The sequence below is a fragment of the Cynocephalus volans genome, chromosome 13, assembly GCF_027409185.1.
Source record: "Cynocephalus volans isolate mCynVol1 chromosome 13, mCynVol1.pri, whole genome shotgun sequence".
NCBI classification, from domain to species: domain Eukaryota; kingdom Metazoa; phylum Chordata; class Mammalia; order Dermoptera; family Cynocephalidae; genus Cynocephalus; species Cynocephalus volans.
Window position 1 is genome coordinate 24,173,199 of NC_084472.1, and position 288,358 is coordinate 24,461,556.

General features: G+C 36.6%; 1 protein-coding gene and 1 pseudogene across 1 annotated transcript; both read right to left on the bottom strand.

Annotated features, from left to right (window-relative positions):
* Positions 1 to 29,725: 29,725 nt before the first annotated feature.
* CDH2 (cadherin 2) lies at positions 29,726 to 237,308 on the bottom strand. The gene is made up of 16 exons (XM_063076734.1): positions 237,168 to 237,308; positions 210,023 to 210,134; positions 92,398 to 92,624; positions 90,562 to 90,708; positions 88,667 to 88,822; positions 86,156 to 86,300; positions 83,275 to 83,447; positions 75,617 to 75,754; positions 74,776 to 74,961; positions 72,397 to 72,650; positions 70,841 to 70,983; positions 67,642 to 67,875; positions 67,116 to 67,349; positions 65,007 to 65,146; positions 40,381 to 40,545; positions 29,726 to 31,100 (listed from the first exon to the last, which is right to left on the bottom strand). The coding sequence occupies exons 1-16, from the start codon at positions 237,225 to 237,227 to the stop codon at positions 30,894 to 30,896; spliced, it is 2,721 nt and encodes a 906-aa protein (XP_062932804.1). The 5' UTR covers positions 237,228 to 237,308; the 3' UTR covers positions 29,726 to 30,893.
* Positions 237,309 to 285,095: 47,787 nt separating this feature from the next.
* LOC134361608 (deoxyhypusine synthase-like) overlaps positions 285,096 to 288,358 on the bottom strand; it is a 4,414-nt pseudogene continuing 1,151 nt past the window's right edge.

The following is a 288,358-nucleotide window of genomic DNA, read 5'->3' on the forward strand; positions in this document are numbered from 1 at the left end:
GGATGCCCACTCTCACCACTCCTATTCAACATAGTGTTGGAAGTACTTGCCAGAGCAATCAGAGAAGAGAAGGAAATAAAGGGCATCCAGATTGGAAAAGATGAAGTCAAACTGTCCCTGTTTGCAGATGACATGATCCTATATATCGAACAGCCTAAAACCTCTACAAAAAAACTGTTGGAATTGATAAATGATTTCAGCACAGTAGCAGGATACAAAATCAACACACAAAAATCAGTAGAATTTCTTTTCTCCAATAGTGAACATGCAGAAGGAGAAATCAAGAAAGCCTGCCCATTTACAATAGCCACCAAAAAAATAAAATACTTAGGAATTGAGTTAACCAAGGATGTGAAAAATCTCTATAATGAGACATGATGCCTTCTTACTCTTGAACACTTCAGGGTGAATTTCCTATCAAAAAGATGTTCTTTTACTATAATCACAGTTTAATTATCAAAACCTGGAAATTTAATATTGATACAATATTAACATCTCATCAACACTTTATATTTAAACTTCATCAGTTGTACCAATAATGTTCTTTATAGGTATTTTTCCCCCGTCCAGGATCCAGTCAAGGATCTCACACGTTATGTGTAGTCAGTCATCATGTCTCTCCCGCGTTCTATAATCTGGAACTATTTCCCAGACTTTCTTGGTCCTTCTTGATCTTGATATTTTGAAGAAGACAGGAAAGTGATTTTCTAAAATGTCCCTCAATATTTGAGTTAGTCTGATGTTTCCTCATAATTAGATCTGGATTATGCTTTCTTTTTGCCCAGCATACTACAAAAGTAAGGTTGTCTCTTTCCTGGTGCAGCATCTCAGGAGACATATGATTTCAGTTTGTCACCGTATTGGTGACGTTAACGTTGATCACTTGGTTCAGGTGGTGCCTGCCATCTTTCTTCACTGTAAAGTTCCTACTTTTCCCTTTGTGGTTAACAAGTAATTATACACACAAAGGGTATAATTAGAGAGATAGGTAGATATAGGTAGGTAGGGAGATAGACAGACAGACAGTCTGCATCCTTACTGACATTTTTAATATTTTCAGCTTTATTTTTAATCATTTTAGAAGAAAGGTAATGGTGTCTCATTCTGGTTTTAATTTTCATTTGCCTACAATTAATGAGATTAAATACAAAATTCCCTTATTACTCCTAAAATGTTTATTCTCTGTGTGTCTGTTCTCTTTCGTGAAGTGTCTGCTCAAGATTTATGCCCATTTTTTTTTTTTTTTTTTTTTGGTTACTTAATTATTAAGTTCTATATATGTGAGTTCTTTGTTTATATATTTTGGAAATATTTTTTTTCCCAGGATGAAATTTACCTATTCATTTTCTTCACATTTTCTTTTGATGAGTAGAAGATGTTAATTTTGAGGAAGTCTAACTTATTTTTTCTTCTGTGATTATTGCTTTCTGTGTTTAAGAAGTCTTCGTATGCCTTTTGTAAAGATATTATTTTATATTTTGCCCTAGGATATGTCTAGTTTTACCTTCTGCATCCATCTCAAATTAACTTTTCTGTATGGTGTGGTGTAAGGGTTAAGATTTATATCTTACAAATGGATATCCAGTTGTTCTAGCATCATTTGTTAAAAGATTTTTCTTTCCACATTAAGATGCTTTGGCAACTTTGTTGAAAATCAATTACCCATTATGAGTTTATTTTGTTCCATTGATCCCTTTGGTCTCTCCTGTAACAAAACCACACTGATTTGCTTACTGTATTTTTATAGTAATTCTTGAAGTCAGTGTACTGATATAATGTTGATATTTTACTGAATGTATAGATGAATTTGGGAAGAATTGTCTTCTTGATAATATTGAATCTTACACCCCATAGCCATGTTATATCTCACAATTTATTAGGTCTTTACTTTCAGAATGTTTTGTGTTTTGAAGTATAGAGGTCATGAATATCATTTGTTAAATTTGTAAATAAATCTTTTATAGTTTTTGTTGCTCATGTAAATAGATTAATATTTTACTTTTGTTTTCTAATTATTTCCTGACAGTCTATAAAAATACTTCGGGTTTGGTACATTGATATTATATCATATAACTTTAGTAAATTCACTTGTTCAATTTAATAGCTATTTTTAGATTCCTTAGCATAGTCTATGTAGACAATCATGTCATCTGAAAACAGAGACTATTTTCCTTTTTCATTTTTGAACTTTTTAAAAATTATTTTTTCTTGCCTTATTTTTGTGACCAGGACCTCCAGGACATGGCTAAACAGAAATAGAGAAAATATCCTTGCTTTTTTCCAAAATTTAGGGGGAAAATATTTAATGTTTCACAATTAAGAATTTTTTAGCTGTAGGTTTTTTCGTAGGTGATCTTTATTCAGACTGAGGAAGTTTCCTTTAATTCCTAGTTTGCTAAGAGTTTTTAGAAAGCATAAATGAGTGTTGAATTTTAGAATTTTGTTAAAGTCTTTTTCAGCATCTGTTGAGGTTACTATATAATTTTTCTTTTTTTACTATAATAATGAGGTGAATTACATTGATTGATTTTTAAATATTAAACTATCCTGGCATTCCTGGGATTAAACCCTCGTTTTTCATGGAGTATCATTCTTTTGTATACTGGGGGATTTGATTAGCTAATATTTTCTTAAGGGTTTTTATGATTATGTGCATGAGAAAGATTGTAGCTTTCCTTTCTTGCAAGGTTTTGGCAACAGGTTTATGCTGGCTTTAGATCATGAGTTTTGAAGTGTTTACTCCCATTCTATTTTTGTTTATGTAAGGTGTGTATATTATTTCTTTCTTAAGTGTTTGATAAAATTCTCAGATGAAGTAATATAGAGCTGATATATTCTATGAAGAAAAGTTTTTGATTATGAATTCAATTTTCTTGATAGATACAGGGATATTCAGATTTTCTATTTCATCTTGTGTCAATTTTGGTATTTCGTTTTTTCAAATAATTTATCTTTTTTATCTAAATTATTAAGTATATTGTCATAAGGTTTATCATAGTAATCTATTCTTTCACATCTGTAGAATGTATAGTAATATTATACATGTGATGGTTAATTTTATGTCAACTTGGCTGGGCAATGGGGTGCCCAGATATATGGTCAAACATTTTTCTGGGTGTTTTTGTGAGAGTATTTTGGTTGTGTTACCATATAGATCAGCAAACTTTAAGTAAAGCAGATTGCCCTTCTTATTGTTAGTGGGCCTTATTCAACTGGTTGAAGGCTCCAGTTCTCCTGGGTCTCCAGCCTGTCAGCCCACCCTGCAGACTTTGTACTTGCCAGCCTCCATAATGATGTAAACCAATTTCTTATACTCTCCCTCTCTATACATACACATACACTTGCACACACACACCTGCACACAGACTGTATTGGTCTGCTTCTGTGGAGAACCCTGACAAATACAATATCTTTTATTCCTGATATTGGTGATTATTTTTTTATTGATCGGTCTTGCTAGATGTTTGTCAATTTGTTGATCCTTTCAAAGAACCAAACTTTGGCTTTATTAACTGTTTTTATGTTCTATTTCTATTTCATTAATTTCTGATATTACCTTTATTTGTTCATTCCTTCTCACTTTTGGCTTAGTTTGTTCAATGTTTTATTAAGGTGGAAACTAAGATAATTCATTGTCAATATTTCTTCTTTTGTAGTATAAACATTTAAAGCTTTACATTTTCTTCTAAACACTGTTTTAACTGCATCCCACAAATTTTGACATGTACCTTCATTATTATTCAATTTAATGTAATGTCTAATTTCTCTCATGATTTCTTTGACACATGCATTATTTGGAAGATTGATGTTTAATGTGCAAATATTTAGAGCTTTTAACTTTTTTATTGTTTTTTATTTCTATTTTAATTTTCTTGTGATCAAAAGTCCTAATATGCAATATTTCAATCTTTTGAAATTTATTAAGATGTTTTTTATGATCTGTCATATGGTTTACCTTTTTGAACATTCCATGCACACTTATAAGGAATGTATATTGGGACTTGTTGACTGTTCTATAAACGTCAATTAGGTCAAGTTTTTCAATAACATTTTGTAATTCTATGTTACCATTGATCTTTTGTATACCTGTTCTGTCAATTACTGAGAGAAAGATGTTAAAATCCCCAACTCTGACTATTGATTTGTGTATTACTCTTTTTATTTTCATCAGTTTTTGCCTTGAAATTCTGTAGGTCAGTGCATATTTATTTAAGAGTTTGTTTTCTTTCTTTTTCTTTTTAATTGTTTATGAGTATTCATGAGATACAAAGCTGATTGTCACCCCTCATGCCCATGAAATGAGGGCCAGATTCATACTGGCAGCATACCCATTACCACAAATTGCATTTGTATCTCGTGCCCACTACCCAATTATCCCCAACCTTCCTCTCCCTCCTACTTTTCCCCCCACTCCACTTTGTAGCCCAAGGAATGTTCTCCCCCTCTGCAAGTTCAATGCACTACTGTGGTCTTTCTTTCCTTCCTTCTTTCTCTTTTTGCTCCCACATATGAGTGAGCATGTGCAGTATTTATCTCTCTGTGCTTTGCTTATTTCACTCAACATAAGTTTCTCCAGGCTCAACCATGTTGTTGCAAATGGGAGTATTTCATTCTTTTTTATGGAAGAGTAGTATTCCATGGTGTATATATACCACAGTTTCCTTATCCAATCATCCATCGCTGGATATTTAGGTTGGTTCCATGTCTTGGCTATTGTAAATAGATTAATCATTTTATAATGAAATCTTCCTCAGATTCCCTGGTAATCCTACTTACCTTAAAGTTTTTGTAGTATTAATACAGTCACACCAATTTTCTTGCATCTACTGTTTTGTGGAATAGATTTTCTCATATACAAGGGGACTTCAAAAAGTTCATGGAAAAATAGAATTAAAAGATAAAAATTAAAAACGTAAACTTTATTTCTGAACATAAGCTTCATCAAGTTGAAAACACTTTTGTAAGTAATGATACCAGCCTTTTAGTTCATCCCTGAAGAACTGAGGGTCCTGGATTTAAGCATGTCAATAAAGTTTTACATTAACTGAAAAAAAAAAAAACGAGTGCCCTTTAAAGATTTGTTTTTAAGATTAGGAAACAAAAAGACATTAGAAGGAGCCAAATCGGACTATAAGGTGAATGCCTAGTGATTTCCCATCAAAACTCTTGCAAAATTACCCTTTTTGATGAAAGGAATGAGCAGGAACGTTGTCATGGTGGAGAAGTACTCCCTAGTGAAGCTTTCACAGGTGTTTTACTGCTAAAACTTTGGCTAACTCTCTCCAAACACTCTCATAATAAGCAGATGTTTTTGTTCTTTGGCCCTCCAAAAAGAGCCATAAATTCAAATTCGCCACACATTTGATGTTTGTTCTTGCTTCAATTTTAGCAGAATTCATGTTGCTCTGATAGGGGCTCTTTTCAAACTGATATCTTTCTTAGTGTCTCAACCAGATTCTGTTTAGACATGTTATAAAAAATTAGTACAACTTTGTTTTGGTGCCAAAAAAATTAAAAAATATTGAAATCCTTTCATAGTTTTTTAAAATATGCATTTTCCATTTCTTTTTGAAGACCCCTTGTACTTACTTCTGGCTCATCTTTGCCTTTGTATTTCAAGTATCTCTTCCATGTAGCAAAATCGAGCCTTGCTTTCTTATTTTTCTGATACTCTGCTTTATAACAAAGTGCTTTTCTCATTTATAGTCAGTGTTAATACTGACATGATTTTATTTTTTTATCATTGTAGTATTTGTTTTTTATTTGTCTTGCTCATTTTTAGTTAATTTTCTCTCCTTCACTTTCTCTTGGGTCAATCAAATATTTTTTGGTTTGTAATTTTAATTTCTCTGTTGGCCTTATAGTGGTCACTGTAGAGATTATAGCATGAATCTTTAAACTGTCACAGTCTGCTTAGAGTTAATATTATACTAGTTCACCTAAAATGTAAGAATATTGCAACTGTATGGTTTTATTCATCAACACTATCTTTTGTCCTTTTTCATATGAATTAAGTGACATATATTATAAACCCCACTGGATATCATTATAACAATTTTCAATTATTTATTAAAGAAATAAAGAGAACAAAAACTATACTCTACTTTAGCTAAACGTATTATTTCCAGTGCTGTATAGTGTTATCTTTTTCAGCGTGAAGAACTCTCTTTACCATATTTTGAAATGCATGCCTGATGGTGAAGAATGTCTTCATTTTTGTTTATCTTAAAGTGGTAACCTCCAATTAAGAAGAATATTTTAACTGAATATAGAATTTCGGGTTGCCAGATTTCTTTTTTCAGCAGCTTGAAGATGTTCTGTTGTCTTTGGCTTTCATCGTTTCTGAAGAAAGGTTGGCCATAATTTATAGCTTTGCATATAAGGTGTCATTTTTATCTAGTTGTTTTTAAATTTTTTCTTCTTATTGTTATTTTTTAGCAGTTTTGTTATGATGTGTCTAGATGCAGTTTTCTGTCTATTTAAGCTGCTTAGGGTCCACTGACCTTCTTGAATCTGTAAATTACATTTTTCACCAAATTTGGAAAATATTCTGCCTCTTCCTTTCTCTCCTTTTCTTTTAGGACTTCAGTGATACATATGTTAGACCACTTGATATTGTCCACATGTCACTGAGAAACTTTTTATTTTAAAAAATCTTTTTCTCTCTGTTTTGAAAAATTGTGTAGTTTCTATTGATTTATATTTAACTTTATTAACTCTTCTACCACATCTAATCTGTTATTAAGCCAATCAGGACATTATTCATTTTAGAGACTGTGTCTTTAATTCTAAAATTACCACTTAGTTCTTTCTTATAGTTTCCATTTGTTAATTTATATTACCATATATTCCTTTAAAATAATTAATATATTTTAAAAAGCTGCTGTAAAGTCTTTTCTCAATAATTCCAATGTCTCATTTATCTGGGAATTGAGCACTATTAACTGCTTTTCTCTAGACTATACGACACATTTTCTGTTTAGGAGGTATTCTCTAGTAATATTTGATTATATGCTGAATATTGTGGATGATATGTTGTAGAGACTCTGGGTTTTGATATAATCCTCTCAAAGTGTTTGTTGTTCTAGTAGGCAGTTAATTTGTACTCTAACTCTGAATTCTTCCTGCTGTTACTTTTGGTAAGTCTCTTAGAGACTCTCTGTGCACGCTTAATTCAGGCTAATCTAAGATTTGGGCAAAGTTTATCCACAGATTACTGGGGTAACTTTCCAGACATGTGCCTCTGATCTGGGAATTTCCCTCCCAGTTTGCTACCATTCTGGCAGTCCTGAGTCCTAACTTTTGACTTCTTAGTCAGATCAAGGCTTTCTGCTTATGTGTCAGCTGCTCTACGACAGGAGGATCGGATGTGGGAAAGTGCTGTACAAACAAACCCTCACCCAGTCCTTTTTTCCTTTTAAGAGCCAATGCCCCACCGGTTTTTGTCTTTTTTTTTTTTAATTTCTCTCTAGTGGTTTCTAATAATTGCCTGAAGTTTATAATCATTACATAAGGAATATTTAGTCCTGTATAAACTATTCTGCAATGACCAAAAGTGGAATCTGCCAAAATAAAACCTTATTATTTCTATACTCTTGTCCTCTACAAAAAAATCAGATAAAGATTCATCAACTTATATACACAAGATATTAGAGATTATGCCTAAATTTATTCTTTGTTTTATAATATCTCTCTGAATAATTTCATCTATAACCATGATCCCTATTATCTCCTTTATTGATACTTTCCCGGATTTTTATCTTTGGACATTACCATTCTCCTGAGCTTCAGGTCTGTATTTCCAACTGTCCACTAACTGTATCCGTAAAATATCATTTTCTTTATAAAACCTTGCCCAGTTATGACCAGTGGACATTGACATCCCAACTGTGTGCTCCTGAAGCATTTTAGTTCTAGGTCTATCTCATCGCTCATCGATATTTAATCTCTGATTTAGGTACTTACATGTGCTTGTTTCCCCAAATACATTGCAAGCTCCTTATTGCCAGGTGTCATGTCTTGTCTGTCTTTATCTCATTAGTGTCCAGCTCATTTATTTTACTCAAAATCATTTGGTGAAAACAGATTTCAAAAGGAACAAATGTTTATGTATTTTTTTGTGTGTTCTAAAAAGATGGTATCATCCCAGGAAAGTCCTTTGTTTCTTATAAAGTTAAAATGCTTGATTTTTCAGTAGGCCTCTACAGGAGGCTTTGAGGAACATGAGTGAAGTGACACACTATGACCCATTATTCGTAGAGAAACTTTTAAAGAAAAATATTTAATTTTGAATTTGATGAGATATTGACCTCTAACTGCAGGTAAAGCTGAAGTAAGCATTTCTTTAAAAAAATAAAAAAGAGGAAGAAGATATTTGATGAGTTCAAATTCTGAGTCATACATTCTTTGGGAAGTGTTATAAGATGTGTTATCTCTTTCTGATATAAGCATAACGGACTCATCACTGGAAAAGTGGTCATTTTCCAAGCTCTCTCTTTCTCATGAATAATAGTGTAAAATAATAAAAATAACAAATAATATTTATTGAGTTCTTACTGTATATTCAAGATACTGTTTAAAGTATATCACACATATTAACTCATGTAATACTCAGAATAATTCTACAAAATATGTATGATTATTAATATCATTTCTTCAATTGAGGAAATTGAGACTTAGGCAGAAAAACTGAAGATATTTTACAGTCTTAGTTTTTGCAACCATGAACATACTCTATGGGTATAGAATGCTTACCTTCTCCCTATACCTGTTTTTGGTATCTTTATTTTACTGGCTCATTGATCCTTCAGCACTTTGTGTTTGCCTTTCATGCATTTCCCATAACATTATTTTACTAGTGACAAGTCACCTGAATCTAATTTTTCTTTATGCTTGAAAATACTCTCCAATCTTGGCAAATATTCTTTGATCTCCATCACTGCAGTAAGCTGCCATTTTTTTTTCTTTTTAACTGTTACACTTGCCTGTCACTAATACTAATTTTCACTGGAAGAAATCATCTTTTTCAATCATAAGAAGATGATAAGCAATTTATGTCTTCATAACAATTCCCAATCTAGTTTTAGTTGGCTGTTCTCCATGTTGAATTATGTGTAATGGTATACTGATGAGGGTTGATATGTAATAGAGATTGACTTGACACTACCAGACACTTTTCTTCTAGGTCATCAGAGCCTAAGACATTTCAAGTAGGGATGATAGATCCTTTCTTTTTCAGTTTATCATGTCACCAGGTGCTTAAAATTGAAGTTTATTTTTTCATAAAATACCCAGTAAAAAAAATGCGGCCTTGTAAGATACTCGTTACCAGAATACAGGAAAGTAGGCCATAAAAGTAAGATCATGAAGAGAAACTAAATAACAATAATTCACATTGTTATGATAATAATTATAATAATAATAATAACAACATTTCAATATTGGGCATCATCTTTGTTCTAGTATTAAAAAACTAGTAGTAGTTAGTCTTAAGTAGCTCATTATTTTGTTTGTATTCTTAGTATATACTTGAATCAGTATTTCAGTTAAATTTAAATCAGTATTTTTATTTCAGTCCACAAAGAGCTGGCACTCACGTAAAATTCTGGAAATGGCCACCAATAAAAGGAAAATGGTTTTCTTCTCTGAGATGTCTATATGAGAAAATATTACTAACAGTAACAGGAGTTAGTCATGCACATTGAGAGGACACTATGCCCACAAGTACTCTTGAAGCAACATATAGAATTTGCCTGTTTCTAAAGTTCTGATTTATGTAGTGCCTTATTCACTGTGTAATAATATCTAAAGTGCATCCCATAATTACTCCTGCAATAACCATTTCTTTTTGTTTATAAAAATAACAGGGAGTGAGCAGCTGAAATGTAATTTCCTGAAACAAAGACGTTAAAAATTGATAATATCTTTGTAATGCTCCATCTATTATTTTCAAACTCTAGTTCAGAAGGTCAAGGTTTATGTTTATTAACGATTTCTAAACAAGTTGCTCTATAAAGTAAAGAAATTAGCAAAGATTGAAAATCACGCATATATTTAATAAACATCTTTTGATGAATATGAAAAAATACCAAAATATAACACCTCAATTATTCACAATAATTTAAGGAATAGGACATCCTGTTTCACCAAGGTTTGATCCATCCAAGGTTTGATCCATCTGTCCTAGATATACGAACCAGTTCACTCATCGTACCTCATTGTGTTATTTCATATTTGTAAAAATATAGACACTAACCAACTATGAGTCTTCAATTTAGAAATCAAAACATTTATTGCATGGTTAATATTGTTTGAAAAGTATTATAAAACAGAAATGTAAAGGTTCTGCCAAGTCCCATAGGTGCAAAAGATGATCTTAATTATTTAAAATGTAAATTTTAATTCAGAATTTGATGCAAAAAAGTTTTGGAAAACAATGAGATAACTTAGAATATACAATCTTACTTAAAGAAGTAGTGCTAAAAATGCAAATATGAAATTGCCTCTAGCTCTCTTAGCTAACAGAATAAATCATAGTTGAACCATTTATCCCCCTTTATGCATATTCATAATCTTGCTGTAGCCTGAAAACTCAGAGGTAAAAAGTGAAGGCCCTTAGAGGTCTCTAGTACTCCATCGGTAAACAAATTAAAAGTCATAATATTTGGCAATGCCTCTTCTCGTCTCTTTTCTCACGGCCTATGCTTATCTCCATATGGTCCCTCTATCTCAAACTAGGCACTATCTTGTGTTCCCCAAATGAACTAGAATCAATTCATATTTCATTTTAATCTGTTTATTCTAAGAAGTTAATGCCACCTGCCCCACATGCAGCATGGACTGTCTTTGTTTGGGTGAACTGTTAACATAATTTCTGGCTTTACCCTTTTCAAATGACATATTTATTTTTTTTTTTGGCTTAATTGTATAAGAGAGACCAAGTTTACTAGAAATTTTCCCACTATCTTTTAATGACAGATGATTAATATTATCTACATAAAACACTTAAATGAAATTTACATTTCCTTTTGCAAGAAATTCTTACGCTGGACTCTTTAGGGATTATGAACCAATGATTCCCTGATTTCTCTTGAGACTTCTTGGCTCCCAGTTATATTACTTAAGACTCCTTTGCTCTTAAGTAAAACAAAATCAGCTGAATTGTTTAAGCAAAGAATTAAATTTTGCATGAGGGCTCAGGGTCCCTTTTGGAACCTGCACCCAGCAATGAGCTTAGCACTAACAAATGTCTGAGGAGGAGGCCCTGGATTGCCTGCCTCCTGGAATCCTAATGTTCTCTCTGATTTCTGTGTCTTTGTGCAGTTGCTGAGTTAGTCCCTAGTTGCAGACCAGTTCTCTTTGTTCAATCCATATGATGGAAAATGGCTCTTGAATAACTGCATTTACATTGATTCCATTAAGAGCAAGATGGAGCTGAAGTCTTGTTTAAAATGACATGTTTCTAGAGGCAAACTGGGATTAGCCCCATCTATTTTGGCCTGAAGCCTGAATCGTGTCACATAAACATAGCTGCTCCTGTGTTAAAACATGTAAGGGTGGGGGAACACAAGATGCCTTGATTTTAACTCTCAAATTTCTTACCTGAAGTTTTGATTTAACCAAATAAATAATAAAATTAGATTGATCACTTCCATTCATTGACTTTGAGTATTTATCAATGGTCAATCAGGCATCACTCAAATAAATCTAAAGCTTTATTTAAGAAAAAGTTAGAATTAGCTTTCATTGGTAACCATTCCTGTTGAATCCTACTACTTATTGTCCAGAGATATGAACAATATTTGCCTATTTGGAATCATATTTGGTAACAAAACTTATAATATATTTGCTCCTTTTTTATTTTAGAAATAAATAATAGTATGCTCTAGCATGGCTGCAAGCCCATAGGTTCATATGTAGTTGTAACTCTAAAATATTAACTGTTGACCCTGACAGTCTTCTCTGATGTAATGTGGTTCATATTCATTAGGTCAAAAGGCAGAGATGATAAATGAATTGCTGAGATCACGGTGCTGATGAAGCCAAGGTCAAACCACAAGTTTATACCCCTCTGTGTAGGCCAGGATTTCTGTAGAGAGAAAATGAAAACCCAGCATCTCAAACCTCATCTATTCTTTTTAACACATACCATTAAAAATGAGGGAAATTCATGAAGATGTTAAAGAAACTAAACCCAAATGCATGTCCTCCTTACTGTACGTAATATCAACTTCATATATAAAGAGAATTTCTTTATTTAATCAAATGAATATCTTAGTTCAAGAGCAAATTCAGTGGATCTATATGCTCTGGCCTTTATGGAAATAAAATTTCTTTACTTTCAACTGTTCATCTATAATATGTACTGATAGGTTGTGAACTAATTGTTTCGTCATCCACATGACCAAAATAAATTATAAAGTTTATTTTTCCTGAACATCTATGGCATTTCATGAATATTATGATTTTGCTATAATACCTACCTGTCTAAATTTGCTTAATTCAATTTCTTAGGTTGAAAAAAGAAAAAGAGAGAAAGAAATGTTAATTACCTTAGAAGAATATATATGTTTTGAGGCCCAGCATAGTGGCTTTTTCTCTGAGAGCTTAAACATATTACAACTCTAACTTATTTTGGATGCCCGAAGTACTAAGTTTTGAAACTTCCTGATGAGTCAATGAATGTTTCAGGAAAAGCAAGCTAGAGGTGTTTGGGATTTAAACAAAATGGCATGATGCCTCAATGTATATTTTCTGGGAAAGTTGAAATACTTAACTGAGACTTTCCAAATCCAGTGAGAATTTACCAGAACTTTTTGACTTTGATGCCATTGTAAATTAGAGAGTGGCAATAATTTTACGTAGCTTTGATTGAAGAGCTTGACCTATTTGAGATCCGTGTGAACAGTCTCATTGAAATGATGTAAATTAAAGAGAGAAAGGATATTAATAATAATATTTGCTAATAAATGCAGCAAATTCAGCAAATCCATACACTCAGGCCTTTTTGGAAATAGATCCTCTTTACTTTCAACCACCCATCTATAAAATGTACAGGCATGCTGTGAACTAATCGTTTAGCCATCCACGCAATTTCTCACACAATTTTGAAATGGTGACATGACAGACCTGCCTATTCCCTTTTTATTGTAATAAATAAAGAAACCCTAACAGGGTACACCATACACTAAATAACATAAATAACATTGTGATTCCTTTTATACCATTTTCTTTTACTTCTATCAGGTGTGCCAATGCACACACATTCACACAGATATGTACATTCTAAGGGCTGTTTCCCTTCCTGGTTCTGTCGACTTTCATTTTAGGTCTGGTTTATGATGCTGTCCACGTCGATGTCCTTCAAATAAGCCAGTAGGTTGTGTCAGTTAACTCCATATTGCCTTCTGACATGCTTCTGAGAGCAATCTGAGTGCCATTTTTGCTTTGATGTACAGATTTTCTTTCAAGCCACTGAAGGTTCCATTACTGCAACTAGGACGAATAGATTTCTTTTCCTACTGGAATCAGAGTGGTTTATTGTCTCTTTGATACTGTTGGATTTTCTTTCAGGGGCCCTTTCCAATTTTAGCCTAAAGTCCTTTTCCTGGATCAGTTATTCTTCCTAAAGATCAGTTATTTTCTAAACCAACATCTTCCTTAAAGGGTCATACAACAATTTTCATAATACATTTATTAAATAAAATATAATCACAGTGGGTTGAACCATCCTATTAACATTAAAATACAATGAAATAGTCATACAAATTTGCTTTCTTTGGTCATTAACCCCAAGACTTTATAGAAACCATTTATTTATTTATTTATTTATTTATTTTTGATGCAAGAGTCTGGAACAGAGTCATAACTGCACTGGAAGCAAATCCTTACCAATGACCTTTGTTTTATCCTGTGAAATTCCCAGTGATCAATTGGATTTGTGCCCTAAAATTTCCATACATAGGTGGATTACGATGTGATCCCAGACTGTAGAATTTTACTGTTCTTGAACTAGTAGTAAGGATTCTAGCACTCTTTTGTTTTTATGGCTTGCTTTCTTATTTTTCTTCATTAGGCAGCAAGAGGGAGAGACTGATCAGTTATCACATATCTTTATTTGGTTGGTTTGAAACAGCATCATTCTGACATTCTCCTATTTTGAAATACACTTTTGCTATATTATCCAGTCTAATAAAAACAATGGTCTCTCAATTGCCAACCAGAAGATCTGGTAAATCTGATAAACTCAAGGATGACTAGTCTTTCTCTCTATCCATCAACCATCACTAATCCTCACTCCTGAATTGTATCCCTGGTTCTGTTTATTCTATTCTACCCATGTATTCATTTATTGAAATTGTATTGGAGCACCTCCTAAATCTGTTTAATCTATCCATTTCTTCCAACCCTACAACCAAAGCCACGCACCCATGACTTAGTCATCTCTTCTTCGGACTCCTGCAGGAGGCTCCTAACTCCTCTCTCTGCTGTACTCTCAACCAGCTGCTATTAATTCTCTCTGTTCTAGACTAGTTATTGGCATATGCGAAGGTGAAGAAATAATTGAATTGATTTCATAGTTAACATTTTGAAAAAGCATTGAAATAATCAATATGAGAAAAATCAGAACATAGTCCTATTTCTTTACAATTTCATGTTGTTTTACTTTTATCCATATAGCAGAGTCACCATAATATTTTCAGTACCTAGGACCTTAGAAAATTTTATCTGGGCTCTGCAGACTCTGCAAAGCTAACAATGTGACTACTCAAGAAAATAAATTTGATGATATCTGTTAGTCTGCTTTCTGTTGCTTATAACCGAATACATGAAACTGAGTAATTTATAAAAAAATCAAATTTATTTTTCACATTTTTGGAGGATGGTAAATCCAAGTTCCACAGAACACATCTGGTGAAGCCCTTCTTCTTGGTGGGAACTCTACAGAGTCCTGTGGTGACCAGATTATCACATGACAAGAATGGCATGAACAAGTGAGTTAACATGTTCATTCACTCTCCTTATAAAACCATCAGAACCACTACCTAATAACCCATTAAGCCATTAACCTATTACTCTATGACTGGATTAATCTACTCACAAAAGCACAGTCTTCATGATCCAATCATCCCTCAAAGGCCCCACCTTTCAAATACCATCATAGGATTTTTCATCCTCTTAACACTGTTACAATGGGGGTCAAGTTTCTAACTCATGAAACACTGGGGGACATTATCCTTGCTTTATTCCAATATCTTTATTTATTTATGCAATATCTTTCTTTTATTCCAGATCCTTCCATAGCTTTCCATAACCCAAGGCATAAAAATATGAACTCTTTAGCATACCATACAGGGCTGTGCATTATCTGAATGTGTCCCTACTTTGAGCTAGCCTCATTCTTTGTCACTGTACATTCCAGCCCTGTCAAATGACTGACCTTTCCCAAAATGTGCCCTGGGGTCACATCTTGATATTTTTTATTGTGTTCCTTTCTAGAATATTCTTTTTCTCCCCTCATGGTTTGGGTAACTTATCCTTCCACACTCATATTAAATATTGCCATATGAGAAGGTAGGCCAAAAGAATTCAGATATTCCTTTTAATAAACAGCTCCGCTGGCATTAGGCCCATTTTTGCTATGGTACTTACCACATCATGAAGTAGTGGGTCACATGACTTATCTCCATGTTAGCCCACAGTGTCCTTGAGGGCAGACCACAAGTCTTAATTACCTTTATAGATCCATGCTTGGCATGGTCCTTGGTACAGGACAGAGGTTCAATCAATGTCTATTGTTCAATGACTACCCATATTTCTGGGCTAAAGTACAAAGTGAAATGCAATTGCTTTATTCTTTGTAGGTTCTTGCACCACAAAATTTGTCTCTTAAGGATTAAAAAGATTTTTTTTTTATTTCACAGTGAAAGTATTAAACGTAAAACCCTTCTAAGAAGTCTTCACTAAAACCTGAACTCTTTGATTTATGTGAATGGCTATATTATTCTGCTGCACTATAAAGACAACCATAATATTGGCTGAAAATAGATCATCTCGGGCAATTCAGATATACTTAGTTTTATGTTTTTAACTTTACTTCTTGACCATGGAAGAAAGAGCTAAAGTTACAGATTCAGTTCACAGGCTTATACATAATGCACAACTGCTGTGATAATCACCAATCAAGGTGAGAAGATCAAAATTAGTATTTATATAGATTTACATTTTACAAAGGTTTTTATATCTCTTTAATTTTTTGCATCTCATAATAGCCCTTTAAATTAAGTATGCAGCAGACATATGCCCATGGTACAAATAAGGACGTGAGACTGACAGAGTTTATGTGGTATGTATGTCATTACTTCATTAGTAACTGGCCATCCTGGGATACAAACAGGGTTTCTGGCTCTAAAATCCTTCTATATCAAATAAACTACACAACACCCCTTGTTCCATGTATCCAGGTACTTACAAAATCCTTTTAATAAGCACAAAATCTACTTCTCACTCATCTTTTCATAGATTATATGTTTTTCTTTCTTATGCCTTCTTCTCCTTTTGAATTACTTCAGTTATTTCTGCCTGGCCTCAAAAAAAAAAAAAAAAAAACTTGGGGAAGGAGACTGACATATTAACTTTACTCAAAGTAATAAAGCACTCTCAATTCTAGTTCAAAAGGAAACCTTTATTAATGGCGATTGAATGTGCTAATACAAAGAGAAAGTGCAGAATAGTTATATTTACTCAAATTCAAAATACAGAGTGCATTTTATGTTAGGATAGCCAACATCCTGAAATTTCATTTTATTTCTATTTGATGGGAATATTAACAGCATTGAAATTGTAAGGTCAACTTTCAACTATATTAAAAGGTTGACATCTTACAAAAACATGCAAAATTTCCAAGTGAAGTCTGAAATTTTGCTCTATTTGGAGGTAAAATCAATTTTTATGAATATTTTATTATAATTAAAATGAAGACTAATTTAAAAGAATATGTAGTGGTTAAAAATAAGGAATTTAGAATTAGACATGTCTGAGGAATGAATTAGACATTTCCTCCAAACTCTGTAATATACTGTGAGATTTTAGACAGCTTAGTCTTTTTCAATCTCAGTTAAACTGTAAAGTGGGTTGATGTTTGGATCAAGTAAGATAATTTATTTAAAGCACATCAAGGGCCGGCCCCATTGCTCACTAGGGAGAGTGCAGCGCTAGTAGTGCTGAGGCCACGGGTTTGGATCCTATATAGGGATGGCCGGTGAACTCACTGGTTGAGTGTGGTGCAGACCACACCGTGCCGAGGGTTGCAATCCCCTTACCAGTCAACAAAAAACAAAAACAAAACAAACACACAAAAAAATAAAGCACATCAATAACAGTAAGATAGGAGCAACATAAATGTTTATTAACATTACTACATTAGGCTAATCTATCTTTGTTATTTTTAATATATCTTTTTAGTATCTTAGGCAATAATCATTGATATATACCTCTGGATAACATTAAAATAGTCTACATACCACACTCAGCCTTCTGACGTAATTTTCTCTCAAAATTCTGTTCCCTGTTTATCAAAAAGATTTCTGAGATATGCAACACAATGTCAGGATTAGAGAGCAGCCAAAGATGTAGTAACTACATTTTAAGCCCTCTTGATATAAATTGAATTAATAGCCCAGTACTTCAGGTAATCAAGAAAATACATAATTTCTTTTTTGCTCCAGAAGATTTTATGCAGATCCGGATAGAAAATCATCTGCTGTAGATGGTGTTGAAGCTTGTACTTAACTTTGAAAACATGAATACTTTTTTTTTTTTACCTTCTTTAAAAATATGCATACATTTTATAAACCACACGTGGTATTCATAAATTATATATGTAATTTGACTTTTGACTATACAGTCAATATTTGTAGACCATGTTTGTCCTCATATATTTTATCTTCATGAATTTTATAATGGATCATTCTTGTCTATGATCAACATTCTTTTTTTTTTGTAAAGATGACTGGTAAGGGGATCTTAACCCTTGACTTGGTGTTGTTAGCACGATGCTCTCCAAGTGAGCTAACTGTCCATCCCTATATAGGGATATGAACCCGTGGCCTTGGTGCTATCAGCACCACAGTCTCCCAAGTGAGCTACGGGCTGGCTCTTATGATCAGCATTCTTAAGGTGACAAAAGTTATAGGAGAAGAATAGGATGAATCAAACTTTGGGTTATGTTTTTCCAATCAAAAGCAGTTTTCAAAGCTCTGAGGATAAAGTAAGTTTTCAGTTTGTTTAAAAGATGCTTCTTATGCCTATTAAGTAGATATTAATTATATGCTACACTTTTTACTCTAACAGATTATACATTATTACGTTCTAGATATTTCCTTTACTTTAAGGAACCAAAATCTCAATTATTTGTTTGTAAAAACAAAAACCCCCAAAACCCCCAAACTCCCTCTGAAGCACAAAACAGCACAGTGTAATATCATGTCTAAAGCTCTGCATGTATAATCTAGTAGAATTTAAGGCAATGCACACCAATTAATTAGTTTAGTAACATGCAGGTATATGCAAATCCTATCTGTTAAATTAGGATATTTGAAGAAAACAAATTATTTTTAATAAGGAATTCAAACTTTCAAGTGATATAATACTTAACAATCTAAATAGAAGGGATTCCATTAAATTATAGAAATCTGTCCTAGAGGTTTTACACAAAGTACTTGTCTCCATTTGACAGGAGAATGTGGGCCTTCTAGATCCGATGACTTCTTTCTTCCTGTGCAGTTTTGGGAATGCATCCTGCCTTTCCCACCTCCTTTATTTCTTGGGCTTCCTCCCCTCCCAGTTCAGCTGCATACAAGGGCCTAGTGAGTTTCCCTACATCTTCCTTGCAGCCACCGAAGCACGCACACAAGCCCTTCCATACATGAACTAATCACTGTAGGTAAACACTGGGAGTACAAAAATAACTATAATTTTAGATGTCTCCTGGGGCCTTGGTGTCCTTAAGAGCTACATTACTTCTATTTCAATCTGCCACCTCCCACTGCACTAATATTTCTGCTGAATTGTTACCTGATTTCTGCAAACACCAGACACACGAAAGGACGAAAAGCAAAACAAAATCCTCAAAACATCCTACGTGACCATTACAGTGGAAATGAAGGGGGCTGTTTCTATACAACACTGCAAACCAATGGAAATTGAATGTCTGATGTCCCTGATGCTAAACTTTCCCCCCTGCTATCTAATCATGTATCTTCTCTCTTATTTACCTCTACTTTTGCCTGTGCATTTCAAACGCAGCACTATTTAGTCACCTCTCTTTTGCACTGTCTTAATCTCAAGAAGTTATCTTCCTAAACAAAGACTTCCTTCCCAAAAGAAGAATTCTTATACCAGATGGTTTAATTTTTTTTAAACTATAGCACATAATAAAATGGCTAAGCTACTAAGGTTAAAAAGAAATTAATAAACATTCACTATGGTGTGCCTCTTAGAATCTTCTGGAGAACTGTAGAATGTACTTCCTGGTTCTGAGAGTGCTGCTGGCAGACAGCTCTCAGTTGTCAGCCCTCTTCCAGGATTGCCTCCCAAGGCCAGAAACCTTCCTGGGGCAGCACACATCCACTGACTGGTCTATATGGGGCTATGTAGTTGTGGTCCCCCGGCATCAACTCGGGACAACCCGAAGGACTGTAGTAGCTTTATAGCTACCTGAGGGGTCAGCTGAGGGTGTTTGCTGAGACTTCATGGCAGCCCAACTTCTCCCTCTGCCCAATCTGGCTTTTTTCCCCTTACTTTCCACAAAAATGGATCCTAAAAGCACTCCCTGATAAACCTTCTGTACACTAATCTCCGCCTCAGTCTGCTTCCTTTGGAACCCATCCTGGGACATGTTCTTCATTAGTGTTCCTCCGTATGGCTACAAACCATCCAGTCAGATGAGACCCTAACAATGCTTTTAAGCAAATCTGGACTGGCTCTTCTCTTGGGCGATCCTGCATGGCAGGTGCAGTTGGTCAGATTGTGGCCTTGTATACTGTTGTGGGAGCCAGGCATCAGTATTTTTAACAAATTGCCAGAAATTCTAATGTGTAGTAAGTTCAGGAACCACTGGCCAATAAACTCCACCACTCTTTGTTAAGTCCATCTACCTTCCTGGATGTCTTTTCTCTTTAGGGAAACCTGCTACCTTACTTTCTTGTGCTTTATCTAGGCAATAGTTTCGTTTAGTGCTCATCTAAGGAGCACACTTTTTCTACTGAGACTAATAAGTGACTTCAGTATCCTTGGCTCAGGTTATTGCTCCTCCATTCTTTAGAATCATGATGATTTGATTTATTTATATACTGTGTCTTTCCTAGAGGACTAGTCATATTAGAATTATTAGTTAACAATAGAAGAATCAATTTAACATGCAGAAACAGTAAAAGACAGGAACTTCTAATGAACAAAAAATCAGTTTGTCACACCATTTAATTATTTTATCTCATCAAGATGTCACAGTTACAATAAATTATTTAAGAAAAGCAAAATCAATAAGCAAGTAAATCCTGAAACAAATAGACAAACTAACAGTTCCATCTCTGTCCTGTTTCTCTGGGTTGTGATATGAGTACATTTTGGAATAGCTAAGTATTAGCTTTCAGTATGTAAGACAGATACATATTTGAGGCTTCAATCTATGGAGCACCTTTTTGATGATACATACGCCATTCATTCTTCCAAGTTATTGGCTAAATATTTAAAACCTAACATTTATCCAGCTCCTTACAGTTCACAGAATACCTTCACAACCATTGTCTCATTTCATGTTCTTCAGTTGATTTAATAAACTGGATGATACCAGTGTCAAGTTCTTGTAAAGGATGTGATCATGATTAACAAAAACAATTTGATATATTTGCTTCTATGTCCTGTACATCCAGTTATTAAAGTTTAATGTTGCATGATGACCTAATTTTTGAAAAATTCCAATACATGCAGTGAAAGGGTTTAAGAGGAATGGTACCATTAAGAAGGGAAATATTAGAAAGTGGATATAGAACTAGGTGAGCCAGGCTAAAACGGATGATTCTGCTAACTTAGATGAGTTACTAAATTCACACTTTTAATGCCCAAATCCACAAGGAAAATTTGCAATGTAATAAAGTTTGATCTCTTTAGGATCTATCACTTCCAGGCAATTTAATCAATTTTTAGAATTTCTGCGGTTCCAAGTTTCCTGGATATACTTGGATATTCTTCCAGAGCTGGCAATTAAGGAAACAAAGATGACAGGTGCTGAAGCATTCTGGTCATTGGGGATGGAATCACACACAATTTTACTTCCAAAAATTTGATGATGAAGGCCAAATAAATTACGTAAAATATATTAATCCTGCTTCTAATAATGGTAAAAGAACGTTAAAACTAAGAGGTTTTTTTTTTAAAAAAATTTTAATATGTGGAATAACATCTCTTACCAATGTAAGTATATATACTGAAAGGCAAAAAGAATACGTATTGTAGAAGTGTAAAGTTCTTATGCAAGTTCTATCTGAAGCCCTGTGGATGATGTTTAAAAAAAAAAAAAGAATGATTACATTTTGCAATGACGAATATGGTAATTATCCTGATTTGATCATCACATACTGTACGTAAATACCGATAATCAACTCTGTAGCCCACGAACGTGTACAACTGTTTCAATGAAAAAAAATAAAGTGAAAAAAACATTTTGTGAGTAAAAACACTTTCTTCTTTTGTAAATTATAAAAGGATATAAAATAACAACGACAGGTATATAGATATGACCATGTCTTATTGACAATAGATAACAACAGCTAACTTTTACGGAGTGCTTACTATGTTCCTGACGTTACGGGTTTGTCCTCACACAGCCCTGTGACGTATTCCTCTATTGATAAGGACACAGAGAGACTAAACAAATTATCTGAGGTCATGCAGCTATTAAAGCGCAGAGGTGGGAATCCAACCCTGGGAGAATCATGCCAGCTTATGCCTTCCGATGTTTAGTTTTTCCTTGAGGCACTTAGGGAAGTTGCAGTGTTCTGGAAGGCCGGAGATACTATATTGGAAAAACAAACCAGCTATGCTGGATAAAGAAACAGAATAAAACCTTCATCTTTTTTAGTGAAGAAGAGAATGAGTTTCTGCTAGCAGTCTCAATGGTCCCCCAGAGCCCAGAAATGTTACTTTGATTTCCAAAATTGTTAGCTTATAACCAGAAAATGAAACATCTGTGCTAGAGATGGCAGGTAGGTCTTGTTGCATGCATGAAAGAGATTGTCGATAACAGCTATGATAGTGGAAGGGTGTTTCAGCAGCTTGATAGGCCCTGCAGAGAATGATGAATAAAAATGCTAGGAATGTGCCAGTCTTGGTATAAACAGCGAGAGAAAAGAACTTAGTGAGCATTAAAAAAACTACGAAATTAAAATAAAAGTCTCTTCTCATCCCGGGGTCTCCCATTCATTTCCTTCCCTCCCACATGCATCCACACTAATGTGCCTGATGTTTCATAGGATATGTGTGGTTCCTCGTAAAATATGATTCACTTTTCAAATTTAGATTGAACTAAATAATAGGTTTTACTTAGGTATATAAATGAGAGATATTAGACTGTCTTGATATTCAAAATCCTTTATGGTTCAACCTAACACACAAATGATGCTGTGAAAGAGCTTTTTTCTTTGTTCACTTACGCCTTTGTTTTTCACTCAGTGTCACTGGTGGAGATAAATGTGAGCTCTGGAGCCAAATAGTTGGGCTAAAATCTTGACTCTGCCATTTATTAGCTCAATGTCAGTGGGCAAGTCACATAACTTCTATTAGAGTTTCTCATCTAAAGAAACCAGGGAGAATAAAACTGACCATATGCACCTTAATATGTATTTCATAGACTGAAAGATACTCTATGCTAGTGCTTTACTGATGTCACTGACAGATGTCAATGTAAGGTTTCCACACAACCACAGCACCTTGCCGGGGTGCACTCCATTCATTGTATGAAGCTTATTAACCTTACATTTTTAAAATGTAGGAAACAACGATGAGTCCATTAGAAGTGACAGAATAGGGCAATTACTGTAAAGATTAAATGAGTTAATATGCCAAGTGCATAAAACAGTATGATGGGTCTTCAAAAAGTCATGGAAAGATTCACATTTTTTCTTAATTCCATTTTTCTAAGAACTTCTTGAAGAACCCTTGTATCTACGCACATGGAAAGAACTGTTTTATTAATATCCATCCATGTTGTTGAAGATACGTGTATCTGTGTATGGATTTACAGAAGACTATCTACAGTTTTTGTTCAACATAGTTTAGGAGGCCATGTATTCTCCAATCACAAAAGAAGTCAACTTTAATTTCTAACGTTCATATGGCGCCTGGGAAGATCAAGCACTGATCCTGTTTGATTTACTTCAAAGATCGCAGAGAGCCTAGTGCAGTAATACAGAGCTAATTATTCCAGGTGACAAAACCCCGGGGCAAAGGGAAAAGTTCCCTTCAGTTTGTGGTTGTTCACATTGATACTTAAAGATTAAGATGGAAGTAAAACAGGAAGATAAGGAACATATCTACCGAAACAAGAAAAACATTAATAGTCTTAATCAGCCCCTGAATAGAGAAGCCACTTAAAATGAAAATAAAAATGTTCTCATCCAATAGTCATATTTCTCCTCTGACCCTGGATGTTAATACAATAAATGTCTATACCACACACAATCAAAAACCCTATTAGAAAAGCAGCAAACTTTACGATTGTATTTTGCAAACTATTGTTTCCACAAAGTAGGAACTGAAAAAATAGTTACTGATAAATATGTATGTACTAACCTACAAGATAAAGTCAATATTCTTAAACTCAAAGTTTTTTACTCAAAGTTCATTTGTTGCAGAGAAAGATCGAGAGTAAATTACTGTAAAAGCTGACATCGTTTAGTAATTAAGCTTACCGTGCATTCCTGAACACAGGAATATTTTGAATAATAAAAAAAATTCTGAAAAAAATACTTTTAAGAATTAGAGATCAACATGTTCACATTTAAAAAAACTGAATAAATCAATCCAATATTTAAATATTATTGGTTTATATATTGGTTTATAGTAACAGAATACCTCAAAGATAGCTGTCCACCATCATGTTTCTGATTCACAAATATGTCTCCAGTCAAGAGACCTGCTTCACCTGCCCTCCCCCGCCACCACTCCACCATTTATGGGTAGGCGCTTGAAACACAGTATCCTAATTCTCATGTGGACTTATTTTTTGTTAAAGGAAGTTATAAAGAGTAAATACATTCTCAAACTATAAGTTGTTCCTATAGTCAGCACAATCATTTGTCGTAATGGAAATTAATGGAATTAGCATTATTTAAATCTACAAATAATCTCCCCCAAACACATTTTAGCTGATGTAGCATCTTCTCTTTCAACCCACTGAACTCTTAGCTAGTCTGGATAACACACAGAAAAAATGGTACAATGTGAGCTTCTACTACCAACCTTACAGAAATGCTGCTGACCAGTGAAAAAGTAGTATGCATCAAGAAAAAGAACGATAGTGCTGCTTTCCTTCTCCAATTCCTTTCTTAAAGGGGTCAATCCACTGATATTTTTCCAGGAAGGAGTGTTTTTTGTTTGTTGTTTTTGAGGACATGGTGATTATACAACCAACCATCAGGTATTTTATATTTTTATTATCTCAAAATCATCTTGAATGAGTCAAAAAAGTGACCGTTCAGGACAGTTTGAATCTCTTTGGTCTTTTAGTTTTCCATGTGAATTGGTCTTTCGATTTTTCTTTTGAGTATAAAAATGCTACTTTTTCCCTCCAACGAGAAAACTACAGTGAATTTTAAATGAACAACTATAAAGCTACAATGAAGTAAAAATGAGAGAGACCTGGCTTTTTAATGCCTCTTCTGCTTTTTTACTCCATGGAGGTCAATTCGCATGCTGGTGGCCTAGAATACCCTAAAGAGCTGTGGGAACAATCAGTTCACTGAGGTCACATCTAAAAATACAGGACTATAGGTCAGCGGTTTCAAAAATGGTGAATTGCAAAAACCAAATCATTAAGACTGATGCTTTGGCCAAGCCATTATTACAGTGCCTGCCTGAAAATGACACTGAAATAAAGTTTTAAAATTTATATGTTGTGTACATAGATATACAAAGCAAAATTATTCAGAGTTGTTAACAACAAAGATGTAACAAGCTATATGAGGCTAAAAATCAGATATATATTTGGCTAAAAGAAACAAAAAGACCAAAAACAGGTACAGCTATATTAATATTGGGCACAATGGAATTCAGAGCTCAAAACAATGAAAGTTATCAAGCAAGTCACCTCCCATTGGTAAAAACCAACAGTTTTAAGCACATATCAATATGGCCTGGAAACACAGAAATCCATAAAGTTAGTGGGAAATGTTAATAAACCTCTCTCAGAAACTGATAAACCAAAAATAAGATAGTAAGCATTTGGAAAACAAATTAACAAGCTTGGAGAAATGTATACACGGTAACCAAGTGAAGAGATATTCTAAATCAACAAATCAAAAAGCTGGCTCTTTTAAAAGAACAATAAATACATACTTTTGACTACTCTGATAAAGAAAACGGAAAAAAAAAAAAACTAAAAGAAAAAAGGGAGTAAGAAGAAGAAACATAACTTAAGGTATAAAACAGACTTTAAGAAGATAATACTGTATGCAATTTTTATTAATTTTTTGAAACCCTAGATGATATGGGAGATTTTTCAGGAAAATATAAATTGTGAAAATTCATCAAAAATATCAGTGACATCTGAATACACTAATTCCTACTGAGGAAAACCTGTCTACATAATGGTAAAATTGTAGAATTCTAACTAATTTTTTACAAACAGATAATCATGATTTATATAAACTATTCTGGAGTACATAAAAAAATGGCAATCTTCCCAATTATTTATTTAAGCCAGCATAAATCTGAGACTAAAATTAAGGAAAAACAGAGAAGCATAAGAAAATCACATATAATTTGAAATACCTAACTAAAATAGCAACTAATCAAATACATCAGCCCATTAAAAGAATAACATTATGACCAAGTAGGTCATAATTCCAGAGAAATTTTATTCAATACCAGAAAATCTGATGACATTAATGGCATAACTCACTATATAAATGGGCTAATATATAATATCTATGTAGATGAAAGAAGTGCACTTTATAAAATTCAGAATGTACACTCAACATCTGAAAGTAACTAAATATAAAAACTTACCTTTAGGAAGTGTTATGTATAATGGTGAAATATAGAAAGACTTCCTACTACAGTCAGGAAAAATAAAATAACACTTATGATCATTTCTGCTGCTAACTGTACAGGAAAAAAATAGTATTAATCTTGAGGAAAAAACCCAAAAAACTCATCATTAATTGCAGTCATGACTACGTCAGGGAAATCCAAGAGAATCACCAAAAAGCTACAAGAACACACACAATAATAAAATAAGAGAGAAACTAGAGAAATCAAAGTTGACAAATTTTCAATACAGCAGTAGAATAATTAGAAGAAAATGCTGTGAAAAGTAGAGCCCACTCATAATAGCAACGAAAATGATAAAACAACAGTCTAAAAATGAGATGTTTAGTAAACTTCAAAAAGTATCTGAAAAGTGAATTAATGTAGTATAGGAGGGAATAATAGATGAAACTCTTAACTGTTCACAACTCAATAGGGTTTTGAATAAAATTTTTATGGAACTTGAAAAAAATCTTTCTAAAGTTTATGCACAAGAGAATAGGTGAAAAAAGAATAAAGAAAGTTTTGACTAAAAACAGTGTGGGGAGTGGCTTGTCAGAACTGACATTCTAGTGGAACGACCTAGTATTGTGCAGGAATTAAATAAAAGATCAACAGAACGGAATAAAAGATCCAGAACACACACATGCTTAGATGGGAATTGTGTATATGATAAAGGTTGCATTTCAAACGACTGGGTTAAGGTTGAAGTTTTTAACAAGTGGTGTTTGGGAAACAGACCATGTATCTAGAAATCAGATTTCTACATCATACAAAATAATTTCTAGGTGAATTAAAGAGCTAACTGCAAAACAATACAAAGAAAACAATACAGGATAACAATTTTGTAATTTGGAGATGGAAAGACTTACTCAAAAATCTATAGTTGAAAATAATGAGAATAAATCACATAAAAATTTCCCTAAGACAAATCATCATAAAAATTTACTAGACTGGCAAAAGACCAGGGAAGAAAATGCATATAAAAAGTTCTTACTACTTAATTGGAAAAAGGCAAATAACTCCATAGGAAAATGAAAACAGATAATCCAAAGACACACAAATGGTTAATAAACATGAGAAAAAAAAGTCCTCAATACACCTCATTAATAATCAGGAAAGTCTAATTATTAACATGGGTATTTTTTGGTGTCTATCATAATGGCAAAACTATCAAACATACTGTTTAATGTCCAGGATTGTTGAGGATGAAGGTAAACTGATTTTTGTAAGTAGTGTTGGTTCAATTAGGGAAATTTGGCAATGTCTTACTAAAATTCGAAGTGCACATACTTTTATCACAGAAAATAACCTACTTCAGAGATTCTAGCACTCTATATGCACTTTTTAAATTGACAATATTGCAAAAGAGATCCAAATCACCAGGACTGGCCTAGGAAAACATGTTTCTGGATGTGGTCCATAACCATGTTCATAAATATAGTTTTCTAGGTTTTGTTAGGTCACATGGTTATAGTCATTTTACAGAGTGCTTGAAACTATTACTGTGGTCTGCCACAAAGGCTAACTTCTAAAGAAAAAAGAAAAAGGCCCTGGCTAGATTGTCTTACACTTTGTGGGTACTATTTTGAGCTGCATAATATCCTTTTGCCAGAGGAGGAAGTTGCTGGCTTTTAAAAAGCCTCATCTTCTTGTAACAAAAAGGCACTTTGAAGTATGCTAAAACATTTATAATTTCAGCCATATTTAATTAACTTCTCTCCACATTCTTTAATCCAGCAATTCCATCTTCAAGCATCTAATTTAGAGAAATACTTCCATGCAAAGAGACATGCACAAGGACATTTATTGTGGCATCATTTTTAATAGCAAAAAAATTGAAAACAACAAATAAGGAAGTGGTTCAATAAAACTATTATGTCTATATTATTGAATACTATGTAGCATTTTAAAAAATGAGGTAGATGTACATATATAACAATATGGAAAAATTTCCAAGATATACTTTTAGTGAAAAAGGCAAGTTACAGAATAATACATAATGTACAATCTCATTTTCATGAAAACAAAACAAAATAAAATCTTTATGGAAATATGTGTATAAAAATGCTTTTTGGAGGAACTAGAAATTACATCAATCAGCTAAATAGAAGTTCCTCCTATAGCAGGGCAGAGGCTTCCACTTTTTACTGATTTCCCATTATTCTAAAAAATGTTTTTTACTAAGGAAATACAGTTATATATTTCATCTGCAAAAAAGGGAAGGTTTGAAAAATATTAACATTTACCTTTATTGATTATGTATATATGTTTATCATCAATGCTTAAAGTTTATGTATATACTAGATATGGTTTGTGACTGTACATCAACTATAAGCAAATAATATGAACACTGTTTATCTAAATTATGAAATTTAAAACATTGCAATGTTTTAATGTGAAGATAGTTTTCATTTGGATATATAACAACATGGAGGCTCTGCCTCAAAATCAATTTTAGAAAAGACTATTCCAATTAGCAAATTTAGTAAGTTTCATTATGGGAATTCCCAGAGGCAAGCTCTGGCATTTAACTATTAGCAAAGTCACAAGAATGTATTACCCACAGAGTGAATCAATGGAAAAGTAAATTTCACTGTATCATATAAAATAGCCTTTATGCTAGGCAAAAACCATAAAGTTAATTAGAAGAGGTATAGTGTAGAAGTGTTTTTCAAAGTGTACAGTATAAGAATATCTGTGCGATGATTGTGAAGCTAATAGAAAAATACATTGGGAATTCCTCAAGTCTCTTAAAATTCATTTATAAATTATAGTAAGAACATAAACAATTTTATAAAATTTAGCAAGATCATTTCCTTTTTTTGTCCTCTGTGACTATATCAAACTAAAGCAAACTGTCAAGTCAATAAGTAAATGTCAGTCAAACCTAAGTGTGTTTGACTAAGTACATAAAACAAAGGCTTCAGTGAATGATGCAGGAATTCCAGGTGTCCTCTGCAGTTTCCAGGGCCGGTCCAATAATGCATTTTACTGAAGTTTCCCTTATGCTGGTGAAACAGAGAAGTCTTGTTAGATTTCAGCAAAACCATTAAGCTCTAGCAGAAACAAATGAAAACGCAAGATATATTAAGAATTATACCAAAGTTCACTGAAGTTAAAGGATGTGATTTTAATATCACCGCCAGTAGGGTCTGTTCCTGAGTCATGTGGCATTTTTCTTCTATTATGATGAGAAGATCCAAAATGATTCCCTCTGTTGCTCACCGTACATGGTTGCCATGTTACGCATTTCAGTGGTGAATTACCCAAGAACTACTACAGACTTTTGTAATGTTATTCTCAATGAAACTCCAGGACTTGGGATTTTTGCAACATTCAAAACAGCTCAAGTAGAAAAGAAAAAGTTCAAACCAGTCACGAGATCCAAAATTAGCATTTTATTCAGAACGCTGGGGTCAGAGGTGTATCATTTATATTCTGGTACACAATACAGAGGCAAAGCTGTTGTCAGAAGTCTCTCCAGTTTAAAAGCTTTTTTTTCTTTTTTTTCCACTTTTTTTAAAAAAAAACACACACTTAGTAGTGCCACCAGTGTCAGGCCACCCCTTCCTTTTCTTTCCTTTTAATTTTTTTTTTTTTTTGGTACAAATTATGTAAAACATTTGTGCTAAGAACTTTTCTCCCCCCCCAACAAAAAAGAAAATTAAAAATTAAAAAAAAATTAAAAAATTAAAAATTGAGTAATCTAACTACGGCTCAACAATTGAATCAAATGTCACTTTGTTTTGTAAATACTTTATCCATAACGAAAGATATAAACATGCAAAAAACCTGAATCCATAGTCCAAAGAATACATACACATGTTCTGAAGTTTCTGCACTTCTCCATTAGACTATGCCAATAAAACATTATGTACACATACCATTTTTACAGTGAAGTGAAAAAAATACAGTAAATAAAAAAGTGTACATGGATTAAGACCAAAATGTGTCTAACATTCTAGTTTATGAAAAAATTCAATTTTGCTACAAATTGGTGATATGAAAACTCCCTTTATTTGCAACCAGCTGCGTAAGTTTTAAGATTTTAGTGAAAAAAAAATCTAAAGTCTAAAACTAGAAGTAATGTACATTTTCCAATCTCATGGTCTCATCCCCCAAGATAATAAAATCGCTCCATGAGTTCTTTTTTTTGTTTGTTTGTTTAATTCTGTATTTTAATAAAAGCAAATGCAATGTAACAAAAGCGTGTTGAAGCATATCATGGTTTAACTTACTGCTCCCACCACAAAATATTTTGTCTTTTACTTATCGTTTCAGAAATCAGTACCATTAAAGCCTTAAACATAAAACTAATTCCAATCTGAAAAAGGTACAAAAAGGCACATAAAATCCCAGTGCTTCTGTACTGTAAAATTCAAGTGTAACTGAGCTCAGTGTTTTTCCAAACAGTATTGGATTACTGATATTCCCTCTGAGCCCAAATTGGTTTGCAGCCTATGCCAAAGCCTCCAGCAAGCACTGTGCTAGTAGACTACAAAGTTAAAGCCTAGCTTCTGTATGCTTTTTGGGAATATCAGTTGAAATTGTTTGTACTTGTCCAAAAACCAAGTTTACCCTGAAGTTCAGTCATCACCTCCACCATACATGTCAGCAAGTTTCTTGAACCGTGGTCCCCAGTCATTCAGGTAATCATAGTCCTGCTCACCACCACTACTTGAGGAATTAAGGGAGCTCAGGGACCCAGCGGTGGAGCCACTGCCTTCATAGTCAAAGACTAAGAGGGAGTCATATGGCGGAGCAGTGGGATCATTGTCAGCAGCTTTAAGGCCCTACAATTTGGAGAGACAAAGAAAGAATTAAGAGAGGGTTACAATAAGCAAAACCACAAGCAGATCTTAGTGATTACACGGGATCAAACAAACACTTGTTTGTAAATTTCCACTTGCAGACCACAACACTTTTGACATAGAAATTGGGGTTATCACCATTTAAAACTTAGACTTAGTTCTTTTCTCTGCCAAGAAACAAGCCTAAGAAGTCTAGCTCGGGGGGCCAAGACACATGACGGCAGTGGGTTAAATAGAGAATATGTTTGACAGGTGGCAGAAGTGAACGGCCAACTGCTTGAAACAGAGAAGGGAGGATCTGAAATAACATAATATGCAAAACAGGATTGCTAGATTTTAGAAAAAAATATCTCACTGATATACAAGCTAAATTATATCATGGAAATTGCTATTATATCAACTCATGCATTCTTCCAACAAACATTTATAGAAAAACTACTACCCTTGCCAGGAAGTCTGATAAGTGCAACTGTGCAATAGTTCATTGTATAAGACCAGTTTTGAATGAGTCATTTACTGGCGGAATAGGGTACATGACATAATACAGAGGGCTACGAAATCACATGATACATGGACCCTCTTCAGAGTCAGGGTCAGGGAATTCTGACAATGAGCAGGCTGAGCAGGAATTATATTTACAGCAAAGAGAAGGATATACAATTGAGGGCCGTATGCTCCTTGCCCCTCCACAGGCTGACAATCTAGCATAGCAGGCATCACTACAATATGAAGCAAATAATAAATAAGTAACAAAACTATGAAGTCTAAGCAAAAATCATCAGGATGCTGAAAAAAAAAAAAAAAGAAATTCAGACTAGCATGAAGAGTTCAAAGAGGAAGTAGCATTGGATTTGACCTAATTTTGAAAGGATATCAAAGGGAGACTGAAGATGGGCCAGATATGATTATTATATAAGAAAAGTTACTCATTAAATACTTTGTGTTCTTAACAGAACATAAAATGTCAAATTAATTGATAAATTGTCAACAGGTATTATTTTTTTTTTATAATAGGGTAACTTCTAGCTCCCATAGACCCTAGAAAAGTTGTAATCCAATGTGTACACACAGGCATATCTGGCTCTTAAAAAGAATTTTAAAAAGAAATAATTACCGACTATATTCTTAATTCTCGCAAATTGATGCTTTTTAATGTGCAATTCAAGTATCTGCAGCTAATTCATAATTATGCTCCACAAAACTTTTAAAGATTTATTATTAGAAGCTTTTGGCATGTTTTCTAATTTTTTCCCAGATTGATCTAGTACTCCAAGATATAAAAATATTAGTCTCTAAACAATCCTTCTATTTTTTCACAAATCTGCTTTTCAAATGTTGTTGGGGTTTATGGTTGCCTCATTAATCCAAGATGTGTCACTGGCTCTCCTACTTGAGAGATCAATTCTTACAATCCATGTGTATTTTATGAGCATGTATATGAGGGTTTTATGAGCACGTGCTCATCTATTCTTTGAAGTTTACAAAGGAGCAATAAGGGAAAAGAGCATGAAAATTAAGGTCAGGATTGATACGGTGCATAAGAAATCAGACTCTGAGTTGACGCCTCAGATCTCCATGGCATTAGTTGTGGGACCTCCACATTTCTTCATCTGCAACTGTAGTAACAGTAATAATATTATTATAAAGATTAATAAGGTAAAGGGACCCAAGAGCTCATCGTAGTGTCTGGCACATGTAGTGTTCAATGAGTATTAGTACTTTAAAAAAATTTAAGTTTAGAAAAAAACTTCCTGCTTTGGAATTTGAAAACTTTAAAAAATGTGAAGACATAATATTTTAAAAAAACCCCAAATGGCAGCTGCTTGACTGATCAAAAAGCAGAGAAAAAAGTGTACACCACCAGTTTTCCCATCTCCATGTATCTCTTACCAACAATCCTAGCCATTTAATTAAGTGCCACTTTTCTTCATGCCATTGTACACTACTTATAACCCAGAAAAGCCTGTGTAAAATAAAATGAAGCAAGTCTTTAGCAAATTACTTCACTATATAAAACATAAATAATTTTAGATGGAATTTTCTTCATCTTATTTTTAGAATAAGCTACAAGGCAATTCTGCTAAGACTGAGAACCACAACCTACAATTTCTCAAAATTCCTAATTCCCTTCTGTGGTAGATTGTGTTACTGTCCTCGGTGATTCACTACTCTTTTTCTGTAGGTGGATCCCATGCCCACGCTACCACAAAGGCCTCTGGAGTCAGAGCTTACTTCCCCAACTCCCGTATCAGCCTTGGCTATGTGACTGGCTTTGGCCAATGAAATATGTGTGGCAGTGAGAAGAGCAAGTTCCTTAAGAGCTCTATCTAACATGTTGCCACCAGTTCTTTTTCCTGTCCCCCTCCACTAGAAGAATGGCCTGTCCCAGATGGGAATTTACTTCTGCCTGGATCCTAAAATGATGCGGATCAGGAACCAAGCCACTGATGGACCACGGTTGACTTACAACTTGAGCAAGAAGTACACCTTTGTTTTTGTAAACCAACAACACTTTGGAGTTGTTAGTTACTGTAGCTTTAGCTAGCAAAAGCCAAATAATATGCACGTTCATTCACTTTGTTTGCATGTATTTACTCAATTCAAGACATATTTGTGGAGTATCTATTATTGTAATGCACTCTGCTTAGTGGTGAGGCACAGCTATCCATAAGCTAGATCCTTTGCCTGACCTTGTAGAGCTCATATTCACATGTTAGCATGTGCCCCTCTTCCTTTTTCCCTACAAAAGCTAGCAATAGGTGATTCCTTTAGTTCAGCACTGTCTAAGTTGGAGCACACAAGAACTGGACCCAAGAAAGACCTGAGGAAAAATCAAGACAAATCTAGGAAATTCCTGATAAGGAGAATGGTTTCCTGAAAACAAATACTAAATTTTCATTACAACGACTGCTTTATAAGACAAGCTAAAGAGACAACGGCTAAGATCACTTTCTTCAGGTCATCTGCCTTATCACAATTCAATTTTTAAGTGAAAATACGCAGAGCCTTGCCCAGTCTTTATGGTATCAGCACCTAACTGGAAATATGGAAAGCTAAAGACTAAAATTAGCTCTACAGTGTCAATGGCTGGGCCTCAAGTGTGACTAGATTCAATGGAGAAAAAGTGGTGGCCTGTGTTTACTGCGATTAGGGAAGAAATACTAGAAGCTGTCTGGTCTTCACCACTGTGTTAAAGGATCTGAGGAGTCTTCATCAAATGCCTAGGCCACCTAATTCAATTCCCTAAAATAAATACAATGATGGTGACAATACTCTCATACCTACTATTGAGATTCTCACAACTATTCTTTTCTTTTTGATTTTTTTTTAGCTCCTGCATTGCCTTTCTGAGCATCCTGGTAGCTTTCAAATCTGTTCTATTTCTTTTTTTTGAAAAAGAGGTTAAGGCCATAAAATACATTAGAAAGAGATCACCTTGCTCTGTTATAACATGAAACATTGTCTTGGGTTTTAATAATTACAAAAGGGCAAAACCACTGAACTTTTCAAGAATTCTTAAGCAGGCCACCTTTCTAGGCAGAAAGTTATGCAGTTTAAATCCCTTCCACTTGGATAGCACTGATTTTTATCTGAGAATAAAATGTGACTCTTCTGAATGAGGTATTATATAAATGCTTGGTAATATTTTGGTACTTCTAAAAAGATCACAGTCAAATCCTGAGAAACTGACAATAACAGACATGCAACCAGAATGAATGTACTGCAGAAATCTGGGGGCAAAGGAAACTTCTGGTCCTCCCTTATGGGATTCCTTTATTTTTAGATATGGACACCTTTTTACATGACGAGTAATGCAATGGTAGCAAATTTACAAACTAAATTCATGTGTTTCTCTAGGTTTGACTAAATCTAGCAAAATACGCTCTTGTTTTCACCTTTCCTAGATAGGCAGATCTTGAACTCTGGATAAATATGGACTATTTTCTGTAGTTTGAGGCTCGTCTGTAAAGTTAAAGAACTATGGGCCTGGCTGAATTCTTGCTGAGCTTATATTTATAGACTTCTGATCCTATGCTTTATGGGCAGAGACATGCTTTTATGAGGACTATAAAAACCCACATTCTTCAGTGAGGAACACATGAAGGATATAAGAGCAAAGAGGTCCTATTGATTCCCTTACATTCTGTCTTCTATAGACTTAGTGCCATTACTTTAGTTCAGGTCCTCATTATATCCTGCCTGGACCAGAGCAAAGGCCTCTCTAACTGGTCTTCCTATCCCCAGTGCTATTCCTGTTTCTTTCCTACAAACTATGATTGCTTTCTCTCTATAACGTTATTTGATGTTACTCCCCCAAGAAAAACCATCCCATCACACTCTATGACCTATAGCAGTGTTTTCCAAATAAGGGAAAACACTGTGGGTATGCAAGATGATTTCTAATTGGTGTGCCGGCACCTTAAAATATTTATTTTCCTCTATTTAAAAAAATTAAGCTAAAATGGATTAAAAGTTTAAATACATAATAAAAGAGGTGTGCTGAGAGGGAAAAAGCTAGAAGCTTTTGGATAATTTACAGGACAAAGTCAAAACTCTTTAAAGAGCATTCAACGAACCTAAACTGTTCATCCACCTTTTCTGCTGCAGCTTTTCACAGCTCCAGCAACCACAATCAAATTCTGTACTATTCCCCTCAAACTCAAAAGCGTCATGTTCTTGCACACCTCCATGCTATGTGCATATCCATTTCCTTCTGGCTGAAATGTAATTCCTTTTGTTTGAAATGTTCCCCCTTCATATTTTTTCATCTGATTAATATCCATCCATCCATTCATCCATCTATCCATGCAAAAGCCCATTAAAAATGTCACTTCTGCTGCATGGATTTTTTTTTCCCTGACCTTGACTGGGAGTCACTCCTGTGGTCTCTCTGATTCCCTCTACTCTTATTACTGTGTTTGGATTACTCTAGATGTGACATCCTTTCTGCAGAGGCTGTTGTGTAGTCATTTCACACCCTACTGTCCAACACAGGGCCTGACATACAGCAGATATTCTAGAAAGTAACTTTGCACTACTGTCCCAAGCTTAGTTTTTTCCCTTCAGCATCTTGTTCATATTTACATCTACTCCTTTCAGAAAAAGCTAGGCTTTGGGTTCAAAATATATGTGGACATAAAAGTATACCATGTTTACATTCGAGTGGAATGCTGTGATTTATTGAGGCCAACATTACTACCTCTCTTTCTGGGAATTTCACTTTACTTAAAGCAATTTTTTTAGAGGGAGAAAATTTTAATTGTTTCATTTATAATTAGAGGATAGTAAAAAGTCTTTTACTCCTAAATGATAATTAACCTATAATGATAATTAATATGATACTAATAATAATTGAGATTTTTATGTGATAGGCACTATACCAAGCACTTCACATAGATGATCTCATTTAGTTCTGACTGCAATCTTAAAAGAAGATTCTATTATAATCCTCAAATAAATAAGAAAACTGGAAATCCAAGAGTTTAAATACAAAGATCTTGACCTTATACAGGTAACAGAGCTGTTAGGTGAGGTAGCTGGATTTGAACTTGAACAAATGTCCAATTCCTGTAAGAGTGGAATGAAATATTTTAAAGAGGACATATTAAATTTAAGTAATAGGAGAAAAAGGCAAACATTTTAAACTTTAGTAGTATCAAGCAAGTTATCCTAGAGGAACCTTCCATAAGTTTTAAATGATATTAATCAAAAGTTGGTCTTTTAACAGAAGTATGCACTTGGTTTTTATAATTCTGAGATAAAGGAATACACAGGATTAGTGAAGTTATTGGAGGTATGCTAATATATACTGTTGGGTTAAGATTAAATAAATTTGTTTCAGCTTTTCACCCTCTGAAGGTCATGTTTAAAAACTCAACACAGAATATAGTTCTGCAGTTGAAATTCAAAAACATCTGACTTAATTTAATCTACTGACCACATTGGAAATATATTTTTCAGATTCATGGCAACATTTATTCATTATTTAAATACACAAACTAGAAAATGTTCTCATGAGCTTTTCTATTCCTTACTCTATAAAAGAACTCCAATTATAATCACCATTATATTATTCTTCCTTTGGAACATTCAGTACTCTACTAAATCAAATAAAACCTGGAGATTAATAAATTTGTGTACATTTTAAATGATTTTATAAAATGTACTTGACTTCTTTCTAGGTACCTTCAATGGTTTTAAAATTTTGCATATGTTTATTTTTGTCTGTCCAATGAATGAAAGATATTGATCAAGTCTTAATGGGTATCTTGGATGGAAGAATCTATATGGTGCTTTTGAGAGTATTACTGGCTCAGGCCTTTTGAACTCTCCCACAGAACTGACCATTGCATCCCTTAAATGCCACTGGATGGTGCCTAACCCATACTCTGCATGCCTGATCCTTCCTGGGTTGGAATAGCTAGTTGGTATTCCAGGCAGGAAAAACACTATGCTTATAGGTGTCAGCATGGAATTACAAAGCTGAGACTGTGAACTGCAAGTAGAGTTCTCTGTCACTGACCTACAAGATGCCAGTTGGGGGAGGCCTGAGATGAAGTTGGAAAGCCAAATAAGAACCAGACACAACTTGCCTCCTGTGCCTGCTGAAGTAAGGCTTCAGATACCAGAATGTTTGCCTTGTACAAAGATTATGCTGGCAGCAAAGTAGAGAACACAAACAAAGAGAAACTACTGTATGTCTATTTTTTGTCTACATATTACTGGCACAGTTATGTTACACACAGTAGACATTCAATAGTGATTTGCTGAATGGATGATCCTAAACCAAGCTCAAGATGACTTCAAAATGAGCCATTTTCAACATATGCAGATAATCCTCAAATTGTGAATTGATTGTATTCTAGAAGTTAATTTGCAGTTGCTTGGAACAAGGTTTTTCATATAAGTAATCACACATGCTTGCTATGGTCTCAAACTGTTTTTTAGACTGTGTACCTGAGCACTGTTTTAGAGAAATAAAATTCCAAAGGAAATTCCATTGCAACCTTTTTTTACTGTGGCATTAGAGGGCTCGGGTAACCGAACCTTATTAACTAGATACTCTTTTCTATGTGCTGAAGAAAATACAGTCACTGTTAAAAAGAAAATCAATACACACACATACACACAAAACACAAACTTAAAACAACAAATACCCTTGTTTTCTGAACGTGATCAGCACCAATAGAATGAAAGGCTCTAGACTTCGTCTCTGCTAAATCCCAATCTAAAATAAACTGGGTGATGCCCATAGCTTCATGTCCATACGACTATACTCAAATTCCCCAAAACAATAAAATCTAAGAGCTGGGCAATATATTATATGCAGAGTTTATACAAAGATGAACAGGAGAGAACTCACATGCTCAAGTGGGAGAAAGAAGGAATGACAGGCCCCAGCTGGTGAGGGCTATGTTTGAAGAAGCCTCTTGTTATCCCTTCCCAGAGGTATCAAGGAAGGCTTCAGGGAGAAAGGGAAGTTTTAGCTGAATCCTGAAAACTAAGCGGGAATCCTGCAGATGGTGAACGTAAGGGCTCTGCAGAAGTTACAGAATGTTCAAAAGTGTGAGGCTTTTGAGAACCTGCAGATAGTTCAGTGGGGCTGCCACACAGGAATGGAATGTGGGGAGGGGAGAGGGAGGGCAGGAATCTGATTATGAACAGCCTTATCAATGACGCGGAGTGTTTGATCTTTATCACTGAGAAAGAAGAGCATCAAGGATGGGATGGAATCCCACACAAAAAAGACACTTCAAGAACAGGCAGAAACATTCAGTAAGTACTTGGTGAATTACACTCAAGCCAAAATTCTTGCTTTAAAAAAATCTAGTTCCTATACCTGCAGTCAAAAAATTCACTATGTCTTGAAACCTGACAACTACAGGAATAACCCAACAATTTTGCATGACAAACATTAAAACATCTACCCTAATTTCCCTAACCAGGTCTACGAGGGTACCTCAAAAAGTTCATGGGAGGATTCATATTATCTTTTAATTCTATTTTTCCACAAACTTTTTGAAGTACTCTCGTATATATAAATAAGAGCTGGGAAAGTTAGGACATATTTCTGTAGATAAAGGGAGTTACTGGCATTCTGCTGTTTTTGCCTTCCATCTGATTTTAAATCACGTCTACTAAAAATTAACCTATTACCTGTTTAGCAGAAGTGAATATATATGCTCAGAAAGCAGCATATATTTTAGGGATAGACAGTAACGGATAGTTGTGCAAATAGAAAACTATTCCAAATTTGCTTCAAAACTTTTTCTACAAGCTATACGTGCATCTAAAATCTTATAGTAGATTGATTATATTTACATATTTATGACTATTTTAAGAAATCTCAGGAAACGAGTCTAATCAGCACATTACTGAAGACCATTTACAACAGATACATTCCACATTGTGATGCACTTATCATCTTGGAGATACTGAGGATATGGCCAGAGAACACCAGTCCTGCCATATATTCACAATCAATATCAATATCAACATGTATTGCTCTCATAATAAAAATTCAAAAGGAGAATTACAATAAAACGATAGACATCATCAAAAGAAGAAGCATAAATCATTGTACTTCAAACCTTAATAATTAAATGAAGCAGAACTCCTGGTCAGTCATGAAATAAGAGAATGCCATAACAATTTTGACAGTGAAAATCATATCTGTTATACTCAACACAGAATTAGCTTCCTCTTAAGGAAGCTCTTAAAACTCCTCAACTAGACAAGTATTTAAATCACTTACATAATATTTAATCTAGCGGCTCTTCCAACTAATCTCTTTTGATGGAGTCGTAGGGCAGGCACCGAATTCTCACCACTTGTGGGATTGATTCAAAGGGTACAGTGTGGGGAAAACTAAAGTGAACTATCCATACATTTATCAGTGCTAATAAATCAAATGTGAATGCACTATAATATTGTTAGTCTATTTATTACTTATAATCTAGAGAAAAAAGTCCTTCCTAGAGATAGTGTGACTAATACTGATAATATATGATGGATATCATTTTGCAAGTACAGAATATTAATCAATAGATCTCTTTTTGATTGGTCAAAGCAATTAAATTTCTGTTCTTTGTTACTAAGGCCACATTTGCTTTCATACAAAGATAAACTTAAGAAAAACAAGTTTGTTTTAATGAACTACATAGCTATATTCTAAGCAATTTGTGGCCTGCATAGATTGCATAGATCTAACTATTAGCATAAAATAAAATCCCTTGTAAAGAAAATGAGTCTTTCTTTGCACCTCATTAATGAAGTCTCCGATGTCCCCAGGGTGTGGGGCTGCAGATCTGACTGGATACTGGGGCTCAGCGTGGATGGGTCTCTCATCCAGTCTCCGGATTCCTACAGACTTGATGGCATCAGGCTCCACGGTATCGGGCTGCTGGAGCTGGCTCAAGTCGTAGTCCTACAAACAACAAAATCAAAAACCCATGGTAAATGTGCACAAAAATGAAAAATTACCACCTTTGTTTTTTGACACATACTCAGAATGCATAGAGATGAGTGAAATTTAACATAATGGAAAAGTTGCCATCATGAGTTTTTCATGTTATGATTAAATATTTCTTTCACACAGCTCTTTCTTCTGTGTTTTTCATTTCTACAGTCTGTGCTCCATCTGCTTGACAATGTTCCTTATCAGTTTCCAATGGAAAACAGCAATGTGACGAGGTCTCACTGTAAAATCTTAAAATACCAACGAGAAAGTATAGTTGTGCCATAGATGCAAAGGTACAAAAGACTTAATGTCTTTAATATTAAAAAAAAAAAAAATTGATATGCTTGCTTTTTTCTTGCCCTAAAGGAAGGCATTCATTCGTCAAGCTTTTGAAGCCATTCTTCATTCCTCCATCCCTTCTATGGTCTGGAGCAGGAGTCTGCAAACTACGGTCTGTGGTCCTAGTCTGACCTGTTGTAGGGACCCAAATGCCCCAAGGGATCACACCCTGATCACATAAGCCCTTCTCGGCCACACCCCATCATGGCGCTGGTTGCCCTTCTCTTCCGTATTCTCCTTCCCGCCGGCGCAAATTACACACCAATCAGCTCCCCCCCAAACCCCATGCAGTATGCTAAGTAGGGATTGTATTTTAAGCCAATCAGCCTTCCCTTAAAGCCCTATATATGTGTGTATGTGCTGCTTAATAAACGAGCTCTCTCCGGTGGATCGTCAACTGGTGTCGACTCGTCCTTTCATTTGGTGCCGAAACCCAGGACGGAGTTTCTCTCGAGCGGCGACACTTTTCAGATCGCAGCAACAGCACCTTCCAAGTCGCCCCTCAGGGCTCCCTCAAGCTGTAACACTTTTCAGATCACAGCGGCAGCACCTCTCGAGTCGCCCCTCGGGAACTCCATCCCGCCAGGACCGGCCTCCCTTCCACCGCTCACCACTGACGTCCACCCTCGTCCATTGTTTTCGGCGCTGGCTCCTTCCACTCACCACCGGCTCATCATTAGGTAAGCCCCCTTTTCTAAAGGGCACCGGCCCTTTTCAGGCTACCACAGGGAGTCCAGATCGTCCAGTAGCCCCTAACACCCATAACCACCCCACCACGGTCTTCACGGCCACCATAAATTCCCAAACTATAACAGGTTCCAAAGCCCTGGTAAACTTTTACTTTCATTTTTGGAGGTTAAAAGCCCCATTCTGTTCTCTCCTCTCTTTCACCCTCCTGTCCACCACTCTCTTCTCTCCACCTCCCGGGTCCGGGACCCGACCAGAAATTCCTAGCGCTAGGTTCCTTCAGGCACTGGGCTTTTGCCCTAGAGAAGTGAAGGTCTGAGTGATGACCCACACCTCCCTTCTCTCCTCCTGGTTCATACCTGAACCTGCCGGGACTGACGTGACCTATTGGGGAATCCCTCTAGGATCCTGCCTTTCCCAACCGGCCGAAGGATCTGTCTTATCACTAATCTCTGTCCGATTTCTGTCTAAATTCCCATTAAGAGACCAGAATGGGCGCTTCCTCCTCCTCCCTAGGGGACTCTCCACTTCAATGCCTTCTGAAAAACCTCACCAACCTTTCCCTAGACCTCTTTAACTACTGCTAGTGCCTAAAAAAATGGAAGGAGATCCCCTACATCGAGGCTTTTCGCCTCTTGGCTCAGAACCCCGCCCTCTGCTCCTCCTGTGCTCCCTCTCAACTCCTTTTAGCCTGTAAACCATCTTCACAGTCACCCCTCGATTCTTCCACCTTCGACCCTGCTGATGAACCCCCACCCTACTGACCTCCTCCTCCCCCAGTGCCTCCGGTGCCCACTCCTCCTCCTCCGTCATCCGTGTCACCTTCTGCACCTCCTGCACCGTCCCCTCCTCCATCTTTACCCTCCCCTACTCCTGACGCACTAAGCCCCCCTTTCACCCGTTCCCGAGGTCCTCCCACTGCCCCTTTAACAATCGCCCCACTACGTGAGGTAGCTGGGGCTGAAGGAGTAGGTAGGGTCCATGTTCCCTTTTCCCTAGGTGACCTTACAGAATTAGAAAAAAGACTAGGCTCTTTCTCTACCGACCCTACCACCTACATTAAAGAATTCCAATGGATCCTGCAGGCCTACAACCTCACACATTATGACATCTTCATGCTCCTAGCCAATACCCTCCTTCCCGAGGAACGCCGCAGGGTCTGGGATAGAGCCCAAACCCATGCCACTGACACCCATCGTACCAATCCGAATCACCCGCCAGGCCCCCAAGCAGTCCCAGAACAGGAACCCAATTGGGATTATAACACAGCCCAGGGAATCCAGGCTCGAGACCGTTTTGCCTCTTGCTTAATAACTGGCCTCAAAAAATCGGCTCGCAAGGTCGTCAATTTCCAAAAAATTCAAGAAATTGTCCAAAAAAAGGAGGAACCTCCCTCCGAGTTCCTCAATAGATTAACTCAGGCCTTTCAACAATACACTAACTTAGACCCCAACTCAGAAGACGGCCGGCATGTCCTTATGACCTATTTCCTGGCCCAATCCTACCCCGACATTAAAACTAAACTTAAAAAATTAGAGCAGGGTCCTGCAACCCCTCAGACCGAAATCCTGTCAGTGGCCTTCAAAGTCTTTCATAATCGAGAGGAGGAAAAGGAACGTCGAAAACAAAAGGCCGACCACGCCAACTTCCAGATGTTGGCCCAGCTTATCAAACCCCCTGGGCGCCCTCCCACAGCCTCCACCTCTAAGCCTCCACCTGGAGCCTGCTTTAAATGTGGAAAGGAAGGGCATTGGGCAAAGGCTTGCCCCACCGCCAGGCCACCCACCACTCCTTGTCCAAAATGCAAAAAGAAGGGACATTGGGGATCTGATGGCCCCCTTGCCAGAAGGGGTGAGGGACCAACTGCCCCACAGTCCCCCGAACCGTGGACTCCACCTATGGTGGGCCTCGCTGAGGAGGACTGATAGAGCCTTGGGCCCTTCCCGACCATCTCTATAACAAAGCAGGAGCCCAGGGTATCCATGGTTGTGGATGGCCACCCAATATCTTTCCTCCTGGACACTGGAGCCACCTTTTCGGTCTTAAGGGAATATAAAGGCCCCACCACCTCCAGCAGCTCTCCTATAGTCGGGGTAGGAGGTAAACAAATCTTTCCCCAAAAAACCCCTCTTTTAACCTGCTGCCTTCAAGGCACTCAATCCGTTTTCTCCCATTCCTTTCTAGTCATGCCACAATGCCCCGTCCCCTTGTTGGGTCGGGACATTCAAGTCCCCATTACTTTGCCCCTGTCCTCTTCCTCTTCCCCCGTTTCCTTCCTCCTAGTGCTAGCTCAAGCCCAAGATCCTACTAATTCCACCCCTCCAAAGAAGTCCTTATCCATGATAACGCACCCTGTTAACCCCACAGTTTGGGACACTGCCAGCCCTGCTCTGGCCCAGTGTTCCCCTGTACACATAAAACTAAAAGACCCCTCCAAATATATTTGCCAGGCTCAGTATCCATTAACCACAGCAGCCCTCCTCGGGTTAAGTCCCATCATTCAGGACCTATTAAAAAAGGGGTATCTCCGTCCCACTCGCTCCCCTTTCAATACTCCCATACTCGCTGTAAAAAAACCTAATGGAGCCTTTCGGCTCGTCCAAGACCTCCGTCTTGTTAATGCCGCTGTCATTCCCATTCATCCCCTTGTATCAAATCCATACACTCTTCTTTCCAAGGTCCCAGCGACCTCTACTCATTTCTCGGTTTTGGACTTAAAGGATGCCTTCTTTTTCATACCCCTGGAAACCGGCACTCAGGACATTTTTGCCTTCACATGGACTGACCCCCATTCCCGCCACTCTGAACAACTCACTTGGACGGTCCTGCCACAGGGATTTCGGGATAGCCCTCATATTTTCGGGCAGACCCTAGCACAGGACCTCAAATCTTTTCACTTAAACCATCCAGAGTCCACCTTATTACAATATGTGGACGATCTCCTTCTATGCAGCCCTTCATGGGAACAATCCCAAGCTGACACTGCCCATTTGCTTAACTTCCTAGCGGGTAAGGGATATTGAGTGTCCCCTGCCAAGGCCCAAATCTCCTTGCCGTCTGTAACCTACCTTGGTTTTCTCCTCTCCCCGGGAAAGACGGAAATCACCCTGGACAGGAAACAGCTTCTTACTGACCTGCCCATCCCCAAAACCAAAACAGAAATCCTATCTTTCCTGGGTCTAGCCGGATATTTCAGAGCATGGATCCCCAATCTCTCTTTGCTAGCCCGACCTCTCTATAATATGAGTAAGGGTCCTCCTGAAGAACCTTTACTCTCCTCACCTCAGCACCCTTTTCTCAAGCTTCGGCAGGCCCTTCTAACGGCCCCTGCACTTCATCTCCCTGATCTAACTAAACCCTTTTTCCACTATGTTCATGAAAATGTGGGACAAGCTCTAGGCGTCCTAGGACAGAATTATGGCCCCTCCTTAGCCCCCGTAGCATACCTATCAAAACAGTTGGACCCCACTGTACGAGGCTGGGCACCCTGTCTAAGAGCCCTAGCAGCGGGGCAGTTACTGTATAAGGAAGCATCCAAATTAACATTTGGGGCACCTCTCACCATTCTCTCACCACATCACCTTAAACACCTCCTTACCTATAAGGCTCTCCAATCCCTCCCACCTTCCAGAATCCTAACCCCCCTATCCTTCACTACCTGCCCACCCCTAAATCCAGCCACCCTAATGCCTATACCAGATTCCCCCAACACCCCTTTGCACAGCTGTGTAGAAAGCCTTCAAAATTTTATACCTTACCGCACTTCCATCACTGAGGGACCCCTATCTCACGCTGATCTCACATGGTTCACGGATGGGTCCTCATTCAAGGAAGGAAACACTGATTACGCAGGGTATGCCATAGTCTCCCTTGATTCGGTTATAGAGGCCCAACCTTTACCCAAGGGTACTACCAACCAGCAGGCCGAACTTATCGCCGCCACGCGAGCCTGCGTTCTAGCTGAAGGAAAAACTCTTAACTTATACACTGACTCCAAATCCCATTTACCTTGTAAATTAGGAGTCATTCATTGCAGATCCCACCAGAGGGACGATTCCCCAATCACTCGCGGGCATTGTAAGGCTGACCTCGCCGCACGCACTGCGGCACGGCACCCACAGACACAAAACCAACTTCCCATTCTTCCTTACGGCTCCCAGGGTTCACAGACACCCTCTCAGCCCCAACCGCCTAATGATGATAAGTCCTCTCTCTTTCGCTTGCTCCATGACCTGTTTCACTCTAGCCCCCAAGCTTTATCCCAGTTTTTACAGGCCTTCTTCTCAGTCACCCCATCTGACAAAGCCCTCTTACGAAAAATCTCCTCCTCATGCACAATCTGCCAGTGTACCAATCCTAACACCCCTCTCAAACCTGGGCCATACCCCTCCCACCAGGCCAGAGGTCTCACACCCGCGGCCGACTGGCAAGTCGATTTTACACACATGCCTTCTGTCCGGCACCTCAAATACCTCTTGGTGTTTGTTGATACCTTTTCAGGATGGGTGGAGGCATTCCCAACATCCAATAAAAAGGCCTCCACCGTAGCCCAGACTCTCCTTTCCCAAATCATCCCACGATTTGGGATGCCTACTTCCATTCAATCTGATAATGGACCTGAATTTACCGCCCAGATAGTACAAAAACTCTCCCAGTCACTCTCTCTCCCCTGGCACCTACATTGCCCTTACTGACCTCAGGCATCTGGAAAGGTAGAAAGAACCAACAGAACCTTAAAAGACATACTAACTAAATTATCTCTGGAATTATACCTTGATTGGGTCCGTCTTCTACCTCTCGCTCTACTCAAGGTCAGAGCTCTCCCAAAGAGGCCCCCCAATCTTTCCCCTTTTGAAGTCATGTATGGTAGGCCCCTCCTACCCCCAGGGATCACAGCAACTGAAGGACCCATACCACCCGCCATGGCTTTACCTTTGCTCTCCCACCTTCGCACTGAATTATGGAAGCACCAGGACTGGCTACTTCCAGATCCATCACTTTCCAAAAATAACCTTTCACTCAGCCCAGGCCAATTAGTATTCTATACTTCCCCAGAACCCAAAACCCCCCTAACTCCTAAGTGGGAAGGCCCATGTCCTGTCATCCTTTGCACTCCGACTGTTGCTAAACTTGCCCTGCCAGGTAATCATGTTACTCCATGGATTCATATTTCTAGGCTGAAGCCTTACACTCAGGATCCGCCATCGGCCACCGAGAACTCCAGTAACAAACTTCAGAAGAACTTAACACACAATTCTTTTAAGTGTATCCCTCATCCTACCGACCCTTTCAAACTCCACCTATCCCGGACCTCAGCCCTACCCCTAATTCTGGAGACATGAACCTTCTCCTTGGCCTTCTCCTGTTCTTTCCACTTCACCCAGGGAGCTTTCAGGCCTCTTCCCATATATGGAAATTTGAGGCATTTGAGACCTACACTGAAAAACAAACCCGGATCAGCGGCTCTCTAGCTGGGACCGCAGATTGCCCCACCTCCGGTTGCTCTCAACCTGCAAACATCCCTCTCGCTACGTCCAAGTTAATCAAACAAGCCCAAGTGGGAAAAATTTCTAATCAGGCCTTTAACCAGCTTTTGCTTAGAAACTACCAGCTCCTAGATACTGATGAACCCCCCGCCTCATCTCGTGAGCGCCTCAGCCGATGCTGAAGAGACACCACCTTACAGAGGGAACGCATTCCTACACGCCCTTGCCACCGACGCCTGGCTGCTCCCTCCAGTCTCCAACTACGAAGAATGGAACCGGTGCATATTCGACTTGTGGCTTCAAGGAACGTTTATGGACTTTTCCCCTTTTGAAATTACTTGTTTCTCCACCCTCCTTTGGGGTTTCATAATGGGTATTTATGTACCTTCCTCCCTTTGCCCCCCCACAACGCCCCAGTTCAGCAGGAAGTAGCTCGATGACTTCAACGTCCCCTTTCCTAAAACAAGAAAAAGGGAGGAATGTAGGGACCCAAATGCCCCAAGGGATCACACCCCGATCACATAAGCCCTTCTCGGCCACACCCCATCATGGCGCTGGTTGCCCTTCTCTTCCGTATTCTCCTTCCCACCGGTGCAAATTACACACCAATCAGCTCCCCCCCAAACCCCATGTGGTATGCTAAGTAGGGATTGTATTTTAAGCCAACCAGCTTTCCCCTTAAAGCCCTATATATGTGTGTGTGTGCGCTGCCTAATAAACGGGCTCTCTCCGGTGGATCGGTGGATCGTCAACTGGTGTCGACTCGTCCTTTCACCTGTGGCCTATTTTTTTCTAAGAAGGGCTTTTATCTTTTTAAAGTGTCATGTAAAATAACAGCAACAAAGAGGGATTTGCTACAGAGACTGTATACACAGCCTATAGCATCTAAACGCTTCACTATCTGGCCCTTTGTAGGAAAAGTTTGTAACCTCTGGTCTAGTGTGGGTTCTCTTCCAATGCAGCCCTGTGGGACTGTCTTGAAAATACAGCCTGTCCACATTCAGAGAGGCAGATTAGAACCTGAGAACGAGGAAGCTCTGGGCACAGCCTGGGTCCTCAGAACTATTTTCAGCTACTGCATCAGCCAGCTGGACAGAAATGTATAAAGAAACTGACTATAATGTGGAAATGAATCAAAATTTTAGGTTTGGGCAAATACTCTGTAGTTTTCAAACCTCTAAACTCTGGTGATATAAATGTCATATCCCCAACCTAACTGAAATTCTCCAATTCAACTTTGATGTTTACAGAAAGTACAAATTTTCTGATACTCTTTTTAGTTCAGGCTTCATATCTCTGTCTATAATCAGCTTAAAACTTCTTGCAGTAGCTCTATAGTGGTTTTGATTTATTCAACACTTGAACATTTACCATGCTTTGGCAATATTCTAGGTGTTTAACATATGTTGACTCATTTAATCTTCTTAACAACATGTGTGATATTAAGCGTTGTTATCCCCATTTAAGAGATGAGGAAATTGTAGCCCAAGTAATTCACCCATGGTCCCAAATCTATTAAGACTCTGACTCCCAATGGATCAGAATCAAAAGCCTGGCTCTTTTCACAGTCACCTACGAGAGTGAGTTAAGTCTGATTACAAGGTTGGATTTAGAGAGTAACTACCTAGATAGATGAGGATGGAGGGACAGGAAATGTGAAGAATGATTAAAATAATATAGGAGACTGAGGGGAGAAAGGTCACCGATCTTCACACCCACTATCTGCCAGGTACTTTACCAGGTTCTTGATAAGTGTTTTCCCATTATCGTTTTATCATGTTTTTAGATGAAGAAACAGATTCAGGCAGGTTGAATAACTTGCCCGAGGCCACACAGCTTGTATGTGATCAAGATGGGAATCAAAAGCAGGTGTGCCTGACATCAAAATGTCTGATTTAAAACTTAACTCCATGCTTGCTGAGATACTCTGATCCTGACTACACTCTTCCTGAATAACTCCTTACCAAGAGCTTCAACTAGCCTCGCTGGTGAAGGCACTGAGGGGCTGGGATGAAAAGGCTCTTCCTCTCAGAAGTGTGCAACAAGATACGGAAGGTAAGGCAGATACACAAAGCAGGACAAGCCAGAGGGGGATGTAAATTTGGTATATCACATAGCATAAGATGCTCAGAGTGAAAACTGAGCATTAGGTTTGAACCTTGAACCATACACGGGTTGAGGAGAAAGCACTGTTTTGGGAGAATCAACAGCAGAAGCAAAGGCATAGGAATTTGTTTTCTCTGGTCAGGATAGAGTATTTCAAATCACCTGTACAAAAGTTGAGTGAAAACATCTTGATCTTGCACAAATGTGCTCCATTTTCAACTTTACAGCATTTTAAAATTATGAGTTATTTATAGAATATTTTACAGGCCTACAATGATACAGCAGATATGAAAGCCTTTGAAATGTTAAAACGTTACACAAGACAAAAAGAGAGATTTATGTAGAGAATTGCATGTTTTTTCCAGGGATGTTTAATTTCAAGTTGGGCAATTAAAGCACGGTAGAGTGGGGTGAATCATGAATATGTGTGTGTTTTAACAATTACCAAAGATTTTCCCAGAAAGAGGAAAAATAGGTGGTTAAGTATACTGATGACAGTTAATAATGTTTCTACCCTCAGGTAAAAAATGCTTTATTAGTAGTCTGAGTCACACAAATATAGGTCATTGAATTGTACATTTAAGAATTGTCTTTTACCTGGTGACATATTCCTTGATTATCCTGGATATATTATATGATAGTTCAGGCTGACAATTATAAGATTACAGAGAAATTTCATTCATATAATTAGAAACAAAAGAGGCATGTGGGCTCGGCTCATACCGTTCCTCACCTGGAAGGAACCCCTCAACCCTGACTTCTTATGAAACTGTCACTGCATCCAGGGTTGCAAATACAAATACATTTTGATTGGCCGACAGAGTTTTAAAACTATTTAAATAAGTCACCAACATTTAGACATGAGTATATCTCACCTGGAAATAAGAAGATCTGGCAAAACAGAAAAACAGAGCTCATATTCTGACATAACCATTTGCTGCAGCTGATAACAGCTGACTCCGTTGGACACGGACAGCATCTCCTTCTGGCCGGTTCATTTATTAATGTGTACACAACATACCTACATATCAGCATATTAATGTACAGCTTTTTATTTTTCTTTTGACAGCCTTTTTCTAGTACCTTAAGGACCAGAGAACAGAAATACTCTTAAAACTTCTGTGGTCCTGCTCAATCCTTTTACCATCAATGTGTCAGGCTCATAGAAAGTGCTCATGAAAAAAATGGTGTTGAAAATAATCTCAGTGATGATGTTCATGCCAGATAGCAGAAGAGCAGCCAATCAAAGAAATGTGACCTGGATCACATTATACTCCAAAGCAGTAATTCACAATGGGGAGGGAGAGACAGACCCCTGGCCCCATTGCTGAGAATCATTGCCATGGTGACTTCCCTGTAATGATGGAAACCTATTACATTTCCTCAGTTATCAGGGTATTGAAAAAGAAGCAGAAAACCACTGACTTATATGAAGCTAGAAACTGGGTTAAAACACACATCTTACAGTTTCTCTGTGATGTTTTCCCCTTGTCTATTGCAATTATGGGATATAAAAATCTGGTGGTGATTGAGAGCATGACAAAGTAAGCTCAGGTCACAGGAATGGGCTTTACTGTCAACGTCCATCTCTGTTTTATGGCAGAAGTCCTGACCTGAGGGTCCAATTTTAGGCCTCTTGATAAAGGATCACCCTATGCAAACCTCCTAAATTATACATTTTTACAATCCCATAATGCTTTATGTAAACAAACAAATTACAACATGTAGAATGAGAATTATAAAGAGAATTACAGAGACTGAAATGTTCTCAAGGTCATTGGGTTTATGGCCTTACTTCTGAAGATTATAAACAATCCAAGAAAAAAATCTTTATTTGGTTCCTAAAACTACAAAGTGTAGTTCTGAAAATTTTCTTATGTCTATCAATGTTTATAATGTTAACTTCTAAAAGAAATTTAACTTTTAAATGGAGGCTGAAGAAAATCTTATCTTAACAAATGTTTAGAATGTGTGTTAACTGGCAATGACCATTAACAGTAGGCACGGAATTAGGGTTTTTAGAATACTAACACTGCAAGTTAACTTAAAAAAATTGTTTTTGGTCTATGATTTAGAATGTTTTAAGGATGATTTATCTCTGGGGAGTTAGTAAGAAGTTAGTCAGGAGCTAGAGCTTTACACTGGCTTTTTTTGTTAAATTCACCAACTTGCAATAATTTATAATTGGTCTAGAAAATGATACCACAAATCTACCTTAGGGCATTTGGTTATGTTAAAATAAAAAAATAAATTAAAAAAAATAAATTAAAAAAAATAAAATGCTGCATCGGTTTAAATTGAAATTCTGAAATCCCAGGCAAAAATTTCAGAAAACTTCATTGCACATACAATCTATAGGACTGAGCAATTAGCCTGTCTCGGGGAGTGATGAAAACTTTCTTTTACCATTCCACAAGTATTTAAGGAGTGCCTGGTGGGTGCCAGATGCCATTTTCAGTTCTCAGAGCGTGAAAGAAGGAAACCAGCTTTATCTCGTGCCCTCATCCATCAGGAATTACATTAGATACTTTCTCATGTGGTGTCTCATATAATCCAAACAAAAGCCCTTCCCAGTGGATGTTATTTTTCCCACTCTATTGATTACCACAGCTCAGGGAGGTTAATTATTTCACCAAGGTCACAGACTCAGTTAAGCAGTGTCAACAAATAAAACAAGACCACCAGAGCAACTGAAATAATCAAAAAGCTGCATATTTTTGTCACTTGCCCCTGAAGAAATGTACCAAATGGTTTGCTCATGGGGAAAACATCAGCAATTTTAAGTGCTAGAAGGGAGCATTCAAGGTGGTTATGCTACTTAGTCACTAGGCTCTAGCACTCCGGACAGGACAGAATTAGCTCTTAGGGGAGTGCACAGTTGGCTAAAAGGAGACTCGCTGTTGATTGGGCAGGGAGAAATCTTCACATAGGTACAACAAGGGTCTGGCACCTGGAGGAGGGGTGGGCGCTCAAAGTGCCTGGTCTTTATCAGCCTCCACTAGTTAGATGCAGTGATGAAACACAATACTGGTACAGGACTGGTACAAGTGGAGAAGTTTCTTCTTACAGTAGCAAAGGCAAGTAATTTTAAAATTCCCATATAGATAAGGTAAACATTTTTAATGTTTTAAGACTGACAGAGAATTAAAAACACTAACATCAAGTAAACAGACGAAATTCTGAAGGAAAAAAAAGTATCTGGAAAAAAGCTGACTGTGGCATAGCCGAGAAACTCTTTCGACAGACACAAAAAGGAATGGAAGGTGGAAGAGAAGAACATTATTAGCTTACCCTCTATAGCTCCTGGCATTAAAATAATTGAATACGATAGTGATAAGGTGTCAACATATTACCATACAACTGCTGACAAGTCAGTCAAATACCCTTGCAAGCTTTATGTAAATTACATTATGACCTGATTTTCTTCCCCAGAGAAATATAGTTATGATGGTAACTATCTACACAGGTGAAATGATGTGGAAAACTAAGTAGATTCTATGGATTATTCAAGACCCCTAAAATAGAAGATTTGCTAAAAGTTTTTCTGTATTGAATCACAAACCTAATAGAAATAAAATAACTTGGGGATTTAACATATACAGATTAAGGTCCCCATTCTCTGTTTTCATATACATTTTAATCTCATTGATATAGCCAGTTCCACTTCTCACGAGGAGGGGGACTGGTTCCATTAGGAGGGGACACATTCATTGTTTCTGCTTCCATGACTTACTGTTAATGCTATCCTATCATAGCTTCTTTTAAAATGCTCCCTGTTTTGAGAATTGCGAATGAGCTAACGATTTGTACTTGGAGGAACCTGCACACCGTTTTCCACAATGGCTTGTACTAATTTACGTTTGCACCAACAGTGTGCATGTGTTCCTTTTTCTCCACATCCTCACCAGCACTTTTTGTTTGTCTTTTTGATAACAGCCATCCTAACTTTGATGAGATGATATTTCACTGTGGTTTGATTTGCATTTCTCTCACGATTACCAATACTGATCATTTTTTTTGTATAACTGTTAGTCGTTTGCATGTCTTCTTTCTAAGTGTCTATTCAGGTCATTTGCCCATCTTTTAATCAAATTATTTGTTATTTTTGCTGTTGAGTTCCTTGTTTATTCTGCATATTAATCTCTTGTTGGATTAATAGTTTGCAAATATTTTTCTCCCATTCTGCAGTTGCCTTTTCACTCTGTTGAATGTTTCCTTTGCTGTGCAGAAGCTTTTTAGTTTGTTGTAGTCCTGTATGTCTATTCTTGCTTTTGTTGTTTGTGCTTTAGAAATCTTCTCCATAAAATTTTTGCCCAGACTAACGTATTGGAGTGTTTCCCTTATGTTTTCTTCTAGTAGTTTTATCGTTTCAGGTCTTCCATTTAAGTCTTTAATCCTTTTTGAGTTGATTTTGGTATATGGTGAGAAGAGTCTAGTTTAAGAAGAATATTCTTTGTTTTAAGATAAATTTACACATTAAGTCAATACAGAACAGGGAGCATAGTATTTGACTTTTAAAAATAGATTCTGAAATCAAAGTACCTTGATTCAAATGTTGGCTCCATCAGAACTTAACTGTGTGGCCTTGAACAGATCAAATAAATTTCCTGTGCTAATAACCTTAACAGTATTCAATCTTCGGACAAAAAAAGTTAATGAGGACTCCATTAATGGATAAGTCTATAGTGAGCTTCAACAAACTTTTTATGCAAGAAAAAAAGTCAGTAAATATTTTAGGGTTTGGGGGCCATGTAGTCTCTGTCGCAACATTTCAACTCTGCTGCTGCTGTAGCATCAAAATCACCATGGACAATAAGTACACAATGGGCATTGTGCATGGCTATGTTCCAGGAAAACTTTCCTTATAAAAACAGGCAGATAGTGGATTTGGCAGCTGGTTGAACTTTTTGGCCTATAGCATTTTAGCATCTTAGCTTTCCTTGTTTGTTTTTGGGGTTTTTTTGGCATAGTGCTAACACTTACTTGGCATTCCAATCTTTATCGTTTGTTATTACTGCAGAACTGATAACTTTCTTTTCCCCTAAAACTAAATGTAGTAAACTTCTGATTAGCCAGGAAGAATAAATATTAAAATGAGTTACATAAAATTTTGTGTTCATTTGCATGAAGTTACAGGAATAGCAAAGAAAAGGTCATGTGTGAATCATCTGCACATCTAAAATATTTTATTGTCAAGAGGGAATGGGCACTGACCAGTTCAGAATATGTGTAGTCTATAGCATACCAATATGTGTCACCTGGCCATGAGTGTTTTGAAAACAGCATGCAAAAAGGTAATGACAATGTGCTAAACAAATCCCTGGTGAAATCTTCCTCTTGTGACATCCGTGTCACTCTTTCAATAGCTAACATATACTAGTGCTTGCAGGTGGGTATAAATGGTTGAATAACTTGGGAACATCATTGTCAGAATGTGCTTCAGCCAACAATAAAAATGTTAAAAGTGGTCTCCACAGTTATGTCCAGATTCAGCCATCTGTTATAGTTTGCTTATAAAGCAGAATGATTTTGTAAAACAATTATCTCAAGGAAATCAAATACACCATGGTTAAATTATATAGCTTCATTCTCTGCTTCAGTCAGATGGCTGGGCTTGGTTGCCCACACTGGGCTGGTTCCTGAGATTGGCAGGAAGTCCACAAAGACCCCTGGCTCAGGGAGAGATCTCTTGACTCAGTGAAGTGGCTGGTTTGCTTCTGTCTAGGCATCCTGCCTAGATTTTAGTTCCTGTTGTCCAAATCGTATACTCAGATTTTTTTTTTAAACTTGGCTACTCAGATTGCTTCTCCAGATTTTAACTTTGTTAATGTCAAAATGTGCTCAATTATGCAAGCTTAACCAATTAATTGGGTCTTACCCTTTGCCTATTCTACAGCCAGATTACCAGTAGTCATCTCATAAGCTGTGGCTAAGCACCTAGCCTTGCTGGTCCTACCCAGTAACACCTGCCTGCTATAGATCAGTGAGATTAAATAAAACACCTATCACATGACCTCCAGCACAGTGTATAATAGCTTGAACTCTCAAGTCACGCAGACTTGGGTTTGAAAACTGGACTAACAGTATCTACTTCATAAGGTAATCGGGAACAGTAGAAGAGACTTGTAAACCAAGAGTGTAGCACGGTGCCTGACGCAGAACAAGTACATGACTGCTAGCGTATATGAATGACACCATCATTTCCTGAAGACATCAAAGATGTCAAAGGATGAAAGTGACATGACATTGTCAGGGGTGTACTGTTTGAATTAATACTATAGATAGAGATGCAAACTAAGTTAGAGATTCAAGAAGAGGGCTCAGTGCAGTTCAACTAACATTCTAGACACTGAAATAAAAAATAAGTATGACAAGTCCTTACCCTCACAGAGCTTAAAGTCAGGACCAGGACTGTACACAAAAGCTCAAAATAAAGGGACACATGAATGCTGTGAGAACACAGAGGAGACACACTTGATTCAGCCCAGGACTCCAAGACAAGATGTTTTGAGATGAATCCTTATGGTTAAATAGAGTTAGACAGGCAAAGACATGGACTAAGACAGGAAAGTGTGCAATAGTCTGATATAGGTGTAGAGGCCCAGGCAGTTCAATCCTTCTGCAGTTTAAAATGCAAAGTAGAGGGACCATGAGAGGAGAAACTAAGTCATCCATCCTCAAAGTCCCATTCCCAAAAGCCAAATCCCAGATCATAGGAACTGTGGTTCTTACCCCATTTCAGGCACCTGAACTCTGCTGAATGTGCTTTCTGTGTCATAGAGACTCTGGGGATCTCAATTACTTTCATCCTGAGAGTAATTTCCACAAATCACATAAGAAATCAATTCCATTAAAAAAAAAGTCAATTGATGCTCACACGGCAATTACATCTGGATCTTTTGGGATCTGGAAACCTGGGTCACTAAAAAGAGCTGCTATCATGACTCCCTTTATCATGAAATTGCATGGGATTCCTGACATGTGCAAATGCCAGGTTCTGATCAACAAGACTTTAATATCACAGAAAGTACTAGAAACTTTGTCCAGGTAAAGAATAGTGGCTCTCTCTGGTTTTTGGTGAAACTCACAGTAGTACTTCTCATGCCCATACAGTGTCTCATTTTCATGAGCTGCTACCTACTGTATCTCCTCTGTGTCCCGGGACCCACTTTCCCCTGGCTTACCTGGATGGATCAGAACAATGCAACCCACTGTGGGTGGGGTGAAAACTGTTTTCACAGAATCTCTGAAAACATTCTCTAAATTCATGTACCTCACATGGGTGGGACAGAGACCTTCAGCTGATTGCTACACCCATTTATTCTTTGTAGGCACAAAGCTAAGGGGTATTTCCCAGAGATTTGGGAGTGGAAGTGATGTGTGGGAAATCTCCCATAAATCATCCTTCATGCCCTGTGGTCATCAGTGATTACATGTATATATGGCTAGGGTGGCCCTGGAAGCCATGATGGAAGATGGGGGAACAATGGCACTCTGGGTCCCTGAATGACTGTGTAGCCAGAGTACAGCAGACCTCGCTTCTCCATCTCAGTGACTGGACACACAATCACTGCTAAGTAAGCAAGAAATACATTTCAATTAGCTTATTAGGTCACTGAAATTCTAGAATTACAGAAGCTAACCTTTTTAAACTAATACATCTGGCTAAATATATTTGTGTGGCTAATCCACTTTCTTTTTTTTTAAACCAGTACCACAGAAAACCATCCCATGGTTTCAGAACATTAAAGTAATTCCTCCTCGTAGAAATCTGTTTTTATCAATCCAAAGCCAAATAATTATTACATAATTTAATCAGGGTCTGCAAAATTAAGTTTCTATAAAGTACAGGCTGATAACATAAAAGAGTAAAGCTGGTCTGGTATGAAAAAAAGGAAAAGAAAAAAATTACTGGAACACACTTGCCCTGCTTAAGGAGGGATGCTTCTATTTCGTTTTGAATAATTTATTGTCACGTCAGAATGCAGACCATAATTTCAGAAGTTTTCATATTTTGAAAGGATTGTGAAAATAAGAACTTCATGTAAATTTGCTTTCAATTTTTGAATTCTGCAGGCTAAATAAAACAGAGCCATGGGCTATGTATGAACAGACCCCCACTGTATGAACTGTTACTTTAAAGTGGCAGAGAATCCAACCTTCGGACATGTCCCCCAAACTATCCCAGTTGGTATCAGGTTCTTTCTCTGAGATTTCTGAACCATCTCTGATACCAAAGAAACTAGTTTTGAGCATGTCTCTAAAATTTAAGAAAGCAAATTTGGGAATTCAGGCAGAGTCCTCTCAGTCCTGGAATATAAAACCTACAATGTCACTGAGCCCCAGAGGTGCTGGGCCTTGTCTGAAGACACTTGAGAGAAGAAAATGGAGCCACGTACAATGCTACACTCAGCAGCGGCAGTGAGGATGGGAAGACAGACTGGGATAGAGCAGATGATAAACACCAAGAATCCACAAGTGATCAAGAGAAAACTGACGTGCAACCTTTCAGTAGCTACTCAGCCTTTCTGTCACCACCGGCTCTGATCAGGGTCAGCTTGAATCTCTAATGAGTTAACCCTGCCTGTGCAGATAACGAGCCCTGCTTCCTTGAGCCACCACTCACAGTCCAAAGGATTCCAGTGTCTACCAATTGTCACTTGCAAAACACCCAAGATGAACAGCAGCGCCTTCTTTCATACACTAGGAGTTCCAACAAAAGCCTGAGGACCTGGTAAATGGTACACTTTCCAAGTCAAATTTTGTGAGCTGAAGAAGCTGCTGATGCCCCAGAGCCTAATTCAAGGATGGGACAACCTTCTGATAATTCCAGTAGCATTCTGAAAGGAAGGCAATGTTTTAATTGCCAGGTTGAGCATAAGCTTTGCAGAGGATGGTACAAGATATAGTAAACACACCATCTTCTTTGGATTCAGGCAGACAAGGACTTAATACCCACTCTGCTACTTTCTAACAGCCTGGTTTGCTGTACTGTTATGAAGGTTGAATGAAATAATGCACATAAAGTACTTAGTACAGTGCCTAAAACATAGGGTACTCCAAATAATAGCTTTTGCTATTATGATAGAGAATGAAGCTGTGTAGTGTCACATGCTTTATGTAGAGGTTGTTTAAAGTGAGCACCAGTGAGTGTTGCAAACATAATATATACTCAATAAATGTCTGTTTAATATAAGAATAACTGTAATTAAGTCTAAGCTTTAAAGAGCAGGAAGCTAACAGCTTCTGTTTCCTATCCTGGGGATAAAACGGTATAGTTCCAGGGAAAGTGAGCTATCAGCTGTATTGCACATTCATCCTGCTTTTATTAGTGGCGCTGATACGGAAGGAACTAGATGCAAAGATTGAAAGTGATACAGTATCTGCAACCAGCCTTACTGGCCAAAAAGACACTGAAGGGCATTTACTAATAAGGGTAATTAAACATTCCTTGATAACCAGCAAAAGCCCTGCTGACTGCAGCAGTGAAGCAGATAAAGAAGGAACCTCACCCTCTGAAAGGAGACTGGACATTATACTAAAAGTGTCTGTTCAACAGTCAACAGCCCTGTGCAGAGATAATGCTGCTGTCAGACAGAAAACATCTAATGCTGGTTTCAAATATGGGCCCAATCTAGTCTCCTGACAATCTAAACCAGAGCAGAATATCCACAAGCACTAATAAAAGTCTGCTATACACAAGACAAGAAAAAAGACCTAGCCGGTTTTAAAAAATTCCTTTCTTTCTTTTCTTCCACCCCTCTTAGTTACTTTGTTAAAGAAATTAGCAAGCTTGGCACAGAGCTTAAACAGATACAGATGCTAATCAAAGGCAGGGAAGATAAGGGCTACCCTTGTAAATGACTGTTTTGCTTTGTTTTCTCTCTAATCACTTAGCTGCCCTTAAGAAGGATACTTTGTCTTGGCACGAAGAACAGGAATCTTGGCTCAGGCAAGTGCAGGGCAATCTTCTCAAGGCCGCTGCCCTCATTGTAACCACAGTCATTACGTGGCATCCACCAACTACCACGTACTACCTAAACTGACCTCTGAGACCTCCTCAACATTTAAAGCTGGATAAATAAAATATGGTTAATTCTTACAATGTAATACTATTCAGCAATGGCAAAAATGATTCTTTAAGACTGTCCAGCTGAGACACCAAGTAGACCAGACCAGTGCCTGATTACCATAAGTCACATCCACCTGCTGTGGCACAATTCCCATCTATACCCCGAGGTAACAAACATACTCTGTAAAAGGCCAGTTGTGTGTAATATACATTGATTAAAACTTGTCTGGAATGTAACATGGCACCAATCCCATTTCTGAGGCCCATTATTGTAAAAAAGATATCTTCAAAAAAAAACGAATAAAAAATTGCGAATCATATTCTGTTGCCAAAACAGCTTAATGTACAGTACAAAGAAATAGAATTTCTAACAGGGAGCCACATTTAAATTACGGAAAAGAGAATACGGTGTATTTCACAGAGCCAAACTTCACAGGAACTGACCATAATTTTAAGATTCATAGCAATAACATCTATATAGAAAAAGAAGGACTTGGATTAAATACACTTAGAAAGTAAATTCATTAAATAAATAGTTTCTTTTTCTTAAGAAAAAAAAAAAAAGATAGAAGCCATGCAAAATCTCAAAAAAAAATCTCAAAGAATTTTATGATCAGAGAACTTACCTTATCAGATATTAAGACATTAGAAAGAAACTAATTAAAACAACATGGTATTGGAGCAAGAATAAAGAGAACAAGCATACAGCATAGATAATCAAGAAACTACTCATGGAGCCACACGAATATAACCACCTGTTTTATAACAAGGAACCACCACAATGTAGTGGTGAAGGGTTATCTTTTCAATAAAGGTATGAGATATCTATAAAGAAAGAAAACAAAGTCCTGATCTGTATCTTATAGCAAATGAAAAATCAATTACAGATAGATAGATCACAGACTTAAAGTGATAGGTAAAACAAAAAGGCTTCAAGAGATAATATGAAGATACATATTTTTTGGAGGGGAGGAGAAATTCATTACCCTGGGGCAAAGTTTTTTCAAATAGGATGCAAGAGCACTAACCATAATGAAAAAAAATTGATAAATTGGACTTTATTAAAATTAAAAATTTCTGATCATCAAAAGATACCACTAAGAGAATAAAGAAGCAAGCTACAGAATGAAAGAAGATATTTACAATATATTTATCTGAGAAAGAACTCATATTATATCTATAACATATAAGGACTTTCTACAAATCAATAAGAAAAACACAACCTGATAGAAAAGTAGACAAACAAGCTGAACAGAAACTTCATGAAAGAAGATATCAAAACGCTAAATAAGTCAGCAAGAATATCCCCATTAAATTGTAATGCAAGACACATCCGAGTGGCTAAATGTTAAAAAGATGAAAAAAATCCAAGTGCTAGTGGGGATCAGGATGTGGGACAATTAAAATTTTCACACATCACTGTGGGAGGGGAAGTTGTACCACAGTTGTAAACTATACCATCACTCTGGAAAATTGGCAGGCTTGTCCTCAAGCTGCACATGTGCACACTCCATGACCTAGAAATTCAATTCCTGTATACACACCCACAGAAATGCACCAAAACACATGCACAAGAATGTTCACTGCAGTTTTATTCATAATAACTCAACTGGATAAGCCCTAGTGTCCAAGTGTAGCAGAATGAATAAACAAAATGTAGTTAATTCTTACAACAGAATATTATTCAGCAATGGCAAAAATGAACTACTTCTATATACAACATGAGTGAATCTGACAAGCATAATGTTGAGTAAAGGAAGCCAGACACACAAAGTGACATTCATTTATGTAACATTCGAAAGCAGGTAATGCTAATCTATGGTGATAGAGATAAAAAACACCGGTTACTTTTGGCAGAGGGCATACTGCCTGGCTGTGGAAGTGTACAAGGCAAGAAGCTTCTAGGGTGCTAGAAATGTCCTTTGTTAATAGGAGTGGTGGTTACACTCTTTAACCTGTAGGAGCCTTCTGCTTCTGGTTGGGATATAGAAAGTCACGAGACTATACACACTCTAATGCCAAGCATAAACCAGGTAAGTTACCAGATTACAGTTTTTTGAAACCATAAGATAGTTGAGAACAAAATGAGACCTAACTGAATGAAAACATGCTGACAAGCCCTCACTAGGAGAAAGAAGGCCCAAAGTTGTTTTTATTCCCAGAGGAGGAGTGAGAAGAAGAAGAAAGAAATCATCCATTAAAAGGTATAAGGACAAAGCACCCAAACTCTGGAGGAAACTTTAGTCACGATAAATGCACAGACTACATAAATTCATATCCTGAGGGAGTCCCCCATCACCAAGTCTTACCCAAGGGCCTTTATTTGATACGTGAGGGGTACATCAAAGGTTGGTTGCAAGGCCAAAGAGCTGTCATGCTAAGAAAGAAATCTGTATTTGATAAGGTCCAAAGAGTGAGTGGGGGTGTTAAACCAGAGACAAGATGCCCATTAGGAAACTGTTGCAGGGTAGAGATGATACTGATCTGAAGGTAGTATCCTTGGACATAAAGATAAGTAAATGGATTTCATGAACTGCTTTGTAAGATAGAGGAGATGGAATCTGGTGTAGCATTCCTACACCACAGATTTCATTCTGCTATAAGTTAATAACTAGATGCATTAAAAATTATGTAATTTTTGTCACAACTGTCTATAATAAGGACTGCACAAAGGATCAGAGATGGATGAAGCTCTTGATCTAGGCTAAACGCCATCAAAGAACCAGGAAGCTACAAAAAGACATCATAGAAAGACCAGTACCAAATAAAAACGTTAGTCACAGGGTACAACATGGAGAAAGTCCCAGAAAAATACTTAGAAGTAGGCTGGAAGCAACACATTTGTGCAAGAGTTTAGCTGGGGGCAAAAAGAAAACAACAACAACAACAAAAATCAAAAACAAAAAACAAGAACACACTTCAGAGGTCAGGAAAAGAAGGAGTTGAAGATTTATGATGATTATTTTATTTATTTTTTTTTTGTCTTTTTCGTGACCTGCACTCAGCCAGTGAGTGCACCGGCCATTCCCATATAGGATCCGAACCCGGGGCGGGAGCGTTGCCACGCTCCCAGCGCCGCACTCTCCCGAGTGCGCCACCGGGCTCGGCCCATGATGATTATTTTACCAAATCTTGCAATAGGTAAGTTTTATCACATGATCTCTCAAGCATCAATCTAAGTAGATAAAGTCAATAAATGAAGTTAAGTGTTTTGTAAAATACTGTAACAATAAAACCGTATTAAACAATTTCTTGTAGGCATTGGTGGGGAGGAGGGCAGAAGATTCACATCAGGTGCCATCAAGTATCCCAGCCCAGTACCTAAGATGCTGAGACCTAGCTCGGTTCTTGCCTCTGTAACAGCCTGAAGAGAAGTGACTCCATTTTATTAAGCCTTTGACTTTAAAAACTTGTTCTCTCCTGTAACCCAAACCACATAGCCTGCAGCTAATTGCCAGAACACAATGACTCTTGCTCTCACATTGTATACTAATTAGAGGGAAAATTATTAATCCAGACGGCCAGTCTTTATTAGCTTACTAACCTGATCTTATTTGAGAAGTATAGGAACTGAACCCATGGAGAATGAAGTATGATGCTGGTCAGCTCCCACCTGGGAAGTTCGTGACAATTATCTGAAACATTCAAGCATGTCTGCACGTCCCTGTTTGGTCACCATGAATCAGCTTTTCACCACAGACCCCTACAAAACCCTTTGGCAAACCTGGGAGAGGCGGAGACGGTCTTTGAGATAAAAGTCCACCATTTCCCCAGGCCACCAGCTTCCTGATTAAAGGCTACCTTTCTTTACACCAACACTTGTCTCTCAATTATTGGCTACCGAGTGACAAGCAAATGGACCTTTTGGGGACTAGGTAACAACCTCTGGGCCTCTAATTTTGTGCAGGATTCAGTTACTTCTGGTGGTCTTCCAGTTACTACTATTTTTACTAAAGCTTCAAGTTTATGCCTTGAAAATTATGTACAATGATGTAAAAAATAAAATATGGAAGTTAAAGATTTATGAGAGAATGTGGTCAATATACATTTGTTGATATTAAACATAGTCTGGGAAAGTGAAAAGATAGATTAATTAAGGATTAAGCCAAACATGAATTTTAATATTTAAAGACATTTATAAGCAAGAAACCCTAAGGTATATTTACAGACCTACTTTAGTCAGTTTTCAAACAGCTTTACATAGTTGAGTCAAGTTTTCAACATATTTTAAACATGCATCTCTTCTAAATGGGAGAGTTGAGGTATTATAAACCATGCACAGAATCTAGAATCAGAAGATGTGGCCCTGAGTGCTGATTCTGCCAGTTACAAACTCTTAGAGCAAATCACACAACTTTCTGCAAAAGTAAAATGGAAAACTCTAAACTCTAAAACACTATGAGCCAGGCTGCCAAAAAGATTAAATAATAATGAATGTGAATGTGCTTTTTTGTAAAACAAAGTAATATATCATCCCCAAAGGAGTGAAAGGAAAAAAAAAATGCTTGTAAAATTTTGCTTTTATTCAAGTTAACAATCTGTCACTAATACTTAAGACAAAGTTACATATATACTTGAGACAAAGTACATTTTAATTTACTGATAATGACGCAAGACTAAAAATTTCTGGATTCTTTTTCAGACTACCATCCTTGACATTTGTATTAGTAAGTACAAATGCCATAACTATCCAACGTATCTAAGAAATACCTGTCACAGCACTTTCTTGTGGATTACATTGATATCTTCAAGATAATTTCAAGAGGAACTATATCAATTAGCTCAGGCTGTGATATCAGACAGACTTGGATTCAAATCCCGCATCTATTACTTCCTAGGTGTATGACTTTGTAGAATCCAACCAACCTTAGGTGTGATTTTCTATCACAAAAGCAGAGATATTCACAGCACTATTATCACAGATTTTGAAGATTTAAGAGATAATAACATTTAAAGTACTTCATGGAGTGCCTGACATGTAGTATAGACCTTACAAATGTTTGCTAGCATTATATCTAAAATGTTGCTTCCAAGCAGATAAATGTTTTTGTTTTCCATCTATTGGTCATTCTTACCCTTGGAACAAGTATGCAGTTCCCTATGTACACGGTAACACAGAAGCTCACATTAGTTAATAGCCAGAAGGGAATTTCAGCATATCCTGAACAACCACAGTGAGCCAGGCACCATGACAGAAATTACGACCTAGATGTTGTCTCTAACTTCAAATATTTCTCAAGAATGTCAGACTCTTGAGAGAAGATATTTGTTAATTCGGCCCACCTGTGTATTGTCAGGGATTAAAACAGTGCTTGGAATATTGAATTTGTTTAAATGTCTGCAGAATGAATAATCTTAGTGCTTTTTCTAGCATACATACAAATATCTTCATCTCAACGTATAACCTACTTTTAGTAAGATTCTGGATACCCAACCAAGAAAAACTGTAATATTTTTATTAGTACAAATATAACTGGAATTGGGTTTAAATTCTAGGCTCCTTGAAATAATGTTAATAATTTTCTTACAAAAGAAATACAATCATGTTGGGAACTTTGAAAAAAAATTCAAGAAATGAGCAGCACACATAGGAAAGAATTCACCAAGTGACTGAGAACATGGTAACAGAGAGGAGACCTGATACCATTCTTTTTTTACTGCACGTATTAACACTTTTCTCATCATTTAATTTATAAGATCAGAAAATTTCCTCTTAAAAGATTTGAAATATCGCTCACCTGGTCTTCCTCTCCTCCACCTTCTTCATCATATTTTAAGATATTATCTCTCACGTCATCTTCTGGATCAATTAGAAGTTGCTTGGCCTGGCGTTCTTTATCCCGACGTTTCATCCACACCACAAACATCAGCACAAGGACTAGGTAGAAAAATAGCAAGAATACATAATATTATCATTTTTAAAGCCTGACCATAGTACCTAACACTAACAATTTATACTTGTATGGGTCAAAGGCTTCTGATGCATCTTTCAATCTATTATCCATTTCTGGCCTCACATTAAGAGAGACAAGACAAAACAGGCCCAAGCACTGGGATTAGAGTGGAAAGAGCTAGGTTCCAGTCCCTGGTGCCCTGCAAACTCACTGACAAACTCACTGGGTGAACATCTGTCCTCAGATTTATCAACTACACATTGGGAAAAATAACTTTTCTCTCTTCACTTTGGCTTGCTAGAGGACAGATGTCCTTAATAGGATGCTTCATAAACTCTAAAGACCCAAAACAGCAAGAATTTAAACTGTTACTTGCTGTTGTATTCACGTTGGCCAGTCATCATACTCCCAAATTCACAAAAAAAATGGCATTTCTCCAGGGGGACAACTGCTTACCTAGCTGACTTGGGTAGTGAACTGGAAATGGATCAGGAATAGGATTCTGAGGGTTTTTTTGACTCCCAAAGGCTGGTGTTTTTCTATTGCACTATTCTCAATTCCCTTTTGTATCAAACCACATGTTTCAGCTAAGACGGCCAGGGGATTAGTTCACTGAAATAACATTAGGTTTCTGTGCTTTGCATTTTTGTTCCAGGTCTAGAACCATAAATTTTCCAGAGAGTTGATGTTAAAATCAGCACCAATTCATTTTCCTTCAGAATGCCATAGTCACTTCTTCCTGCCATAATCCATCATACCTAAGTCTTTCTCGATAAGGTTGGCATATATGCCACATTTCAGTTGAAAGTGAAACATATCCCTAAGTGCACATCTAGGAAAAAAATTCTGTCTAAAATCTGGGGGTATCAGTTTGCATCCTGAAGCAAAAGATTTAATGACTCCTATTTGAGCACCATTTTTATTATTGGCCATAAAAGTAAATATCCTCCTCTTAAAGCCAGATACATGAGCTCATTTGCCATTGTTACGGGGCTAAATCTAGCAAGTGGATTATTAGTATAGCATGCAGGTTTCAAATTATAGCCAAAGTAGTTTCCACACAGGAAGTAAAAAATGTTCAGGCTTCTACAGTAATTGCTAAGAATAAAGGGACAGAATTCTAAATTACCAGAACACTTGTAAATGGAGAAAACATAAAAGACATAGCCAACATTTTCAAGAAAGTGATTGGTGCATAGCATACTCGCACAATAAACTGAGTCCTGCTGCTATTCCACAATAAAACACAGGGCGCAGGCAATTTATTCTTTGAACCTGTATGCTTAGAAGTGGTTCCTAAAGCACTTTCCAGTGGTTAATTTCTTGCATCCACTGAACCAAAGATTTCAAATTATCTTAAAAAGGAGTGATTCCTTAATCTACACTTACGCTAAAGACAGACAATTTATTGATCTGTGTAATCATTTCTATTATCAAATGTACTGTGTGTGAAGTACAGTCGCTCACTATTTTACATAGCCCTTCAGAAACAAATACCTTGATCCTTGCATGACTGGAGCAGCTTGCTGATTGTGCTTTACAGGGAGGAAGGTGAAGGAAAGCAATATACTTATTTTCCTGAATCATCAACTACGTGCCATAAATTCATACTCAAATCATAAGATAAGTGCTCAAACTTAGGACTATTTAACATTTTTTGACGGGAAGAGTTTGCTACAGCTCCCCAAGCAATCAGCATCCGAAGACGGTAAGAGGGTCGAGAGGAGGCCTGCTGGGAGGCTTGTTACAAACATGCATGTGCTTGAAACAATGCTCAGGGGGCTTTCCGTTCTACAGTGCACTTGGCTGTCCCATACAGGATTGGCAAGAACATGCTCAGAGGTCAAAGAGAATTGTTAGGTTACCTTGCAAGGCAGCAGCAACAAGTTACTTTGCTGAACATCCTAGAAGCAAAAGAAATTTAAATCTAAGAGAAAAATATAAAGTACTCACTGAGCAGGATGATGATGCAGAGCAGAATGGCAATGATGGCACCCGTGCCAAGTCCTGCACCCACAATCCTATCCACATCTGTGCAGTCCCCGTTGGAGTCACACTGGCAAACCTTCACGCGCAGGATGGAAATATTTGATTTGGGAGGATTACCCGAATCTGTGATTATGATGGGAACTTCATAGATACCAGCTTCAAGAAATTTTATCTTTAAATTAAGCTGAGCAAAATCACCTATATAATAGAAGAAAAACACAGTTTGATAGTTAATACCTGACATGATAAAAAACGCACAGCATTGTCCAGAATGTATTTACTACCTACTAGTACACATAAAGCGGATTACAACTATGCTGTGTGTTGAGGATTTTTTGGCTTTAAGGACTTTTAATATCTTATTTAAACTTTAAGTAGCTTTTAAATATGTTTAATGAGAAGATTATGAAGCACATGAAAATTAACTTTTCATACCAGGATTCAAAAACTTTCAACTGTGCACATATTCAAATAATTAACCTGTTCTTACCATTAAGCCGAGTGATGGTCCAATTCCTCTTAATAGTCACTGGAGATAAAGGAAGATCAAAAGCAAATGGTCCAGCATTTGGATCAATGTCATAATCAAGTGCTGTGATATTAATTGAATTGGGGTCTGGCGTTTCACAAATCTCTGCCTCTTGAGGTAACACTTGAGGGGCATTGTCATTAATATCAAGTAAATAGATCTGCAGCGTTCCCGTCCCACTCATAGGAGGAATTCCTTAGAAGGAAGAGAAATCACAAACCAGTCTCAACAATTCTCTCTAATAAGCCAATTGTGGTGAAACAGTATATAATTAATAGCCTTATTAATTAATAATATATAAACAATAGCCTTCTTGCCCTTATCACTGTGTAACCTTGGAAAAAATCTAGTTGCCACAGCATCTGGGCAGACTGTTTTCCGAGCAAGGCCACTTCTTGCTGCCCTCCTAGGATGACCCTGAGCTACAGGGGTGAGCATGCTGATGACGCATGTCATGGCCCTGCTGTGAGGTCCCATGCCTACCCTGCCTCACTGTCCACTGCTCCTCCAGGCACTGTAGGGAATGTCTGAGATGCCAAATACAGGGCTCACAATCTCGTGGACCCTACTCTTTTGATGGAGAACCAAGATGTGTGTGAAAGAATGCAGGAATGTGTTTAAAGTTCAAACACAGCTACAGCCTGTTGAAACAGTCTACAGGCAAGTAATACAGAACCATAGACTTCATCTTGGGAAGGACCACCATGAAGAGAAGTGATATTTATTGATCAACCACCTTCCTGCTTGAGAATGCATTAGGATGCTCTATGTGTATTACATTCTAATTCTATGAAGTGGGCTTAGACAGATGAGGAACCTAAGCCTCTATAAACTGCTCATGGCTACACACACTTATAAGTAGTGGAGTTGTAACTACAGATTGCTCTGCCTGACCCCAAACCCATTCTCATTCTACTAGAAAGTGATGTCTCTACCACCTCATCTGATAATTGAGTCTGGTGATTTGGCCTCTGCTATGTTATAAGTATTCGTACATATGTATAATAAATTATATTTGATCCTTGCATGACTGGAGGACAGACGTCCTTATATAAATAAATATATATATAAAAATATATAAAATAAAATATTTATTATATATAATATAAATAATGCTGCATACTGAAGCCCAAAGATTTTAGTGACCTGCCCAAGATCACACAACTAGAAAGGGGACACACACACACACACACACACACACTCTCTCTCTCTCTCTCTCTCTCTCCTGAGGAGGGAATCAGGAGAAATCTCCACCAGCTTTTATGAGGAATATGATGGTTCTGAAAGCAGAAAGGGTTACAGCAGAGGGCGGGGTGTTTGTTACAATATTCTAATACCACCACAACTGCTGTAATGCTGAATAGTTTGAGGAATTCACATTTACTATTACATTTAATATGAGGGCACTTCAAAGAGTTCATGGAAAGATGTGTATTTATTATTTTTTAATTCTAGTTTTCCAGGAACTTTCTGAAGTACCATCGTACTACCTGACTCTTTATAACAACTTTATAGAACAGACAAGCAGCATAACAATTTATCTGGAATGAAAGTAAGACAGAGTATGAGAGCCTGTGTGATCATTAAGGGACAGAATTAGGGTTCCACTTCCAACCTGGTGATTTAAAGTCAAGTGCATTTGCAACGCATCATGGATTTAACAGCTCATTCCTCCCTCATGGTGTACACCCTTTCAATTAAAAAACAGTCCATCTTAGTGAATGAAAAATCTGGTTGTAACTCAAAACCAACATACATACATATAATTTTATGACTCTTTAAGTCTCAACATAATGGGTCAAGATATATTACTGTAAGTTCCATTGTAGGGGAAAGCTGCTGCTTACAGATGGTAAAAAAGCATAAAACAGACACAACTGTGTAATGGCAGAGGCTAGTCCTACCAAATTCCGAATCTGAACATTTGAACAGTAGGTCCCATATTAGAAAGGATAAGAAATATTGCTTTAGCCCCATCACCACGTAGATTTACTACTGATAGTAATCTCATTGAATGTTATCATACAGGATTTGAAAAGGTTCACTGAAACTGTTCTTATCAAGTGTTGATAGGCAATGTTTTACGAAATGAACATCTTGACCACCAACTGAAGCCTGCTATTTTTATGAAATGCTAACATTCATAGTCTAACACTAAAAATATCGTAAAATGTGGTTGTGATTCAGTTTTCAAACACATTAACACATAATATAAATATTTGAGTGGTTAGTTTGTGCCAGGAACCGTTTTAAATGCTTTATATGTGGAAGCCATTTTATATTCCTCAAAACGCTATGACTTCGGTACTGATACCATTATCTCTATTTAACAAGAAGAAGGAAACATATTTAACACGTCATCATCAATCCCACTGTTAGAAAGTGCTAGAGAGCTGGACTCTGGACCCAGGGGTCAGGAAGAACTCCAGAGTCTGCACTGTTAATCATATATTGTACTGAGAACAGCAAAGCAAAGTAAGCCCTTTAGCAGGTTTACATGAGTCCCTTTTACCTTACATACCCCCCCCAAAATAAATAAAAGTGCTTATCTATTAATCTCAACCAGTTAGATCCAGTAGAGGCTCAGAAAGAATTAAAAAGAAAAAAAAAAAGAAAAAAAAGGCACTAAAGTGTTTGTTCCAAAAGCAACATTCTAAAGCCCATGTAAGTCACTTATCTTCAATTTACGCACAAAATTAAGAGTTTCCTGGCCCATAGCAGAATGAGGCAGAGAATGACAAACAGGAAGAGACACACATACTGATGGTAGCAAATAGACTGATTAGAAGATATATACAAAGACAATATACAAAAAATACTAAAAAACTCAAAAAACACAGAGGATTAGACTTGTCTCGCAGCCATGTAGCATCAGTGAGGGGCAGGGCAGAGCAGGGTAGGAAAACAACGGAGTTTACAATTACAACGCAGGCTACTGTGGAAGGTATGTGGACATAAGAACACTCCTTGCAAAGCACAGAAACTCCTTAGAAAGCCTACTGGAAATGGAAAATAAAAGTTGGGGCCTGAGAGTAATAAAGGTCAGTTTTCTAGACAACCAAGTTTTGTAGAAAACCTCAGTTCCACCACATGTATGATAAGGATCTACTATCTTTCACCCATAAACAAGATAATGCAGTGCATATATTTAATTACGTACCATTGTCAGAAGCAAGGAAAGTAGCATTATATATATTGTTTTTCACGTTTGGCGATTCTCGGTCCAAAACAGCAATTGTCGTTATTTGCCCGTTCACAGGATCTATTTTTAGCCAATTGGCAGGATCTGATAATTTTGTGTATCTACAAAATGAAAGTGCAGTAAGTTTAATTTTTTGATATAAACTCAGAATATAAGGCATATTTTACATGTCTAATTCCAAATGCAAATGACTCACTAACTTGCATTTTTGTAGCTAATGGTCAGAAATACAGCTTTAACATAGGAAAGCATTTTTGTGGCAGTATACAGGGTGACACATGAAGGCTATGTTTGGTTAGGCATGCCGAAAACATTCTATAGGTGTCTAAGGGACAAGACTAGGACCACAGCCTTCCTACTGTGGGATAAGGCTGACTGGAAAGATCTCATTTTAGGCTCTTGTGTACTTCAACAGATAACAATGGTGCAGATGACATAGGTTAAATATACCTTCCAAATAAACAGTAGCACTAATGTAAAGGACTTAAGAGAAATCATAATAGAAGTTAACATTTATATCACAGAACACTCCTAAAACGTTTTACCATCTAATCATGGCCGAGATGAAGTCACACTGGCAAGATCCCATAATCCCATTCCTACTAGGATCTCACACACGGGGCCAAGACTCAGATATACACCCTTTCAAAGAAATCCCCACAGTCGTGAGTCTGTATCAGAAGATTTGTCAGCTCAAATTCCTTTTTTATTCAGGATAACAGTGAACTTTTCAAGCTTAGCTAACCAATACATAGATTGGAAAACATATGCTGTCTTTTGAGATATAAAATTTGTAGGATTTCAATGCACTTATTAATTGGCTATTTATCTTGATTTCAGTGCCTAGAGAAATGGAGAATATATGCAGTTATCTGTTAGGAGCAATTCTGAAAGAAGTTAAATAAAATATGAACTAATTTGAAAAATTATCATCACCAGCTACAGAGAATAGTCGTGTGGGGTGTGCTCTGCCAGCCATCTACTCCCTCATTGGGAAGGATAAATTAGATTTTGCTGAGGCTAGAAATCTTTACTGATACATACTATAAATCCAATAACTACTATACAGGTAAGGGATGAAAATAATTAGTTCTTAGATCTTGGTTTTGGCATGAGTTTTCTTTTCTTTGTGATGTATGAAGGAGAGACAAATTCTAAAAGCTTCTGAAAGTTCCATATTTACTCACTATAGAACCATCTTTTGTGATGTTTGGTATAAAGGCCCAGGCTAAATAATCATTAAACGTTTTTCAAAAAATGAAAGAAGGCAGAAACAAAGAGGTAGAGAATTTTTTTTTCTTCATATAATACACGAGTAGATCCATTCTTAAACTTTCTCTTTAATAGTCAGTGATTTACTCAGAGGAAAATTTATCAAAGAATTTAAAATTATCAGCTAATAAGTAGTTTTGGTTCCAATGAAAATTTCTTACTCAAATGGTAAATTAGATAAATTTATTCACAGCATAGAACATAATGTAAATTACAAAAACACTGTAAATTGCATTTTATACCTAATGTTTTGCTGCATATATCGATCTGGGTCCTGAGCAATGAATGTTGTCAACATGGTACCAGCATGGAGGCCTTCTTCTTGGCGAATGAACTTGGGATTCATGGTAAAATAAGGGTTTTCATTCACATCTATAACTGTAACAGACACAGTTGCAGTTGACTGAGGTGGGTGCTGAATTCCCTTGGCTAATGGCACTTGATTTTCTGCAGCGACAGTAAGGACAAACATCCTATTTGTTTCAAAGTCGATTGGCTGGGGGAAAGAAAAAATCATATTTTAGCAGGAAAGAAGAATTTCCATTCTCCAGTTTATTCTTCTATCAACTCAATTTCCAAAACATTAATTTTTTTCACTCAGTACACCATAATGTTCTTCTCAAATTTCTGGAAAACATGCATTAACATGGTTAATGATTGAAATATTTATCCTAATTTGACCTATTTTTAAATCTCGGGCATTTCAAAGATTTATGTTCACAAAATAATGCACATGACTATTGTATAGATTTACTTAGGTACATCTAAAAACCTGGTTATTATTAAAACCAGCATTGTTGATTAAAAATACTAAATGATGTTAGGTCAAGTGAGAGCCTGATGGTCTAGATCTGTATTCCCAAACATTGGTATAAAGATGTCTCCTCATATGGGAAGGTTTTTACCAGTCTGTGATGAACTTAAGAAAACAAAACCAAAAACCAGAAAATGGGATTTTTTTCATAAAGATAAACTTATTCGATTTAAAAGTATCTTTCATATTTTGAAGTACACATTCTGAAGTATAATATGTACACGCATACACCTTTTTAAAATAATAGTGTTTTTAGGTGGAAGGTTTTTATTTTATTTTCCCTTTTCCTTAGCAAACTAAAACTCTGGCTCTCTTCCAAAATAATTTTGGGCATTTTACTGGTCTGTAGAAGTCCCAAATCTAAGAATAATACTCTAGATAAATGCAGTGCACAATAACCCTTTAAGTAAATATTAACTTCCAATGGTTCACTGAATGCTGCTGTCACTAGAATATTACAGGAGTCAAGTGACCAGACTGAACGTTCACTCTTAAGTTCCCTTCATCACCTTCTGGTGGAGGTGCAAATAAACATTACTGTGCTATAACAAATGGACAAAAACAGGCATCAAGAGCTCTCATGCCATCACTGGTCGTCTAAGAATGATTAAGAGCTGAAGCTCAGGAGGAAACTGCACTGGTTTCTTAGACTAGACCACCTCCTCAAATCTTCAAACACATAGATTTTTTCTCCCGCTCTCAAATCCCCGATTCAACTTGTCTTTCTCACGAATTTTAAACAAGACAGGAAAGAAGCCAGAAAGTAAGATTATATTATTTTCAGTGATTTCATTAGCCACATGCAATATCTCTGACATAGCACTTATTTATGCTAAGAGGTATATACACAGCTCTAAGTCTCTTATGTGTAGAAAGCTCATTTATCCCTCATGACAATGCTATGGCTTTGAGAGGTTATTGGTCCCACCTTCTGCATGAGGAACCTGAGGTTTACAGAGGTTAAATAAGTGGTGATGGTCACACAGTATCAAGGGCACAGCAGGGATTCAAACACAGACAGCAGCACATACATCATTATTGACAGTTTTCTATGTAAGGCCAACATTTGTATCCACTTACAAATCAAGAGGGTTTGGTGGGAGGCAAAGAAGTAAATCTCTTCACTGGGTTGTTAAAAGGAAGGCACATTCCCTTTAAAGAACTTTTCCATTACAGCTACACATTTATTATACTTGAAGAACATCCCCCTAAGCTTCCAGCACTCAATTGTTTTGTTTGATTCTTTTCTGACAAGTAAAGGTCAGAAGAATCAACTTACTAAAGTCTTGAAAAGTGCATTTAAAAACAGCAACATAAATGCAAAACCTTCTAAACATGTAGGGCCTCTTCTTGCCTACTCAGTCCACTTTACTTCTATGATATTTTCTGGTCCATTCACTCCTTGTCAATACTCTAATAGCTGTAGACATGAGGACAGTAGATGTGATAGATCATTCTTGATAGCTATCAATTGGCTTCAGAATGTGACATATCACTAATATGTTAAATACATCCACAATTAACATTGTTGAGGTCACTCCTGTCTTCAGATTGGTAAACGTGTCCAAACAAATTTAAAAACGATCATATTCCAGTAATAATGTGAGAGTATCTTTATTGGCCTCAGCCTCAACATAAATTAAGCAGTAATACATTACACCCCAAATATATATGCATTCCATATTTAGAGATGTTTGAAAGAAAAAAGTCCTAAGATTCAACAGCCAAATAATGGGAGGGGTGTGGTACATATATTGGTCATTGCTGAGTAGCCATCAGAGACATCAATGGTCTGAGGAACACTTACTTTTACCACGGTGACCAGCCCGTCATTGCTGTTTGGGTCAGTCTGAATGGCAAACCGTCCTGTAGGGTCTCCACCACTGATTCTGTACACTGCATTCCAGGCTGGTGTGTGGGGCTGATCCTTGTCAGTCACAGTTAGATTAGCTACTATGACATCTATCCTGTTCTCGGGGACTTCGCCATAGAACTACAAGAAAGACAAACCTCAATCAGAGGAGCGAAGTGGACTGAAGGACAAATCGTCCTGATGACCACACCATCCTAACTTTACTGCCCCATTAAATCTTTATTATCTACACTAAATGAGGAGATCAGTAATGCAGGTAATCACAGCATTTATGTCTGACTTTAAAAATACTATATAACATTTTTCACTAGCCCATTTTCCCCCAAATTACGTTACAGTTTTATTAATATTAAAATGAGCATCCATTTGTGAGTATCTGGGTGATTAATGTGGGGTGGGGGGAGAGGACTTGTCAGCAGGAAATAATTTTACTTGAGATACAGATAATTACATGCTGAAGAAGTAGCATAAATCAGTCATGTAGTTCATGCACCTGAAGATATTTACAAGTATTCTGTTATAACAGCACAAAGTTTTTTTAGGGCATTTTTTCCAGGCAGCATATTTTAACAACTTTAACAGTGGACTTGTATGAGGAAACAAATTACTTGGATGCTTTATTTAAAGCCCTGGTGACAGAAACGTCTGATTCAGTTACATTCTACTCTTAGGTTAAGCAAGTTCTACCTCTATTTAACACATTTAGTATTCATGATAAAACTTCTCAGTAATGGACCACAGACCTAAAGCTCTATGAGTGACATGCTGTACTTACTGTCATGGCAGTAAACTCTGGAGGATTGTCATTGACATCTGTCACTGTGATGACGGCCGTGGCTGTGTTGGAAAGGCCGTATGTGGGATTGCCTTCCATGTCTGTAGCCTGAATTATTAACGTATACTGTTGCACTTTCTACAAAGACATAAAGATAACAACTTAAATGAAACTAATTCCTCAAGAAGACATAACAGTTGTTCTGTAAAAGGCTCTTTATTACACCTGGAGAGCACGCATCATTCATTCTGATTAACATTACTTGAAATCTCCCAAGTGGAGTTTACTTTAACTTACAAAGCACAGGTCTGGTCCTTGTCTAGGGAGATTTAACTGTGTATATTCACCTCTGCACACAAAAAGGCATGCATTGCAGATGTGTGAAATTCACAGCTAAGCAAAAACCTCCATCTGGTTTCAACCTCTCCCTTTCTTCACTCCACAAGATTGTGATCAAGCATTCAAGTCATTTGATTTGTATTTACTTTCTCGTATGTTAATTTCTGCCTAGTTTAGAATGCTAAAGACATGAAGAATCTCAGGGAGGGAGAAGAAAGCATAATTTACAAAGTATATATGCTTTCATTTTATACAGACTTTCTATTATAACAGGGTCGATACAATACTTTTCCCTAATTCCCATTAGTACATACTATTCTAAACTATACAGAAGAGATATATTCTTAAAGTCAAAACCTAATTAAACGGTTTATGTTTATATCATTAGTCCTGGAACACAGTAGGTATTTAATAACTGCATACTCAACGGATTGGTATTTGGGCATAACACTCATTGTGTCCACTGTTTTGAGGACAGACCTATAATGGCTATCAATATGGATACATGGATACATTTATAAGTAGATAATTATTATTAGAAAGGCATGTACTTTCTTTCCTTCTTTCTTTTTTTTTTGCAGCTGGCTGGTGCAGGGATCTGAACCCTTGACATTGATGTTATCAACACCATGTTCTACCAACTGAATTAACCAGTTAGCCCACCACCACGACTTTCAAATTTCAGATTGTTTTATTTTAAAAGGGAGCCAAATTAAGCTGTAATGTGTCTCAGATAAAATCATGAGATTGTCTGGTAAGACTATAGCACTAGCTGTCTAAGTTTTATATTAGGAGAATCCAGCCAAAAACATTATCTAAAATCATTTGAATCTCTGTGGAAATTGGCACATATAAAAAAAAATAGATCATTTTCATAAATGTGAAAACATTTTGAACAACAAAACTCACTTTTTCATACAAAAGTAAACCGTCAGTGCAAAGTGTGGTTTCCCTGCATCTAAATATAGCTAACAGTATGAATGGCCATTCTTACAGGATTTCTGGAGCTTGGATAGAACAGACACAAATTGTAGCTTTTTAGTCATTACAGGGAGGGGCAAAGAAAAGAAAAGAGGAAAAGAGTAGGAGGGAAAGCCAAACCTCAAACATTAGATTTTAAGTCTTTGTTCACCCGAATGCCAATCTCTAGCAGTTATTTATTTTAGTTATTTCTTGTCTTCTGAAAAGAGAAAATAGCACACTTTTTTGAATAAAAAAAATAAATAAATAAAAGAAAACGCAAAGGAATAGTGCTGGTTCAGCCATTTTAATTTTTCTCAACCCATAACACCTCACTAAAATGTTTAAGTAGGATACAATATTTCTCAGTGGTTTCCCTTCCAAACCAAGAGTGTCACGTCAGGTTATTCTCTCATGGTAGTGAGAGCATTTTCCAGGGCATTCAGTTCAACCTCCCAGCTGAAAACCATGAAAATATATATTTGTTTTGACTTTTGAAATGCAATTTTTGTTAGCAGCTATTTGGAGAAACAGATGAACATTCTCATAAAAAGAAAAAAAATCTGAAGTTTATCTTTTTAAGATTTAAAAAAAACCCACATAGATGCTATATGGAGATACATTTCTTTCCTAACACCTATTCTAAAAAAAATCTTTAAAATTATATAGGTATAATATATACGATTATCCATGGAGCTGAAATACTGGGATTGGTAGCTAACACTTGAAATTTCCTATTGCTTCAAGCTAGTTTTGAAACCTTTAAGTTATAAAAGAACACTGTTATTTCTAAAATACAAAGCCTCTTTAAATAAAGAAAAAATACCCACTTGGTAAATAACATAATCTCCATTTTCAAATGCCTGATTGGTAAAACACTCATACATTTAGTACAGAAGACATGACAACCGGTTTTAGACAACTGAACTATTTAGAGTTTCCTGCCTAATTTAGTCATTGGGCATATGGTTCTGAGTGACTGACATTTAGATTCCATAAGAATTTGACTTCCCACCCTCATAGTCCCACATTTGATCAAGGGGATTCTGCTTAAAAACTTTCCCTCACTTCCAGTTCTATATGGGATTAAATCTCAACTCATCTGCTTGTTGTTAAATCCTTCCATCTCTGTGACTTACCTATTTTATCAAAGCTGTCCCCTCTCATTCATTACTCCACATCTTGTAAACAGTGCCATGGCGGAGAAACCATGCCCTAGTATTCCCTTCCCATCATTCTGGTCCTGGCAGATATACATCTTAAAAGTCTGCTCAGAGACGACTTCTAGAGCCACAGCTGCTTGTGTCCTCAGGACTCTGCCCCCACAACATGCCTCTATCACTGTTTCTAGTTTTTTGGCTGTTAGTCGTCTGTCTGATCTTACCATTATGCATGTGTGTGTACAAACAGACACGCACATACACACACCCCCCTCTCTCCTCAGGACCCTTGCTTTGCTCAGGTTTGTGTCACTGGTATATAGCACAATAACACAGAATAAGCCATCAATAGATGATTTTGACTTTGTGGTTGGATGGATGAATGGATAAGGAAACTTGAGGCTTACATTACTTTATAAAAATCATTTTAGGTTTAAAAAACCCATCCTCTTATTTACATGGGTAGCAATAATTTATTAAAACATATATTGGGAGCATAAACTAGCTATTTCTCAAACTGCAGTGATTCATGTACAATCTTCCCAGTTCTGTCATATCCTTGCATTTCTATACTATGAGTCATTTTCTATTTATCTTGATATGAACTCCCCTTTTTCAAAGCTTAAATTAATTTAAAAGTTACTATAAATAGAAAACTAGAATTAATTGTCATAAACATAACTGTAAAAAACAAACAACACAATTCTTGGATTCCGGCATTTTCTGCTTGATGCAGTAGCATCTACAAGGCTTGTGGTCTCTTGCTGTCCCTTAAGGTTTCTCTGTATGTCCAGTCAAAATCATTATGCACGTGTGGCACACTTTTGAAACCCTGAACAAGATTGGTATCAGTGAATGAGGAGTGAGAGCATTCCGTCATTCATTCGGCAAACATTCACTGAATGTCTACTAGATGCCAGGCAATACAGCATTTATTCGGATAAAATAGTGAACAAAACCAGATATGGCCTTGCATTCATTAGGTGATAGAGAAGGTAGTAATGGATCACAGGAATAAATACCCCGTTCAACTGCAGTATGGGTAGGAAGAAGTGATGTAAGTAACCTTTAAAAGAAATGTCCCAACTGGTCCTCATACCCCTGAGGGAGGAAGGAATGCAAGAGGTGTCTTGGGGGTAAACGGAAAAGACCTTGCTGACTAAATACACTGGGGGTGGATGGACCAGTGCATGGTAAAGTCAATTAGACCAGGACCTTGGGAGACTGGTCACATGAAGCAGGAAATTCATTACAAATCACATATTTAGGGAGAAGATGATAGATTTGCTTTTGGATGGACTGAGTTAGGGGATGGACAGTGAAGTAGTAATGTCACCAGAAGAGGTAAGTACAGATTTGTGACCCTGTTCAAATTCTTCACTGCTGAGTCCCCGATCCCTCATCTGTGAAATAGGACTGAGACTACTTCTGATCTTGTAACTCTGAAGTCTGAAATTTGCAGCATGCGTACTGTATGCCGACACCGTTCTGAGGGCCTTGATAATAAAATACAATGACTTTTCTTGAGGTTGAGTACTATGTGCCAGACACAGTGCCAATCACTTGTACATGATCTCATTTAGTCCTCACAAAAATCTTATAAGGAATGTGGAGTTTTTATCCTTGTTTTACAGATGAGGAACCTGAGACTTAGGAACGTGAGGAAGCTCGCCATGGACACCCTCCCATAGACAGACTTGAGCCCAGGTCTCGCTGAGTCGAGAGTCTGCACCATCAATCCCTCCACTATGTACATGCCTCCAAGAATATATGTGCAGCATGTGCACATCGTAAGTGGGGGAAGCAGGCACGAAGCTGTATTCCAGGCAGCAAGGAAGGAGGGGAGTTGAGTGGTGAGTCTTGGCTGCCCTTTTGAGAAGTCTGGGGTTGAACTGCTGGAGAAAGTCTAACAACTTGACCATCCTTCAGCATTCCTGTTCAGGGTAAAAAGATGAGGAACTTCTGCCTCACTGAATGCTGAGTGTGGGAATGCTGATACAATTTCTATGTAACAGTCTCTGTACATGGGAAAGAAAAATGCAGGCAGAGGAAACAGGAACAGAAGAATATAAAACCCAGAGGAAACAGGAACAGAAGAATATAAACGCCACACTCATACAAGGAATTGCATGTGCTTGTATGAATGGCTGAACATCATGTGTTCATAAGCAGGAGGCAGAGAATTCTGGCGGGTTAGGTTGAAAAAGGCTTTGGGGCCCAGGTCACAGAGGGTCTGGAATGCTATATTAAAGAGCTCTGACTGCATCCTACAGGTGTGGAGAGCCATTTTGGCCCAGAAGAGACTCTGAGTGTTTGTAGATTATGAAGGGACCTGTGGAGAAGGGAAGCCTGGAGACACAACAGAAAACAGAACACTCCTTCAGGATAAAACATGGTGTTGAGAGCACAAATGAAAGGAGTATTAGGTTTGGAAAACAGAAGGTATAATGAATTTCTTTGCCATGAGAAAAATCATGAAGAGAAGTAAAAGCGATGGTATCCAACCAATACATGCTGCTGCCACACTTATAATGGCAAATGATGGCTAGTATTTATAGTGCACTGTGCTGAATGTTTTATGCACCATGCTAGATAACCCTTACAACCATCTCATGAGGTTGTAATATTATTATCTCCACTTACAGATATGGGAACTGAGGTTTCAGGTTAATACACTAAAGGTCAAATAGCCCATAACAGCCAGAGTGAGAATTCAAACCTGGCTAAGCAGGGGGTGAGGCTTTGGCAGTCCTGTCCAAAAAGGGCAGGAGATGGATATGAAAAGAGAAGGCTCGAAAAAAGAAGAAAATGCCAGAAATAGCCACCACCAAGTGATGTAACAAGAGGTCAGAGGAAGATAAAAATCTGAAGACTGAGTAATGGGATGGGTATAGCTTTAGCTCCAGAGAAACTGAAGAATTGATATTTTTTAAACCTGTAGATTAAAGAAAAATAAAAAGCTGAACTTCAGTAAGCATTTCAATGATCAGGAGTTCAATCACTTAAAGGTGTCATATATCCTGGGAGAACGATGACTAAAATTACTTTTGACAGAAAAGAAACTGTGAATTCTAATAGAAATAAAAGACATTCAAGCCTGCACGAGGCCTGAAAAAGTCAAAGTAATTTATCCCCGGCCTCAGGCAGAATTACCATAAAACATCCGAGGTAGATACATTTTTTTCCTATGTTAAATGACTTCCTGAAAAGGAAGGTTTTCCATAATTTTCCCTAGTAACTCATCGTTGTGTTTAATAATTTCACTGCCAAGAAGCTATTTCTCATACTGTATCTAACCCACACTTCTGTAGTTTCAAATCCATTTCTGCATTAGTTTCATCAAGGGGTACTGAATGGACAGCTTCTCCATCCACTTAAGATCAACTTACCCACAATTAAAAAGCCTCTTCAGGCTTTCATTCTCTAAACTAAATACATTCTCTTTGATTTTAAAACATGGTTGGTCTGTTTTAGTAAAACTAACTTTAATTCTCCATGCTTCTTTCTTTCCATGAAACAGCCAGTCTCGATGTGAGAGGAATATTACTATATGAAAACAGGATGAAGCCCCATTTTTGTATCTCATACTGACAGTGTGAATGAAAGAGAAATACTAGCATTGTGAAATGAGCTATATCTACTTGGTGCATGAACGATCTGGCACTCAAGAGAGAATATTGAAAAATAGCCCATATTCTCATATAAAATATGGCATTCATACTGAGTTTATTGGCATACAAGTATAGTATTTCATACAATAATGGAAGAGGTGAAAAGATATACATGTTCTGGATATCACTGAACTCAAAGTACTATTGCAAAAACTAAATGCATTTCAACGATCTGTTAAGCAAAATATTCCTAGAAAAAGAATCGTTGACACTTGGAAGTTAATAGGTACATTGTTGTAGGCATACATCTAACTTGTAAGTGAGGCTCTCAGCTCAGCTGTGAATAAAGTAATCTTGATTGGCTCACATTACTTTATTACAGTGCTTCTAGCATTATTTGTGTATATAGATAATTGCAATAGTTATATTTTCTTCGATCCAATTCAAGTGAATGCTACTATGGCAAATAAAGAGTCAAAAAACCCACTTCTAAAATACTTGTCAATAATATTTACTGTAGTGGGTATAATGCTTCCTTTTGACATACATAATCTGAAGTCTCATTACAGTAAAAGCTGGCTCAGCCAGAAATCTACAAAGCACGAATCTCTATGAGTTGGCACTTTGATAATTCACTCTAACAATGATTACAGATGGTCCAAATAATGACCTTGAGATCTGTGAGAAAATGGTCAGGACAGAAGAGAGAAAGGAGGTAAAAGTTTCATCAGGGCTGGAGGTTTCAGGAAAGGATATAGAAAGGGCTTGAATCAGAACCTGAAGAACTGGAAGGTTCGAGGTCAAGAAAAAGGTGCAAGGCATTCCTGGCAGAGGGGATCTCATAAACAAAATGCAGAATTGTGCAGGAGCAGGGTAACAACCCTGCTGTCACAGTGAGACAACCCACCTAGAATCAATCAACATGCCCATTCCCTCTCAAACTGTGATACGACATAGTAATTCAATGCCTTCAACATTTTATGCTTTTTCAACAAAATATTATGCCAAAAGTGTATTTCTCTGCATTTATAATGTTAAGTGCTTGTGAGTAGAATTAATGCAGTTACTAGTGATCAAACCTGTTAAATAAATTAATCTTACAGTTAAGGGGTAAGTTCTAACAAAGAAGATAATTGTCTTTGTACAAAATCAGATTATCTACTACAGGTGCTACAGAAAACCTAATCATATACATGTTATTTGTAGCTTCTCAAAAATACAAGCATTAAAAAATTACCTTAAATTTATGCACACAGTATTTGGCCATAGTTTTTAATTTAAATCCTCATAGAAACCTTTGACTATGAAGGAAATGCTAAGAATTTTAAAAGTGAGATACCAGAGAGTACTAGCTTAACTTAGTCAATTATCACATCAAGTATTACACAGGCCAGCAATTATTTATTCAGTACACATACATCATTAAACCAATTTGAAATTCTGTAGAAAATTGTACGAAAAATTTCTTAATGAAAATTAGCATCTGAATAATATCGTGGATATATTATTACCTGGAGATAAAGTGTATGTGATACTGTGTACCTGTAAGATTAAAAACAAATTCATATACAATCTCTGTTTGGCTTACTTCTCGATCAAGTCCAGCTGCCACTGTGATAATATCACCAGTCTCATTGTTGATTGTAAACATGTTGGGTGAAGGGGTGCTTGGAGCCTGAGACAGGATTCTGTACCTCAACATCCCATTTAGGGCGTTTGGATCATCAGCATCAATAGCAGTTACGGTCATTACATATGTTCCTAGAGACAGTGTACACGGAAAATGAATGGTTACCCTTCATTTCAGGGTCCCCTAAAAAAAAGGTATATTTACTGTTTGATACATCTAATTTTCATTTTTTTCAGAAGAGATATTTTAAATCATTTAGACTTGATTAAAAACACTACTGACATGAAGAACACTCACTTAAAAAAATATAAAACATGGTCTAGATATTTGAAAGGAAAAATGTAAAAGATACATATTTATAAAGATTCAATTTTTCCATAACTTAGGAGACAAATTCACTCTTTGATTCTAAGAAAGTTCACTTCAGACCTTAATTTACATAAAATGCAAATAATAAGTAATAGAGATACCATTAGAAACCTATGTTATGGCCGCTGATTCCCTCCCTTGGTCATATTTTCTCCCGTTATTCAACAACAGTGAAGATGATGTGCTGAGTGTGTGACTCTCCCCAGCGCCTCAGTCACTTTCTGGAAGTAAGCTGTGTGCATAACGAGGCACACTGCACTCACTTGGGTCATAGGAACCACTTCATGCGTTACTGTTTTGGTACATTGAATAGAGATCTGGCATTCTGGTTCATTATTTCCTTGGAGATTAAAAGAACACTGTAACCAACTTAGGGACTTGAATTTATTAGATACTGTGGAAAAGAAATCTACACAGTATTAGGATTAAATAAATTCAAACTAGCTAGACAAACTGTAATTTAGAAGTAGACAGGGAAGTAGTTACTATTTAAAATGGTTTGTTCAGTGGGATCTTTATAAGAATCGAATTATAAAATTTTCTTTCTTCTTGAGTACGCTAAACTTAGGTCTATTTTACAGCTTATTTATATTTGTTGGTTCATTCTACATGGTAAACTTTTGGCCCAGAGTTAACCATGGCTTGGTTACTTTATTCGAACCTCTTTTCAAAAGTTGTCCCTCTGAACAAGACACTCTTTTTGGTTTTATGTGCCATCCTTACACCCTTATTTTTTTTAAAAGCCTTCATGGCATATTTGCTTATTTGCGTGTTTATTTGTCTCCCCCCGTTAGAATTTAAGTTCCAACAAGGAAGGAACCAGCTTGTCATCACTGTACCCACAGTGCCAGAACCGGGCCTAGCACTCAGCACACGCTTTATAAACATTTGTTGAATGAAAACTGTTAAAACAGGGAAGTATATTTCAGAAACTTGAGCCAAAGTACTGATCACAACATAGTTTAACTCAAGATGTATCACATTATCAAACCTCTTCTAAAACGATATTTTGAAACTTACAGAACCACCACAGGAAATATAAATGTCTTTACTTCTAGGGATCACTAAGAGTCTTTTATTTACGGGAGGGTTATATGGAAATTCATGGACAAATGTATAATAAATTCAGCTTTAATGGTTTGTTTTTAATAATTTTGTGAAGCAGTATTTTTTATAAAGTTTGAAATAATAGAGAGAATAAAGAAAAGAAATGATTGAAAACAAAACAAAACAAAGCAAAAACTTCTGCAGCCAAAAAGCCCAATGTGTATTTACCCTTTAGAATAACGTATAAGCCTTGTGTTTTCATAAAGGTATGTTTAACATGCGTCAATTTTATTGTATTTAAACATACCAAAGAAAGCTACTCTGAAAATGTGACTTTCTTTTCTTTCAAGGAGCCACAGATGGTTGAACATCCAGCACTGACCCTGTCCTTCCTGCAGTGCACCGCCCCCCCCCTCCTTTCTGAAGGTGCAGAGAAGTGCCCTTGGACCAAGAAAAAGTATGGGTTTAATGCACAGTTGACTATATCTATAAATTGGCTTATACATAAGGGATCTAACTAAATTGGTACAGATGACAAAGGTATTATGTGGTATGATTTTAAATGCTGAGGCTTTTTAAAACACAAATAAAACTAATATAGCTAATCAAATCTCTCTGAACACTAAGTCATCTCAGAAAGGCTGGCCAAACACTTACTTTTACCATCTGAATATCAACTGATGGTCTTGTCCACTAGTTTTTCAGACTAAATAGGCCTTTCTGGCCTGTCTATGCTACTGTGATGGAAGTCAGCGGGGTTTTCAGTACAAGAATCTAAAATCTTAGTCAATTACCACCACTTTATTTATATGGTGAGAGACTTTCAGCAAGTGCCGTTTCTAGGCCAGGGCACTTTTCATTATGCGGGTTGAAAAGAGAGGGCTCCAGAGGACATTAGGGCCTCCCTGAAAGTAAATCTCCAGTAGAGCTGGAAGGTAGCAATCACAGCTGTCCTCAAGCCCCTTCCTGCTTTTGGTTTACTTCACCACCTGGTCCCAGGAATACCAAGTATCTTCAAAGATTCCCAATTGCATTTCCATTGCTGCCACATCTCATAGGATTAAATCTGTGTTTTATGAACACAAAGCCTCTAGTTTTCTGGTGTTCATTTACAAGCTGCCCTAATTGCACCAACTATAGCAAAATAAAAAATTCCTATAGATTCTATAGAACAGAATCAAACACTATAGTGTGTACTTTTTTCAAAGGTGGAAAAAAGTCATTGTGGGCAGTAGAGGGATATTTTTGTTTTCTTTCTTCATAGGTTTTCTCTAAGTTACCTTCCTTTTTCCCTAAAAGCATTATGAATGAAAGAAAGTAACACTCAAAGGCTCATGTGTTTTCTCCTTTTCTCACTTATATGGCAGTGCTGGTTACACTACATTTCCTCAAATCATTTCCAAATTATTATCTTCAAACTTACCAGGCTTTGATCCCTCAGGAACTGTCCCATTCCAAACCTGGTGTAAGAACTCAGGTCTGTTATCATTCATATCAATAACATTAATGACGATGTCAATGGGGTTCTCCACTTGATTTCCATTAATATCCACTGCATGTGCCCTCAGCTGCAAAAGTCATCAGAAAGCAAAATTACTTAACAGATTTATGTCTGTGAGAAGATAAAATAAACAATCACAATGCCGCTAAAATAGAAAGAATGAACTGAGAGATGAAAAAAGTGGTTCTTCCCATCAAAATTTAAGTTAGCCCAACTCCATATAATTAGGGTAGACATAGTAGCAAAAAGCTACCACTTATACGTACTAGACATTGTGCTCAAAGTAAAACGGATTTTGGATTTTAACTCATTTAATCCACATACAATAGCGTGAGGCAGAAATTATCAGCATTTGAAAATGAGGATATTGTACTTCAGAAAGGCTAGGTAACTTGTAAAGGTCACACTATTCTGTCTGTTAACAGAACCCAGATCCAAAGCCAGTTCTGTCCAGCTCCAAAATTCTTCTGCTAACCAGCACATATGATAGAGTCAGGGTGATTAAGAATGTGGTACTAGCATAAAATAGTCACAGAGATCAAGAGAACAGAAGAGAACCGAGAAAGAATTAAGTGTACACAGAATATTTTGAAAGTAGTTTTTTTTTTAAATGAAAAAAATCACTCATAAACATTAAAAGTACACAAGTATGTAAGATGTTCCTCTCCCCAGCTCCAGTTCTCAGTTTTATAAGTATTCTCTAGAAATTTTATCTAATTTTCTTTTTTAAACAAATATAATCACTCAGCTACTTTTAGCAGAATTCTTCAGTCTTTTTATCCAGCACATAGAGATCCATTTCACTCTTTTAGTGACTATGCTGTGGTCCATTGAATTGTTTCTTTTTAACTGAAATGCATCTATAGTTTTCCTGTTAAGTCTGATGCTGGATGCTGATTTCTGCTGGACATGCTCTATCGAGTTAAAGAAGAATCAACATATCTTTTCATTTTGAGGTACTAAACATGCGAAACAATGTAAATTTTATTATAGCTTTTCAACACTTATACAGACAATCCTTTTTCTCTCGACTTATTTAATTCATTATATTACATTAATAGATTCTTAATACTGACACTTAACTATGAATTACATAAAATACTGAATCTTAATACTGATTCTTAATACTTGCAATTCTATAATTAATTCTATTTTGTTATGGGTATCACTTTTTTAATGTGTAAGCAGCAAGCATTTGGAGAGCAATAATTTATCCCCAAATAGACCTGACAATATTTATTTCCTTAGTTTCAACCATAGGAGTTCAGATTGTAAGAATTCATATAAAACATGCATGTAGAATTTTTTGTACTAAAACCAAAAATCTGTTTCTTCAAGAAATTTAAAAGAATAGGCTCATAAAACAATCAAGGCCTTTAGGAGGAGGGTATATTAAGTAATAGCGCTTAAAACATTTTTAATTTCTCATATGCTTATTTGTCTGTTTTAGATCTAGGGGAAACTGTTGTAGTCTAAAAACTTCAATAATTTTAAAAGTTTCTCCAGTGCAAAAATCTAACAAGTATATTAGTGGGCAAAGTAAGAGTCTAGAAACAAACACTTGCACACGAGGGACTAAAGTTTTAATGACTAAGTGCCTATGATAAATCAGTGGGGAACTAATTCAGTACATTCCGTTGGCTAGCTAGCCATAAAGAAAAACCAAAATGGGTCCATATACCTCTCTTTTCTCTTTTTATTAAAATAATTCCACAGGTTAAAAATTTAAATGAAAAAATACAACAGATCAAAACTGAGGAAACTAGCGTCTTGGAGGAGGGAAGGACATTATCAACGTCCTTCTAGAACGTCCTTCTAGAAAGATAGATGTATAATAAAATTTAAAAACATGAATTTTACAATGCAAATACTATGTTATACTATGGCAAAAAGCATAAACAATGTTTAGAAAGAAACAACAGCAGGAGAAAGTATAGGCCAAACCAAGCATTAAGATTCCTGATAGACAAAAGTTCTTAATGACAGTGAGAGAAAAAGATAAATGATCTGAAAGAGAATTCAAGTAAGACAGGAACAGCCAATTCCCTTTGATTGGAATAACATGCATCCATTAACAAGGCTGTGATCTCTATTTACATGCAACAGTTTCGACTCCATTCGTATAAATTTGTTCTTATAGGTTCTTAGCCACATATCTGAAGGCAAGTATTAACATGTAAAAAGCAATGAGATTTTTAGGAAACTTCACTTTCTTGTTTGTTTTATTTTTTTGACACTGTTTTTTACTAAGAGCATTCATCAATTCTATAAAACCAATAAAATTATTAAAGTAAACCAAAGACTACAAATACATTTCTGGTGTTATAACTCTCAGTATCAAGGCTTTTGGACTGTTATAGGCAGCAATGGTAAACTCCGCACACGTTTTGAAGAGTATAAATACAGAGATTTATTAGCTGGTTGGAATCTTACATGAAAACGGGCTATCAGCTCGCGATCCAGAGGCTTTGTTACTGACAGCTGACCTGAGATTGGATTGATAATGAAGATACCAGTTGGAGGTTGGTCAGCTCCTGGACCAGTTACGCTGTACCGCAGGGAAAGGTTTTTATCTCTATCAGACCTGATCTGAGGATCAAGAAAACAATCACATCAAATGAGAGCCTAAATGAGGTTCTTATCAGAGACAGAGCACTCCACACTTCATGCCTTTTTCAGTCACAACCTCCACCACCTCTTTCCAGAAAACCACTGAAACTCTCCCAGTGCCCATCCCTCCTCTTTGCTTCTTGGGCGATAGGCTTCAAAAAAAGATGTCACCTATCACCAGAAAGACTGGAGGCAACATGAACATCTAAAAGAAGATTCACTAGGAGCAGTGCAAAAAGGCAAAATTTAGAAGTGTTTTTTTTAAACAATCAATTTCCATCCTGGGAGTTTCTAGGTTAGACTGTTTAATACAGTAACAGGTGTCCAATTTAATTAAAATAAAATTTGCTCACCTGCTTGCATAAGTTACGACAAGAAATAATTGTCTAATTATAACATGAAATATTCTCACATAAAACTCTAATATTATGGTTGAGCCTGGACATTGGATTTCTGTACTTGGACTGTACTAACAACACTGTCCATTAAAACCAAAGCTGTCCATATCATTTTAAGGTGGCACCCAATACCAAAATTCTTCATTAATAACAAGGCATACATGAAAGTATTTTAAAATATATATTTATACTCAAACATTTTCTACAACACTGTAGCAATTCCATCTATACCCATTACAGCTCACTGTTTTCTCCAAATTCAACTACTTCCAGGAAAATGAAATCAGTATATGAGCAGTCACAGGAGGCAGAACAGGCTAAAGGAAGGGAAGATTAAGCTAAATGGTTTGGAGGTAATAATAGCAAGAGATCCTTGTGTATTAGGTAAATATACTTAATCCATTAATAGAATCTAGTTTTTGTTTTTTTCTTCAAATTAAGGCAAAATTCTCTTTTTTCTCATAGAAAGCATCTTTATCTAGGGGTTATGTGCATTGTTAAATTGAATTATAACGTGCATTAGGACAGAATATACAACACAAATAAGTGATTTATTAAAAAAAATACAGCATTCAGTAAGTAAATGTTGGAATACTAAAACAATCATACACAGAAACATTAACATTGTAATAAATGGGAACACGACATCTTTGTCTTACATCTTTTTGCAATAAATAATGGGTTGCTAATTTTATCAAACATGCAAAAATATCTGTAACTGTTTTTCTGCATCTGATGGAATGTATCTGTAGTAAGTGAAAAAAACTTCCTTTTCAGATTTGAAAGCCTATGGTTTTGCACTACCCCCAGGGATTCTGTTAATGGTATCGGAGGTCCTTTTTTTTTTTTTTTTTTTTTTTTTCTTTCTTTAAAAAACTCTCAAATGCCCTTGGTGCTGGCATTTTTGCAATGAGTGTCCTTTATGTTTCTTTGGCCCAAAAGCTATCAGTAGAGGGCAAATATCATCACAGAGAGGCCAGCTTTCAGACAGCCAAACAAGTGTGTGTGGGTTGTGAAAGTGGGTATGGTAGGAATGGAAATGCATGTTGGCATTAGGGCTGATGTATTCACAAGCTAAACAAGCATTATCATCCATAGTGTCCAGGACCTACAGAGAGCTCTATCTATAAATAATCCAAAAGACAGCAAAGGAAAATGAGAAGAGGATTTCTACTACACTGTAGCAATTCCATCTATACAAAACAAAATTTTTTTTAGTATATGCAAGTTATAAACTCTATTTTATAAATAAATAGACAAAAACATTTTAACACACACTTGCCACATGCCCTGGAAACAATTAGAATTGTGCCATCCTACCCTGACAAGCTCTTGAGGAAAAGGTCCTCTGGAGTTTTCTGGCAAATTGATTGGAGGGATAACCCAGTCTCTCTTCTGCCTTTGCAGGTAGCCATTGTGCTTAGTGAGTTGTCTTGGGAATACAATTTCTTCAATTTCTTGTGATTCCTTCACATTAAAAAACAACAAGACATTCTTGAGTACTAGGGAAAACATTTTCTGGAAGTACATCAATATTAATGAATACCTCAAAGTGCAGGAATCACAGTTTATTATGCACACAAAAAATAAGTCTGGAGGCCCTTTTGTTGTTCTATTAAAATAACAGAAAACAATAAAATTTTTGGGTTACACTGTTCATTGAAAAATTGAATTCTAAACAATTTATTATAATGGCTCAGCTGTGTAAACTATTTTCAGTTTCTATGAACCATCTCAGAGAGTAGTTAAAATTGAACAAAATTTAATAGCACCCTTTTATATATTTCTCATTAGTTTAAACCACAGTTCAGGTAATGTGCTACTGTACATTAAATTTAGATCTTGATGTGTTAAAATATAATTTGAATTCCAAGAGAAGTTTAATACATACTGCTAAGGAATGTCTCAAATATTTATGACCCTATTAAATCCCACAGAATTAATGCTGTAATTATTCTAAACCTATGTCAGCCATGATGGATGCTGTAGATGACCCACTTTGCACATTAGGTATTAATCTCTGCTGGATGTCAACATTTTCTTCTGTTTCTTCCTATATCTGTCGACATTTAGCCATTAGCCCTTACTTCTTCAGTGCAAATATCCCAGCTAGTTTTCTGGAACACAGCAAAGCAACAACAACAAAAGCATCTTTTCACTCCATTAGTTGCCAGTTTCTCACTTTATATTACCCAAACGACATGACTCCCCTTACCAGTTAATAGATTAACAAATTAAATTTCGCATACAAAAACCCCAATACCAGTGTAACAGAAAAATGATATATTTTCCTATGATCTATTCATTCATGTTTGATTGTAAGTGTGTATATCACATTTACAGTTAAATACCAGAAATGAATATGTGCCCTCCTATCTTTCACAGTGCAATAAATATATAAAATGTAATATAGTTCATAAAATCATGGACTTTAAAATATGTATGTCCCTTCATATTTGTTTTGAATTAACTCAAAGAACTAGAATATTCAGGAAATAATATTATAACTTTCCTGAAGAAGTTATTGTATATTATCTAAAATTCCTAATATACTGAGATACAAAATAAGCACTCAATAAATGTTAAATTGAATTGAAAGGTCCTCTGTTGGAAACATACCTTATTTATTTTATCTGGGCTTATAGCAGCTTCCACCAGAGGGAGTATATCATTCCTAAAAGTCATATCCATAGCATAAATAATTCATATTCCCCAATTTGATTATTAAGGAATAAGACAAAAACCCAGTACTCATTGCCAGAAATGCTTTTCTGTTACTACTGTAAATCTGTACTTCGCATCGAATAAATTTGACTGATGACATCTTGTGAAGAATTGTTTATTTTGTGGTTATATTTAACACCTTGTAAAGCTTATAAGAAGTTTAAAACAACTACTTCTAATTAAAATTAATTTATAAACCTCAAAAATATAAACAAACCTCTTAAATACAATTTCTGGTTCCTTAAAATATATGTAGTCAAAATATCTTACATGACTAAAAATAAAATGAAATCTATTAAAATGACTGAAGTTCATGAAAATTCAAATATTGGCCATCCATTAATGTGATGTGAAACAAAGTATATATTTAATTCAAACTGTATAAATCAGATCTTTAAGCATCAGCTCCAAAGCCATATTTGGACTTTATACCTTCACTGAGTCCTCAGTTAAGGTTGGCTTGAGGCTCAATTTTACTGCCACTTGCCACTTTTCCTGGGTCTCTTTGTCTTGGGCATATATCAGGAACTTAGCATGCTCAGAAGAGAGTGGAAAGCTCCTCACAGCATACACCATGCCATCTTCATCCACCTTGAAATCTGCTGGTTCGCTGCTTTCATACTGTACTTTTCTTTTTCCATTGCAGTTGCTAAACTTCACTGTAAAAGATAATAAATATATGTGTTTAATTTTACTACAAATGCAAAAGCAACTAACATCTAAACCTAAACCCCGTTTAGGTGAAAGGATAAAATGCAGTAGTAGTAGCATGAAACACAAAAGTTTTATTTTGACATTATTAAAGGCATTTTCATATTACAGAATGCCAAACTGTAGTTCTGAGTTGTTCCCCAGCATCTCCCTGTTCCAAAGCCTTTCCTTCCTTTCCCACTCCCCTGGATACCAGGGCCTCCTCGGATACACCTGCTATTCTCCTGACATCTTTCAGGGGTACTGCCTCCACTCCCTAACAAACTCCTACTCATCCTTCAGCCCCAGCTCCAAAGTCACTGAAGGTGGAACAAACCTCTTGTTCTCAGGTTTCGTGTAGCAACCTGAGCTCTACTGCCACAGTTTCATAACCATCTTGACACTCACCAGGAGAGGCACTTAGGGGCAAATGTTAGTTATCTTGTATATCCCACACATCTCCTGGCATACAGTGTTAATACGTAATTTTTAAACAAATGCTTAAGGTAAGAAAGCAATACACTTACTAAAGTTGAATGTGCCTATGCTCTAGAATTACAAGACCTTATGATAACTAAAAGGTGAATAATTCGCAATTCCTACTCCTCATGGTGCTTATAATAGTCTATTAAGCACTAACAATTTTATTAATTTTCAAACAAAAAAGAAAATAAACGTGTATCTCAAAACAAATTTGAAATTTAAAATATCTATGTCTTAAGAGTATTAGAATAAGAAAATTCAGTCTTATCTCTGTCTTACATGCCATGACAAAATTTTAAAAATTAATGCTTTCTTAAATGCTACGTCAATCAGCTATATCTCAACAGATAATAAAACAAGTTAAACCATGTACTTATGCAGAAGTAGACATACTCAAGACAAAATAAAATTTAAAATATTCTCTAAGGAAGATTACTTTATTGAAGTCCTTAATCACTCTATTTGAAGAAAAATTGTATAGGAATAGCAAGTAAAAGGATCAAATAAAAAGCAATTTCCATTTCAGTAAACATTGGATGTTACGTCCTGAGCACAATTACATAGGATATACTTTGGAATGCAATTAATAGGTACACATCACAAAATATAATTGTATGCACTTTTCGCATTTCTCAAGGATCTTAGTAAAGTTTTACAAACACTCTCTACTCCACATGTGAACTGACAACAGTTCTTTTGCTTTCATTAATATAAATTCACTGAGACATGCACAAGACCACAGCCAAATAACACACATGTTTATTTCCCTCAGTAACCACAAAATCCTTGTTAGAAGTAATAAAATACCTTAACTACTGTATATATTATTTTCCACATAATTTCACATACCTTCCTGCATATTTCCATCATTTCAAAAAGAAAATAAAAGTTGTATCTCAAACTAAATCATGTTAAACCATATTATCTGTCTTTACCGTAGAAGTATCCCAAAAGATACTTAATTACCCTTCCATGCCATTTGATTTAAAAGTGAAAAACGGGACTCTTTTCTGTAGAACAATGCCATCTACTTCTTATCTTTTATTAAGGACAACAAAATGAAAAGTAAAACTATTTTTGGAATCCTGCTGAGTAATCAAATTGAGAAAGTTTTATAATATAATATTTTGGTATAAAAAGTACCTTTTAAATAACACAAAAGAAATTCATGATACTTAAAAACACAGCATCTAATCAGAAAAATTATACACTGCTCCGTACTTTTATGTTAATTTCCACCACTCTGGCATTAATCCGCATCAATTCACACCTGCGCTTCTGCAATTGCTGGCTGGGTGGTCTTCTCCCAGCCCTAGGTCACGGCACACACACTGCTAGACTCGTCCTCTGCTGTGATTTTCACCTCCCTGCTTAATTAATATCTGTAATATTAGATGTAAACTCTTTACCCTAGTGTACAACATTCTTTTAATTCTCGGTCACTTGGTCTCCTCAGTTTTACTTAGACCTTTTTCTAATACATCTCCTGCCCCATCAAACAGATTCCATAGTCATCTCAGCCCCCTCCCCTCACTGTCCCCCCCCCATCTCCTTGTCTGGGACACCCTCCCACTTTCCACGCCACAACCCCAGAACCAGGCCATCATTCAGGGGAAAAGAGTCCACGGTGATGCCCATCACAAGATGCCAGCCTATGCTCTCATTTAGGACGCTCTGAATTTTAAAATTCTGTTTTATTTCCCGCCCATTGAGATACATTAACACTGTATTTCTATTGTAATAATTATTACAATAAAAAATGCTTATTTATTAGTGGTTTCATGTGACTAGATCTTCACTCCTTAAGCGGACTATAAAGTCGTTTTGGCTTCCTGACAGTGAGTCTTGGTTCTTTTGTTTCCTATGACACTTAACAGTGATAGGGACAGTATAAATGCTCATTAAATATCTATTAATTTCTTATAATTTTTCAGAAAGCTAGAAAATAGACCGGAAACTTAGCCATATGCACAGCCTACTATAGCCACATTTAGCAAAAAACCAACCAAACAACAACCACAAAAAACCGAAAGAATCCTCAGGAACTTCAAGTAATGTGACTTTGTATTAGGTTGTTGGTAGTGGAAGAAAATGAATTAATATTCATTGAATGCCAGGTATTGAACAAGACACTGAATTAAGATTATGTTATATACTTTAACCTTAACAACAACCTCCAGAGATGAGAATTGTTTTTTCTGTTCTACAGATGGGGAAAGAAAACTCAGAGACATCGATGCCCATGGCTGTTTGACTCCTAGTCGTTCTCTCCCTTACAAAAGAAAAAAATGATCTAACTTAACTCATGACTTGTTATTGAAACCTACAGCTTTAATAAATGATGAAATTAAAGAAACGACAAGGAGGACTGATAAACGCTTGTGAAGAGAATGCCAAAGTTAGACCTTTGAGAGCACCATAGCAAATAGCATATTAAAAAGTAATTCTTAAATCAGAGTATACCCTACATGTCCTACAGAGGGCAGTAGCTGGAGCTACTTCAGATGGGGTGAGGGTTAGGGTGTGACAGGCAGGAGAGGGGACCTCATAGTCACTCTTACTGTTAAGGTGGCACTCACCTTATAGGCACTCACTTACCTATTTGGATTTAGGTGTCAGAGTGCTTTGGGAAGGAAAGAAAGAGGCCTCTGGGGGAAAAAATGCATTTGCAAAGAAGAAAAAAATGTGCTTTTTTCTATAAAGGGTCACTACACATCCTATGAATGAGATGAACTGACCTCAAAGATTCTGACACTGGAGAAAACACCTGGGAGGAAACTGTATAAAGATCAGTCATCTAAAGTCAATTAGTTTTTCTGCCACCTCTGTCCCTAACCTGTAACCAATATGAATTGAATTAATATATCTATTATATTTTTCTAGATTTTTATAACAAATGTTAATTCTCATTTGCTCTAATATTAAAATAAGCAAACTTCTTCAGCATTATTGAGGCTCAAAGGAATGTGCGGTATTACATAATTCTCATTGTACACGCAACCAGCAGAATCAATACCTGAAATAAAGATAAATCAATTCTCAACTGAAAAAGTACTCCTTGGTGAAATGTTAGTCCTGACTTCAGCTGTGGGTATGAAGTTATCCATGCACAGTGCCTGGCTAATGGAATGGTTACATGCTTCATCAATGTTAATCATGTTTTATTATTTTCAAGTCACACAAATTAAAAAGCTTACTACTACCAATGGGTAACATGGGAATTCTATTTATTATCCACTGGTTGGACTGCCTGTTGTCTTGTTCACCTGTGACTTAGAAGCAACTAGGAATATATTCTCAAATTTGACAAGATTCACCTCTGCCCGAGGACGAAGCACTCAAACACTCAAGAGGATTCCTTTTTTTTTTTTTTTTTACATAAACTTAAAAGTTAATAGAAAAAAGTGGAAAATTTCTATGTTATAGAATCTTAGATATACCATTAATATATATTTATAATTTATAAATTATATTTATAGATTTAGCTTTTCAAAAATATTTTCAGTTTAAAGAAAAATGAGAGTGGACAGAAACCATTTGGAAGGGAGAAAGAGATATGATTTAGTTATTAGAATTATTAAAATTAGATTTAAAATTTAACTTTGAAAATGAAGAAAATAAGGTAAATGTCATGAGCATTTGACTCACGTAAGAAGAAATATATAGTTCCTGAAATCAACCTGCTTCTGTTATTAAAACATTCTCCTATTGAACAGCAGGTTAAGAACTCTGAGGAACATAATGCACACGATATTTAATTTGTACTTTTGAAAACATGAAGCAGCTTTATAATTTTTTAATATATGGGCTTTTAAGTATAGATGATGACAAATTTATCTTAAATTAAAATACATGATTAGCTGTGAAACTATTCCATATGATACTATAATAGTGGATACATAACTTTATGTTTTTGGCAAAAACTCTACAACACAAAGAATGAACTCTATTGTAAATTATGGACTTTAGTTAATAATAATGTGTCATTATTGGCTTATCAATTGAAACAAATGTACTACATTAATGCAAAATGTTAATAATAAGGGATAATAGGGGATATGTGGGGGTTCGGGGAGGGAGATATATGGAACTCTGTAATTTTCATTCAAGTTTTCTGTAAACATAAAACTGGTCTAAAAAAGTAAAGTTTATTAATTAAGACAAAACAAAAGCTTCCTTAGAGGTAATGGTCTAACCTGCTATGTTATTAGATATCTGAAGGGAATAATTAGGTGTCAATATCTTCAATCTCTTCCAAACATGAGTTCCAATAAATTGCCTCAAGCTGACAGTAGTCAGAGTTGGATAACATAATTTAATCAACAATTTTATATAATATCCTAAGTATGGAATTAATGAGTTGGGGTTTAATGAAAACATTTATCAGACATGTAATAAAGTTGACATCCTATTATTTTAAAAATAACAAAAAACTTGACTTAAAATATTTTTCTGACAAATCTTCCTTACATAAAAGCATTAATTTTGCTTAAGTGCTCAAATAACCCAAAGTAGAAACTCCAGCATTTCACAACATAGGAAAAAAGAAAAATATTTCCTAATACAACTGAAAAAACAGGCTTGATCCACTGTATTAATCAAATTTAAAACAAGTCTACACACAAATGTTTGTGGCCGAAAATATCACAGTTTTAAACAAAAAGTTTATTAGAGCTATTGCACAGTTTACATACATAATATGTAGTTACTGTGTTCTAGCCTACATAAAACTTTGTTAACATGGTTAATACAAAATTAAACACCAGGGAAATAATTACTTAAAAGTATTTTTTACTCTTAAAGCAACATCTCATTAATATTAACCATAATATCCTTATAAAATATTAAGAGGAAACCATGAATCTTATGTATTAAGTGTATTAGTAGTTAATAGCAATGCATAAACCATATGAATGCAAATGTGCAAATACTCACATATGGTTCATAATTTTTGCTCAAGTAAAATATCCTACCATATTTGGAAACAATCATAAGGGAACACTGTAAAATATTTTCATGTTTAAATATGGCTTTCACTTTTTATTGTTTTTTCCCCACATTAATTGCTATTTTTGAAGGCATACTGGGAAAATAGAAATAGTTTCACAGTATTAACAGAAGTTGCTTTCCATAGACACAGAACAATATTTATTAAGGAGGTAGACATCTATTAATGAAGATATGGGAGGGAGGAACTGTCTCAAAAGTATTTCACAGTATTTTTACATAACCCCGCGGCGGGAGCGTCGCCGCGCTCCCAGCGCAGCACTCTCCCGAGTGCGCCACGGGCTCGGCCCCACAGACATTTGTTTTGCAGTGATAAAGTTGTATTTTAAATAGACCTAACAATGAAAATAAAAGATATTGGTGACTATTGTAATTAGCTGGGTCCTTAGAAACTTTTTTTTTTTTCTTAAAGATGACTGGTAAGGGGATCTTAACCCTTGACTTGGTGTTGTTAGCACCACACTCTCCCAGGTGAGCTAACCGGCCATCCCTATAGAGGGATCCGAACCCGTGGCCCTGGTTACCAAGTAGCAAGTTTGCTCATAAATATGAAAAATTTGCTTAGATTTTCTTTTGCCACCCTGGGCTCTTTTTAAATTTCAATTTGAGAAACAACTTTTTTCTAGGATAATTTAGTAGCCATTCCAGGACCTATCAATCCTTGATAAACTTAGAGATAGTTTGGGAGTATCTGTACGTAACTTGGTGAAAAAAGTCATTACATTTTCTTTATAGCATATAATTATAATAAGAAAAATAAAATAAGAAGTTTTAGGTAATATATTAACTACTTAATATGCATAAAACCTCCAACTAAAATATTTTAAAAATCTTTAATGAGCATGTGTTCATGAAATATTTTTTTGTAATAAGTTTATGATTGAAATATCATATTTTTGATAATTACCATCAATGAAAAGCTTATTCACAAAAGTTGGTGGCAGCACAGAGTAGCACAGTATGTATCACTTTTTCCTCCAAATAACAGGAAGTTCTTTCCTGTCATGAGCCATGAGGAATAAAATTTATTAAATTTCACATCCTTTCCTTTTCTTACATTGGCAAAGGTAATGTTGAAATTTTTTGTGGAAATGCATATGTTTTTCAATTTTTCCTATTAAGCATTTCAAAATAATGAGTGAAACTTTACCACAGGCATTCATAGGTATTGCTCTAATAGTCTTAGTAATTTTTCATTAGGATTTAAATATAACACCAACTAAATATCGAAAGTGAGTCATTTTCATCCTTTTCCCCAAGATGAATTTTTGCTTCCAATCTCTAAACTCTGTACGTATAATATGTTTTTACACAGCCTTTGCATTTTTCAATTAAGTTCATTCAGGTGCTCCAAAATGTCAGGTAAGTAAACTATTTTTTCAAGTGAATAACTCTCCTTTAACAATTTTATAGTGAGTAGCATTCAAATACACTCACAATCCATTTTTTTTATAAGCTAATAAACTCCTGGGGGATAAAGGTGTCTTTTAGACAGCTTGTGTACCTTAGTATATATCAGTAAATATGGTATTCTAATCCTTTGTCTTTGCATAAAGCTGTAGCCATTTACTTAGATTCATATTTTCATACCAATTTATGTGGAATTAAGATTTATAAGCAAACTTCCATTTACAAGAGCTTCTTTGAGTAAAACTTACAGACTCACAGGGCTCTCTGAATAAACTCCTGACATTTATGTAACTTCGTGCCATTTATAGCCTTTATACCTTCATACCGCTAGGCCCAAAGCATCATCCTCATGTGAGTCTGCCTAACATCTTGTTTAAAAGTATTCACTTGCCTCTTTGCATGTATAATATACAGAAGTTTCTTTTGATTTCTTTTTCAGAATAAGTGATGATCTTCAAGGATTCTAACGAGTGTTATTAACTAGCATATTTATTGATGCCTTAAAGTCATCAATACACAATGATATCTTTATTAATTTAATAGTCTGTTTGACTAGTACTGTCACTATGATGTGTGACATGCCACCACTGCCTGTCCTAGTAGTATTATGCAGCTATGATTCCTTTTTTATTTCATCTGTTTCACTAATTCCTAGTATAACACTGATGATATATACGTAGGCTGGTAAAATAAGGAATTCTGCAAATGTAGGAGGTATTTTGGCTTAAAGTATTAAATGTGAAATCCGGCAAATGGCTTTTCAAATTTGATCATGTACTGCTGTACTCTGTCTCATAATGGAACTTTCTTACTTTCTGCTTAACAGAGTCCAAAACTACTGCCAAAGACGGCCGTTTTGTGGTACATCACCCACAAAAATTTGTCATGCAAGTAGTTTCACTTGATCGCTTTTGCATGCAAAAAAAGCAGTTAGCCCACATGTCAGAATAATTATAAGGGCACATGAATTCCAATTTGAGGAAATCATTATTATATTACCAAATTAGTAACTTAATCATTTGAAGGGTGAATTCTAGTAATGCTGAAGCCTTTCCCGCTTTCATTTGTAAATTATTCAGTGTGTTGGGAAAGTAAACATATGAAAAAATTGAATCTAAAGACAAAACAGACTGCGAGCACGTATAACTTTCAGAAAAACTATTTGTAAATAATATACAATATATGGACAAATAAAATGATATAAAATATAAAAATATATGTGATATATAAGATGATCTGTATTTTTAAAATGCTTCAAAATAAAGCACAGAGAAAGCTTGAAAGTTAAACATACAGCAATCTAAATTAGAATAATTGAATAATATTCATTTAATTTAATAATTAAAAGTCTAAAAAATATAAAATATAATCATTTTTTATATTCTTGGTTAATCAAAAATATCGTGAAAACAATCAAATCTGTAACTTACAGTCCTCTTTGGTAATTTAGTGAATTTTATTTTCAGAGGAACCAATTAATTAAATTCTAAGAAATTTTTTTCTAAAAGCTAATATATATTTCATATAATAAAAACACTAATTCAAAAACATAAAAATTAGTTATTGATTTCCATAAAGAGTAAAACTTTCAACTAACTGTTAACCTTGAAATCTAAAAGAAAGAAAGGAAAGAAAGCAAAGAAGAGAGAAAAAAGAAAAAAAAAAGAAGAAATAAGCAATTGAGAAAATCAACAAAATTAATGGCGACTCTGATACTTCACAAAAACATTAAATGATACAATTTATACGTCTTCTATTTTAGAATAGTGAAAAATATGAGCAAAATTACAAGCAAATTAAAAGAATAATAAGATCAATACATAAAATCTTCACTTAGGATAAATACATTGATACTAAAGTAAATTAGTATCAATGTAAAGTAGATTAGTATTAGTTACGAAGGATTCGGTGGGAAAGGGGGATATTTGCCTGCTCTATGGGTAAGTTTTTGGCCAGGGAGACAATCTAAGGAGATGCTGTGTGGGAGCTGTCTCCCACAATGAGTCTACATAAGTCTCAGGAAAAAAAAAAGAGAAAATAAAAACTTCCAATTACAAGAAGTTTTTAGAGAGAACCATAAAAAAGCACTGAAGTATAATTTTAACCGCTGTAAATTAATTTTTAACGGTTTTATTACTAAAACATCTTCATATTTTTATCACTATAAAAAAGTCTGAGGGCAAATGAATTCCAGTTTGAGGGTATCATTATTTTATTACCTAATTAGCATCTTGATCATTGTGGGACAGGGTCACCAGATGAGTCACTAGACTTCACTGACCAATAACTATTATTGGCCAATAAATACCTTTATCAAAAATCTAGAAACCTGGAGTTTTGTGCAAAACTTTAAATTGCAGAGAAGAGGTACACGCTGAGAGGCTTGATCTAGTTTTCAGACATGCTTTGTCTGACCCATGCTGCATTTTCAACCAAATAATTTCATGTTTTTTGGACTCTTCTACCTTCAGAGGGAGGACAGATGATAAAACTAAGGCCGTAATTTGCTCCTAAAATGAGACTACTGAAGTGCTAGCCAAAATCTTTTTCTACTACTATCCTTTTACTTTCAATAACTAACTTCTTTTCAAGTCTATTAAAGGCTTTGGAGATCAAAATATAATAGTGGCTTGAATCAGCTAAGAAATCTTGCAGTGGAGGTAGGAAGTGGGTATAATTCTAGAGAGCCTTCCAAGGATCTCACCAGAATGACACAGGTAGCGGGGGCAGGCATGCCAAGGCCCTGTTAGAACATTTGCAGCCAGAGATCACCACCAATCTGTACATTCTGTACCACCCTGGAGATCACCCTCCTGATAATGGGGAATTGTACTCCTCTCAGTACAGGGAGCTACCTACCCACAGCCTGGAAGGCAGCACTGTCCAACAGAAATAGAATGTCAGCCATCATGTTATTTTACCTATTCTAGTAGCCACACAGTAAAACTAAAAAAAAAAAAAAAACAAGGTGAAGTGAGTATCGGCAGCACACCTGTACCCCACTCATGGCATTCTGGCTGTGAAACGCTGGTCTCTTTTGCCACACTGCTGAGTATTAAGCCTTATGTGGGCATTAGTATTTCTCAGCAATATCTTCAGGTTTTCTCCCCTCCTAGACACTCTCTTCTCATCTCCCTTGACATCAGGCATGATCATGTGGCCAATAAAATCTGGAGGTTGAAGTGACACCTATCACTCTCCAGAAGAAGCATTTCAAAGTTGATGGCCTCTTCTTCTACAGTGGCAATGATGAAAAAACATGTTAGAGAGAGGCAATACAACATCGAACCCATGGGATGAGTGAGCCACCACAGGGAGAGCTGCCGTAGAGTCATCCACACACACTGTGAACTTTCCATGAATGAGAATCGATGTTTTCATACTAAGCACAGAAAACCAGTGGTTGTTAGTACAGCACATCCCGGTCTGGCATGTCTGATAAGGCCTCAACTTGGGTGACCTAAAACACTCTCAACACAGTACAATTAGGATGAAATGTACACAAAAATGAAATAAATCAGATTCAAACATTATAGGTTAAATTCATAAAACCAAAACATTGTTTATTCCTAAAACTCTTGATATTTCTCCACCAAAAGGAAGTTTTATTATAATGCTCCCAAAAATGTTATGAAATCCATTACAGAAGCTGTTATTTCACTTCCTTTCTAGGAAAGTAACGTAAAATGTAACTAACATCTGTGTATAAGTTGCCACATATAAAAAAAAAAAGGAATAAAGCACTATGATATTCTTCTCTGATTTGAAATTGAAAAAAAAATCAAACCAGAAGTAGGAATAATATAGAAGAATGATTATGACATCAAAAATGAGAAATTTAGATTTCCAATAACCCAATAATGCTATGCATACAATTTTATATATTAAACTATCGGAAAAGCAATAACATTATTGCATTCTCCCTTGCATGCATTCCAATAACTCAAAAAAATTTAAACTCTTCTCCACTTCATTGATATTCTTCCTCCAAGCACCTCCTTGCCATGAAATTCTATGAAAACCCTTTCTTTTTAGAGAACTCAACTAAAAATATATAAAATTATCAGTGAGGCAGAATTATTCTCTTTTTTGTAGAATGTGCCCATTAACAAATTACAATGAAATATCACTACCTCTAATTAAATTACTCTCTCAGAGTACAGGTGGTGTAAAAGCTCCCTTTCCTCAACTGCATGGTTATTAGTCTCTGAAATTTGATGCAATTTAGTTAGCTACATATTTCAGGCTGCTTATGTCAACAAAGAAGGAATCTTAACTCTTAATTTTTGTATTAGGTTTTCATTAATTTTTATAGAAAAAAGAATTTTAACATGAACTTTATTAAAAACAGAAATTCTTGCTGTAGGGACCCAAATGCCCCAAGGGATCACACCCTGATAACATAAGCCCTTCTTGGCCACACCCAATCATGGCGCTGGTGGCCCTTCTCTTCCATATTCTCCTTCCCGCCAGCGTGAATTACACACCAATCAGCTCCCCCCCAAACCCCATGTGGTATGCTAAGTAGGGATTGTATTTTAAGCCAATCAGCTTTCCCCTTAAAGCCCTATATATGTGTGTGTGTGCTGCCTAATAAACGGTGGATCATCAACTGGTGTCGACTCTTCCTTTCACTTGCTAATTGGAGTTTTCAAAAACACCATTAGAAAAGGAAAAAATAAACAAAAGAAAGCTAAACTTCTGTCTCAATCAATTTCAACAATGTGGTCTCAAAAAATACTAAGTGTGTCCTCTGAGTGCCCAACTAAGACACGGGTACACCAAGGAACAAAACAGTGTTAATATCTCTTATGAAACCTGAATAAAAGAAAGAGGTACACAGAATATAATCTTCATTAGGCAAATTAGCCCTACTAGTATGATATGATATGACATTAACTGCAATTAAGGGACTGGCTGATTAGCTCACTTTAACCCTGGTGCTGATAACACCAAGGTCAAAGGTTCAGATCCCCATACCAGCCAGCTGTCAAAAAACCCCCAAAAAACCCCCCAAAAAACCTGCAATTGCAGTCCTCTGAACTACTAAACTATTAAATCCAATATCAATTGCTGGTAGTAAAGTTACAAAACAAGCAAAAGTGTAAAATTTTATCTTAAACACTTAAAATAATTTAAGGAGTGTATATTCCTTTACCTGCTATTAGGAGAAAAAGATCATTATTATATATAAAGAAATAACGATGTATACAGAACAGATCTTGAAAATTTACCATAATAATACATAACTAAGTTTAAAAGCTAGATTCCCAATTTTTACTGCCAATCCACCAAAAGATATGTCAGCTCACTAGCTGCTAGAAAGAACTTTGTAAATAGTAAAATTGTACTTTTTACAGACAGCGAACTATAAACATTTAACAAAACCAATACCAAAATCCTGTTATTTCTAAAGGTTGCCTACATTTTCTGAATATCAGCAATACGATGTGTCTTTAAGTATTTAACAAATGCAAGATTCCATAAAAATTTCAGCAATGCTACTATTTCTTCCACAATGGCAATAAAGTTATTCAAAGAAATAACAGAGAATCCCTAAGTTGCCAAAATGATTTACGTAGCAAAAGCAATTAACAAATTCATTAATGCTTTAGTATTTGGGAAACATTAACATATAAGCTGGCAAAAACCCTTGGCCTCCCAATCCATCTTTGTGTGATTGTCTCAGTTCATCATTTTCCAACTTTTTAAAGAATTATTATATAGATCCTAGAAAGCTGCTCTAGTAGCATAAGGTATTCTTCCAACAACCTAAAGGGATAGTATTTCTTACACCAAGTTCAACTCACTCTGGTCTAACACACAGTCACAAGGAAAATGGGTAAGTAATCTATAGCACATAGCAACAAATGGATTCCAGCTTTAACATATTAACATAATACTAATAATAAAAGGCTATTTGAAGATTTGATTTTATATACATATATAAATGTTTAAGTTGGGTACTACTCTTTTAAAGTGCCAGTTAGTTATATTTAGAATATTTATATTTTATGCTTACTAAATTTTTATTATAGTGCCCAGAACTGCAGTCAGGTCAAAATGCCATCACCGGTATAAAAAAAAAAAAAGAAAAAAGAAAAAAAAAAAACCCCACCAAAAAAGTCCCTCCCTTTGTTAGAGACTGAAATGAACACCTACCTCTATGAACGCACCAACTCAGCAATTTTGAATAGCTGCTGCTTCAAAAATCTGCTGCTTCAACTGACAATAATAGGCCTTATCCTCATTAATGGGCTGACATTTCCTCTTGGAGAAATGATTGCACTTCCATTTCACCATTCTCATTATTATATCACAGTGAATGGGATTAATCGTCATACACTGTAACATTACAGCCATCCCATGTATACTCCAGCTCTACTCCATATGATTTATCTGGAAAATATCTTAGGGGCATGAGTGTTCTGCCTGGCAGAATTAATCCTACCCCCTCCCTGACTGCCACTACAGCACTCTTGGTCATAAGTGTATTTATAAAGGGTCAGGTATCTTTAAATTTTACAGAGATAAAGATTTTTCACATTTAATTTACCCTGTGTAAATATCCAAGCATGTATTAAAGGATTTTCATTACATTAAAACTAAGATGATGTCAAGGCAAGTATCCTGTGCACATATTATTTGTTTCCAACTTACCATTTCCCAATCTGTATGTATTAGCAGAAATAAATTGAGTTAGGCTAAAACAATATCCTCATCCTATCCTGATAAGTAGATGCAATAATCAGACTAGTCTGAATAATATCCTTCTGTCTAAAAGCCCTGGTAATACTAATGTTTTGGGATAATACATTAAAAGTCCCATTTTTTTGAAAACTAACTTACAGTAGGCATTTGACTTCCAGAAGCATAAAAATGAAGGAAAACAACAGATGTGAAAAATTGGAACAATGATAAAAAAACAGATACACCTGAACAGGGATAATGAAAGATCTACTAAACGTTAAGTTTTTTGGTCTAAAAACATAATTTTTTAAAAGAAGGAATATAAAATCAAGGGCAGACAGAAACTCAGGGTATGAAGACTACTGGTTAGTATGGCATGGCACAGTGGATCCATGGTTTTGAAATACCACCTTGCTCCAAATATGTACCAATAATAATGAAGTATAAAGAGTTTTTAAAAAATAAAATAAAATAAAAACTAGCCAGGCTCAAACATCTCTGTGGACCAGAAATGAACCAGTATAAATTGCTATCTGGATAGGAAGCAAGCAGGGGCAAATGATGTTCAGCCTCTGTAGGATAAAGGGGTGTGAAGGTGACAAGAAGCAGGGTACAGGAGCTAGGATGCCAGCCGACTCCAAGGAATGGGGCTAGGACTGACTACAACTGAGGCTGGGTTGTTGTGCAAGGTCACAATGAAAGAAATGAAAACAAAAATCTCATTCACAATGAGCCTGAAATTCCCAAAACATTACACATCAAAAAAACCCCTAGGGCTAAGGATAGTCAACAAAATCGACAATCAGAACCTAACATACTCCCAATGAATTCCACGCAGTATGCTTCTGGTTTCTCCCCACTGCCTGGCCACTCTTTCTGTACCTCCTTCAGTGCCTTAGGGTTTCAGCCTGGGACCTTCACTAATCTACATCCTCACCCTAGTTGATTTCAATCAGCCTCTTAAAAACCTCCTATGCCAAGATGAATCTTAAATGTGTATGTCTAAACCTCAACTGTTCCACTGAGATCTAGATTCCTACATTTAACTGCCTACTTGACATCCCACAGGCAACTCAAAATGAACAAATGCCAAAGCCAACTCTTGACTCACTGTCCTGCTGCACAACCAACTCCATGGTAGGTAGTTTCACCTTTCACCCAAATGCTCAGATTACAAGTCTAGGAGTCAAACTTGACTCCTGTCTTATCCCAAATGCAAATGATTTGCAAGTCTTGTCCATTCCACTTTCAAAATATATCCCCAATATGGTCAATTCTCATCACCTCCACGGCTACCATCTTATTGTCACTCATTACCTAGGACAAGTCACAGAGAGAGCCGCTGATTTCTTATTTCCACCTTTCATGACATGCCTTTTAAAAACAAATTGGATCATGCTCAAAAGATTCCTATTGTATATAGAATAAAATCTTTTAACAAAGCCCTTGGCCCTGCAACCTCACCCTTCTTTCCTCTTCTCCTAGCTCACTGGGTCACCACAGCCACATAAACTTTCCTCCAACAAGCCACATTGCTTCCTGCCTCAGGTCCTCATCTGTATAACTTAAATATTACACAGTGGATGAGGGGGAAGTGAAAGAAGAGGAGTGGAGAAGCAGCAAGACAACTTGCAAAACAGTCTGTGCTCTGACTGTGCACCACATTGCCTCTCAAACACACTGGAATTTGAAAACTTGCAGGAAGGGTGAACGAATTCCAAGTAGCTCCTTAGTTGTAATATACAATGCAAATGACAGCAACAGTCTGAACCAGTGTCCATTCATCTACGTATTAAGTCTTCTCAAAATTGAGGACTAGTAAGAATAAGGATAAAGAAACTTGTGTGCTGAGCATCTCAACCATCAATTATAACCCAGCTTCAATGAGAACATACGTAGGGTGCCACATAACATAAAAGGACAAAGGTAGACATTGCACCCACTTCCTCAGATCCAGTAGCTTTGGTAAGCAAGATTATATTAACTTGATTGTTTTGTATACATGTGTGAATTCATCGACGTATGTAAAAAAGTAAAGCATATTTCCAGTATATTCTGAACAAAGCAATCAAATATTACTCTTATCACTACTGTTTCCAAGTCAGGAGTTCAGAGTTCAGAATGTTTATTACATATCTATCTCAGTTGGATATCTACAATGATCCAAATACTTTCAGGTACTTTTTTTTTCCTCTTCTTTTTTTTTTTTTTTGCTGCTCATACAATAGTTTCCCACCTTTACAGGTAGAAAAACAAAAGGCCATGAATGTGGTCACATTGAAAGTGGTGGGAGAATGTCCAAAGCTCTTGGGGGCATCCTAGAATGCACCCACTTATATTTCAGGACCAAAAAAAGTTTTTGTTTGTTGAACTGCCCACACTCAATAAAAATGAACCAAATGATTCCTAATCTACCATTTAAGTGGATATAGAGATGGATATGTCAAGGTCCCTGATCTCTAGGAGTTTAAATTTAGGGCAAAAGGCTTTCAGTAACTGAAAGTAAAATAAATATATAACAAAATGGCCAAAACCAAAGTGCTGGACAATTATGTTTGAAGGGAGGAAGAGGATCACTAAAGATGCAATGGAACTGGCAGCCAGCTTCCGACCTCAGCATAGAAGAACAGGTATGATCTCAACTTAGGTCATGTGAAAGGTGGCAGCTTCAGCACCAACAGGGGCAAAAGCCAGGCACAGAGGGCACATCACAGAGGTATGAGGACTTCCAGAAGGGATGGTGCCTGAAGCAGCACAATTGTGCCTCACTTAATGTCTTTGTTAATAATGAATATTTAGAAGGATATTTCTCTAGAGCAAATTTGTTTGGCAAGGTGTTTTTAGGACACATTATTTTTGTGAGGAAGGGATATTTATGGACTAAAGTCTCTTAATGAGAAATGCAACCTCCAGATAGACTGAGGTAGACTGAAATCCATCAGGCTGAAAGAAGAAATGTCAACAGAGGCACAAACTAAAGATCTGATTACTGATGTACGTGAATTGGTTCACAGAATTTACGGGCTCTGTGTGTGTGTGCGTGCACATGTGTGCATGTTTGTGACAATCTGATAGTAAGATTAAATGCTAAAACTTAAACGCCATTGTAGTTTTTGTAAAAGGCTTAGCATTTCCCTTTTTTCTATCCTATGGGTCTGGCCTATTAATATGAAGAAGACCATTAGTGGAATTTTTTTAAACGCAGGTATTATTCAAAAATACACAATATAATATACAAGATGTGATTATAAAGAAATGGATTGATTCCACAAGTCACACAGAAAAATAAGACTCATTATACAACAGTCACGCCTTTTATAAATTATAGTCCAACCAACAGGGGAACTAAATATGCACTTTAATTTGGAATACAGTCCAGAAGTATCATCACTATCTATCTAATGAGATGAATTATTAATAAATACTAAAAGATAACAAAAAAATGCTTGTATAAAGGCCAACTATAATCTCATATATTTTACAAGTAATCTTCAATAAGCTACTATCATTTTACATTCAATTGAACCGTACCCTCAACTAGTCTGATACAATGTGCTTTTCTTTAATTAGAAGAAATTACATTGATAATGAGATTTTTATCATTTCTTTCCTGTTTGGTGCAAAAAATCAAAAGAGCAGTGGTTGTGGTCCCACTGACACTGAAAAATCTCTAAACAGCTTTGAATCTTTATTGGACTATTCTGCTAGTGTCTTTTACAACACTAAAAAAATGCATACACCATAGTCTAAAATTTGGTATCTTAACAAATCCCTAAGTAAATATCACCACTGAAAGTTGTACTCAAGTTTTGTCTGCTTTTGTTGTTGTTGGGCAGGAATTATGCAAAATACAATGGTTTTTCTGGGACAAAACGCAAAGGAGAAATGCATAGGAATGAAATTGTTTCAGATATATTTTCTCTGCTTTTTAAAAAGCTATAAATCCCAATGCAAAGTTAAACCCCAAATATCACATTCCACTAATTATAGATGAATGTGTAGCAACAGCTACAGTGATAAAACTCATGGTAATTATTCAATTATCATTCTTCCTTTCAGAAGGTTAAAAAATTACACAGTCATTAATGAATTGTAATTTATTATCTAGGTGCTTTTCTTTCACTAAAATTCATATGTCATCACAAAAAGTGAAAGAAATTCAAGCTATTCTGTTTGAAACAAAACTCTCCCTAGAACAGACCAGTCACCTTTTCTGCATGAAACAGATTTCAGTCATTTCAGCCCTAAGGTGTCACGATGAGTATAAATCCTTTAAGATCAAACAGTACCACTAGAACTTCAAGTTCCAAACTCTGTGTCTCATCCCCTTTAAAAATTATGAATGTCAATGGCAAAAGGTAAAACTTAAACTTCTTTAGAACACCCTTCTTTAAAGAATTCTTCAGAACTATTTAGTAAGGATGTAACTCTGGAAAATTAAATTGTGCTTTTGAGACAACTAAGGATACGATTCAAAATTTTTCTCAAGTTTACAATTCTGATAGGATAATTGCTCTTCAGGAAAGATTAAACTGAAGACCTATATAAAGTTCCTTGGGAGGTACATGGCAAGAAAACTAACATGACTCTATTTTGGGTTTAACTTGTAACAGAAAAGTTGCTCCCCTTTAAATTTTATGTGACAAATTTTCTTTTTAAAAGTTTCTAATAAAATAAACTCAGCATTTATTACAAAAGAACCAATCTATATTCAGTTTTCTTATGATAATGGCCTTACAAAGACACTGCACTACAAGTTTTGGTTACTAATGAGTAGGATTCTTTTTCTCAGGTTCAAAGTAATTTTCTTTAACAGCCTATTTTATATGCACACACTCCCTTTTGATAATTCTTTCATGGACTACAGTTTAGGCTTTAAAACAAGCAACTTTGCTGAATATCTTACTGTTTTTCTAGGCAGTTTCAAGTCCCTTGATGTTGGGCAAATTTTTACAAAATTAATGAGGTTAACCTTCATTTCTCAGACTTTCTAAGTTACTTTATGTTAACACAGATCACTCATTTAAAGATGGTTCATATTAATGGCTTTTAAGTTTGACTTTTTTTTTTTTACTAAAAATTTACTAAGCTCAAAGTATATACTAAAAAGGATAGAAGATGTAACACTTTTAGTCTTAAACACATTTATTGGGCAACTAAATACAGGTTAATCCCAGTTAAATAAATTGGATTTATAAAAATAAAAATCTCTAAACTAAAATCTAAAAATATATTAATAATGTCTTTATTTGATTAAGTTCCTGTTCATAGATGCATGACAGTCTGCCTTCTCACTCCATTCCATGCCCGAATGTATATGTCTCACTACAAGGTAAGCACTGTGAGAGAGTTGGAATTAGAAACAAAAATGGGGCAAGTATTATACCATCAAGGAAAGTTGGAATTAGAAACATAAATGGGGCAAGTATTTTACCATCAAGGAAATCACAGTCTTATCAAAGAATTTCTCTAGCAAATTATGTGAATTAAGATGAAGATCTACTCAGTGAGGATTAGAGAAAATAGGCCAAGAAATTTAAAAGCTTAAGTTGGCATTTAATAACATAGAGTATCACAAAATGCATAAAATTTACTGCAAAAATATTTGGTTTGTAAAATGTTAATTTCCCTGCAATTTGCAGGAAAATGTCTACTATAAAGAAAAAGGCAAATATAGTTTGTTTCTAAGTATTAATCAACTAGATTTGAACACGTGTACCTCGTTTTGAAATGCAAATATGCAACTCTCTAAACCAACTCTAGAGATGGTGAGAGAGAAATGCAGCTTTTTCAACATTTCTTTTTTAATTAATTAATTAACATTTATTTATGGTGGATGGCAGGTACGGAGATCCAAACCCTTGACCTTCGTGCTTGGTGTTATTAGCACCGTGCTCTAACAAAGTGAGCTAACCAACCAGCCCAGCATTCTTTTTTGAACCACCTCCCACCCCCATAGAATGTATCTGCAGAGTTTTTGTGTGATTATGTCTTAGTTTTATTTTAAAATAAGAGAAATTCATAGAATCACTTAATTCCTTGCTTAAAATATAGAATATATCTTGTACATAAGCCTTCTCATTTTATGTGACTATTTTCCAAGTCTAGATCACTAATAGAGGGAATGAATAAGGCAATTTTTGCTACCTGGAAAGAAAAAATATAATCCTGCTTGGTTCTTTAATTTCTCAGTGAAAATACACACATAGCTCCTTAATGAAAACATGCCATTGAGTTTCTGTTTCCCATAATTCCTTTTGCTTAGTGAACAAAGTCATAATAGGTATGTCGGAATAAAAACAGGGATAAAGTTCTTTGAGCTGACGGAAATGCCTATGCAGCTTTTTGTAACTGGAATACTGACTGTCAGCAAATCAGAAATTGGGTGGCTCAAACAGCCCATATTACATCTGATTCACTGATCCCTTTCAAATTCTTGCCCCCAACCTTGGTCACAACACAAAACCTTCCTGAGCTCTGCCGGTCCTTTTGTCTGGTTGCAAAACAAAATACAACATAGAATAAACTTTTAGGGGGTAAAACAGCATTTCTGTTTGGACAACTATCTCCCTTTTGGTTATCTTAGATGGACATTCTATCTAGATTTTTTCACCTAGTAACTACCCATCTCTTGTTATTTAACAATCTATAGTTCTACCAGCTTTCTCTAAAGAAGCAACTTGGGAGAAAAGTAAATTATTAATGTTCTTTGTGCACCCGGTGGCACTCAAAAATGTGCTTATAAGATCATTAAGACTGGTAAAGAGTCATTGGTTTTATACCCTAAACTGTGTATGAATCTACGATGAAAGGACAAAAAGAGAGTGTCTGGGAATATTTGTTAAATACAAAATCTCATAATTAAAGAAATGCACTCCATGTAAAAGATGCTCTAAGTGCAAACCCTGCCTAAAAATGATTTTGCTAATGGGTACAAAATTATCGGAGAACACTTTTTCTCTCAGTTTTTTATAGACATTAAACACACTATGAAACTTGATGAGGTTTCAGATAGGCTGCCCCCAGAAGGTAGAACTACTTTTAACAATGGCTTGTCAGATGTCTTGTTTTTAAACACCCCCATTTCAACAATCAACTTTCCAGTTCATACCATATGCTGACTTGTTGGGTACAACATAAAAATATTGTGAGAAGCAGTGAGAAAGTCTACAGAAATACTTTGGGACAATCCTGAACCCTAGGATTTTGAGAGAGGAGACTAGGAAGAAAAGGAATTCCAATGTGTAGCAGAAATAACACAGAACAGAAGAAAGGAGGCAATGGAATAGCCACAAAAACAGGCAAAGCCATCTATTGCTTAAAATACAGAATTCACATAGGGATATAGTGGAAGATACATCTATAGATTGAGTATGGGCAAACTGCAGAGGACTGGAAAACTTGGGAGACAAGTGCTGAAGGTTTTAAGCAGGGGAAAAGAAAGTAGTGCTTTAGGAGAAGTGACCTTAAATACTCAGGCTGAAAATACTAGTGAAAACTCAAAGGCCACAAAGCACTGAAGAGGTTAGTGTTTGTACATGAACTAAGCATCTGAGCCAGTGATGGGAACAGGAATCCCCAAAGAAGAAACATACACAAAGAGGTGGAAGAAAGAATCCACAGGAATTAATAACTCTTAGAGTGCGGCCTTATAACACCTAGGTCACGGGTTTGGATCCCCTTACCAGCCAGAAATCAAAACAAAAAAAGAATTAATAACTTTTCACTCATAAATATGGGGATGAGGAATGGCTATGGAAAGAAAGTAAGGAGTCAAAAAGGGTTCTAAAGTTTTGAGTGTAGTTGACTGGTAGAAAGAGGAATGGAAATGGGTTAAATTTAAAGACGGAAATCATTTCATGAAAGATTGTTTTTTGTAACTGCTGATTTAATTCAGCATTAACAACACATATGAAATGTTCATCTTCTGAGTGCCTGACACGAGGCTACATATAGAGGATTCATAAACGACCACACAGGTCTTACTCTGCAGGAGCTTCCAGCAGTTTGATTATAGAGACAGACACACAAATTATTTGGGTAGCTGAAGTCCCAAGAACGAGGTGAAATCTCTCAGAGAGAAAGTCACATCTAATCTAACATTTTCCTGCTGAGATTATCTTGTTTTGTTGTCTTATTGACAGAAAACACGATAGCCATCTCAGATGCAGACATCTCTTCGAAAAGATATACAAAATGTGACAGCCCTCGTTTTTTTCTCCCTTCTTATTGAATTTATTACTTTCATTACTCATGGGCTTTTGATATTTGTGTCTCTCCACCATATTCTAATTTGCTACTACCTTCTTCAAATGTAAAACTCATAAAACTAAATTCCTTAAGAACACAATGGCTGGTGCAAATTACTGCCATCACATTTGAGTAGCTACTGAATGCAAAATACTTTTCAGCTTTTGTAACTCCTATGAAGACTTGGCAATTTCTTGTGAACTTAAAAATCACTAGATGTGTTAATGATAATTAAGCAATCCATGTCCCATCTCTGGGACTGTACCCAGAACAGTGGCCTCTGTGAGTCTTCCTTTAGACTCTTGGTCCCTTGCTTAATGCCCTACCAGATTTGGTCAATGTCATGCAGAGTCCTATCATTTCTCTCTTTTCCACAGCCATTGAAAGTTGTTTTCTGGTAAGCCATAAGCTATACAGACTGGCATCTTGCATGAATCCTCATTTCTGACACCTGAGGATTCTGTGGCACAGGGAGGGCTGGGACATGTGCTACATGGGATGTCTGGTGTTTGGGGCCAGACGTGGGCACAATGGCACTCTTTGCTCAGCTGCATTCTTGCAGTACTCCTTCCAGTGCTCCTTTAGGAGACCGGCATTGATATTTCAGTGATTTCACATACACGACGATCATGTTTGATCCTTCCAACTCCAGCCTGAGTAGGCAGAAACTCATATTTCCATTTTAAAAATGAATTAATTATGGCTCAGGAAGATTAAGCAACTTGCCCCGAGGTCTCACAACTGTCAAACAGAACAAACTGCCAATATTAGGGACCAAATGAACTACAAATAATGATAGGTTCCTAGCTCATGTTTAGTTTATGGCTTGTTATAATTACCTATTTTCTGCTCTACCAGTGCCAATTCAGGAGTTCATAGACTGTATTGTGTGCTTTTTTGTCAAGTCAAGTAAGTTCTTCTCACCACTAATTTGTAAAGATAAGTTTCCTCCAATTTTACAAGTTTTAGGGTTAGGCAATTCCACACAATTTAAAGTTCTCTGTGGCTATGAAACAAATCTTGCTATTTTGTGGTGGAAGCATATGCACAGAAAGCAAGTCAGTCAACATTTATGGGTCAGGAAAAGGAACATGTCAGACAATCTACAAAATGTCAATTTCTTCTAAACTGTGTATTGATGATAATACACACTTTACAACTGGCATCAACTGACAATACCAAAAAACAGAAGCGGATCTCTTGTTGAACACAAAATCTGCAAATAGTTTTTATTAGGATAATATCTTAAAATGGTGCTAGTAAAGAATAAATAACTATTTGTTTAGTTAGAGAAGGCGATGCTTATTGAAATTTGACTGAGCATTTGTGCACAGGCCACAGGAGTTAGGTACCCAAGCGAGTGTGTGTCATGCTATGGTCCTTCCACTTGCTTTGCTTTACAGCTAAGACAGTGCTCTTTAGGGAAGGGAACTAACCCAGCTTTACTGTCAAAGGTAGTAACGGTACTCTTCTTTTACTGCTATGTAGCACTTTGACAGCTACGACACTGCCTTCTCTTAAGCAGAAGGCAATTTATGAGTCCTGATATGGCAATACTCCAAAAACTATGCCAGTGGAGCGAGATCCCCCGTATCAGCAAAGTCATTAACTCCCTTCCAAGTAGTTAAAATTCTTTGATAAATAGACAATGTTAATTTTCTCAGGTCAGTGTCCTGATGAAAATTATTTTCCTACAATCTGCCTTCAACACAAAAACTCTTAGGTTCACCTCCTGTTAACAAAAGTATCAGCAGCAAAATTATCCATAGGTAGCAAAAGTTGCAACCGCTTAAACAATATCAGGTGCAGAGAGCTGAGAAAACAATGTGAAGTAGAAACTAACCAACAAAGCCCACCTGAGCTTCAATGGAGAATTCTGCAAACCCTCCTCTAGTAAATATTGCCCTACTAAGTAAGTACAAGACTATTAAATGCAGAATACCAAAATGAATAACTCCAGTCCCAGCCTTCTGGAAACTCACAATGTAGTAAAAGAACAAATATCAAAGATGCTAGCTCATTATTCTCACATTGAAAGATCTTTGGTTCTCTTATTCAGGGATAATGCCAGACACACTACACATACTATCTCATTTAATCCTAAGAACAACTCTAAAAAGGTAGGTGCTATTTTAGAGATGAAAAAAACCTAAGTCACAAGGAGATAAAGTACGAGGCCCAAGGTCACACAGTGGTGGAACTAGTATTTGAACATAGCTGTTTGATTCCAAAACCTGGTAAGCTTTTCCAAAAATGTTATACTGTTCTTCAGTTACTTGGGAAAGGAGTCCACAATGACAACAAGTAGAGAGTAAAAAAAAATAAGCTATGAATTAATATCTTTATGAATAAAAATATATTTTCCTTAGAGTAGTTCTGGATTAAATATAGAAAACAATGAAATCTTTATCATTTGACATTCTTGAAACAATCTCTTTTAATTGTCATGTTTATAAAAGTGGTTTTCTAAAGTGAAACCTGTTCATTTTACTTTAAAATAAGGTACTTTAAAATAGGCACCTGGGCTACATAAATATGTTTTTTTTAAATATCAAAATCCATTTAATTTCTCACTGAAATCACACATTATGCTTTATATGAAATGAGAAGAATGGACTTCTAAATAGAATACTTTCTACTTTAATCAAAGCCTGAAATCAGACTCATGTCTCACCAGGCTATGTGCAAAGATGGACAGTCAGCAGGCGTCTGAGTGTTTTCAACGGATAAGTGACCATGACAACAGGAAAAAATGCCACAGCAGTGCAAGCAACACTGTTAGCAGACTCAAAGAGATTAGGAATAGAATTAGTCTGGCGATCAATCTACCACTTTCCCTTCGTTCTTTTAGATGAATCATTCTTAACAGAATTAAGAAGCATTGCAGGAAGCAGGAACTTGCCTCAACTTCATTTTTGTACCTGTTCCTGAATTGATAAAGGGCTTGTGTTCTACTGAAGTGCTGCCACTATTCAACAATACTACACTTTAAATATTTTCTTATAACTCACAAACAACTTATAAAGCTCCCAATAACAGTAAGAATGAATGAATAAAAATATAAACTTATATTCTGAAATGAATATGAAGAAGTATACTATACCAATGAAATGTTTCCAAGAATTTTACCCTGATTTAATTTAAACATAATTTATTTATGCAAGGAAAAAAACTGACACCAAGAAATAATTTTCCCTTTAAACAGATGTCCTTAATTTTCATTATGCTCTTTTGTAGTTACAACTGAGAAATAGCTGTACACTAGGAGGGCAATCATCACCATAAACACAGCAAATATGGAAGTTGTCATTGGTATATTTGATATATCAGACTGCTAATGAGCACTTTTTAGTAACAGGAGATGTGCTTTCATATTTTACTAATACACTTTTATTCTTTTTAAAAAAATAATATAAATATAGGAAACAAAATTGTATTATAATATATTCAGAGAACTGACTTTTTTTTTTCTTTTTTCATAGACAAGTTTTTCTGCTTTTATAATGTCCAATAAGACAGCATTGAAATTACTGGAATAAGATCATTCTAGGTTAGAGGTTCTTTGGTAGTCTCAAGATTAGTGCCTCAGATGACACCTAAGGCGATCTGTTTGATACTTAAATGCACTGTTCATAGAATGGAGTTTCAGTTTGTCCACACTGATGGTCTGATATCACATTCCCAAAGCATCTACAAATACTAAATTTTAGTAAATTCTGCTCTACTTTTCATGGTGAAAACAAGACAATTCATCTCACTTTAAGACGTCCTATAAAGTCATTCATTCATTCAGCTATTACTTATTGGGGACTTACTATGTGCCAGAGCCTTAGAGTACAAATAGCAGTGAACAAAATAAAACAAAAATACACACATACAATGTTTAAGAAAAATTATGGCAATATTTGCATTGATAAAACAAGTAATCATAGGAAATTAAGGATTTGAAAGCACAGTTTAAGAATTCTTTCTGCTTGAAGTTATGAAACAAAGGGATTTCATTTTCCATTAAAGAAAAATAATAATAAGATGCAGGGGAACTGCTTCCAACAGGAAACGAGTCCTGACACAAGGATGGAGGTAAAGACATAGCGGATGTAAAGACAGAGCTCCTTCCTACTGAGGAGGATAAATTTAGATATTTGAAAACCAGGTGTGAGGTGACTTAGCTGTTGGAGACTTGTGAGTTGTGAGGGCACCTAATCAAGTTCTTTAGTAGTTGATGGCACTGAGTTTTTGATATGTCTCACTCTGCTCCAATCTTTATGACTTTTCCTCATGAAATAAATATCCCACCACCACTATTATGATCATCATCTTGGAAAAATATCATTTTCATCTCCAGTTAACAGGTAAAGATAGAAGAAACGATTGTCCTAAGATCACAAGTGGGACCAGAGGCCACCAGCTTTCTGAAGGAGCTAGAGCTGTTGTTTCCAAGCGAGCCATCACGAGGGAGTGGTTCAGCCGTGCTCGGTCATCCTCGGCCTCTGCACTCTCAGCCTCTTGAACTGTTTTTTATTTTTTTTAATTTTATTTTATTTTGTCAATATACAATGTGACTGATTAATGTGGCCCATTACCAAAACCTCTCCCTGCTCCCTGCCAACAACCTCATACCTGTTCGCTTGTCATATCAACTTCAAGGAATTGTGACTGTTGTGTCTTCTTCCCTCCCTCCCCCAGTTTGTGTATTTATTTATTTATTTATTTTTAGCTCCTACAAATAATGTGATGTATCTACACAACGGAATACTACTCTGCTATAAAAAAGAATGAAATACTGCCATTTGCAACAACATGGATGGACCTAGAGAGAATTATATTAAGTGAAACGAGTCAGGCATAGAAAAAGAAATATCACATGTTCTCTCTTGAACTTTTAAACAGAAATTAATAAAGACAGGGACTTGTTGGCAGCTATGTTAATTTGCCAGCTGGAGCTTGGAGATGAAATTCCACAAACTGTTCTAATTCTTGCCTGTTAACCTCTTTATTTTTTCAAGATTTTCCTGGTATGGTTCCAATTAACAATCCCTTCTGCTTAAGTTGGGTTCTCTAATTTGCAACCAGAGGAATATTAATATCACATCTCCTCTGAGTGGTCCATTTTGTATGCTTCATTTGAATTCATTTCCCTTTTTCTAGTAATCCTGGTAAAAACTTTCAAGTTTCCTACTGCCAATAAGATAAATTCAAATCCACAAATCTTCCAATATTCTGTTATGACACTCCTGAAGGCTTTCCAATCCAGGTCTATCTACTCACTGTCATGCAAAGTGCATAAATAGCCCTAGTTCCCATTCTTCCTAAAACACTACTAAAAATGAGCACGGAAAAGACCGTGAGCATTATTTTAATGATATGTTTGGATTCAAATGCTGGACCTGCCAATTATTAGATGTGGAAGCTTGCACAAGTTTTCGAATCTCTCTAAGCCTTAGCTACTCATTAAAAAAGTGAAGATAATAACTTATTCCTAAAGTTACACTGAAGATTAAAAAAAGATTTTTATATACGTATAATGTTTCCGATAATCTTTTATTTTATACATATAATATATAGTGTAATGTTTTAGTCTATTTTGTGTTGCTATAACAGAAATACCTGAGACTGGGTAATTTATAAGGAAAAGAGGTTTATTTGGCTTACAATTCTGGGACAGCTGCATCTGGCACGGGCCTCAGGCTGCTTCTACTCATGGTGGAAAGTGGCAGGCAGCAGAGGGTACAAGCAGATCACATGGCGAGAGGAAGCAAGAGAGAGCGAGAGAGAAAGGTGCCAGGATCTTTTTAAGCAACGAGCTCTCGTGGGAACTAATAGAGCGAGAACTCACTCGTTAATCCCCCCTCCCCCAGGGAGAGCATTAATCCATTCATGAGGGATCCACCCCCAAGACTCAATCAGTTTCCAACACTGTCACATTGGAGATCAAATTTCCACATGAGTTTTGGAGGGGACAACACATCCAAACTCCATCATGTAATAAACAAGGCCTGGCACATAGAATGTTTTCAATAAAAAAGAGCCATTATTATTTCATTATGATTTAAATCCACATCTTTAACTCAGAACTTTCTTGACATTCACAGCCACAGATCTAAGTATTTATATGACTTTTTAAAGTGGACAGACCTCAAATTCCAAATTCAAAAAGGAAAACTAACATCCATTCCTCCCAGCTGGTTCTCCTACATCCTTTAACTTAAGGTATGATACCACCCGATCCACTAGTCACCCAGCCACAAGTATGATAACCTTAGAGTCCTTCTTCATCCAACTGTTCTCCAAGCCCTATAGACTTTACCTCTTTAACACACCTTGGATCTGTCCTCTCTGCTTCTCCCTGGCACACAGATCCCCTACATCTCTCATCAGGTCTCCAGTAATAGCTTCCTAACTATTTTTCCTTTGTTACAATGACCAAATTTATCCTCTCAACAGCTGATGAATAAGTCATTCTAAAACTCAAAGCTGATCAGGTTTAAATCAATTAATAGCTCTCCAGTGATTAGAGAATAAAGACCTACTCTTTTGACTGTTACACATGTTCTTCAACAATGTGGTCATGGCCTAAAGTCAATTCTCTCATTACGTCTTGTTAGTGAACTCCATTGTAATCATATTCACTTGCTTAGTTTCTGGAACACACCTGCTGTGGACTGAATGTCCCCCAAAACTCACTGAAGTTTAATCCCCACTGTAACTGTTGAGGGTGGGAAAACCTACTGATAATTGAAAGTGGGGCCTTGAAGAAGTGATTAGATTGTGAGGACCATGCCATAGTGAATGGATTAATCCATTTGATTGCTTACTGGTGGTGGTCATGGGCATGGTTCTGATGGCTCTAAAAGGAAAGTGTGTAAGAAGTGCTCTGTTTCTGCTCAGCCATCTGCCACATGAGATCCTGCATCACTGTGCAGAGTCACCACCAACAAGGCCCTTACCAGATGTGGTTCCTGGACTTTGGACTTCCCAGCCTCTGAAACTGTAAGCAATATTGTTTCTTTACCCATTTTCAGTTAAATCTGTTATAAGCAACAGAAATGGACTAAAACAACATTAGACTGTTGGGCTTCTGTAGCTTGTTCATGCTGGTCTATCTCAGTGGAACAACTGTACTTTACCATTCTGGCAAGTGGCTACTCATCTTTCACTGTTTACTTCCTTTACAAAGCCCTGGCAAATAAAGTCCTCACCCACATTTGTGCTCCAATGGTCCCCCTTAAATACTTCCATCATAGCACTCAAACTTGAATTTCACATGCTTGTTTACGCATTTTCCCAAACTGAAGGGAAGAGCTGTGCCTTATTCCTTTAGAGGCTGTGGTGCTTAGCTCAGGCCTGGCACAAAACAGGCTCTTGAAATATGCCTGCTGAATTCATGAAGGTAAAAAACAGAAAAAGACACTTGAGAGAATTTAAAAATTAAAAGCAAAGTTCAGAGTATATTCTAGAGTCTTTAGACATTCAGCTCAGTGTCTCTCGCAGGACCCACAACAATACAGAACATAATAACTGTTCATAATTATGATTTCTACTCATTAAAAAAACACTCCATCACCATTGTGCAGGATGCCTTAAGATAACTGAGTACGTGATGAAGCTGATACACTGTCGCAAAAGAGGTTGAATCAAGCATTCCTTTTTATAAGATGGCTATTGCTGCTCAAATGACAATCTGAGAGATTCATAGGCTAAATAATTCATAGGCTAAAAAATTCAAATATGGGGCATTACTGAGCAAAAGCAGAAAGTAAGCTTACTGTTGTCTAGTAATTTGTGATCATCTCCAATACTATTTAGAAATTTAGGCAAATTTAATAAATTTGCACATAGCTTCCTTAATGGGTAATGGAACTTCACCATTTCCAGAAGAAACCTGGAAGGTAAAAATGCATTGGGAGAATATTTTTACCAGCTAATTAAAATACAGAATTATTTCTTTAAAAAATGTTGATAGCTACGCCATAGTAAAACATTAACATATGCAAAGATGTGCTCAGAAACCTAAATAAAGAAATAAACAAACAAACAAATAAATAAATAAATAAAAATTGATATAAAGTGATTCAGGTAGTAAGGGATAAAAACATAACTCGTAATTTACAGGAAAATCATACATTTCTGAAACAAATTAGGTTATAATATAAGACTCAATGCTGAGAAAATGCTCCACAAATACACAGAATGCATCCTAGGTAGCAAACATTCTATGAAATTTTGTCACAGACCTGAATAAAATTGATATAATTTATCAAGATTCAACCTAGTCAATTAAAAAACTAAAGGAAATAAATAGACATTTTGATAAGACTTTTAGATGTGCTACTTTTTCTAATTTTCATAGTCTAAAAAAATTCTTGGGACTTCTCAATTGACTTCAGCCAGAGCAAAAACCATAATTTTGTATTTCAGATTTCACTTATGTTTAATTGGAAAAATTGATGAAAGTTACAAGAGCCATGACTGATTAAATAGAAGTAAATTTCTCCCATTAAAGCAGCTCTAAGGCAGGTCTACAATATTACCCTTGTGAAATCTAGCGGAGAGTTGAAAACGACTACGAATTTCAAGAATCATGCACTATTGGGATGTGCTGCAAACCAAATGATTGTATTTGAAGTGATTCCTATAGGGATTCCTTTACACTTCAAATCTTTTATGGCCTTGTGATCTGCCAGGCTCCAGGCTGTTCGCAAACAAATTAACATCACTTCCACAGGAAGTGGACTCTTTCCTGGAGGAGAAGCAACTAAGTTACAAAACAGCACTATGAGATTTAAATACCTAGAAGCTTGCTAGAAGCCGAGAAGAAATGAGATACTAATAAAAGTTAGATATCTATCATAGAAAGCCTTAGCTCTCTATATTCATGGCTGAGCAGGAAAACGTACCAAAAAAAACTCTTCATTTTACACCTAGACATGTTGTAAAACCAGAGGGTAAGATTGGCCTGCCCAAGTCCTAGGCCAACAGAATGCAGTACTTACAATTCTGTCCTTTTAAAATAAGGAAAACAACTTGCTTTCTAAAGCCATGCTAGACTTCGGTAGGTATCAGGACACACAAAAAAACAGAGTTTTCATCTGAGTATTCAAGTTCTGATCTTTTACAATTTTAGACTGACATAAAGACACCAATTCCACATGAGGAATAAGGCCGGTAAGTCTGAATTGTGATGTGTATTTATCTTATTTAGTATTTAATGCTAAAAAATAAAAGGGAGGGAAACTGAAGTGAACTATTCCATTATATTTTTGTTTCAACTATCTGCTTTTCACTTGAAATTATGGGCAGATATTTTATTTTGTTAAATATATATACAGAAACAACCATGCAAAAGTGTTCCTCACATGGGTGATAAATAATGATTCTGGTTATTATAAAGAATAACTGTATTTGATATGTAATGTGAGTCAAATGTCTCCAGAGCACACAAAGTGGGTATTTAGAGACTGACATTAAAGTTTCTTGGCATTTCTTCCAGACTCCAATGTTATTCATGATGCTATTTCCCAGCCTACGTGAGGTGTTTCTATTTAATAAATCTGAAGCACTATAACCATGACACAGATTAGAATGTAAGCAAAGAATGCTGAACCCCTAACTAAATGAAGCACTCTTTCTACTTCAGAACAGGCAAACACTGCCAGCAAAGACAACAAACTAGATTTCCGTTGAAACAAAAACGGCAGAGTGTGAAATAGCAGCCTGCCATCAGACATCGGGAGTTTGATTTTCATCAATGGCAGCTGAAACAGCCCTGTCCTCCCACTTCTGTATGGAAAAAAAGAAAATAGATAGTGCCATCTGCATGCACGCAGGAAGACAAACACTGTCAGTCTACTTGCTGCACTTTAGCATGAAATTCACAGATGCCGCAAATGCTTATTTAGACTTTCATCCCCTGAACCTGATATGCCTAGTACTGTACATTCAGAGGAGTACACAGTTATTTTTTAGAAGATTCTGCTCGTGTCACATCATCTACTGGAAAACTTTTCAACCAGAGGACTTCTGATTGATTTGTTTGGGGTCATGTAGAGGTAAAAGGAAAAACTTGAAAAAATAAACACTTAAAAGTGGTGAGTGGCAAATTCAACCAGCAAGGTGAGTGCATTTCAAAAGATTCCTGTGATGACTACACAAAAACATTCTATGAGCATGTAGGACTTGGACCAAAACAACAGTTGCTAGTTGCTATACAGCTGTTAGAATGCTAAACACGCTCCTGACCCTTTACCTTCTGCAAAAGATGAAAGTCTCACAGAGACGAAATGAACAGTACAAATATACACTGTGGTAGTACTGAAGGGAAATTTAAACCCAATAAAGCAAATTGATAAAATAGGTGGAAAACACCCTCTGCTTAGACTAGATTATTAATGATACCAGAGAAGCACCAATGTGCTTTAAAACATTTACATGGATTTGTTCATTAGGGAGGGCATATTGACCATAACGAAGCAGAGCAACTGGATTAACTCATCACTGAATAATATTTATGAAAAAGCCACATGCACACTGAGTCAAAAAACAAACTGTAACAATAACAAAAAAGCGTCTCGGCCACATTCTGTAGAAACTCCCAATACGATTTAGCCTGGATGCAATTAACAGTAATTTTTATGGTAATCATTTCAACAATTTGGAGTATAAGGCAGCAAATATTCACCACCCTCTTCCTCCCACTATAGGCAGAATATACTTTCCAGTTCTATTGATGTTGGGCTTGGAAATGTGTCTTGCTTAGGCCACTGGTATGTTAGTGGATCGGACATAAGTAAATGCTTGAAATGTGCTTGCACTGTGGGGATGGCCTTCTTGGAGGATACTATCACCATGCAATAGAAAGTGTTCTGCGTACTCAGTGAGTTAAGAAGGATGAAGGCATGTGGAGCAGATCTAAACTCAATCTGCAGCTTGGATCTAAGTCTGTCCTGCATCAGCTGAGCCCTACCCAGCCCATAAATTGTAGGAGCAACAATAGTGACAGTTGTTTAAAGTCACTGAGTTTTGGGGTAGTTTGTTATGCAGCATCATTGTAGCAGTAGCTGAAATAACGGTATTAATAATGACATTATTAATGCATCATAAACAGTGCCTATAAATTAAAAAAATGATATAGGGTAAAATTAAAATATAGACATTTCAGTATTTCTGATAGCATAAAGTAGAGTTATAAGCTTTAGTACAATTGGACCTTATTAGTTTTAACCCCTCTGACTGTTTTCTACACCCACATAAGTAGCTGTTGCCATTTATTAAATACTGTGTCTCAAGCACTAAAGCTGTTGCTTTATATTAATGTGATTATTAAAACAATTCTTGTAGTGTAAATATTATCCCTCTTTCCTGATGCGGACAGCAAGACTCACAGAGGTTAAGTAATTTATCTTAGATCCCAGAGTTAATAGGCTGCAGCTTCAGGTTTCAAGAAGGTGCTTCCTTAATAATTACGACATTTCAGTAAGGTTTTTTTTTTATTTAAAAATGTTTAAAGGGGGAACAAATAGGCTCCACAGAGGAGATATAATGTCTTTTTCACTTTTGTTGCTCTGCAGGGACTCATCTAGCACTGAAATAGCTTTCCCATTCCCACCCCCAGATGGTCCACTTGACAAGCACAGGCCTCTGGGGATGCCTGAAAGCTCTCTTCTTGCAAAGGAGAAGTACAGCCTAGAAAATTCCTAAGACAGCCATAAGTTTTAGTTCAAGAGGATTCTTAAAAAAATATTTATTTCTTTTCATCTATGATCAAGATAATTCACTCTTGATATGAACTATACAAAGGAAAAATGAGTTGTTTTTTTTTAAAAAAAAACACACATTTTCCTAACCAGGAGTACTCTTAATTAATCCATACTAAAAACTGAAAAGAAAACATTAATTCTCTCAAACAATTTTCCTTTTCCAATTCTAATCCATATGCATATTATAAAAAAATAGGTAACTATGAACCTTTTTCTTGAGGTAGCTTTTATGAGATACAGATGCAGAGATTAAGTCCTTCCAAGCATTATATTGAATTGTTACTAATATTTCTGTTGCTAACTCAAGCTTTTATCAGATATATTTCCTAATACCTCAGGGTAGTCAGGCTATCTCTATTTTATAGTAGCGGAAACTAAAGTGCAGCTAAAATGACACTAGGCAAAAATCTTATAAAACAGTTAAGATGTGGTAAAACCACAAACTAGATGTAATGATTAGGAGACACTATGACCTTTGGAAAATACCAAATGCACAAAAAAATAACTCCTGAATAATTAATAGGATGACGTTATCTCTACAGTCGGTAATATTAGACTTGCAACTAGAAACATCTGCTCACCCTGAGGAATATAGTATATAAAGTAAAAAAAGGATTTGCGTGAAAGACAATAGACTCTATGTCAGAATCATTCTTATTCCTACCATGAGTTCTTGACTTTTAAAAATTAAGGTATTAAGGGTTAAAAACATTTTTAATAAAAATTGAGAAAATGGAATCCTTTACTGCAACTGGATCTTACTCAAATAATGCCTCCTACCACCTGCAGACGTGCCCTGCCCTGGATACAAGACTAAGAGTAAGTTTCCCAGAATACATCCAGTGAAAACGGGTAAGAACACCTCTATGTATAAGGAAACTAAATACATGAATCAACCTCCTGAACATGGTAAATGTTTACTATTATGTCTTTTTCTATGAAATCACTATGTAATAATGTCCCAGCATTAAGTTGTACTGGGAGTGATTACAAAATACACAAAAAGAAAGACTAGTACAATGAACTCATATCAATCATCCGATACTGGAATTTTGGCATGTGTTTCATCTATCCCTTTTGTTGTAATTGCTTAGGTATTTTAAAGCAATTCCTAGATTCCATTGGTGTGCATCCATAAAAATGGAAACACTTTCTTAGAGAACCACAATGCCATTAGAACCCTAACACGATTAATAATCATCACTTGGCATCATGGAATGACTAATTGATGAAGTTAAAGCAAGTTTTTCCCACCATAATACATTTTACAAAGAAAATTATTTGTATTTCCCAGCTCTACAATACTTTTCCTAAAGGAAAAATAAAAAAAAGAAAAATAATTATAAGTCATAATTTCAATCTTCAATTTATTACACATAGGAAGTGATCTGTATGAAGGAGATATAACTGAAAGAAGACATAGGATCAATATGTATATCATAAACAGATGAAGGAAGAGAAAGCATTAGTTGAATTTTAGTTTATATTTAAGCTATATTAATAGTAAATGAAAAACTAAATTTAAACTACTCAGTGTCCTTTGTCATTAAAGAAGATAGAGAAGGAAACTGAAGCATCTGCTTTCTTAACTTTAGTGAAAAACTAATATATTTAATGGTTTACTTCTCTACAAGGTTTTATTCATATTTGTTTGGAAAGGTAGAGAAATTTCAAAGACTGCAGAGAAGTGTCTGGAAGTCCTTAAATAATACTCTAACTTCAGTATTGCAAATGAATCAAAAGTATCAATAATTGCGAGAATAGGAAATCAGCAAGGGAACAAAGCAGAAACTGCCAAAGGATGGAAAGTGAAAATGCATGTCACGACAAAGCGGCCAGAAGTTCTCTGGGTGCATCTAATTGCTCAACATCAAGAAATACTTCAGTATTGCAAATGAATCAAAAGTATCAATAATTGCGAGAATAGGAAATCAGGAAGGGAACAAAGCAGAAACTGCCAAAGGACGGAAAGTGAAAATGCATGTCACGACAAAGCGGCCAGAAGTTCTCTGGGTGCATCTAATTGCTCAAAATCAAGAAATACTTCATTGAAACTAGCTAACTTGTTTTTTGAAGTTTTAAGAATTAATCTGTCCCCTTCAAATCACTAAAAAGTTATATTCCATGTGTTATGGGCTGAATTGTGTCCCCCTAAAATTCAAACAGTCAAGTCCTAACCCCCAGTACCTCAGAATGTGACTGTCTTTGGAGATAAGATCTTTAAAGAGGTAATTAAGATAAAATGAGGTTGTATGGGTGGGTCCTAGTCCAATATAACAGGTGTCCTTATAAGAGGAAGAGACTCAGACATAGACATTGATGTGTAAAGAGGAAAGACCATGTGAGGACACTGTGAGAAGGCAGCCAGGGAGAGAAGCCTCAGAAGAAACTAAACCTGCTGATACCTTGATAAACTTCCAGCCTCCAGAACTGTGAGAAGTAAATTTCTGTTGTTTAGGTCACCCGCTCTGTATTATGGCAGCCCGAACACACCAATACACCATGTAATGTCAAAGAAATCCTCAAACTCTACAAGTCAGTCCTTGACTTCATTCCTAACCAGGCAAGATAGTACAACCTGAATTTTTTTAATGTTAAGTATTAAACATTTTAAAGATATTTTTAAAGATGATACTTATTATATTAAAAAGGTAACTATAATTCATTAAAATTGTCAAATATCCAGGCAATTTCCTTGTCACAGATATACATACATGCATATATGCACGTGTGTGTGCATGTTTCATATATATAATATACGTAAATGTACAAGGGTACTTCAAAAACTTCGTGGAAGAATTCATATAATCTTTTAATTCTATTTTTTCACAAACTTTTTGAAGTACCCTTTGTATGTATATTATAAACTTGAATACACACATACACATTTGTTTGACTCAGATTCCAATGAGACTGGTTGATGTCTCCTTTAAAATCTATGGGTTCTCCGTCCCCTTTTTCCATTCAAATTTTTTTGTTGAAGAAACTGGATCATTTGTCCTACAGCATTTCCCCACAATCTAGATTTTGCTGTTTGTAATTCTGTTATGTCATGTAACATGATCCTCTGCGCTTTGTATTTTTTTATATAAGCTGACAGATCTAGAAGCTTGATCGGATCCAGGTTCTTTTTAAAATTTTTTTGGCAAAAAAGTTCACAGATGATGTTGCTTATTCGTATCAGGAGGACATAACAGATAGTCTTTCTTTTAGTCATTGGATCATTGCTAGATCCACTATTTCTATAAGATACAAAATGATGCAATTTCTATTATTCCTTCTTCATTCATTAGCTGCAATACTTCTATAGAGAGCAACTTGCCTATCTATACAGTTACCCTGAAATAGTCATTATAGAAAAAGCAAGACAAGCAGCACTTGCTTCATTCTCTTTACAGTCACCAGTCTCCTCTTACCTGAGGGGGAGGCATTCCAAGACACTCAGTCTCTGCCTGAAACCATGGATAGTGCTGAGCTCTATATATGCTGTTTTTACCTATATATATATATGCCTATGATAAAATTTAATTTATAAAGTAACAATTTATAAGTTAGCTTCATTTACAAGTTAGTTTAATTTATGTTAGTTTAATTTGTAAATTAGTTTAATTTACAAATTAAATCATAAATTTTAATTTATAAATTGAGATTGATGAGTAAGAGATTAACAATAATAAAATAGAACATTTATAACAATATGCCAGCCTAACTGCTCTTGCACTTTGGTGCCATTATTCAGTAAAATACAACTTACTTGAACACAGGCACTGTGATACCCAAGACAGCTACTAAGTGATTAAGGGGCGGAGAGTTCAGGCAGCGTGGATACACTGGACAGGGGGAGGATTCACGTCCTGAGTGGCATGGAGCAGGATGGTGTGAGATTTCATTATGCTACTCAGGACAGCATGCAATTTAAAACTTTTAAATTGTTTATTTCTGGAATTTTCTATTTAACATTTTTGTATTGCAGTTAACCACAAGTAACTGAAATTGTGGAAAGCGAAACTACAGATAAGGGTGGACTACTGTATTTAACAATTTTCAAAACAGTGACCTAAATAGGATTTTTTTTTCTTTTTTCCCCCACTGTAGTCATTAACACCTTGTTAATGACCAAGTTGGCCCAGCCTTGGGAGACCTTGTGATAAGACTAGTAATAGGTGATAGTCACCTTGCTATCAGGAAGCACATGATATTCCCAGATCATTTCATATATTTCTTGCCCTAGACATAAAATCAGCCATTTCTTCAAAAAGCCCTGGTCCCTTCTGGTGAACCTCAGTGTGGTTCCCAGAAGTACTCCTTATTATTGGATGGTTATTATTTTCAGGCATTTTCAAATGATAAATCTACAAAATCAGTAGTTTTTAAAATAAAGTCATTTTGATACTTCCCATTCAAATTCAGGATTTCAGAATTTTAACTTAATCATGCTGATCTTACACCTCTACCTTCTTTCTTCCAATCAAAACATTTATTCGCTTGCTTTATCCCTCAGCACACACACAGCAGTTTCCAAAACCAGTACTACCACCAAATATTATTGTGAGAAAGGTTAAAATTTCTTTTGCCTTTTTTTTTTTTTTAACTTCAGGGTGCATCTCTCTAAGGATGCATAGTCAAATTTCTGTGTCAGTAACGTTTGAAATGGTTCTTGGTGTGACCGGGTACACCATCAACTAGATATACAGAGGTTTATTTATCCCATTTTTTGTGGTTGTTTTCATTTTATTGGTTTTGTTTTATACTTATGCAAAATATGTACGCATTTCCAAAGTCAAATCCACAAAACATCTCCCTTTGATAAACAGTAGCACTAAGTGTGTTCTCCTCTGCTGTGCTGTTTTCTCTTAACACTCTATCCTAGAGATCTCTCCACAGCAGTTTACAGATAGCCCTCATTCCTTTTGATAGCTACATAGTACTTCCTTAGATTGATGTACCATAATCTACTCAACCAGTCCCTGGTTCATAATCATTTGGTTTGTTCCAGTTTTTACATTTTACAAACAACTGCAATAAATATCTTGGTTTTTGCAATAAACTTGTGAGATATTTAATATTTTTTTCTAGCCATTTATCTACTTTTCTTTAAAAATTAAAAGGTAGCTAAAATTATTTCAAAAGGAAGAGAATATAGTGCAACAGGACAGACTACTGGCAAATATTCATCCATTTGTCCACTGAATGAAAGAATCTATCAACTTCTCCAACAGAAAATATATAACTTATGCAACTAATTAACCACAATTTATAATCTAATATAATCAACTTGAGTCAACAATACAGCCTCAGTTTTGTCTGTCTTTTTTATTTTTACGGCATGCTATAGATGAAAACTGTTATTACGTCCAGGCTTTAAAAAAAAAATAGTAAAACTATTTTTACAACAGCCCTGATACTGTAAACCAAGCAATCACTCCTTGCAACTGAACTCACCTTGCAAATATTCACATTCACATGAAATCAGGCGGCCGCATATATAGAAACTTTCCAAGGACACAACATTAAGGAAAATGGAATGAAACAACACAAATTGAGAAATACACACTTCATGAAAGCCTAACAGGCTCCCAAATTGTTAAAACCATATTATAACATCATAAAAAAATACACAGGGCTTTAAAAGCAGCTACTTAAACGATAGATTTAAGTAGCAGTGTATGCCCTCCTAAGTCATTGTGATGGTGATTTTTAAAAATAAAATTATATAACTTTGTAATATCCTATTTGTTTAATTAAAAATTGCTTGGGAAACACACACAGGCACACACACAAACAGACCAAAAAATCATTATAGGAAGACAGCTATGTTTATACTCCTTTTCTCATTTCTTGAATCTCAGCCATTTTACTGAACATTTCATTACAACTATAACATATTCACTTTTCGATATGAAAAAAACCCAAAAAGTAGGCAGGGAGTCAACAACCAACAACAGAGGAAGCATATTAACTAAAGGCAGAAGAATATCACATTGTTTGGGGGAATGGGAGAGGAAGGCTTCTTTTAGGAATTGCTCAGTGAGGACTACAACAGTCTTTCTCACCTGTAGCAAAGAAAAATGGGGAATTCTGGCAAGTTATTTATGGTGTCATACACCCACGACTTCAGCAGATCTCTCTCACCCATTGTATAGAGCACTAAAGCATCATTAACACATCCTAATAAAAACTTTTCACGGGGGTTTCTTTCTCATCTACATGCAAAACTAAATGTCAGCAGGAGGCCTATAGCTTCAGGAAGCCATAAAGTGAAGCTTGAACCCAGTAATGATCTGCAGCAGGGTGTCTACAGAGACAAATTTACTTGGCTAGAACATACCTGACAGCATAACTGTATGTAAAACTTCGCACTATTTAAGCTATACACTCCTTTATTTGTAGACAAAAGTATGCTCTTTCATGCTTCAAAAAGTTTTAACAGGCTTTTCTATATTTTCTTCCTAAAGGAGTTTCATGTTATTATTGATTACCGTCTATATTCTACAATCTTCAGAAATCACCAGCATAACAGTATATTTATTGCCTATAATCATCCCCAATTTATTCTATCATTAAGATCGACTTAGGCACAGGAAAAGGTAATAGAATATTTATTGCCTGCCTGAGAGGCGATAACAACCAAAACAAAGTTAAAATATGTGCTGTCCTTCATTTATTTCTCCAGACAGGTCTGGATGAGAAACATATGGAAATCTCTTAAAATTATGAATTCTTCAAAGGAGGGCAGCAGAAGGAGATTTTTCTCTCTCCTGTCTCAAAAGGAACCCCATTTCTGAATATGGTGTGTGTATGAAAGAACTCCCTGAAAATTAGGACAGTTTCCCATCCCTTTTCTTTTGCTGGCTTCCTATACTTAATTTTCCATGAGGCACCAGCCAGAGCCTATAGGAACATGCCAGGGAAAATAAGTGGTAAAATAAGAAAAAAGAAAATTAATAAATAAATGAAGAAGAAAATAGATATAGAGATTAAAACAGAATGACTGGGATGTAAGAAACTGGCCACCTCCCCCAGTTCTAAGGTGGTTTAAGAAAGAGGGAAAAAATGAAGTATTCAGAAACTTGGAGCCCTATTTAACAGAAGCACAAACCATAAAATAAAGTGAATAATTACTTAAAATGAGGAAACAAATCTACAAAGTTAACGGTAGTCTTGAGAGATTCATGTCCCTTTCTTCTGAGATCTCATAGGCAATTTACCAGAAATGTTTCCAGATTACACCCTAGCTTCTCCTCCTCTCCTAAGACATTCTAAACTCCCAGAAAATCCCACTACTTAGGCTTGAAAGTGACAGGCCTTGAACCTTGACCTTCCTTAGCTTCATGATAAACCTGCCTCTGCTGTCTCCTACTCACTCAGCTTGTCCTCTTCAAGAAAAATGAATTTTCAGGTCCCTTCCTTCCCAGCAGCCTCCTACCACAATAAGGTTTCTCATAGGCAAGTATGTCATAAATGAAGCTGTACTACAACTCAAGTGTTATGCCCAGTGGTTGTAAAAAACTATAAATTCACAGCAACCACCCCAGCTTGTAGCACACTTCAACACTCTTCAGTAACTCTTATTAAAAGGCACATCTTGAGGGATGAGCCAGAAACTCAGTCACCAATGGGTTTTATCTCCTGTGACAATATCTAAACCATGATCTAAGCCAGAGTCCAACATTATTAGGCTTCACAACTGATAATCTATACAACTAATACCCATATTAGTCAGAATGTAGGTAGTAGTAGGTTGAATAACAAGTATCCAAAATAGAATTTTAATTACCAAGATGTCTTACAAAAAAAGACACTTGGGTTATGATTTGTTAAGAAGAATCTCTCAAAAAGACTATTTTCAACTACATATACTTCTATCGCCTAATATGGAAGAGGGATTACTGTTCTACATTCTCAGACACTGGCTCAAGTGCCAAGAATGCTGGCTACACTGATAATCCAGTCATTGTCAATTTTTAAGGAAATCCACCGTCACTAGCTACAGAATTGGTCTCTTGTTTGCCCAGGGTGCTGACATTATAAGAAATATTACAACATTCTTCTCTGTTGTTGCTGTCATCATCATCATCATCATCATCCTGTCCAATTCTTAAATATTAAATTCCACAGAAGACCATAACCAAGGATATTTGGGAGTTACAGAAAGAACTCAGTAGTCCCCTGGGGGGAAGGGGGGCTCAGAAAAGCAGGACAATCACACCCTTTATTTCTTATAGGCAGTAAGAAATAAGACATTCACAATCCTTTATTTCTTATAGGCAATAAGAAATGCTAGGGATTCAGAGATCACAAAATTAAATTGCACTCTTCCTAAGCTTTGGTACACAGATATGTACCAAACATGAGGAAGAAAGCATCCTGTGGCTTTCCAGTTAAGGTATAGCTGGGCTACATTCCCCCACTGTTTCCCTTTGTTCATCAAATATTCAAGAGCTTACAAGTTTTAGGATTTGCAGGTCGATTTATGTCTCAACTCTCTCTGATAACAACCATTTAAAAAGTACTTAATCACTGGATTTACAAAAGTTGCTCTTCAGTGGTTACCAGAGACTGGAGTGTGGAGGGAGAAAGGGAAAAGATACGATAAATGCATGAGAAGACTGATACTATAACTACCTTGACCTGATTATTATACGATATATGTATCAAAATATCACATCGTACCCCATAAGTATGTACAATTACAATGTCAATTAAAATAAGTCCACTTAATTTTTTTTAAGTTGTTCTTAAATTCAAAACATTTATCTGAAAATGGATAACTGGACTGAACTGGGTGGCACATTTCAACTGCACAAAGGAAAAAGAAAAGACTAGCCAAAGCAGACACTTTCTATGTATAAAATAAATTCACTTTCAAAATTAATGACAGATCAACTTCAAAATTCAGATATTTCATAAAGAAAAATACTGACTTTACATTGTTACAGTAAAATGGGTGTCTAATAAGATTATTTTTAGATTTTAAGGTTGCCACCTTTAGAACAAGAGTTAGAACAAATGCTCTTATGTTTAATGCATTGAGAATTTTTAGGATAATTCTTGATAGGAATGCATGGAATTGTACTGACAACTCCCTTCTCCAACAGACCCTTTTTTACTTTTCAAAGGCAAAATTCTCCTTTTCTTACAGCCTATCAAACAGACAAGCATATAATTAAAAACCATTTTACTAATTCTCTTTTTAGTTTAGGTGCCACTAAAAAGCTGGTACTACTCTACTGTTTGAATAATGATTTCTATTATAGTCAAGCCGAATTGTACCAAGGTAAATTTTACCACTGGATCAGATGGAAAAAAAATTTTAATCTGTAAATTACAAAAAAAAAAAAAAAAAAGAAATGCTTATTGTCAGAATTTGAAGTCCACAACATGAGCACATTTAGCATTCAGAAGATTCAACTAGCATTTATGTATATACTCCTTCAATATGACAGAACTGGCAAAACTCAAAATATAAAAACCAAAAGTAAACGTTAAGTAAAACTGAACATAAAAGCCCTAAAATAAGAACATCACAGAAATTTACTTTTCTACTTGGATCTTTCTCTTCATAAACAAACCTATAAAAACAAAACTTCATCAACTGGAGGGGAAAACAAACTCTGTAAATGTACTAACAGGCTGTAGGGATTTATGTACTGCCTGGTAATGGTAATAATCAACAACTTATAAAAAAATTCACAAAATCTGAAAGCAAATATTTGCACACTCATATTGATTATGCAAATATATTTTTGTGTTTTTTGCCTTTTGTTTATTTTCTACTGTCATTGACTAATTTTTAACAGTTTTATTGAGATATAATTCACATATACAATTCACCCACTTAAAGTGTACAATTCCATGGCTTTTGGTATGTTCAGCTGTACATCGATTACCACAATTTTAGAATATTTACTTTACCTGAAAAGAAACCCCATACCTCTTAGCCATCACCCCCTCTTCCCCTCACTCCTCCATCCTAAGCCCCTATGACCCAACCCTAGGCAACCACTAATCTACTTTCTGTCTCTATAGATTTACCTATTCTAGACATTTTACTATTTTTTTTTCCTTTTTTTTTTTTTTTTGGTGACTCGCTGGTACAGGGATCTGAACACTTGACCTTTGTGTTATAACACTGTGCTCTAACCAACTGAGCAACTGATCAGCCCTCATATAAACAGAATCATACACTATGTGGTCCATGACTAGTTTCCTTCTTGTAGTATAATGTTTTCAAGGTTCATCCCTATTGTTCATGTATCAGTATTTCACTCCTTTTTATGGCTGAATAATATTCCATTAGATGGATATACCACATTTCACATATCCATTTATCAGTTGATGTACATTTGTGTTGTTTCCAATTGACTAAATTTTTAAAACAGTATTTATATCAAGTTTTACTTTCTGGACTAAAGATATTCATCCTATAAAGCCCTACAAAGTACTCTCTACCCAAAGTAAAATAATATAATTTCTATTTAAGATTATGGTCAAAAGTATTAAATGTCCCTGAGAGTCAAGTTCTAATACTCATAAGTGAGGTTCACCACCTTATGTGGGCCTCCATTTCCTCATTTATGAAATGATGGATTGTCTAGTTCTGATGAAATGTAAGATTATTTCTGAGTTCAAAGTTTTGGGAGTCTAGAAATTGATGCTTATAATGCAGCAGAAAGAATTATCAAAATAAGGCTGCAAAAAACACCAAAAGTAGTATAGTGACTCTAGTCTAAAGCTACTCCACAGGAAAGGAAATAAAATGATAAATGTTCTGATTGCCCTCTTCTCCCTCCCTCCAATCTCTGCCAAAGATCTCACTGGCTAAATTAATCCAGAAACATAGGGCAAAGTAGCCCAATGATGAGTCCATACAGGTCACCTTCCTGGAGCACAGTAGATGTAGAAGGGCAAAGAGAGGATTCCTGACCTCCAACCATTTCAAACAGCATTTCAAACTTTAAAAGATAAGGGAAAAAAGGAAATAAAAATATCAGAGAGGCTTCCTATATGGCTTAACATTAACAGCATGGATAATGGTTATTTATAAATACAAAGAACGTTCCAAATACAACTAGTCCATATGCACTTCTGAGGCTCAAAGAAGGCTAAATTAATAAACACACATACATAAACATTCATAATGTCAATATCAAGATCTCTTTGAACATTCTGAGTAAAAACACACAGATAAATTGCTAACAAGTACAAAACTTATCAACAAATTTAAAATAAACTTAGTTTACCCATACAGCAGATAATGCAGACATTTGGTATTAAAAGTGGTAGAAGTACATGATCAAAATAGCTTCATTAAGCCTTGTAGCAAGATTATGACACCTGAAATTCATACACGAAGATGATAACATTAGCTACCATCAATCAGTACTAGCAGATTGAAGAGTAAACTTGTTCTTGAGAAGGCTGACAAGGAATGCCCTCTAGCTAAAGAGAGAGCGGCAGAGCCTACAACCAGTTCATCATGGTGAGCTAGATCCCATTCATTTCATTAATTAGTGACTAATTTGACACAACCTGATAGGCACTGTGTTGGTGAAAAGCTATTCAATCTTCAATCTGCTTAATAACATGAAAAACTCTGATTACAAACAGAAAGGACAAGTCATTCCCTACCACATAAATAAACCAACTATTTTCTTTTTCTCTCTCTATTTTAGAAAGACACAACATTGTCACATACTACACTAGGGGCATATTCCTGGAATTGCCCTTTAGTTCAAGACTAAGCCTGACAAAGGAATAAGAACACCTCTGATTCCGATATGAATTGGAACCACCTTGAAAATTAATTCAACTTAACCACTTAGAAATTATAGTAATTGACACATTTTTTATTTGGGGGAGATGTGCATTATTTCAAAATTTCTGCACAAAGTATTATATATCTCATCACATGACAGCATTTTCCATTTGGGAAATGTGATCACATTGTAATGCTAAAATTCCCTTGGTTTGTTTATGTAGAATTTGACATGCTGCTTCAAAAAATTTTTGAGGCAACAATCTGAAAAGGTCTACGTTATCAATATTTATGTAGAAAAATAATCAATTTTATTCTAAACCTCCGGTATCACTCCCACTCAATGGATATCAGATTTCTGTCTTCCAAAGGAACTACCCTCCTCATTTCATACTTCTCCTAAAATAACAAACCCATATTTTTTTTTTCATTCCAACTTTCAAGTATCAAGAACCAATAGAATCAGTGACAACCAACCAACTTTAACACTACTTTCCAGGGTACCTCAGCCCCTTTCGGGTGGTTACCTTAAACACTTCTCCCTGAGATCTTGAAAATAAATTTCATAAATGTGACATATATTATTATACAACAAAATAAATTTGACATACCTTACCTGTAGATTATCAGGCCCTAGTCCCTGGGCTCTCATAGGCTTAATTGACTGAGACCTGTATTATGTGCACACCCAGAATTAGCTGCCTCACCAGAATGTGAGACACATGAAGGAACTGACAGTATTTTGTGTGGAGGTGGAATCAACACCATGATGACCCTAAACCGTATTCAGTGCTGACATTCCAACTTACCTGGATGCATCTTGGGAACTGGTTGCCCAGCTCTCTACTCCACCGTAAACTCCCTTTCAAGGTACTGTTTCCCTGGAAACTTTATAAAAACTGTAATACAAGCAGCCCCCTCCCCCCCCAAAAATAATGCAAAAAAAAAAAAAAAAGTAAAAAGTTTAGGGTTTTTAGTGCATCTACATCTACAAGAAGCCCGGTAGGTGGGAGCAGATCAAGAGAGTAAAAGACATGGTGACTAACCAGATGGTTAGTACAATCTTTGTAGAATCATAGATGAAATGAAAATTGGGGTGTGCATTAGGAATATGGCTTTGAAGAGGGATGGAATCTTGCAGGCCAAGCAAACTTATGCTAAACATATAGACATACTACCCTCTCTATAGAAGGCACCTTGCCAAGAATAAAAGAAACTGTAGGGCCGGCCCCATGGCTCACTCAGGAGAGTGCAGTGCTGGTAGCGCCAAGGCTGTAGGTTCGGATCCTATATAGGGACGGCCAGTGCGCTCACTGGCTAAACGTGGGTCAAAAAAAAAAAAGAAACTGTAGTTCATTTTTTTTTTCTTTTACATAGAAAGTATAGTATTTTCAGCTACTTTTCTACCATCTCACAAACCCAACTACATCTATCACCTTTATAATTTTTAACATGCTTTCATAGTTATTATCTCATCTGAGCCATATTACAGCCCTCTGAGGTAGGTATAATTATCCCTACCTAACTGCTAAGGCTTGGAAAAGTGAGTAAAACTTGCTAAGGAGTAGAAGGGAGATTTGCACCGGGGTGTCACTGACTCCAAGTCAGGTGCTCATACTACAGCACCCTATTGTACCATGTAGCAGGAGATGACAATCAACCATTGCAAAAAGGAGCCAGGCAGAGAATGCACAGCAAAGTGCCTGGCCAGGGCATCTGGGCATCTGAGAAGAGAGCCCTGTCAGCCTGGCCTCCATGCCAGGCTGAGAGCCCTCACAAGGTCAGACAATCTCTGCAAAATAGAAACTGCTTCACTTTCTCCTGTGCATGCAGGAGACTTCTGGAATACGTACTGTGAGTTGGCACTGTGAATGCAGTTCGCCTGATGCCAGCCCTCACAGAGCTCATGGCCTAACTGGGGATCACAAAGCGTAAACAGCTAGTTAAAGTCACAAGATAGACATAAGAGAGACGAGCACTGAGAGGCAGCGTAGGTGTCAGAAAATAGTAAAAAGCACAACATGCACACTGCGAGTCATGAGCCATCTATCAGTGGTAGGATTTGGATGCAATTACAACTAGATTTACTTATTTATTATTCAAGAGACATTCTGTTTTTCAATTATTTTTTTCTCCTCCACGTTAGCCCACCCATTTTAAAGCCCCAAGCATTAATTTGATTTTCCCCCAATATTTGGAGATAATGATTTGTGTCTTGGTTCTGCCTGCATGGACCTGCCTCTGATAATCTGGAGAGAAAATGATGTGTGTGTATCTACCCTATTTTCCGACACTGGTCTTAGGGATTTTATTCGTTGTGGGGGCAGGGACTCAGCTTTTCTGAAAGGTTTAAGAAACAGAAAGACAGGAATCCAGAACTGAACAAATCTGTCAAACTCATTTTCTTTCAGTGTTTTCTGCCAATTTTTACTCTCTCTTTTTTCCTTTCTTTAAGTAAGAGGAACAAGATGGGGAAATGTGCATGTGCTGGTTCCTAAAGGCACAGAATAAAAGTGCTACTGAGCTAATGTACACTAGCCAGAAGTCACTCTCTGCTCCTGGGAGCTGAAGCAGGAAGTCAAGAAGGAGGAGTGGGAGTGAGTGTGCAAGGAGTAGAGAGGCAGGTGGGGGAACAATCAGTCCATAATTGTCACTCCATCATCAGGGCACCAAGGACAGCAGGTGAACCTCTGCTTTCCTGGGACTGCATGGCTCTCACTTTCCCTCCCCCCCTCCATCTCTTATCTTCCTATTGGCCAGAAAGCAGGGAAAGAATTAAACCTATTTTATTGCTAAATAATTAACAAACCACTGGCATTCTGACAAGTTGGCATGCATTTTCTTAATCAGCAACCTAAGTAATTTTGTTTCTAAGCTACTTAAGATAAACACTGTCGCTTAAATGTTCTAGATAAGCCTGTGTCCACTATCCATTTCCTTGATGTATGTAGCCTGAGTAATGTTTTTACCCCCTTCCCTCTTCCTTCTAGCCCCAATTTGGTTCCTTTTCACACCAGGAATTACACTATTAATCCTAATGGTGGCAGCAATATGCCTATGATAGTTTCATTAGAAAAAAATGACTAGTTTATGAGATTTTCTTATCATACAATTCCTCTTTAACACCCTAGAAAGTCCACATACAATAGAGATAATGACATTGCTCTTCATAAGGTCACGCATGACTGCTTGATTGCTAAAGTCAGTTCAAAACACAGCAGCATCTGACACTGAATCATTTATTCGTTTTGCCTTCTTCCCCCACCCCCACCCCAGTTCTCAGGTTGTCACTCTCCCAGTTCCTCTCCCAGCTTTGTACCTTTTCCTTATCAGTCTCTTTCTTCTACCTCTCTCTTGAGTGTAGGTATGTCCCAAGGCTCCCTAGTTGAATCTACTTTAAACGATACAAAGAGCCCTTTGCTTGGCCAAGCTAATCACCTACCTGTCCCCAACACTAGCCTACATGACCGCCATTCCACATGCATTCCAGCTGCTAAGCAGTATTGTCTTGTCTTGCTTCAGAGCTTCTGCACTCATGTGATACTCTCTTTCCCCTTCAACAACCCCCTTCCCACCTGACAAAAGCCTACTCAACCTTGAAGACTCCACCTGGCCTTGTTCTTCTCCACCCTTAACGCAATTTGTGACAACTTGTTAGCTATTAGTCCCACTAGTTCCATCAGGTCAGGGGTTCTGTCCTTCTTGTTAATTGTATTTTCCTCCAGAACTCAGCAAGTAACCAATACAGAATTCTGAATAATAAAAGAGATTAGAAGGTCATATCCAAATGATAAAGAACAAAAAACAAAAGACGCCAACAATTTTTTATGAAACTTTTACATATAGCACAGGAAGACTTTCTGAGCTTTATGATATATTTACTATTGTAATGTGTAATTCCTAAAACAAAAGTAACCGATAAAAAGAACTGAACTGTTCCCACACAGGCAATAATTTCTGCTTTATGCAAAGTAATATTTGAACATGAGTGGTATCATATATTCAAAATAAAAATCCATCAATGTTCAAAAGCATATGAATTCTAGTTGGATTCAAGGGTTACACACATACACACACAGACACACATACATACTCACCTAGAGTCCATATTACTGTCTCAACTATCAGTATATCAATTGTCAATAATGTCACCTAAATTATATCGATGGTGACACAATGTTTTTTTAGAAAAATAATCATTTTATAGATGCACATAAGCCAGATAGTACTGCAGGAATACCAATGAGAAGCATTATGCCTGTAATTTGGATTACATTTCCTTTGGTTCTCTAGCATAAACAAATCTTCTCCCAAATAGCCCTATTAGTAAATGAAATATTTATTACATCGATAAATTTGCCACAAAATTTACTGACCAAAAATGTTTTTAATGTAGAGAAGTTCATTTTACAAGGCATTTATTTCATATCCTCTGTCAAGGTTCACATACAATGAAGGCTTTTAAAAAGCTTAGCAGGCCTGTTTTCTGATTACATTTTTTAAGTTTTTATTTTAAAAAAATCAATATAAATGCAGGACCTCTTAGTTAATTGTTTTTCTTTGAAAATTAGAAATCAAGCTCCTGAAGCTCTAGAAAATGAAGACACTATTTTAAATTCTGCTTTTAAAACTGTCCCTCGCAATGAGTCTTTAGGTTTTTATATCTTTTAAGCAGTATTGTTTTTGCTTCAGAGAATCTGAAGGTTGGGGGAGATTATTACTAAAAGGGTGACCTTGAGGCTTCTTAGCTTACTAAAGGCAGATGATACAATCTACTCTACCAGATAGTTGTAAAGGTTATATTGTATGAGAAGCATTTGGCCTAGTAACTGGTACACAGGAAGGGTACAGAATACACGTTTATCAAATTGACAAGGGAATGAAGCTAACTAGTGAGGGTATTATATAGGCTCTGGGGTGAAAGCACCTAGGTTCAAAATCAGTTTGATTCTCCACTACTATGTGACCCTGGGAGGCATTTACCTAGTATGTCCAAGGTTCAGTGTCCTTACCTGCAAATGAGGGATAACAAGACAACCTAGCTCCTGGGGTTGACACAAGATCCCCTGATATAAAGAGCTTAACACAGTGCCCAGCCATTCATTATCTTTTCATTTCCACTGTATTAATTCTGTTTGCAAGTTCTTTTTTGGGGGGCGGGGGGCGAAGGAGGCAGGAAGATGTGCCCAAAGAAATTTGGAGACTACAAAATCTCTACAAAAAATTTTAACATTAATTTTTAAAATCTCGATAATTTTTAAAGTTAATAAGAATACTTAATAGCCACTTGTATTCACACATAAAAAGAGGTACAAAGTAGTCATGTAAAGGTGAACTTATGCAGATGATACTCTCTTGTCAAGCAAAGGTCAAATGATGTCACACCATACTGCATGAAGGTCTGAGCTAGTTTGAATAAGGAAAGCAAAGAGGAAACTCAGTCATTATGTGACACATGCATACATGAGAATGCCGAACCGACTAACATAACTATATAATGTTAGTTTTAATAAAACATCATTATTCATGACATTAAATTAGTGCTCTAATTTCAATTTTAATTTTAAGCTCCTTAGTTTGTTGGTGGGTATTCAGAATTACATTGCTTTTACAATTATATGAGACACATATAATAAGGGTTTAACTAGTTTTACATTTTGCATGTTAATAACATGATATAATTTTTTTTTCTTTTTTTTTGACTGGTAAGGGGATCGTAACCCTCAGCTTGGTGTCGTCCGCACCACGCTCAGCCAGTGAACACACCAGCCACCCCCATATAGGATTTGAACCTGCGGCCTCGACGCTATCAGCACCACACTCTCCCGAGTGAGCCACAGGGCTGGCCCATATAACATGATATAATTTAAATCCTAACTTTCTAAAAGAGGCCCTTTCATTTCTGAAACTTGAGATACATTGATATTAGGGAATGGGTTGATTCATTTATCAGATCTCTCTCACAAAAGTATACCCAAACAACTTTGCCAATCTCTGATAGATGAAAAAGCAAAGAATTGTGAAAATTCAATGATATAATGCACTGAAGTACTCTGCACAGTACCTGTCACTTGCCCTCAATAAAGGTTTGCCTTTATCATTATCATCATTACCCTAATCATCAGTCATCATCACCTATAGAGTCATTTATTCACCTTCCACTTTGAGAATAAAACCTAGGTGCTAAATAGTTTGTATCAAATAGCCAAATTGGCAATAAATTTTAACTTTATCTTTCCTATTTTAAATAGTTAATGTTTTTCTGGAACACTAGCCACATTATTTGCTGTGTTAAGTCTACTGAAACTGGCAAAAACCAAGTGAGTAACAGCATTCTATTCTGCTTGTTTATAATAGCAGAAGGCATAATCCTTGGAGTAAATAATCAATGAATGAATTACATCAGAGATTTATAGGATATCCAAATTGAACAAAATGAACTTATTAAGGAAAGTGTTATCAAATCAGAAAGTAAAATAAGATTGAAAGAAATCCTTTAATAAAGGAAATCACCAGTTTAAGAACATCCAGACGTTTCTGCTTATATGAGACCAAACCATTCTGCCAGTGCTGTCTGAAAATGTGGAAATGGCACTATTTTTTAGAACTCTAGAAGTTCTCCAAATATCAACAGAAAAAAAAAATAAAAGAAATTGCAAAACATATATCCTTTTCCATAAGAAAAGGTACAGTGATTACCATTAACATTTATTCTCCTTCTATGAAGTGGAAGCTTTGCAAAATTCTAGATACCAAAGCAAATCTGCCGCTACTGCAAGGGAGATAAGTACTTGGTTATCAAGTTCAAGACTGATTGTCCTCTGTTAAAAGAACACCAAAGTTGGATGTAAACTTTGTACCAGCAGACATCCATTCCATGGCATATATTGCGACTACTTGTACACAGGACATATTACATTCTTCATGCATTTCTACTTGACATGAAAACAGAGCTCAAAGTTAAAATCTTAGAATGGACTTCTCAAGACCTATTCTGTGTCCCAGAACTCTCCAGATTAACTGAAAGGATTCTCCAGAGTTGAGAGAATTTTCCAGATCAGTTGGATGAGCTCTCTGTCTTGGGTAAACACAACACTTATTTAATTCATACAAGGAAAGCAACAATGTACACATATAAATAAAAAATGGAGATTCATTAACCTCAACGTCCTGAATAAAAAAAGAGATATCTGAACTTCAGGAATGGAGAAGGCAGAGTGCTAGAAAAAACTTAACTGAAGACAGATTTAAGCAGTAGAAGCCATAGCTGGTGACTAACTCGGATACTGGGGCGAGGGAGTGGAACGATGCTCTCTGGCTCCTTAGAATGGCAGTGAAGGCCCGTCCTGACCTCACCTGCCTGCTCACTGCCTGAACCTCCAGCTACCTTGCACCTGCTACCCTAAACCCTCCCTTGCTGTACAGTGTTCTTTCAAGCACCCAGGCATTTATTTGCATGTGAACTTTTTCTACCTCAAATACCATTCTCTAGCTGAAAAACTCCAAATTTTTCAAGACTCTGGGAAAACATTTCCACATATCAAAAACCTTCCTTTTTTATACCCTTCCCCCAGCAGTTTAATCCCTGTCTTTCATGTATCCGAGGCACACTGCTCACGCTTCCATTGTGAGCATGCTTATTTCACACTGGCTATAATCAACTTCGTGATAATTTAGAAAGAGACTTTTCCTCTGGACATTGATAATGTCATTCCTCCACACACTAATCATAGTAGAGCTTACCTAGTTTTACTAATGGACTTTCAGTTCTTTAAGCCTTCAGGAATGTTACTTACTTATCTCTGCATTATTGCAAAATAAGTGCTCAGCAAATATTTGCTAAAATAGTAAAATAGTCCGACATTTGACTATCTACATTGTCTACAATTCCTTCCTATGCTTATCTTACTTTCTCAAAATAAAGCGCCAATTAAAAAGTAATTCCCCTCATCATCATCCATAGATGGGAACAAACAGTATTTCTCATCCTCCCTCCAGATTTTATAAATCCTGTGCTCTCTAATCTAATCTCATCTCTAATCTCTTTCTCTATTTCTTTTTTAAATTTCTCCATTAATTTTTAAAATATGGCAATATATGCAGAAAGTAGTATTTTACAACAGAGGAACAGTGGAAGGTTTACATGATTTCCAATCCCACGTGGGTCTGAGTCCTGTCTCTACACAATCATTATACATACTCAACTGAAATTGGGTCTCTCCAATTGTTCGCTACTCTATAGCTGTGTACTTTCCCTTGATGCAAATTATTCTGCTTTTTAAGAGATCATAGCTTTGTTTCATGATCCCATCGAATATTTTTTCCTTTGTAGAATCAATTTACTTAAAAAAAAAAAAAAAAAAGGCAAAGCAAAGAAAGGACATTACGGTGAATGGTTTAAAGTGGTAAAGAGTCCTATTTCCACTCCTGCTATCAAATCAGAGGCAAGATCACAAGTCCTTGAGAAAGGAGACACTCTCCTGCAATCACAGAGCTGCACTGCCATGGCAATGCCCTATGATGGAGACCTTAAACACAGTGGGTAGACTTTCTTAAAAGTGATTTTTTTCCAATGAAAATGAGTTATATGATAATAGATACATAACTGATTTTTAAAAATTGACCCATTATTTCATAAACAATAAAAAAAATCTGCAGCAAAATAGATTTTTAGGAAAGGGACATACAAGGCCAGAAAAATAGTTTCTTGTGTCTAGCATATGAATTGAAATTCTCTAGAATGTCATCACCAGAGTATGATTCAGGGACCCTGAGGAACTTTCAGTGACTAATGACAGATTCCTTAAGAAGAGAACACAGGGCTGATATTCAAAACAGAAACAAGAATGTCCTGATAACTAATTTACTTGAGGCAGAAGAAACACTTTTGCCCTGAGGGCAAAACAAACCAAAAAGATACTGGCAGTAAGGCTAAAGAGAGACTTAGCAATGAATAGCTAAAGTCCCACCTGAAATCTAACACAGGCCCAGAGGCTTCACAGAGATGAATCTGAAAACCTCTGATAACACCAGGATACAGAAATCTGTGTTCTCATTTTCTACTTAATAAGGAAACTTGAAATATCCCCTATTCCTATTGAAAAAGAGATTAAAATTCCACAGAAATTATGTTAAAACACAAGTTTACAGTTCTAATTAGTTTCTGCTATAAAGATACCTCACTTTTAAAATTTTGAAGATGTGAGATTATAGCACATAAATTTAATAATTAGGTCTTTCAAACATTAATGAAGAGCAAAACAGCACAGGAAAAATTTTTAAAAAACAAACAAACCAAAACACTTGAAATCTTTGATTAACAAAACACTGAAACAAATTATCATAAATTTTAGTAGAGCTTAAACTTATTTTATTTGCATAGGGCTTACAGTTTATTTGTGAATCATGCTCATGCTACAATTTAACTAACTAAATGACCCACCTAATTTAAGTATTATACAGTAAACTGGAAAAGACGCAGTTCTCCCTCATTCAGTCCTCTAATATTAGTGAACTCCTAGGATATTCCACACCTTATAATACAAGGAAAACTTATTTCACTTGTATAAAACTTATTTCACTTGTATAAAACTTATTTCACTTGTATAAAACTTATTTCACTTGTATAAAGCTTAGTGAAATCATGAGCATGCTAAAATTTGACCAAACGACCCACCTAATTCAAGTATTATATAGTAAATTGGAAAAGATGCAATTCTCTTTCATTCAACCAGCTAATATTACTGAGCACCTAGGATATTCCACCCTTGTAATTAATACAAGGAAAAATATAAATCAATACTCAAAAGGCCCAGGCTTCATACTTACACCAGATTTCCTGTAATGAACAGGTTTCCTATAAGCTTAGGAACCTACTAACTACTGGAAAACTGTCTATTTAAGTGCCTTTTTTTCAAGCGTTTCTTGTACACTGCAGGAATTAATCACACATAGTCTCCATTCAAGATCCAGCCCAAAATGCTATCCGTTCGCTTAGGTCAGTATAAGCACTCCTTTTCTGGATTCCTTTAACAGTTCAGCATTTATTTGCTTTTTCATTGTTTACTTATATTAGTAATTCTCCCTAGCTGTACTTTATACCCTCAGGTCAGCTCTCATCTTATACACTGAAGCACTTCATAAGTACTAGTCAAATAAATATTCATTGATTATTTATTGTTGAAGGCCTGAGAAATGCCATTTTTACAAAAAGCAAATAACTTTAGCTAGATATTAATACCAATATAGCTAGATATTAATACCAACTTCTAGAAAATGTTTTAAAATTACAAGGAATCCCCCACAAGTGGTCTATTAAAAGTTTTTTACAAACTAATTGTAATATTTTATCTGACAATACTTTGCAATTTATGATATTATAAATTTTTAAGTTCTTAGATCACAAACGTAAATTTTCCCCATTATGTAGATAAATATTATTTCACCACTATATGTAACAATGCTTCATGGAGAAAATATCCTGCTTTAGGATTCTTCATAAGCTTTTGCTGAATAATTATTACACTACATTTATAAAATTGATTCTTTTCTATGTTACAAGCATTAGCTGTACTCAACAATGGTTACATGGTTAGCTCAGTGGCTGTTGAACCTCATATATAACTTAGCATTAAGGTAATAAAATACATGTGAATGTTTTCCAAAGGTGAAATATTTTAGAATGTAGATTTCAGTTAAATGTAGCATAAAAAGAAAAGAAAGCAAGAGTTTATCATTTTTCTGCTTGCCATCTCTTGAATACCATATTTTCAATATCTGCTCTTCAAATAACATAATCAAGTCCAAGATTAAGTTCATAGCCTTGTAAAATCTTGTGTAGTGGAATGAAAAATAGTTTCCCTCCATCCTTCTAGGTTCTTTGGTTGGGCTACAAATTAAATTTACATAATACGGATTAATACAGGGTAAAAACCATATCTCATTACATACATACGCATGGGAGTCCCACAAAATATGAGACTAGAAGAAGAGTCAGATGACTGAAGCTTATAGAGCATCCAGATCTATAAAAAGGAATAGGGGCTTGGTGCTTCTGGAGGGTGGTAGGATACAATCTATGAGACAGGGAAAGAAAGGAAATGTATGTAAATAAAGGTTGTCTTATGCAGGTAAAAAGTACCTCAGGTGATAAAAACTGTCTGGAAGCAACCCTCCTGTCAACCCCAGACTCCTTTCCTGTGACACCGTTAATCTTCCCAGGTTGATGATTCATGACAATTGAGTTCCTTTTGAGGATCTGTCTCTAGGCAGGTAAATGGGGCTCAGAGAAAGTCTCTGTGCATGTGCTGTTCCACAAGTGCCCTCAGTTCAAAGTAATCCACACCAAAGTGTCGTATTTTTGGGTGTCATTTCCTGAACTCCTTCACTTGCTATGAACTACTGGACAAGCTTATTGTGACCAAATGACTTATCCAAATATTTTCTACTTGTTCTTATAAGAAACACAGCCAATTTACGATTTCTAAAATGTTTTTTATATGGCAACATAACACAGGCATAATTACATTTCTTCACTAGAGTCATCATAACAAAGACTGAGGCCGATTAACAAAAGCAGATCAAATTCTCAAGTACTTTTGCTACACCAGAGATTTTAAAGGGAGCCCTACCCAAAATTTAATTTACATTTTTTCCTACAAATTGCTCAAAGACTCACAAAGCAATAGTTATTATTTCATTAATCCTATTTTATATTAGACTATGAAATGGTGTGTTACACATGTTGTTTTATGACCATACAGCTGTTCATTAAATTGTTGTTGTTTTAGTTGTACTTAAGCCTTAATTTCTTGAATATGATGAAAATACACTTTAAAAAAAATGTAATTATTTAGGACACAAGGAGAGAGAACAGGAAAAATCTCAACAGATAAGAGTTAACATCATCTCTTGAGGAGAGTATTTCAGCACCGGTAGAGGGCTGGACTGCACCAACTCGAAGGTTCTTTCCCACCCTGATTTATGCCCACAGCGTTAATGTTAGTTGTCCTTCCTCACAGTGAACTAAACTGATGGGGTCAAAAATATCTTGTGAGAAGCTTAAAAGCAAGTAAAAATTTATGCCAACCAAGCAGAAAAGAATGCTGATATTAAATTTCCTGCCTATGCACTTCCTAGGGGAGAAGGCCTGATAAAACATGCTGTTGCTGTTGATCTGTTTGCAGAGCCATTCCCTTGATTAGCTCCTGAAGACATGGATAATATAATTAAGCAACTAAAGATAACAACCCCAAGAAACTCATTTTCAGTTTCAAGACCAAGACTGAAGCAGTAGCTTGCCTGAATTTCATATTTTATTTTCCCCACTTTACACTATGCTGGAGATACTAATGAATAGACAAATAGCCAAAAGACACTTGGTAAACAGAAGACTAAGAAGAAAAGAAAGGGCTTTGATCCAACAGATAATCTACAGCTTGATAATAAGCACTGTTGTACCACTGAGTAGAAAACAGCAAGAAAAAAAATGTTTTTAAATCTTTCAAACACAACTCAGAGAATCATGAATTGTTAAAAGGTGGAAATGGCCTTAAAGATAACTTTACAGATGAGGAAACTAACACCCTAGAGGTCTTAACCAAGGTCACAAACTAGTCAGTTGCTGAACAAGAGCTAGCACCTAGATTTTTTTTTTCAGGCCAAGATTTACTACACCAACTCCTAACCACTTACTGAAGTTTGATCTGAATATGCTTTCTCATCCATAGAGGTATAATAGATTTTAAGGCTGATTGAAAATAAAACTACCCACAGTATAGTTGAATGAATTAATCACATTTGTCTGCTGAAGCAAAAAGAAACAGGCATAGATAGTACAAAATCAGAGCTGGTCATCAATGTCCTAAATGCAGTATTTTGAGAACACACCACAGTTGGTGGGGGTGGGAGGATAGATATTATGGTTTAGTGAGTTCTACCTCCGTCTTGCTGAGTTCAGCAGAGAGCAATTTTGCCGAGTTTAGAGAGCTGTGTCCAGCCTGGTTCACACATAATCAGAAGCCTGTCCTGGGTAGCCAGTAAGCAAATCAGCCATGAAGACTTTTGTCTGACAAATTCAAATGATCAAATATCAACAATGCAAGACTCAGTGCTAGGAGCTAGCATACATGAATCCCATCTATTTAATTCTCTGTACACCTATTGACCTCTGAGCTTTTACGAATATCACTCAAAGGCAGTGCCCACCACTTTTATGTCACCTGAGAACTAGCAATCAATACCGAGGACAAAATTCAAGGAACAGAATCTGCCAAAAAGTCATTGAGCTCTAACACAACAGAGGGATTTCCTCGTTTTGTTTGTTGTTGTTGTTTCTTTGCTGTTTTAACTAGAAGACTCAAGTGTACAAAATAATAAGAACAATAAGAATTGCCAACATTTGAGGAGTTACTTTTTGTGTCTTCATCCGCAGTCAGGAATCTGAGAAATGCCAAAGAATCTCTCCCTATATCCAGTTTCTCCAAGCCACATGGGGAAGAAAGCCAGTTTCAACATTATTTCACAGAGAAGGAATGGGACGAGGAAGTAATGTGGCAGTGAAAAGAGAAAGGAAAGGAACGCGGAACACACACACACACACACACACACACACACACACACACACACACACACACACACACACACACACACACACACACCTCTCTCAAACATGAGAGAAGACACTCGCCTAGCTAACAGCCACAGCGCTGCAAGCACTGTGTTCTACTTTTCCCACCCTGCTTCTATGAACGGGCTTGATTTTCCACTGCAGGTTTCTAATTGCCCACCTGCTTCTCAAATCTCAGCTCCGTGAGGCATCATTCCTATGTCATGGCTCTTCACACTCGCCCTGCAGGATTTCATCCACTACCACATAGTTATCAATAAACAACCCCCTACTGATGACGCCTAGATGTGGACCTTCTAGCTCAGACTAAACCTCCATCTTCAAAAAATCATGTTCAAATACCTGTGTGGCACTGATTGATATTCTCATGTCTGCAAGCATCTCAAAGTCAAACTTCTGATAGAAATCTTCAACTTTCTCCTAAATCTGGTCCTGTACTCTCTATCCCTTTTCCCAGCACCAAAGTCATAGTAAGGCTTAAATCTCTAATGTGTAACATTGTGTTTGGTGCTTAATAAGTGCTGAAAGAATGACTGATTAATTACATGTAATAGTACAATTTTCTATGAAATTAGTATTTGAATCATGTGAACTAATAACATGATGGTCAATGCCATAGATATAGGTTATCAATTTCCACTGTGCCCATCTTCTCTAAAGGAGAATAAAAATATTATCCACCCAGGATCATGTTCACCACTGTACTATAAACTTGTTTTAAAAACAAATGACATTTAGCACTCAGAATATAGGACTTCTGAGACCACGTTAATTTTTGCCTAACACAAGAAAGAATTTCAACAGTCTAGCAGGCAGAAACAGTGCAGATAAATTTACTCTGAAACAAGCTGGTTTGCAATTGAGAAGTTGATACAATTAAGAAAATGTGTTTATACAGTTCTGAAGAAGGGATTAATGGGGTTACTATTTTCCTGGCTTAATGAAGTAGCTTTTCCATTCCAGAACTACCCTACAGTCCTTCCTAATATCAGAATTCTATAGTTCTACAGTTATTGTTATGCTTAGACAATTCCTCCTACTTCTGTTTAATTCCTTAAATCTCCTGGTCAAACTTTGCTAGCTTCCTTTACTTATTAAGCTTTCATTGTTTTTAAGTAAAAGGTCCGTTTACTTATCATTCAATCTCCTTAGAAGCCTTTGGTCTCCCACTGTGAAAGACTGTGTACATAACAAAAATCTTCCGCGTGTAATCAGGAATACAGAAGAGGAGAATATTTCCTGGGTTAGCGTCACATCCTGTCAAAATCAGGACCCTCTGAGCTCTGTGGGGACATTGACCACGGTTCTAAATAGTATATGAATCTGGACAATTACAAATGTATGTTTTTGCTTTTTGCTCATACACAAGACACACTAGGGGCCTGCCGCAAGTTGAATGGCTTCTTGTATTCACTCAGTTTCCCAGCCTATGCTGTCATCTCATTAGAATTTCTGTATCCTCTGGTCTTGCAGAGTTCCTTTTACCTTCCTTTGTATCAGACAAAAAGATGGTAATTTACGTCTAATTAACGGAACTGAGTCATAATGAGTTCTTTTCTCTTAGACGGGCATTTGAATGTCCAAAATAACCAGCTAGATTGGGCTTTTTAGTCTTACTCCAGCCTAAGGTTGTCTAATACAATGCTCTCATTCAGGCCTCCTACTTTGCATACAGTCAGAGGGCTGGAGGTTATCCACATTGTGAAACTCTTGGGCTAGTTAGACCCAGAGTGATTTAACGGCAGGCAGGGCGATTTAATATTTTTGGCTAAACAGCTCTGTTGAAAACAGTCAAGCTTACGTTTGCATCCTTTTCATGTCTCTTACTTATACTTTGAAATGATATCTATTGCCAGTTGAGAATTTGATAGCATTCTTTATGAGATCAATTTCCTTGCAAAAGATACAAAAGACAGGATGAAAGACAAGTTGGATGCAAAGCACACAAAGGCTGTGCATCTGTGTGAAGAGAAGCATGATAAAGCAGAAAGCAGTTCTCCTGTGCCATGATGAGGGACAAAGATGCAAGGATGTAAACACAACAGGCCTGTCTAAAGAAAGCAAAAGCACATGCTCTAGCAGAAGCAGTAACCGGGTTAAAGCACTAAAAGCATCCTCTAGTCCTCTCACATGCCAAGCCAGGGTATTTTTAAATGCCCTCTATACATGCCAGCATGCCAGCACAAACAAACCGCGGGATCTGAACTCCACTGGCATCATTCCCTCCTGCAATGACACCAGTTAGACACACTGGGTTTTTACCCCAGGGACTATCTTCATCCCAGCTATTTATTACATTGAGTTAAGAAAAAAAGAAATAATCCTTCCTTCTACACCTCAAATACCTCAAAACCTAAATATGTATTCCTTTGATAAAACATTGTTATATTAAAAAAACCATTTAACTACCATCCTGTTCTGCTGAAATACATATTAACTTCTGCTTCCATGTTTACAGGCTCAGTACTCAAAAAAACTAAAAGAACACAAAACAAAAACAAGACTGACCAAACTTTCATCATGAGAGCCCTGGGACAGGGAAATTATAGCTGTGTTGTGCAGGACAGGCAAACCGGGCTACAGATATTTAGATTTTTTTTTTTTTGTCTGTTTCCTCATCTTTTTTTCCCTCTCCCCTGCCAAGAGGGTAGAATATAAAATTTACAAACGCAAGCTCTACAACAGATATACTTGATTTGTCAAAATGGAAAGATGACCGTTCGGTAACTTGGCTGCTTGGAGAAAATATTAAACTAGACAGTAAGTCAGAGAATATTAAATACTACCTTGATTAATTAGGCTTAATGGGTAAGAAGCAACTAATTTATAACATTAATTTGACAAAAATGGGCTAAAGAAAGAGGAGACTGTTTCACATCAGATTAAAGTATAATTTCTTTTTCTTTTTTGGGGGGGGGGGAGGAGGAACATACTCAAAATATCAACTACACTTTTCCAGCATGTAAACAAAAGTCACTATAGGCACTTTTAAGAGACTTGCCCCTTGAGAATGAAAATCTAAAGTGAGAAATAAGATACACATAAGAGGCCCTGAACACACAAATGGAATTGAAAGTTAATTTATAAATCGGACACCTGACCACAATTCTTTTCATTTAAACTAAATAGAAAATCATTTGGATGTCTCCAGGTTAGCTCAGATACCCTTTCTAAGCTAGAGCATAGAGAATTAAAAGCACAAGGAGCTTCATAACCCTGCCTCCCAGCCTACTGTACTTGAAGGCATGCAGACCCTGAATGTGATGTGGAGGACATGTCCTGGAGTGTAGCTCTGTCTTACAGGGGTCTGGAGAGCTGAGCACCTCCCAAAGTGGACAGATAGAGGAGGAAGGGTCTCTAGGACCAACCGCTCCTGCAGGGGTGTGGAAGGCTTCCTATGGGGGTGGGGATGTTCCATGACAGCCACATTCAGAGAGTCAAGTGTTTCTATACTGGGTGCCATCTGTACAGAGCAAAAGATAGCCATGATGCAAAACAGCATAAGTGCAAAATGAGCAGAAGCAGATACTGCATATCACGAGAGAAAACACAAATACTACACTGGTGCCAGGTAATGACTACAGGGCACATTCAAAGGGAAACCAAATTTGACAAAAAAAAAAATTAATACTCAGATATTATACTTCAGTAGAATTTATAAAACAGCCATTCTAAAAAAGCTTTGTAAACAAAAACACACACGTGTGATTTAGCTTTATTCATTTGTTCTTTCTCATAACTGAATATAAGCAGAACAGAAAAGAGAGAGGAACGGAATTCAACAACACATCAGAAATATGTTCCCTTTACTTGCCATTCAAACCATCCACACTTCAGAAGGCTGTTTTATAATAACAAACAGCTACCCCCCAAAATTTATGAAAACATAAATGCCAAACTAACTTCTTTGGTTCTAAGCCAGATTAGGAAACTATCAACTGATAACTTTCTGGAAAAAAAGATCTTAGAACCTCAAAACCTCAAATAAAGGTGTCAAAACAACATGAAAGTCCTTCCAGGTAATAACTACCACAGAAAAACCAAACAATAATATTCGGTTATAACTTAGTAACAATAACCAATCACATAAGTTTCTTCACATTATAATCATTACTGACAGTAGCATTTCCTAGTTGTAAGGCAATTTTTAAATGGTTATTGTGCCTTTCTATTTAGAGGTATCTAGTTTTTCATAATCTTTTTTTCCCAAAAAGTTGCACAGAAATTAGTGGTCTGTAGAGTCATACTTTAAATGTTCTTGAACTATTTTAATAATTTAAAGCAATTTCAATTGCAATTTTGTTCAAGTCTAATAAAATCCAGGAATCCAGCAGGAGACAACACCCAATTCCTGCTTTAATGGAACTCTCCATACTTCAGAGCCATGTTCAGCAGACAGAGAATCTTCAATATCCACATGAATTGTGCTTTGAAAAACTCTTTGATTATATCCTCTTAGTAAATCTTTGAGGTTTCAGTGATGAGAAGGTAGGGTGTAGTTATCATGCTTCAAAAAATTATTGGATGCCATCATGGTAAGGGCCTTGGAGATCAGTCTGGCTGTTTCTTTCCTTTTTGAATACTAGTACCAATTTTTAATTCATAAACAAAACTACACAAAAACACGAAAGTATGCGGACCCCCCACATATTAGTAATTGTTCTTTTTAGCATCTGTTTACTAAGAATGGATAATGCAATAACTACTTTGAATTCATCAGGCTTTTAAATACATGTGTATTACATTCATTTCAATAGCATCTAAACTAATTTGAAGAACAGTGACAACTATGTGGTATTGGTTGACATATGGATTTGTGTATTCAGCAATAATTCTGAGGCCCCTTAAAGGCAAGAACCAAAAATCTCATCCATCTCCTTCATGTCACTTCAAGTACAACTGACGGCCAGAAATGACATAGCCATCTTCCCAAGGGAACACTGAGGTCTGTAGCTTCCACCCAGGTACTGACCACAAATATCTTCTCAGGTGCTGCCCTCAACCTTCTTCCCATGGAGTACAATGCTCCTTCAGCTACAAAATTCAAAAAAAGTAATCTTTCTGTGTACATTTACAAGAGTATCTTCTACTGTATTCCTCCAACTCCTGGCAATGCTATAAATGCTTTTCTCCTTCCAACCTTATGGTACATAAGAACTTAACGAAAGCTAAAATATAACTTCAGGGCAAAAGACAAATTTTCTTTTATTGTACTGTAGAATGTTGTATCCATCATGGCCTAAAAATACCCAGAAGCCAGTATAATATTTCTAATGCAACATGTATATTTCTGGTTTGGGAAAGAAAAAAAAAAAATCCTTTTATTCCTTTTCACTCTGCCTACAACTAGAACATTGAGATAATAGAGATTAAGCCTTAAATTTCTATATCCTATAGTAGTTGAATCACAAGAGGACCAAAAAAGCATTTATCTCTACAAGGTAGTACCCAGTATGTTAGTTCTTTGGGCAGTTTACATTGATTTTGCATTTAATTGCATAGGCTGACTTTCCCATGTTTTCTAGGACAAAGGTGTAAAAATGAAAGTATCTAGATATAGAACACTCTGATATGAATCCAAAAGAAGAAAGTAAACTTAAGAATACTGGTTTCTGTAATACCTATATGATTGCACAGTTTTGTTTTGCTTTGTTTTTTCCTACTAGAAATTGACACCAGGGATCCATAAACCAAACTGACAGAAGAGGTGATAAAACTGCATTTGCCCTCTTTCCCTCATTTCCCTCCTCTGTTCTTAAATTACTTTGAGAAATAGGAAGAAAACAAAAAACACTCCTGACACTTAAATGCCTGTCATCTACTCTGTAACTAACTGGGTTTAATTCCCTTCAGTTTAGTTAGCTAGCAGACTTTGCCCTTCAGTCTGTCTGGCAAATATTTCACAATTCTTTCCACAGACTTTTGTAAAGTGGTTAAAAAAATTCATTTCTCTTACCATCAAAAAAAGATAAAAAACAGTATTTTGATGAGAATGAAGCAATTAATCATAACTATTAACTCAAATTAGTTATCAAAGTATAGGTTTCCTGAAGCTTCACAGAAAAATCACTTTAAAGACAATCTACTGATCTGCTATTCTGAATGAATTACCGCTGGAATATTAATTAACAAAATATCAGTGGTTTGAGGACACCCTTATAGGGGTTATGTGGAATCCACATTAATAAAACCATTTTCAAAGAAAAAGGATAAACTTATCTTTTTATTTGTTTTAATCACTCTTTAAACAAGCTCCCTGCATTTGTTTGCTCGGGCTGCCCAAAGTCACCACAGACTGGGTGACTTAACCACAAAAATTTACTTTCTCACAATTCTGTAGGCTAGAAGTCTGAGATTAAGGTGTTAACTGGTTGGTTTCTCCTGAGGCCTCTCTGTTTGGCTTGTAGATGGCCATCTTCTCCTTGTCTCTTTCTGTGATCATCTCTTTGTGTATGTCTGTGTCCTACTTCTCTTCTCTTAAGAACACCAGTCCCACTGGATTAGGGCCCACCCCGATGAGTGCACTTTAACTTAATTCTGTAAAGACCCTATCTCCAAATACAGTCACATTCTGAGGTATTGGGGGTTAGGATTTCAACATATGAATCTTTGGGGGACACAATAGTCCATAACACCCCCACTAACCAAAAATGAACACTTCATTTCCGAGTGGCTCTATAACGTCTAATTTTCTCAGCCCAGCATTTAACGACAGTCTTGCTTGTTTATCTTTAAGGCCAAGGAAGGAAGACACTGGGAAAGTCAGGGAAATTCCTGACCATGACACCAAACCAACAACAGTTAGTGCTAGTAGTGGTTTAATCTTAGCCTTTTTACTGAATACATTTGAGCTTATTTATAAAATGAAACATAAGTCAGAAGAACAAGAGAACATACATTTTGGATGCCAACCCTAAGAAGCCTAATGTAATTAATTGTACTCAACCTAATTATCAAAATTCCTTCAACAATAGCCCTATTCCAAGGAATAGGAATAAAACATTGATCAGAAGAGAAAAATCAAAAGCATGGAAAGAATCTAAAATACTAAAAGACTCACAAAAACTAACCAGCTGAAAATCTTTATATATATTATTTTGTAAGGCATAAAATCTCTGAAGAAACCAAAGAAAAAGTTCATAATCAGAGGAGGTATTAAATTACATTTCTACTATTTATTTATAATTTTAGTTACCTAACATAGGATGAATTGAAATCACAGAAGAAAGATATAATTATAGAAATCTTTACATCTGTTTCCCTCAGTTTAACAGTGAAGGATGAGGCCCATTCAGAAGAAATCATTTTCTTGACAACCAAGTAGAATCAGTCAATATTCAAGCCCAAGCCACCCTCTACATCTAAGTTATGTGCTCTTTCCAAAACAACCAGTTAATTTGAATATTTTTCACATTATGGAGCAAATCACAAATGTAGGTAACACTGAACTGTCACTTCTGTCACTCTGAAGGGCTTGTTGAAAAGCAAAGTAACAACAGAGTTATTTGCCATTTCATAAAGTGCTAATCTAGCAGGTACTGCCTAAAAGTTTGGAACAATGACTCTTCTCATCTTTTTGTTCAAGAACACCTTTGAGAATACAATGGTGATGCTATAAACCCCTTCTCTGGGGTGGGGGGCGGGGCGGAGTTATATGTATACACACAAAATCTGGCATTTCAAGGAGTTGAAATACCCCTGTATAAAGTACACTAAAATTAAAGCCTCTGACTCAGATCAAAAACAAGCAAAATCCAAGTTAGAAGATGCTAAGTGAAGGCTCATTTTCCTGAACCCTCATCTAAACTGAAAGACTGTTCTCATGTAATAAAAAAAAAATAAGGTGGGAGTCCTAACTAAGTTTTCAAAATTCAGTGAATCAATAATATAGTTTCAAAGGTTTCTTCCTGATCTTTACACCATCCTAATCCTGTATGAAGGCCACTATATTAGCTTTGTCTGTTGTGATTAAGATAGATAGGTCTTTATCTTTTAAAGTCTAAGCAAAGTGTGGTGTTACAACACCAAGGTCAAGCATGCAGATCCTCTATCGGCCAGCCACTAAAAAAAAAAAAAAGTCTAAGCAAACAAAACACTGGCTTGTTCTCAAAAACAATAAAAACCTTGGCTATAAGGTTCAGATAAAACATTGTAAAAATCACTATTACTGCCAGCCAGTTGCATGAATACATTTTTCTTGACATATTCTATTTCATTCTTTTACATATGATATACTAGATTACTTCAAAAAGTTCATGGGAAAATAGATAATACGAATCTTTCCATGAACTTTTTGAAGTACCCTTATATTATAGTGAAAAATTAAAACTCAAAACCTAGTACTAATTTGTCTTTGTCACAAAGAGAACCATAACTAAACCCTAAAAGTAAATTTCAATCTTCAGTTTTTAAAAAGCAGAGTATAAACTACAAGAAGTATCACAGTTCTCAGCTCCCAGAGGCATTTTTGAAGGAATAAAGGGAACAGGATGGTGCCTGAGCAGAGTTGACCCTTGAAGACAACCGGACACACCCCACGGCCTACCTATAAGTGAATCTAAATTATTACTGAATCTGATTAAAAACTTTTAGACTCAAATGTGCAAAGCTGTATGTGAAGTTCCTCATCACATTTATGAACACATGTATCTTTCTACAATTTTAATCTTTTTGGAAAATCTTCAGCTAGCCTGAGGGAAGTTACAACTGCTTTGGGATTCAGTTTCCTGGACCATAAGCAGAAGGAGTTAAAATACATGATTGCTGTATGTCCTGCCCACTCTAAATGCTATATTTCTATGTCTTAAAAGTTTTTAATGAATGAGGGCAGGGATTAAGTTGGCAAGGCCAATTTAACCAAAAATCTATAAAGTTTGAAAAATAAATGCTGAAGAATTTATAACACTTTATAACATATTTTTTCTAATATGTTATAACATGTTGTATTTTTTCCAGTAACTTTTGATCATTGCTCCTTCAATAAGGTGTCTTGACTCATACTTTTTAGTTCTTAGAGGACATTCTAAGCTCTAAAATCAGATTTCATACTCTGTCAATTATCTAGGGACCCAAGTTTTCCTGCCCGTAAAAGTCTAGCCAGACTTCAGGGATCAGGGCTTTTTCATCTTTATTTTAACCATGTTCAATAACTCTCTCTTAGGAGAGCACTCAGACATCCAATAATGCTTGCTAAATGATTACACTGCCATGTGTTAGGCATGAGGGAAAAAAAAAGAATCTGACTATTTCTGACTATGGGTATCCACTCCTCAGATAGCATCCAGAAGAGGGGACATAGGCAAGTAAAAAAGAATTAATTACAATATACTGTGACTGTGTTCCCCAATAAGCAGGATACACAAGGTACAGTAACAACACAGAAGAGGGACAAAGAGACTGGTATGAGGCAGAAGAGGCTATTACTATGAATAACTGGGTGCATTCCAATGTCAGGAAACAAACTATTTGGGGATTTTCAGGTTGTACTAGCCCTGCTTCCTTTACAGGTCATTGGGAGCATGGGTCAGACACGTTTTTACTCCTTAAAGTGTCTGTAACCAAGTGAGAACCCAACAGTATGAGGTGCTATTCTCGCTATGTCGCTGGGTATGTAAAGGTGTACATTACAGACTTTAAATTTACATCCATAAAAACACATTTAACTTGGAATAACTCCATAAAGAAAAGAATGACCTTAAGTGTGGCAAGGACAAGGCTCTACCAGGCAAGAATATGAGCAAAAATTATACACAATAATTTTACACAAGACAAAAATTCCAGTAGTAACTATCATTAGAAAAATATTGATGTTTGCTAGTAAAGAAGCAGGATTTTTTAAATTTTTAATAACATAACACATAATGATCAGGTAACTATGATAGGGAATACTATTAATTAGCAACACATTTTTGGAGAGCAATATAAAAATTCACAACAAAAGCAATATAGTACTTTTATGTAGTTCCACTCATAGGACTACATGCTCAAAAAAACTCCACAAGAAATAAAAAAGCTATAAGCATTAAGTTGCTCATTAGGTGTTACCTGTAATAGTCAAAAAATAGAGCAAAATCCAAAGTGATCAAATTAGAGGAGAACGTTAACAAATTAAAATGTATCAATGCAATCTAATATTATGTACTCAATAATTTATGATCACAAAGGCACCGCAGAAATAAAAAAAAATTATGAGGATATGTAAAAATTATGAAATACCACATGCACTTTGTAAGACTTAAACAGCATAAATCAACATTTACTCACCAATAGCAGCAATGCTTAAAATAATAAGGTAGGCATGCTCCCTACTTGCGAAAGATAATAGGCAAAATTAAAAATCTGCCAATGTAGTAGAAGTGTGCAAATTTATAGCATTATTGTTCCCATAATACTTGTCATCTTTCAATATCTAGCACACATACCACCTCCTTGAGCCATCCAATTTTCACAGCAGAAATCAAAATGCATAAATGTACAGTGGAACTCATTTTTTGAAAAAAATTTGAAGTGATTCTTGTCATCTGCATTAGTTACGACCAGTAAAGTTGCTGGGAACAATGAATTTACAGTGAACCACTGTTCCCAGGGGAAATACACGGTTATGGTCCTGTGAGCCTCTGGTCATAATGTTTTTGTCAACTAATTAATACATTTTTTTATGTGCATTTCTATTTAAAGACAGCTTATTTAAGATATAGTACTGATTCGTTAACATTGTGTGCATGGCCAACAGCACCATAACACATGACTGAACAAAACTTACCTATCACGAACATTTTCTCGTTAAGGCACATTGCACCCTTCTTGAACTTAGGAACAGTGAGACAGCACTTCACTACTACACCTGAGAACCATTTTAAACAGTGAAATCACCAACAAAAAGCACAAAAATGGAAAAATGTGGCACTAAATGGACTGCAAAAAGGACACTTGTTTACAGTCTGATAACTGAAAAAGGAAATAGTATCACCTTGCTAAACTTCAGCTGGGAAAGTGTGCTGGTCGACTCAAATTTTTTGCCATTCTGCATGCTTCCACAAATGAGCAAGAAAGCTCCGAGAGTATTAATTTGGGGTTACAAATACATCTTAGGGGATGTGTGAATTCACAAATATGGAACTCCTAAATAAGGAGGATTGACTGTTCATAGACATAAGCATAGAGACAGTTCATAGACAAACTGAATGGATATAACTAATATAAAAACATGAATATCTCCAGGGGCAGGTCTGTTACAAGCGATACTTATTTTCTTCCTTTGGCTCATTTGCTATTTCAAGGTAAACTTATCAAGGTAAAAAAAAATAACATATATGATTATATGTTCTAATTTTCTACAAAAACATGTTTTAACTTTTTGATTATGGGAAGAAAACTATTAACAAAATTCTTTAAAATATGATGCTTTCATCATATTTTAAAAACTACCTTACAGTGTTAAATGGTTTGTAATACTGAGAGTTATGTGACATTTACCATGACCCCTAAACATTGGCAGTATCCTTTTTGTAGGAACTAAAAAGAACACAGGTCAAGAGGACTTAATAATTCTATGGTGAAAATACCAGACTAAGAGAAAACAGACTCAAGTCATTCATAGTATATATAATTCATTTTCAAAACACTGATGTTGCACCTCATTTTTTTTTATGTTTATAGCCACACTGATAATAAGGTTGTTACCAGTTGTAGGATTTCATTGAACACTGTTACATCAATTAAAATCTAAAAAGTTATTATCTACACTGTAAAAATAAAGGCAATTGGCAAGAAGCCACTACAAAGTAGTTTAATAAGGGCAAAACTAACCAAAACCAAATAAATTATGGAAAGAAGAAGATAAATATTAAATTTAAAGATAAAGAAAGATAAAATTAAATATAAATATTGGTATACTGAGATAAAATAAAGCAAGGAAGTATAAGAATAATTGAGAGTGCGATATTAAAAGAAGCAAATAGCAAGTAAAAAGATGTGCAATTTCAGAGAGAAAAAAATATTTAGATCTCTTGAATATCTTTGATACTTCCAAAGATAGGTACAACTTTTAGCTTGGAACCTTATGATTCCTTGACTTCAGTGATGAACATTCATTCGTCTGTCTGTCTGTCCATCCATCCATCCCTCCAATATTTATTGAGCACTGGTATTTGTAAACTATTGTCTTGTGTGATGGTTAATTTTATGTGTCAACTTAACTGGGCCATGGAATACTCAGGTATTAGGCCAAAAATTTTTCTGGGTGTTTCTGTGAAGGTGCTTTTGGGTAAGATTAACCTAAATAAGTAGACTGGTAAAGCAGATTGCTCTCCCCAGAGAGGGTGGACCTCATCCAATCATTTGAAAGCTCTAATTGAACAAAAAAGTTGACCCTACCCTCAGTAAGAGAGAATTCCTCCTGCCTCACTGCCTTCATACTGGGACATCAGCTTCTTCCTGCCTTCAGATTTAACCTGAAATATTTGTTCTATCTGGGTCTCCAGCCTGCTGGCCTGCAGACTAGAACCACACCATCGGCTCTCTCGGGTTTCCAGCCTGCCAACTCCCGCTGCAGATCTTGAGACCTGTCACACTCCATAATTACATCAGCCAATACCTCATAATAAAACTCTTTTTCTCTCTTACTCTCTCTCTCTCTCTCTGTCCCCCCCACCCCCGTGTGTGTGTGTGTGTGTGTGTGTGTGGTGTGTGTGTGTGTGTGTGTGTGTGTGTGTGTGTGTGTGTGTGTGTGTGTGTGTGTGTGTGTGTGTGTGTGTGTGTGTGTGTGTGTGTGTGTGTACATATTTCTGTCTCTCTGTTTCTCTGGAGAACCCTGACTAATACACCATGCTAGACTACTATGATATATATGAGCAACTCAGAGGTGTCCTGAGTTTCTCCCAACCTGATGTATGATACAACTTATCTGTGATGTCCAGTCTAGCTCAGCAGATGTTTCAATCATGAGACAATCCACTGTCATTCACATACACCTATAAGTCCCAAAGTTTTAAGAAATTTCTAATAAAACCTGAAAACCTTTTGTTGGAACTTACAGAAATGCAGTTATTAGGATCTTCACCGTTACTGTAAATTTGTTAAGACAGCTCAGTACAGGAGACAGCCCTGCAATATGGGAACAGTGCCCAACTCACTAGCTGAAACTTTACCCCCTTCTATTCCACTGAGCAAGAAGATCTGAATGCAGATGAGCAAGTCTAACACCATAAAGAAGGGTTAACTAGAATTCACTCAGACATATGCATTTTAAAAAAAGTAAAATTTTACAAAATGTGTTAACAATTATCAGTGGTATATCACTTGTGACACTTCAAATCTGCTCTCAACATACACTTTCTAGAACACCCCAGCAGTGAATTGAAATGTAAAACAATATTTCCCAGTTACTGCTAATGACTAGAATTAATGTTCATAATTTAATTAACTTTCCAGTTACTTTGTGCCTAGAATATCTTAGCAGTTTGCTTTCCACTTAGTATTTTCTACATCCAAACTTTTGCTAAGCGGTATTTCAGAGCATACCATGTTCTATAATTTTAAACTACACACCTAACCTCTACACCCCTAGCACTGTCATATGATCCTGTGGTTATTTATATGACTCTCCTGATTAAAGACAACTTAATTTTCATCTATCATTATGAAGTTCATGGTAAGTTTCCCTGCCTTTCAAAACCACCTGCACCTGTACGCATTTCTTTAACAGCACCCTATTAACTTATATTTCTCCAAAAGCCATCTGGATACTTGACTAACCACACCTGTGATTTATAAACAAACACACCATAACACATTTGGGAATTTAATCTCACCAAGCTTATTTAATACCTATGTGCAATTTAATTTGAGTAAAATGCTGTTTGCCTGAAATAGCAGTTCCTGGGGATTCAGTTTAAAAAGAGAAAGAATTGACTGAAGTACAAGAATAAACTTTTCTGGAATCCAGGAAACTAAGCTGCATAGCTTGAAGCACACAATAGATTACAAAAATCTGCCTTAAGTATGAAATGGTTTCTAATTTCCTTGATTATTTAAAAAGAATCCCAAATTTAAAAAAGAAAAAAAAGAAAACAAAAAACACTTTACCCTACAAAGATGCCCTACATTGGTCATAATGAATATCCTATCAAAGCCAAAAATAGCCAGTTGTGTACACTCGTGTACCTGTTTCACTTTTTCTATGCCCTAATTCTACCCACGTCTCTTCCTGCTCAAGACAGAACCAAAGATGGATGTTCAGGGTGAGAAGTTAAAGCATGTTCCTATTTCCCACAGCCATTTATAAAGAAATGCCCACAAGTGGCACCAACCCACCTTTATCATGAAATAGAAACCTTATCTACTGTGTAATTTGCCTTTGTCCTAGTTTTCCAGTTAGAGGAGAGAACAAAAGCAAGTGTGGGGAAACTATTCTATTTTTCCACAAACCAGGAAATCACCAGATAATTTTAGTAAGAAAAAAAATGTTATTTTTTTTAAAGTTTATTAAATGGGGCCGACCCCATGGCTCGTTCGGGAGAGTGTGGTGCTGGGAGTGCAGCGGTGCTCCCGCCGCGGGTTCGGATCCTATATAGGGATAGCCGGTGCGCTCACTGGCTGAGCGCAGTGCCAGTGACACCAAGCCAAGGGTTGCGATCCCCTTACCGGTCACAAAAAAAAAAAAAAAAAAAAAAAAAAAAGTTTATTAAATGGAGAAATGAAATCCCAAGTGTTTGTACTTTACTGATGGCAAAATGACTAAAGAATTAATAAATGAACATTTCAAGCACAGCCAGGATATTCTGTAGAACTATTTATTTATTTTTTATTTATACATATTTATGGCGTACACAGTTGACTATCAGTATTTCTGTACAGTACGTGATGATCAAATCAATATTATCAGCATGTTCATCATTACAAATTACTTTTTGTGTCCCTTACCTAGTTACTCCTATCCGCCCCCTCCCCTTTTCCCACCTCTAGTAACTGTAGGTCTGTTCTCTCCCTCTGAAAGTTCAACCTCTTACTATGGACTTTCTTTCTTTGTTTCCTAACTCCCACTTTTGAGTGAGGACATGTGGTATTTCTCTTTCTGTGCCTGGCTTATTTCACTTAACATAAATTTCTCCAAGCTCATCCATGTTGCTGTGAATGGCAGAATTTCATCCTATCTGCAAAATTATTTCTTGAATATCCAGGATATAGAAGGAACTCAAACAACTTAGTAAAAAAAGAAAAATCCAACTAAAAAATGGGGAAAGAAGCTGAATAGACATTTCTCAAAAGAACACATACAAATGGCTAACAAGTATATTAAAAAATGCTCAATATCTCTAAGCATCAAGGAAATGAACATCAAAATCAAAAAAGATATCATTTTACTCCAGTTAGACTGGCTATTATCAAAAAGACTGAGAATAACAAATGCTGGTGAGGATGTGAAGAAAGGGGAACACTTCTACACTGTTGGTGGGACTGTAAATTAGTACAGCCATTATGGAAAATAGCATGGAGGTTTCTCAAACAACTGCAGATAAAACTACCATATGATCCAGCAATCTCACTGTTGGGTATATACCTAAAGGAATGGAAACCATTATGTTCAAGGAATACCTTCACTCCTATGTTTATTACAGCTCTATTTACCATAGCCAAGATATGGAACCAACCTAAATGTCCGTCGATAGAAAACTGGATAAGGAAACTGTGGTATATATACACATGGAATACTACTCAGCCATGAAAAAGAATGAAACTCTGCCATTCACAGCAACATGGATGAACTTGGAGAAAATTACGTTAAGTGAAATAAGCCAGGTACAGAAAGAAAAATACTGCATGTCCTCACTCATAAGTGGGAGCTAAAAAAAAAAAAAACAAATAAATGACAGCAAGAAAGAGGGAGGGAAGGAGGGAGGGAGGGAGGGAGGGAGGAAGGAAGGGAGGGAGGGAGGGAGGGAGGGAGGGAAAGAAAGAAAGAAATAACAATCACAATAATACACTGAACTTTGAGAAGGAGAGAACAGAATTGTGGTTACCAGAGGTGGGAAAGTGGGAAGGGGTGTTAGCCAGAAATTGGTTAAGGGACACAAGGAATGATTACATTTTATAATAACGAACATGCTAATTATCCTGATTTGATCATCACACATTATACACATGTACTGATATTCAATTCTGCACCCCACTACGCATAATCAATTATGTTTGAATAAAAAAAAAAGAAGTATTTCTTGAAATGTTTTATTTTTTAACTGGAAACACAGAGGGCAGTACCACAGACCAGTATCCTTGCTGTCTGCATCCATATACCCTTCCCTACAGTCAAAGCTGTGGACCATGGACCATGTGCCGGACAAGAGGCCCATTTCCACACTGTGTACCCAACAGTGAGTGACAGTTGGTACCTGGGGAAAGAGCAATTGCAGAGCAGATTATTTATTTTGTAATGTATATGTAATTTATCCCCTTGCTTTTTTAAGTCAAGAGTTTAGGCACATAGTGTAAATTAAATATAGAAAGATTCTCAAGTTACCTCATGGTTTGGAGTGAATTATTGTCATTGAGAAGCCTTATTTGTTAGGTTTATTTATGGAAGGGGTGGCAGGGGTGAGGGTGTGGCCGAAACTACATATCTGAGAAAGTGAAATGAAAATTAGAAGAAAATACAAAGTATAAAAATGGGTTATAGTATATAGTAAGCAATACTAAATATCTAAGAATCCCTAACACTGCAATTGAAACTGGTTTAGAGATAAAAAAAAAAATAAATAAAATTAGGGTATAAATTTGAAGTGAAGTAAAATAACTTCTCACATATATCAGAGGTAATTATCATCATCAAAACATACTATTTGCCTATAAAAAGCATCCTGTTTTCACTAGTTAATTAACAGTAGGTACTCATGGGAGAACAGGTACTCAGTATAACGGGCCAGTGAAGAAATAAATGAAATAATGTAAGTAAGGGTATGAAGTCCAACTGATAAACTCTTATCATAATATATTCATATATACAAAAAAAGGTCAACCTTTTTTTAAAAATGCAGTTAAAGTTTTGTCTCTCTAATACAAAAATAGCCTGTGCACTGTGAATACCAGTGGCCCAGGAGAAGTTGGAGTAGCACTTTTCCTGGCAAACCCTACCAGCTGTGGCCAGTGGCAATGAGCTTTTGCAGCACTCCTTGATGCCAACTGGCTGTAACTTTTTACTGTCTGCCTCTCCAAGAAAACAATCATTGTTCATTCCAGTTGGTTATGTTATTGATTTTGATTACTAAAACAGATTTATAATGAACAAATACTATAAGCTATGTTATTAAAAGTTTCTGTTGGTTCTCTACTAAATACTATGACTATGAAAATATTTCTCATATATATTCATTAAAAGGTCCCCAAAGCCTTTGATTTTTAAGATATTAACTAAATCAAAGTAAATTAAAAGTGCACAGGTATTTATTCTGTATAATAATATTTGGTTACAAAAAAATTGAGATTATAACTCTTAGTATCTTGAAATCAAGGTAATAAACAGATGATGTTTAATTTTCATTCTTCTTCAAATATTTTTTAAAACCCATGAGTCTATCCAAGAATTTAAACCAACAGTTTTACAAAGAATCCTTACTCCTTTCCATTATCTTAAGGCAATTAAGGAGCAACAATCCTAAAATTAAGTCATGAGAATAAGTAAAATTATTCTCATCCAAGTACAATTATCTTCATCCCCATGATTAATTCATAAATAAAATTAAACATATTAAGAGGCAAAAAATAAAAGCATTTGATTACCTAAATATATACTTAAATTTGAGTATAGATGCATATATACAGATACACATATTTCACCATTATGAAGTATAATTAAAATTCACTGTCTTCTATATTCATACCATTGTTTCAAAGAAACATTATGTTTATTGAAGAGAATTGTCCATGGTAAAAGTACTTGACCTGGAGCCAGGGGTCCAAGTTACAATCCCTCTTATAAGACTGCTCTTTAGCTGTGTGTCCTTGGGCAAGTCATTTAATCTTTCTAGAACTCATTTCCTTCAACTGTAAATTGAGAAGCTTGTGGTTGAAAAGCTCTTAAGTTCCATCCTGTTCTAATAACCAATGAATCTGTGTGAAAGAAAGTTCATAAATATTCCATAATCTTCCTTTTACCAAAATGTTACTTCCAAATATAGATAACCTTTCATGACACAAAGCAAATGTTATGACAAGGTACCTTTCAATTAATGCAAATTTTAAAGTTACTATTTAAAATAATTCAAAAATAGAGCAGACTCTATCAAGATGTTGTGATTTCAGATATTTCAGAACACAACATAGGGATAGCATGCCAATCAAAATAAATCTGAATGAAGCAAATTATTAAGTATAAATTTTATAGAGTTCTGGAATACTTCCAAATTCCTGCTATCATTTTCAAAATAAGCTTTTCATAAGAATAAATAAAGTCTCAATTGAATAGAACCCATCAATTATATATGTTTTAAAATTATTTTTACTATAATCTTAGAAGATAAGCTCAAACTGACAACAGAATAAATTTATATCAGTCATTCAGTAAACCTTTTTTCATGTTCCTCTTAACTCCTAGGCCATGGCCTGTATCACAGAACTCTAAAATAAAGATTCTAATTCAGAACAATATGAAGCCAGGTCAATGCATAGTCTTAATTAAAAATATAATTACATTCATAATAGTGTCATAATAGCTAAAGTATCCTAATATATTTCATAACGGTGTTTTAAAATAAAGCTTAAAATGAAAATGGGCTTCTGGTTAACCTCTACATGACCTAATTAACCAGGGGGAGCAGAGGGGAAACTCCACTATGTGGATTAGTTAATTGAGGATTTATTGTTAAAGACATAACTAGAAGTTGTAATAGATGGGAAATTAGTAAAATGCCTTCTTTTTAATAATATCCTTATGATATTACTTCACTCACCGTATTAAGTCCATTTCCATTGCTTATAACAAAATACTTGGAACTGGGTGATTCCTAAAGAAACCGAAATTTATTGCTTACAGATTCTGAGGCTGGGAAGTCAAAAGTCCATTAGTGGTGGTGACAGTGACTCAGGTGTCTCACATTGCAAGATGTTGGAAGCAGGGAGAGAGAAAGACAGACTCTCCTCTTCTAAAGCCCTCCATTTTTAATCCATTCACTACAGCATGGTCCTACAATCCAATCACCTATTCAAGGCTCCACTTTCAATTACATAATGGGATTTTCCACCCTCTTAACAATCACAGTGGGGACCAAGTTTCTAATACACAAAACTCAGGGGACATAATTCAAGCTTCAATGAGTTTTGGGGGAACAAAATTCAATCCACTACACTCGCAGAGCTTATTCACAAGTCCTCTGTTCTGAGATTGTAAATGTGAGATTCTTGAAAATTCTAATTTCCTGCCAGCAGTCAGTCACCTTTAGCAAATGGGGGATAGGGAAGTGTTACATCTGTGTTATGGGCATCAACTAACCAGATTTTTTCTTCCCAGATAGATGATTTGACCTTACTTTTTCATCAGAGAAGAAAAAATTATCCACTACAGCTATAAAGTCTAGATATGATTAAAAAATATCATATAACATGTAACTACTGAACAGTAAGGAAGCCCACAAGATGAATTATTTGTCTGTTTCTGAGTTCAGAGCCTCTGCACCATTTAATAGACTTGTTTCAGGCTTAACTAAATCATTCTTTAAAATTCTTTTACTATATAATGATAAATGTACATCAGCATTAAAAACATCAAATTGAAGTCCTTACAATAATTTATAATTTTAGTTTAGCATCTTTAATTGTATTATTTACATCACAGATAACGAGATAATTATGTTTTACAGTTTGTCTAGTTACACAAAAGTTTAGTGAAAATTATTTGGTATATAAGCAAAAATAAATCAAAATTATGTACAAAGGGGAAACCCAATTCAGCATTAAACACACACACACACACACACACACACACACACACACACACACACACACACACACACACACACACACACACACACACACACACACACACACACACACACACACACACACACACACGGAATTCATTACCAATTCCGTGACATATATTTTGTGAAGTGATGAAAAACTTGAAAATAGTAAAACGGAAAAAACCCATGAGTATGACAATTAAAATCAGACAAAACTAAAATGTAGTGCTTAGTATACTTACCATAGTAATGCTTCAGAAGAATCTAGCACCATTTCAGACTACAAAATCAAAGTTCATCATTAAACTGATCTAAAATAGCTCTTTCCCTTACATAAAAATAATATATCATATGAAGCAAGACATCTAAAACTAAAAAGTGAACCTAGACTACAACACCCCGTACCCAACACCTACAGATATGGTGTTTAAAATGTTGAAAAATTGGCAATTAGCTGATTCTTGATGTGACTGTAAAGTACAGAGTGAGAGATGATATCCATATTAAAATGGAAACTGTTGAATCGGAAACATATTGTAATATAGAAGACTGTAGGAATACTATCACCTAAGGACACACAAAATGACACAAGAGTAAACAAAAAGCCTGATGTAGAAAATATGAGAAAAACTGAATAAATGACTAAATAGGAGTATAATATGTATGCTATAATACGGATAAATATTGTTACAAGCTTTTCACTTACAAATAGGAATCATTCCCCTAATATTTAGAGTTAAAAATAAGCATATTAGAGTTCTTCTCAACTGTATAAAGAAGCAGTCAATACCACAGAGTGTTGCAGGAAAGAGTGCAGAAGGTCAAAAAGGCAGATGTCAAAGGAAGTATGTTTCCCTTTGGGGAGAAAAAAGCAAAATGTTTTTATGCATCTTAATTAGCCATCTAGCAAAAAAAAAAAAAAAAAAAAAAAAAGGAATCAGGTGAATTCTACTAATTATCACCTTCTAGCCCCACTAACACTTTGTAGACTAGCAAAAAAGAAAAGAAAGAAAAACACCCTCCCACTACAGGCCATTAAAAAAAAAAAAATGCAAAGCTTCCTCCAGCATCCTTCCAACAGCTACTGACAAGATTTATCTTCAAAGAACTCTCTTGTTTACAATACAAATCTTCCCCTCTGTTACAAATTAAACCCAATTATCTGGTGAACAGTTTCCATAATAAAACCTGGTAGACAGAGGAAGCAGTAACCTTTCCAGCTTTTTTCCTCTCCATTTGATAGCCTGCAGGTTTCAAGAAGTGAAAACCACTCTTACTTATCCCATTAATAGATAGGTGTTGAGAGGGCATGGAAACCCCTGGAAAGATAAATGGCCTCATTTTCTTTGGATCAGGCCTTGGACACAACTTCCAAAGATCTGAAAAAGTGCTGAAAACTCTCAGTTGCTTATTTGATCCATAAATTTAAAAACTACTATGAGAAACATAACATCCTACAGAAAAGCATCATTAACTCTTCGTGGTCAATGGAATCTACAGTCATTGGTATATGTACAGTCATTGCTGAAGGACAAACTACAAACACTCAAAGAAATAGATTCTTCTGTTGAGAGAGCAAATAGATGCAATGCAATCACATACACTTGAGTTGAGGCCAAATCTAACTCACCCTGACAGACTGGGGCTCAGCTTTTCATTAAGCAGCTGCTCAAAGACACATCTGTGCCCCTGTGACAGTCAAATACAGAGTCCATCCAATGAGGAATTTCAGAAAACTAAGTTTATCCTAAGTCTTCAAAGTACGTTTGTACATGCCCAATATGTGCAAATTTCAACTAAAAAATTACAAATTCTAGCTTTTTCTATGATACTATTTTGCATTAGGTAGATGATTTAAAGGTTTTAACAAGCCATTTTCTACTGATATCAACTTTGCTTTGCAAAAACATTAGAGGTACTTTAAAAAAACATTACCGAACAGCTTTTCCCACATTTTCTTAACCTTGCCTAGAAGTAGGAATAATGTCTAAACAAAAAAGTTCCCCTCTCTTCCCTCCTTGTCTATAGAATTTCATTTACCTGGCCAATCAAGAAGGGCAGAATAATGAAATTCAAGCTCAGTCATACCTCAACAGGCTTTGTTTGTGTTGAACATCAAATAATACTTTTTACAACACAACAGCACCTTTTCCAGTACTAAAAGCAGTGGATCAATCTTATTAAACCAGCATTGAACCATGGCTACCGTGTGATGAGAGAATAATTAGATTGCTAATGGCATTAAATACTGTATCTACGAACTATTACTGGAGCTAATAAAGTACAAAAGAGAAAATTCATTCTTGAAATGTTCAATACAAATTAAGAGCATTTCCCACAGAAACAGGTACCTATGCTGCAAAATAAACATATTTTTGGTAGACTGGCCTGTGACCCTAAGTAGCCTTTTTTGTTTAAAAAAATTTTAACACTATGATAGAAGATGTTTTACTAATTTATAAAGAATTGAGGAAAAAAACATGAAATGCCATTTAATTTTGAGTTGGGAAATTCCTACATCCCTACATATCTGAAAGTAAAGACTAATGTTTTTCCTCCTACTTACGCAGTTAATTAATGATTTAAGGAGGAAGATTCACTGAGCATAATGAAAACTTAAAGCTGAATTCGTTGGCCACATCCCCTTCTAAGTATTATAATAATAAATATAAACAAGACCACATGAGGAGCTGGATATGAAACGACCATATAAATAAGACACCTTGGACGGTTATTCTCAAGAACTAGGGAATGATTTATTACTGCAAATTTCAATATCATTCAAGACAGAACCAAGTCTTATCTTCAAGGTGATTTCACAAATAATTGGTGTCAAAAATCTCTCTGACACTTTTCCCTACTACTAAAGAATATGAAACTCTTAAAAAAAAAAAAAAAAAGACTTCCATGTCCAGATAATCTGAACATCAAGAAGAAAGCATTTCTTAATGTTTATAAAATTACGTATTCTTATTATAACTAAAAGCACATAGTGTCAATACTTGTAGGGGGTTGTTAATTCCTCTTTCATGTGACAAAACACTATTTTTAAAAATGCTAATTGACAAATTTCCTTCGTTTTTTGAATGATCAGCCAAGAATTTACATACCATACTTCTGGAGAAAATCATTTTTGACAGATGGAATTGTCATGGCAAGAACATACAAACACAGAGCCAAATGGTGTCCTTTCTTGAGATAAGCGGCAATAATCTGGCATACTTAGGAGTTCATTCCCTTTCTGAATTAAAAACTTGGTGTTTCCCATGTTAACACACGAAATTAGAACACACTTGCGCTGTACTAATTACATCCAAGGACCTCCGCTGTTATCTCCACCGTTTAGCATTGTCCCATAGTTAATTCTGCTTTATTTTAATTGCAGCCAGAGACTAACACAAAACAGTGCTTCCCTGCATGGGACCCTCTGTCAGCCACATTCTTTCACTGCATAAATTATTTCTGGAGAATAAACCTGGGCCCTTTGTGAGATGCTGAGTTAAGGCCAGGAAGCATAAGAGATTTTTGCAGCCACTTCAGCCAGGAAGTCAGTCGGAATCACACTGAGGAAAAGCGGAATAATGAGGACAGAACAGAAAGAAGGAGTCAGCTGACCAGAGCCAAATGCTCACAGCAACAGTCACCAGGGTATTTTCCCACTGCAAAATCCTTTGCCTTTTTCCCCCAAGCCTGAGATAATAAATCTGCTTGGCCAGCTAGTGGGCCCGTCTACCTAAGCAATAACAGGAGTTACCAGGAGAGGGCTAATGAATATACAGACTGCTGGGAAGCTAAAGGTAAACTAAGGATGCCTTTCTGCCATCCAAAGGAGGAAAGTAATGGTCATGAAATAAACATGCATAACAGAAGTGCAAAGTGAGTGTGCTATTTACTGCAACAAGAGTTCAAAGGGGAAAGATGCCTATGCCTGTGTAGGCTGCAGTCCAGGCCAGAGAGAGGTGGCAAGACTTGGCCACGGGTACCCTGCTGCTCAGCATAAAGCAGACTGCAGAACCCAAGCAGCTATTTTCTACATCAGGGGTTCTCTTCACCAGGCCACACTCTCTCCAGAATCCACTTCATAGACCAAGCAGGACTTAGGGTAAATCAATCTGGCGGAGGGTGTGGGGGAGAAATGACAGAGGATGAAAAAGAAAGAACCCAGCAATGGGCGTGTGCAGTCACAGAAGGTGGGACTTCTTGCTTTGTATTGCCAGGGGAAGAGAGTTCTTACCAACTCTCCTGTCAACTCCCAAGCCCACCTGCAGTGGCTCACCTGGCTTACTAACTCGCAGGACCCATGTGGCCAGGATGCAAACAGCAGAGCAGGCCTCCTATTATCACATTGCAAAGCCTCCACAACCTGGCCTTGGCCTCGCCCTCCCTTCTGGAGAAGACCTGCTGATCGAGATGGAGACAACTCAGGTCTGTGCATCATGCACACATGTGTCCCCCCCGACCTCCGCCCCCAAGCAATGAAATTTCATCTGGATTTTGAATATTATTTAACGTAAGCTTGAAATACAAGTGGCATTTTAGAAGAATGAGAATATATGGATTTGAGGTAATAACATGGTCCACATTTTAAAAAAATGAACTCTGTGCTATAATTTGTGAACCAAAAAAAAATATCTATATATCTATATATATCTTAGAAATCATCTAAACAAGACCTATCACTTTATAAACGAAGTAACTGAGGATCACAGAGGCAGGTGTTATTTCTTTGAAATTAAAAAATGTTCAGATGATCAGCCTGAAACTTTGTTAGTGAAAAGTCAAATGTTAGCAAAAAGAATACTAAACCTAAATGTTAGAGATTCAAATTTTGGGTTAACCCATGCTATCAATCAGTGCAGAGAATTGAAAAAGTCATTTAACTTCTTTAAATCCCTTGTACTGACAGGCAACATAAAAAGATTAAGATCTTGAAATAGATGACCTCTAAAGCTTTTTTTTCCAGATGTAAAGTTAGATGATTCTGTTCCAAACTGAACTAACGTAAATAACAAGAATAAAGTGTAAATAGTTTAACAGCGTTAAAAACAGTTACTTTGAAAAATTTAAGCTAAACAAGTTTTACAAGTGTGTACACTTATGTTTCATAGATTCTTTCCTTGCCTTTGCCTCACATACATATTCTTATATCTACAAAACTAGAAGGACAGTTTGACCTTAGCATTTAAGGGTAACAGACAATGAGCCCGACAGACAATTAGCTGTTAACATTAGATATATTTAGCATTTAAGAAATGTACTATCAGTACACTGAAAGTATTTGGAAAGTTTAGTCATCAGTAGATAGAGCATGAATCACGTCCATGTCACCAGCAGACCACTTATCTAATCACACCCACTATAAATGCAAGACTCTATGTCTCCAGGGCTGGTTTGTTTCATATTTCAGCTCCACGGTCACAGACAAATTCACTGAACCAAAATAAAACCTTCTGACTTTCTGCATTCACTGTCCTAAAATGGGTTAGTGATGTCTCAGTCCTCAGAATTCCACACCGTGATCTTAATGAGCAGAAATGGATTTTGGGCTGCTCTCAGCAGAGATGACACCAAATGGCCAGTAAAGAGGCCAGACTCAAATTCCTTTGAAGGAGGCTCCGGGGTGATGGATTCAGCAAAAGGCTGTGAGGTTTATGTAAAATGTTCCTTAAAACTTGAAATGCTCTGAAAGGAAATTAACAGACTGGTTTGAGGGAAAAAAGAAAATTTCTTAAAACTACATTGTGGTGCTCATTTGGTCATCTTTTAATATCCAATAACCTCTACTTCCATAAGTAAAGTATGGAGCCTCTTATAAATATCTTCAAGTTGGTAACTCAAGCCTTTTTTAAAAGAAAAGTAAAGGAAAACTTACTGAGGATCCCTGTCCACATTCAAAGTAGTAGATTTACAAGTTCAAACATGCAGATCAAAGCCCACACTCTAAGACCCCTTATCTCCGCAGGCTGGCAAGCAAAAGAGGCACAGCACCATTGAAAGTGTGTATGCTAATTCTCTCAAGGAAGAAAAGTCCTCGACACAGAGACAACACGGGCAAGGGGATCAAAGAGGCCAAATCTGTAGACTGAAAAAGTTAAAAAGTATAAATCTCTTTTGCTAAAATTTAAGAATGCTGGGGGCTGGGTGGATAAATATATTGGGAAGTATTCACAGAATATATTGAGAGTAAATATTCTTTCAACGCAACTGATATATATCAGGCCTCGAGTAAAAAAAAAAAAAAAAAACTGAAGTTGAGGCTAAGGTTCAAAGAAACTACACAGGGTCCAGAGCAGGGCTGCCCAATGGAAATAGCATTAGGAAAGCTGCCATGTATAATCTGAAAGTTTCCAGCAGCCAAAATAAATAGGTAAAAAGAAACAGGTGAATTAATTTTAATAGTATATTTTATTTAATCCATTATATCCAAAATATTATCATTTCGGTATGTAATCAATATAAAAAAGGGAGACATTTTACATTTCTTTTTTTGCACTAGGTCTTCAAAATCCAGAGTAGCCACATTACAAATGCTCCATACCTACATGTGGCTACTAGCTACCATATTGAAAAGAACATTTAAATACCTACAGAGTTAATCGTCAGGAATGCCCAAGTGTCAAATACTGTGATAAGCCAGATAAAGCAAATAAATAAATACATAAGATTTTTAAAAAAGGAATATGTTCATCAAAGATTTGGCACAAATATTCTCCGTTGCCTGAGAAAAGAAGGTGAGATTGATCAGGCATAAATGAAACAAGAATGATTTAGATTTAACCTTTATAAAGAACTTCATGGCTAACAGGAGTAAGACATTTCTGTTACTGTAGGTATTTGTACAGAATCTTCTTTCTTGGAATACTGTATAAAATAATCATAATTTTAAAAAATTACCTCTAAAAAAGGACAGGGAATTTGCAATACTACTGCTATATATTCCTTCAAGCTTTTAAAGATGACTCCTAATGTATATAAAGTTACACTCCATAAAAGACTGAGTAATTTGTACAAACTCCAAAGAGGCATAATGAAGGTATACATTTTCGTTAAAAACACTAAGAAAAATGGCAGTATCTGGAAAAGGAAAAAGGAAAAAGACTATATAAACAAGAGCAGTCATTTGGAAAGAAATCAGATTTCATAGTACTTAGTAGTGTCATCCTCCACTACGTAATAAGTAAGATGCTAGGCGGGACAAGAGATCTGGATTCTAAAGTAGTTCCAGGTTTTTCCAAGTCTGTATGCACACACTACAATGTATTTTTTCCATTGGTCCTCACACAATCAGTACAGAAACATACATCGAAGAAGAAAAAAAAAAAGTGATAAAATATTTCACAGATTATTTAACATTTTTTAGATTATTTAAGCTTTTATTTAAATTTATTCCTAAATTTACTTGACAACTGTTGAGCAATCAAATGGGCTTTAGTTTCATTTAAATTATGTACTTCTTTAAATTCTATGCCACGGAGCCGTGAAAGATGGTTTTTAATGATGACTCACATATCAAGCTATAGTGCAAAGCTGACATTATCTAGATTTGGTGTCAGTAAAATACTTAGGTTATTATGTCATAAGAGATTTTCATTACAGAGCCTCTAAATTTTGAGGCCTTTAATCTGTTATTAATAGGCCATGACCTTAGGCACACTGTAACTGTTGGCTCAACCTGTCCATCCTCTTAAAAAAAAAAAAAAAAAATCAATGTATTCCCTTCCATCTAAAGTGTACGCTGCCTTCAGAATGGAAAACGAATACCTAAAACATATCTCACAATGAACAAACAGCATTAAGGTTTAGCTTCTGGCTGCCAGCAATTTTTAGGCCCCTAGTGATTCTCAACCTTTTTCCTGCTCACATCCACCCAAGAGTAACAGGAGCTCCTGCATGGAGCTTCAGTGACTTTCAAGGGGGAGGAGAACATATCTTGCTGACCTAAATTCACTGAGTCAAGATCTTTGGACTGCCAGGAGTCTTCAACCTTTATTTGAAGCCTGGGAATCAAAGTGATTTCTTGGAAATAACTGGTGTTACTCACAGTGCTGGCTCCTGGGATGGGAGTTATGGATGAAGGATTTCATGGGAGAGATTCCTGAAAAAGATTCCCCTGCCCACAAGATGACACAGCCATTACTTCCACAAGAAATGCCATGTGGGAAGGGGGCATGAGTCATATCCTCTTAATTCCTGCTCTGTTCTTCAGACTCTCCAAGCCAGAAGAGGGAGGAATGTCCCCAGCGTGAATCACCTGCTCTTCTGGGGCTAAATGCTTCAACACCCATCAGGGACTTGGAAGAAGAAATCAAACTAGTCAACCCCTAAGGATTCTCAATCACAGCCTAGGGCAGCTGTTTCCTCCTGGCTGGTGACAAATCTTCCACCAGTCCCTGGTATCATTCTCAGAGAAATTCCTGATATCAGGGTCTCCAGCAATACAATCCTGAGGATTAAACAGGGAGATGCCTGCAGCCCTCATTAGAACTCCACCAGAACCACCATAACTAATTTATTATAGGCCAGTTTTCCATTTGCCTATAACATTCCAAAGTCAAGGAACTGATGTTAAAATTACTACTTTCATTTATACAAACATGTCTACATGAATTAGAATTTTTACAATGACATTTTTTTCAAGTGACAGAACAAGTGGGACATCTAAACTCTACCTCACCTTCTACTGTCTGGTCTAGATCTGTCAAACATGTATCAAGAAAACAAGTAAATTCAATAAATCACATAAAATTTTAATACTGAATTTTTGTTAGGTTAGCCTAAGTTACCCATATTATCCTTTTTTGGAACATTTTATTTCAACATTTATTGGTGTTAAACAGTGATAATAATCGCTTTTTTCTTTAATGCAGTGGTTCTCACTAGGGGTGATTTTGCCCTCCTGGTAATGCTTAATCTTTGGAGTTATTTTTGGTTGTCACAACTGAGGCATCTAATGGGTAGAGGTCAGGGATGTGTCTAAACACCCTACAATGCATGGGACAGCCCCATACGTCAAAGAACGATCTGGTTCAAAATGTCAATATAGTGCCAAGGTTGAGAAATTCTGGTTCACTGTCTTCACTAATCACGTTTTTTAAAATTTTACTTGTTTTTGAATCCATATGGCCTGGCATTGCTAGGCTAAAAAAGGCACCCTGTAAGGGGTGGACCACTAGGTGATAAATAGTTTAATAATCAGATAATTTCTGGACTACTTTAAACCCCAAGCATCTATAATAATCAAAATAATAATAGATGATATATCTGAATAGTGTTTTAAATTTTACTAATTGCTTTAGCACATTTTATCAAACTATGTATTATTTTGAATTGCCCTTTTAGGAACCACTTTAAGTCAAACTATACGATTTTTAACTTATTACAAAGCAAAATTTCTCATGGAAATAACTATTTCAGTAGGAAGCTGGTTATTACTTTAAGATTTTAAGTGGAGAGTGAATGACCATGATGTGCTTATTTTAGGAACAACTTTCAAAAGACCAGAGTAAACCAGACGATACCAAAGGTCATTAACAATTAAGGTTTTTATGTAAAACCAGTCAATAACGGCTACATCCCTGTTTATCTTCGATCCTGAGCAGAATCAGAGTGACGCAATAGACACAGAATGTTTTTTATGACTCAAAGTATGAGCTCCTGACTTAGTGAAGTGAACCAGGCTTACTAAAGGTAACCAAGTGACCTGAAAGAGTTAACAATGGCATACTCTACAGGAATAAGTACCTGTCTTTGACATGCAGGGAGAAGAATCAGTATTTCATCTTTTTAAAAATTAGATTACTCAAATTTTGTAGACAGAGTAGGATACACTAAGCAGCTTCATCTCCCACAAATGTGCCTGCAATCTGGTTTTTGTACTCTCCCTCCCTCCCAAATTACAGTGTATTTGAAATAAATCTTCTAATTTTAGAAGTTTGAGAAGTGGCTTGCTTATCCTACTCATTTTTTTTCATACTGATATTTAATATTCCCTTCAAATTAAAATTGATTGCTACTACCAAAAGGGGAAGGAACGACACTCAAAGAGAAATCCATTCACCTACTTGTAAAAAGCAAATCATTCCAAATAAGATTAATTGAGACTAGAAATACCAACCTCAAATTAAGTAAATGAAATCCATATGGCCAGACATGTGATCCAAAGGGAATATGGCTAAAGGAAAAATATAGGACTTGGACAAATGTTCACAACCAGAAAGACACAAATATCCCTTCCAGGCTGGCCACCTGGCCCCACACCTGTGGAGGATACAAACTCACACCAACAGCTTCACTTGTGAGCTGGCTCAGAGAAATTATTTAAGTGTGCCTAGAGTACAAGAGAAAGAGGCTCATGCTATAACCCAGGGACCAGAGCTGAATATCACTAGGTCACAAAATTCATTCAGGAAGAGTTTAAACTATCCAGAAAGCCATGCAAGAGGTAAGGCGGATTACACAGATGTGTGTGTGTGCACAGATCCTGCTTTGTAGGACATGGCTTTAAAAAAAATGCTGACTTTTATTTTGTGTTGGTTTTAAGATGAAAGTGACCAGTAAAACGGTAATCACAGACCTGAGAGAAATCTTAGCAATCATGTAGTACAGGCCCTGCATTTAAAGATGAGAAAACGGCACCCAGAGATACTATATACCGTGGTAAGGTTACAATGAAGTCAGTAGCTGAGCTGAACCTAAAACCCAAGTTTCCTGATTCCTTGACTATTACTCTTCCTAGGTATGTTAGGCTCCTGTCAACTGAACAATAAGCACCCCCTGGAAAAAATTAATAGCTTTTGTATATCAGAACCTAAGGGCTACATCTGACTTAATTTATTTAAAATAAAAGCAAAGAATAGTGATGTGGTATCTCCATCTTTATTTAAATATTATCTACCTTCCTGCCAAGTTCAGCACAACATGTAAACTGTCTTTTTCCATTTTTCTCTATTGAGTTTTTTCCCCCGATGATACGATTTTATCCAAACCATAAACAGAATCTTTTAAGTTGGATATGTGATAACTAATATTCACATACATCTATGTTAAATGACAGAGAGTAATCTGAGATCAAAAGAAGAATAAGACATAAAGAGATAGAAATGCAATAGGAAAAAAGAAATTAGGAATAAACTCTGATTTTGCCACAAATGTTCTGCTGCATATTTACAGCCAAGCAAAGTGCTCCATCTTCTATTATGTATGTCTTTTAGTGACATCAATATTGATCCTCACTGTTCAAATGTAATTAGATAATCAAAGAAAATAATCAACCTATATCAAAAGAATACTGTTAAAAAGAACAAATCCCAAAGTTCTCATTAAAGAGAATGACAAAAATCAAGATAAAACTGGATGAGCCAAGTGTTCTTGGTTGTTCTTGCTGTTATATAATGCATGCTAGGTTTAATTAATAGTTTGCTTTTCTTCTAAGTTTAGTATAGCTTTTGTGTATGTGTGTGCTGACCAGGTTTTGCTGTGCTTGGGATTTTAAAAAATAAATACCAAACAAACAATACACCTAGAGAAGGCTTAGCCAGTATACCTTCACAGTTATTGATGCATTCCATTAATTTAGTTTGGTATCAGAACCAACCTTTTATTTTTTAAGATTATTCATTCTAAAAAGTCCAGAAGTTATAGTCTGAGTAAATGGAAAAATTTTAACCTCTGAATTGCTTAAGAAAGGAGATAATATATATAATTGCTAGCTAAAATTATATTTTATTATGGTAAAAAAAAAAACCTTTCTATAATCCAAAAAAATCTCTAATTCAATAGACATAAATACAGTTATTTTTCTTGGTCCCTGACATGTCCAACTGACCTTGGGGGAGGCAACTTCATAATCCATTAGAAAATTCAAAACCAAAAAACAATCCAGGGAACATAAAGAACTTGAATCTTCAAAGAAATTTCACCACAGTAGCAACCAGTTCTAAAATGGGTCACGTTCCAGGAATATGGCACAAAGCAGACTCTGAGTGAATGAGGAGGAAGAGTCCTTTGGGCAATTTTCCCTGTGATTTTGACCAAGTACAGCCACTATTTGCAAGACATGCTTTTCACAGGGATGTACACACAACTGTAAAAGCCTTAATGCTAGGGTCTGTGTCTGATGCAGGTTATATCCTAAGCAGGGCCTGGCGGAGGACCTCCACCTAAGGGGGCTTAATAAAGAGTTGAAATGAATGAATGAAAAGGACAAAATCCAAGAAGGAACCAGACACAGACCATCCTTCCATCAGTAATTAAGTGTCATCTAACAGATTCCTCAGAGATTAAAGTTCTGGAATTTGAGATCATCGGGTTTTCCAAATGAAGGAGATATCTTATGCATAATTTATAAAGCACTCACTAATGCCTTAATATTGAGCAATATTGAGTAGACATTCTATAAATGATCAATAATCATGCAAATACAGAAAATGACATGCCTGCTATTTATATACACCAACTCTACTATACCCTATAGCACAAACTGTAACCCAATATTTATTTTCACTTTCTTCCATAGGAATAGAAGTTTTAGTTGGGTATATTGCCTCTCAGAATAAATAGTGCATTTCTCTGCTTCTCATGAGGTTGTTGTGCATTATAAGAAACCTCTGACCAATGGGATTCAAGGTTAAGTGATATGTGCAACTTCCAGGTCATACAGAACAGTAGTTACTAGAGGTGGGGAAAGGGGGAGCAGGAGAGGGATAGAGAGAGGTTGGTTAATGGACACAAAACAGCTAGATAGGAAAAATAAGTTCTATGGGTATATAGTTGAGCTAAGCATCTATAATTAACGATAATTTAATGCATGTTATCAAATGGCTAAAAGAGAGATTGAATGTCCTCATCACAAAGAAATGATTCAGTTTTGTAATGATGAATATGCAAATTACCCTGATTTGATCATCACACATTGTATATGTATATTGATGTTCAACCTCTGTATCCCACAAATATGTATAATCCATATGTTACAATAAAAATTTTTTAAATGATTAAAATGGTGAATTTTATGTGAATTTTACTATAATAAAAAATCATTTAGCAATTTAAAAAATAGAATAAAAAAATAAAAAGAAGGAGGCATTCTCTGTGCTTTGGCTGCTCAAACTGTGAACTTGATGGTTAGCCATCTTGGACTGTGCAAATAATGGCAACATTCTAGGAAGGCAAAATGACAAAGAAGGAGGCTAGATCCCTGGGTGACTTTGTAGAACAAAGCCATCACACCTTCCCCGGAATGCTGGCTTCCATATGGTTACATGAGAGAAATAAACTTCTTTCTTTCTTTTTTCTGTTTTTTTTGGGGGGAGCTGGCTGGTATGGAGATCAGAATCCTTGACCTTGATGTTATAACACCACACTTTAAAGCAACTGAGCTCAACAGCCACCCCATAGGCTTCTTATTATCACTTTTTTTAGTTCCTGTTTCACACAGCAAAGTCTGTATCTTACCTAATTTATAAATCAAGTGAACAAAAATCACCATTTTAAAATTATTAATACTTTGGCTAAATTATGTCACACACACACACACCATGATTACAACTATGCACACAGACACACATACATAATGTGTGTGACATAAATGTGTGTCGTGTGTGTGTAGGCCCTAGTTATTTTCAGAGGGCTTATCATACTGACAGGCCCAAAATACTTCTTCAACCTTCTCTCCCCAATGCATTTATCTAGAGTGGATGTTTTAAAATATGACTACTTGAGAACTCAAGCAAAGAAATTACTGAATATTCAATAACAGGAAAAACAGAATACAGACTTTAATACATAAGTTATATATACATCACTTAATTTTCTCCAAAAACTTTGCTGTTACATGGTCATAGACATAAAACAAACATTGTATATGCCTATATATGACCAAAATTGCTATTTCACTCAATAGTATATGGCTGAATAGCCTGTGTGTTTAGACGACAAAACATGGCCATAATAAAGAATACAGATGAGCAGTAATATAAAAGAGGTAGATCTAAAAGGAAGGCACGATTTATACCCACAGAGAGAAAACCTATGGAACTTCACTGACCCCATCTATCCTGTCCTAAATTATAAACCTAAGAGAAAGGAACAGTATGGAAAAAATACTCAGACACAACACACATGGGTCACCCCTTGATATAGGTATCACTATACTATCCAGAAGTTGTTTCGTTGTTTTTACTTTTCTGACTTGAAAACTAAAGTCTTTGGTAAGGGTTTCAGCCCTTCTCAACAGAAAATCCCTTTGGTCACAGGTGTAAACTTTTACTTATGGAATTTGACTCTACCTCCAGGCACTGTGATAGTTTACTCATAAAGCTAACAGGCCCCTTCTAAGACAAGGACAAATAAAGAAATCCATGGAAACCACAGCGAAACACTAATGTTATTCTGTGCACTTTCACATAAATATCTCGTCCTTATGATATTATGTTTTAACCAATAACCAGCTTTCAATCAACTAAAAATGACCACAAGAAATCCTCAGCCTTCTGGTTACCCAGGGGTGAAGGGTCAGTAGAAAACACCTAAAATAAACTAAATTGTTCAACGTATCATTAGAAATAACATGTGAAAACATGTGAATGTTTTCTTAAAGAAACATATTTTCTTGTTAACCACTCTATTTAAACTATTCTCAAAGGGCCCCAAAGACTGCCCTTTCACCAAATGCAACCTTTTCATCATGTCTCATTTTCCTTGGCCTCCCTGCTGTATTCTAACTCCCTGGTCACTCCCTAATTCTTGAAATTTTCTTTGTCCTTAGCTTATGTGGTACTGACTTCTCCCCTAACGTCCTTCAGCTCTACATTTGGGTCCCAAAATTCAGTTCTCAGCATTCTTTTCTCTTCTCTACATTCTGGCTTCAAAGCACCAACTCTAGTGCATTAGATTTCCAAACTTCTTCCCCAACTCTAGGCATAACCTACAGCTGTTGGATGTCCTCCTCTTAGTTATCTTTCCAAATAAAACCACACTCACATTAGTGTGATAGACAATAAAACTGGTAGCATGAAAGCACCTATCTCAGTGGCCGTGCCCCAAACTGTGACATTTGACCTGGGTTTTGTAAAAATCACAAGAAGCTAAGTTAGCAGGGCAGAGTGGGAGGGTAGGGGTGAGTATGATAAGAGTGATACGTGCAAAGGTGTACAGAGCTGACAAAGTTTAGGAACTGCTAATACTTCACTCAGTAGAGACAGAACTAATGCTGCTAGAAAACAAGGATGGCCTTCCCTTCTTATTCTTTATATTTGGTCTTGCTGCTTCCTTATTTCAGTTAGTGGTATCAGCATTCTTCTAATTCCTTATACTTAAAACATTGGAAGTCTTAGGCTCTCTTCTTTTCCTCACACCTCATAACCAAGAAATGCCAAGCAAAAAACCCCAGTTGCTTTCATCTAATTTATACCTATGTTTTAAGGCTTAGCTCAAATTGCCATGTCTCCAAGAAATCTTTTCCAACCTCCAACCACAGAGAGAAGTAATCACTCGTTCAAGGATCCTCTAATATGTTGACTCTCTGTATTTGTATGAAATAGCTCCACTATTTGACAAAAAGCTCATAGAAAGCAAAACTATTTCTATTCACATTTGCACTACAGTATTTGTACACACCAGGTGCTCAAAGTTGCTGCCTTTTTTCTAAGTGGATTTTTTTTCCCCTACTCATCATTACACTAGCTCTTGTTAAGAGTATTTCAACAACCTCATTTCACTCTACTAGCAAAGTCAAAATAAGTTAGCTAAGTAATGTGGTTTTTTAAAAAATTTATTTTATTAATTACTGGACTCCATGGTAGGAAGGGGCCCTAGGTAATTTGAAAAATTCCTTCCAAGTTTAGAATTCTATTAGTCTTTGATCATACATAGTATGGTTAACTAAAACAAGTTAGAACTAAGATTTCTAATTATAAAACACTGAGAAATAAACTTTTAAATCAACACCTTATTAGATGATTTCTCCAAACTTTCTTAAACACAATTCTTTTAGGCAGACTAGATGTACTTCATTCTTAATGCCTAAGAATAAACATATTGTGCCTATGAATATAAACATTTTCATACAACACTTAGTAAAACAGAAACTACAAAATAGAGATTATCCAATGAGCCACATCTGAACTATTTAATTGTCTTATATTTTTAAAAAAGTAATTTTTAATAAATGGAAAAACCTTTATCAAGATAGATTTTTTCCAGCAAAAATAATCTCAAGACAATTTTAGGTCATGATGAATGTTTGTAAAAGATGTACTGTATTAAGATATAGTAGGCAGCAAGGTGACAAATTGTGTTTTAATACTTTATATAAAGGATCAATTTTCAGGCCTCAGTTCTGCCCATCTTGATGCAAGTACACTATCACAAGTACACTAAAACTGCTCCAAATATATAAATATTTTTGAAGTTAAGATGAAAACTGTTTAAAAGTCTCACTAAAAGTAAATCCTCATAAAAACTCAGAAGGAAACTGCAATATATTCTTATTTGTTTTATTCATGCTGCATACAAATGCATCTATATTAAAATTAGAGTTGACAGATCACCTCTCAGATGCTATGACTATCCATATGCTTTTCATAAGTATGCCGCTAACCTGTGAGCATATTTTCATAAAATGAAGGATTTTATTCAAAACCATTTAGCAGCAATCATCTTATGTGATTAAGTCACAGATATTAACTGAAGCAGTATTTTGCCAACACTCAATTTTTCTTTCTTGAATCAAATGATTTCTGTTCACTCATTCTTCATTACTATAGAGAGAACATGTCTTTGGACAAACCCAGAATGAGCTTTGAAGAGCTTGTTGGGAGGGGTCTCAAGTGTTGCTCCATCCTGAGTAACAAGAAAAAAAACTCAAACATAATTTTGATTGTGCTAATTTAGAAAGAAAAACAGACACCTTCCTACCCATGTAGTGATGCCTGGAAGGGAATTGGAGCAAGAATTCATTACACCATATTGATCTCACTAAAAAAAGGGTTCTGGATGTGTTGATCATCTCAGACTAAACCCCTAACTGTTTGCAACACCATGCATGATGTGAAACCCCGGTTCACTGAAGAAGGAAGAACAGAGAGCACTTTTGTTCTCAGGGAGCCACAGAGCAGCATTTTACACTAAGTAGTAGATGAACACGATTAAAATAATAGACAGCATTCAGAAAGAGAACAAGGAGGGAGACAAAATGTGTTAATTCAAAGATTCCTTAGTTTTAAAAACGATGTAATAATAAGTTAAGAGTAAAATGACTTTAAAAAGAGGAATATTTTCTTTGCATATTTCCAAGCAGAAAGGCAATTTTGACTCTCTAATACAGTTGTTCCCTTCAAACCCTGAAAATATGTCTTTAGTGATTTTTTTTCCAGCTCTGTGCAGCAGCTTCTCCCCGCCTTGCCACTTTCACTATCACTGTGAAACGATGCATGCAGGGAGGGGTAAATCCAAGATTAATTTTAAGGTTCATTTTGTACATCTGCTCATTTTCATTTTCATTTGGAAGAACATGATTTTCTTTATTCAAACTCAATTCTCATTCAAAATAAGCTGAATATGCTGCGAATTGATTTTATTACAATAAGATATGGCTGCCAAAATTTACAGTGGGCTTTCATCTCAGAAAAAGGGAAACCACACCCCTTTACCCTGGTTTTCAGAACAAAGAAGGGCCACGCATGTGTTTCCAAATTTTGTTAGTGTCCATCTCTACACTTTTTCAAAGAGTTCTCAATTTTAAAAGAAACAAAAGGAAAGACTAGTTGTTTTTCTAAACAACAGCCACAGAAACATTTCCCAAAAGGCCTTCTACCTTGTCTTCCACATTCAGAGTTAAGTATTCTGATCCACTACTTTGCCATTACTGCTCCACTCTTTTGTATTCAAAAGAGAGGAAGACAATGATCTCGCTTTAAATTACTGCATTAATCTTTCTGATATTTCTTAACTCTTTTCGGCCTAAAAGAATTGAGGTTCTAATTCAGAAAGAGAGAACTCCAGGCCAGGGGCTGAATTCTAACCTGAATGCAATCCAAACCCTGGTTTAGCCACTGAATAGTTGTACAGAGTGGCAACTTTGGCAAGTTGCTATGCTTCTGTTTCAGTTTTATGGAGCATGTGTTGCCTGGTCACTGGGCTGGTTCTGAAATTTTAAGGTAATTTTTTAAAATTAAAAAATTTAAGGTAACAGCATTAGAAACAAGTATGAGTTATTTTTAAAATTGCCTGGGATTTTATATTCATGTCCACTTTATCAAGAGAACGCTATAGCTATCACACAGATTTCAAAGGACTTTTTAGTTGGGGAGTGAGAGAAATGAGACTTCTATTTTAAAGTCTGTGTTCTAGTATGTGAGGTATGAGAAAACTCTTTTAAGTTCCTTCCTCTGAAGGTAAAGAAGCCAGAAACCCAGTACATTACTGCCAAAGCATTGATTTATTTAACCAGTATTTACCAAGTACCTAGAATGAATAATGGAGCTGTTGATGCTCAATTAATATGTAGAATATAAAAACTAATATCGACCAGCAGTGATTCCAAGAAGGACAGGAGAAGAAAAGGAGTAAAACTCAAGGGAAAGTTTTTTTTTTTTTTAAATTCACTTTTTTCTTAAAAGGGGGGGCCAAGATTTAGTAGAAATATATTGGGGAAGAGAAGAAATCAGGAACTGAACCCAAAGATTTGTTTTGTAAGAGTGGATTTATCTGGGCTGGCCGGTTAGCTCAGTTGGTTAGAGTATGGTATTGGTAACACCAAGGTCCAGAGTTCGATCCCTGTACTGGCCAGCGACAAAAAAAAAAAAAAAAAAGGACTTATTTATGCTAATACATATAGGTAAACATTAAATGTAAATTGGCTTTATATGTGAAAATGTTTCATGTTGAAAAGTTGTGGGAGGAAAAAACCCTAAATCATCATGATGTACATCTCTTTAGCCCTTACTACGTGCTGGGCTTGTTCTAAGCACTTTAGAGATACTAACTCATGTACTCATCCTAACACACATGCAAGACAGTGACTGTTAGCATCCTCAGTTTTGAATAGGGAAACTGAAGGGGTTAAATCTCAACTACCATTTAGGTTCCAGTGATCAGAACTGGTGATCACAAAATACATAAATTTACATTTAAGAAATATTTGGGAGTGCAGAAAACACGCAAGATGGTTTTGTCATTTTCCTTAACTTTGAACTGAAGATACTATGGAAAATAAAAAGCATAAGAACTTACCTTAAGTATTGTATTTTTACAGGAAAAGAGAGTCTGTGGTCAACTGCATTGTCTAACACTTGAACTGCTCAGACTGACAGGACAGTGGTTCACATTTAAGTAAAAACAGGTAAGTACTCATATTTAATAAAAATGAGATTGTTAAAAGGTCATAATTGTTTCATTCTATAGGAAATAGCCAGATGAATATGTTTTAAAACTGATCAAATATTTTTATTGTGAAGATTTCCATCATCCTGAGAAAAATGGGCCTTAGATATGCATGACTGTTTGCTATATACTGTCATCAAATAGGTATATGAAGTAACATTTAAATAGATTAATTTGGCTACACAATAAATCTTTAAAAAATTGAAATGAATTATTTATTTAAAATATAGTACATAGCATACCCCAGCTTAAGAAAGACGGCATACAGCCTTTCAAAAAAATATGGCATCTTCAATTTACTAGCTAGGTGCTTGTGCAAACTCCCTAGCTTACTTGAATCTGTTTACTCAGTCCGTTTAAAATGTACATAAAATCTACTCCAACTGGTTGTTATGATAACTAAGCTGACTAATGCAGCTAAAGCCCTAACACCATATCTGGAATTCATGCAAATTTGGTACACTTAACATAAATAGAAAATATGGTCAGGGGCTTCTAATTTCTTGTCTACAAATAATTAACTTTTGGAAAAAAAACCATAATTTTGGGTAAATTGCTCTAATTTTCTAACCTCTTAAATAAGAGTATGAGTGAGTAACATCTATCATTTGTTCCAAACATGTATTGAATATGCTGTGCTTGGTGCAGGTCAGAGATATGTTTGAGACATAGACCGCCCTGGCAGAACTGCATCTACTGGGGAACTTCCCAGAATTGAAAGGTGGACAGAGAGGGCCACTAGGCTCCAGAGAAGCAGATCAAAACATGCAAAGATATGGCAACATGATCACATGGTACAGTTGGGATCCATCAACAAGAGTTTCATGTGATGGGGCTCAGAATGTCCACAAGGGTGATGGGTCAAAGATGCTGCAGAGGTGCCCTAGGGCCAGAAACAAAGGCCCTGCATGCTACCCCAGGTGGCTGGACTTCCTCCTCCAAGTCCATGTGTAAGTTCTTAAGCAGGATGATAGACACAGTCTCTGCTTTGTATAAAGAATTCTGGTAGCCGTATGAAAGATAGCTTGGAGAATTGTATTCATTTTTTAAAAAATTTAAAAAGATAAGTACTGTGTTACTTATGAAATCACCTCCTTTTGTGGAGGTAAAAATAATTGTCAAGTCATCCTATCCACCAACCTGCTATAAGGGAATAATACTAAAATCTAGAGGGCTTTTCTCCTAGCTCCCACAGGAGCAGTTTATGGATTTAGTTGATGGATTTAACTCCTGAGTGGCTTGGGAATTTATAAGCTTCCTCCTAATAACAGCAAATTCAAATTCTGGTAGCCACAGTGACAGGTTATTTTAGCCCTAAAATTTGGGAAGCAGCCATTAGTGCAAGGCCCTGAGGCAAAGGGAAAATACTTTCTTCACAGTGAGCAATGATCAAAACAATTTACCTATTCAAAAAGGCATTTAAGACTTTATTCAACATTATTAAAATAATGCTCATTCTATTTTTTAATACGGAAAATAATCTATTCAGAGAGCACCATAGCTGATTACAATATAGCATTTAAGCCATGCTAAAAAAGAAATCTGCAAATCTATATGAATAAAAATAGATCTGAAAAAAGTGGGGCTTATTGTGGTTGGAGGTAGAGGTATCCTACAAGTCTTCCAAGGCTATTTCAGTATAAATGCAATTAGAAAATTATTTCATAAAGGAACAAAACTGTGACATTTCCTTTTCATTTTTACATATACATGTAAACTCAGCTAATTATATGGTTAACATATTGTGACACTATATTTTCACAGATTTCAAAGTGTGAGGATGATACTGGCCAAGGATGATGGTGGTCAAATATTTTGCAAAGCTGAACTATTAAATGTTAACTTATAATCCTAAAAGAATGCTGATTGACAAACATTTTAGATAATGAGTAAAAGGATAAAAGGAACGATCAATGACAAGCTGGCTGCCAGCCTGGGACATCTCCCACTTTCCCTGGACATGTGACTGAGGGAAATAGTAAAAATTACTGCCAGTAACAACTAAATGGAGTCTACAGCAATTCATTATCACACTTTTGATATACTTTAAAAATTTTCATCATAAAATTCCTTGTCACATTTTCATTTGTTTTTTCCTTAATGGAATGTAAAATGAGAGCAAATAAATAGATCACACCAGGATATCTAATTAGGTTCTATAAAACTTTTTCAGTTGAAACTAAGTCTCATAATCTTATCATTTTTGTAAATTCATAGATTATGCATCAAGAACTCTATCTGTAAAATATATCAGAGGTATGTATATTTATTTCTCATAAAGTTGCTACCTCCACAGATGTTCAGCTGCTGAAACTGCAATGTCCAAAGTTTTATTTTAATATGCTTCAATGGCATTCACGAAGTAAGGAGCTCAGTGGATGCTGGATTTAGCATTAACCCCTTTATTAATAAGGCTGCCTCCCAGAGAAGGACACAAAAACAACAAGTAGGATGAATTTGGCCGCACATTCAACAGACACACCATTTATTTCCTTCTGGCAGATATGCCAGTGGTACGAACCAAAAGCCTATTTGAATTGCTGTTTTGCTTACATTTGGAAGTCAATTCATAAACTAATTTCAGATGCACCCAACAAGACAGACCACACCCATCATACCAAATGACATAAATCCTTCATATACAGGTTTCAGATGCACCCCGGTCCACTCAAAAGAATTAGTCATCACATACTATGTAATTTTTTGTGTGTGCCTGATATGTAAACAGGCCTTAGAATTGCCTTTGTGTGATCCACTGGTTAATAACTTGTCCACTAAAAATTATAAATTGCCTTTCAAAATATCATTGAGTCAAAAGTTGATGCACTGCTAACACTATAATGTTTTTCTCTGAAAAAATGTGATTGTTAAATAATAGCTGTAAAAATTTTAAATTCACAAACAAAACATAATACTTGCACATAAAAATCTATCTACAACTTAAGACAATACACTTTAATTATGGTAACTGTCTAAAAATATTTGAAAGAAGTCTATCTTGATATATTTGGTAAACATGAACCAAAGATAAAATATAAAAACTTAATTTTTTTAAATAAAATTTCAGCTTATGATTTGCCAAACAAATGAATATCAGTTAGATTCAAGGCCTGGCCACAACTTGGAAAATACAAATTAATAACTTATAAAAACAGAATGACTCCACTTTCTCTGTCAGCAATCATAATTTATATACCTTTCTTATTATGCATTTTTAGGACATCCAGAACTGCATGATAGAAGTGTTATTAGGCCAACAAATCAGAATTGTCGGAATAATGTGACATTACGCACAGTGTCCCTGCTCTGCTACTTCATTGGCAAAACAATGAACCTCTCTTGGCCTCAGTTTTCATTTGTAAAATAGATAAACAATCACAGTGCCCACTCCTCAAAGATGACTGTGAGGCATACAGGAGCTAACTCACGAAAAACGTCTTCATATCTAGTACACAGTGTTCAATAAATATTAGTCAGAAGCATCATGATCATTTTGCAGTTGCACTGGCACTAACAGAGGGACTGTGGGCATCAGTAAGTCATGATGCATCATCAGGTCCATACTGCCCAAGGACAGAAACACTTCTGAGAGACTCTGGGGACAAGTACTCCCTCCACCCTAGAAAGTAACAATGCAATGCTTTTCAAAGTGCAGACAGCAATGCATTATTAGTATAATTTAGAATGCAATCGAATGTAATGGAAAAAGGAGTATATCAGTCAAAGGTAAGTGTAACATCTTGTGAAAAATACATATTGTTAAGCAAAGGGCCATAATGTAAAATGTATTTCTGACATAACAATCTGACAACTACTGCTCTAAAAGACATGGGTATACACCCACTCCAAATCGGACACTTGTGCAGTCATCTCACCAAGCCTACCTGGGGAATAGAAGCCAGAATTCATTGGCACATGTCTTGAGAAAATGGAGAGTATCCAGGTGTGTACGTGACTGCTGAGTGGGCCACTTCCAGGGAGCCCTGGAGGAGAGGATTTGGGATCTGTCTCCAGTGACTGAAGTCAAAAATTGTCTTACTTCCTTAGGAGTTCAGAGAGCTGTAATGCTGCCAAGACTTTCCAGAGTGGAATTAAACTGTGAGAGCAATAACCCCTCTTTAAAAATGGTCTAGAATAGTAAAAGGATTAAATTTCCATAGGAGGCAAAGACTCCAGTAATCCCAAGTTTTGATGAACTACCTTTGAAAGATCAAGACTTAATTAAAAATTTAGAGTCGGACACATGTACAAGCACACGCACTCATCCATTCAACAGAATCTTTATTTTTAATAACCATTCTTTACACCATTCCCCCAGCTAACCAGACACAACCAATAAACAATTCCAAAAACCTGAGAAAGCAAATGTCACTAAGGATCAAAAAATACCACATAATTTGTTGCTTAAATAACCTATACCAAAAAGCTCAAATAAGATATTCTAAGTTCTACAGTATTAAGTAATAATATTCTCATAAGTTTCTTCTGCTCTTTTCACAGATCTAGGATTATATAATACATCATGATATTTTCCAGAAATATTAAAACTTATGCTTTCTGCTAGGAACCAAAAAAAAAAAAAAAAAAACCCTCAGTAAATTTTCTGTCGTTTTTAAAGAATCTAATGCTGAATAACTTTTACACCTCTACTTTGTTACAAAAAAAGCCACAAAATTAAAGATATTATAGCAAGGTCCCTATGCAAGCACACTGTGGGTTTTTAATGACATCACCTTCCCTCACATATTGGCAAGTTACAGGAACACTTGATAGAATCTTCACACAGCACATCAATCACTGCCATTATGACTTTAAATTAAGATCAGACCTAGAAAAAGCCCTTGATTTTTTCCCCATGTACTCTCTATATTACAATATATGCTTATAAGAAAAGCAAAATATTTTGGATGAGCTTTAAAAAAATTGGTCCATTTAGAGAGAGTGAAAAAAATTAAGGATAAAGTGGAGAAGAAATTGTTCTCAATGTGTTTTTTTGTGACCTGAAACAATATGACTTTGCATGCTCAGTTAAAACTTCCTTTTAACCAATACTTTCTACTAATTTGCAAGCAAGCATTCCATTCCCATTCCCATCTTTCTAAATTACTGCCTCATTAAAAAAAAAAAAATTCCATACTATTCTGTGCAACAGATAATATTCTCCTTGACCTCGTTCCCTATTTCTCAGTAAATCTTCAAACTTTTGTTCATATTCATTCATTCATTTAATCCATCGACCAGGATCAAAAGGCCAGGACTTGTTAGGCATTGTGCTAGACACTGGGAATAACACTGTCCCTACCTTATAGAGCTGAACACCATCCCAGGCCCATAGCAGAAAAGCACCCCCTGATCAAAGCAACACCTTTTCTATCTCTATGGTGATACTTCTCCATAACCACATGCACCAGCCTCTCAGTCCCCGAAGTTATGAAGACTGTGCTCACACCTTCGCTGCTTCCCTCAGTGAGACCGCAGTCGGTTAGGACACAACGCACTGCAAATAGCAGACACTCATCTCATGTTCCTCACACGATCGATCAGGCTTATCAGCTAAAATGACTGGAGGCTCAGGGATAGGAAAGTTTCTGGATTACCCTAATCCAGCAGTCTAGTAATTTCTTTAAGGGCCAGCTTTCTTTCCTTCTCTCCACTCTGCCTGGAAGTGGATGACTGACAAGAACTCCTGACATTATTTGCTTCCTCGTCCCCATCCGGGAAGGGAGAGAACCAAGAAGGGAAAGGAAAAGAGGTGGGGGTGCAGGGAGGTCAGGGAGCCAAAGACAAATATTGCTCCCTCTTAATATTTGTATTAAACTTGATCTCACTAATCCAGAGGGTTCCACTGTGGTCAGAGGAACAGGACTATGGTGCCTCCCCTAGAACCAGAAGTGGACTTGGCTTCTCCTAAGGCTATGGATGACATGGGAGCAGCAGGTTGCAGACACCCAAACACTAATTGGAAGAACAGATCTCTGGGAGACCACCATAATGTCCCCTACACAACCGATGTCACACAAAACCACCTACTATTTACAGCCTTTAAAGCCAGCTTCGTTACTGTCCTCTCCAAAATCCACAATCCTCCTTCACAGCTTCTACCTGACTCCCAGCCCATCAGCTAACTCAAATTCCTCACTCTGGCACACAAGCATCTTCAAGTCTTGGTCTCAACAAACAGTCGACATTTGCAGGGAGTGTTCAGTAAAAATCTTCTATGTCCATCTGATCTCACGCGCTCTCCTTATCTATCTCTCCTCCTTATCTATCCAAACTGCCCATCTTCAAAGTGCAGCTCAATGGCCTTCTCCAATAAGTCTCCCCTGCCTGAGGTGACCCACACTCACCTGACTTTTCAGGAGCACCCTCCAAAGCCACCATGGCAAATCAGAAAAAGCACAGGAGTGGAAGCCCCACAGACTCATGTTCAAATCCTGGCGCCACCATTTGCTAATGGAATGCCTTCAGTAAATCACTTTAAAACTATTTACATCTGAATTCCCTTACCTGGATCACCACTTTTGCAGGGCCATTTTAAAGATTAAAGATAATTTCTAGTAAGAACCTGGCACATGTAAGTGATAAACAAAGTATATATGCATAAACATAAATACTTGATAAACAAAATCTAGTATTATTGAGATATGAAATATCTTGTTCATTTGTATTCAATTTTTGTTGCTTTCTAATCCTCTCATATACTCAATCTTCATTTAACAAGTATTCTGGGTCAAACAAGAAGATGTATATCTATATCTACACCCAGTTAAGTGCTGGCCAGTGTATACTGCAAAACTGACATGCTGCCTCATGAAGGCTACACTTGTCTTCTATCATCTTCCACAGGAATGACTTCTCACCTTCCTCATAAACACAGAACTAAGACTTGCTGAGAACCTATCAGGGTTCAGACAGATAGAGCAACAGGACTAAAGACCAGAGAAAACCCAGAGCGCATGTGCTGACATCTCAAGGAGACCAACCACTGTTCTGTGATTATTCTTGATAAATGCATGGAAAAATGAATATGTACTTTAGCTAACAACATGGACTGTAAAGACACAGACAAGCAAAGTGGGGCAGATAAAGTAGAAGGTGTCCAAAACACTCCATCAGAAGCAGCCTTTCTGAGAAGCACTGAGGTCATAGGCTGGAGGGAAAGGACCCTGTACAGAGGGCAAAAATCAGAACACAATAATCCAGACCACGTTCAGCCACTTATTCATCTTATGATTCTAAGTGAATCGCTTCAGCTCTGTGGATACAGCATTAAGTGAAAACAGAAATTCTCCCAGTTCTACCTGACTCTTCGAATTTGGGACAGCTAAAATAAAATGTATGAAATTACTCAAGAAGTACAAAATGCTATGCAAAGAGAACACATTCACAAATAACCATTTGAATGCCAAAGATAAGGTGTTTCTGACAAATTTTAATGTAGGATTGCTGAAATGTCCAAGTGTGGCCAGCAGACATCATATATCAATGATCAGCAAAAAAATTGATGCATCTTCTTCATTCCCTAGTTTTCAAAAAATAGTGACTCAAAAAACAATGAATTATTCTTGGAGGTTGACTAAACTATTAGGACATTTAAATATAAAACTACTAAAACTCAGAGAATGGGGCACTAAAATGGGTTGAGAAGTCATGCTGCCTACTAATTTGTTAATCAGTAGTGGAGTGAGAATATCATACTGGGGCTTTACCAGTTTGAGTAGCTGATGTGCGATTACCCCATCAAGGACCATTTTCTTACAATGTAAACGCAACGAGGTGCTTTAATAAATTCATCTTCCACATTGACAGACTAGATGACAAGTCAACAAAAGATGCCATAGAAGACCTAAGTGACTGAACTGAAGGAATAATTATACATATGCATAATGTCAAAATCGGCAGGATTTAATTTCACAAAGGAATTAGGGAAACAAATATTCATCTCTGTTGAGATTTTTCTCTGTTCATTTCATTTAAGTGGCCCATCATTTTCTGGCTTTTAAAATCACACAAATTCTACAAAGGATGATTTATAATTTAAGTGATCACTACAAATTATGACCATTTTCTCCATCATCAGAAGTAATAAGTGTTAGCTGGACACTGGCATTTTCTAAGGTAATGCATAGTCACTTCCTTACACACAACAAAAAACAATTATCTGTTGAATGAATGTATAGAACACAAATACTTCCCAGGCCCGGAGAATCTCCTTGTCAACACTTTCTTAAGTTCAAAATACATGCTAAATCTGACAATACTTAATCTAAAGTTAACTTTTGAAATGAAAAACAAAGTAATAATGAACTGGCTCTGATATGTAGGGCTTGAAAATATGATGCAAGAAACTGCTAACTAATTTAAGTACCAATATGAGAGGAGAATGTCAGGAAGGCCAGTCTACATCAGTAGAAAATCAAAGGTAATATTTTCAGGAACTTCCCCTCTGCCAGAAATGCCCTTAGTTAGGTCATAACATCAGTAGGTATATTAAGTGGCCAGGAAGGAGGATCTTTCAGCATTAGGAATTAAGTAGAGTTCATGGACCATTTTCCTCCATTTTCTTTGCTGTAGTCTTTTCTTTTTTTACTATTAGGTAAGAGAAGAATCTTAATCTTAATTTATTTAACACTTTTATTAGAACTTATAGTCTCATTCGAGCTTCTGGTGAAATAAATATTCAGATGTTTAAAAACAAAAATGTAATAATAGTGTATACAGATATGCTCTGATCAATTGTTAACAAGAGCAAAGGTTTCTTCAACACCTATTTTAGGTGCTGGCAATATCTGTCCAAACAAAGACAGAAAGTAGACTTCTATATTAGAAGGCAAGAAAGCAAAATTAATCTGCAACCTCCCAAGTATAACACCTCCAAAATCTATCTGGACTAATATGGTTTGACTATTCAAATACAGAGCAAACATAACTGTACACCACCTGTATTTCTGTCATGGAGATAGACACTAAGGCCAAATATGTAAGTATGGTGGAAGACTACCTTTATGAGAATCACTTGGAATTCACTCAAATGCATATTCTTAGGACCTATATTTCAAAATCTGGAGTGGGACCCAGGAATCTGCATTTTAACAAGCTCCTTCAGTGTGTCTCTCAAATACTCTAAACTCTGAAAATCATGCTACTGAGTTAAAAAAAAAAAGTTAAAACAAGAAAAATTTGTAAGAGTTATTTCCTACACTTTTTAATAAAGACACTAGGAACAAAAGTTGAATTAGAAAGTATAAAAGTACAGAATTGTGTTACAGTTAGTTTAAAGGTACTACAATTAAAACCTGATGAGTGCATACGTTAAAGGGATATGTCCTCCTCACACTAATGGAAATTTTCAACTGAGGTGAAACGAAGACTGTCACAAAGAATGACTGGCTCCTAGAGGAAGGGCACAGGGGAGGTGTGCCCAGCTGAAAAGACACACGTCTTAAAAAGTGTTGGCACTCTCAACCTCATTCTTGATACAACATAGACTATGAATATTAGCATCAAAGGTGCTATTCCATTTGGAAAGAAGCCTAAAAGACATTTCCCCCCCAAATAACAGTAAAGTAAAGCATCCATAAAAGGAACCTAATCCACACTGAAAAAGGAGAAAATAATACATTGAGCTGTCACTGACTTTCCCTGTACAGTGAGCAAATCCCTACCAGAGTGATCTATAAAAGATTTAACAATGACCAATTAAAGAAGCAAACTTTAGACTCCTGTGAGACACGGTTCAAAACACAGAGCTACTGACCCCCCACACCCACCCCACCAAAATGTGCTCATATCTCCAAATACCATAAGGGATTCATTTCTACTCTATGTTCTGTCAGTTCAGAGGACAATCATTTATCAACAAGGAAGTCCACAGGATGAAATGGAGACTTTCTAGCAATCACAGATGTGCTTTAGTAAAATAGGTGCTTTCCTGAAAACAGATAATTTTTATTTTTTGTTAAAAAAAAAATAAAATTTGTTTTTCAAGCAGGAATCTGAAATAGTCATAACTGGGATGATCTAACTCCCCCATTACTTGTATCTTTGTATATCTGCAATAAGCCTTTTCTCAACTGCCTGACATTAAGAAGTTCTATTTTAAGAAAATCATAGGCCATGAATGAAAATATAGTTTCAACATGTGTCATGAAGTTGCTGTAGGCTGAAATACATCGACCACTTTTTGATAACTTAACAATTTAAAGAGTGTGAGTTAGAGAGAAACAGAGTCTGAGTGTGTGAGAGAGTGTGTGTGTGATGGTTTAACTCACATCAGTTTCATAGCTTGTGTCACCTGAAACTTGTAGATTTTATTGTATACCCTTTGTTCAAATGAGGATTTAAAATAAGTACTGGTATTGATTCCTGGGGCTACTACGTGTTTGAGTTGTTAGTTGTGTCTCCAGACTGTGTTGAAGCTAGGTCCTTTTTTTAAAAGAAAAGCAACATACAGGTCTAACATTTGTGTTCAAAAATCAATTTTACAAGTACAAGATGGTAAGCAGCTCCTCTGAAAGACACCCAGGAGTTTTAGTTAACCACAATCTTAACAGAAGCCAACAGAATGATGCAGCCGTAAATAATGCCAATTCCACCTTGGTCTGCACTAGAAGTACCGCATCCGTATCAAAGGCAAAAAGGATGCCTCTGTCACATGCATCAGGACATACACAGTATTAAGTTCAGTTGTGGAGGGAACCTCAGTTTCCTCTGTTTGAAAGGAAACAGTAAAGCAGAATGCTCAAACGCCAATGAAGAAATTGTTTGATGTTTAGCCTGGGGCAGAGGAGATTTAAGAAGCCAAGGTGATTATGTTAAGGTATTTGAAGGATCTCTAGAATGCAAGTTCTTACTACAGGGATTTTGCTTGTCGTTGACCACCATTGCCTGGTTCCTTGAAAAAGGCCTGGCACGTGCCAAATGTTAAGAAAACACTTGCTGCATGAACAAATGAATGATCTCGGAGCATAAGAGAGTATAGTTGTTCTGTGTCATGCTCAAGGCACCAATGGGTAAGAATTTTAGAAACATATGCATCAGTTAGACTTTTCAAGAAATCACTGATGGAGCAGACTCTGGAAGGCAGTCATCTCCTCGCTTTGGGGAAGGGAGTGGCAGCAGAATTCTTGTGGAAACTGGATAATCATCTGTCAAGAAGGCTACAGCAATGAAAATACTGTTTGTGTCATCAAACACCACAAGGGTTTCATTTTTATCCTCTCTGCCATTTCTGTAGAGAAAACCTTCAGCTGACATAAAATCAGCAAGCTAAAATAAAGGATTTTTAACCATTTTAGGTGTGCAACAAAATGTGTTACAGTAGTTCCCAAATGCAGGTACATAAAAACATCTGTGGAGCTTATCAAGAATACAGATTTCTAAGTCCCACTAGATCTCATTTCTCCAGCCTACTCCAAGATATTGTCCTAACAACTGTCTCCTCTCTCCTGCACCATCATTTTTTCCCTTCCCCACCAGATTCTCTGCCTTCATCATACAAACATGTTAACTCCCATGTTTTAAAAATATCCTTGGCTGACCTCACTCCTGTCTCCAACTACCACTCAATTTCTCTCCTTTTAATGGAAAACTCAATCTGTATCCAGCTCCCCTCCTCTACCTGACTGTGAAATACATTCAAATCAAGCTTTTGAGCCTTGTCCCCAACAGTTTTTATGGAAGACATCAGTTACCTCCGTGTTGCTAAATCCAATGGTGACCTCTCAGTCCTTGTCTGCGCTGACCCTTCAGTAGCATTTGGCACTGATAATCACTCCCTCTCTTTGAAACTCTCCCTCGTCTTCCAAGAGAGCAAACACTACTGATTTCTCCCCTACCTCCCTGGCCACCCTTTCTCAGTCTCTAGTCCTCCTCTTAATTCTGACCTCCTGACACAGGGGTCCTCAAAGGCTGTATATTTAAAATAGTTTCCTTTCTTTGGTTTCTCCTCCTCACACTCAGCTCCATAGTGATTTCAGTTTGTGTCATGGTCATACTTACTGTTTGTATACTTAGTACTCCCCACGCTGCAGCCAGGTCCTCTCCACCGAATCCCGAACTCCTATTTAAATGTCTCCTTGACATCTCTGATCATCATCTAAGCAGATTCAAAGTAAGCTCCTGATCTTCCCTATCTCAGTGAATAATATCCTTCCCCATGCTCAGACAAAACACCACGGAGTCACTCTTCAGTTCTCCTCTCACACTGTACATCCAACCCACCATATGCTGTTCCCTCTGTTATCAAACATATTCAGAGGGTAAAGTTAGGCCTTTATCTAACACCACGCACAAAAATTAACTCAAACAGATCAATGACCTAAATGTCAGAGCATTTTAAAGCCACAAAACTCTTAGAAAAAACATAGGGATAAATCTTCAAGACCTTGGATTTTGCAATGGATTCTTAGACATGACACTGAAAGCAAGAGCAACAAAAGAAAAAAAGGTAAGTTGGACTTCATCAAAATTAAAAACGTTTGTGGGCCAAAGGACATTATCAAGACAGTAAAAAGACAAGTACTTCACTCACACATGGATGGCTACATTAAAATAAACGTAAAATAACAAGTATTGGTGAGAATGTAGAGAAACTGGAACCCTTGTACATTGCTAGTGGGAATGCAAAACAATTCAGCTGCTGTGGAAAACATTTTGGTAGTTCCTCCAAAAATTAAACACAGAATTACTATACAACTCCTCAATTCCACTTCCAGGTATATATCCAAACAAACTGAAAAGAGGTACTCAAAAAAGTTCATATATACATGCATGCTCACATACATATTCACTATTCACAACACTCAAAAGGTTAAAACATCTCAAATGTCCATCAACAGATGAATGGATAAACAAATATATATATACATACACGCACACACACACACATATATACACACATGTACTCACACACACACACAATCACTGGAATACCATCCAGCCATAAAAAGGAATGAAGTACAAGCTAGAACATAGGCAAACCTCCAAAGCTTCTGCTAAGTAAGCAGAAAAAAGACAGACATAAAAGGTTTGTGGGGCTAGAGAGAAGGGGGGTGGGGGGGAAAAGCTTAATGGGTAGAGTTTTACTTTAAAGTGATGGAAATGTTTTGGAACTAGATAGAGGTGGTGGTTATACAACACTGTGAATGTACTAAGTGCCACCATATTGTTCACTTTAAAATGGTTAACTTTATGTTATGTGAATTTCACTTCAATAAATCATTTTTTATTTTACATTCAGAATCCAACCCCTTTTCCTATCTCCATTGCTACCACCTTGGTCCACGCCACCTTCTCTCACCTGGATTATTACTAGCCTCCTAACTGGTCTCCCCTTCCTCTCTTGTCCCTTTCTCTTGTCTTTTCTCAACACAACAGCCAGAATGATCTTGTTTTAAAAGTCAGATCATGTCATTCCTCTGCTGAAAGCCCTCCAATAGCTCTTTACCTCCTTACAGTCAAAGCCAAAGTCCTTATGAGGACTTTGGCCTGCAAAGCCCCACACAAAGTGGCCCATTACTGGTCTGACCTCATATGACCTCATCCCCTTCCTTCTCTAGTCTAGTCAGCCAGGCTCCTGGCTGCTCCTTCAACACCACGGACACACTCCTGCCTCAGGGGCCTCGCACTTGCTGCTTGCTCTGTCTTTAATGCTCCTCCCACTCTAGAGATCTGCAGCTCTTGCACCATCACCACCATCAGGTCTTACTCAATCATCTATAATGCATGACACCTCCATGACAATCCTATTTAAACTGCAGAAGCACACATTCTTTCTATTTCCCTTCTCTGCTTTATTTTTCCCCATAGCATTTATCACCATCTAACACACAGTAAATTGTACTTATTTATTGTATTTTCTACTTGCCACTAGATACTTATCAGAGAGCCTAAAAAGCCAGAGAGTAAGGGCCTCCTTGATCTTAAGAGGGCAGATTTTAAACCACTAGCATACCTGTTTGCTATTATGTTTGTATGAGTGGTAGATGTAGAACTGTGACTTGCTTTCTTCTATACACATCTCCTGGTTACAAGTTTGTGAGGGAGCAGACCCCAGCTACTCCAAATTACTGATGGATAGCTATAAAAGTTTTTTTTTTTTTAAAGTGACCACACAAACTAGCTTATCTTAGTTTGCAGCACTGTGGTAAGAAACTTAGATTAGACCTAAAATACATCAAAAGGGATAGAAAAAAATTCCAAGTATTAAATAAAGTCTAAATAATCACAATGAAAATAAGGGTGAAAGTTCTTGGTTCTTTTACTGATATCATTACATAGTTGGTTGTTCTGAAAAAAAAAAAAAAAAAAACAGAAACAATAAGAAACTACCACAAGATTTAAAAAAAATGTTCTCTACCCCTGAGAACGTGCATGGCTACATTTCCTTTCTTCCTCCTTAGAGTTTATCATCAATATTCAAGAGAATAATCTCTGTACTTAGTGCCATTTTGCACAATCAATTGGAAATCAGTAAAGTGCAAGGGCCTGGCTGGTTTCATAAACAAATTTACCTTTCAAATATTTTAAAACATTTACACATTCAATATAAAAAGATATATCGAAATAAAACTAAATGCCATGGTTTTGTAACAGATTAATAAAAGGCTCTTTCCGGATTTAGTAATACATATCATATAAAAGTACTCATATTATTAAAAAATACTGCAGTCTCACAGTCCCACTAAATTAATAAAAATATTTCAGTACTGTTATATCTAAAGAAACCATACTGCAGCTTTCTCTGAGCATGTTAATGCAGATAAGCCTCAATCGGTAAGCAAACTAATCTAAATCAAATTCCATCTAGTTGAAAATAATCATCATGTGCTGCCCAGAGTTGGTGAGTATGAATGGATTACTGAAAATATTCATGGTAATTGCAGGTTGCTATTTATGTTGACCAGATTTGAAGGAGTTTACTTAGTGAAATATCTATGCATGCAGACCACCCATGCAAAACACACAGGAACATCGTTCTTGACATCCACACTAAAAACAGCCCCAGATCCTCTCTGAAATGTCACAGTGTGGTTGTTATTTCATAGTGTCAGATACACTGCTAGTGACAAAATGAAAATTTAAGATAGCAGTCATTTTATTTTCAAGAAATATGCTACCACAAGAGATTTTTTTTTCTAGTTCAGTAGAGTGTAAGTTAAATATTAAGGATTAAATATTATCTTCCAAAGCCCTAGATTTTTCTGCTTGGAAATAGGTATGCGTAAAACACTAACAGTGGCAATAATTAAAGATATTTTTTAACTATAGGGAGTGCTGTTTACCTTATAGTCCCCAATATCCAAATATATCTAGTAACACATGAGTCACGGTGGTAAGTGGAGAATAAGGAAGACCGTTCTAAGATAGACTTGCCACAAGACAGCTGGATATTTAAGCAAGCTCTGATCAGCCTTCACCCTTCTCTGTGTTATATCATAATAGTTTTTAACATCACCATCATCAAAAGTACATTAGAAATCAGGAAAACTGGGTTCTTATAATTCCAAGTCTGCTGCTAACAATCTAAAGAGCTATATAATCATGGAAAAAACCTATAATCTTTCTGAGTTCTAATTTGCTTATCTGTAAAATGAGGGGGTTGGCGATAAATGCTTTTAAAACAGAACAGAAAATGCAAGGTAAAAATGGCTACCTAAATGTAATAAAATTGATCCTAACTTATATTGGTATAACGGCAAACACACATAAGCTATAGGATAAAGAAGGAATGTTTTTCACCAAACGGGAAAGAGCAAAATAAAAACACATTATGAAACTAAACAGTGATAAGGACGCTAGAAAAGAACTAACATACTTTTAAGCCCTGTAAAGAAAAGTACTACAAAATGGAAAAAAAAAAAAAAAATACTGTCAACTCTACATTCCCTTTGACCTAGTAACTCTACTTTTGAACACAAATCCCTGGAGAAATATCCCTACAGAAAATCAAAGTTCTCTAGAAAGAATCTCCATAGCAGCACTATATGTAAGAGAAGAAAATTGGACACAACCTGTATGTTCAAAAATAGTGGCACAGTTAAGCAAAATCTGGTTTTGCTAACAAAATGGAACAAAGCCCTGTATAGCCATATTTTAAAATACTGAACTATCTTCAGAGTGGAAGTGATCACATGATAAAACATGAAAGGTAAAGGTTGATTACAAAATATATTTGCCCTCTTTATGATTTCACAAAAAACATACTGATGAAAACCAGAAGAGAAACCAGAGGGATATACCTAGTATTGGGGGGCTGGTTATTGCTATAAAACTCATTAAAATAGCAAAAAGTAAAAGGGGAATGGGGAAGATGAAATGTTCTCCAAACTACAATCCAGTTTTTACATTTCATGCTTCTTCGACATAGCTTTTGTAGCACGACTAATACCACCTTATATCTCCATCTAACACTTACTGTTATTCTAGAACTTTCACAAAGATTATGTTACTTAATTGTTTGGAAAATAATCAGCATTCATGGCACCTATACACAAAAAATTACACTTCAGTACAAGGTCTAGTGTGCTGGATATATCCTGTGAAACCATACTATCCATATTAATGGGCACTGTCCACCTCTCCCCAAATGCCATCAATGGGAAATTAAAGGGAATATCAAGAGTTAGAAGTTATGATTCCAAGTTATGATTCTAGGACTCAAAAGTCAGCCTTAAAATGGCAGAACATGCCATAGGTAAATGCCATGGAAAATTGTCACCTACTCATATGTACAATTACTTCTTTCCTTAAACACTAACAGTCCACAAAACCATAGTCAAAGTGATCACTCTGGTTGGCCCAGCAATCGATCCCTTTCAGCTGTAGTGTATATAAGGTGAACAAACGTACTGCAATACACAGAATTCACAGATATAATTATGGCATTGTATTGGGCTTCAGTGTATAGACACAGCTTTGGAATATTATCCTTTTAAAAATTCCAAAAAGACATAACATGTAAAAACCTAGAATTTTTCTAAGTAACAATTCTCCAAAAGAAACATTAACTGGGCAACATTGTTGTAAATAGGAAGGCTGATTCAGCTCCACAAAAGCCTGAGTAAATTTTCTTCCTTCTCAAAACTTATTTTCTTCTACTAACCAATATTTTGAACAGTATGTTTTAAGCTTTAAGACACTGGTGGTATCCTTTAAGATACTCTCAGAATGACAAAGAAAAAAAGTAATGGTGCATCATGTAGAATATAGTTTGTTTTTTTTTTTAAAGCCTAAAAAGTAAAAATGATATAACAAGTGGGTATACCAAAACTGTAAAAATTCTACCAGAGACTATCACGCACAATTCTCTCAGTGATGGCTATACCACAAAGTCAAAAATATTTTCAATCTTTCACATTTAAAACTTTAGCAAAAATCCAAAGTTTCTAGGCTATACTAAAAAGACACTAAAAGAAGCTATGCCCAATTTCTGTCACAACATTGTCAAATAATTAGAAAACGTGATCATTTTCAAAATTATTTGACATACTAAAGTAATTCATCTTAAGTCAGTGGTTTCTAGTGACAGACCATGTGTTTTTTGTAATCAATAAATCGTAAGTTTTTAGAAAAAGGGGAATTACCCACTTAAAAATAAATCTCAAAAATAAATTGAAAAAAAATGCAACAAATTCCACTGACATTTGTTATCTGTCTGAATTATTCTATAGAATTGTATCAACATATTTAGCACATTCAAATAACATTTATAGTTCATACAGGTTCTAGAATGCCACATAATAATTTACAGACTTAAAGAAAATGGCAAGCATGCAGAAGAACTCAAGATTCATACTAAGTAAAACTATACACTTTTTGAATTAAATCCCTATCACGTCAACCATTACTCACTAGATGAGATAGCAATTTAGTGTTGAGACAGACTCACTCAAACATTCACCCACTAAAATCTCATGTAATGAGGAGGATGACTTCACAAAAATTAAAAATCAACTTCAGAAAGATCACATAGATGTAAGCAAATCATAATTTAAATAGAAATTAACATAGAATGTAACCTGCACCAAAGATCTGTAGTAGCTAAAAGGCCATTTGCATTTCAAAGTCCTCTGTCTATGGTATTATGGTATTCTTAAGTACTGTACCACTAAGGTTTGTCAGTGGTGGTGAGACACTTCAATTAAGGCTGTGTGGTAGAGACCTGTGCAAATTAATTAGTTGAGGTTACAGATTTTCTAAAAGCAACTCTCTAAAACAGCCTCAGAAATATGCAAGATTTGTGAGGAATTAAAATTTACATACAACTTACTAATCAATTCTTCTTGCTTTCACATTTCAATGACATTTTGTATAATATTAAATAAGTCCATGAAAATACTATTAACGAAAATTTTGTTTTCAATTAGAGCTAAAGGAAGGGGCTTTCAATATTGTTTTTGATACTCAAGTTTTATTTCAGATTTTATTTAGACATATTGGCAAGTTTTCATATGATAACTATAATGAACTTGATCCATATTTAAATGGGAAATGACTATATTTGAAATTCACATATGCTACAACTAAATGAGCTATCTAGTAATTGCTATAAACAATATCATAACAAAAATATGGATTTCATGCTCCTGTATTGAGACTTTACTTGTTAAATTTGTGCTATATAATTTAGCTAAATATTGAAGTTTGACATGTTTTATCAAAGATAATATTATAACTACCTGTAATTCAAAATACTGAGATGTTTGCTGTAAATAATTGAAAAACCACTCGAACCAGGCGTTTGATAAATATTATTCTTCAAAATAAGTAAAATGTATGCAGAAAAACAGTAAAATCCACTTGTATAAAGGTTCCTACTATAAATTTAAAAAGGAAGAAATCCGAAGTTTTCAAGAGACCAGAAGCCTCCCAATTATGTACACAAGAGATTCATGAGCTCTTCTGTAATCCTAAAATAAAGTCCCTACAGTCTCATTATAGTGATTGTGAAAAATTCATACTTGTTATACAGTAGAGATGATTTAGAGACTTTTTAATGGCTAATTTGTTGCAAGAGTATGGACACTGTGTACGAATACATCTTTTGAGATAGTACCATTGAGAAGAGGCTGTCCTTCATGCACATCTTTCGATAGAACTGCACTGTAAACATCTTCAGGAAATCCAGTCTTGCATAATGCGATTTCACCAGAAGTCTGTACAGACGCCTGCAACACAAGAAAAAAATGTGTGCAATGATTGCTACCTCCTTCAACTGAGAAACATTCCACTTGGCATAAAGCCTCATTTTTTCAACTCTCTTTTACAAACAACCTCTTGTTTCTGAATGGTTACAATCAGAATGGAGAGGGCAAAGGGTTAATCTTTTTGATAACTGGAGTAGAAGAAACAAATCCCACTTGTCTAGTCCAGAAAAATCTAAATAATGCACATTCTAGGTTCCTCTAAGGACTGAACATTTCCATTAAAATGGTCATTGTGACTGAAGAACTATCAAGTGGGCGTGGGGTTGGGGGACAGCCAAGTAGTCTTGGGTCCCACAAATCACCATCGCTAACTTAACTTCTCATGAAAAATGCATACATTCAAATGCATGGATTTTTATATTCTCATCTAATTCTCTATGAAGTTTGTTTCAATATGCCCTATTTATTAAAAACAACAAAGTTATAAAATACTTACTTCAGAATATATAGTATTTTATACCATGTAAAACCAATCAATCAAGAGCATATATTTCTCTAATTTGTAGGGACACATTAAAAATATAAGTAAAGATTAATACAATTATGTTTCTTTTTTATATGTAAAATTAGAAAGTATCTCTTGGCATCTTTTCTACTATTATATACACACAGTTAATTACTCAGTGTACTTAAAACTCAGTCATTCCAAGTGCCATCCAGCTGATGCTCCAAGTTAGTTTCACTACTTCTTCCAGCCCTCCTGACAATCACAGGATGATTAGCTCTCAGCAGAACTCCTGCAGCATTTGCATTAATTATAGGAAACTCTACTCTGCACGGATGGAGATCCAAACACAGGAGGAAGAAGAGTAGACTGAGGCCATCAAGGGAGAGATGTCAGTAGTCACAGGGACAACATTAGGAACAGTATGCCCTGGTGAGGAGAATCAGAAATTGAAGGAGAAAGAGAAGCCCCAGAAAGAGAGAACTCAGGACAGCTGTCTGGAGGAAGCAACACAGTGCAGCTTCATAATTAAAGGACTACCTGAATTATGCATGTGAAGTTTTGCAAATATTAAGGCTGCAAAAATCCAGAGTAATCTAACAGTCTAAACTGTTCTTTTCAAATCTGAGAAAATAAAGAAAATAAATTTAAACTTTATTAAATGTTACAGAGTATTTAATGTAAAAAATTGTTAGAAGCAACAGTGAGATACTTCAGACCCATCAAATTAGTAACAGTTTTAAGTCTGTTATGTGCAAGAAGGGATTGTATCAAGTTAAGGACATGAGGGAACCAACCCCCTTACGCAGGTGTGAGTGGAAGCTGGCACAGTCACCTTAGGGTAAAATTTGGCAAATTCTAGTAAAGATGAATGTGGATATATCCTATGTTGTTGGCATATTCCTAGGGAAACTGTCTCGTGGGTGTTCCAGTAGACATGTGTAGCAATGTTCACTGGAATATGGTTATGACAGCAGGAACGAGAAACTACCTAAATGTCCATCAATAGGAGAACGGACTAATAATACATTTTCACAAAGCCAGAAAAAGGAATATACAACATTAAAATGGAAATATTAGAACTACATTTATCCACAGGGCTACATCTCAAAAACAAAAACAAAACAAAATGTCATCAACCTAGGGATGACCATCAGCTCTAGTAAGTTCAGAAACCTATTTGTGCCACATCCCAAATTCAGGCAGAAGACAGAGCACACTGCAGTATGAATCTTGGAAAAAAAAAAAAAAAAAAAAGCACGATGGATGATCCATCCTATTTATATAAAATTTAAATATAAAAGATATTATGGACACATGCATATGTAGCAAAAATATAAAAAGGTATGGAGTAGTGATAAACACCAAATTTAGGATAGTGGCTACCCGAGGGGAGGAAAAAATAGGAAGGACATCAGAATGGATTATACACATAACTTTGATTTTATCTGTAATAATTTATTTCTTTCAAAAAGAAACTGAAGCAAACAGGTAAAATGTGAAGATTTGTGTAGGCACACAGGTCTAAATTACATGAATCCCTACATATGCTATATGCTTTACATATTTCATAAGGAAAAAGAAAATACTAGGAACCAAACGAGAAGGAAGAAGTAAGGCTTCCAACACTCATCTGGTTTGGGACACTGGGAGATATTTTAATACCTGACACCTGTAAACACCCAGGCACTTATACTAGGCCTGGCACACAGTGGGCACTCCGTAAAAGAAAGCTTCTGCTTTTAACTAACCAAAGCAAATAAAGGGAACTTTCCAGTGTGCCACAGAAAATGGACAAATATGTTGGAAACCTGTGTCCCACTAACATGTTCAGGGCCTCTTCACCTCCAGGCCAGGCTTCCAACAGAGGCAAGGCCCAGGGAGGTAGGACAGGACAGACCAGGACTGGTCAGGGCAGTGGGCCAGAAGCAAATGGGAGGCACAGAGCAAAGAGGGTCACATTTCAACCTGGGCTTTCTGGTCAGGACAGCGTGCAGTTATAGGTAAGCACTGAGAGATCAGCGAAGTCTAAAGACCAGAGGAGAATAGCAGGCTTTTCTTCAATGCCACGACTAGTGTCTTGTTGCCCAGTGGATCTTCCCTGAAGCAGAGAAATTAGCAGCCACACACTCCTGGCCCAGATCCACAGGAACATTGAGGCCATCAGGAATAAGGTGATGTTCACTTCTATTTCAGGAAAGGGAACGTCTGTCTTCAACACGCTACTCCTTGCTTAACCTCTCTGAGCTCATTTTCCTCATGTACAAAAGGGCACCAGCCCACATAGGTTGACTATGAGAATTACTGAAACAATGTTTGTAAAGCACATCTCTAACAAATACTGGCTACTAATATTAAATACCTGTGGAAGTAATGATTTATCTGAATAATTTCCTGTTCACTTTAAACAGCTGAACTTTTTACTAAACTCTTCTTCCCTGGGACAATATGGATCCACAAAATAATATACTGTTATTAATCTATAATGCATTTACTTAAAAACCAGCTCCACAAAAATTATTAACATACATACTTTCCCTTTTATTATTAATTTCCTCTGTTAACTTTCAATCCAAAAACAACAAAATCAACATGTTCAAAAAACAAACAGAAAGCATTCAAATGAATACACTCTCCAAACTAGAGATTCCGCAGGCTTATTTTGTGGCAAGCACTGTGCTGGTAAATCAACATCTCATTCCATTTTTCCATTAACCCTATAGGGCTATAGCTGATAGAAGGTCTGAGACTGCGGGAGACCACAGAACTGGTGAGCAGGATCCACCCAGGGAAGCTGACTCCACCCCAGTGGTAATGGCTTTGGGGCACAGAAAGTTCTCTGGTCTACCCCAGAGCTAATTTGTGAATGTTCTACAATAGTGGCTCTCAACCAAGGACAATTTTGTCCCCCAGATGACATCTGGCAATGTCTGGACATATTTTTGGCTGTCACAATGGGGAGCAAGGTGACAGTGGCTTCTAGTGTGTAGAGGCCAGGGATGCTGCTAACCATTATACAACACACAGCTCAGGATCCATTACAAAGAAGTACCCAGCCCAAAACATCAATAAAGCCAAGGTTAAGAAATCCTGTTCTACAGTGACACCCGCAAAAGGGTGTCACTCACCATTTAATACCTCCAGCAGTGGCAAGCTCACTATCTCCTCAAACAGCCCATTTAACTCTTTCAAGGAAAGCCAAAAGTCAGCCCGTGAGTTACCCCTACATTAACTGATCACTCTGCCAGGACTGGAATGAAGCTCTGAAAGTTCAAAGATGAGAAAAAGGAACCCTCCCCTCAACAAGTTCACTGTGGGTACAAGAAGGTAGCAAATAACATGCATTTTCCTAATATTTTAATAGCACAGGGGTTGACAAGCTTTTTCTGTAAAAGGGACAGCCAGTAAATATTTTAGTCTTTGCAGGCCATAAGGTCTCTGTTGAAATTACTCAACTTTACTCCTGCAGGGCAAAAGCAGCCATAGACGACTGGTAAACCAATGAATGTGGTCGTGTTCATTCTAACAAAACTTTATGCACCCTGAAATTTGAACTTCATTTAATATTCAAGTGTTGAAAGATATTACTCTTCTTTTGATTTTTAAAAAACCATTTAAAAATGCAAAAAACATTCTTGGCCATACAAAAACAGGCAGTGGGACTGTAGTTTGTGGATCCCTGAAATAGTGTGCAGTGTGTTAAGTTTTATACAACACTGCTATCTCACATAATTCTCACAATAGCCCCCCCCGGGGGGGCAAAATTATCCAAATTTTACAAATGAGCAAATAGGTTGCCACTCAGAGGTGAGTGAAATACCCAAGACCTCACATTGAGGAACAAAAAGAGGCAGGATTCTATCCCTGTAGTCTTTCCAAGTAGAATAATTGTAGTACAATTCTTTCAAGAAACATGTACTGAGTGTCCATTTGCCATGGGAAACAGAGAACAAGTTACAGTCCCTGCCTTTAAGAAGCTCAAGGCTTAATGTGGGAAGTAGGGATATGTAGAAAATAGAGGACAGTCCAGGACAGAGGGTTTGGGGAGCCCCAAGCAGAGACCTGGAGTCGCAAGATAGTAGAGGATGGCAGAAAAGGACAGACAGGAGGTAAACCAACCCACTGCTTGAGCTAAAGTAAGGTGGCAAGAAACAGCATAGTTCCTGGGGAATTATAATGAGTCCGGTGTCACTGGAGTCCAAGAGGCGAGGCAGGAAGTCAAAATGTTGATGCTGGAGAGTTAGACAGGGTGAGATCATAGATGGTTGGGGGATTGGGGTTATGCTTTTGGCTGGGGAGAGCCAGGGGCAGATTTTAACCATAGGCAGATTATATTTGACAAAGAATTCTGATTGCTTTGTAGAAAATGTGTGTGTGTGTGACAAGCCACAGCCAGGAGAAGTAAGGACACAGACTTAAATCAGGGCAGGGGCTGCAAGGAACGATGAAGGGGCAGATTTTCTCAATATACATATGGTTAAAATCAATAGGGTCAGTGAGGCAGGAGGAAGGGATGAAGGAAATGATGTCCTCTCCCATCTTTCCAGTGGAGTGACTGTGAATATGGGTGCCACAAACTAGGAAAGATAATTGCAAAATTATAACATCAGGAACCAAGTGCTAAAGAAGCAGAAAGAATGGGATCATAAATCTGCCCCTGGAAGTCAAAGAAGATGCCCTAGCTGAAGTGACATTTAGGCTCTGCCTTTAAAGATGATTAAAAATTTGCCAGGAGAAAGAGGAGGAAGTGGAAAAGGGCATTCTGGGCAAAAGGTACAGCAGAACAAAGCCCCTGTTGATTTATGCTGATCTTGTACTACGCCAAAACCACCCTGATCTTTTTTTTTACCACACAACTAGTAAGTCATTGCTTCTTCCTCTAGTATCTTTGCTACAGATTTTGAGCCCCTGCAGGCAGTAATTTACATTTAACCCTCTAAAATGTCATCTCACTAAATTAATGATCCCAGCCAGTTTTAGTCATTCCTCCCAATTTATGTATCAAGACAATCCAATGAGACACCTCAGTGTCTTCATAAAGATGCTAAGGACAGGGCTGGTCCCACCACCCCAGCTCCTGAAATGGGGCAGTCACTGCAGTGTTTGGGGCACGGACGTCCTACACGCCAGCCTGCTGACTTTGAATCCCATCCCCATCACTGCCATCTGTGAGACCTCAAAGAAGTCAGTTCCCCAACCTGTACAATAAGAATAATAAAAATAGCTACTCATAGGGCAGATGAGAGGATTAAATGAGTTCATATGTGTAAATCACTTAGGATAGGATCTGGCACATGGTCATTCAACGTATTAGCTATTAGTCACAGTAGTATTAAGACTATTAGGACAACATGAATCCAATTCATGGTACATCCATCATACAGCCTGGTCATTCCCAAACTTGCTCGGCATAGTAAGCAATCTAGGACACATGCTTAAAATATAGATTCCTGGGTCCTGACCCAAGACTCCCTAAAACAGATTCTCAAGAGAGATGGCAGATAAATCTGTGTATTTTAACAAATGCCTGTGCTGCATTTGGTGGCCACACACCCAGCCCAAACCCTTCTGAACTCCAGACATGGCACACTTACCTTTTGACTCTAGTCTTCAAGTCTAATAGCTTAGCAACAACAAAAAGGAATAAAGAAACAATTATTTTTCTGTTCCTAACAATCCCATGCTGTCTCTTCTTTTTGTTTGAAAAGTATACTTACTTGTTTTTGTTTTGCTTTGAATAGGAACATGACCCCATCCCCAGTCCTATAGTGATTCTCCTCCTTTCCACAATTCCTCAAAGAGACAAGCAAGTCGTCAAGTCCCTTCAGCCCATGCCAGTCAGAGGACCTGAACTCATTTGGTGCTGCTGCGAGCTCTCACACAATCAGCGCACCTATCTCGAATTTCAATTTCCTCTTACAAGTATTTGCTCTCCCCTACCCAGGCTGAAGATCGACCGCCTTGTCCAAAAGAGACAGCAATGTAATAGTAGTTGAGCAGTTCCGCTTGCCTGCTAGTGTTAGTCTCTGTTCTGGTTCTGAACTCACAGCAACGTTGCTTTGGTTCTTATTCAGATTTTTCCAGTCTCAATATTGTAAGATTTAAAGCCTTGAGTCCTCTACTCTTTCAGGTTCCTGCTCTTGTTATTCTTTTTTATAGTTATCCCTGGTCACTAGACCTGCTTTTCAATTTTACTCCAAGTCACTCCTAAATCCCAGCTCTTAAATATTCCATGTGGAGCCACAATGCACTGATTCTTCAATCACTTTGTTTCTCCACTCCCTTCCTGATGATGATCATTAAATATTACTGGCTAAAAATTCCTCATCTGTAGGCAGCCCAAACCTAAGGGAATCATTATCTTTTCTCTTTGGCTCTAAAGACTGCCTAACTAAAATCTTTGTTATCATAAACTCAAATTTAATCAATTGATGTTTTCCCCCAAAGCATCAGTCTCTTCATTTTTCTCTATTAGATATTCTATGGTCACAATCTAACAACAATTAGATTATTGCACAGTAGATGATCAAATACAGTCAACAAAGCTGAAACTTCCTTTTACTATATATTATGTGCGCTCCCCTTATTCTTTGTGGAAACAAAGGCAATAATGTGTGTTGTGGTTAAGACTGAAGCAAACCTGCCTAGGTTTAAATCCTGTCTCCACCCATTACTACCTGTGTGACTTTGACAAGCTATACAACCTCATCTGTGCCTCAGTTTCTTCCTCTGTAATAATAATAATAGCGACAAGTACAGGCTCATAGGATTCTTGTGAAGAGTATAAAGGGATTAAAAAGAATATGATTCAACACAAGAGCAAGAGTTAGCTATTACTATTATGTTGTTATTGCTTTTGTTACTGAGACTTTTATCTCTTTGCTGTGAGTGCCTGAGAAATATTTTAAAAGAATATTGTAAAGTAGAAATATCATAAAGAAAACACACTCATGAAAAACAAAAATTCATTCACAAATATGGACAAAAGAAACACAAGTGGAATTCCTTTCATGATTTGTGATTTGTGGGTTAGGGGGTGGTGAGTGGTCGCAGAAGGTGGGGGACAGCTATGGTGATACTTCTATTACATGGTTATGTCTTCCAAATGACATCAGTGAATATAAACAATTAATAATGAAGACACTGTTAAACTGGTTAGTTGGGTACATGGTAACAGAATGATAAAACTGTTCAAGACCAATTCTGCATGACTAATTTTTTTAATTTTTAATCCAATTTATTGTCATACAATTATATTTGCCAGATTCTCTACATTTCAAAGGATTCCATCCACGATATTCAAGGCTATGTTAAGAAGATTATTCAAGAGCTACTGCTACTCTTTGAAGATTTTCTGTGTCAGTTATGCCATTGATGTCACTCTAAATTTCATATCCCTGGCAACATGTTTATAATGTGCAGGAGTTTAACCCTGAATGAGTTCAATACTTTCGTTGTGTCATGTACTGTTCTGGAGGAAGAGTGTGATGTTCTGTACAGGCTCTTTAACTCTTTCTTGCCTTCATGATGCTCTGCAGATCAGCTACGGTGCAAAGAGTACTTGACCAAGGCCACACATTTGCCCCCTTTGACCAACTAGTAATTTCTACCTTTGCTTCAATTGTACTATTAGGGTATATCCTCAAATATCTCTAGTATTGGTACTTTTATTTTTCTGATTGTCATTTCTTTTAATCAAGTAAGGACAAATAGAATAGTCAAATAATAGCATTGATGCTGGCATAGGAACCCGACAACTCTGCTTAAATTGAGCTCTTACCTAGAAGACAGCACCACAATAAAACAGCTTGACAGACAAAATCTGAGTCTGGCATACAAAATGTAGTTTAGAATGTCACATTCCCAGAAGTTGAACCTATCAAAACTTAAGACAACATAAAAACATAAATCAACTGTAGATCTGTGCAATCCCATATCTACTCAGCTCAAGTAGGAAGACTTCCTAGGTTCCCAAGCTTCCTTGTCTGGAGTTTCAAAAGATAGGCAGGAGCTTACCATGAAGTGTACTGGATGCCTAATGTAATAAGTAGCAACAATACATCTAAAGATTTAGTTGGCTTGTAAAAGTATGACACTTCATTAGATAGTGGATCAGTCAGCTGTGCAATTAAACTGCCATTAAAAGTTCCAGAAGTGAAGTGCCTAAGGCAATTCCAGGAGAGATGATCAATCCTGGATTAGATTGATTCTGCCCCATTAACTCATTACACTAACCAGAAATTGCAACGTGCTTATATTTAATATTCGAAATATCATCGAATAGTATAGTACTTAGCATTAGAATGCATTTATAATCAACTTGGTAATTCATTCAACCAAATACACTGACTATCAGTGATTTTCAATATTTATGGAGTGTTTATTTACCATTTGGCAGGGAGTGTGCTACAAAGCTTGTGTGCATTACATGTTAAATAAACCCTCACAACAACCCTATGAGGTAGGTACTGTTAGTGTCGTTTTGTAGGCAAGGAAGCAAACTGAAAGAACACTGCCCTAAGTCATTTAGCTAGTCAACTAAGGGATGGTACTCAAATCAGCACCAAATGACTTTGGGGATCACTCTTAACTACTGCCCAACCACCGAAAAATCCATCAAGAAGCATCCACATACATTGACTCATAACACCTAACTGGTTAAGGGCTGGAAATTGTCCTACGTGAACTGAGACCAAGCAAAAAATCTGCCTGCTGCCATAGTAAATTTTACCTAAAATATGATTCTCACATATGTGATATGATATATGTCAATAAAATAATTTCAATGTTTCTGTTCACCACGGGAAAAAACTGGAGAGAAAAAGATATTAGGTCAAACTTTCTTAAACATCTTAAGTCATCCAAATCAAAGCCCAATCCCCACCCACAAACTCTTCTAAAAATACACACGGAAAATTAATTATCAGTAAATACCTATCATGATTAGCATATTAATTATCAGTGGTGACGAGAGAATAGTTACAGCCTGAAATAAACTCCATACACTTTCTATACTCTGGAGTTCCTTGCATTCATATACAATGAGGTTCATTTCATAAAACTCAGAGCATGGTTTTACTTTTTAAAAATGGTTACAGATGTGTACAGTCCCCATAACTCTGATTTAATTTGAATAGCTGGCCACAGTGATGATTTATCTTATTCTGAGTCCCTGACAAGATAAACACAATCAACTATAACATTATTCTTGTGAGGAAACTAACATTTGTGGCATAGCTTCCAGAAACATGCTGCAGTGAAAGGAGAGCATGGTCAATAACGTCAGAGTCAACGCCACTCCTCAACTTGTTCCGGAAGCAGCCCCCCATCCAGTGGTGTTCTAATAGATCAAGCAATAAAAAGCTCAATCCACAGCCCTGTGTGCCAACTGAGAGGGTGCACAACTAATATCCTCAGTTCTGGTTTTAACTGAAGGGCTAAGGACTATCGTTCATCACCCATAGATATGGTGAATGACTTAAGGCTGGCACTTGGAGGTTTCCACTCTGTCACCTGTAGAGGGGGGATGTTTCTTCCCTTCCTGATGCTTCTTTACATGTAGAACAAACTCTACTGTAAACTCTAACACTCCCAACTCTTTCCACTCCACCAATCAGTCATACCCTAAATGGCAGTTCTCGATGTGGTCCAGAGTGGAGTGGACTCCTAGGCAGCCTCAAGATCCTTTCAGGCCATCTGTAAAGGCAAAACTAGTTTCACAATATTATAAAATTATCTTCCCTTTTCACTCTCATTCACTCACAAGTATAAAGTGGAATTTTCCAGAGGCTACGTGATGTATAATAGCTTAACACAGAAAATGCAGAAGCAGATTAACAAGAAATCAGCTGTCTTCTCAGTAAGCCAGACATTGAGAATTGCAAAACTGTAAAATCACTATGATACTCTTCCCACTAATTTGGTTTTTCTGTTTTGGCAAATATAGTAATTTTCCACAAAAATTGGTATTTATGTTACACATGTAATGGGTTTAATATTTTTTAAATGAATTAATAAATAAATATTATATAATTTTCTCAGTTGGATTTCTCTATGGTAAACACTGATAGATACTACTCACATTATAAAAGCTCATTGGGGTAGTCAATAATTTTTAAGAGTATAAAAGTGTCCTGAGGCCAAAACATTTGTGAACTGCTGCCCTAGAGAAGAGAGAGACGGACTGAACTTACCTGAGGGCTGCATTTGAAAGAATGATCTGGGCAGCTGGTACCCAACTCATTTCCTCCCACCTGGGAGTTGCAGGCCCATGGAAAACAAGTGTGGTGATCTCATTTTCTATGCTGGAAGTTCGCAGATCCCCTGTAGCATTTAGGCAGGGGAGAGCATGTCTGAGGAAGTCTGGGATTCTGGGATTCAGTTTTAGCCAGCAGACATGCCCACAGATAAAGGTCATGCCCTCCAGCCTAGCACTTCTCAGACCATGGTGATATTTTCTTTTCCTATCTGCTGACTCCTCTGGCTTATATTTCACCTGGTTCAGAACTCAGGCAGAAAGGAGAGGTCCTATTTTTGAAGCCCTTTCCAAGACTTCAGCATTTGGTGAACTATCTGAAGACTTTGAGAAATAAACAAGAAGTACAGTGTTGGGGAACAGAATACCATAGACCTGCTGGAGCTTCTGGCAGGCGGAAAAGGGGGCTTTACTCAGGCCTTGCACCAAGTTTTTGAACTTGGTGGCTTGCAGCCTTGAAGGTGCAGGTTGGCTGGTTTTTATAGTTGGGCGGTGGCTTTTAACATCAAGAGGCTTTAATTCCTAAACCACAGAGTAGTTCAATCTTATTGCTGACCACAACTTAGGGTTCCCATTCTCCAAGAAAGTGGCTGTTTAGAGAGGCAGGGCATAGACAAAGATTGCGGGCCTCAGGAAAGGCCATGGGCCAAGGTTCTCGGAAAAGAGGCAAGAAGAAGCACAGAGACCTTAGCCACATGGTGAACACTTTCAGGTGAGAGTTGCTGCACCTTGACCTTGGCAAGCATTTGAGACAGCTCAGGCCTTCTGGAGGTGCCCATGGGCCCCAACCTGAATAAGCAGAGGCAAGTGAGGTACAGAAAAAAGGGATTATTTCAACATCTACTTCCTAAAGACTCACTAGCAGAACAATATTTGCGATCTTTAAATGACAGTGAATTCAAGAGCCCTAGCAAGGATCTCATTTTAAATTATTAGTGACAGGCCTATGAGAGAAGCTAAGGATTAGCCACCGCAAATTCCATTCTGCATTCAGGGGCAAGGTGGGCGCTCCTTTGATTCTCATGGCTTGACCACAACTGGCTCAAGGGTCAGTCTCCACCAAGCAATCTGGATGGTTTATACAAATGAAAGAGCAATCTTCCCTTGCACATGGCCTTCTTTGGCCAAAGCAACCCCACAGCAAGTGGCCCGGAAAGAGCCAGTATGGGAAACACCCACTCCCAAGACAATGTGTCCACCAGTCACTCACCCGACCAAGCCCACACTGGTGACAGCACTGCGCTGTCAGACTCAAAAGGCTTGAAGGGAAAGGAGGTTTGAAAGTGCTAGTTGAGTAGTAAAACTCAATTGGGAGAAGCTCCCAGTGGGAGGCTAAGTTTAGCACTTTGTATCTACTACCATGGGGGGAGGGGATCCACTCAGGCATCCTGGGTTTTCTTTCAGAAATCTGGTATTTGAGATACTGCCACCTATTTCTAATATTCAGAAATGTCCAATGGGTTCCCATCTTTTTTGAGGTGCCCTTCGTTCTCATTTAGCATTCTCAGTATCTTTACATTTCCATTTCCCCCTTGAGCTCTGTGTTTCGTTCAAAGGTCATGATCACAAACAGAGGCTTAGACTGACCATTATCGGGGGAAGGCTGAAACTGAGATGTTCTGCACCCCTCTCAGTCCTTCCGTCAGATATCATGGGCTCTCTACTACGGGCTTTGGAATACTAAGGACAAGATTTGGGAAACAATTTTGCCTGGGATAACGCTTCCAAGAGCGAGCTTGGTTTGCTTTCCAACTCTGTAACCTTGCAGGCTGTTCGACTATTGCTGTGATCATCTTGCGTGCCCATTAGGTTTGGGACTCTTTACAAATAAAGCTACAGATCTAAGACTTCCTGAAGTTGGAGCAAGACTGTCCTGACAGATGCCCATTTTCTCTGAGAAGAGTTACCACACTTCTGGATGAGCACCCACTTGATGGTTAAGGACATGACTCAATCTAGGACTTACATCCTATTTCCATATAGTGGGAGCTAAACTAGCAATAACACTCTTGGCCTCTGTCTACCCCTCAGGTGAACTTGGGTGAAACAACTGAGCATAGAATCCAGTCCCTTCACAACCTCTTGTCTGTTGGGAGGCAGCCTCCCCACCTGGTACAAATACTGTTACATTGGAGGTCTTACAGGGGCAGGACACCCAGGTGGGAGGCCAGCCCTCACCTAGCACTGCCACAGATGACAGGCAAGGGTAATTTACTCTGATACCCAATACACTTATGCCACATTCCCCAACCTTGTTTTTTTTATCAATACTAAAGGTTGTATTTTGATTCTCTATCTACTGACTCTTCCGCCTTATCTGTCCAGAACTTAGATGGATAGGAGGCACTATTTTTTAGCTCCCTTCAAAGACAACTAAATCATCTACAAGGTCACCATCTTACCTAAAACTCAAAGGCCAAGGCTAAAAGATCAAAAGGAAGCCAGGTCAAATAACATCGTTATACTGCCAGCAGGGCCACAAGCCCACTAGGACAGCTACACACAGAAGGCCTGAGAACAGACAACCACGATTCAAGCGCTTGGGGGAGCCCAAGTGCTCGGAATAGAAAGCCACATGCACCCCTGGATTCTGGCTGAGTATAGTCTGGACCAAGCTGGTGTAAGGTCAGGAGAAACAGGGCGATTCACAGAAAGAAACATCAACCACCCACCAGATATTTGTATCTTTTTAAGTCACCACCAAGGAGCCACAAGGTCAGTGACAGCAATTGCCTGCTTCCACAGTAGCCTATACTGCTTCTGACTCTTGTGAGAGTTCCCATTCATCAGGCAAAGGTTTGCTTCCTGAAACTTAAATCCTTTAAGTCCTTATCTGAAGGTCCAAATCCTCCTGCAGGCAACAACCCTTCAAAGCCTCATCTTGTTCCAACTGCACCCAATATTTTACAGACTTTCAAGGGACTGGTCAAGTTTTTACCAGGGAGTAAAACACTGTTTAAGCCCGGTCTGCCACCTCCTAGCCATGTGCCTTTGGGTAAATGGGTTAAGCCAGGCTCCATTCAGACATCTGTAAAATGGATTATGATAATAATGCCTACCTATTGCAGGGACTGATGTGAGGATTACGTGAGACAATGCAGGTAATGTGTCAGCCGGGCACATAGTAAGCACTCAGCAAATTGACTTAAATGAGTCGGCTTTCAAGAAGGTTCCCATTCCTTGGAAACAAACCTTCATACAAGCCATGACTGAAAATGTTAGGTGAAGGGAATCATGAAACAGTAAGGCTGAGCTACAGTCAAGTTATGAACTTCACCCAATTGGCTAGTATTCCATACACACACTTCACAGAAGAAGAAAAGGCCAAAATACATATAAAAACAATCTCAAGCTCATTAGAAACCAGGAGAATTCAAATTTAAACCAAAAAGAAATATGATTATGCTATCTGCCAGATTTTTAAAAATTTTTAACTTTGATTATAACAAGTATCCTAAAATTATGGGGGGAAATATGTACAAATGAGGGGGCTTCAAAAGTTCATGGAAAGATCTGTATTATCTTTTTATTCTATTTATCCAAAAACTTTTTGAAGGGCCTTTGACTGGTGGACCAGTCTGGAAAACACTCATGCATTAGCTAAGAAAGATGAACATGTGCACAGCCTGCAACCCAGCAATTCTACTCCTTGCTACATACTCCAGAACAGATCAGCATTCTATCACCTGGGAGCTTGCTAGACATGCAAATTCTCAGGCTCCACTGCTGACTTACTAAATCAGAAACTAAGGGGTTGGGGCCAGGAATCTATGCTCTATTAAGCTTTCTGGTGATACGCATAAATGCTAAAGTTTGGGAAACACAGCCGTAAAGAATCCCTGGCATATGCCCAGGTGGCATGTATAGGAATGTTGATAGCAAAAATTTAAAACCACACACTTGAGTCCATCAACAATAAATCAGAAAAGTAAATTTTACCATATTCATAGCATGTAATCTTCTACAGTAGTGAAAAGTAACAAAATTATAGCTATACAACTCGAATGAATGAATCTTCATACATAATACTGACCAAAAAAAGCAAATCACAGAAAAATACATGATTGATATATATACACACATGCATGATATATTTATACATCCATGTATGATGTATGTATATATATAAAAACACATATTTCTCCATTCATATTTAAGAAGTATATACATATAGGATAAAGCTATAAAGAAAAGCAGTGGATAGACATTGGAAAAAATCAGGATAGCAGTTATCTCTAGGAGAAAGCTGGGGAATGGGAGCAGTACTCTGGCAATTTCAAAAGTAGTGGAAACGTTCTACTTCTTAACCTGGCTGGTAGTTATACTAGTGTATTTTAGACACTTTAATTACTCTTTAAACTGTACACATATGCTTTATATATTCCTCTACATGTACCACACTTCGCAATAAAAAAGTTTTTAAAAAAGGATGACCTTCATACATATACAAAATAGAAATGAGTGTCAACCTGCTTTCTTTTTTTTTTTTAAATCTAAATTCAAACACATAGCATATCTAGGAACAGAGGCTCTGACATCAATCAGGCTGCTTGTGTATGAATCCCAGATCCATCACTAAACAAAATAACCTTGGACACCTTAGTTAACCCATCCATCGTTTAGTGTCCTAATATGTAAAATGGGTACAGTATTTTCAATAATTAAATGAGTTAATCCATGTAAACTGCTTAGAACAGTACCTGGCACACAGTAATTACTCAAAAATGATAATCTATTATTAAGATAGAATGATACTAAGTTAAAAGCAACATTTGCTGTACCTAATGGTCAATAAATCATCAGCATCTATGAGAACAATGTACCTACCTTCACTTTGATTTTGCAGATGGTGGGTGGGCATCCACCAAAATGATAACATTACACTTAACAATATCCATACCAGGACATTAAAGAATTAAGTCACAGAAGCAAGAGACAGATCTAGGATAAGATACTAGAGTAGCACATGTCTGATTACCTGCTACTTCCAAATCAAATCACTGGCAGAATAACACTCTATATAAACTAATCCTTTACCCTAATTATAAAGACGGTGGAGTTATATCCGCCTAGACAACATCTATTGGAATTTAACAAGGATTGATAAAATACGTGCCCTTCAATTGTGGTTTCCAAGTGTGGTCTAAGGAACGCTAGTGGTAGGGAGTCTATGCAGAGTTATGAGTTATCCAGCTATGATATTGAACACAGAACAAAGCCTTGTACACATTAAGTGCTCAAACTTATTCAAATAATTACATTATCCTTTGAATTTGTTCGTGTAAAACAATGGTAATGACTAAGCCCCCAAATCTTCAATTAAAGATCTAACATCTTGCTCATTACATGAAAGTACTTTTCTAGTGATTGATTCATATATATCAATCCCTTGTGATGAAACACACACACACACACACACACACACACACACAGAGAGAGAGAGAGAGAGAGAGAGAGAGAGAGAGAGAGAGAGAGAGAGAGAGAGAGAGAGAGAGACCCATTTACTCTTCATAAGAACCTTATGATAAATGCTGTTTATTATCCCTATTTTGCAGATGGGCATACTGAGAGAGAGAAATGCCAAATATGTTTGAGTTCACTCAACTCTGAAGTGTCAGAGCCAGGGAACCAATGCAATTCATCTGGCTCCAGAGTCACCATTCTTAACCACTGAGAAACACTACCTGTCTAGGCTACTAAATCAGAATAACTTACGCAACAACAACAAAAAAACATTTCAGTTCAGAAAAATAAAAATGTTATCTGACAAATGATGACAAATGTGTTATTGTGCACATGTGTGTTATGCAAAATCTGGGGGGAAAAATAAAGTAAGACTCCCTACCTCATGCCACATATAAAAATAAATTTCAAACAACACTGTACCCCACAAATAGGTACAATTAAAAATAAGTGTTAAAAAAAGTAAATTTCAAATAAGTAAAATAACTTAATGTGAAAATATAAACAGATAAGTAAAATCTGATAGGGTATGAGGTTTGAGAAAGCTGTCTGGAGATTATCAACAGGTCTCAATTTACATCTTGGCTCGCCCTCCAAAGAGCAGTATTACAGGCGCACATTTTATACACACACACACACACACACACACACACACACACACACACATGTATATATATATGTATATATCACATATATATGTATTTTAATTATGTACATATATGCATTTTAACTATGAAGAACCAAGACTTAGAAAAAAAAGGAATCAGAATCTTGAAATATCTGTTATACATACAAATACTAAAAAGTAACCTGTTATCCAAAATGCTTTTATTTTCCATCCAAGAATGTTATAAGCAACCTGCAGAATAATCTACTGTTACCTACATTTAAACATACTATCTCCCTTGAAAACATGCCTCCATCAAGAAAGCCTCGAATAAAGGGAAAGACCATAATAAACCAAATTATGGATTTAACTGTTTCATTTACAAGGTACTTAACTCTAAATCAATTTGTAAACTAAGTCAATGGTTATGACAGTCTCCCCTAATGTTCTTATTTATCTGGCAAACAGAGAAGACAGAACTGTAAATAAAATTTAATGCCAAAAACACAATTACTTTTATGATAGAAAAACAACGTGTAGAGGCAAAAGCAAGTGAAATACAAATTACCTACCAACAAGCTAAGTACAATCTTTTTAAATACAGTAAACTAAAATCCATATGTGTAAGAACATAAATAAATTAGAGTTGCTTTGAAGTAAACAAATCCTTGATGGGCAATCACCTATGGAATTTGATTCCTAGTCTTCATTAGGCATGGAATCCTCCATCTACCATCTATATCTACTAAACAACCATTATAAACAGAGAGAAAGGGCCTCTAGAAAGAAAGATCTTCAGACAAGTATGGGCACTCTGCATTCCTCATGGCAAACTGTCAGATCTTTAAAAAGCAACAGAAACACAAAAAAAGGGTCAACCGTACCCATATACACTGAACAGTCTGAAAACTAGCAATTGGTCGCATTACATACACCCAATGTAACCTTTTTAAAATTAAAAACAATATCTGGGTAGATTCATGTTGAAAAGTGGGTCACTAGTAAGATCAGAGAAGGTATTTAGAAGCATCACTGAAAAGATTAGAATCTGTTAACACCCAAATCTTCTGAGTGAGAAATGCAGGTCAAAAAGATATTTAGTTCTTTGCATCCATCCCTCCTTCTAATAAAAGGAAGGGCAAGAGAGGCTATAACTTACAGAATTCCTAATGTCTTTGGCTTTTGGCTGAAACAACATTGCCAAATTACCAAAACTACAGAAAAAGACATCTGACTAGGAAAACACGCAAAACGTGTTCAATGGCTTGAAACCATAAATGTGCTAGTGACCTGTAGCCACAATGAAACAATTAATCTTTCTTTTTAAATCAATTTCTAAATTCCTAAACATCCCAGATATTTCTAGTGCCCACAATATTTCATAACATTGTGACTATTATAAATATATATGACACAAATGTATGGGTGATTCTACTTACTGAGTAGAAGATGCCAGACACGAAAGAGAATATGTTGTATGATTTCAAAAGTAGAATAAACAAAAAATAATCTATGTTGTTACAAGTGAAGTAAAATAGTTAGCATTGGGGAATGACTAAAATTGGAAGGGGGTGCTCCTGGGGTACTGGTAAAGTTGTGTCTTGATCCAGTGTTGTTTAAATAGTATGTTCAGTTTAAGAACATTTAGGAGATTATCAATTTATATGTGTAATTTCCTGTATGCATGTAATACTTCCTTAAAACACATATGTGTGTGCATGCTTGTGCATGTGTATAATCTGAATCTTGGATTTCCTGAAATACATGTATAAGGAAGCAGGATATTAGAACTCAGTTTTGGAGACGTTGACACCAAATAGACTCTACCACGGGTAGGTGCAAAAGTCACTGCAAAGGCCAATATGTGGGCTGCACAAAACACACTTTCCTTTATTTACTGGACCAGAAAGCCACAGAGAATAAACTTTAGACTTTGAAGCTTTGTGTTAACCAATTAAAACAACAAAAGGGAAAAAAAATTAAAGTCACAGTCTCTAGTTTATTAAAGATTTATGTAAGCAGAGGGAGTAGATTATAACCCCTTTAATCTTAATAAAATTAATGTTTTTTTAGCCATTTATTTCAGGTTTCACTTAATAGCTTCCCAACCAACTGAAAGGCATTTTGTGCAAGATTACAGTTAAGCCAAGTGTATCTACCCACTGACAATAGGTCAAGTTACAAATAAAATAGTTCTAGGCCTTTGCAGCAGCAAACAAATCAGTGTCTATACTCAATCACTCTACAAAATATTCACAGGAACCTGTTTGTAGTAGGTCCTTTCTACATGTGGACATATATATTTTAAAAGATGCCAAATAACTTCATTTGCAAAAGAAAAAGTAATTCAAAATATTCAAACACAGGAAATGCGCCATTAAACATTGAAATATTCCAAAACTTGGTGATTATTTTCGCAGTTAAGAATATGGAAAAAAACGTAGTTAAAAAAAAAAAAATAGTGTAGCCAATATAAGCAGTTTTGAAGTACTTTAAATTCCAGGATTCACATTAAAAAATTATTTTTGAGCACTTAGCATACTATTTGTTGATCAAAACAATTTGAAGAATGTTTAAAAACTGATTATCAATCATTTCCCTAAGATTTTTTTTCTCTTTTCTCCAAAAGAATACATAAAAAAAGAAAGAATGAAAACCTTAACCAAACATTACACTTTGGCTTCAAATACCAAAAAAGAAGCAAAGTATTTAAGGCCAAGGTTAAATAGAGTGTAAGTCAAAAGTTAACGAAAGAAAAAACAAAACAAAACTTACCAACTCAGTAGAGAGAAACATAAACTCTCTGGTACGATGTCCTGATGTCCATTCTCTGAGTATTATAAAAAAGGGTTGTGGCCTGGTAGATGAAGAAACTATGTGCTTTGGAATCAAGCTCAACTTTACTGTGACTGATACAGTTTTAATCTGAATGATCATAATACTCAAAATGAGTTCTCATTTCATCATCTCTAAAATGGGAATAAAACCACTGATCTCACAGGGTTATAGAAATAATTAACTGAAACAATAGAATAGTTTCCCTCCTTGAAATTAAAATATTTAATTTTTAGGGTTTGTTTAATCCTATCTGACATTAGCTTGAAAAAACTTTTGAAGAGGTGGCAGCAAATATCTCAAAGTTTCAAAGGTTTTCTCTGGTATATGTGCTCTTCTGAGTTATATAAATGACCTACTGACAATCACTAAATATAACATAAATTGTGAAATGCCATAAAACTACAGATGTAGAAAAAAGCTAAAAGGGCAATCCTTACAATCCTTACCAAAAGCAGTAATATAAAAGTCCAATATGTACTGCAACAGAAGAAAGTTTAATAATGAGGAAATTTATTTTAATAATGAGGAAATATAGTCATTTACATTTCTAGTTCCAGTAATTTCTAGAATAACCAAGATTCTATATTATGTACCTTTTACTTTGCTTTTTTCTTTTTTTTTTTACTAATTCCATAATCCACAAAAATTAAATAATATATCAGAATGGGCAGAAGAATTTGGGTATACATGTTCTAAATTATAAAGAAAGGTCAAGTAAATCTTTTTTAAAAAAATAACACAAAAAACATATTAAAATGAAACTACAATATATAACACTTATTATATTCATAATAGTACCACCTTTTAAATAGCTTAAGCTGTTTTAAAAGTATTATATAACTAATTCTCCCAATGCTACTTGAAAAAAACCAAGTTAAGTTGATTAATTAAGGCAATCAGAAGACTAGAACATGCAATTCCTAAACTAAGCTAAATGTCTTTCTGTATCTCAAGTTCCACATATTACTTAGGTCCATTTTAGATTATATTTCCACCATAAAAACAGATGAAAAATTAAATATTCAACCAGTAAGGAGAATACAAGAAATATCACAATGGCTTAACCAAGTAGTATAATCTCTCAGGCACTGACAGTTTAGCACAACGTGGTTATCCCATGATGTCAACATGGAAACTAATCCATTATTTAGCTACCCATCATTTCAACCACTCTTCCTCTGGATCTACTTATATCTCAGCCTGCCGTAGGCCATTCTAAACCTAGAATGTTCAGATTGTTCTAGTATTAGTTTAAGTCATCTTCATCTTATTTCTACTCTGCTTGATTTTCTATTCTTCAGGTATATTATATCTGTGGTCTTTGTCCAATTTATCCTACTTCAGAAGCCCCAAATCCCAGTGATTATTTTGGCTGTCCTTTTCTATAGCTCTTCTAGGTGCATGACTATCCCAAACTATGAAGTGGTTTAACAATCACTTCCTTGAACTAAATAAAAATAGTAGAACTAAAATGCTCTCTTTCACACAATAGGTGTTCTCAAGTCTGGCTGTACCTTATAGCATAATTTGTTAAATTATTTCTTCCTGATGAACTTTTAGAGATCAACTAATCTAGTCATTTGTTACCATACAATGCTTCAGTGAATATCTCTGAACATATATAAAAATCATTTGTACATCCTGAATACAGAGAAATTCCTAGGACAAAGGGCTATATTTTTATTGCTGACCCAGCTATATTTTTAATGCTGACCCACATCACTCAACGGTTCTCATGGAGGCTATTTTCTCTTGAAGAAACAGGAGAGCATAAAAGCAATAAAATAAATCATTTTTATTCTGTGATATTACATTTACCTTCCATTAAGCCTAATCCCCTCCCCCAAAATAATTTACTTTAACTAGTAAAAGCACTAGCACAGCCAATGAACAAAATTTAAGTTTAAAAGCCAAACATTTAAAAAATACAGATGGCATCTAACCTAACATGCATAATAAATTACTGTTAATAAACCCTCAAAAATTACATTTTATCACTCTGAGTACATGAACATCCTTACATTTTAGGTTGAAAATTAAAGTCATTCCAAAAATTCTGAAAAGGGGACATATTTGAGATATTTTTAAGCAGCCCCAAGAATCACAGAACTAGAAAGTTCCTCAGAGATCAATGACTCTAACCAGGCCTAAGATTTCACTGTTGAGGAAAATGAGGTCACAAGAGTTTGAGAGAGCAGACTGTATATCTGGACCAGATTACAATCCCAGGCTTCTTGCACTTGACACTAACTCTTGCCCTTGACATTACATAAGTGTAGCTCATTTGCATAAAACAAAGTTATGACACTCTTGGTGCCCAAACCACCTTCACAACACACACAAAATAATCACCTACTGACCGACACTTCATGTCTGAAGTGTCAAACTGTACTGAATGTTGCAGGAAAGACATGTAGATAACATACCTCAACATACATAGTACCTGTATATGCAACCCAAGGGCTTGGGTGCTGTAAGTGCAGATGGAACTTAAGACAAGGAAGTCCACTGAGTACTAAAGAGTGGGTACCAAGAAATATGAACTAAGCTGGATTTATGCATAACCTAAATTAGCCTTTTAAAAATTCTATTATAACGTAAATCATAATCTTTAAATGTATATCTTTCCAAAGGTCCAATTCAACTTCTGAATTCACCATGTTCTGCCTACTTGACCATCACTTTACATATGTAGAAGTCATAGCTCTCACTAAAACATTAATCTGTATATACCTCTTCCCTGGCATGAATAGGGTTGTTTAATTAAAACTTATCTACAAGTATATTTAGTTAAATATAAAGACTAGCATCTGCTCAAAAGAACTGATATAATTTTCTGAAAAATTTTTTTAAAAAATAAAGTTTTAGAAGGGAAAAAACAGAAATGTGAGGCATCACTATAATTTGTTAGTATCACTTACAGTTTTTAACCCAACTTGAAAATACTTAGGTTCTACAAGGTATACTGATGGCAGATTATGAGATACTTATTCAAGTGACAAAATCCAAATTCCAAATCTATCATATTTTTAAATGGCTGATAAAATTCATTGCCAAGTCTGTGCAGTTCTTAAACTTGATTACTTTTTGTATTTGAGCCAAAAGAACAAATTTGAATAATGTTAACGGGCAAAATGGTAGAGTATATACACAAACACTACACTTGTTAAATAACAGCTCTGATTTTTCTTTAAAAATCACTCTTCTAACTTGAGAATATCCCCTTGAAAACAGGATGAGGATTTGAGTCACTTAGGATTCTTTTTAAATAGCATTTTAAAGCAAGATGAACTATTGCTTTAAGTCTTGACATTTCCCAACTAATAACCCTAAAGCTTAACGAGGCACAACAGATTTAAAGAACTGAATATTTTTAATGAAAAAGAAAATTAAGGACAGTTTAGTGTGATATACTTTCACCAAAATAATCCATTCCAGGAAAACTTTAGTCTCTACATGTAAAAAATAAGAACTATCTAAAAAGAATTTCCTCTTAAAATCTCAGTCTCAACTTTTAGGACAAGGTCAGGACACACTTCAATGAAGATATGAAAGTCAAAAAGTACACTATCTTTATATTCTGAATTTGTAATTGAGGCCTAAGTATACATAGATATAGGTATAGATTTTTATATATATAATCTTCAAAAATTTCCCATAAAAACATTTTAGGCCATACAAATTATTTTTCAAATCACATCTAGTAAGTTTATAATGTACAACTTATTGGTAATGACCACATGTCCCAAGATAAGAGCAAAGATATACATAACTATGTCTCCAATAAGTAAAATAACTGAATACCAACTAAGTTAATTCTTATTTTCACAAGAGTTACAAAGACACATGAAAATCAAATAAACATTGAAAATACACGTTTTATAATTAAGATGATTACTGAATCCAAGATTTTCCATATCCTAAAACAAAGCTTTTTCTTTTTATGTAACTTTCATGTGTTGAATATTAATCTCTTTAAAATCAGTACCTAATCGGTGAAAAAACATATGGTTTATGCATCTTTTTTCCAAAGTCCTGATCCAGTGTTAAAACTAGGACCTATGTGACAAGACTAAGAATCTAGAATTTCTATGAACACTAAGGTACTGCCCTTGATGCCTCATAACCCATAGGAGTATATTTACATGAGAACAATGGGACTATGCAATTAAAAAAAGAAAGTTGTGAACTAGAAAAACAAAACAGGTTCCTAATCTATTAATCACTGGGTCAACAGTAAAAATAAAATTGATTTTTTTTCCTAATGATATATCTATGTAAGAATTTGAACATCACTTGTATAATTTAAAAGGCAAGCTAGTCATAACTGTGTGATATAACATTTTATACCTTAATCAGTAAAGTTTAATGCTCAAATTCTGCATTTTATAATGTAAAGGATGATACTAGTACCTTAAATTAAAATGAAGGAGAACAGAGAAAATTATAAGGCTGAACATCATGATATGAAAAATTGACGAAAGATATGTAAGTCTAGCAAACAGAATAAATAAACTAGTAAAGAATCTCCCAAAGTAAAACAAGGAACACAAATACTTCAGTTAACAATTAAAGCCACAGAGTCCTTTAAACATTCAATTATATTTAACTCATCTGAAAAAACAAGGTGTTCTGTATCAGCACTGAAAACCTACACATTCTCTTTTCTAAAACTCTTGACTGCTTAGTCTGGACTGAAAAAAAAAACCTAGACTTTTAATAGCATATGACTGCAGAGGAGCCACTTTCACCTTGCAGATAGATATTTGTTGTTCTGGTGCGTAAAGCAGACCATGAGCACAGTCATTTCTAATCTCAACTGTACAATCCACATGGTGCACTTAACCCTAAAACTCATGATGCATAAATTGCTCTGCTTTCGCTCCTAACGACCTTTCAAATCATTCAATGTCACTGCTTGAATTGCACTTGTGAGTTAGAAGATTGCCATATACCTTGACAACAAAGTTATAATTTCCTGTTTTGTGAAGGCTTATTCAGTATTGGTATAGAAGAAACAGGAAAAAAAAAAAAAACGATGAAATGGAAAACCTAAGTACATTATTTGAGTTGTATAAATCTTTAAGGGGTGAAAAAAGGAAGAAAAATGACATCCAAAATTCACATCTGACTTCAAGGCAGATGACTTAAAAGAGCAAATGAGACCGCTCCAGTCATAACACACTTAGACTTCCCATAGTATTCATGACCAACAAATGCCTCCTCCAGTCCTGACTTTACTATACAGTATTCAATTAAAACTTACTTTCAGATCAAAAAGTTAGTGAAAATAACCATCTATTGCTGTTCACACGCTGAGGATTTATCGTCTCTAAAGAAGGCCACCCAATAATGCCCCCAAAATAATGTTTTTAAAAGTAAGATTAATTTATGACATCTCCTTTGTTAAAAAAGGAAAATATCTGATACTCATAGAATTTTTCGCCTTCCCCTTAACTTCAAACACTGGAAGTAGCACTTTTTTCTTTCTCCCCCTTCAGCTAGCCTCTTTAATAAACCCCATTTAAAAAGAAGAAACAATAAATGAAGTGACAGGAGGTGAAAGAATGAGGAGTGTGAGCTCCGAGAATAAAGGAAGGTTTTATAACAGGAGGTACTCTTGTTAGCAAGTGACTGGCAGGTCTCCTCCCCCAAGTTAGAAGAAATTCCATCCACTCCACAAAACTGCAGAGGCCAAAAATGTCTAGTCCAACAGTTCAGAAATCCGAAGTGTGGCGGGGGTTGGGGAGTAGGGGGGCTGGCGAGTGGGGGAAGGGGAGAAAGAAAGCCCGGCAGGAGAGGAAAGAACAAAAGGAGAAACACAAGAAAGGGGGAAGGCACTACTGGACCCGGGCGGCCTAGGAGCTAGTGATAGGGAGAGAGCCACAAAGTGGGGGAGCTGCCCCAGGGAGGAGAGCGCGGAGCCGGGAAGGGCCGGGCGCGCCGCACCACGGCGCACCATGGACAGGGCTCGGCATGGCCGCGGCCCGCACCCCTCCTGCGGGCGGCGGGAGAGAGCGGGAGAGACCGCGGGCACCAGCCCAGTTCCGACCCCGGAGCCCGCAGTCCCCCACACCCCCGCCCCCGCCCCACGGCCGGAGCCCGCCAGGCCCTGACCCGTGAAGACCACAGAGTGGGGCGATCCGCACCATCTGTCTCCACCCTCGGCTCAGCGGCACTTCCGAGCCGCCCCCGCACTTTTGGGAGATGCCACCCGGCTGGCCACCCTCTCCCCCAATGGCGGTACGCAGGGGGCCCTTCCGCAGATTTTTCTGTCCCGCGGCGAGGGCGGACACGCCCCTCTCCCTCAGCCTCCTCGGGCCCCCACCGCAGGCAGGGGCAGACTCGGGACCCTGGCATGGCCCCCGCCTAGCGCGACGGTCGCGGCCAAGGCAGCGCGGCGTTGCCTCCCGGGCCCGGACTAGCGGGCCCGGACTAGCGGGCCGGGAGGGGCCTGAGGGCATCCTCAGGACGGACGCCGCGGGAAAGTTGGACAGCCGGCTGGACTGCAGACCCGCGGCGCGGAGTGGCGAGGGAAGGGAGACCTGCCTTGGAGCAGGTGCTTCCTGCCGCGGAGCAGCCTCCTAGCAGAGATTCAATGAAAAAGGCTCGCCGGCGCTCTCCCGAGGGTGGGAAAAGTGCGGAAGGCTCGGGCTCAGGCGCCCCCGGGACGCACGAGGGGCCGAGACAGCAGGACAGGGGGACAGGAATAATACCCGCCCAACGGAACTTCTCCCAGCCCGCGGGATACTGGGCGTGCGGGGCCAGGGGCTGGGTGCCGAGACGCCCGCCGGCAGGGACTCTTGGGGCAAGGGGGCTACGTTTTCTTTCCAAGTGGGACCGAATAGGAGGCAACTCTGGGCTGAAGTAAAGACAATAGGACAGAGGCGCCCTTGGGCACCGGGAGGCGCACGGGTGCCAGGGTGGGGTGGGGTGGAGGCAAGTCCCATAACTAAGATACCAGAGTAAATTCCTACTGCAAACTCGCGACCCATCCCTGCAAAAAATAAACAAAAAATTGGGAGCAAAGTGCAATGCGTGGACAAGAAACACCAAAAACTGCAAACCCTGGGAGTTATCCTCCCTCACCCTCTGCTGTCTAAGGACATCCCCCGTGAGCTCGCCCGGCCCCAAACGAGGAGCAGAAGGACCCCGCGATCGTTCCCCTAGAGCCCCGCCAGAAGAGGCGCGGGAGCCCAGCTGGTCCCGGCAGCCCTGCCCCGGCGCCTGGCCCGAGCCTCGTGTCTGCGCAGCTCCGGGCCGCGCGGTGCGGCACCTCCCTTCCCGGGTGCGCAGCCCGGCCCCGCAGCGGCGCGGGGAACAAAGGGACCCGGCGCCGCCCGCCCCACCCCGCCCGCGGCCCGCCCCGCGAGGACCGCCGCGTACCTGAAGCAGGGCCGCCAGCAGCGGCAGCAGGGTCCGCGGCGCTCCCGCTATCCGGCACATGGAGGCGGAGAGGGGCCGAGCGAGGAGCCGTAGGCGGCGGCGGCGGCGGCGGAGGCAGTGGCAGCACCAACAGCGGCGCGGAGAGACGGCTCCAGGCAGTTTCCACCCCCTTCCCTTCCCCTCCCCTCCCCACCCCCTTCGCCGCTGCTCTGCTCTCCCCGCCAATGGAGAGCGAGCTGATGACAAATAGCGGGCCGCCGAGTCCGCGGGACTCGCACCAGGAGTAATAAAACAGACCGAGAGATCAAGGAGCTGGGGAGGGGGGCGGGGGCGTGCGTGTGAGTGTGAGAGAGAGAGAGTGTGTGTGTGTGTCCGCGGCGGCAGCGCAGGCGGCTTTGCTCCGACCCGGAGCGCAGCGGCAGCCGCAAGAGATGCAGGCGGAGGGGACCTTGGCCTGGGTAGGATGCGGAGGTGGGAACGGAGCGGATGGCGCTTCGCAGGAGCTCCGCCACGCGAGGTTTCGGGCTCGTGGTTTTGCTTCCTCCGGGTCCCCTCTCCAGGGCCGCTCGGCGCGACGAAGACGCCGGGGACAGCGCCGCGGGGAGGACGCTCCGGGCCGTGCGCGCTGCACCCACAAAGGGCAGCACTCCCGCCGCCCCGCGCCTCCGCTGCGTGGGGACTGAGGGCCGCCTCTCGGTTCCCCTTTCCCGTGCCCCGAAGAGTTGGAGACTGTTCTCCGGCCTCGGCCGCACGGGGATGAGGGGAGGGGCTGGCGCGGCCGCTCCCGCCGCGGCTCCGTCCCGCGCAGCTGCCGCCGCGACCGCCCCTGCTGCCTGCGCGCCGGCACCCGCCCGCTGCTCCTCGCCCCGCGCCGCTCACGGGCGCGCGCCGCCCCCCGCCGCCGCCCGCTCGGCCTCCGCGAGCGCGACCCAACCGAGCCGCTGCTGCCGCCGCCGCCGCTCTGCCCGCGCTCGCCGCACGCGCTGCCCAGATGCGCGGCCCGCTCCCCGCTCCTGTCCCCTCCCTTCGCCGCCGCCCTCGCCCCCGCCTCCCTCCTCCGCCGAGCCTCCCCGCCTGCTTCGTGGCCAATCCGAGGCCACCAAGCTGCAGCGGTAGCCGGCCGGATCCACGGCAGCCGCCCGCCCCCGCCCTGCCAGAGCTCCCCGTTTCTGCTGCAGCCCGCGGGGTGTCGCCGGAGGAAATCCTGAGGTGCGAGTAGCACCGCCCCAGCAGGTGCAGGGGCTGCGGCCAATAAAATAACTTGCGCAGGAACTTGATTGCGGCAGGTTCGTCTTTGGTCCGCGGTGGAGAATTTAATGGAGATTAGGGATTACGGGGGGAGGGGGCCATGCCTCCTCGGTAGCCTAACGTACGCTTCGCTGTTGTGTCATTCTTGCCAGAGAGGTTATTTTCCGGGCAGGGGCAGACACAGCCAACTAAAGACTCAGGAAAATCCCATCCTGGCCATTGTCTGAGGCGCCTGTCACGAGCCACCTGCGAGCCGGCAGGCCAGGGAGGACGGAGGCGCACCTTTCCAGCTCCTGCCTTTGCGGATGTGCTGGAACAGCCCAAGTTTCTGTGCTCTTGGTTTGTTTTCTTTTGTCTTTTCAGAGTTTGAGAGGGCGTGTTATTTCATTTGAAATCTCCTGTTTTAATTTTTCTACTCGTTAGTGGTACAATTTACGTTTTTGGACAGTTTCAGGAACTTTGACTCCCTCCTACACCACCCCTAACAACAATCCAAAAAAAAAAAAAAAAGAAAAAGAAAAAAGAAAAACAACAACAAAGGGAGAGAGATAGAAAGATACTTAAAAGCCAGAACTCGCGGTGAGTATAGGACTGTCTTAAAGACAAAATGACTGACAGTTCTCACCAAGTAAAGGATTTTTGCTCCTCCCTTTAAGGCATGAACTTGGAGTCAGCGTCAGCACGGGGAGTGAGAGAGGCTTTTTACAAGTTTGAGTCACAAGCATTTGTCGAATGGGGGGTGGAGATCCGTTGGTTCTAGCGAGGTAATAAATTTTTTCTGAAACCTTTTCTTTTCTTTCTTTCTTTTTTTTTTTTTTAAGGTTTTAGAGGTAAATAAAATTATCCGTTCAAGCGTTTCACCACTTCGGAGGTTGGTGAACTTAGTTGCAGTTAATGAATACTTTCTGCCTTTAGTGCTTACTCTTCTGTTCTGGGTAACTGAAATATTAACATTATTTGAATTTGACTTTCAAGATACTGATCATTAAGCATTTGATGATGAATCTCTAAAAATCAAGAACTAATTTCTTTGACATAACTGATGCAGCTTTTAATAATGTACAGTTGCTGGCTAGGCTTTTAAAAATTTAATATTCATAGGGAGACATTCAATTTTAATTAAAACATAATATTGTAAGCCTTTTTTTTATGAAACTCAAAAATGCTTTATAAATTTCCTTCTCAAAAGGATAAGAAAGGTTATGTTCATTAAATTTAAAAGATGAGTTGAAAGGCTCGGCTAATACAGTAATCAGAACTTCTTGTTCCTTCTCTTCCTTTTTTGTTAGATATTATTATCACACCATTGCTAATCAGCCTAAAAGTTATCTTTGCAATAGAGTATTTATAAATTCCACTTTCAAGGAGTGCTGCATAATAACAGCAAAACATCCAGCAGCAATATAGTGATATGCTTGTTGCCTTCCAAAGTGGGATTTATAGATCTCATCTCCTTGCCTAAGCTTTAAGCTGTGATCCTGGACATAGGGTCTTAGATGCATCCTCACCACTCCCAGCAGTAGCCATCCAAGTTTATTGCCATTCTGATTAATTTAAAGGTAGAACAAATTTCAGCATGAATATTGCTTATTAGTATTATTTGCTTGAAACTTTGAACATCATGTCCCTTATAAATTAAGCTCTTATTATGACTTCAAAATCTGCTTTGGAATGGCTGTCAACCAATTCTTTGATTCCAGCAGTTTTTGATTCTTCAGGTAAGCACTTGCAGCGTTATTTTTAAAATCAAATTTGCATGCCTCTCACTCTTCAATGGTTGTGCATTGCTTTGGAATCTTGCCTGATTTTAACCTAATCACCTGGTCAGCCAAATCTTGCTAATTGGACTTTGATTACGAGAAGGAATAGCCTAGTCTAAAATCATCTTCTCGGAGACTGTGCATCCATCTAATGTTAATAAAAGTAGATCTAGTGATGACTGTGGCATCCAACACAGCAGTACCTCTATAACACCATACTTAAGATTATCGAATGAAGCTATTCATTTCTCCAGTGAGGTGGTGACAAAACCCTCAGAGTTTTAGCCCCTTCTCAAAGAATTGCCTGCCTGAAGACTAGCTTTTCCATGAACCTATACAACTCCAGGCATGCAGGGGGCTTGTCAGTGACCAGGAGAAACAACCAGTGGTATTTGGGGTGGGGTGGAGGGAGACACGAAAACTAATAACCATATAAATTAAGACTGGGCTCATACACCAAAAATCAATCTAATTCTCGATTTCTGATCTATGGGCTGATGTTGGTTTACTAGAAGAGGTTTGCAAATGTGGATGTATACAAAGCATTATGGAAAGACTGAATAAATGATGTGTCTGTACATATGGCCAGTTTTCATATGTATGTAGATGCCATGATGATTCATTTCTAAACATTCATTTCAAAGTAAAATCATGATAATTTTTGTTCTGGTGTGTTTTCTCAGACAGGGCATACTAAGTGTACAAATGTGTCGTGGGGATGTTTGTATAAAAAGGGTCCTCCCTTTGGAAGCAAATGCCAAACACTAGTTTAGTCTGTAGCCTCCTCTTCCCCCGCATGCGCCCTCTACACACACCTGTAAAGTAGGACCCACACTTGTCTTCAAATCTGACTCCTAGCGCACTGTCCTTCCCAAAGGTTGAGTAAGACCCTCCTCTACTTTTCTACCTCTTGTCCAGTTATCATAGCAGACTTAGATTGTTCCTTTTCCCTTACAAAGTACCACTCAAACTACAGTTTCCTTCCTATTTAACTGTATGGTACATAAAAGTTGATTTTTCTGGGTAATTTCCCTTTCATAGAGTCATGGAGTGTTCTAAATGGAACTTTAAAGATGGTCTATGCAACATCTCATTCTACAGATAGAGGCACCCTAAGCTTAAAGGGTGAACAAGGCAGCTGGTAAGCAGACAAGTAGGGAACCAAGATGGGACCCAGATTCACTTACTCCCAGTCTTACCTAGCCTCTTTACTTTACTCTGGGGAGTCCCTTTAACATTAGAAAATTCAACTATACGGGATGAGAGGGAGATGAAAAAATAAAAATAAAAAAGGAAAGAAAGAAAATGTAATAATGCTAGTGATTTGTCCACTGTTTTCTCAGGTATTTTGGTCTTCAAAGTATGTCTGAAATGGGGACATAATTCTGCTTTTCTTTCCACTGGTCTCAGTTTTCATGTGCTTTTCTTTGTGTGATCAACTTGCCTTATTTAGTGTGATTCTGGCATTTAAAGATCCGTGTCTTTGATACAACCTGGCTGCTAAGCACAAGCCAGCCATTCATCTGGTACTTTAATCAGAGCAGGAGTGACCTGTTGCAATACTAGAAGAAAAACCTGGCTAATTTTTGAAAATCTACTTTTGTTTGGATATGTTATTTACCTTTTTCCCCCATTATTTTAAAGTCAAATTCAATGTCTTCATGGAAAATATAACCAAGTAGTAACTTGAAGTACATATGGTCAAGTAAGTGAGTTACAAATTTGCCTGATGAGCAACTGAGCAGAGAGAAGTAATTCATAAGCATCACCTTTATTACAAAGAACCCCACCAAAAAAAATAAATAAATGAATAAAGGAATCACTTTCTGGTAGATGGAAGGGTATAATTAGCAGATATGGCTTTAAGTTCAAGTAGACCTTGCTCAATGACCTTGAGTAAGTTTGCAACATTTTTTAGTCTCTTTTTCCTTATCTCTAAAATCTGGATAATACTAGTATTTCTTAGGAAAGCCTAATATGAACATAGTGGAGCACAGAAGGGACTTAGCATTTTATTTATATGTGTATTAAATATGCTGATTTCCATAGAGGCTTTGGAGCACCGTTACTCAGGAATCCCAGTGAACTCTCTTCCCACTTCCCCCAGTTCTGTCTGCAATTAAAAAACAAAACCAAAAACCAAAAACAAGGCATTTAATCAAATTTTTATTTGGGAGCTTCAAATTTTACAGAACAATACAAATTTTTTAATGTAGAAAGTAATGACGGAGTAAATAATCTACAGACTGACCAAAGGAATGAAAATTTGATGGCTTTTACAAAGTGCAGAAATGGCATATGAAAATATTTGTAGGAAACAATATATTCAATATTAACTTACTGATTTTATATAGGAAAATGAATTCACTTATGAATTATAACATACGTTGATAATAGCAAGAGCAGGACTAAAACTCATTTTGCTTAGGACTTTTCTTCCATCAACCTGACTTTTGTTGATTCTTGAACCACTTTCTACCTATGTGCTCCCAGAGTTGAGTTAGCATAGTTGATTTCATGAGTCCTGCTTAACCGTCAGCTATATTTGAGAAAATATGATTTGCATGATATCCAAGAAACCTACCTTCTGCACCAGAAGTGTGGGTATTTATGGGGTAACACCAGCACTTTGGATTACATAAAAGACAGAAGGCCTATTTCTCAACATAAATGGATCTTGAGAAAATAAAACCAATCACACTGAAGATTTTGGTAATGTTGTGCCAAACTTTAGCCCCCATGTCCTTTTAAAAGCAAAGATCTGCCTTCAGGAAAGTTCTGAAATACAACCGTCAGTGTTTGGAGGACAGTAAAACATATTTAGTATCTGAATTTATAATGACAGTGTGCTTTCCTCCAATGAAAATCAAAGCAGTTGATAAAGTATGGCTTGGGCTCAGGAGACCAGAGTTTTCTTTGCCAGGTCTATGGCTGGCTGAATAATTGTAAGCATGGCATTTAATTTCTTGACATGTTTTCTCATCTATAGAACAGAAATATTGCTGCTTTACTCACAGGAATGCTGGGAGGACTGAGAAAATAATGTCAGTAAAAACTATTTAGTTCTTTAGAGAGAAGTTCTAGGTAAATATATAGTATTCTTTAAGGTGTGGATTCAACTGTGAGAGGAATGATTGCGCGGGATCTAATGTTAAGTCACATTTTAATGATATGGCATAATCAACAACCCAGCAAGTGCTTATTAAATCTTTCTTCATTTTTTTCCACTTATTCACAGATTTTAAAAATAACTTTTAGCTTTCCCATTACAAAAGCAACATTCATAGATACTTGAGAAAGTTATATTATTAAATGCACCATAATCATTCATAGATTATGCTTGTTCTTATATTTCAGTATTAGCTGGGTAGATAAGGTCTGACTTTTCCTTTTAAACAGTGAGTAGGAGAAATCAACAACATTCCCATTTATTATAGAATTTATAATGTATGTCACTGTGATCCATTTTTTAATAGTGGCTCAAAAGAGCTGAGTGATTATCACAGATAAGCATTATCTTTCTGGAAAGTCTATTATTTGGAGTCATCTTTGAGAAAAGTTATTCAAAGACATTTTTGCAAGAGATGGGAATATTATCATTTCTAAAATTGTTATGACAGCCAATAATAAATTTGTATTTCCATTTCAAAACTAATTTATCAAAGCCATGTGAAATTTCAAACTCTGAGAGGCTCCTGGGACATGGGATGTCTCTGAGGGAAGAGGACATAGAGGAGCCTGCTTGTCAATGCTGGGAGGGAAGAGAAAGACAGAGGCTGGGACAAACAGGCACAACTGGACATCATGAGGCACTAAAGCACTTGACATTTGTGCTTCTCTCTCTTTTTTTTTGACCGGTAAGGGGATCGCAACCCTCGGCACGGCATGGTCCGCACCACGCTCAGCCAGTGAGCGCACCGGCCATCCCTATATAGGATCCGAACCCATGGCCTCGGCGCTACCAGTGCTGCACCCTCCCGAGTGAGCCACGGGACCGGCCCGACATTTGTGCTTCTAATAGCAGAAGGGGCTCATGATGTGGATAGAATGTAGACTATGGCCAAGCCACAGGATATGGGCAAGGTCATAATCCTAGTAGTTGTTCAATAAATATTTGCCCAGTTCAGGAGTGAGTCATGCAGGGAAACAGGACATGGAATTTGGACAAGAGTTTGGGGACAGACTTTCAGCATCCAAAGCTGATAGGAAAAGGGACAACTGATATGTAAGAGTTTATCCAGGGTAGTTCAGTCTGTCCTTTCCCAGAATTTGCACATTTCTTGATAAGGGCAAATCATTAACTGTAAGAAAGTTTCTCATGAGATGCTTGCTGGGAATGTGTGCTGCTATCCTCAGTTCTAAAATTGCTACTTCAACAAATATTAAATACCTATTTATACTTCAAAACTTCCTCTCTTAAATTGTTTTCGTAAGGACAGAAATGATGTAAAATGTTTTTTTTGTTCTTTGCAGCTTTTTTTTTTTAGCCAAAAATGGGCACAACCCATATGTTAATGGGATAGTTTAAGCTTTAAATGAAGAAGATGTAAGTTGGCTTCCTTAATTTTTTTCTCTCAATTTCTGGAACTTCTGGGTATTTTTGGATGTAGAAAAAACAGGTTTTCCAGGTTATCAATCCTTAAGTTTCTTATCTGTCTTGCTTTACCCTCTTTCTCTCTTAGATTTTCTGGGAGATTTCTGTAGCATTATCTTTCAGTCTTTCTGTTAAAAATGTGGTAATATTTTTGATTTCCAAGATGAGCTTTTGGTGGTTCTCTGCTGGTTTCTTTTATAGAAACTTGCTCTTGTTTCATAAATGTAAGAGCTTCTATTATCTCTTTGTATGTTGTTCAAAATTGTCTTCAGCTTGCTGATTTATCTAGGTTTCCTCTCTGTTGCTTTTCTTGCAGGGTTTGTTTTTGTTTCTTTTATATTTCTTGGGGAGGCAATTGTGTTCAGTATGCAGAATTTCCTATAATCCTCCTACTTTTCAATAAGCCACCCTACCCCACCTCAGTTTTGCTTGAATCATGAGTTCAGAGCCTGTCTCTAAAGCTTCTTTTCAAGAACCTTCTTCTCCAAACCTTTTTCTAACCACTTCTTTCCCACTTTGTCATGAAATGGGGTTGTTACTCTCTCACTTGCATAAGATGCCTCATACCATCTTCACCCTGGGACTAATTCATGCCTTGTAAAAGGGTGTTAAGGACCTCTGCAGCTGAGACAGGCTCAAGCCACGGTGCACTCTGCTGGTGACTTGGCCTTACCAGCTCTGTCAAGATTTCATCTGTGATTTATTCCTTGACAAAGGAAAGAAGGAGCCCTAAATGATTTTCTGGAGGCTGAATGACTGCTGACACCTTTTCCCTAAGTTGGTCAGACCTTTTTCCAGGATGAGATACACAGCAATCTCAATGGAGGCCTGTATCCATGGCAGAAGCTTGGTGGGCTTCCAAACCTGGAGTTTGTAATAGATGGGAAAGAAATGCCTCAGTAACTAAAGTATTTAATACAACTATCTTCAACCTTTTTGTTGTGGTGGTTGTTTTATACTGTATGTGTTTGCTAACATGTCCTAGAAGTAGCATCTTTCATTGGAGGAAGTGCACTGTATAAATATATGCTACTATACCTTACTCCAACTATTGTGACATATTCCTGGTAGGGAAGGTTATTGCTACTTTCCCCACTAACACTCCTGCTGTTAAGAATCATAATTTAATATTTAATTGCTTTTCACTTTCATTTAATATAAACATTCTGTTATTCATTTGAAGTCTTGTGAGATTGAATTTCATCATCTTGTTATTCAGCAGTGTGCCATTACTTTACCTATGGGTATTTGTAAAGATTTGATCCACATGATGATTTCAAGATTGGAGATGAAATGCTAGGATTCATTTGAAAGGATAGGATATTAGTTTCCCATTTAACAGATGCATAGAAATCAGTCATTGTTTCACCAGAAGTTATATTTCCAAATAATCAGTTCTAAGAAGTGTATCTCTACTGCTTAGAATATCCAGTTTTATCTTGCAGTAAAATTGGGTAGGTTAACCACTTATTAGTAACAAATTTATAAACATATGAGAAGAAAACGACAATTTTTACTTATACAGGAAATACTTTCTCAAAAAGAAGTAACTTTTAAAAAGATTGTGTTCAAATAAGAGAACTTATCTGAGAGTAAGCACAAAATATGAGACCAATTCTTATACCCTTAGCTATATGGAGGACAAGCAGATTTTAGAGCAGCTGTGGCACAGAATACAGAGCTTATGAGAAAAGAAACTATGGAGCCACCAACAGAGAGGAGGAGAGGAAGCACCATAGCGGGCAAGAACATGGATACTTGAATCTTCCAGTGAGATTTCTAAACTCCACATGCCTGGCAAAAGCTACTGGTGAAGACGTGATGAGTTCATATTGCTCCTGCTTAAAGGAAAGCAACTTCATTGGATATGAATAAGCAAGAAATCTTTCAATTTGGTCAACAGAACCTAGAAAAGTTAACCCCAGGCCCTGGCTAAAATCTTAAAGGTGTTCCTCCCATGAAACATGTTTTTATTTGTTTGTTTGTTTTTAAGAATCACAAAATCAATCCAGTTGCTTGCACATTGCAAACCTTGAAGAGATCCCTTTTCATCCTCTCTAAGTCCTGCAGTTTAGGTTACTAACAGCATCTCCTATACTCAATATAGCATAATTGGATTATTATCAAAGGTAAAGTAATATATTTGCTATTTTTTAGTTTTTCAAAATTAATGTTTAAAAAGTCTGTTTAATATTCTTCACTAAGTAAAAATAAATGTGTGATCCTTGGTGTTTAAACAACCAATACCACAATATCTTTCCCAGCAATCAAATTCTTAAATCTTTATGCAAATTTTTGAACTTAAAAAATAATTATTTTTTATCTCTAGTTATCATTTTCTTAACTTCTATTTTCACTTAGAAATGTTTGCTTTTGACTACAGCCTTCTTCACTAAATATTTTTCCACATTTGTTCTTTGATTTGAAACCCATAGTTAAAATAATTTCTTAGCTCTCTGCGATCAATGCAGTTCTTAAAAAACTCTATTTATTCTGAGGCATCTTACAATATCTTAAAAACAAGCAAGCAAGAAAGAAAAGTAGGGAGAGATTAGAAGGGGAGGAAGAAACAAAAAGACAGTAACGCACATTCCTGACTTTTTCTATGCTTTGTTTAAACGTGTAATCCTAAAGGGGTATCCTATTTTTTGAACCAGCCATTAGGAGGTGCTCATAGTTTAGAACAAACTCTTTGAACCTTTAAGTCTACTTAGAGTCTAGTTTTTATATTTTGTAGAACTTATCTGTAATTTTAGAAATTTTATTTCACTTGAACTTACCACTTGTAAAAATCGTCAAGCTGACAGCTCTGGGAACCGAAGTCATCCAATTAGTCCAAAAAACAAATGTTTCGGTGTCATCTATCACCACAGAACACCAACAGGACCTCAGACAAACACATCAGGGTAAAAGAAAAACACGTATCGAGTAGGAAAAACTTCTTGGCTACTTTGCCTTCAGAGACATATAGTTGATATTAATTGGTGTAAAGCAGTGGTCTTCAGGAAGTTTTCCCAAGGGCTGTATCTAATTTTGTAAGATAGAAGAGCATATTTGAATCCTGGATATACCTACAGGGTAGAGTCTACTTTCATAAAGCAGTTTCACAGCTGTTTATTATGGACACATTCAGACTGTTAATTATTCATTTTGTTTCCACCATTATTGTTTTTATTTCCTATAACAGACCCAAACTGGCAACTCGACAAGTGTTTGGCACAAGTAGGGAATATATATGGAACAAAGAAGAGTAAAGGACGAGTAAGCCCTATCCTTAGTAGGTTTTCATTGGCCCATAAGGCGTTATTTGAATGAGAGTAAAGGACTTTAGGCTGTTTATTTTTAATAGAACTTGTTGGTAAGGAGTTATAGGTGTCTGTATAAATTCTAACTTAAAAAATACTGTGAGTTAATTACTTAACAGATTTAATGATGGCTTCAATAATCTCATATCAATTATCAAGTTCAGTGTAACCATCAAATATTGACATTAAATATTAATTTTTAAAAATGTCCACATTGAACAAAACCAAAGCACAAAATTTCAAAATTGTACAACTGAGAAAATAGGAGACTAACTTTTTGAAAAAAATTATTATTACTTGGAGTCAAGTCCTAGGAATATGAACACTTATCTTACTTTCATGTCTTTGGCTTGTAACTGGAAGCACGTCTTTGCTCTCAGGCATTTTCCTGAACCTGTCAAAGGCATTATGCCTTCCCTGAATAATGTAGATGATGACACCTACAGGCAGAATAGGATTTTGCACCCTAGTTCCATAAGACACTGAAACCCCTTGTTACCTTAGATTAAGATATTTAAAGTCTATACTTAGGAGTTAACATAAACTTTTACTGGAGAAGTCATATTGGAGCATGATTATCAGTTTGTATAAGCTAAATTATGCTGTGACCAAAAAACCTCCCTAAAAACTCAGTGGCTTAAGTTAACAGGTTTCATTCTTGCACACAATTCTTGTCAATTGCAAATTATTAGTGATGACAGGTGCAAAGTGAAGATTGAAAGTCAATTCCACCTCCAACCCCACAGTTAATTACTGTCATAGTGTCCCAAATATATTTACAGAATAATTCTCCCTTTACATTGATTTGTGATGTGAATATATAATAAAGTGTCTATTTTGAGATGTCTTTTTCTGTCCATTTCAAGGTCTTTCTGTATTTGCATCAGTTTCTTGCTATTTTAATTGTTATAGCTTTATAATACATTTACTTTACGAGAATACTTCTATCTGCTTATTATTGCTCTTTTAAAAATTATTTGTTATTCTCACTTGAGTATTCTTCAAGGAATAAGTTAGTATTATTTTGTTAAATTATCACAAATAGTATGACACCAAGGTCAAGGGTTTGGATCTCAGTACCAACCAGCAGCCAAAAAAATAAAAAATAAAAAATGACATTTGATTTTTATTTGAATAGTCTTAAACTACAAATTAAGTTGGCAATAGTTGATGTCCATCTAAGTACTTTATATCTCTAAAACATATTTGTAATGTTATTCATAATTAAATGTATTTTTATTAAAATAGATCCTTGGGATTTTATATTTTTGTTACAGTGAGTAAGAGGTCTTTATATGATTTTTTCCGCACACTTGCTATTACTTGCATATAGGAATGCTATTGTTTTTGTATTTTTCTCTTGTAATAGATGAAATAATTGTATACATTTCCCATAGGATGACATTTTGCATTTTCTTTAAACGAATCACTGCTCCTTATGTTTTGTATTTATATCTGTTAGTTCTGAGTCATGTCTTAAAATATTGGCTAAAACCTTCTAGTAAGAATGTTAGATGTCATTATTGCTTTTTCCAGATTTGATGGTAATCTCCCTTGAGTTTTACTAGTAGGAGTGTATGATAGTGACTGTTTTTTAATCATGTTGATGGCACATTCAATGCTCATTGGTGTTTTTTAATAATTGTGACTGTTGAATTTTATTCAATGCCTCTTTCAAAAATTATGATGATTATCATGTTTTTCTTAATTGACTTAATAATTTAAGGTATAATAATAAAGTATATAATATTGATTCTTTCTGCATTCCTGACATAGCTCCTATTTGACTTTTTTACGTAGTGTTAAGTTCTATTTCTAAAATTTTATTTGTGAGTTTATACATTTATATTTATTTGGAGATATGTTGGCATTTTTCCTTTATTAATGTTCTTGGCAAAATTTGGTATTTTATTTCTAAAAGCATTGTTATATTAGCACTTATAATTTTATTTTATATTTGCTAATAATGATATTAGGCATTTGCATTTGCTTTTATTCTAATTTTAAAAATATTTGGATGTATTTATTTTTTTATTTCTTATTAACTAATTTTGTTACCTAATTCTTCTTTTATTCCAAATTGATCTTATTTTATTTTTCTAAAATTTAATTTGTTTTCATTCTTTAAAACACATAGAAAATATTTATAATTATAAATTCACTTTTGTGTACTTTTGCTTTGACTTTTGCTTATATTACTTTTTATCTCTTTCTTGGTTCAATAGTTATTTTTAAAGGTTTGTTTTCATTGTGAAGTGGTTACATCTTGTTTCCAGTAACAGAATAATTCATATTTTATATTCCATTGTAGTCAGTTAATATGGAGTGTGATTTCAGTTTCTTTGGTTTACTGACTTTGCTTGGGCCAGATATCAGTTATCGTACATGCTTCTTGTATATTTTACATGAAGGAAGGTACTGTTGATGTTAAGAATTGTGAAAGATTGAGATTTTACCCTAGTTAGCAAGTTAGCTTCCATTGTTGTATGGAAGACATGCAATTAGTGGGTCAGAGACAAAGGGTTTTTTTTTTTTTTTTTTTTTTTTTTTTGACCAGTAAGGGATCGCAACCCTTGGCACAGTGTCATCCGCACCACGCTCAGCCAGTGAGCACACCGGCCATCCATTTACAGGATCCGAACCCGCGGCCTCGGCGCTACCAGCACCGCACTCTCCCGAGTGAGCCACAGGGCTGGCCCAGAGACAAAGGGTTTTATTACTCACAGTAACAGCAGTAGCTAGAGTACCATTATTTTTATGTCAGTTCCCCATGCACAAATTCCCACAGGATCGGTGAAGAGGACCAGGTGACACCTGTACACAGAATGGAAATGTTCCAAGAGAGGAATCATGAGTTTAGTTTAGGTTCTTTTGTAAAAGGCAGAAAACATGCCTGCCCTTTGTTCTGGAGGAAGACATTATCTTTATTATGCTGGACAGCAAGCATGTCTGACCTTTGCTCCGGAGGAAGACACTATCTCTAACTTCCAAGACTACTAGGAAACCAGCTCTTTGCTCCAGAGGGAGACTCGATCTCCCTTTTTCAGGGTAGTTCTCTATAGAAAGATCCTTGAAAAGATAGTCTGGAACAAAGGTAGCCAGTGCCTCTGCTTGCAAAATGTGCAGAAATGTCAGACACCCGTGGAGAATTCTCTCCCAACAGGTGAGTAGAAGATAAATTTTCATACATATCTATCTATATATATAAAATACACACACATACACACACACACACACACACACACACACACACACACACCTATCTATCCAGACATAGAGAGTGTTACGTTTAACAGTATAGATAGATGATAGATATTAACAGTACAGAAAGATGATAGGTAGACATACAGATAGATAATAGATGGATAAAGTTTATGTTTTTAAAATGTGTTCCCAATGTTTTTAATAATTTTGTTTTACATATTTTAAACTATTCAGCTGTAGATACCCAGTATTATTTGTTTTACTCTTTGTGATTTTAACAACATAGAACAACCTTTTTAGTCCCATTGTGTAAGTCGCCACATTTCCTGTTACTATTATTTTTATTTAGATTTCTCTCTTAAAAGTTATAAATCACTGGATTACTTTTATTCAATCTGACACATTTCGCCTTTTTAATGGGGAGTTTCAACTATGTTCATTAATTACGTTAGTCCGACTTAGATAATTTTGTTGTCTGTTTTTTGTTTGCTCAGCATTGGCCTCTCTTCACACTGTTTTGTTCACGTTTGTCTTCTCATTGCTTTAGAAAGCAGACATTCCATGTTTAATTCTGTCAGTGCTTATCTCATGATTATTAAGATATCTTCATAACTATTAGTTTATTAATCAAAAGAGCAACAAAGAGGCTCTCATTTATAATTGTGCTTCCTTTACCCATTTCCTTCTCTTTCCCAGTATTTAATAATTAATCTGGTTGTGTAAAGTTTGTCTTCATATGTCTATACGTATTCCTCTTTTCAAGACATTGGGGTTTTAAAGATGTTACATTTGTTTTACCCTCATAACGCCAATTACTTGGAGTCTGCAGCATTAGTTTTATTCTCTATAGTCATATTTTGCAACAGCTGTTGAAACACTACTGTCACAGGCTGAAGGCCTACATAAATATTCTGAAATTCCCCAGTGCTTTGGAGCTAAGGTGGAAATGAACCAGAATTCCAGTGAATCTGGGCAGCCAGCTTAAGGGAGTGAAGTTGGCCTTTTTGCAAATGGTAGGCAGAATGATGGGGAAAGGAGGCCGAGGCTTCCCCTCTGCAGATGCTGAAATTCATGACATGCTTCTCTTTTCCCCTTATCCAAGGCTTCTGTTGGGAATGATGTCCATTTCTATTCCTGTTCCCTGCTTTTCTCCTCTGTTACTTCCTTACGTCTCCAGTACCTTCTCACCCACCACAGGCTTCAAACTTTACAGTCTAATAAGTGTACTGTTTTTTTTTTTTTGTCTTTATCGTGACCGGCACTCAGCCAGTGAGTGCACCGGCCTTTCCTATGTAGGATCCGAAAGCGTGGTGGGAGCGTCGCCGCGCTCCCAGCGCCACCCTTTCCTGAGTGCGCCACGGGCTCAGCCCATAAGTGTACTGTTTAAAGTAACCCAGACCCATACTTGTCTTAGTCTGCTCGGGCTACCAGAACAAAATGCGATAGATGGTTTAAAACAACAAAACTTCCTTTTCCTGCAGTTCTGAAGGCTGGAAGTCTGAGATCAGGGTGCCAGCATGGTCGTGTTCTGGTGAGGGCTCTCTTCCTGGGTTATAGATGGCCATCTTCTTGCCATGTGCTTTTATGGTCTTTCCACAGTGCATGGATGTGGAGATCTCTCTCTCTCTCTTCTCTACTTCTAAGTCATCAACTTAATGGATTAGAACCCCACCCTTATGACCTTATTTAAACTTAATCACCTCCTGAAAGCCCTATCTCCAGAATAGAGTCACATTGGGCCTTAGGGCTTCAACATATGGATTTTGGAGGGACACATAGTAAAACTAAAACCCTGAGGATGTCATTTGTACTATAAACTGGGCCTAAAAGCACTCCCACTTTTCCTTAAATGGACAACTTGTTTTCATCTGTCAAGACTAGTTCAAGGATCATCCCCTCCAGGAAGCCTTGATTGAATCCCCATGGGAAGATACAATTGCTGGTGCTATCTGGTCCCTCCTTGCCTGTGGATAGCTCTCCCTTATCTGTTAGTGTTTGATTAGCTCCAGTTTACCATAAACTCTGCAAGGACAGGGCTTTTCTTATTTTCCCTAGAATCTTAGTGCCTTGAGCAGTATCTAGCTCAGAGTAAGCATGTGATCAATGCTGGATAAACTTAAAGCACAGAAAGTAGACCATCCAAATCGAATGAGGCACCTGGAAATCTTAGGAGGGACAGGTGAAGGAATGGTTGGTGAGGAGGGAGAGAGTGGTACAGGCTAGGGATGAAGACCTGAGACCCGGGTGATTGACCTCTGGATTTTATTGCTTGACTGCCAGGGCTTTTCAGGTCACTAGCAGGGGGAGCCACAATTTTGCACCAGTTGATGTCACCCCAACCCTTTTCAGAAATAAACATTTTGTGAATTAGTAAAAATTTGTCACAAAAGGTACTAGTCTGCTGTCTGACATCTAAGGATTCTGCTGCATAGCTAAGTTGCCCAGAGGACGTATACTTCACAGAGTGGTAGAAATCAGTATAGCAAAACTGTCAGGGGTCTTTAGGGAGTAATATTAATCTCCCCATGCAGTCTTTTTTCATGAAATCTCTTTGCAGTAAAGAAGGCCTCATGATGATACACATGTCCTTTATAGATTAAATGAGGATCGGTGACCCTTGAATTTAGCTAGAAAATAATAATGCATTTCTAACTCTAGTATGATCAAAAAGATTTGGTGTGCCTTTTAAGAATATAAAGATGGAAAAATTGTCACTGGCTTAATTATTTCCTCCATTGTTTTGCCTGCTATTCACATGCATCATAGAAAAGGAGAAAGTTTGGGGGTTCAAATCTTTTAGCCTGACTATTTTCTCTCTTTAGGGAATATACTGAACCCAAACTACATGCTCTTTTCTGATTTAAAAATAATACCAGACCTTTGATCAACAGATTTTCACAAGATGCTAAACATTTGGGGTGAAATGAACCAATCTTGCATTCACTTAACAGAACTGCTCTTTTAGTTTGTTTCTGAAATCTGAACTGCTTGCTAATTTCCCGATTAGAAGCTCATGGGATTGTGACATTAGCAGCACCTTCTCTTCCTTCTGTGGTGTGTGCTCCTGCTCTCCTGGCTCCTGCTGCTACCTCCCTGGGAATCCTTGCTACCCCCTCCCAGGTTTCCACCTAGGCCCGAGGTCAGTCACTGGGTCCCCTCTCCAGGAATGTGATGTTAGCAGCACCAGCAACAGGAGATCTTGCTATACCCTTCACACACTCTCACTCTGTGGTCTCCCTTTCCTAATCGATTCCAACTTCATTCCTGAGCAATGTGGGGCTAGACACAGCCAAGCTCTTTCTTGCCAGCAGAACATGAAGAAGGCTTTATCTTGGCTAGCCCTGCTGTCTTTTTGCTTTCAATGAAGACTTGAAACCAAATAGTTTTAATATAAAATATCATAATCTTTTAAAAATAGACATTTGTGCTTTTATATTTCTGTTTACTGCTGTAAATATCTCATCTTAGTTTGATTCTTAAAGCATAAAGAAAATATCTATTTAAGAAAGGAGGAAATATATTTGTCTACATTATAGAGAAATTTCTAAAAAGTCTATTAATATTTAATTAATTGACTATTAATCTGTGATTTGTTAAATAAACCCATATAACCCATATAGAAAGTACAATTTATAATTAACACCATTAAATAAGTTTTTCTAGAATTGGTGAATCTACTGAATGTACTGATTGATAATTTTAAATTTACGTTAATTCTTTTGCTTTAGGGTTTTTTTTTTTTTTTTTTTTTTTTTTTTTTTTTTGGTGAAGCTGGAATACTAAATAAATATAAAGGCTTTTGGGTCAAAAGGCTGCTATCACTTCAGACAGCAATTTGGTTTTTCTTGACATAGAAGAGCTGTAATTGTGCTTTTGGTTTTGCAAGTTAAAAGCACCAATTTCTCCAAAAGTTCTTTTCACAATAATAACTTGAGGTTATTTTCTTAAAACACATCAGCTAAATAATTTTAATAGTTTCCTAAATAGAAGATTAACAGAAAGATTCAGGTACAGGTAGGTATTCTTTTCTATAGTGCTGTAGTAATGACAGAAATCTAGAGTAGTTAGAAATATTTCGAACTATGAATGGAAACCCTGGAAAAATTGCTTTCATTGCCAGCTGAGTTAATTATAGTAGTTCTGTTATCCAAAGCCCTATTATTTGGCTGTAAAAACCATCGTAGGTTAAAAATGGACTCACGTTAGCTTCTCTATAGGTGTGGTATTTTACATACATAAAAAAAAAAAAAAAAAAGATTTGATTCCTTTCCAGTTCACTGACTGCAAATACTCTACAAAATATATACACTCAGAATGGTTTTCCTGTGCCACAAAAATCTGAGTTGTTTATATTTTAGATACTGCAATATTTTTTTTTCCGATTTTTTTAAACAACTTTGTAAGATTTAGCATGACCATAATAGAAATACATTTTATAAATCCTGTTTGTCAGAGAGAGTTAGCTAATCTATGTCTTCAGTTTTCCATGCAGCTCTCTGGGAGGCCAGAATGTAGCTATCATGGAGTCCTTCTATTTTAACAGAGATCCTTTCTCTGTAACTAATTCAACGCATGGCTATATGGGTAATTTTGAACAAGTGGATCTTTCTCCAACCTGAAAGTCTGCCAGGATGGAGAGTGAGTAAGAAAAAGAGGGTTTCAAAAGGAGTCACAGAGAACCAGAAAATAATCACGAAGCACCACTGTCTTGCCACAATCCTCTTACAGAAGTGCATTGAGAGGTGGTGACATAGAACAGGGAGACACATCGTTACAATAAAATACTCTATAATACCTGGGACGACAGTTGGAAATTATTTTGTCATCAAACAGAGCACCTGAAACTGTAGAAAGTTTGACTATGTCTACTGTGAAGAATTTCTAAAGAATTATTGTACTCCCTCCATTATTTTACAGAATTTCGCATAGCAGTAAAATATGAAATACAGAAGACTGGAAATGTAAAACAAGAACTACCATTGCAACTTTATATATCATATTTAATGAAAAAAACCTTTTAGGCAATATAACATTATACAAGTGTATAAATTATAATTAGTAATTCTAAATTTAGATGTGACTATTTTATTGAATCCAAGGTGTTGGAATAAATTATTCCCAGCCCTGTGAAATCCTGACAAATGTGATATATTCTGGGTCATATCGGAGTAGTAATACTGCAGTAAATGGACGGAAATTTTGATTTTGCAAATGACAATGGGAATACTTTAATAGAATCAGTGAAAATGAACAAAAAACCCCACCGTATTAAAACAATATAATTAAGTACTTACTGTATGTGTTGAATTTCAGTGAAAAAAAAACTTAAAAAGTAATAACTGGGAATATGCTAAGAAACAATTCTTGAAAAAAAAAGGAACAATTCTTGAAAATAAAGCAGAAACCCTATTATAATAGGGCCTGATGGGCCATACAGGTCACTTGTTTCTGAGTCTAAACATTTGGTCTGATGTTGCATAAATATTCTTCATCAAAGATAAAATTGATGCTAGTTCCTGGAGTCAGGCTGAGCCCACAAATGGGAACCGACTGGGGATATACTCCCAGGAGATGAAATTCTATAATAAAAGTTCTATATGAATCTATGATGTAAATTAGGCTGAGTATAATGGGAGTAAATTATATGTTAGAACATGAGACAAGACTAGGTTAGGTTGTTTGAAGTTCATTCATTCATTTTCAAGCATTGTGCATGTACATGGAAATGTGAATTTTAGAGTAAAGAGTTGTCTATAAATTAAGTTAAAGTGATGTGTTGAAAGAACCAGAAAAGGAAAATCGTACATTGAAAGGAGTATTTTATGAGAATTAGTTTAGTAACAGAAGAATTTTCGTGTGAAGTGATTAGAATCAGGGAATACACTTAGTAAACTATTACAGAGTGTTTCTAATTCAGGTGTGGTGTGATAATATCTTGAAATTTTAATTAGCATGTTTGCTTTTTTACATATCCTTGTACTTCATCTTCCTCTATTCAGTTACAGGTTTTAAGAAAAATAAGACTGTTTAAGGCAAGGATGCAAAGAACCAGTCAGTGTTAAGTTTTTGAGATCAAAAACAGATTTTGAAACTTGTTCAGGACCAATAGTCTTGCAGGCTAAAGTTTTTCAATGACAAAAATGAACATTATTTGGGGAAAAAAAAATTGTATAAATAGCAGGTATTCTTTCAAAAATGGTAGGCTTAGAAATCTACGTGCCTAACCAGGATTTTTTTCTTTTCTTTATACAAGAAGCACAGAAACTAAAAACAAAACAAAATAAATCAAAACAAAACAACATCCTTATTGTAGGGAAAAGGAAAGGTGAGATAAGGAAGAGGACAGCAGAATGAGTTATGTCTAAAGGCCTGAGAATTGAGCTTCCTACCCTGCCCATTCCTGAAATCAATCCCAGATAAGTAAGGATGATGGAAACTCCATGCAGTTTGGGGGATTCCAGAAAAAGGACACATTGTCCAGCTTCCAGAGTATGGTACGTAGACCCCAGAAGCTCTCCGTCGACCAGGAATCTAAGCCGTAGAGTAGAAATGGCTACAGAAGAGCATGCAAGAATGTCTGAAACTCTGAGCATGCACAAAGGGAGGAGGAAACCAGGCACTGTGATCAGGCTAAGGAGGAAACAGGATGGCCACAGAGATGGCCAGTGAGCAGAAGAGCACACTTCAACCAAGGCTGTGTTAAGCTGGAAGCTACAAAACCGAAGACCAGCAATGATAGCACATCCCATCAGAAACCAAGGTGAGTAGATACTGATGGTTTTGGACCTGTGCTTCTTAAAGAACTCAGAATTGCCTGGAGACTGTGTTAAGATGTGGATTCCTGGGCCCCTCTCCCAGAGTTTCTGATTCAGTGGGTATGGGATGGGACCTGAGAATTTGCATTTTTAACAATTTCCTGGGTGGTACTGATGTTGGTCACTTTAAAAAGCACTGTTCTAGACTAATGGTCTAAGATGATACACACGCCCTGCTTATCCTCCCTCCTCCCACACACACATATACCTAGAATAGCCCCCAAAGAGAAGTGAGAAAAGAGGAGGGGTCACATCCTAATAGCCTGAGAAGTTACCCAAAATAGATGTGGTTTACGCCCACGTGCTAAGTAATCACTAATTTGAATGAGTGTGCATTGATTTCCACATAAAATTTACTACCATCAGCAGAAATTGGCGTTTGAGGATTAAGTTCATTCCAGTTGTAGAGAAATAAATTTGCTGTTTGCACACGTACATTTTCTTATTATGAAAATTAGTACCCAGTCTGGTAGTATTTAGTACAAACATTGTGCTGAAATTTAAATACGAGTTTAGGACTCTTAGAAAGGAAACCATCAGAAAGGATGTTTTTGTCTTTTGTTACAGGAAAGCTTTGTTATGCACTATTATGCCTTTTAACCTACATTGGAAGTAAGATGTTTGTGTAGCCCCGGTACTACCATTCTGTTTTCTTCGTCCTCTGGGCCTGTTCAGAGAACAGAGAAAATGTGAGCTGTCTCTGAGTGGACAGCCCTGCTGAGAGCTACAGGAAGCCAGGACATCTGTGTGCGTGGGAACACTACTCCCACATTCTCATTCTCCATCTGGGCCCTTGCACGAACAGACTTGATGCCCTATTCACGACTTGCTCAGGGGCTTCATGCAGCTACGACAAATAACAGTGCTCGGTCTCCAGTGGAGTGGGAACCTCTCCTTTCAAGGGTCCAGCATAAAATGAAAGAGTCCTTCAGATGGCATTTATATTTAGGCAGCTGCTAGGGCTTTTCTCTTTTTCAGTTTTGCACTGGTTTGACCCCAAATTGGACTGCGCACCTTTGCTTTTTGTGTTTCCCCTATGCTGACAAGATCTATGTAAGTAATTTACAACTCTCACCAAGCTGAGTGCACATTATGAGATTTAGCGGAAATGAATCTATTATGTTATTATGTGTTATCTAATGTTCCAATGTCCTTCAGTCTCTTGAAGTCAACTGTTGCTTTGATATATGAGCCTCTGTCCCAAGTAACTGATGGAGAACCAATGGTTTCTCACTATTGTAAGGATTCCTCAGCAGGTGCAGGGTATATATGCCTAAATACATGGTGTTGTCTACACTTCTTACTCTAAACTCCAAATCACAGCTTTCCCCCGCCACTTATAGTTGTTTTATTAGTACATCTATCATTCTCTACTCCTCACACTTCATCCAAAGCACAGACAGAACATCTTCTAGACATTTCCAAAAGCACCACTAATCCATTCAATTTTTCCATTTTTTTTTCCCTACTGAGCACCTACAATGTACCAAGTAATGTTTTAGTTGTTGGATACAGCACTGAGAAACAAACAAACAAACAAAAAAACCAGCAGAATTTACTGTTGTAATTTCTATCATGCAGGGGATTTTCTGAAATGTAGGCAGTTAATAGATGAGGGTTGTAGCAGGGAGATATACAGAACTTACTCCTGCCTATCAGTATCAGATGTCATGATTTCTAAGCCACAGAGATTCCCTTCATGGGAGCTGTCTGTCTCCTGAAGGCCCAGCCTTGTACCTTGTGTTCAACTCCTGCCCTGACTCTCTCTACAGAGGTGTTTCTCTGACGTCCCTTTCTGCCAAGTCCAGGAGCTTCTTTAAAACTTTTCTCCCTTCAGCTACTCATAGAAAATGGAAAATTGATTTTATAAAGACCAGAACCATTTAGCTTACTTTGTCTCATCTTAGTACCTGGGACCTTATGGATCATAACTTGTAATCCCATTTCAGTATTTTCTCAAACATAAGATCCAAGTATCTCAATTAAGCTTCATCTGAGGGTAAGAGAAACCTACATAGAACATCTTCCATCTTGGAAAATGCAGACTGCCACAGTCATCAATGTAGCGGATCAGCAAAATGTCCTACATGATGGCTGAATGATCAATCCCTGTGGATTAGATCATGACAGAAGGGCAGACAGTTGACCTTGTCCTGAGGCGAAGTAAAGTGAAGATATACTGCTGTTCCTACTAGAGGAAATCAAATATTTTTGCTGTACATTTTTTTCCTAATAGCATATAGAAAAACATTTGCCTGATCAAAAGCTTCATAACAGATCTCATTGATATGTTGATCTACTTCAAAAAAAGACCATATCTGGAAAAGCAACTGCAATTGGAGTTCTCGCTGATTATGTTTCCAATAATCCACTGTCTTTCTCTAAGGCCATCTATCTTCAGCCCTGGTCAAATAGAGTAGTTAAATATGGATATGATAGGAATGCTTTATCCGCATACTTGTCATCTCTTTTTGTGACACTAATATGTGCCATCCCCTAATTTAGTTTACTACTTGGAAAGGAAGGTAGAATCAGGGACTAAGAATCATCCCTTCCTAATATCACACGCAGGTCAAAGAATCAATATGTGTATTCTGGCATGGGCAGAGTGTATCTTTGCCCACTACGCATTCAAAAAGTGAGGAAATGACCCCATTTTATAAAATGCACAGTCACAATGGTCAATGACTGCAATTCCCATTGAGGAATCTCCAGGGATGTTTAGACTTTATTATTTTGGCAAAGACACAAGATACTTTTTCAAAGGAACATGGTATACTCTTTATTCCAAGGGCTCTGAATCTGGGGATTGAGTGAGAGGCCATGATTCTCTATTGTGCCAAAAAATCTCATCATGAGAACTAGAATGTTTTAGATTATGAAAATCAAGTAGCTAGTAGGCAGCACTTGTATTTCAGTTCGATGGACACTATGATCTATTAGCCAACACCAATATTCCCCATGGCTATGTCATTTTGATCTACTTTAGCCTGCTGCCCACTTTGGGAATCATGCTCACCTTGTCTCTTCTCTGGTCATCCAGCTTACTTAAATGCAGCCAGTTGGCCGCTGCCACTCTTCAGGATCCCATTATCCTCACTGAACTTAGTAATCCCATTTCAGTGGAGTTACTTCCTGTGATCATCCTTGACCTCCCCCGTGTATTCCTTAGTGCTTTGGTGAAGGGATATCCTGTGGACCTTCCCAGAGGGGATGGGAAGCAGGTCACCCTTGATACATCAGCACTACAGTTCTAGCTTTCTTTGTATGCCTTCATCTACATTATACCCTGGAAGATCTGGTGTCTCAGTTTTATTTAGCCTTGACCACCATGGAGTCCAGGTTTCAGTCTACCGACCAAGTAATCTGGGGAGCCACAGTTGTATGCTCAAGCATCAGACATCTTGAATCCAGAAAATCTGGAAAGTGCGATTACACTAATAAATGTGTCTGAATACAATGTTTTCTTTTTGTCTCCCTGGTTTAGGACCCTTAAAAACCCATTCCTCGCATTCCTTCCCAGGTTTCTGTCAATATAAATTAGCAAACCTTTTAATCCTTTCTATGTGTAAGCTACTGAAGTCAGACTTTGAACCCACTCTCTTGTCATCTGACTCTAGTAGAGGGTCTGAAAGCAATGCACATCTTGTGGAGAATCAGCAACCCCAAGCAATGTAATTGCCTGAAAAGCAGCCCTTACATCTTCAGACAGGGGAAGAAGGGCTCCTTCTACTTGCAATAAGGTTCAGTGGAATTTGGAGGTTCAGATTCATCATGATCTACCCAAAGATCCCCACTGTTTCCCAATAAGGGCCTTAACTTTTATATAAGATACGAAGCAAAGCTGTGAATTCAGTGTGCTTTATAATTCTGCAACATGCATCATCAGACTTAGAATGCAGTTTTCAAATACATTGGTCCTATATTTGGCTACAACAATAAAATAAACATTAGGGGGCTTTTGTTTTCTGATCATACCTTGAGCTAAACATTTAAACTCCTGAGCTCTTCAGTTTCTCTTTGTAGAAAGAAGTGGTATGATGAGAAGTAAATAGTCTACGCCAAAGTCCTTGTGGTAATAATCTACAATAGAATATTTTATTATAGCAGCCTCTTTATTTTCCAAATCCTTGTCTTTAATAGACGCTTAATTTCAGGCAAGTATGCTGACAATTTAATGCTTTTAAAAAATCTTTGAATATCATGGACCATCAATATCTACTGGCATTGATGTTACTTTTTTATCTTTAAACTTAACTAAGCAGTTAAGCTATCCCAGATCCTCCTCATTTTCAAAATCTGATTCTGAGGACCACTTTCTGTACTAAATACTTTCTCAGAGGGTTCTACCTGGAAAAGAGCAACTATCTGAATTATTTTAGACAGGAGAGGATTTAACAGAAGGCAGGAGGTGCTTTCCTAATTACTGGAAAGCCTGGAGAAGCAAAGGTCATAGATGATCTCTGTCAAATCTCAGGTTTTCCACTAGCTTACAGAGGGGCAGGGAACTTCCAAAGCCACAGAAAACTACCAGTAGTGATCACAACTATCTACAGAACCAAAGTAAGAGATTTACGCAGAAACACTTGGAGGTTAACTGCAGAATCTCAAGTCTGCTGAAGACCACCATTCTGCCCACCACTGACACAGGAGCAATAATATGAATTTTGCTTTCTCTTTTCCGTCTTTCAAGTCTCACACAAGTGCCCCTCGTTGGCAAAATAGAACCTAGAATCCAGCTGGCAAGGGATTCTGAGAAATGCAATTGCCAGGCTTCCAGGCACTGGGAATAGGGGAAGTCAAGGTAAGGAAGTGATGCTGGGTTGCACAGAGTGCTATGTTAGGCATAGACAGCATAATGAACCTTTCTGACATAGTCTGTAATTTTATTTTTTTGATGACTTGATACAAAAAAGAACAATTATAGGTCTTTATGTATTTACATCTTTATGTATATACTACACAGTAGATGTTTATAAAAAGGTTATGTTTCAACTAATGCAAAACACCAGAACCTACATGCTAAAGTTGATTTTTTGCTAACCTAATTTTTCATAAGAAAAAAAGCATAGAAAAATCATATCCTGGCTGATTACAGTCATACGAAAAATCAGAATAGCATATTGCAAATAACAGAAAGCAAGAGCAATGCAAGTAAAAGTTTTAAAAAGTATAGTTATATATTTTTAGAAAATAAAAACCACATAATAGCATAAAAAATTAAATATTTGAATGAAAACAGAATAAGCCCTTAGCATTCAAAATAAAGTACTTTTAAGTTTTATTTTTAATTAACACACAATAATTGTACATATTTATGGGGTGCAATGTGATGTTTTGATACATGTATACATTGTGTAATCATCAAATCAAGGTAATTATCATATCCATTACCTCAAACACATTTCTTTGTTGTGAGAACATTCAAAATCCTCTCTTCTAGCTATTTTGAAATATACAATCTATTATTTTTAACTGTAGCCACCTAACTGTGCAATAGAACATGAGAATTTATTCCTCCAAACTATAATTAAAGTTGAAATATTTGTGTTAATAACAAAATTAAATCACTTAATGATATCTTTCATAATTTCTAGTATTCCTAATATGTATGGCTGTTTTGCCAGTTTATAATTTTTAAAACTGTATGACATCATCTAACATAGTGCCTGGGAAAACAAGTACCAAATAAATATGTTTTGAATTAATGAATAAAGAATGCAGACTATACATTTTAAAGATTTTACAAGAAAATGGTAAACAAGCATGATAATGCTCTTAAATACTGAGCTAAAAATCAAGAAAGAGGCAGTTAATTCTAGCTGCCATGACTCATTTCATTGTGGGAATTTGGAAAAATCATTTCAAATCTGTGTGCCTTATTTTCATGATAATGAGCTCTCTTGCCTACTTCACAGAGACATCTGAGATAATTACTTTGGTTTGTGCTCTTTGGAGGAAACATGAGCTATAGAGTTACAATGTATATTGATAACAATGCTAGATGTTTCTAGTAGTAAACAAACACATTATTTTACTTATTAGTGAGGTTTCGATGTTAACTGAATCCAGTTATATTACTATAAGGAAACGTTTAGACTATGACAAATTTCAAAGGTATGGGGATTAAACGTGGAAGAATGTTCATGTATTCAACGAGGCTTCCGTAAGATCTTTGCATCCTTCCCATACACAAATTCTACTGTCAGCGATAAGAATGATGTCTGTGTTCAAAGCAGGCAGCTATTTTACCCATCAGAAACCTTTTACTCCCAAATGCCTTTTATTCTACTAATTCTTGACCTCTTGGTATTGCTAAGATGTTCTCACCAGAGATTTTTCCTCCTTCCAAAGGATCTTATCATCTGAATATATTTTAAAGTCCTGAATTACGTTTTAAAATTATTAAATAACTTTATATTGACTTCCATTACCCCTTTTATTTTTATTTATTTATTTATTTTTCTTTTCTTTCTTTCTTTATTTCGAATATTCATGAGATACAAAGCTGATTGTCCCCACTCCTGCCCATGATGTGAGGACCAGATTCATATTGGAGACATACCTATTACCAGAAATTGCTTTTTTTCCCTTCGTCACCTTCCAATTATCTCCCAACCTCCCTCCACCTCCCCTTCTCCCCTCAACTTCAATTTGTAGCCCTAGGAATGTTCCCTCCCTCTGTTGGATCATGGCACTGCTGTGGTCTTTCTTTCCTGCCTTCCTTTCTCTCTTAGCTCCCACAAATGAGTGAGCACATGAGATATTTATCCCTCTGTGCTTTTCTTCTTTCACTCAACATAAGTTTCTCCAGATTCATCCATGTTGCTGCAAATGGGAGTATTTCATTCATTTTTATGGCAGAGTAGTATTCCACAGTGTATATATACCACAGTTTCCCTATCCAATCATCTATTAATGGACATTTAGGTTGGTTCCATGTCTTGGCTATTGTAAACAGAGCTGTAATAAACATGGGAGTGCAGGTATCTCTTCAACATGATGATTTCCATTCCTCTGGATACATACCCAGAAGAGGGATTGCTGGATCATATGGAAGATCTACCTGTAGTTGTTTGAGAAACCTCCAAATTGTTTTCCAAAGTGGTTGTACTAATTTACATTCCCACCAACAGTGCAGTAGTGTTCCCTTCTCTCCACACCCTCGCCAGCATTTGTTATTCACCATCTTTTTGATCATAGCCAGTCTAACTGGAGTGAGGTGATATCTCAATGTGGTTTTAATTTGTATTTCCCTGATGACTAGTGATGTTGAACATTTTTTCATGTATCTGTTGGCTACTTATATGTCTTCCTTTGAAAAATGTCTATTCAGCTCATTGGCCAATTTTTAATTGGGGAATTTTTTACTGCATAATTGCTTGAGTTCTATGAATATTCTGGATATTAGTCCCTTGTTAGATGCATAGTTGGCAAAAATTTTCTCCCACTCTGTAGGTTGTCTTTTCACTCTGTTGATTATTTCTTTTGCTGTGCAGAAACTTCTTAGTTTGATATAGTCCCATTTGTTTATTTTTTCTTTTGCTGCTTATGCGTTTGGGCTCATGTTCATAAAGCTTGTGCTGAAGTGTTTCACCTATATTTTCTCTTAGTAATTTTACAGTTTCGGGTCTTATACCTAGGTTTTTAATCCATTTTGAGTTGATTTTAGTGTATGGTGAGAGATGCATATCAAGTTTCATTCTTCTGCGTATGGATATCCAGTTTTCCCACCACCACTTGTTGAAGAGGCGATCTTTTTCCCAATGTAGATTTTTGTTGCCTTTGTCTAATATCAGATGGCTACAAGACTGAAGAGTGATTTCTGAGTTCTCTGTTCTACTCCACTGGTCTTAATGTCTATTTTTATACCAGTACCATACTGTTTTGGTTACAACAACTTTGTAGTGTAATTTGAAGTCAGGCAGAGTTATGCCTCCAGCTTTGTTTGTTTGTTTGTTTGTTTGTTTGTTTCTTTTTTCTTTTTTTTTTTTGCTAAGGATTGCTTTGGCTATTGGGGGTCTTTTGTTTTTCGATATGAAAAGTAAGATTTTTTTTTTCCATTTCTGTGAAGAATGTCATTGGTATTTTGATGGGGATTTCATTGAATCTGCAGATCGCTTTGGGTAGTATAGGCATTTTCACAATGTCAATTCTTCCAATCCAAGAACATGGAATATCTTTCCATCTTTTTGTGTCTTCTTTAATTTCTTTCAGAAGTGGTTTGCAATTCTTATTGTAGAAGTCTTTCACCTCCTTGGTTAAACTGATCTCTAGGTATCGTATTTTTTTGGTGGCAATTGTAAATGGGCTTACTTTCTTTATTTCTCTTTCTGTTAATTCATTATTTGAGTATATTAATGCTATTGATTTCTGGACATTTATTTTGTATCCTGCAACATTACTGAAGTCACTAACCAGCTCTAGGAGTTTTTTGATAGAGTCTTTAGGTTTTTCTATATATAGTATCATGTCATCTGCAAATAGGGAGAGTTTGACCTCATCTTCTCCAATCTGGATTCCCTGTATTTCTTTCTCTTGCCTGATTGCTCTAGCTAGTACCTCCAGCACTATGCTGAATAGAAGTGGTGAGAGTGGGCATCTTTGTCTTGTTCCTGTCCTTAAGGGGAAGGCCTTCAATTTTTCCCCATTCAGAGTAATACAGGTGGTGAGCTTGTCATAAATGGCTTTTATTGTGTTGAGATATTTTCCTTCTATAACTAATTTGTTGAGCGTCTTTATCATGAAGGAATGTTGAATTTTGTCAAATGCTTTTTCAGCATCTATTGAGATAATCATATGGCCTTTGTCCTTGAGCTTGTTGATGTGATATATCACATTTGTTGACTTACGTAAGTTGAACCATCCTTGCATCCCTGGGATGAATCCTACTTGATCATAGTGCATAAATTTTTTAATATGCTGCTGTATGCTAATTGCTAGTATTTTGTTGAGGATTTTAGCATCTAGGATCATCAAAGATATTGGCCTGTAATTTTCTATTTTTGTTGTGTCTTTATCTGGTTTTCCATTACCCCTTTTAAACTTGTGTTCAGGGAGGGAAGTTTTTACCTCCCCAGTCTCCAGTTAAAAACTTGGTCATTTCTATGAGTTTTCTGTTTGCTCTTAGGTAAAAAATGGTCTTAGAGGCCTTTCATAAGACTCTTAATTACCAGAGTCTGAAATTAGAATATCATATCTTGCATAAAATTCAACACTCCAATATTCAAAATTTCCCCTGTCTCCCAACTAGGGCCTGCTACAGCTGGAAACATGTTGTCAGTGAAGGAGGACATGATTAGCAGTTTCTTTCTTTCCGAGATCCTCTTCCTCTGGCTTGCTAACTTTGATTTCTGATTAGTTCAGGGTTCCATCTAGGGGTTGCTGGGAAATTCTTACTTCATCCTGTCTCCTCTGACTCACTTCTTCCTCTCCAGTGGATAGGAATCTGGTTCAGCTTCTCTCAGGACTGTTCATCCTTTAGGTTTGAACAATTTTGCTAAGGACTTTGCTAAGGACTGTTTACCCTTTAGGTGACCTTTCTTTGTTAGGACCTGGTATGACCCCACCTCCAGCTCTTTTCTGTGTGTATGGCCAACTTTTTGCCCACAGGAATATGTACCCTTTGCCCGTGCAGCAGCAGTCTGTCCTTCTCTTCCACTGGGGAAGAAGCTTTTGGGTATGGGTAAGAGGCAGACACAATTCATTATATCGTCAGTTGCAGGGGATATTTATCAAGATTTTTCAGTGATCTATTTGAAGCACATTTTTACCAAGACTGAGATGAGCAATCCCCTTACTTCTCCCTGGGGAGAAATAGGGCTCAGTGCACATTAACAATTTTCTCCTTTTGTATCCTCTTTGTGATTGAGTTAGAATTATGCAACAAATTTTAAATGTTTATTTCAGAAATGTTCATCTTCATCTAGCACCTCAGTTTAGAATTCCTATCTCCTTATTTTGGTGCCCCAGTGAGATTCCAATTTAACATTCTGTTAGTTTTCCTTGCACTAGCATGTAGGAATGTCTTTCTTTTTATGTTCTTCAGATATATGGAGGACTAAGACAAGTTTTGGATGCTTGGATAAGCTGTTTAGGTGCTTGTGTACACTCTTGTCCAAGAAAATACGGCCACCCATTTCTGGTTGTTGACTGTCTTTCTGGAACCAGTGACTCTGTGTGGGAACATTAGAAGATTCTTGTGGCTTCCCTCTCTGCCTTGACATCCAAAGTTGGAGGGATGGATGGAAGCTTCTGTCCATTGATTTGGAATTCCAGTGCTAGTGATTGTGTCAGCCACCTCTGGGATCCTGATGGAAGTGAGAATTCAGTATGATTCTTCTTTTTTTTAATTCTTGTCTTTATGCTTTCCTGTTTGGAAAACTGATTAGGCCTAGATATTCTTTAAACATGAGGAGTGGCTGAAAGCACATAATCCCAGGTGTTCAATTCATTCTCAATAGTGGGGCTGACAAGCTATCCATTCTCAGTCATTTTCAGGCTCAGTTTGTGACACAAAGACTTTCATTGGTGGGGAAGAGCAATGTGAGGGGGAGGTGGAGAGGCCGACTTCCAAAATGACAGTCCTGGCTGTTCTAAGAGACTGTATGTTGATCTGCTCAGATATGAAGGGATGTTGTTTCACTGCAGTAACTTTATGGGACAATTTAAAACAGGCCGTCTGCTTAGGTAGCTGAAGCTGGAAGGACACAAATAGGTAGCTATTGTCCAAATTTTCCTGTAGGATGACAAATCAGAGGGTCTGCTACTGTCAGCCCACAACATCTGCTGGGTCACTGATTCTTATCTCTTATCTTAGGAAATAGAAAACATGCTCCTGACTATAGCCAGGTTCTGTATGAACAGGTCAGCCCGTTTACCTGCTTCAGTTAGGATGCTTTTGGTTGAAAGTACATTGGCTTAAATAGCAAAGAGGATTTATTGAGCCATGTAATTAAAATGTTCAGAGATAGAAGAGAATTCAGGCATGGCTTCTCTCTGACACTTTTGGACCTGCCTTCTGCCATGAGTCCTCAGGTGGCTTTCATCATGAATGTCAGCACTGCTAGCACCATCAAAGGCTGTGGGTTTCCTCATTCACATCCACAAGTAAATACCTGATGGGAACATCTTAGGTCACATATCTGCGCATCCACATGGGCAAGAGACATGGATTATCCTAATTGTCAAAGACCCATTTGGGGCCTATTCCAAGTCATACTACCAGCAAAACCTCATGGCTACTACCCAGCAGAGAAGGGAGAGACAACTGCCCTGCCCGATGATTCCCAATCATGAGGGACCTTGTTTTTTAGAAAGTAAGAAATCATGCTCTAGGTTTCCTCAAAGTTTCTCAGAAACTCAGGTTACCTCCTGTTTATGAGGTTGCTAGTAACTGACCTTCATTTCCTTATGCACCTGGAGCCGGGGAGCTCATGTACACTCCAGTCTGGCCCCACAAGGCTTGGACTGGTAGTAATTTTTCCTGTGGTTTTATGATGTTTCTTTCTCCCTTTCAAAAGCACTGATTAGATTGACACATCATGTTAGATCCCAAAATTCAGAGTTTAACCAAAATTTTATATCCGTTTTATATATACATGCCAATTATTTAATGATTATGACCAATATTCTTAGCAATAAAATCTTAAGGTAATTTTTGCCTGATTGTAGTAACTTTAATTTCAATTCTACACTTCTTACAAAGGCTCTGAATGTAGCTACGTGAAATTGTTACTTAGCTGGTACTGCCTACCAGTTCAAGTCACCTACTCTATTTGGTTTAGATTGATTTGATTTTAATTAATTGTCTAGTTTAAATAGGAACCTGAGGTAGCCATTAGGCCTATCATTGACCTGGCATTATATAAACAAAATTACTGTTATGATTGATAACCATGGCAATGTAATCTTTTCCTTAAGAATACTAGAAGCTTACATATATACTCACTTTCTTATCTAGATATTAATTTTAATGACATAAAATACTATACTTGAAACTTGCTTCAATGTATAATTGAAAATAAGGCATTTCTTTAAAATTGTCAGGGCTCTTGTTTTTTTAACACTAGGTTCTTCAACAAATGACCCTCCTTATTTTGATAAAAGCTTTTTCTTTGAGAGGGAAATTTGCTTGTTTCATGTTTTTTTGTTGGTGTGACTTTTCTAAACCTTTCTTATTCTTCCTATTGGCTACAAGTTAATGTGACAGCACATATTACTGAAGGAAAAGGGGGAAAAATTAGGTCCACTAGAGCATTTCTAAGCTGCAAATACCACGGAGAACAGAATGAGTTTAATGTAGGCAAATGTAATCAGCCACTGTATAAGAAAGCTTAATTTATTATATCCTTAGGGAGAAACAAAATCTAAGTCTAAAGATCATTATAACTATAAGAGACATGAAGAACAAATTCAAATAATCAAACTAACAAAACCCATTTTACAACAGATTGTTCCTCAGAAAAAGTAATATATTAAAATTTGTGGTCACCAATATTTCCTTTCCTCTTGAATTGTGACACCGAGTATTATCTATGAATCTTGAATCCATTTAACTAATTATAATAATACTTTGCTTTGCTTTAATCTGTGGTGGAATCAATTGATTTTACCAAGTTGATCTACAAAATTACTCAGCTTCAAATTTATTCACTGTTTGTTCAATGTTTATTTTCACTGGTTTTATTTCTGAGCATGTTATCACTAGAGAAATACATGGTGATATCAGTGAGGAAGGAAGGGGCAATTAATTTATTCATGGGATTAGGAAGAATGTTGTGCCTTTAATATTAATATTGATAACTCACCTGGTAGCTTGCAAATCCCCACTGATTCTACTGAGGGTCTAATTAGTGAATGGTTTCTTATACCAGAAATTACAGTAGGTTTTATACATACATGACCTTATTTAACTCTCAACCCTGGTGACGCAGAAGGTATTACCTCCATTTTATAGATTAAATAATTGAAGATTAAAAGATTAAATAATTTTTCTCATGGTACATATATGTCATGGGGCTAGGGTTAAAATCCAAGTATGTTTAATTACAAAATTCATGCTCTTTCTACAACACTTTGTAATTTCTTTCTTGTTATATTTTTCTTTTAAAGTAGATTACCCAAACCTAATTTATGCCTAGTCATAGTTTGACTTTTCCAGCCTTAATTTATGCCTAGTCACATAATCAGATTTTCACTAATCCAGAATAGATTTGCAGACTGACAAAGGTTAAGACCTAGTTGGAAATTGAATTGTGTAATATTCCATTGATTATAATATACTCATTCGTTCACATTTTAACATCTCTGAAATCAGATTGTCTTATAGTTAATGATAAGGAAGTATTTGCCCTAGTTTGATTATGATAGTTTAATTTCTCTTTCTTAGTGACATTTAAACTAATGCAGTGTTTTCAATGTATGGGTTCTTAGATGAAATGTGGTACTTAGCTCTTCAATGAAACTCAATTAAATGAAGCAAATCAGAGTAATCCTGGTTGCTGCCCAGCTCCACTCCATGCCATCTGCTGAACCGGCCTGGGAAGAAAGCTGCTATGTTCAAAGTTGAGGTGTGGTTTGGACATTTCACCTCCCATTGCCATTGCTATGCTTTTCCCTCCCTCATCGCCCAGTTCTAACAAGAAAATTTCTGCTTTTTTAAAAAATCTACCCTTAGGTAATGGAAATATGAAGTTAATTTTATTTTGAGTTTAAGTTATCTATATTCTCTTTCTCTTACCTCTTGTTTAGTTATGTTAACCAAAAGTTCAGTTTTTTTTTTTTAACTAATTTTTTTTTAAATCAATGAAAATACTAAGCATTGGTATGGCTGTTGAGTAACTGGAAATCTTTAAAAAAAATTTTTATTTTAACATTTACTTGTACATTTTTGTGGGGTACAGAGTGTTGTTTTAATACATGCATATCCTGCAAAATGATTCACTTAGGGTAGATAGCCTAGTTTTGTACATGTTAGTCCACCATGATTCCTTTAAAATTGAAATAAAAATGGGATATTTTATGGCGATACACTTTACATAAATGTATTTGTAGGACTTTAAGTGATTCTTATATAAACTGTCTATTCTTGTTGCTTCCTCGTTACTATCCATTTCTACATAAGGATATCAAAATTTTTCCATTATGTAAATTTCCACTGTTACTAAAGGGCTTAGCAAGATATTGAAATCAATGCAACTTTTATCGTTGTGTAAAACACTATCCATTTTGAAGCCTCCCCAACTCCCCCTCCCTTTACCCTTTCTGAAATTTTTCACTAATGCCCATAGAAGAAATTGATCTCTTGTCCTCAGAATATCTTTATAGGTTACGTTGTAGAGAAGTCTGTTTCCTCTTATGTAAAATAGGAGTAATGATATTACCTACCTATTTTGCTTAACGGATAAATTAGCTAATACATATGAAGCTTATTATAAATGTCTGGCAAATAATAAGTGCTCATAAATAGTTGCCATTATTAGAAGCCATTTGATATATATTATAAACTTCTATTCGAGCCCCCTTTTTTTTAATCAGTAGGTCACCATAGATCATAATTTCCTAGAAGACAGTCTATGTTGTATGCACCTTGGTAACCCTTTTAATGCCTAAAATTGTGCCTTACATATTCTGAAAATTTCATTTTTTATTGATGAGCAAAAATTTCCCCTTTGTACCTACCCTGATTGGATCTGTAAAAATTACCCAAGACTTGCTGGAACCTGGGTGTATAGATGTCCTGATTTAATCTGAGTATAGTACAAATAACGTGGGCTTTGGATTCAGACAGACCTGAATTTATTTTATTTTTATTTATTTATTTATTTATTTTTGTCTTTTTCGTGACCGGCACTCAGCCAGTGAGTGCACCGGCCATTCCTATATAGGATCCGAACCCGCGGTGGGAGCGTTGCTGCGCCCCCAGCGCTGCACTCTCCCGAGTGCGCCACTGGCTTGGCCCAGACAGACCTGAATTTAAATCCTAGCTGCCTTTTACTTTGATATTGGGAGTCACTTGGAACTCTTTGAGCCTCAGTTTCTGATTCTGTAAAAGTGAATAATATTTACCCTATGTAGTTTTGGTGAAAATTAATTTATATAATGCACATAAAGGACCTAGCATAATACCTGACATATAGTAGGCTTTCCATATATGTTAACTATTGGTAACTATTATTATTGCTATTTTAAAAATTATTACTACTCGGGGAAGGTTACTTAATACAATTAAATCTCAATTTCTTCATCTAAGATGGGACTAGCATTGATTCATTCGTATGAATAAAAAGAGGGCTAAATTATTCATGTAAAGCTCATATGCAAATGTCTTCACAGAGTAGATCCTGCATAAGTGGTTTTAGCCCCCATTCTTTCCACCCCCTTTCTCACATCTCATTCTTTGATATAGCAAAGGAACAATTTCCTTGTTCTTTTAAAAAAGATATTTAAAGTTTTCCAACTCTTGAGTTAGTTGTGCTGCTTAGGAAACTTTAGTAATATGAAAGCCTAAGGACTAAGGACTATAGGTTAAAAAAGTCACAGAAACATTGGGAATAACCTTCACCCATCTCCGTCACAATTACCATGCAGCATTCTTTAATTTCCCACAGACATCTCCAGTTTTAGATTTTCACTGGTACAGAGAGAACTGGCCCTTTGGCTCTTAACAATAGTATTCCTGAGGAGTCCTTTTCCATTAAGTTTCTTTTCTCTCCCTTCCCTTCCCTTCCCTTCCCTTCCCTTCCCTTCCCTTCCCTTCCCTTCCCTTCCCTTCCCTTCTTTTTATTATACATACATGTAGGCTACAACATTGATTTTCAATAATTGTGTACAATGTGTTGTGGTTAGATCAGGATATTTAGCTTATTCATCATTACAATACGCAATCATTCTTTGTGTCCATTGACCAATTCATCATTAGTCCCCTCCCTCTCCCCTACCCTCCCCTTTTCCACCTCTAGTTTTCTAAAAGTTCAACATATTACTGTGATTGTTGTTTCTCTCTTTCTTTCTCTCTGTCTCTCTTTATTGTTCATTTGTTTATTTATGGATTCAGCTCCCAGTTATGAGTGAGAACATGCAGTATTTCTCTTTCTGTACCTGGGTTGTTTCACTTAGAGTAATTTTCTCCAAGCTCATCCATGTTGCTGCAAATGGTAGAATTTCATTCTTTTTTATGGCAGCGTAGTATTCCATTGTGTATATGTACCACAGTTTCCTTATCCAATCATCCATCAATGGACATTTGGGTTGGTTCCATCACCTAGCTACTGTAAATAGAGCTGCAATAACATGGGAGTGCAGGTGTCCCTTCGACCTGATGTTTTCCAATCCTCTGGATAGATCCCCAGGAGTGGGATTGCTGGAGCATATGGAAGTTCTATCTGTAGTTGTTTAAGGAACCTCCATACTGTTCTCCATAAATATCTCAAAGTGGTTTTGATTTGAATTTCCCTGATGATTAGTGATGTTGAACATTTTTTCATATCTCTGTTGGTTATTGTATGTCTGCCTTTGAGAAATATCTATTTAGCTCCATTGTTCATTCTTTAATTTGATTATTTGTTTTTTGCTGTAAAGTTGTCTGAGCTCTTTGTGTATTCTGGATATTAATCCCTTGTTGGATGCATAGTTTGCAAATATTTTCTCCCATCTGTAGCATCTCTTTTCACTCTATTTAGTGTTTCCTTTGCTGTGCAGAAGTTTTTTAGTTTTATATAATCCCATTTGTTTATTTTTTCTTTTGTTGCCTTTGCTTTGGAGATGTTATTTATAAAGTCATTGCCCAGTTCTAAATCCTGGAGCATTTCCTTATGTTTTCTTCTAAAAGTTTTAAATTTTCAGGCTTATGTTTAAGTCTCTAATCCATTTTGAGTTGATTTGGGTATATGGCAAGAGGTACAGATCAAGATTTATTCTTCAACAAATGGATATCCAGTTTTCCCAGCACCACTTATTGAAGAGGCAGTGTTTTCCCCAATGTATGTTCTTGGTGCTTTTGTCAAAGATCAGTTGGCTGCAAATACATAGGTTAATTTCTGAGTTCTCTATTCTGTTCCATTGGTCCACATGTCTGTTTTTATGCCAGTACTATTATGTTTCTATATTTTCTATATTTTTCCCCAAGAGTTTTTTTTTTTAGAGTTGTGGTTCCTTTGTCTGAACAAAGTGAAAAGATCCTAAAACAAAAACAGAAACAGAGTGATGGGGCCCTTTCCTGTCCTCCTGAAGGAGAAGCTCCAGGAAAAGTCCTGGATGTTCTTTTTCTATAATGCTCCCCAAATAAGATGAGAAATCTTGCATGGGGCCGTAGCCTTGCACTTGGGCACCACTGTTATAGGGGATGATACTTTATACTGATGGCAAAATTTGACAGTAAATTGTTATTATTATCTCTTTATTAAAAGATCAGGGTTCAGAGCGCCATTGTCATGCTTGCCAATTTGACCGTGTGAAATCGTTAGCAATACTGACAGTCCAATTACATTTGTGCTTATTTCTTCACTGATGGGAATCATAACAATTTCAGAGGATGTGAAAGCACCGAGGTACCTGTAAATTGATTTGAGCTGATAGCAGTCTCCCACTTTCAGGAACAGGATTGTGGAAGTGTCCATTTAAGACTATGAGGTAGGACCATGCAAAACTTTTGATATTTTACATACCATGCTTGTCCTAAAAAACACATTGTGTAACACACATATATGGTAATAGTTCTAACCAGAACATAATACCACTGAATTTCCTTTGTGTTCTCTGCTTTACAGAGAAAGAAGCAGAGCACAATGGAATAAACCAATATCTGGTCAGTTCAGATTCAGAGTTCAATATACTATGGCTTATTACCTCAATAACAATCCATACCAAACCCAAGGTATGACACAGTCATCAATCATAGAAGAAATACTAAATTAGCTTTAGTATACTGTACTTAGAAAGGCTGCAAAGCGGACTAATGCATTTTGCAGAGATTTTTGTCAGCCACTTAGGTTGAAACAGAACAGATTTTTCTATGTCACTACTCAGTTATCCAGAAAATTCTGTTCATGAGAAGTTAACAGAGGTTCCCTTATCATATAAATGACTATTAAGATGGATCCTGTTGGGATTTTTAATTTTATTAACTGGTATAATATACATTGTAAAATGTAAAGAGCACACCCAAGATGGGCTTACCTTGAAGGATCATGGTGCTTCAAGTCACATTTGAACACTGAAGAGAATGTCAAGTATCCAACTTTTACATCAGTGATGGTAATTCGGGGAAAGGGACATTATTGGAGGAAAAGGTAACCTCAGTCCTCCATGAACCCTTGCAGAGAGAATATAATTAATCACTCCCAAGTTTCCCAGCCTTGCATTTGTAGTTCCTGACTTAAGTGGAATGTGCCTACCATTTATCTTCATTACTGGCCAGCAACATTAATAAAAATCAGCTTAAGAGCTGAGCATGGAATCACTTCCTATAGATTCCAATTTAATTTAGGAATGCCTAAATTGAAGGAAACATCCTTTCTCTGTTTCTGAGATATGAGTTGGTTTTTCTGTGATACCCAGCTACAGCAATAAACAACGATGATGCAGATGTGAATGTTCAGAGCCAGTTCTTCCATTGATTACCTCCAGACATTAATTTTCCATCTAATTGCTTTGGTTGGCATTTTCACCTCAGCAGTACTTACATATGCCTACAGATCTGTTTGATCACGACTCTTGGGTTTTGAATTATTTAATACCCTATCAGCTTTAGAAATGTTGTCCTTCATACCCTATCCAGAATTTCTGCAAAGGAATAAATATAAAGTGATATTTAATAAAATGAAATTTTAAGGCACAGATCTCCTTAACAGCTTACCATTTTTGCAATCCTGAATTATTTTCTTTGTTGATGAAGCAATCGCTTTAATAATATCAAAATCACAAAACACTTCCACATTCCATCTGGATTCAAAGAGCATTAGAATATATTATACATAAAAGATAATAAAAATGTATTTGTTTCATCATGAAAGTTATAGTTTTGCCAAAATTTTGTTCTTTTTATTTAGCTGCATTCTTATGATTCTTTAATTCTTAACAGTTATGTATACATTTTTAAAACAGTGTATACCACTTTAAAAAAAAATAAGTGTGCTATTTCATGTAAGACTGAATATGTAATACTTGATAACTTTTCCAGTGTTGTCTAGCATGGATCTCATGCTGCTTGGTCTTTGTACTTCATATCCTTTGACACCAGATATATCGAACTACATTATCTTAACTGTGCGCATGCTGTCTTCTCAGCTTCTTTGTTCTTCCCTTTCAAAGTATTTAATGTTGTTTTAATAGCAACATTGACCGTTAGTTTCATGATTTCTGTATTGAATTGTGACATGACATATTCATTTAATGTTTTCCAAAAGAAAAGCATATGATCTCAATTGCTGGGCCAGTTCTTTCTTCTCTTAAATAAACTTACTTCTCTTTTCTAATAAATACATATTTTAATTGAGGTATCAACTATCGTATCAGTTATCAACTTAACTTTTTCTAGTTAAAATTTTGCTAACTTTCAAAAAATAATTCCAACTCTAATATATGTATATACATGCATATATAACTCTAATATATATATATATATACATACATATACATTAAGCCAGATCTACCAGAAGTTTAGGTTTGTGAAAGCCACATTTTTTAGATCTCTAAGTGACAATTGTTTACACAAAGAAGACCAGTGCTTACATTTATCAAGGTCAATGCAATATTGCTAAAGTGATTGCTTCACAGAGAAATTAAATGGAGAATTATCTAGAGAACTTATTGAATATTGTTAAACATTTGTCTTTTTTGCCCCTTGAAGCAACTTCAGCCTGAGTTATCCAAATAATTTTTAAACTCTTATTACTACCATTCTTGTAGACAGCCTCATATATTAATAAGCTTGCTTTGATGGTCCTCTGAGAATGATATCTTAGAGTGTATTTAAGTGCAATAAATAAACTTGATGTTTATAGGAATAAAGGAAGTAGATATAAGTTAGACAGGAAAATGTCATCTGTAGCTGGGCAGCCACGTGCCATGCTAAAGCACAAGGGATAGTTCTGTTAAAAGGAGGAAAGGAAGAATAGTACTTAACAGACAGCTGCTGTGTGCCCTAATCCATTGCTGTGGCCACCCTATCTGCCTTGTACAGCCCTCTTCTCACAGAGAACACACTCATTCCAGCCCCAAGCCAGAAGAACCAAAGTCCCATTTAGTAACTGTATCCAGCTCAATGTCTGGGATCTGTAGGTGATGTGCTGTGCATGCCAGCAGGTTCAGAAGTGACTCTTTGATGTCCAATGAGTTATAAAAAATTACTTTTCTACTTCCTGTGTCACATCCAATAAAGAAGGGTGGAGTACAACCAGAACAGTCCCAATAAAATTTTTGGTTTGGAAAATGAAAGATGGAGAAAAACACAGACATCAACAGTCCATAGCAATAGTGAAATTCTGTAGGTCAGAAATTGTAAAGGCTTTGTTGTTACCATGTAGAAGATTCCTTGTTTAGACCCTAGATCTACTCTCTGTGAGAAACTGCTTTGTTTATTGTTTTCTACAGCTCCAGGATTTGTCTTTTGGGAGATTTTTCTGACAGATTTTGAGGAAATTGCATTGACGAAGAAGAGAATCCAAAAGCCTGGTGGTCAGTGCTTTAGGGAGTAATTTATTGACCCCTAAATCAGTCCTCAGATTTCCTAGCCTCTGCCCTGTGAGGAAGCAGGCTGTGAAAGCTACATGGGCCCAGGAAGCCATACATTTTTAATGCTGACTTTTCTCCAACACACACACTTTTAGTCAACTGCTTCCAGTCAGTTCCATTTGAAATCTTGGTCAAAGATTTCCTCCTGTCTTGTTTCTTGATGTCTAGGTTCTTATTTATTTATTTGTTGTTCTTCTTGACCATCCCTGTTTCCCCCAATTTAACCCTTGCCACTTTGAGGCTGTTGGATGCAGTAGGCATTCTTGAGATGGCAACCCTTAATCTGCTTTTTGCCGCTGACTGGCTCATGATCAAGGACACTTAACCCGAGCCTCTGGAGAAAGCAGTCTCCGTGCAGCAATCTGATCTACTGCTGTTTGGGAAGCAGAGCAGTCAGCTTTCCCAATCATCCCTGCTTCAAATCCCTGGACTCTGAGAAATTGACAGAGAACTCCCCTTAGCAGAGTTTCTTTCCTTTGTTCTTTGACTGGGAAACAGAAGTGTTTAATTGCTACTTGACTTTCTCTTTTTTAGCACCTTGTTACATGGCATAGACAGTGAACAGCACACACCAACACTCAGAAATTTTCTAATTCTGTTTCCTAGAGCCACGGTCTTAGTATGTAAAGGGTCTTTCTTCCAAGTGTTATCAAGGGTAACAGTTTTGCAAATGTTCATTGTGGCATGACCCTAATAAAATGACCAGCGTCCTGGCTTACTGTTACACCAATGTGACATATTTTAAGTTTTTGTTAGGGTAGTATTAAACATCTATTATCAATTTTTGTAGTAGAGAATAGACCAGATGCTATAACAAAGAGACTGAAGGTTTAAACTGAGATGGAAGGTTCTTTCTCTTATGTAACAGTTCAGGAACAGAAGGGTATAAAGGCAGTCAGGAGCTCTGCTCCTTATCACCCAGGAATCCATCCATCCATGTGGTTTCCATTTCTCTGTTTGACAGCAGAAGGGGGAGAAGAAAGGGCAAGTTTGTAATAGAAATATGTTCTGGATGTTGGCCATGTGGATTTGCACTATAAAAAGACTATAAAAAATTAAAAACTAATTTTTGATTTTTCAAATTTCTGCATTCTGGATTTAATATACTTCTTTTAATAATTAAATCTAGATCCTAAAATAGTGAGCTCTATATTACTTGGATGTTTTGGGATATATTTACATAAGAAATATTAATCTAAACTTTATTAATTCTATTTTCAAATCAAATTCCAGGAAAAGATAAATGAAATAATAAGAAAGGAAATGTAAGATAAAAGGCTATTATCTTTACTTACATATTTAAAAAATTACTAAAAGTTTCCATTATTAACCTACACCCCTCAAAATGATTGAAAATATTAAATACTGTGGGATATACCAGAAAACATATATACTTCACAGGGCCTGGTTTTCCAAAGCCTTGCAGTTTCAAATATTGACCTTGTGGAGGACTGAAAATTTCCCTCAGGCTGTAAGTCTCTGTTGCAAGATAAGGATTGTGGCACAGCAGGTTGCTGGCTCAAAGACAGACTAGTTACTGATTGTTATGTAAAGATACTGAGAAATTGATATAGGAAGGAATGTTTGCTAAGATCAAGCTGTTGTTGATAGGACCACTTAATTGCCTTACTGGAATGTCATCTGGCTTGTTTCACTGAAAGTTACCAGCCTATACTGTTAAACTATAACCCCACCGATGTCTCTTCCTGTAACTTCCTGGTCTGGAAAATAAATGCAGGAAGAGAACCCCAATTTGGTGTTAATATCCCAAGGAAGGGATGGCTCTCGCTTGAGCATCCCAAAGGGAGATTAACCACTTTGGGGCCTCTCACTGCTCAGAAGAGATGGGCTTTGAGTAATCCTTTGCATCTCCGTCACCCAAGGGAAGTGGGGTGACAAATTCGTGGGGGGCGAAGCAATGCAAAGCAACAAAATACGTTAAGAAGATCAACAAATGATGCTGGAACAATTGAGTACACATGCAAAATATGATCTTTCGTCCCTTTCTTTGCATTGTATATTCAAATCAACTAAAAATGGATCATAAACTTAAAAGTCGACATAAAAATATAAAATCTTTAAAGGTAAACAGAAGAAAATATTGGTGGCCTTGGGTTAGGCAAAGATTTCTTAGATACAATGCCAAAAGCATAAGCTATAACATAAAAAAAAATTGATAAGTTGGACTTTATAAAAACCAAGAATGTCTGCTCTTTAAAAGACACTGTTAAGAAAATGAAAGACAAGCCACAGATTGGGAAAAAATATTTTCAAAACATATATCTGACAATGAATTTTTATCCAGAATATGTAAATAACTTTCAGATCTCAATAGTAAGGAAAAGATGTTTAAGAATTTGTTTAGACACTTCATTTCACCAAAGAATCTAATGGGTGGCAGACAAACACATAAAGAGATGGTCAACGTCATTAGCCATTACGGGATTGTAAATGAAACTCAAAGGAGGTAACATTACACACCTACTAGAGTCACTAATGGTAAAAAGACTGTAGTGGACTGAATTATGTCCCCCTAAAACTCACAGAAACTTGAATTGTATCCCCCAAGTTTTATGTATTACAAACTTGGCCCCCACTATGACTGTTAAGAGGGTGGTAATTGAAAGGTGGAGCCTTGAAGAGGTGATTAGATGGTGGGACCATGCCATAGTGAATGGATTAATAATGGTGGTCATGGGCATAGATCTGAGGGCTTTAAAAGAAGAGAGGAGAGTCTGTCTCTCTCTCTCTCTGCTTCCACCATCTTGCAATGTGAGACCCCTGGGTCACTGTCACCACCACCAGATGTGTTCCTTGGACTTTGGACTTCCCAGTCTCAGAAACTGTAAGCAATAAATTTTGTTTTTATTTATAAATTACCCAGTTCCAAATATTTTGTTACAAGCAACAGAAACGGACTAATACACTGACCATACCAAAGGTGAGTGAGGACATTAGAGCAACTGGAAATCTCATATACTGCTGTGGGAATGTGCAACAGTGTCAACATTTTGCAAAATAGTTTGGCAGTTTCTTAAGAATATGTTATACACCTACCATATGACTTGTCCATTTAAATCCTAAGTATTTGCCTAAAATAAATTAAAGCATATGCCCATGCAAAGATTTAGACGTAAATGGTCATAGCAGCATTATTTTTATTAACGTAAAATTGGAAAAATATGTTCAGCAACAGGTGAATGGAGAAGCAAATTGTTGTATATTCATACAATGGAATTCTATTCAACAATTAAAAAATATAATATTGATACATAATATGAATAAATCTAATTGATAATGCTGAGTGAAAGAAGCTCTAACAATAAAGAGTGCCTACTGTATGATTCCGTTTATGTAAAATTCTAGGAAATGCAAACAAATCTACAATGACAAAAAGCAGATTATTGATGATAAGAGGGTGAGGAGGTGGGACAGGAAGGGGTGGGAGGGCAGGAGGGAGGAATTCCAAAGGACATGAGAAAATGTTTGGCCATGATAAATATATTCATTATTTTGATTGTGGTGATAGTTTCATGGATGTATAGATATATCAAAACTTGTCAAATTGTACAGTTTAAACATGTGTAGTAGTTTATTGGTTATTTCTCAATAAAACTGTTAAAAAATTTAATGATACCTTTATTAAGTTCTTATGTTTCATAATCTAAGCAGAATACCTCTGTATAATAATAAATTGCAATAAAATTGTAATTAAGAATAGTTTTCTATTTGTAACTCCTTGTTATAAAGATTGATCATTACATTTGATGTTTTGCATGCTATCAAACTAAAAATAAACACACAAAAATTCACTTTCAAAGAGTATTTTAAAACTACAAAAAGTACTACATATTATTGAAAGATAATTCCTAACTGAAGTGGAAGTATATTTACTCAAAGCAGCCAAGGTCACATGAATCAGTTTAAAATAACAAAACAATGTTTTCAACTTTTAAAAATACTGTCATTTCTCCTATTTGATTTGATGCCATTATACATTCTACATTAAATCTTTGCATTTCTTTACATTGTAGATTAAATTCTTATAATACTTAAATGTATATGGCATGGAAATAATATTTTGAATTACCTACTAACTTTAAATATGAGTTGTTTTTATTGATTATTGTCCCTTAGAAATATTTGTAAAAAAATTATGTTTTAAAGAACTGTTTTAACAATTTAAGATAAATTTTTAATTTTAATAAAAACTGTAGCTCTCCTTTCTTTATTCATTCCTTCCCTCTCTTCTCCCCTCACTTTTTTCTCTTTGCTTTTCCTTTTTTATTTTTTACTTTTTGGTTACTCTTTAAAATTTATTTTTAAGCACTTACCATTCCAGGTTTTGGAGATATGAGCCCTACCTAGCCTTACTTTGGACATTTGTTTTCTTGTTAGTGAGAAAAGGCTGCCACACACATCTGCAGATGGAGTTAATAGAAGAGAATGGAAGGTGGATGACGGGGCTGTGGGTACTGAAGGTGCTTGGGGAGGGAATGGACCCAGACACTGCAACAGTCATGGAAGACTTTAGGTTCTTTTAATGAAGAATGTACTGTATCATTCTAAGCCAAATAAAGTGCTATATTTACAGTGATCATGTGTAATGATTTGAGTTAAAAAAGTAACCATTTTATTAGTTTCCTATCTTCCTAAAATCTTATTGGCTTTAAAAAGCTTATTCTACACTGTTATAATTTGGTTTCTCACAATATCCATTGAAAAGAAAATTAGGTTTACAGGGGGGCTTTTTCCTAGGGTAGCCATCATGTCCTAGTTTCCACAGAATTGTCCCAGTCTGATCTGCATTCATTTCTTTCAGTAATCTTTTAATAGTTGTGTGACCTTGGAAAGTTATTTAACTCCTTTGAGCACTATGTTCCTCATATGTGTTGAGCTATTTTGAGAAATGAATCAGATAATATGAGGGGTATTCAAAAGTTTATGGAAAATGTGTATGTGTATGTGTGTGTGTGTCAACTATGCAAGGATTGCAAAACTTTTTTGCACCAAAATAAAATCATACTAAATTATTATGTCTGAGCAGGATCTAGTTTGAGGCACTAAGAAGGTTAAAGACATCAATTTGCAAAGAGCCTCTACCAGAGGGGCATGAATTCTGCTAAAATTGAAGCAAGAACAAATATCAAATTTATGGTGAAGCTTGGGTAGAAGAATGGTGAAACCATTGGTACTTTATGAAAAGTTTTGGGGGACAATACCCCAAAGGAATCAGCAGTTTACAAATGGATAACTTGTATTTAGAAGGGATGAGAGGTTGTTGAAGAGGAAGCCTGCAGCAGCCGATCATCCATATCAGTTTGTGAGGAAAATTAAACTTGTTTGTGCCCTAATTGAAGAGGCCCCCAAATTAACAGCAGAAATGATAGCCAACACCACAGGTATCTCAATTGGTTCAGCTTACACAATTCTGATTGAAAAATTACAGTTGAGCAAACTTTCTGCTCAATGGGTGCCAAAATTGTTGTGCCCAGATCACCTGCAGACCTGAGTGGAGCTTTCAATGAAAATGTTGGACAGTGGGATCAAGATCCTGCAGCATTTCTTTGAAGAATTGTAGCAGGAGATGAAACATGGCTTTACCAGTACCTTCCTAAAGACAAAGCACAATCCAAGCCATGGCTACCAAGAGGTGGAAGTGATTCAGTGAAAGAAAAAGCAGATCGGTCAAGAGCAGAGGTCATGGCAACAGTCTTTTGGGATGCTCAAGGAATTTTGTTTGTTAACTTTCTGGAAAGCCAAAGAATGATATCTGCATATTATGAGAGTGTTTTGAGAAAGTTAGCCAAAACTTTAGCAGAAAAATGCGTGGGAATGCTCCACCAGAGAGTTCTTCTCTACTGTGACAGTGCTCTCGCTCCTTTCTCTCACCATACAAGGGCAATTTTGCAAGAGTTTCAGTGGCATATAATTAGGCATCCACCTTATAGTTCTGATTTGGCTCTTTCTGACTTCTTTTTGTTTCCTAATCTTAAAAAGTCTTTAGAGAACACCCATTTTTCTTCAGTTAATAGTGTGAAAAAGACTGTGTTGCCGTGGTTGAATTCCTTGGACCCTCAGTTCTCTAGGAAGAACTAAATGGCTGATAAAATTGCTTACCAAAGCTTTTTCTTTTCTTTTTTCTATTTTTTTTGGACCACTAAGACCATTTATTCCAGAGATGCCACTGACCAAGGAGTGGGGAAGGGGCTGGGTCTGCAAACAAATAAATACAGGAGGGGGTCAGGGCTCCCTAGGGCCACAGCTGCTTAGTCCTCATTCTCCTCAGGTATGAAGGCATCTACCTTCTGGGCAAAGTTTTCTGCCAGGAGCAGGGGGAAGACTAGGGAGATGTTGGCATAGACCTTGACAGGCTGTGTGTCCCCCTGATCTTGTCCCAAGAGACAGCCTCATTTGGCCAGGTGCCTGAGTCAGAGCTGTCAAACTCCTGGGCCATGTTGATGAGACTGTACAGTTGGCCCCATTCTGCGTAGGGTTGGCATTGGCAATGTGGTGCTTGACCAGGCCACCATCCAGGATGATCGTTCCAGAGCATTTGGTGAAGATGGCCTGTGTGTTGATAATGCTCAGGTCTTTGACTATGTACAGGACCAGGCCTGGCTTCTTGTAGGAATGGAAGGAGATCACGTCACCCAATGAGCCATCCACAAGAGCCAGGCTTGACACTGGACTGTGATTCTTCTGGGCCCAGTAATACACTGACCCTGGGTTGTTGATCTCCTTGCCAAGCCAAATAATCATCTTGGAAGGTGTTCACTTCTTGCCCTCTGTATTCTGCTCCAGCACCATCTGGTCCAGAATGGGCATCTGCCAGTCCTCAAACTTGCAGTGTCACTGGACACTAGCAGGTTATTGTTAATGTGGTTCTCCCGGAGCTCCTTCCCTCTGAGCCTGAACTCTCCTAGGTATGTGGGTGCCAGGCAATTGATGAGATTCTCCTCCACGCCTCTGGCCACTGTCACCAATACATCCACCATGTTGTGCTATGCGAGGTAGTGAATGGTCTCATGGATGACTGAACTGATGAGATTGGGTGTACAGCTCAGGAAAATGGTGCCACTGGTGAGCAGGCAGCAGCTGTGGGTCAGATCTGCCTGCTGGTCTTCATCCTGCAACAGTGGCTCCAGCTTCTTCTTGCCTGTGGTGGCCTAGGAACGCATTAAGTTCCATCTTGTGCATCTCTGTGACAGCACAGGAAATCACAAAAGTGTCTTGAACTTGATAAAACTTATGTTGAGAAATAAAATTTATGTTTTTTATTTTTATCTTTTATTTCCATTTTTCCACAAACGTTTTGAAGTCCTCTCATATATGTACCACAGTGCCTAGCCCATAACAGTGACCAAATAGATATAGTCATTATTCCTACTGCTATCATTAATTTGTTGTGTCAGATGGTTATCATTTAGTACAGTGGAACCTCATGTTATACAGCAATGAAGTATTTTATGCAAATCTAATTTTTACTTGTTAATGTCATATATTCCTATTAGATCAACTGTTTAGTGTCTTCACCCCTTAATGGTCTTTATTACTGCAAATTAAATAAAATTACTCTTGGTGATTGATTGACTGACAATGCTGATCGTTTAGGGGTAGATAATGAATGATGAGGGATAAATAAGCTTTCTAGCTTTCTTGCTTTCTAGTAGTCCTCATTTGGAAGCTGAGACTGCTGTATCAGCTCTCCTGATACAGACAGATTACAGACTTGTTGATTTAAATTTAGCTGCTATCTTGACATGTTGATTTTGTACTTAGGACACCATGTATTCAGATCTTCCAGAACAATACATATCCAAAGTGCTATCCCATTGTGCTCCATGAGGTATACTTAGATTTCTTGTATCATGTGTTGTGCTTTTTGGTTTGGAACATAAGATCATTGTATTGATATGACCTAGCTTTTATGGCTTCATTGTTGCTCAACACTATGAACTTGTTTCTGGATTCCAGGTCTTTACCCTAATATTCTTTACTTTGAACCTCAACTTAATTTCCCATCTGTTTTTCTATTCAGTTTAAAAAAAAAATTTTGGAGTTCATTTATCATTCTTAACATTATTATATTAGAAAGTTCATGCTTATTTTGTGAGTAGTTTGTCTTTTTGTGAATTTTTGAAAAATATGCTAGCATATCTTCAAGAAATCTTATAATCCTTCAGGAAAACGTATGAGAATGCAGTCAATGGATCAAAATAACCATTTGAATCTCCATGGGAGAGTGAATTATTTTGTGAAACTAGAAATTTAATTTTCTGTCAAAATCCACTTTTAAGTAGGTAGTCTCACCAAAAGTGTGTCAACCCTCATTCTTCTCAAAGTTCATCTATCCTTTAACAAAATCACTATATGTAAATATTCCATCATGGGGGTTAAAAATTAGATCGTGCAATTCTTGGGTATTGTGAATTGATGTTTTTAAATGATCTAAAATTGCCTACCATTTAGGTCTTAGCATCTGTGACTACCTAAAAAAATAACTAAATTAGCCCTTGAATTTTATTTTTCATTGGCTGTAGTAACTAACTTATAAACAATCGATTGAATGTACCATGTGACAATATAAACCAGGAATTGGGCCTGCATCTAACATGACATTTCATTTAACCAATGCCATTTAAGAAGTGCTCATTATATGCTTTGATTTGAGCTTGGGGCTGGGAATAAAAAAGACATAAGAATAAAACATTGTTCCTAAATTTGGGGACCTGGCATTCCAGGTAACTAGTTGACGATCTATTTGGAAAAACTATCATAATAATCAATGGGAAAAGTCATTATTTGATTTTGTATAAATCCAACAGAATAATTATTTGGCTAAATTCTTCATTTTTACCTGGTTGCTTTGGCAATGTAGACAAATAATCTAAGACAGTCGAAAACACTAAAAAAGTTTTTTTTTTTGGTCCATTCCTTTACCATTGTCAAAATATGATCTGACTGCTAAAAAAGAGAAATGATGATTGAATGAAGCAGAGTGGTCACAATGAAGATGAAAAAGGGCAGATGAGGTTGGAATAAATTTGGGAAGAAGAGATGTTGAAATTTGCATACAGATAGCATATAGGGCTGAGGAAAATGAGGTGTTAGTTAGACATTCAAATGAAGATGGTAAGGACATAGTTGAATATGTAAGTCCTGGTCTTGAGGGAGATGTAAGATCTAGAAATAAATAGTTTATCATGCTCTGTTGAAGCAACTTTTAGCAGTAAAATACATGTTTATAGAAAACTTAAGGTGAGTTTATTTTACTATCTGTAAGCACTTTGTGTAGGTTGATGGGTTGGTTAGGAATGTAAACTTTGGAGTGAAGTCTAGTTTTGCTTCTTATTTTCTGTGTGACCTTGTATACTTAATCACTCTTAGTCCCAGTACCCTCATCTGGTGATACGATATTATCATATTTGTGAGGTTAAATGAAATAATGCATACAAGCATTTAGCATAGTATTAGGTATGCAGTAACCACCAGAATAACCTGTCAGTTATCTAAAATGAAAGCATAAAAT

Bases quoted from the DNA above. Each gene is read 5' to 3' on its own strand.
- CDH2 (XM_063076734.1), bottom strand. From the start codon at position 237,227: ATGTGCCGGATAGCGGGAGCGCCGCGGACCCTGCTGCCGCTGCTGGCG. The intron at 72,651-74,775 runs GTAAGTGTTCCT...TCTTTCCCCCAG, and splicing joins GGCTGGTCACCGTGGTAAAA to CCAATCGACTTTGAAACAAA. The intron at 65,147-67,115 runs GTGAGTACTTTA...TTTTCTACCTAG, and splicing joins CTGCATCATCATCCTGCTCA to TCCTTGTGCTGATGTTTGTG.